We start from the raw sequence: 287,138 nt of genomic DNA on the forward strand, positions 1-287,138 counted from the left end.
GGATGAAGGTAATAACACTAAACATTTTGATAACATAATAAGAAACAACAAAAAGTGACTGTGTCCGAAAAGGAGTTGGTAGAAGTAAAAAAAATGTAAATCCATACCCTTTCATCACTTTTATCTTAATTAATTCATATTGCGTTCCAAGAAATGCTCAAATTTATTCATTTACAGACAGACAGATGAAAACAGAAGATGCTGCTGCACTAACTGACAAAATATCACCCTACAAATGTCAATAAACCATAATCTTAAATGAAGTAATCAGTGCGTTTTAAATTCCTGTAGCCTAAATTAAAAAGTAACTAGATTCAGTCCTAGTGAATGCAAATAGTTATGCAGTTACACTACTGTATGCTTTCCCATTGGACTGGGGACATTGTTGGGCAGTGTATGGAATATTTTGAGGAACTCCTAAACCCAGACAACATGTCTGCTGAAGAGGCAGAGCCTAGCCACTGACCTTCGTAGAGGTCACTGACACAGTTAGAAAGCTCCTCACTCACAATGCGCCAGGATGAGATTCACCCCGAGATGCAAACGGCTCGGGACATTGTTGGGCTGTCTTGGCTGATAGTCCTACAATGTTGCATGGAAATCTGGGACAGCGCCTGTTGAGTGGCAGATCAGTGAGGTTTCAAAAGGGCAGACTGGAGGCTGTGCTCCAATTATCAGGGTATCAAACTTCTCAGCCGGCTAGAAAAATTACTCTAGGATGCTGGTAAGGAGGCTCCGACCAATTGTTGAACTTCAGATACATTCTGCCATGGTCGTTGGAAAGTGGACCAGCCTTTTACCCATACAGGGATTCAAGGGGAATCATGGGATTTTGCTCATCCTGTCCTATACATTTTTTATGGACTTTAAAAAGGCTTATGACTTTGTCCCCAGTGAGATCTTTTGTCTGGTACTACGGGAATGTGGGCTCCTGGGACTGTTGCAACAAACCATCCTGTCCCTGTATGACCAATGTGGGAGCTTAGTCCGCATTCCTTTGCAAAGTCAGACACAATCCCGATGTGTTGGCCTATGCTACGGTTGCCCCTAGTTGCTGGTTCTTTTGTGTATTTTTTTTCTGGACAGGATCTCAAGGAGCAGCTGGGTGGAGGAGGTATTCCAATTTGGAGGCATCAAAATCTCATCTCTACTTTTTTCTGATGTTGTGGTTTTGTTGGCTTCCACATGCTGGGGCCTCGAGCAGGCATTGGGCAAATGAATGCATAGTGGCTGAAATGAGGGTTAGCAACTCCAAGTCTGAGGCCCTGGTTCTTGCCAGCAACAGTGTTATGGTCACTCTAGGTGCAGACTGAGTCGCTGCCCCAAGTGAAAAACTTTAATTATCTCAGGGTCTTGTTCACGAGTGAGAGTAGGATGGACTGTAAGATTGACAGACAGATTGGCTCAGTGTCAGTAGTTTTGCAGACTTTGTGCTGGAGGAGGAAGCTAAGCCTGAAGGCAGAGCTCTCAACTTTCTGGTCGATCTTTATCCCAACCATCACATTTGGTCATAAACTATGTGTGGAAACTGAAATAATTAGATCGGGTATATAAGCAACCAAATTTAGTTTCCTCCAGAGGGTGGCTGGGTTCAGCTTTAGAGGTAGGGTAAGGAGCTCAGACATCTGGGGCAAGCCGTGAGTAGAGCTGCTGCTCCTTAGCATCAAAAGGAGCCAGTTGAGGTTGTTTGGGCATCTGATTGGGATGCTTCCTGGACGCCTGGCTTGGGAGGTCTTCTGGACAAACCCAACTCGGGACAGACCCAAGGGTAGATCCAGAGCTTGCTGGAGGTATTATAGATCCTGTCAAGCCTGGAAAGCCTCAAGAAGAGCTGGAAAACATTGCTGGGGAGAGGGAAGTTTGGGTTGACTTACTGTGCCTGCTTCCACCACGACCCAACCTTAGATAAGCAGAAGAAAATTGATTGATAAATGGATGCTTTACCAATGGGGTCCTGACTTCAGTGTTCAGAAAGCTGCCGAAACTCAGCTATAAAGTTTGAGACAGTTGGGCCTGGCTTTCTGAAATGGCTGTGAAACTTCTACCATTGGACTTTCATAGAAGGCTTTGGATTGGTTGATCCGCCTGAGCTGAAACAGTTCATCAAATAGAATTTACCAGATGGTCTTAAAAGTAGCCATCTCATGGCGAGGCTCCTCTTCCCTGTGCAGCTGCTTTGCAGCCAACATCCCTGCTTATTTCCTCGTCGTCCACCTCCTCCTCCCAGTATTTTGCACAACGCAAAAACGCTCCATATTGCATATTGTGTTATTATGTACTTAAATGGAAAATGCGTATTCTTTTGCTCATATGACAGACACAATCCTCCAAGTGTGCCTTTAGTAGATAACATAGCACTTTTTTTGCTGGTGGTATCAAGTTTGCACACGTTTTAAGACAAACCTTTAGTAAAGCAGGCCCTAAATATTACTCCACCTAAAAACAAAACAAAAAGGGTCACCAGGACCTACGAAACCAGTTCACCTCATTGTCAAACATTGGTGGTAGCTTGTACTGTAAAATTAACCAGTATACTAACTTTATGTCGAGGGACAGTATTTATTCTTTAGCTAGGACGACAGGATTTTGTTTCCAGAAGGTGGCCGAGACGGCACTGTGCTGCAATTAAGGGAAAAGCACATACCAGCAAATAGGAAAACATACACCCCAACAAAAATAATAACTTGAACAACGGCATAGTGGGAGTCGGCTATCCTGAGATTGACCTACTTAGGTTAAGCATTATTTTATAATGCTCACGTTACAACAGGAGAGAAACTCTGCCCATCGTAAATGGCATCATCCCCCTGATAAATTCACACAATGACGTAAACAAAGACCTCTGGTGGTGCTGCTCAGTTTGTGACCTGGACCTCTCCTACCAATATCGTCTAGTGACTCTTGTATCAGTGAGATATATTGACACACAGCGTAGCAGAATAACACAAAATTTATCTTGTAAATTAAAAAAGGTACAGCTATGAAACAACCCGTCCTTTGATGAACACCTAACTATTATCATGTTTAAATACATCAAAGGTCAGCAGAAAGAAAGAATGGAGAAAGAACAAGGTCAAATAAAAAGCGGTTGGAGGTGTTTAAAATTAACACCAAACTGAGAATCTGAGATCATTTTGATGTGGCTGTTGCTGACAGCGAACGCCTCGACTTGTTTCCATAATAGGACATGAAGTGTCACTACAGGCTGACCAATCAAAGGCAGTCTACTCTATGAGGTGTCAAGGACAGATCAAGATTGTTCTCATTCAGCACTGCAATTTGGCCACGATGACATCTCCAAAGTTACTTTTTTATTTTCTATTTTTCATCTTGCACAAAAGTGGTGAGTTTTTTTTTTTTTTTTTTGAGGTTGGCTATAACTCGACCTGTCACAGCCTTTAATTGTGCTTCTCTGATATTGTAGATAGTACAACATTACATGAGACCTTTACAATCTATTTCTATTCATTGCATTTTTATTTTGTCTTTCTTGTCACTTCAGCTGAGATGACCGTTCAATCCTCATCTGTTCATCAAGAGAGAGAATTTATATCAGCTCATGTCGGAGACAACATCACTTTGAAATGTTTCTCTGGAAATGATTTGATAAAACGTTTTTTCTGGTATAAGCAACCTCTCGGACAGAAACCAAGGCTGACATCTACCTTCTATCTGCCCAATAAAAACAATGAATTTTTTGATGAGTGGAAGAACAATCTACGCTTTACACTGGAAGCCATTAATGGTGGAGTTATTCTGAATATCACCTATTTACAAATTTCAGATACAGCTACTTACTACTGTGCTGTTAGCTTTTCCAGTACTTATGAATTTGCTAATGGCACTTTAGTCAGTGTTAAAAGTTCAGGATTGAACATCCCAGCTGTGGTTCATCAGACAGAATCTGACACCATCCAGACAGGAGGCTCTGTGACTCTGAACTGTACAGTCCACACTGGGACCTGTGATGGAGAACACAGTGTTTACTGGTTCAGAAACTCTGAAGAATCTCATCCAGGACTCATTTACACCCATGGAGGCAGGAATGATCAGTGTGTGAGGAGCTCCAACACAGAAACAAACACCTGTGTCTACGACTTGCCATTGAAGAACGTCAGTCGCTCTCATGCTGGGACTTACTACTGCGCTGTCGCCTCATGTGGACGCATTCTGTTTGGAAACGGGACCAAGCTGAATGTTGAAAGTAAGTAACTCCTACAGAAACTATTGCTTTCTGATAGTTATAATTACAATTAAATATAATGAATCAAATACTTTAAAAAGCTGCTCAGCAATGTCCTCTGTTTTTTGTCTGTTTGCAGAAGAGACATACTCCCATGTCTTGGTGTATTTCTTGAGTGGAGCTTTGACATTCACCACCATCCTTAGTTTTTCACTCGCTGTGATTCTGTTCAATATTTGGAGGAAAAGCAGCTGTCATGGAGGTGATTAGTACTTTTTTTTCTGTGATATATCTATTAAACATTGGATCATAGAAAATTTTTAAATTGGACTTAAATGGCTTTTTATTGTTTTTCAGAAACGTCAGATTCTTCCGCTACAACTTCACAGGTATTTCCTCCAAATTTATTGTAAATTACATTTACATATATTTTGATAGAAGAAAAAGGAGGGGGATTTGGTTTGAGCCATTATTGCTCCTGGATAGTCACAATATTGAGTATAAAGTCAAAGTGGCGAGAATAACGTTGAATTGTCACAATGACTGTCAGATTTTAGTCTTAATCAAAAAGGAATGGTGTTATTTATCATTTGGAGAAGATGTTTATATGCTCACAATCAAGTCAAAAATAATAGGAACAAAAGATGCTTTCTTCTGTATTTTCAGGCAACTGGTATTAATGAAAAGTTAGACTTTATCTTTGACTTCACAGTTTTTGTCACTTTTACGATGATGACATTCAGTTGTGCAATTTTTTGTTCACCCGACCGTCTACAGCAACTCAATATTTCTAGTAAACTGTTTGGCCGCTATCGAGAAATTAATGTCCCAAAGCTTACTTCAGACATAACTGAGCATTTTATTTTAGGCCTGAATATTTCCTCAAATAACATCCCAGGGTGAAAAACCTAGCATTTTATTTTGTTTTTTTAACATGAGTTAAAATTTGATCACACTAATCCCTTGCATCACAGATCGACCACTTATGTCATCCAACCACAAGTTCTTGGTCATTTTACAAATAAATTCCAAACAACAGGTGGCTGCTGTTTTGGCTCCAAGACTTTAAGGTCACATATTATACCCCTTTTAACAAGTTAAAGTAAGTCTCAGAGCTCCCAAAGCATGTGTGTGAAGTTTCTTGTTGTAAATCCACTCTGATCCTGTATTTGATCACGTCTATAAACCCCTCTTTTTCAGCCCTGCTCAGAACAGGCTGTTTCTGTGTCTGTAGCTTTTTTATTTTTTTATTTGTATCCGCCTGATCTCAACTCATTGGTGTAATACACTTTTTAACAAAGGTTTTAGCTCAGAAGAATTACTTTGAATATTTGAACTTTTACTTTGTGCTGTTTACTTATTATCATTTTTTTCTGTGTTTAGGGTCACATGAATGAAGATAATCTTCATTACGCTGCTGTAAGGCTAAACCAGGCCAGCAGATCAAGAAGACATCTGGATGACACACCAGCTGAATGTGTTTACTCCAGAGTAAAGTAATACATCTTGGCGTTTCATCTTTGGCTACCTGTGGTAGGACATAAACTATTTACTGTGTAATTTGGCTTTTCAGACAACAAGGATCTTTCACTTTATTTTACATGAAATGTCTGAAGTAAAACAGAACTACTCTTATTAATCTGATAAATGATAACTGAATTACTATAATGATTTTGATTTTCTATGAAATTATATGTTCCTTATATTTTGTTGTTGTTTTGTGGTACAGTGTGTGCAGCTCTGTCTCTTCCTCTGGATGTGTATTTGGGAAAATGTGTCTGTGGTCAGTGTGTCAGTCAATCAGATGCTGGTGCAGGTGTTGCGTCTGAAACTAAACGATCAGGTAGTGTGTTGTTATTGCCTGGTATTAGTGAACAAATCAAAGGTTCTCCAGGAGGCGTCCATGTTGCTTGTCTGTCTTGTTGCAGACTCACAAGTGGAACATGGTAAAGTCAGGTGTGATGTCATTGTCAGGTATGAGATCTAATTTGGGAAGTAAAAGACACGCACCATAAATCTTAGCTGATGCAGCTTCCTCTACTTCCTTCATCTCACACGCTCAACAACACCAGCATTTAGCTCTGAGATCTCCAATCTTTAGACCATTGAAAGTTATGTAGACCTGAGTTTTTAGATTGTTGGAAACTAAAGTAAGATTCTGATGGATTTATTGAGTGTGAGTTTGTAACTAACTTTTGATAATTATCATTGAACACTTGATCAGTGTTGGAATCAGAAGCCTTTTTGAGTCTTTTTTTTTTTTCCCCGCCTGTTTATGTGTCAATTGTTTAAACTTGTGTTTTTGGTTGTGGAACATTGGAGATTTGATTAGACAACTTTTGCTTCATATTTTAAGCACTGCCTAACTCTTTATTAAAAGAAACTGCTGCTCAAACTCTGAATGTGACTGGTGCTGCCTGCTTTGTTGGGAGGGGGAAGGGTGGGGGTCACTTTCATGTTGTCTACAGAAGGTTCCCTTAGACAGTCGAGACATTACAGCAGTAACTTTACATCTCTTAACCTTGTTGAACCACAGAGTAAAATGTAGAGTAGTGAGTATTGTTGGAACGGATAGAGGGAATAATGTTATTTGAAAAAATCCAATAAATGATCCAATGTATTTATTTAGAGAGAGACAGACAAATAGAGAAGATGCTTCTATGCTGATGAAACCTCGCCCACCATATCAATGCCAACAAACCTCATCTAATGTAAAGTGCTTCCTGTGGCCTAATTTTAACAGCATAATTCAATTTGAACTGCAACTAGATACACTACAAGTTACTGTAAATAGTTGTGCAGTTACAGTACTGTAGGCTTTTCCATTGGGGTCCCCACTTCACAGTGTTCAGAGAGCTGTAGCTCAGCTGTAGAATTTGCCACAGACTGACCTGTCTTCCTGAAATGGTTGTGAAACTAAAACTGTTGGACTATCTCTGAACACTTTGGTTTGAGGTGGTCTCCCACGAGCTGGACCAGTTCACCCGGCTTCTGTGGTGTGACCAAGTTTCCTATGAGCTCATACATTTTGGCCTAACACTCACTGTGAACATTAAAGCGCTTCTTGGCCTCCTCTGTAATTCCATTAGCAAATAAAGAAGCACTGCCATGCTTTCACTCATTAGTGTGTTTTTTTTTCCAAATGGGTTCCCTCTGCCTTCTTCTTTCAGGTTACAACAGGAGAGAAACTCTGTCCATCGTAAATGGCATCATCCCCCTGATAAATTCACACATTGGCATAAACAAGGACCTCTGGTGGTGCTGCTCAATTTGTGACCGAGACTTGTGCAATGTAGGAGCCCATTTCTCAATGAAAGATGCCTCCCACCAATATCGTCCGGTGACTCTTGTACCAGTGAGATATATTTACACACAGCGTAGCAGAATAACACACTAAATATCTTGTAAATGTTTAAATACATATCTTGTTTAAATACATCAAATGTCAACAGAAAGAAAGAATGGAGACAGAATTAGGTCAAATAAAAAGCGGTTGGAGGTGTTTAAAATTAACACCAAACTGAGAATCTGAGATCAGTTTGATGTGGCTGTTGCTGACAGCGAACGCCTCGACTTGTTTCCATAATAGGACATGAGGCGTCACTACAGGCTGACCAATCAAAGGCAGTCTACTCTATGAGGTGTCAAGAACAGATCAAGATTGTTCTCATTCAGCACTGCAATTTGGCCACGATGACATCTCCAAAGTTACTTTTTTATATTCTATTTTTCATCTTGGACAAAAGTGGTGATTTTTTTTTTTTTTTTTGTTGGCTCACTCGACCTGTCACAGCCTTTAATTGTGCTTCTCTGATATTGTAGAAAGTACAACATTACATGATACTTTTACAATCTATTTCTAGTCATTGCATTTTCATTTTGTCTTTCTTGTCACTTCAGCTCGGATGACTGTTCAATCTTCAACTATTTATCAAGAGAGAGAATTTATATCAGCTCATGTCGGAGACAACATCACTTTGAAATGTTTCTCTGGAGATAAATTGATAAAACGTTTTTTCTGGTATAAGCAACCTCTCGGACAGAAACCAAAGCTGACATCTAACTTCTATCTGCCCAATAAAAACACTGAATTTTTTGACGAGTGGAAGAACAACCTGCGCGTAACACTGGAAGCCGTTAATGGTGGAGTTAATCTGAAAATCACCAATTTACAAATTTCAGATACAGCTACTTACTACTGCGCATTTAGCTTTTCAAGTACTTATGAATTTGCTGATGGCACTTTCGTCAGTGTTAAAAGTTCAGGATTGAACATCCCAGCTGTGGTTCATCAGTCAGAATCTGAGACCATCCAGACAGGAGGCTCTGTGACTCTGAACTGTACAGTCCACACTGGGACCTGTGATGGAGAACACAGTGTTTACTGGTTCAGAAACTCTGAAGAATCTCATCCAGGATTCCTTTACACCCATGGAGGCAGGAATGATCAGTGTGTGAGGAGCTCCAACACAGAAACAAACACCTGTGTCTACGACTTGCCATTGAAGAGCGTCAGTCGCTCTCATGCTGGGACTTACTACTGCGCTGTCGCCTCATGTGGACGCATTCTGTTTGGAAACGGGACCAAGCTGGACTTTGGAGGTAAATTTCTTACTTTTTTTTTTTTTTTTGTGAACATGTGAAAGGAACTTGTTTGTGCCTCAACAAACTTAGCAGGGAAAAAGTGCAAAATCCACATTTCTTCTGTCTGTATCTGCAGACTCTTCTTTCGTCTGGAAGGGAGCTGTGACATTGACTTCCATGCTCTCTGCTTTACTGGCCTTCACACTCTGCATGATGAACAAGAGGAACAGCAGTTATCGATTGTTCTGAAATGAAGCAGGTCAAACATAGTGTATAGAGTTTGAAGGTAATCTTTAGGGGTAAACAAAACAAAAATTAAAAGATTTAACTTGTAAATTTACTCGACCGATCCGCATGAAAAAGACCCTTTAAGGCTTTTTCCTCTGCAGACAGAATTTCTTGCAAGTCCGCACGCTTCTGTCTTCAGAAAAGATGCAGTTTTATTGCTGTATCTTTTCAGGGTCCTGATATTTTATGACAATGTGATGATGATGATGATGTGCCAAAGGTATTTGTTTTATAATATCTGCATAAGTAAATACCCAAAACAACTATTTTAAATGTTTAAGAGTTTTTTACAGACAGGAAGTAGTCGATTTCCTTCTTTGTGAAACTTTTACTGAAGTATAACAAGTTGCTCCGTGTTTCTCATTTTAGAGCAGGCGGCTGCTGCTCAGACTTAAATAACATTATTCCTGTAAATGTCTGACTTCATTCTCGGACATGTACAACTATTATCTCAAAATGTTCTTTTCACGTGGCCCTCATCCTCCGTCGTATAAATCATGTTTGGTTTATACGACGGATTATACAATCTGGTTTATACAATCTAGAAAATAATTACTGTGAGTGTAATATTTCCAGTTTTCTCTATTATTCGTATTTGTTTGTATATAAGTTGTTTCTTCAATCATTCAATAAAATTGATCAAAACTAAATCACTGTGAATTTTCTATATTTTTGTGCATATTTAATCCAGCAGTTGGGTTTTGATAACACCATTTTTTCATCAGCTCATCAGTACTAATTATAATTCAGCCAATCCCATTTAAAAAAATACACAAAGGAAGAAAAAATATTCAAAATAATGTCTAAAAAATGTAAAGATTTGAAGTCTGTTTGTTGTCTGTTTATGCAGTTATTTGTGAGTGACTTGTTCTATCATGCTACTGAACTTAAAAGGATGGGTGTTTGGTAATCAGGACAACATAATGCTGTGTATAGATATGTACATTACATAATTATCTTTATGATGCTTCTGTACCCTATATATGAAGATGTGGCTTTGCAATGCAGTTCATAATAGCAATATACATTTTATTTATTAGACACTATCCATTACAGGTATGCCCAATATGCTTTACACAGAGGTTAAAAAAATAGGAATAAAACAATTAAAAGTCAATTAGCATGCAAGTGATCCCACAAACACATGAAGAGTAATTACGTGAACGACTGATCTAAGAATGAATTGGTTTGGGCTTTAAAAATACAGAGCTTTGTGATGGAAGATAGATGTACAAAATATAAAAGGTAAGAGTAAGTATTATATATATATATATATATATATATATAGGATTTAACTTAAACATCCCAACTAGTACAACATGTGAGAAATGAAGAGTTACATTTGTAAATCATGTTTAACTGAATGTCAACATACAATGCTGGACTAGATGAACATGTGCAAAATTATGTCTCTTCAGGTCAGGCTAAAAGACCTCCACTTGGTGACCTGAAGGGCCGAGTTTAGTCTGTGAATAGGTCAGAAATGGAAAAATGTTAGCAAGAGTGATTCTGTGTCTCCAATGGAGTTTTAGAGAGGAGTGATTGTAAAATACTGCTTTCTAGACTTCAGCTATTTACGAATGATAGTGAGGAACCGGCTTATACCCATGCATTTAACTAAATCCTGCTGTGTGTAAAAAATGATGTGAAAAAACACAACTATGTTCAGGTAATTTCTCACTGCCACAATACTGTTGTCTTCTTTCTCCTCCTGTGAATCATCTCACTGACTGGACTTAGGTGGCAGTGAATGTTCGCATTGCCCAAATTACTATACGACACACTTTATTGTCCCCAGAGGAAAGGATTGTCTTGGCCTAAAGTTCTGATTCACCACCGTCAATAGATCAAAACAATAGAAAAACACATCCAATCATTGACAGAAAGGCACATAGCAATGCAAACCAATACAACATACAGTATATTGCACATTAGCCATAATCAGTGCCGCCCCAGATCCATGGGAGGCCCCATTTTGCGCAAGTGACTTGAATTTCTCTCAGGATCAATAAAGTATCAAGCTATATATCATTCTCTGCAAATGCACAGTTGGATGCAGATAGAGAGACAGCGTGCAAACGGCAATATGAATTGGGAGCAAGCATAAAGAAACAGTCAAAGCAAGAGGACGTATGTTGTTGAAACTTAGTGTTATAAACTCCCCAGCTGCTCCTCTGATATAATGAGACAGAAGAGAGGATCATTCTGTCTAGATGTGGACTGGAGATTACATTTTCCAGCGGCCCTGATGATCATTTATTAAATGTCTTGTTAACTGCATGTACATTCGCCTCTGGTGGTCGTTTGATGGCTCAGGTTTTTAGCCCATCAATCCATGCTATCAACAGAAGTTTAAGGTTATTTTTATGGGGGTAAAATTTCACCATCACTTGGTGAATTAAATTCACAACAGTCATATAAGATCAGATAAAATTAGATAATGAATTTAATTAAGATAATCCTTTATTTGACCCATAATGGAGAAAATTAAAGCATTGCAGCAGCAAACAGCAGTGTAGCAATATGAAACCTCAGTACAACATATCTGCTTGTATGATGCATGTCTTGTCACAACAGGGTCAATGCTAAAGTTTGTTAGCCAGTGCCCATATTTCACCAAGGCCCTCAAGCAAAACTCTTAAGCTTCAGATGCTACTCTGACTACTTCATCTGCACAACTTGTTGATCCTGCCTCATGATACAGTCATTTTGTAATGGGGGGGGGGGGATTCTGTTTAGGGCCCTAATTTAGCCATCCCATAATGCACAGAATCTGCAAAAGTACAGCATGCAAGATAAGATTGTAAAGTAAGAAACATTATACAGAATTTTGATTGATGTTAGTATTTGGAAAGAAAGCTAGGATTATAAAAAACCACTGTGTTAAATACTCTATTCCAATTGGTTAATTAATTATATCTCTGGATACATCATCATAAATAATGACACAGTCTTTAATCAAGTCTTATGAGTTCCTGTCCAGAAACATGTGACATGGCCACTATCTTTAAGGAGGTTAATTCCCTTTGTAATGTCTCTGTATGTATATATTATGTGTTACCCTGTGGTCATGTGTTTTTCTGCGTTCAGCCCGGTCATGTGACCTGCTCAGCCAGGTAGACACAGGTGTGTAGGGGGCGTGGCCTGGGGAGAACAAAGGAAGATGGGAAAATGTTTGTGAGAATGTTTTTTTGGTTGGACTGGAAAAGAGGCCAGAGGAGAATTGGATTCAAAGATTCCTGGAGGAGAATGGAGGAGCTTGTCTTTTTTTGTGCAGTGTTTTCTTCTCCACATGACCAAAATGCATCTGTTTCGGAGGACCGTGAGAGACTGTGGGAGACTGTGGGAGAGGGACTATTCAGCATTTCAAGGTAAGGAGTGGATCTATGCTGCAGGACCAGTGAGTGCCTCAGCAGTGGATAGCTTTTTCCCTTTTTGAGGATATTTTTGCATAACTTTTTCGAAGGATTTGAGTTGTTACCCTGGCAACTATGAAAGCGTTTCCTGAATTTTGACATTAAAGGTGGACATTTTTTTTTTCTTAAATAAGTTTAATTTGTGATTTTGATGTCTAAGATGGCAACAAAGTGTACATTTATTTTTCTCCTTTTGTCTATTTGAAATACTGACGTCTAACTGGGTGACCGGTGATTGCGGTACATTTGATTTAAATATAACTTTTGCTTTAAAAAAGCATCTGCTTCGTGAATTGTAGAAGAAGGTATAAGAAAAGCAGATGGTTGTTAGCGACGTAGCTCTAATCACAGACTGTGGGTGGAGCAAAATGGGAGGATTAAAAGTTGATGGGGTGGACAAGTAAAGTAAAAACTTAAAACCAGGACAGAGAAATAAAAAACAGAAGCTCAGGGTGCAAAATGATGCACCCTCAATTGAAAGGATGAAAAACATTTATTGTTTTTTTTTCATGAACTGATCAAGGTTTTAGAGGTGAATCACGTTGTGTTTAGTACATCCATAATCCGTATTGACATGACACATGCATGTAACCTGTCAGTTCAACAGAGAGCACATGCAGGACCCATTCCACTCACGCTATTGCATTGCTGCCAGTTTCAGATGCTGCCTATGCCATCTTGTTTTTGAACCAGGCCTGTGCACCTGAAGTCAACATGCTAGCCATTTTAAAGATTCACATGAACAGTATGTAATAAGGATCAGCACCTCTAAATCTGAGGCCATGGTTCTCGACCGGAAAAAGGTGGTTTGCCCTCTTCGGGTCGGTGGGGAGTCCTTGCCCCAGGTGGAGGAGTTTAAGTATCTCGGGGTCTTGTTCACGAGTGGGGGGAAGATGGAGCGCGAGATCGACAGACGGATCGGTGCGGCGTCTGCAGTCATGCGGTCGCTGTATCGGTCCGTCGTGGTGAAGAAGGAGCTAAGCCGAAAGGCGAAGCTCTCGATTTACCGATCGATCTTCGTTCCTACCCTCACCTATGGTCATGAGCTTTGGGTCATGACCGAAAGAACGAGATCTCGGATACAAGCGGCCGAAATGGGCTTCCTCCGTAGGGTGGCTGGGCGCACCCTTAGAGATAGGGTGAGGAGCTCGGTCACCAGGGAGGAGCTCGGAGTAGAGCCGTTACTCCTTCACATTGAGAGGAGTCAGTTGAGGTGGTTCGGGCATCTGGTCCGGATGCCCCCTGGACGCCTCCCTAGGGAGGTGTTCCGGGCATGTCCCTCCGGGAGGAGGCCACGGGGTAGACCCAGGACACGCTGGAGAGACTACGTCTCTCGGCTGGCTTGGGAACGCCTTGGGGTCCCACCGGAAGAGCTGGAGGAGGTGTCTGGGGTGAGGGAAGTCTGGGTGTCTCTGCTTAGACTGCTGCCCCCTCGACCCGACCCCGGATAAGCGGTAGAAAATGGATGGATGGATGGATGGAGTAGAGACAGGATCGACGCCAAGGATATGTGACAGGTTTAACACAGCAGCAGGGACCACAAAGGTGACAAGCTGATAAACCAAATCTGCAGTTATCCACATGTGTAGGATGTGTCATGACCACTACAACATGACAAACCTGTCTCTGACAGAAGCTGTCAACAAGTTTCATTTCTGAATAAACCTTAAAACTGAATGTAAACAAGTCTACCACTGTTACATCTGAGGAAATGTTGAAGAAACGGAGTGGGGACAGTGTCAACTGTGTCTTCTGTCCACTGTCATCCGTCTTACATAATGTCACTATTAGTTGTTGATGTTACTAATATAGTACCTTTCAATTAAGTTCATAGTATCGCTCTTTTGTGTTGCCATATAAATTATGTATTTGTATATACTCTCTCACACTTGTTTGGCATTTAAACAGGTCAGCTCTGTCAGCTGCCATCACTGGGTGAGGGGGCAGCATTTGGCTGCACATAGAAAAGAGAGCGAGAGCGAAAACACAACACAACCAGTGAGCATGTGAGTATATTTCCTTTATCGTAAGATGTTTCTTTCCGGCCAATCAAACGCAGCGTGGTCTGTGAAGAGGGGAGAAGCTGCCAGTACTCTTTCATTCAGAACGACAGTTTGATCAAGATGACATCTCCAACAGTTGTCTACCTGACATGTTTGATCCTGGGGGAAATGGGTGAGTTGAATTTTCATTTGACTTTTTTTTTCTGACATGAGTTTCATGTGAAATTCAATACATTTTTATAAAATGGCAACTTTTCTCATTTCATTTCAGCATGGACGGTTTCTCCAAAGTTGTCTGCATCAGTTCGTCACGAGAGACGGGAAGTTGGAGAGAGCTTGACTTTAACATGTTTCTTCAAAGATTCTTTTGTTCAAAGAGTTTATTGGTACAAGAAAACGATCGGTGAGAAACTAAGGCTTGTTTCTGAATTCTACAAATACAAAGTAGGCGATCCTTTTCATGATGAATTTATAAACAATCCACGTTTCACACTGGAGGCTCAAAATGATATAAATCACCTAACCATCTCAGATTTGAACACGTCAGACTCAGCTACCTATTACTGCATAAGTTGTAGTGTCTGCTCACTAGAAATTCTGGAAAGTGTGATTGTCAGTGTAGAAGGTCCAGGATCGACCATCCCAGCTGTGATCCATCAGTCAGAATCTGAGACCATCCAGCCAGGAGGCTCTGTGACTCTGAACTGTACAGTCCACACTGGGACCTGTGATGGAGAACACAGTGTTTACTGGTTCAGAGACTTTGATGAATCTCATCCAGGACTCATTTACACCCATGGAGGCAGGAATGATCAGTGTGTGAGGAAACCTAACTCACAAACACACACCTGTGCCTATAACTTAACAATGAAGAACCTGGATGTTTCTCATATTGGGACGTACTACTGCGCTGTCGCTTCATGTGGACACATTCTGTTTGGAAAAGGGACCAAGCTGGACTTTGAAGGTATGTTACTCTTTATCACAAGTCGTATTATCTGTAAAAAGGGTGATAAATTGATGCATCATTTGCTTTATCAATCAGGCGGACAGTGTGCAACAATATGAAACATTTATACAAAGAAAAGATAGTTGCACCAGATTTAGTAAGTTGTAGTCATCTGAAATAAAAGTGAAGCAAGACACCCTGTACAATAAAACCACACTCAACAAAAAGCACAACTGACAACACAATGTTCATAAACTACATTATAAAATGCTACAAACACTCGAGAAAACACAAGTATATCCTGTTCAGTACAAAGTTTATTAAAAAAAGTTGAATTTAAAAGTGACCAGGAAATACAATGTTTAATGACTGTATTTAAAGCTCTCATGCAGTTTTTTTTTTTTTTTTTTGTTTTATCAGGGGGGCTGTTTGCCTTTATTCAATAGGACAGTTGATATAGTAGGAAGTTAAAGGAGCCACAGGCCGGACTCAAGCTCGGGCTGTCCACCTATAGAGGAACACAGACTCTGTACATGTGACACAAACTAACCACCAGATTGTTTTATCTCATTTGATTCATGATAACTGTCTAATCAAACTAACATGAACACTGATATAGAATTCAAAGCTCTATTTATGTCTGATTTACTGACAGATGAGGTGAACTCTCCTGCCTTGGTGTATTTCTTGAGTGGAGCTTTGATATTTGCGACCGTCCTGATAGTCGTCATGGCCTTCTTACTGTACAAGATGAACAAAAGAAACCGTCTCCTATCTCAAGGTAAGGTAGCTAACATGGCTTACATCTTTCTGTGTCCACTAAATATTTTTTCTTTATGACTGTTTTTCTGTGTTTCACAATCAGAGGCTCAGCAAAGATTTTCCTCTCCTTCAATCAGAAACCATGAGGTGACTTTTTTTTTTTTTTGCATGTTGAATTACCTTTCAAAATCATTTTTCTTGCATCTGTTGACATCGCAGTGACAGATTGTTCATATTTCTGCAGCGTCACAGAGATGCAGATGGACTCTTCTATGCCCCTCTTAACATTAATCTGCCCAACACATCAGGAAGACAGAGAAACACACCCAAAGACGAGTGTGTGTACTCCAGTGTTCGGCAGTAGAAGTTCATTGTTTGTCTTCAGCTTGACCTTCAGTTTTTTATTTTTGAATATGTTTAGTTTTTTTGAATATGCTTAGGTATTTTGCGTTTACGTTTTTTTGTAAAAATTGTACATGCTTTAAGATTGGGGTTATTCTGTATGTACATACATTTTTTGGTATCTCATTATAAAGATAATTAGATACATTTTTGGGCTTTAATGCATTCTCTCATTGTATTCCTCGTGTTCCTGTTGTCCACAATTCTTTGTCGCTGAGGTGGAGGTCGGCGCGGGCCGTGCATGTATTAGGACAGCGGTGGGACAACAGTCTGATGGTAGTGGCTGGGTGTCAGGGACGTTGGGAGGTAGTAGAGCCAGATCACCTCGCTGAAGGTTGGTGGAGCTCGGTCCACTGTAGAGCCTGGCTGTGCTTGAACAAGGCCTCCTGGACATGAGTGGCAACCTTCAGTGTTGAATTCGAACCTCATGCAGAACTGCAAAAACCTGCAGTTCCTCGAATTTCCACTTGAGGCTGGCTGCAGGAGCCCATGAAGTCACATACGCACCCATGTCAACAAAGTCTGTTTTTACTACAGAAATAAACATTTTTACATCCTTTTTCCAAATATGAAAATTGTCTGAATGGTGTGTCTTTAATGTCACAAAATTACTGTTTTAACATCTGTTTTGATGATGAAGATAAGAGTTATTCCGAATGTCACTCGTGAGCATGTGATTTAAAGCATTTTGTTGTAGCCCAGAAAAAAATTTTTTTAGTGTCACAGTTATATTTATATTGTCTATAATTACACAGCGTCTGATTCCATTCTGTGATTGGGTCAAATGGATTTTACTGTCCGTCTTTCCACAAAGAGAGCACTTGTTTTCTATTTTGGGGGATTAACCAAACACAGCTTACGAAATAATTTACTATACCTCGCAACGGGGTCAACCACGCCTCCTCTCAAAAATAAAAGTATCTCTCTCTCCTTCTCTCAGAGTTGAGCTGAGAATGTTTCTAAATCACTCCTAAGCTAAAAGGCCTGGTCACATGAAGTCAACACATAACAGGACGTTTTTGGACAAAGTGGTGTTCAAATGCTGCTGAATGGAAAAGAAAATGTCATCAGACTCTGACATGAGGAAGAAAAACAAACCTTACTTATTCATGCAGATCAATGTGAGTAATGTGGGGCAGCTGTGGTTCACTTAGTTGGTCATCTCTCAACCAGAAGGTTGGGGGTTTGATGTGCAGCTACATGTGTGATGTGTCCTTTAGCAAGACTCTGAACCTCAAGTTGTTCCTGCTGCTTCGTCTGCAGCTGCTAATGAATTTGTATGATTGATATTAGTAACTTTTGATGGTCACTTTAAATAGAATCCTCTGCCATCAGTGTGTGAATGGGTGTAGATGAGTAGGTGTGACTTGAGGTGTAAAAGTGTTTTGAGTAGTCAGAAGACCAGAAAAATGATCTACAAGCTAAAGTCCATTTACCAATACATTTAAAAAGTCTCACTGTTGAAGCTTTAACTGCAGATTCCAACTGACTATTGGTCAAGCTGCAGAATTAAATCACTTTTTTAATCTCAAATCGAATATTTGTGTTCACATTATTGATTCTTAAGTAAGTACATTAGTAGTAAGTAGTCGTGTAATAAGCAGGATAATGTATTGTGAGCTTTCAGGGGAGCAAGGCCACCACGCTTTGTGTCAGGGCAACACCTCTAGGCACGCCAGCACCTGATAAACCCCCCTTTTACCTCGTGCATGGACACCTGCATACCTCGAAGATTTTGTGAGGTTCTGAATGGTTTTATTTTACTGCTCAAGTTAATGTCATGGTTTTGTTTTGTTTCTGTATTTTGTCTTGTTTTAGTTTTCATGTTTTCCTCAGTTTTCTGTTTGTTTCCCTTGTGTGTTGTAATGTTTCATAGTCTTGTGTACGCTAGTCTTAAGTGTGTTAATCTGTTGCCTGTAAATTTATTTCCTGTTTTGTGTTAAGTCTAGTCTTTGGTGTTTCCGGTTTTATTTTGTATATCTGGTTTTGGTGGTGTCAGTGTTGGGTTTTACTTGGTACTTGTCCTCTAGTGTTCTGGTCTTGGGTTCTTTTTTGTTTGTTTCCCGCCTGTGTGAATACCCTGATTGTCCTCACCTGTCTCATTAGTCTCACCTGTGTCCAACTAACCCTGTCTATTTAGTCTGTGTTTTTCCTCAGTCCCTTGTCAGTTTATTGTCTTTCCCAGTGTTAGTCTGTGATGAGTGTCCGTCATTGCCTGTCGACTGTTCCTTGTAAAGAACAAATAAAGATTGATTGATTGATTGTTCCCTGGATTTACTTTGTTTTTTCGCACTCGGTTTTCGAGACGTTCTGGATTTAGTTTTTGAGTAAGTTTTGTATTTTTTCCTCTTTCATTTAGTCTCTTGTTTAAAACAAATCTTTTACCGCATTTGGTTCTTCCTCCCCTGTGTTTCTGCCTGAGTCCTGACAGAATATACCGACCAATTATGGACCCAGCACGATTTTTTTCGTTTGAATTGCGTGAGGTGATCTCAAATGCATTAAGAATGGCTTGCTGTAATGAGGAAAGGGAGGCAGCCCTTGCTGAGGCCCTAAGGGAGATGGACTCTAAACCTTGGCTGAAGCACATGCTCCCCGATTAGACAAACATTTTTTTAATGGTAGAGTTTGTGCCTCAAAGTCGGGTTGGCCACAACAGTCTGGGCCTCCGCCCAATACTCAACTCAAGCCTCAGTCCAGGCCTCAACCAAGACATCAACCTAAAGTACAGCTCAAGCCTCAGTCCAGGCTTTGGCCTCCTGGTGCATTGGAGCCCCTGCTTCCTGTACCTGTTCCTGATCCTGCAGAGCGCCGTCTGCCACCAGCTTTGGCAGAGCTCCCCCTACTTCCTGTACCTGTTCCTGACCCCGTAGAGCGCCCCCTGCTTCCTGTTCCTGATTCTGCAGAGCGCCCCCTGCTTCCTGTACCTGATCCTGATCCCACTGAGCACTCAGTGCTTCCTGATTCTGGTCCTACAAAGCGCCGTCTGCATCCAGTTGACGTCTCCTCGGCGGTCAAGCCGACATCTGACATCTTCTCCTCGGTGGTCCAGCCGACACCTCACGTCGTCTCCTCGGCCGTCCAGCCAATGCCTGATGCAGTCTCCTCTGCGGTCCAATAGACGCCCGACGACGTCTCCTCTGTTAACTCTGTTTGGGTGTTGACATTTTTTTCCCCTCCTCTTTCTCAAGTGTAGTTCTGTTCAGGGACTGTTTTGAGGTGGTTCATGTATATCTGCACTGTTTAGAACGGAGACATGTCTAGTTGAGAGGGGGACATTTGTTGTGTGGTTATTTATATTGTATATCCAATCGCCTTTAGAGTGCAGTATTCTTAGTGAGTTACCACAGCTGCCGTAAAGCGGTAAAAAGTGTTGTGATTCTACTTGGCTCTCCTCGTGTGGAAAAATATAGTGGAAGCTGTGACTGAAGAGGCTCCCTGTCAACGTTTATTTATTTTTTTTCTTTGAAGGGTACTAGGTCCAACGAACCCACAAAGCTCACATCTGAGAAAATGTTGAAGAAACGGAGTAGGTACAGCGTCAACCGTGTTTTCTGTTCAGTCTAATGTAACGTCACTATGAATTATTGATGTAACTAATATATTAGCTGTGAAATAAGTTTATAGTAAACCGTTATATGTTGACAGATATGTAATATATTTTTATATACTCTCACCCTTGGTTGGCAATTAATCAGAAATAAGCTCTATCAGCTGGGTGAGGGGGCAGCATTTGGCTGCACATGGGAAAGAGAGAGAGTAAACACACATCACAACAACCAGTGAGCATGTGAGTATATTTCCTTTATCGCAAGATGTTGTTTCTGTTTGGCCAATCAAACGCAGCGTGGTCTGTGAAGAGGGGAGAAACTGTCAGTACTCTTCCATTCAGAACGACAATTTGATCAAGATGACATCTCCAACAGTGGTCTACATGACATGTTTGATCCTGGGAGAAATGGGTCAGTTGAGGTTTTACTGTTTTCTTTCTTGTATATAATGTATTATATTCATGTAACATGTATTTTTTTTAACTGGCAACTTTTGTCTTTTTATTTCAGCATGTACCTTTTCTTCAAAGTTGTCTCCAACAGTTCAGCACGAGAGACGGGAAGCTGGGGAGAGCTTGACTTTAACATGTTTCTTCAAAGATGAGCCAGCTACGAGAGTTTATTGGTACAAGCAAACAATCGGAGAGAAACTAATGCTTGTCTCTGAATTCTACAAATACAATGAAGCTGATCCTTTTCATGATGAATTTAGAAACAATCCACGCTTCACTCTGGAGGCGCAAAATGGTAAAAATCACCTAACCATCTCAGATTTGAACATGTCAGACTCAGCTACCTATCACTGCATAAGTTGTACTCGCTGCTCATTAGAATTTCTGGAAACTGTGATTGTCAGTGTAGAAGGTCCAGGATCGACCGTCCCAGCTGTGATCCATCAGTCAGAATCTGAGACCATCCAGCCAGGAGGCTCTGTGACTCTGAACTGTACAGTCCACACTGGGACCTGTGATGGAGAACACAGTGTTTACTGGTTCAGAGACTCTGAGGAATCTCATCCAGGACTCATTTACACCCATGGAGGCAGAAATGATCAGTGCGTGAGGAAACCTAACTCACAAACACACACCTGTGCCTACAACTTACCAATGAAGAACCTGGATGTTTCTCATGTTGGGACGTACTACTGCGCTGTCGCTTCATGTGGACACATTCTGTTTGGAAAAGGGACCAAGCTGGACTTTGAAGGTATGTTACTCTTTATCACAAGTCGCCTTATCTGACAAAAAGTTGTGATAACTTGATGCATCATTTGTTTTATTAATCAGGCGGACAGTGTTGAATGGCATTAAACATTTATCCAAAGAAAAGATAGTTGCACCAGATTTAGCAAGTCGCTAATTTCCATCTGTCGTCCCGCATGATGAAAAAAGACACCTCGTACAATAAAACCACACTCAACAAAAAGCACAACCGACAACATATCTTTAATAAACTACATTATAAAATGCTACAAACACTCGAGAAAACACAAGTATAAAATATATATATATATATATATATATATATATATATAAATGGCAACACATAAGAGCGATACTATAAACATAATTGAACAAAGTATTTCAAAAGGCCGGAGTCGAACTAACTAAAGACTGTTTTATATTATGAACGTACATTTTAATCATTATCTTTACATTATCTTTCTATTCATTGTTATCTCATATAATAAACAACTGCGTAATCAATGCAAACATTTCCACTGACTCAAAGCTCTGTTTGTTATGTCTGATTTACTGACAGATGAGCTGAACTCTCTTGCCTTGGTGTATTTCTTGAGTGGAGCTTTGATATTTGCGAACATCCTGATAGTCGTCATGGCCTTCTTACTGTACAAGATGAACAAAAGAAACCGTCTCCTATCTCAAGGTAAGGTAGCTAACATGGCTTACATCTTTCTGTGTCCACTAAATATGATTTTTTCTTTAAGACTGTTTTTCTGTGATCTTACAATCAGACGCTCAGGCAAGATTGTCTGCTCCTTCAATGAGAAACCATGAGGTCACTTCTTAATTTATTTATTTTTTGCATGTTGAATTACTATTTAGAATCATTTGAATTGCATTTCTTGACATGGTTTTAACTTTTCTCAAGAACCTAACAGTGACAGATTGTTCATATTTCTACAGGTTCACAGAGATGCAGATGGACTCTTCTATGCCCCTCTTAACATTAATATATCCAACACATCAAGAAGACCGAGAAACACACCCAAAGACGAGTGTGTGTACTCCGGTGTACGGCAGTAGAAGTCAATTTTTTCATTTTTACGTTTTCTGCTTGACCTTTTGTATTGCATTTTTGAAGACTTGTAAACTATGTGAATCAAATATCTTTGAATATGTTGAATTTTTTTTCTTTGTCGTGCCAATGGAGAGCCCTACAGTGTTTATCTTAACAGTGGAGCCGAGATCGTCACAACAAAACACATGTTGCTGTCCCAGATCCTCACACAGAACTCCAAGCATGTTGCATAAAAGTCACATTGTCATAGCAATCAGCAATCCCACCATATTCAAAATATTATGTTCTTTTTGTAGAGGAAAGCTCACTCATTTTAAAGCATCTAAGGCTAATATAAGCAAAACATATCAGGATGATAATATACACTCAACAAAAATATAAACGCAACACTTTTGTTTTTGCTCCCATTTGTCATGAGATGGACTCAAAGATCTAAAATTCATTCCAGATACACAATATTACCATTTCTCTCAAACATTGTTCATAAATCTGTCTAAATGTGTGATAGTGAGCACTTTTGCTTTGCTGAGACAATCCATCCCACCTCACAGGTGTGCCACATCAAGATGCTCATCAGACACCATGATTAGTGCATAGGTGTACCTTAGACTGTCCACAATAAAAGGCCACCCTGAAATGTGCAGTTTTTGCTTTATTGAGGGTCTGGGGACTCAGAACCAGTCAGTATCTGGTGTGACCACCATTTGCCTCATGCAGTGCAACACATCTTCTTCGCATAGAGTTTATCAGATTGTCAATTGTGGCCTGTGGAATGTTGGTCCACTCCTCTTCAATGGCTGTGCGAAGTTGCTGGATATTAGTGGGAACTGGTACGCGCTGTCGTATACGCCGGTCAAGCACATCCCAAACATGCTCAATGGGTGACATGTCCGGTGAGTATGCTGGCCATGCAAGAACTGGGACATTTTCAGCTTCCAAGAATTGTGTACAGATCCTTGCAACATGGGGCCGTGCATTATCTTGCTGAAACATGAGGTGATGTTCATGGATGTATGGCACAACAATGGGCCTCAGGATCTCATCACGGTATCTCTGTGCATTCAAAATGCCATCAATAAAATGCACCTGTGTTCTTCGTCCATAACAGATGCCTGCCCATACCATAACCCCACCACCACCATGGGCCACTCGATCCACAACATTGACATCAGCAAAGCGCTCACCCACACGACGCCACACACGCTGTCTGCCATCTGCCCTGAACAATGTAAACCGAGATTCATCCGTGAAGAGAACACCTCTCCAACGTGCCAGACGCCATCGAATGTGAGCATTTGCCCACTCAAGTCTGTTACGGCGACGATCTGGAGTCAGGTTAAGACCCCGATGAGGACGACGAGCATGCAGTTGAGCTTCCCTGAGACGGTTTCTGACAGTTTGTGCAGAAATTCTTTGGTTATGCAAACCAATTGTTTCAGCAGCTGTCTGAGTAGCTGGTCTCAGACGATCTTGGAGGTGAACCTGCTGGATGTGGAGGTCCTGGGCTGGTGTGGTTACACGTGGTCTGCGGTTGTGAGGCCGGTTGGATGTACTGCCATATTCTCTGAAACGCCTTTGGAGACGGCTTATGGTGGAGAAATGAACATTCAATGCCCGAGCAACAGATCTGGTTGACATTCCTGCTGTCAGCATGCCAATTGCACGCTCCCTCAATGCTTGCGCCATCTGTGGCATTTTGCTGTGAGACAAAACTGCACATTTCAGAGTGGCCTTTTATTGTGGGCAGTATAAGGTACACCTGTGCACTAATCATGGTGTCTGATGAGCATCTTGATGTGGCACACCTGTGAGGTGGGATGGATTGTCTCAGCAAAGCAAAAGTGCTCACTATCACACATTTAGACAGATTTATGAACAATGTTTGAGAGAAATGGTAATATTGTGTATCTGGAATGAATTTTAGATCTTTGAGTCCATCTCATGACAAATGGGAGCAAAAACAAAAGTGTTGCGTTTATATTTTTGTTGAGTGTATGTCAAGCATCTAAGTGTAATATGTTTACTATGGATTATATATTTTCCACATTGGTCATCTCTCAACCAAAAGGTCTGGGGTTTGATTCCCAGCTCCTGCAGCTACATGTCTGTGTCCTTGGGCAAGACACTAAACCACAAGTTGTTCCTGCTGCTTGGTTGGCAGCAGCGAATGAATGTGTATGAATGGGATTAGGGACTTCTGTTGGTCACTTTAAATAGAATCCTCTGCCATCTGTGTGTGAATGGGTGTTAATGAGTAGGTGTGCTTTGAGTAGCCAGAAGACCAGAACAATGCTCAACAAGCTCAAGTCCATTTACCAATACATTTAAAAAGTCTCACTGTTGAAGCTTTAACTGAAGTTTCCAAGTGATTATTTTTTTAAGCTGCACAAACAAATCACTTTTAACCCTCATATCAAATTCCAAATCAATATTTGCATCATAAGCAGGATAATGTATTGTGAGCTTGAGGGGGAGCAAGACCACTCTGCTTTGTGTCAGGGTCCTGATCACCCTGTCAGGGTTATATTCCACGATAACTTAAACTCACTATACATTATGTCATTATAATACCAAGGGGGAAAATAGGTGAAGACAGTTTTAGAAAATCATAGACATTTATTAGTGAGCAATGACAGGACATATACTTGCTTTTTACTATGTGTGAGCATGATGGCTGCTCCCTGCAATTGGGCGCTCCGCTTTGCATGTCCTCAAAAATGTACACCAGATGTTTTTTAAGATGCACATGAACAGTAGAGACAGTAATGAGGCAGAGGGGATGTGACAGGTTTAACAAAGCAGCATGGACAACAATGGCAGAGAGTTTTAAAGATGAGCTGATTGATGAAATCTGCAGTTATCCACATGAGTAGGATGTGTCATTACCACTGTAAAGTGAGGGACAAAACAAAATTCTGATCAGGACCCTTATTTGGCCAGGGCACATTATCGGCCCTGCTCATAATGTGCAAAGGGAATCTGCAAAATCACAGCATGCAAGATGAGATTGTAAATTAAGAAACATAAAAACATTAAACAGAATTTTGTTTGTCGTTGGTATTTGGCAAGGAAGCTAGGAGTTTAAAAAGTCACTGTGTTAAATACCTAAAATCCAATTGGTTAATTTATTGTATTTCTGGATAGGTCATCATTGTTAAGAATGACAGTTTTTAATCAAGTCTTTTGAGTTCCTGTCCAGAAACATGTGACATGGCCACTATCTTTAAGGAGGTTAATTCCCTTTGTAATGTCTCTGTATGTATATATTATGTGTTACCCTGTGGTCATGTGTTTTTCTGCGTTCAGCCCGGTCAGGTGACCTGCTCAGCCAGGTAGACATAGGTGTGTAGGGGGCGTGGCCTGGGGAGAACAAAGGAAGATGGGAAAATGTTTGTGAGAATGTTTTTTTGGTTGGACTGGAAAAGAGGCCGGAGGAGAATTGGATTCAAAGATACCTGGAGGAGAATGGAGGAGCTTGTCTTTTTTTGTGCAGTGTTTTCTTCTCCACATGACCAAAATGCATCTGTTTCAGAGGACCGTGAGAGACTGTGGGAGACCATGGGAGAGGGACTATTCAGTATTTTAAGGTAAGGAGACGATCTATGCTGCAGGACCAGTGAGTGCCTCAGCAGTGGATACCTTTTTCCCTTTTTGAGGATATTTTTGCGTAACATGTTTTTTTTTTTTTTTTCTATGCGGATTAACTTTTAGGAGGTTTTGAGTTGTTACCCTAGCAACTATGAAAGCCTCTCCTGAACTTTGACATTAAAGGTGGGCAATATTTTTTTTTTCTTCAATAAGTTTAATTTGTGATATTGATGTCTAAGATGGCAACAAAGTGTACATTTAATTTTCTCCTTTTATATATTTGAAATACTGACAGCTAAATGGGTGACCGGTGATTGCGGTACATTTGATATAAATGTAACTTTTGCTTTCATAAAGCATCTGCTTTGTGAATTGTAGAAGAAGGTATAAGAAAAGCAGATGGTTGTTAGCGACGTAGCTGAACTGCAATCAGGTGCAGCCTTTCTAAATTAACCTGCACAGAGGAAAAAAAACAGGTGGTGAGGTGTGGTCTCAGGCTGCCTGCAATGTAACAGTGGACAAATAAAGTAAAAACTCAAAACCAGGAGAGAAATAAAAAACAGAAGCTCAGGGTGCAAAATGATGCACCCTCAATTGAATGGATGAAAAACATTCATCATTTTATTTTCATGAACTGATCAAGGTTTTAGAGGTGAATCAGGTTTGCGTTTAGTACATCCATAATCCGTGTTAACATGACACATGCATGTAACCTGTCAGTTCAACAGGGACCACATGCAGGACCCATTACACCCATGCTATTGCATTGCTGCCAGTTTCAGATGCTGCCTATGCCATCTTGTTTTTGAACCAGGCATGTGCACCTGAAGTCAACAAGCTAGCCATTTTAAAGATTCACATGAACAGTAGACAGGATCGACGCCAAGGATATGTGACAGGTTTAACACAGCAGCAGGGACCACAAAGGTGACAAGCTGATAAACCAAATCTGCAGTTATCCACATGTGTAGGATGTGTCATGACCACTACAACGTGACAAACCTGTCTCTGACAGTAGCTGTCAACAAGTTTCATTTCTGAATAAACCTTAAAACTGAATGTAGACAAGTCTACCACTGTTACATCTGAGGAAATGTTAAAGAAACAGAGTGGGGACAGTGTCAACTGTGTCTTCTGTCCACTGTCATCCGTCTTACATATTGTCACTATTAGTTGTTGATGTTACGCATAAATATTATCTTTTATATGTTATCTTTGAATCAAGTTCATAGTATCGCTCTTATGTGTTGCCATATATATTATATATTTTTATATACTCTCTCACCCTTGGTTCGCATTTAAACAGGTCAGCTTTATCAGCTGCCATCACTGGGTGAGGGGGCAGCATTTGGCTGCACATAGAAAAGAGAGAGAGAGCGAAAACACAACACAACAACCAGTGAGCATGTGAGTATATTTCCTTTATTGTAAGATGTTTCTTTCCGGCCAATCAAACGCAGCGTGGTCTGTGAAGAGGGGAGAAACTGTCAGTACTCTTTCATTCAGAACGACAGTTTGAGCAAGATGACATCTCCAACAGTTGTCTACCTGACATGTTTGATCCTGGGGGAAATGGGTGAGTTGAATTTTCATTTGACTTTTTTTTTTCTTACATATAATGAGTTTAATGTGAAATTCAATACATTTTTATAAAATGGCATCTTTTCTCATTTCATTTCAGCATGGAAGGTTTCTCCAAAGTTCTCTGCATTAGTTCGTCACGAGAGACGGGAAGCTGGAGAGAGCTTGACTTTAACATGTTTCTTCAAAGATCCTTCTGTTCAAAGAGTTTATTGGTACAAGCAAACAATCGGAGAGAAACTAAGACTTGTCTCTGAATTCTACAAATACAAAGAAGCTGATCCTTTTCATGGTGAATTTATAAATGATACACGCTTCACGCTGGAGGCTGAAAATGGTAAAAATCACCTAACCATCTCATTTTTGACCATGTCAGACTCAGCTACCTATTACTGCATAAGTTGTAATTACTGCTCATTAGAAATTCTGGAAAGTGTGATTGTCAGTGTAGAAGGTCCAGGATCGAGCATCCCAGCTGTGGTCCATCAGTCAGAATTTGAGACCATCCAGCCAGGAGGCTCTGTGACTCTGAACTGTACAGTCCACACTGGGACCTGTGATGGAGAACACAGTGTTTACTGGTTCAGAGACTTTGACGAATCTCATCCAGGACTCATTTACACCCATGGAGGCAGGAATGATCAGTGTGTGAGGAAACCTAACTCACAAACACACACCTGTGCCTATAACTTGACAATGAAGAACCTGGATGTTTCTCATATTGGGACGTACTACTGCGCTGTCGCTTCATGTGGACACATTCTGTTTGGAAAAGGGACCAAGCTGGACTTTGAAGGTATGTTACTCTTTATCACAAGTCGTTTTATCTGACAAAAAATAACACACTTAATGCATCATGTGTTTTATTAATCAGGGGGACAGTGTTTAATGACATTGAACATTTATATAAAGAAAAGAGTTGCACCAGATTTAGCAAGTTGTAGTAGTCTGAAATAAAAGTGAAGCAAGACACCCTGTACAATAAAACCACACTCAACAAAAAGCACAACTGACAACACAATGTTCATAAACTACATTATAAAATGCTACAAACACTCGAGAAAACACAAGTCTATCCTGTTCAGTACAAAGTATATTAAAAAAAGTGAAATTTAAAAGTGACCAGGAAATACAATGTTTAATGACTGTATTTAAAGTTGCCAAGGTGCTCATGTAGTTATTGACTAACATCTAACCAGGATCAGTGATGACAATACTGATCGCTCAAAACCTTTATGTTTTTATTTATTTAGTTTTATCTAAATCCCCCTGAACTGCTACCTTATCATGGTGGGGGAATTTGAGCACTCGAATGACCCTAGGAGCTATGTTGTCAGGGGCTTTGAGCCCCCAGCAGGGTCACCCAAGGCAAACAGGTCCTAGGCGACGGGTCGCAGCTTCTGGCGTTTGGGACGTGGAACGTCACCTCACTGGGGGGGAAGGAGCCTGAGCTTGTGCAGGAGGTTGAGAGGTACCGGCTAGATATAGTCGGGCTCACCTCCACGCACTGCTTGGGCTCTGGAACCCAGCTCCTTGAGAGGGGCTGGACTCTCTACTTCTCTGGAGTTGCCTGCGGTGAGAGGCGGCGGGCTGGCGTGGGTTTGCTCATAGCCCCACAGCTCAGCCGCCAGGGGTTGGAGTTTACCCCGGTAAACGAGAGGGTCGTGTCCCTACGCCTTCGGGTAGGGGACAGGTCTCTAACAGTCGTTTCGGCCTACGGCCCGAACGGCAGTGCGGAGTACCCAGCCTTCTTGGAGTCCCTGGGAGGGGTGCTGGACAGTGCTCCGACTGGGGACTCCATTGTTCTACTGGGGGACTTCAATGCGCACGTGGGCAACAACAGTGAGATCTGGAGTGGGGTGATTGGGATTAATGGCCTCCCTGATCTGAACCAGAGTGGTGTTCTGTTATTGGACTTCTGTGCCAGTCACAGTTTTTCCATAACAAACACCATGCTCGAGCACAGGGATGTCCATAAGTGCACGTGGCACCAGGACTCCCTAGGCTGGAGGTCGATGATAGACTTGGTGGTCGTGTCATCTGACCTCCGGCCGTGTGTCTCGGACGCTCGGGTGAAGAGAGGGGCTGAGCTGTCAACTGATCACCACCTGGTGGTGAGTTGGATGCGCTGGCAGGGGAGGAAGCCGGTCAGACTCGGCAGGCCCAAACGTGTAGTGAGGGTCTGCTGGGAATGTCTGGCTGAACCCTCTGTTAGCGAGGTCTTCAACTCCCATCTCCGGACGAGCTTTTCACAGATCCTGGGGGAGGATGGGGACATTGAGTCCGAGTTGACCATGTTCTCCGCCTCCATTGTCAAAGCAGCTGCTCTGAGCTGTGGTTGCAGGGTCTCTGCTGCCTGTCGTGGCGGCAATCCCCGAACCCGGTGGTGGACACCGGAAGTAAGGGAGGCCGTCAAGCTGAAGAAGGAGTCCTATTGGTCGTTGCTAGCGCATAGGACTCCTGAGGCAGCTGACGAGTACCGGTAGGCCAGGCGTTCTGAAGCCCAAGCGGTCGTTGAGACAAAAACTCGGGCCTGGGAGGAGTTCAGGGAGGCCATGGAGGAGGACTTTCGGTCGGCCTCGAGGAAATTCTGGCAAACCGTCCGTTGCCTCAGGAGGGGGAAGCAGTGCTTCACCAACACTGTTTATAGTGGAGGTGGGGAGCTGCTGACCTCAACTGGGGATGTAGTCGGACGGTGGAAGGAATATTTCGAGGATCTCCTCAATCCCGCCTTCACGTCTTCCACTGAGGAAGCGGAGGCTGAGTGCTCAGAGGTGGATTCGTCCATCACCCAAGCCAAAGTCACCGAGGTAATTGGCAAGCTCCTTGGTGGCAAGGCACTAGGGGTGGATGAGATTCGCCCTGAGTATCTGAAGTCTCTGGATGTGCAGGGGCTGTCATGGTTGACACGCCTCTGAAACGTCGCGTGGAGGTCGGGGACAGTGCCTCTAGACTGGCAGACCGGGGTGGTGGTCCCTCTTTTCAAGAAGGGGGACCGGAGGGTGTGTTCCAACTACCGGGGAATCACACTCCTCAACCTCCCTGGGAAAGTCTATTCCAGGGTACTGGAGAGGAGGGTCCGGCTGTTAGTCGAACCTTGGATTCAAGAGGAACAATGCGGATTTCGTCCTGGCCGTGGAACACTGGACCAGCTCTACACTCTCCAGCGGGTGCTCAAGGGTTCATGGGAGTTTGCCCAACCAGTCCACATGTGCTTTGTGGATATGGAGAAGGCATTAAACCGTGTCCTTCGTGGCGCCCTGTGGGGGTGCTCCATGAGTATGGGGTTTGGGGCCCTTTGCTAAGGGCGGTCCGGTCCTTGTACGACCGGAGCAGGAGTATGGTTCGCATTGCCGGTATTAAGTCGGACCTGTTCCTGGTGCGCATTGGCCTCCGGCAGGGCTGCCCTTTGTCACCGGTTCTGTTCATTACTTTTATGGACAGAATTTCCAGGCGCAGCCAGGGGCCAGAGGGGGTCCGGTTCGGGGACCACAGGATCTCGTCTCTGCTTTTTGCGGATGATGTGGTCTTGTTGGCTCCATCAAACCCGGACCTTCAGTGTGACCTGGGGCGGTTCACTACCGAGTGTGAGGCAGCTGGGATGAGGATCAGCACCTCTAAATCTGAGGCCATGGTTCTCGTACGGAAAAAGGTGGCTTGCCCCCTTCGGGTCGGTGGGGAGTCCTTGCCCCAGGTGGAGGAGTTTAAGTATCTCGGGGTCTTGTTCTCGAGTGGGGGGAAGATGGAGCGTGAGATCGACAGACGGATCGGTGCGGCATCTGCAGTCATGCGGTCGCTGTATCGGTCCATCATGGTGAAGAAGGAGCTAAGCCGAAAGGCGAAGCTCTCGATTTACCGGTCGATCTTCGTTCCTACCCTCACCTATGGTCATGAGCTTTGGGTCATGACCGAAAGAACGAGATCTCGGATACAAGCGGCTGAAATGGGCTTCCTCTGTAGGGATGCTGGGCGCACCCTTAGAGAAGATAGGGTGAGGAGCTCGGTCACCAGGGAGGAGCTCGGAGTAGAGCCGTTACTCCTCCACATCGAGAGGAGTCCGTTGAGGTGGTTCGGGCATCTGGTCCGGATGCCCCCTGGACGCCTCCCTAGGGAGGTGTTCCGGGCATGTCCATCCGGGAGGAGGCCTCGGGGTAGACCCAGGACACGCCTCGGGGTCCCACCGGAAGAGCTGGAGGAGGTGTCTGGGGTGAGGGAAGTCTGGGTGTCTCTGCGAATGGGTCAGTTGAATTTTCATTGGACATTTTTTTTCTTACATATAATGAGTTTAATGTGAAATTCAATACATTTTTATAAAATGGCATCTTTTGTCTTTTCATTTCAGCATGGACGGTTTCTCCAAAGTTGTCTGCATCAGTTCGTCACGAGAGACGCGGAGCTGGAGAGAGCTTGACTTTAACATGTTTCTTCAAAGATCCTTCTGTTCAACGAGTTTATTGGTACAAGCAAACAATCGGAGAGAAACTTAGACTTGTTTCTGAATTCTACAAATACAAAGAAGCTGATCCTTTTTATTGTGAATTTATAAATGATACACGCTTCACACTGGAGGCTGAAAATGGTCAAAATCACCTAACCATCTCACTTTTGAACAGGTCAGACTCAGCTACCTATTACTGCATAAGTTGTATTTACTGCTCATTAGAAGTTCTGGAAAGTGTGATTGTCAGTGTAGAAGGTCCAGGATCGACCATCCCAGCTGTGGTCCATCAGTCAGAATCTGAGACCATCCAGCCAGGAGGCTCTGTGACTCTGAACTGTACAGTCCACACTGGGACCTGTGATGGAGAACACAGTGTTTACTGGTTCAGAGACTTTGATGAATCTCATCCAGGACTCATTTACACCCATGGAGGCAGGAATGATCACTGTGTGAGGAAACCTAACTCACAAACACACACCTGTGCCTACAACTTGACAATGAAGAACCTGGATGTTTCTCATATTGGGACGTACTACTGCGCTGTCGCTTCATGTGGACACATTCTGTTTGGAAAAGGGACCAAGCTGGACTTTGAAGGTATGTTACTCTTTATCACAAGTTGTCTTTTCTGGCAATAAATATCACACTTAATGGATCATGCATTTTATTAATCAGGGGTACAGTGTGCAACAATATTAAACATTTTTACAAAGAAAAGATAGTTGCACCAGATTTAGCAAGTCGCAGATTTCCATCTGTAGTCTGAAATAAAAGTGAAGCAACCTTTCACAATAAAACCACACTCAATAAGCAAAACTGACGACACAATGTTCATAAACGACATTATAAAATGCTACAAACACACGAGAAAGCACAAGTATATCCTGTTCAGTACAAAGTATATTAAAAAAAGTTCAATTTAAAAATGAGCAGGAAATACAATAATGTTCAATGACTGTATTTAAAGTTGTCAATGCTCTCATGTAGTTATTGACTAACATCTATCCAGGATCAGTGATGACAACACTGATCGCTCAAAGACTTTTTTTTTGTAGTTTTTTTGGGGGCTGTTTGCCTTTATTCAATAGGACAGTTGATATAGTAGGAACTGATGGGAGAGAGATTGGGGAAAGAAATGCGATAAAGGAGCCACAGGCCGGACTCAAGCTCGGGCTGTCGACCTATAGAGGAACACAGCCTCTGTACATGTGACGCAAACTAACCACCAGATTGTTTTATATCTCATTTGATTCATGATGACTGTCTAATCAAACCGAACATGAACACTGATATAAAACGCAAAGCTCTGTTTGTTATTTCTGATTTACTGACAGATGAGGTGAACTCTCCTGCCTTGGTGTATTTCTTGAGTGGCGCATTGATATTTGTGATCATCCTGATAGTCGTCATGGCCTTCTAACTGTACAAGATGAACAAAAGAAACCGTCTCCTATCTCAAGGTAAGGTAGCTAACACTGCTTACATCTGTGTCCACTAAATATTTTTTCCACATGAATGTTTTTTTCGGTGATTTTTCAATCAGGCAAGATTTTCTGCTCCTTCAATGAGAAACCATGAGGTGACTTTTTTTTCCTGTTGAATTACCAGTACAATCATTTTTATTGCATTTCTTGACATGGTTTTAAGTTTTCTCAAGAATATAACAATGACATATTGTTCATATTTCCACAGGGTCACAGAGATGCAGGCGATCTCTTCTATGCCCCTCTTAACATTAATATGCCCAACACATCAAGAAGACAGAGAAACACACCCAAAGACGAGTGTGTATACTCCAGTGTATGGCTGTAGAAGTTCATTGGTTCATGGTTACGTTTTCAGCTTGACCTTTAGTAACATATTTTTGAAGACTAGTAAACTTTGTGAATCAAATATCTTTGAATGTTTAGTTTTTTTGCCCTTTACTCTGTTTTGTAAATCAATTCTTTTGTTTTTACTGCAGAAATGTTTGAAGCTTGTTTCCAAAATGACAAAAATGGTCTGAATGATTTTAATTTCACACAATTCTTGTTATAACATATGTTTTTATTTTATGAGGGAGAGTCATTCATGATGTTATAAGTGAGCATTAAAATGTGTCTTACAATTTATCACACAGATGCTAATCTCATAGTTTTTATAATAACACTATGGCTGACTCGAGTATATGATTGGGCTTAATGGATTTTCATAGCCATCTCTGCCCATTATCACTTGCACAGCATTTTTTTCTGCATTTTTATTATTTTTTTTGGTTAAACCAATCACAGCTTCTGTAAAAAAAAGAGTATCATACCTACAAACAGGCTCTTCACTCAGATGTCCTTTCCTCGTTCAGACTCAGCATGTGTATGTTCTGAAGGAGTTTTATCTGAGGAGTGATAAGGAATGAAATCCTTACTATGATTATTATTTATTTTTGTTAAAGCTAAGTTAGGAGCTCTCTGAGAGGATTCTCAGATTGGAAAAAACAAGCCGGGCTCTTTGCCTGGAGTTTAGTGGACAAAAATTAGTTTGAGACAGATTTTCCAGCATGGCGACAACAACTGGCAGTAACAGTCTTTAACCATTAACATTTATAGTGTATGCTCCATACTTTGTTTTACATGAAAACATTTGAGTCTTCTTGTCTTGAATAGGCTACTGGTGTGCTATTATAGTTTTCCCCTTCTTCTCCTGTTCTTGAATCATTATGATTTTATTTGGTTTGGGTGTTTGTTTTGCACATCACGTTCAGCTGCTGCATTTACACGTTTGTTGTAAATAAACTAAATTAATAGATACTGAAATTTTTTAGTCAAGGTGTAAGTACAGTACACCGCTAGTGTAATGTATACAGCTGCACTAAAGCTAATACAGATGAACATCTGCTGCATGCTGCTGCGCTCTGCTTTTGCTGAGTAGCTGATTTTTATCAGGTGCAGCAGTAACAGAGGCTCTACAAAGCTCACTTAAAGGTTTTGTCGCTGTGGTGAATGTAAAAAAAATGTGGAGAAAAAAATTACACAACCATTAGCCCCTGAGCTGTTCACCTTTTCACCCACATACAAGTTTTGTCTTTCAGAACATCGATGTTTGCGGTTTTGAGCAAGATGCAAAGTGTGCTTGTAAGACGAAATCCTACCTACCTAAGTTTTTAAGCATCAACTCATAATTTATTCAAATATGACCTTCATTTCATTGATGTGGTTCATTAAACAGGAGATGGAAAAGAAAGAACCAGAAACAGGTGCTTTTTTTCTTGACATTTTGATGTTGGATTCAAAGGTCATTTCTAAAATTTCAACCATTTACAAAAAAAAAAAAAAGTGAAAAAAAATGGCACCGTCTGCAGCAGTGAACTTAAAGTTTGCTGAGTAGGACAATTTGCAGCACCACTTCCGCTGTCCAATCAGGCACCATCTCATCTGCTAAATGTAGAGACAAGCTACTAAGTCCTTTCATTTCACACACGAGCGGCACGATGACATCGCCTGCGTTCGCTATCTGTCTGACATGTTTGTTCCTGGGGGAAATGGGTGAGTTGTGATGTATTGACTTCTGCATATTTGCTTTGTATATGTTCAGGTTGTGCTGACTTTTGTCTCGTTATATTACATCTATATTCACTTTGTCATTTCAGTTTGGACAACCGCCGTAGATCTGTCATCAGTTGGTCAAGAGAGTGGTTTTGTATCTGTAAACACTGGGGAGAGTTTGATCCTGAAATGTTTCTATGAAACTGGCGTTGCAGCAAGGATTTATTGGTACAAACAGGTGCTGGGACAGAAACCAAGGCTCATCTCTACATTCTACTTGTTTGATGAAAATGGCACTTTTAATGGTGAATTCAAAGGGAATCAACGCTTCTCACTGGAGACTCATAATGGTACGAATCATTTGACAATCGCAGATCTGCGTGTTTCGGACTCAGCTACCTATTACTGCATACATTCATACTTATCTGCGTTGGAGGTCTTGGAGAGCACTACAGTCATTGTGCAGGGTTCAAGTTTAAATGCCCCCGCTGTGGTCCATCAGTCAGAATCTGAGACCATCCAGCCAGGAGGCTCTGTGACTCTGAACTGTACAGTCCACACTGGGACCTGTGATGGAGAACACAGTGTTTACTGGTACAGAGACTCTGAAGAATCTCATCCAGGACTCATTTACACCCATGGAGGCAGGAATGATCAGTGTGTGAGGAGCTCCAACACAGAAACAAACACCTGTGTCTACGACTTGCCATTGAAGAGCGTCAGTCGCTCTCATGCTGGGACTTACTACTGCGCTGTCGCCTCATGTGGACGCATTCTGTTTGGAAAAGGGACCAAGCTGGACTTTGGAGGTAAATTTCTTACTTTTTTTTTTGTGAACATGTGAAAGGAACTTGTTTGTGCCTCAACAAACTTAGCAGGGAAAAAGTGCAAAATCCACATTTTTTCTGTCTGTATCTGCAGACTCTTCTTTCGTCTGGAAGGGAGCTGTGACATTGACTTCCATGCTCTCTGCTTTACTGGCCTTCACACTCTGCATGATGAACAAGAGGAACAGCAGCCAATCTCCAGGTAGGACTGTTTAGTTTTGAAAGCTCATGTTGTCTGTGCACATCTCTTCACTAAGACGCGATCTTCTTTGTGCCCCGACCAGAGTCTAAAAAAAGTGATCGAGCTTCATCCACTGTCCCGTCAGAGGTGAACAAAAATAACTCACATTTAAATGACTATTGAATTCCAGCTGAACATTTACTGCATGTTGCATTGTTCCCTGTTTTGTCACTAGAGTTACCAAAACACACACCACCTTTATTATGCTGCTGTCAACCTGACAAGATCAAGAGGACAGAGGGATCCAACATGGACTGAATGTGTGTACCACGGCTTTAGAAAGTAAAATCTGCACCTGTTACATTTGTGCTTAACTCCACAGTGAGACAGATTTTCTTACCACCCATTTGAAGACTTATTGTAGACTTGGATCTGCGTGATCTCCAGGAACTGTGAAGTACAGCGTTTTTTTTGGAAATGAAGCAGGTGAAAAATCCTCTGAAATGATTAAATCCTCTGAAATGATTAGAATGATTTTAGTTTTTGTACATGTGGCTGTCTTGTGAAGAATCTTTTTAACATAGAATGTAATTACTGTGAACGTAATATTTCTAATGTTGTTCCCTTTCATTGAAGCCCTATACAACACTGCTGTGAACTCTATTTTTCCATTTGTTTATATGCTAATTGCATTTCTTAAATTTCTCCAATAAAGGTTACTTGGGGCTATTGTCACCCCATTTTTTTTATTAGTGAATATGGCTCTGCTGATCTGTACTAATCATGAGTCAGAAGTAAAACATAGTTGTTCTGAAAACAAAGTCAAACTTAACAGAAAAAGATTAGGTGTGTGTTGGTCCACATGTCGATGTCCCCCACAGTTTCCATACGATCCGTGCGTGTCCGCAAGACGCACTCTGGAGGAAATCGCAGCCTCTCTCGCCAATGCTCGTATTTTGATTTGGCGCACCGTGCCACCCCGCCGTACTCCACTTGAAAGAAGTGCTGCGTCTCTTTTTGAGCCCACCGACAGAATGCAGAACAAGAAGCAAAGCACAGGAACGCATAAAGCATCAGGTAAGTTTAAAAATAAAACACCATTTACAGACTGCCAATCATACAACTTCGGGGTGTCCATGACAAAGGATTACATAGTTGAACGTGATTGGTCAGATTGTGCCTATTCAGGACTGACTGTTCAAATACCTTTTTTAAGAATCCTAACATATTGCACTATTTGACGGACTGCTTCAAAATTAGCCACATGCTGTTCCTATAATCATTTATGATAATGAACAACCTTTTCAACTGTGATGCACATCAAAACGCTGGGATACACGTTTCTTGTTCTTTCTGCTTCCATCAATAATTGGATCTTATATTAGGCTATGAGTCGTGATTTATTTTGGAGAAAACAAGAAAATCCATGTCAAATAAGACATTTAGAAACTCCATAGCTGGTTGTAGTACCATGACTATTTTGGGTCACTCCTATAGAAAATGTTCATTTCAATTTTACTACAGACCACATGCCATAGGACCCTTTTCACCTTCCCACCAAGGGCGGCACGAGGCAGGGGCTAAGGTGTCTTTAGCTACCGCTAGGATATTCTCAACATCCCCCAAGAACCCCTATGAAATGGTTTATTCATACTTATGTTACCACATGATTTATAGAATTGATTTAGTCATTGAGTGCAGCATGCATTGAGCTTTTGACCTTACTGCCCTCCACAGCCTCCTGTTAGCTGGAGCACAATTGTGTACAGTTAGCAAGAATGTGGATCATTGCCTTCACAGTTAACAACCACAACAGGTGCATTGTTTCATTTTGAATACATGTATGGCAAGACATTCCCCTCTGTACCTGTGAATATAATACTGTACATTTGGTAATTGAGTTGCAAATTCAGACTCCTTGTAGTTATCTCTGTGATGCTCATTCAAATGATATTTGAATGTTACAGTTAGGCCAAGAGGCCGCAGGCCCAGACAGCATGTCACTCACCTGTCTGAAACCCCTGCAAGCTTTGCTGACCTCTTCAGTCCGTTTATCTCTGACAGATCTCGGCAGCTCTGTGAAGTCCCCTCCCACTTCAAACACTCAAATAAAAACCCCTCTGACACAGAATTCTTCAACGACAGGACTGTCTCCCTGAAGATTACTGACCTAAGAGACATCACAGGCCCACTGTTAGACCTCTGCATTTTTTCCATGGAGCTCGGTGAGAACAGATGTCACTGTCTTGTATTTAATATAAGATGCCGATGAATGTCAAGTCCCTTTTGGAGAGAGGACCATGACACCGTCCCATAAAAAATGTGTTTTATGCATCACCAATAATAAACCCTCATGCAGAGTGATGCATTAAATGTGTTAAACGCTCATACAGCAGAGAGTAAAGTTAACCAGAGCAGAACTCCCTGTATGTGCACATACACAACGGGCCAATAAATCTGACTCTGAGATGTTTGACTTTAAAGATCTGTATGTGAGCATGAAGACCGAAATTAACCAGAAGCCAGCGCAACGCTTCTGATAACCACACAGCTGCTTCTCTCATTTGCTGCAAGTTGAGAATGGTGGACCAATTAAATCAGACAATGTGACTGCATTTAGAACAAGCTGCGTGTTTGTTCAGTCAGAGCTGTGGAGGAGAAGACGCAGACAGGATGATGCTGTACTTTGTGAATGTTTGCCTGCTCTGGACTCTGTGTGAGTAATACAAACACACTTATGGAATCTTTAAACTCTCATACTTCAGCTCATTATATACCCTGTATGTCTCTGTGTGTTTCAGGTGTGGCGCAGTGAAGCGACGTCTTTCAGCCTGTGTCGGTCCAAACTGTGACGCTCGGAGACACAGCCCCTGTTGAATGTCACATAAAGAGTGAAATGCAGAGAAGAGTTTGGTACAAACTGACCACAAGGAAGAGACTACAGCATGTGGCAACGTTCAACCCGAAATATAATGTTAGTACATTAGTCAATCAATTCAAACACCGTCATTCAGTGAAATTCAACAGTATCAGCAGCAATCTGAGTGTATCGGCAGCGACCTTGGAAGACATTGGGACGTACTTCTGTGGAGTTTTGACCTCAACCGATATTCAGTTTGGACCAGGAATCTTTTTGATGCTGCAAGGTATTTGTTGTCTTCACTTTGTTATTCAGTCAGAATGCATTTTAAGATACTTTGAATGAAAGTTCATACAAACCTAAAATCAAAAAAAATGTGGAAGTTGTGTGAAATGTGTAAATGAATACAGGATGTGTTTTGCAAAGCATTGAGACCCCATATATTGACAATAGCACCAAGACAACATATTTGGTTTACCAGAAGAACCAGATCTGCAGGTGGGCTGAGAGTGGAAACCCTACCTGTGTGTACAACCTTGTCATGAGGAACCTCGGGTCTGAGGATGAAGGGACGTACTACTGTGTGGTGACTGCATGTGAACAATCATTGTTTGGAAATGGAACCAACCTGTATTTGTGTGGTAGGTGTTTATTTAATGTGGGTTTATAATAAATTATGGTTGCTAGTTATGACTGTTTCTTTGGATTAAAGCACCAGCTAATATCTAATGTCTGTATTTGCAGAGAACATGGGCATACCGACTGAAACAAAAGTTTTGGTTCTAGCCATCCCAGCTGTTTTAATGGCCTTCTTCATGATCATCATCAAGAGAATCTGCAGCCAATGTAGAGGTAACTTTTGAGTGGTATTTTCTGTATAGGTCTGACAATAATTTGTTTTTTTCCCTTTTCAAACACACCTGAAAAAGTGGTATTGTGTTATAGTTTGGCTAAAGACTTTTGAATACCAATATAGAGGGTATTCAAAAGTCTTTGAATGCCCTACACATATTCTAAAACCTTTTGAAAGTTCAAGACTAAATTGCAGTCTTATTGTGGTTTACCCTTTTGCTACCATTTAATATCAAAGACTCCACACATCTGAAATCCACAGACTCTGATGTAGAAAGAGGTCATGGTGAGATTTTTTTTCTTACTTCGCTGCCAACTACCCAATCATGTTCTCGTGGGTTGGATTTAAAAAAAAAAAAAAAACAACTGAGGTGTGGCCTGATAAAAGAGTGCTGAGTCTGTTTTAGCTCTGCTGCTGCTCCAGTAACTGCAGATTGCTGTGGGGAAGACGCTGACAGGATGATGCTGTTCTTTGTGAATATCAGCCTGCTCTGGACTTTGTGTAAGTAACAAAAATCGACTTACTGTATGTAAAACTTGAACTGCCCACCCTCACACTGAGTTGATTGTCCTCTGTGTTCGTGTTTCAGGTGTGTCACAGTCAGATGACATCTCTCAGCCTGTTCCTTTTCAAACAGTGAAGCTCGGAGAATCAGCAACTATTGAATGTCACATAAAGAGTGAAATACGAAAAAGAGTGTGGTACAAATTTACCACATTGAGGAGCCTACAGCTAGTGGCAACTTTTGATTTAAAATTTAACGACAGTAAAATTGCTGATATATTTCATAAACGTTACTCAGTTACCTTTGACAGAATCAGCAGCAATCTGAGCCTCTCTGCAATCACACGGGAGGACACTGGAACCTACTTCTGTGGAGTAATGTACCTGAATGATGTTCAGTTTGGATCAGGAACCTTTTTGATGCTGAAAGGTATTCATCATGAGCTCTAAACCTCGATGACGATCCAGAAATGTGTCTGTTACATGAGTTTTATTACAATGCATTTCTTAGTTAACCTTAAATTTAACAAATTAACAGAACCTAACAAAACATCCAGAAACATCTTCTAACTGAAACTACAATTGATATGTTCACTCCAGTCTACTCTATTCTATACCCAGCAAGCTCACATCTACATGTCTTGGCTCTAAATGACAACAGTGCGAGATGTCAGTGTCGGCTTCTCTTTTGTAAAGCTGAATCAGACATAGACGTGTATCTACCTCTGTGTGTTAAAAGTCGTGTTGGAATAAGTAGACTTTTCCTATTTGTTATACTTAAAGGAAGTAGATGAAGTAGTTGCCCCCAGAATAACACAAAATGTTAAACTACATCCTTTACCTTTAAGGGGCGGCTGTGGTTCAGTTGTTAGTCATCGTCTTTCATGCATAAGGTTGCCAGCTCCCGCGGCGACATGTCCGATGTGTCCTTGAGCACAAGACACTTAACCCTGAATTGCTGCTGTTGCTTCGTCTGCAGCATAGGAATGGGATTTGTAAAGTCTACCTACTGTTTAACCTTCCAGAGTAGAAATGAAACAAAAAAAAAAGTCTTAACACATAGCAAGGTGAGAATGGGTCAATGATCGGCAAAAAGAAAAGAAAAATAGAAAAAAAATATTTACAAAAAATATTTACAGAACAAAACTCCAACATGAGTAGTTAGCAAAAAAACTTTTCTTCCTCAAGGTGTTACCTCCTCTGTAAGAAAAAGCCCCTCCCACTGGGCTTATGATTTGCATAATATTTCTAAACTGTTAAATTTTCTTATAAATGAATGGAGTTTTCACATGTACTTCCCTGTGGATGCCTCACCACTAACTTACCCTTTTTTACCTGAACCTTTTAATCACCAGACAGCCACATTTCTGTAGATATATTTAAAACAAACATTTAAGCAATCAATAATATCACGTGATTGTAATTCGGCGCCACGTCCGCCTATTTACCTGGCGGAAATGTACCGCCTCTGTTTGCATCAGAACGGGACGCCATGGACCAACGCCCTGAATGGTGAGTGCGCTGAAAGTTGATATGAATGTTTGACACCCGTGGTCGTGCTATGGAACGGGAAGGGAAAGGAGGAAGATGATGTGTTTAATTGCGTGATAAGGAGCATTGGCAGAGGGGAAAGTTTGGTGCGCGTGTTTGTGTCAGTGTACGTGTTGGCGTGTGTGTTGGTGTGTGCGCCTGCACTCAGTGATGGAGCCGCTCCGTCACAGTTATCCCTTTACGACTACTGTGCGGTGACTGCATGTGAACAAACGTTGTTTGGAAATGGAGCCAACCTGTATTTGTGTGGTACGGGACTGTTTAATGTTGGTTTATCATAAGTTATGGTTGCTAATTATGATTTACTGTTTATTTTTTTAAACAATCGTAAGTATCTTTGGATTAAAGCAGCTGTTAAATAAATCCCATTAAATGTTTTTGTTTTATTTCTGTATTTGCAGAGAACATGGAACAAGATCATCTCAGTTTTTTGGTTGTTGTTCTGATTGTTTTATTGGTCTTCTTCATCATCATCTTCATGAAAATCTGCAGCCAATGTGGAGGTAAGTTTTGATTGGTATTTTCTGTTTAGGTCTGAAAGAAAGACACATTTTTCATCATCAAAAGTAACTGTGTGTGTGTGTGTGTGTGTGTGTGTGTGTGTGTGTGTGGTGTGTGTGTGTGTGTGTGTGTGTGTGTGTGTGTGTGTGTGTGTGTGTGTGTGTGTGTGTGTGTGTGTTCCACCCTCCCATTAGCCCCGCAGCAGAAAAACCCTCAATCTGCGGAAAATGAAGAATTTGTAACATTTAATAAATTACAAAATGTAGAAACTAGGATTTTGAACAGGTGTTAAAAACAACCACCTGCCTTATTCAATCCCATTTGTTTTTGCACAACCACTATAAAAAATGTTTCCTTTGTAACATTTGCTATTAAAATGGGGATCAGTGCTGTCTTATATTTGGCCCTCTGATGTATATTGTTTGTTCACTGATTATACTTTACCCCTCTTGCTTCTGTTTTTCAGAACATGTCAATCCATACACCAACACCACTCAGGTATTCACTTTAGATGAACAGTTTAGACGACACAATGGGTTTCTTTTACTGTCAAATACAGTTTTTACATCCTAACTCTTCTCCTGTGCAGAGTCTGAGAGAAGGTGTTGCCCAACATGGAGCTGTAAGAGAGAACCAATTCAACAAATCAGAAGGAAGAAGAGACAACACCTGGAGTGAATGTGTGTACTTTGGTGTTACACAGTAAAGCTGAGCGTGTGATAAACCATGACATTCACTTAGTAACAAAGTGTCAGTGTAAATACTTCCCCTGCAATAAAGCCTCTGAACAAGTTTCTCAAATGACGTAAGGTCATGGTGTATATTCATTTCTGCAACAGGCTCTAAAGGCTCCTCTGTGGATTTTGTCCTGCGTATCTAATGACCAGAGTTCCTGATTGCAAAGTGTCCGAAAAAAAAAAGGGGGGGGGGGGACACTGGTTTTATAAATTAAAGAATATATATGAAGTGAAGCAAAAGTGTACAAAGTTATATTATTCACTCAGTAAATTTGTGTCTCTGATAAAACAGATTTTGTCAGACACGCTGCAAATGCGTCTTCACAACAGGAGGTGTTTTTTTTGTTTTTTTTATAGCTGTTGAGAGCTTGATCATTTTAGGCTCCGCCCCCCCAATACTACTTGTGGAGACTCTATGCTTTCTTAATAAGATTTCATTGTCAAGGTGCAGTTTGCACTTCTAGCCCTTTTAAAGATGGTAATGCCTGACCCATAAGTTTTTTATTAGTAAGTAGAGAGACTGTAAATGTTCCTCCTTTTTGCAGGTACCTTCAAAGAATTATCAGAGGTCACGCCCACATTAGCTGTGGTGGTTCCAAACCAGAGAGCTGAGCCATTCAGGGGATTATCAAGAAATAATTAATGTTGCTACTTATGACTGAGACTTATCATTGAGACAGCTGGAAATATTCAGGAATATTCACTGCATACGAATGGATGATGTTTGTATCATATCAATGAACAACATGTTTCTTTTGAGCTTGTTCATCCTCTGCTTACACGTATGTACCACTCCACATATTTGTTTAATTTGGTCTTTTCACGTCTTGGTGTGAGCTGAGGGTTGAAGCCTCTCAGTGTTTGACTTCTGTTCTCAGGCCTGTGGTTTATAAGGTGTGCTAGCTTAAACACAGGAAGAACGGCCTGTGGCCTCCCAGCCACAGCCTGCAGCAGCTAAAACAGAAGATAAGAACAAAGACAAAGCGTTTAAAGCACTACGTACACTTTCTATTCATCACTATCACCAACACCTTTACACACAATGTAAAGTAGATTACAACTCATCTTATTAAAGGAGATCACTGGATATATTCAGGAAACAGATGAGTGGAAAAGGCCGCTCCTTCATGATGAACTACTGCTGTGTTCACACATGAACTCAAGCTAAAGAGCTGGAAACAGCCAGGATACTTAATAATGTGGTTTTAGCGAAGCAACCTTTCAATTCGGGGAATATGATCCAAAGGTTATGCTTCGAAGCTAGGTGGTTTTTTTCTTGTTCTCAAGTACCAGAGTCACCCTCCACGCTGTACTGAACATGTGCTCACTGTTTCCAGAAAAAGACAGTCAATCTGATTGGCCAATCAAATTCAAAGTCTTCTCTGTGAACAGTGAAGAAGGTGCAGAAATGTGTCATTTATCACAGCAATTGCAGCATGATGGCACCTCCAACCTTTGCTTGTTATTTCACATGCCTTCTCATGGCTAATGTGGGTAAGTTGTTCACTATTTCATGTTACTTTATAACATACAAATGTTTGATGCATTATGTCTTACAAGTGTTTAAAAATGAAAGGATACATTTAAGACTTTTTCTTTTTGTCTTTCTTCTCTCCTCAGCTCTGATAACAACTTCCAAAAGTTCATTTTCACAGTTTCAAACTGTCATTGTTGGAGAAAGTGTGATCTTGCCGTGCACCTGTCAAGATAAAACAGCAGTGATGTTTTACTGGCTAAAGCAATCTTTGGGACATACACCCCAGCTGATATCTACACTCTATAAGCATAATAATCTTGTCACCTTTCATAACCAATTTAAGGACAGCTCACGATTTATATCACCTTGAATTTTGTCAGAGTACGACTGTCAGTGTCTGAGACCACCAACCAGCCAGGAGATAACATGACTCTGACCTGTTCAGTCTACCCTGGGAGCTGTGACCAACAACACAGTGTTTATTGGTTCAAAACCTCTGAAGAATCTCATCAAGGACTCATTTACACTCATGGAGGCAGGAATGATCAGTGTGTGAAGAGCCACGCTCCACAAACACACAGTTGTGTCTACAATTTACCAATAACCAACCTAAATCTTTCTCATGCTGGAACCTACGACTGTGCAGTCGCTTCATGTGGACACATTCTGTTTGGAAACGGGACCAAGCTGGACATTTGGAGTAAGTGACTTTCTATTTACTCATCACATTTATACTTTTTAAAACAAATCACACAGAAAGTTAAACTGTTGTGTTACTTTACAAATTAATGGAACTGAGTGTCTCCTCTGTGTGTTCGCAGATTACACTGCAATGACAAAATACTTAAATATTGGATTCTTAGTAATCAACGCCATCCTGGTTGTAATCCTTACAGTCCTTGTGTTTGTTATCATAAAGACAAAGTGTGATCAATGCACAGGTAACATTGTGTTGGTATTACTGTTGTGTGTTAATTTTACAAGGCATATATTTCATCTGTTTTTTTCTTCTTCTTTTTTCAGAGGCTGGTGCAGAACCGTCCACTCCCATCACAACCCCCACACAGGTATTGTTTTTACTGTTTTTAAGAACTACGTTTAAACTTCAGTGTGTTGATTTGACAAAGCTATATAGTAATGTCCTGCTTTTCATGTGCAGAGCTTCCAAGACAAAGATATTATGCAACATGCTGCAGAAAGGCAGAACAAAGTCAACAGTTCAAAAATGAAGAGAGACGGCAGCTGGAGTGAGTGCGTGTATTTGTATGCAAAGCAGTAAAGCTGAACAGGATATATTTCAGTCTCTGAATAACATGACTGTGTAAGTGTATCATTAAAAGCTAAATAATGCTTTTTCTTTTTTTTCAATACATTTGTATTTGATTTTGGATGAGGCTTTTCTTTCACTGCTTTTGTAAACATTACTACACACCCATATAATGATCCATGTAAATACTTGACCTGCAATAAACCTACTGAACAAGCTTCTCCAGTTACATGTCATGGTGTGCATCCAGCTCAGCAAATTTTGGTGAAAAAAAATCTCAGCAAGTTACTTCCATGGTTTTTGCTCTTTGACTCAAATAATGGCTCCATCAGGTGTTATTTTAGAGAGGTTATTTCATTACATCCTTGTTGAGATAGTTTTGTAAGGTTCCAGGTGTGTGTACTGTCGCTAACAAAGAAAGGCGGGTGGGTGTGTATATCCATGGGTTCTGATTGACTTGTTATAAAAACATGTCAACAAAAATAATTTAACAAAAAAAACACAACGCCTGAGGCATAAGTGTTTTGTTGTTGAGTTGAGGGCTTTTGATTGTTCAAGGTCACACACAGACCTGCAAAGAAGTGAATACACGAACACACTATATAGTCATATAATTAGCTCAAGAGTACCAAATACCCATGACCTTCTTCCTTCATCCCTTTTGAACACGCATGATTGTTAGATGTTCCACGAGTATACACGACATTTCTTGAAATTTCTTGTTGAATTCTGGATTTGAGGTAATGCCAACAATACGGCCTGTTACAGTGGATTATTTTGGTTCACAATTGATATATTATACTTGCTTGTCATGACTAACACTGAACAGATGAGGGATAAAAGGTTTAACTATAAAAAATGTTTCCTTTATTTAATGCGTAGCAAAGACCTGCAGTCTGACTATGAAAATATGTCCAGCTGAGCAGCAACTAAGAAATCTCAATGTTAAAAAAGGCCATTAAAAAAAGAAAAATCTTTACCTTTTTCACTTGTAGTGTTTGTTCTTTTAACAGCCATGTGTATTTAACCTCTGATAACTGTCCCACATTGGATTAAATGATCAGTCATTAATACTTCTAAGACACTGAAAAATGTATTCTTCAAAGTGCAATTTTTATTTTCATGAAGTTTCCAATTTCTGCCTTGAACATTTCACAATATGATCTACTAAATCAGTGCCATATTTAGAATATTCCTGTGTCTTTCTTTTGTTCTTTATTGCATGAAGCTATTAGTCCCACACAAATCATTGAGATAGTCAATCAACGACTATCTGATAGACATTTAGAGATCTGACGTAGCAACACGCTCACTGCTCCTTTCATGTGGCATGGTGAGGTTTGAACAGTAGAAGGCGAAAGGAAATAAAAAGTTATTATCCTGTAGTAGTAGTAGTGGTGGTAGTAGTAGTAGTAGTAGTAGTAGTAGTAGTAATTAACCCCAATTCAATTTGAAGCATCAAAAGGGATGTGAAAACATCAAACATCACTTTCCTATACAGCATTGTGTGCATAGAGCAAAAATCCCCTCTGGTCTATTTTAATCTTCTTTCAAGGGGAGGAGAGTCTGAGGGGTGTCGCCTTCTAATGTGCGATCTTTCAGTGTTCAACTGTTGTTATGACTCCTGAGATTTAAAAAAAAGCTGTGAACTGCTGTGACAAAGGCTCTGCAGGCAGAAACTTCAGCCCCGTCTGAAAGTCAGAGAGAAGAGTGTGTGGCCTCCAAGCCACAGCCTGCAGCAGCTCCGACAGAAGCCAAGAACAAACACAATGACATTTGTAAAAGGGCAGCAGTGTAAAATACTGCAAAGTATTTGGGAACATTAAATGCAATTATGTGATGCATTTAAGAGAGATAATACACCATGACTGACAGCTCCACTGACAAATGCACACCTTAGGGATCTGGAGCATCAATACCCTGGCTACACCAGTTGTTCCCTACTGTGCAGACTTTAATCAATTCCATACGCACTCCTGAAAGCAGTAGACAGTACTTAATGTAAAAACACCAAAGTGTGTTGTTTAAAAGTCCTGCAGTTGTTCAGTCGTCCGTCCATGTTTGTGTTCAGTAAAGTCCAGTCAGACTGACATAATAACAGTTCAGATTGTGAGGTGCATGAAGCGCTTTACAGTATTTGACTTTGATCTCAGTGTCCGTCTGTGGGCTTGACTCTCATTGGGTAGAGTGGACAAATAAGCATGTGAAAAAGCCTAATCATAATATATTTTAACACAATTCTCAGCAAATCGCAATGTTACAAATCGCAAAAACTGTTGTATCGTGACTCAAGTATTGGAATAACATCGTAAACGTTAAATCCTGCCCACTCGACCGTGTATATGGTAGATCTATCAACTGTCTATTTCCAGTTTAGCACGACCATGAAGCCTTTTGTTTGTTGATAAAGAGTTTTGTCTCAGAACTGCAGTGCTGCATTCTTTGTTTAAAAGAAAGCCATTTAACTGTGCAGCAAGCAAACATTTAAAGTGTTTCAAACAGAGGTTTAAATGTCTGAATGAATATAGTGTAGGAAGTGATTTCTATAACTGCTATACGCCTACACCTGTGTGGCAAGTCGTGACCAAACAATGTTTAGTAGAAACAGTTATTTCATGGTGAGGATATTAAACTTCAGATCATGTTCAGGAGGTCTCATATTGTCTTTATTTGTGTTGTTGTCAAGCACCATCATTGTCATTCAGGGCATACGGAACATGTTTACAGTGTTTCCAAAAAAAGACAGTCAACCTGATTGGCCAATCAAATTCAAAGTCTTCTCTGTGAAGAGTGAAGAGGCAGAGATTTCAGTCATTCATCACAGCACGATGGCACCTCCAACCTTAGCTTGGTATTATACATGCCTTCTCATTGCGAATGTGGGTAAGTTCACTATTTTACATTACTTTACAAAAAAAGTTTTTTTAGTTTAATACAAGTCTTTAAAAAAAGGATACATTTAAGATATATCTTTTTTTTTGTCTTTCTTTTCTCCTCAGCTCTGATAACAACTTCCAAAAGTTCATTTTCACAGTTTCAAACTGTCATTGTTGGAGGAAGTGTGATCTTGCCGTGCACCTGTCAAGATAAAACAGCAGTGATGTTTTACTGGCTAAAGCAATCTTTGGGACATACACCCCAGCTGATATCTACACTCTATAAGCATAATGATCTTGTCACCTTTCATGACCAATTTAAGAACAGCTCACGTTTCTCCTTGGATACTACAAACCACAAATATCAACTGAAGATTTTGGATTTTGGAATTTCTGATTCAGCGACTTACTTCTGCATCGGGAGTGATTTATATAACCTTGAATTTTGTCAGAGTACGACTGTCAGTGCAGACGCTTTAGATATCCAAACCACTGTCCGTCAGTCAGTGTCTGAGACCACCAACCAGCCAGGAGATAACATGACTCTGACCTGTTCAGTCTACCCTGGGAGCTGTGACCAACAACACAGTGTTTACTGGTTCAAAACCTCTGAAGAATCTCATCCAGGACTCATTTACACTCATGGAGGCAGGAATGATCAGTGTGTGAGGAGCCACGCTCCACAAACACACAGTTGTGTCTACAATTTACCAATAACCAACCTAAATCTTTCTCATGCTGGAACCTACTACTGTGCAGTCGCTTCATGTGGACACATTCTGTTTGGAAACGGGACCAAGCTGGACTTAAAGGGTATGTTTCTCTTTCAATTTCTATTTTCTAACTCTCTCTTTAACACACCTAAGCCTGTAAGATGTTTCCCAGAACACAGAAAAAGTGTATTTTGTAGTTTACCAACTTACATGAGAAAGTATACAGTAGATTTGGTTGCCGATATCTTACAGTTTATCAATTGTTTTTTCCGGTCATTTAACTCGGGATAAAGCATCTGCATATGTCCTTTATCTACCCATTGTGTCGCACAGACACATTAACATTTTCTAAAATAAAATGCCCCCACAGGACCCAGAAGTGAGCCATTGCTAACAAAATTATTATCAATTGAATTTTTTTTTACCAAAAGATGTCTGAAACTATCTACAAGTTGTGTTGTGATTTTAGTAAAAATTTGCAAATCCAATGTTGACGTTCTTAGAGCAAACAAAGCCATGAGGTTTGAAGCCAACGATTAAAGTAAAAGGGACGTCAGAAGTAGACAACGATGATGGTTGGTCACATATGTTATTTGCATTATCATAAAAGTTTTGGTGAATGAAAGTAAAACGTTCACCACTGATTTTGTTCCTTATCTCTTACGAGGAACCAATGCCAAAGTAACATTAAAAAGGCATTTTGCATGTAGAATCCCTTACACATTAATTATGTCAATTTTACTCTATCTTGCTTTTTTAGGTCAAATACTGTCGAGGTATAGATAATGAGTTCAGTATTTTTTAACCAGCTTCAAACTCTTCACAGGAGCTTTAATGGACACACTTACACACTCTGTAAATGTCTTCTTGTGTGTCTCTCTGTTTTCAGGTGACCCTCCTGTCTTGGTGTACATCTTGAGCACAGCTTTGGCATTCACCACCATCCTTGTTGCTTTGTTGGCCTTCTTTTTGTACAAGATGAATAGCAGAATCTGCACATGTACAGGTAACTAATGCTAATGCAATCAGCTCACATCATGTTTGGGTTGCATATTGCTATTGCAGAATAAAAGGACTTTCATTTTGTCTTTCACAACAGAAGACTCTAGCCCAGCTACAATGGTAAATATCCTCTATGATTAAATAATCAAACAAAACATGTTACTTTTATGCTGTACATCTCATCATAAAGACGTTTCTTTTTTTGTGTTTTTAGTTACATCAAGACCCAGACAACCTGCACTATGCTGCCTTGAGTGTTCATAGGGCCAATGGATCAAGAAGACAAAGGGACTATGACGTAAATGAATCTGTGTACTCGGGTGTAAGGCAGTGAGGCTGGCCTGGTTTCTGTACCTTTTTACTGTCTTGCAGAGATTAAAGAGAGAGAGTAAAGACATATAAGGCCCCTCCGTTTCTTTGTCTTTGTGGTTTCAGACAGGATGTCTTTAGTTCTTCTCTGAAATGAGCCACTGAACAAAACCTACGCAGGTCTTTGAAAGACAGGACACAAGATATGCAACTTTTCCTTTCAGATGACACAATTTACAGGTCTTGCATTGTCAAGGTGCATGTGACAAGATAATCTTTCAAACCATCAAAAAATCTTAACTTGTTTGGGATTTTTGAAAGGTGGGATTATCTGATTATTTTGTAGTTTCCACCCTGACTTGATGCATGTTGAAGTAAATCTTACTTTCTGAAGAACATTCATCTCGTAGTTACAGAGTGTGGCTCCCTCCTTATTGTATCATGCAGAACATCATACATTGGTGTTTTTCTCTGGGTGAAACCGCCGACAGCTTGTTAGATAAAAAGCGACCAATGCTTTCTGATGTTGTGGTTAGCAAATTCTAAATAAGGCGTATGGGTTTTGGTCAAGCTGCAACCTCCAGAGTTGATAACTAAAGCTGATTCGAAAGTGCAAAATTCTGCAGTTCATCGATTGGTTGCTTGAGACTTTTGTGAAGGATAACAGTTATTCACAATAAGGCGCCTGGCTGATCTGATTGACAGGTGGGCGTGGTGTTGCAGTTTGTCAAGAGGCTTAAAACCCGCCTCAGCTCCAGCTCTCAGCCTGTCGTTAGGTTGATTGAAAATCATTTTCAGAGAGCATGGCAACCGCCATCGATGGGACTCCAAAGCCCCCTTCAGTAACAGAAGGGCAATGTCACTCAGGCTTCACCCATTGACTCATTTTTGATTCAAGATGTTCTTACAGTTATGTACCTGTTAGATTGTTTTGTTGTCCACACAGTAGTGAAATGCATGAAAGAGTATCTTATACCTTCTGCTCTATTAACAAGTGTATGACAGACAGAATTCCATTTGTTTAAATGAAAATGTCCTCAAAGGTTGTAAAACATTAATTTCTTCTGACAATAGTTTTGATGATGATGCAAGTGACATGAAAAGTCCTGCTTGCATCATCTTCCCCGAAGCGTTAATTTTGTGCAACAGAAAAACGTCAGCGTGTTTAAGTGGATAAAATCACACATCATTTCTACCAATCACTCCCTTAATGAACCGAGTGAGGTCAGCTACTTTCTTTGATAAACATGGTGCTGCGCTTACGTACAGATTAAACACACACACTTTTTTTCTCTCAACCATTTATTATTTGGTCAATAATTATGTAAAATAAATAAATACAAAAAAGGCCATTATTACCATGAACATTATCCTAAAAACAAAAGACTATATTCGGCTCTATTGTAATCTTCCAACCGCTCAAAAGGCTTTAACACAAGTTATACTCACCCATTCACATCCACGTTCATACACTGACGGCAGACGCTGTTACATTAAGTACCAATCCCCACTTATCACATTGATTTCCTGCCCAACGACATTTTGTGCATGTAGAGTGGAGGAGCTGTGAATCAACCGCCAACCGTTCCTCTAAGAGACTCTCTTCCCTGAATCTCATCCTTCAATTAAACTCAAAGTCAAAGAACAAAAACCATCCAACTGGACTAAAATGATTCTTTTTGTACTGAAGATCCTTGGGCTTTTAAATAAATGGTTAATATGTTAGAAACAAGGCAACATTGTAGAGATATTCTGCTACACACAAAATATGAATCCTATTGAATTTTGGCGGCTGACCACAGAAAGTAAAAAAAGCATTGTTAAAAAATTAAATCCTGTCTCACCACAGAAGACATACTTAACATAAATATCAATCAAATTCTAATGCTTCACACAATCATACACAGCTTCACTCCAGGTCGGATCCCTCTGCGTCCTTGATCTGTTGGTCAGGTTGATGCTTAAAGCAGCATAGTAGAGGTTGAGTTTGTTTTGGTAACCCTGACAACATGTGACAATCTATGTTAGCATGTTGTCATTGACATATATCCACTGAATGAAGTATCTCGTTGTGTAAAAAGAGTGATACAGTGAAGCGCTTATAGTCACCTCTGCGTTTGTCGTGGATGGAGCTGAAACTGTTGCTTGGGAATCTAGTTGTGAAAAAAATAGAGTTGTGTTTTTTTTATGAAACATTCATGTTCGATGCTAACACGCTATAAAATTCAACCAGTTACCTGAAGATCGGCAGCTGTTTCTCTTTTTCATCATGCATACTGAGAGAGCAATCACAACAGCCAGGATGGTGATGAATGTCAAAGTTCCCATTAAAAATTTCCCCTCATCTGCTGAGAATCAGAAAATGTGTTTTAAAGAGAGATTTAGGACCGGCTATGAAATGGAACAAGCCCTTTTTTTTTTTTTTTTTTTTAGAAAAGCGACTTACTATCAATTTCCAGCTTGGTGCCATTGCCAAACAGAATGCGTCCACATGTGACAACAGCGCAGTAGTAGGTCCCAGCATGAGAAAGATTCAGACTGGTCATCGGCAAATTGTAGACACAAGTGAGTGATTGTGAGATATGTTTGCTCTCACACTGATCATTCCTTCCTCCACTGGTGTAAAGGAGTCCTGGGGGTGATTCCTCCGAGTTTTTAAACCAGTAAACACTGTGTTCTCCATCACAGGTCCCAGTGTGGATGGTGCAGCTCAGAGTCACAGAGCTTCCTTGCTTCACAGGTTCAGACGCCGGCTGCAGGATAAAAGGGAGGGCACTGGAATCTAAAATCAGACGTGTTCGAAAGATGTTTAAAAGGACAATGAAAGGGAAATGTGCAGCTTAGCATTGTAAATCATCCAGATACCTTTTAAAACCAAAAATATTCCCTCATGAAATTCAATGGTTGATATGCTGGTTTGTCCACAGTAGTACATAGCCGAATCAGACTCCTGCACGTTAGAGATGATGAAATGGTAGAACCCTTCTCCGGTCTGAGCTGAAAACCGATTCTCATCTTTAAACTGCTTGAAGAAACTGACAACACCAGGCAGGTGTTTGTAGAAGGAGGACATCATTTGAGGTTTCTCCCCTGCCACCTGCTTGTACCAAGACAGGTAGTTTGCACCAGAGGGGACAGCGCACGGTAAAGTCACACGTTGTCCGGGCTCAGCGTACAGCAGAGCTCCATCTGAAAGACATAGAGGTTCATTAAAGAGCATTTCATGTAAATATTTGCAGATGTAGAAAGTTGAAGTAAACGTAAAATGCCTCGACATACATGCTGCGTGGAGAACAAGAAAGAGCAGATAAAACGTGAACATCCTTCACTCTCTGCTGTGAAGACTATGAAGGTGGTTTTGTTATTTGGGTCATAAAGACAGTCTTCTCTTTCGTCTGAAAAAATGTATACTGACCCAGATGAGCAGCTTTTTTATGTCACTTCTTGCATAAAGGGAAGTGGGAAGTTGTGTGGTTTAATTTTTTGTTTCTTTGATTTTGTGCGTTTTACCTTCAGTGTCTGTAGCAGATCGTGGACATTTCTGGAATTCTAAAGCAAACTTTTGGCTAGATTTGCTTAAAATAACATGTTTACCATGTTACATGTAATAAATTCATTTTGTGTTTAAGTCTAAAGTGGACTCATCACTGGAGGCAGCAGGGTGCAAGATTGCACCCTCGACTCAGTAGTTAATTTGAAGCAACAAGAGCACTCAATTTAAGGCTCAAAGTCTTATGTTAATGAGATGAGAGCATTTTGGATAGATAAGGTAGCTCAGGAATGTGGTTTGCTTACACCTTGATTTAAAACAAGTTACATGTATTGACCTCATTCAGATCTGTGGGAAGATGCATTTCGTTGGGGTGAAGAAATGATAGTGTGTACAGAAAATTATTTTATTGATTCAGATTGAATACAAGCAATTAAGTAAACATGTCATTTTGCGTACTTATAGAAGGCTTTATGTATGAGATGTGTGTCCGACTTTCATTGAGCAGATTCTGTTTTACAGATGAGAGAATAGCTAAACATTGTGAAACAAGTCCAAAAGGCTGTAGCACACAGAGATGTACAACTTATCCAATCCCATGGTCAGCAGAGAGCTCCTCTGGGCTTCTCCTGCTTTCTTAGTCAGTAATCCTTGAGGCATTACTAAGTGATGAAGAAGCAGGCGAAGAAGTGGTGGTGGGAGTCGGGATGTTTTCATGAAGAAACTGATCCGGCTCAGTGCTCTTTTTAGAAGCGATTGGTTTACAAATGAAATTTGAAAGTCATTTCATTGTCATTGTGTTAGCTACTTTGAATGATGCAGCGTTAGTATAACAGCTGCTGCTACTTGTGTGTAACGTAGGTAGACTATGATGCTGAGCGTTATTTTAATAATACTTTGAAAATTGAGAAATTGAATGACATGTATTGAAGCATGTTAGAGATTTTAAAATGTTTATTTTTATTTCTTTATTTTGCATCTGGAAAATGTTGCATAATATCTGTCTCTTCCAGCAGATGGGGGGATTCCTTGTCTCGCCCGCAGACGAGGCAGACTCTGGATTTTAAATCAAGACAGGCAAAGAACAGCACTGAGAGGCTGTGTTTCCACATCATGACTGTGATAAGAAGGAAAATTTCTTTTTCTTAAAGAACAGAACTTCAACTCATACTGGTCCCCCCCCGGTAACACCTGTTCTCTCGCTAAAGTCGCGGTCACATTGGCTGTTTTCACAGGCTCAGTGTTTCTCTGTACAGAGTTAACACCTCCTCATCAGTACACTTGCTGGCTTAATCCTTGTATATCATAAACAGGGCCTTTCCCTTCAGCTTGTTGCATGCAGTTCAGCTAATGTCCAGTAGGAGTCAGTAGTCAACCTGCTGCTGAAATTAGATCATCATTACAAACTAATAACTTATATAGAGACCTAAAGAAGGATCCTTTAAGAGATGAGTCCTGTGTCTTTCACCAACATCATGTTATCTGAGGTGCATTTGTGTTTGTTGGACATTGATAAAAGAAATCTGTCTTGTTGTCAGATCCCTGGCAAACTGTAAGAATAGCTCAGCACCCAGAGTTCCCCATCCCTGATGTTTGATTAACAAGTCCTGTAAAAAAAAATAAATAAAAACATTTCTACTGTCACAGAAAAAAACCTAATTTTCAACACAAGGTGTGTGTAGTGTGAAATGAGGCTAGGGTGAGAAGTAGCCGAAGCTTGAATCCAATAAAAAACACAACACTTTATTTAGTGTGTGTTGTCATTGAGGTAGAATTGGGGACTCTGCAGGACGAGCTGCTGTCATCTCTGTTGGTGATTTTGTTCTCACATCTCTCAGCTTTTGATCTGCACATACAGTAGGTGCAGATTGCATTTCTTAGCCTTCGTGGATTATGCTAACTGTGTGATGTACCGTACACACTCTGCACTTTAATGTGACATTTATTAAGACAGACAGTTTGTTGAGTGATTTCTTGTGATTACACAAGATAATAACATAATATAGATACGCACGTCTACAGGAAAAGACACTACATGTGTTTTCAAATTCTACAGCCAAATAGAAAAAAAGAAACTTGCTCCTCCCTGGTCAAGCTTGTTCTCGTCAAGTTCAGCCCATGTGGTTTTTACGCCCCCTTCTCTCCCCCTCTGACAGGATGTCTATGTGGTTTTGTTGTCTTCGATGCTGTTGTTTGTTTCGACTGTTCATAAAAAAAGAAAAAAACTCAGCACAGACCCATTAGTCCTCTGCACTTACAAGTGAATGACTTTAAATAGGTAAAAACAAACACAAAATACAGCTTTAAAACAGAGTTCACAGCTCATACAGCTGAGTTAAAGCTGTCCTAAGACATAAAAAGATGGAGGAGGAGATAGTGACCAGGATTTTTTGTTCACCGCTTCCTGATTGGTCGCCCGCTGCACACAATGATACAGTATTAGTCATTGCATGGTGTGCATGTGGCTGAGCACTGTGCAGAAAATATCCCTTATGCATTTATCTTTATTCTGTTGTCTTTCACAAAAGAAAGCTCTGTGGCTTACAGGCAGCATAGGGACTGTGCTGCCAGCATTATTAGATAGAGAACAATTGTCCAATGAGATTTATGTCCCCTGAAATCTGTAACGATTAGCCCCTTGCCACAACAGGAGGTGACGTTTGCGTGCTAGTTAAGGCAGTCAACTCGAGCTGTTCTGACGAAACACTTGACATGCCTCATTCCCAACAATCACCTGACAAGTCCTCCCTCTCCCTCTGCTCTTTCATTGCAAGCTTTGAGCTACACCAGTACAGTCTACTCTCGCTCAGCCCCACCCACCACCCCGGCATCCACCTATAGCAGGGGTGTCAAACTCCAGTCCTGGAGGGCCGGGCTCCTCAGACTGTTAGACGTCTCCCTGCTTGGACGCAGCTGAATCCAATGAGTGACTCGTTATCAGGCTTCTGCAGAGCTTGATGACAACACATTGTTTTAAAGCAGGTGTGTTAGAGCAGGAAGACGTCTAACAGTCTGAGGAAGCCTGCCCTCCAGGACTGGAGTTTGACACCTGTGACCTATAGGCTCTGACTGCGGGGGGGTCAGAGCCTACTATCTGCATCTGCATTCAATCAAAACTGAGGATTTGTTTCTGAAAAAAATGATGTTCTGCTGCAGTGAATATTTTAAATGATACAAACGTGAGTTGTCTGACTGAAACGCACAAACTACGACAAGGCAGCACTTCACAACAACGGCTCATAGAGCTGACTCACAAAGGACAAGATCAATACATAGATGAAAACTTAGGTGAACAACTTCTGGGTGTGGAAAAACGTCCGAATATTGAACAGAACACACAAGCAGATGAGTGGAAAGTGTTTGACCAAAGTTTACTGAGAACTGAACTTGACGTCTGACCACATAGGAGCTCGAGAAAGAAAAAAAAAAAAAAAACAGTCCTTTGTGTTTGTTTGTGGTGTAAAATCCTCACATCACCAGATATGCAGCAGCTCTTGTCACCATGATGTCTCTGAGCACGCCACCACACTGGTGTCATGTCTGAATAAAACACAGTGTGGTTTTAATGACATACTGATTGTATATAGATGGATGGATGGATAGATAGATTTTGATGGTAGAAGACAGAGGTGTTTGTGCATTTAGAAGCACATTCTGATCTTTCTACTTATTTATTTGCCTGTTCAACGACCAGAGACCACAAAGACCACAGGCATCAGTTTGTAAGGTCACGTGTTTGTGCATTGTTGAAGACGGGTGAGTCGTGAGAGTGGAAATATAGCACCTCGATCACATGAATGAAGCGCGGCTTAACTATAGAGGAAGAAAACATTTTATTTGATCTGTGCAGAGTGAGTCTTGTAGCTCAAGTTTACTTTGTCACATTTACACAGCCCAGTCTTTACTGAAGTGTCCGCCTCCGCTTACCAACGGCAGTTCCTCAAGTATCGACTTGAAGCTGTGTTTAAAAGCCAGATAGATGTAAATGCAAACAGATGTGCTTAAAGACGAACAAGACACCTGGAAAACACACTAAAGAGCATATAGACCCAGAGAAAAAGAAGAATATGGAGCCTTTAAAGACATTTTACACATACTGTAAATACAACAGAAATCCTGTGTAAATGTCTCTCTGAGTCCTGACTGTCTACGATGAGACAGAACACTGGCTGTGTGGTTGTCTGAGCCGTGTTTACACCACATTTACATGGACGGGACGGCCTTGCGTATAAATGCTGTTTAAGTCAAGGACTAGGAGATGAGAAGAATAACATACTCATTGCTTAACTGAATGTCAAGCGTTTTTAGATCACATCACTCTGTATCAATTTACAATGTGAAGCTACAGACCAACTGAAGCATGCTAACATTAGCCTGCTAACAAAACAATGCAGATCGAAGGAAACTGCAGCTCGAGCGAAGGACATTTTGAGCACTGACTGGGCATGATGGCGCTGAGTTATGTTCTTCTTCGTGTGAAGGCGAGGAGAGTGGGGTTGGTGGTGTGTTTAGCGAGAGGAGAAGGGAGGCTTCACTTTGAGGTAAGTGTCGCCAAACAGCGGTTTGTTTTGTTTTTATGCTGGTGATCGAGGACGACATCTACTGGATCAACAAGTATCCAGGACAGGTGGACACACTGGACTTATTTGCCAGGAGGGTTGAGGCCCCTGTCAGTTCCACCTCTTCGCTCTTTTCTAAACTGCTTTAAAGAAAGATGCAGGCCGCATTTCTAATTTGGGGAACGACATTGTTTGACGATTCTTCAGAAACCAAAGGGGGACATCACTGAGACTACGTCCATCTTTTGTACAGTCGATAGTTTTACTGCCTGACACTGGAATAAACACATTCATTTAAGATGTCGTCCCTCACTCTTGTTGATCTGTTGGTCTTGATCCTCCTTAGGGCAGCATAATGGAGGTTCTCCTGTTCACCCTGGTAATAATATTAAATAGTATCACTGCTTTATATTGTTTAATAGGTTATATAGACAAAAACCACATATGTAAAGTTTAGAGATTAAGCTTGAGAGATTAATTAAGAGAGGTTGTACTGAATGTAAATGAAGAGCTGGTCAAATAGCAGAACAGGCCTAAACAGAGGTATACTGGTTTCCATCGAGAGAAAACACACACCTCTATGGGATCCGATTCAGCTGAGGTTCTTGCTTCAGGGCCTGGATAAATAAAAAAAAGAAAGAAAAGTTATTAAAACCAGCCTTGCTCACTTATGTTGGACTGATCATTTTCATTTCATTTTGACTGAATGTCAACAGAGTGCTTTACATGTAACATGGTAAGTTGTTATCACTGAAAAACCATCATTAATATCCAGAGATGACAAAATAGATTTCTTCAGATTACTCAAAAATAAAACGTTGAACTGTACTCATTATCACAGGAAATTAAACATGTTTCTGTTTATTCTTCTGTTTACATGCGACCTTTACAAGACTGGACCATGATACTGTCGTTAAACCATACCATCTGTTTAAAAGTTAAGACTGAGGAGTGAGTCGTAGTCGTTCCCGCATTCATCTGGCAGCTAAGCTCGTAAAAAAGGCGTACTAAAAGCAAAATGAAGTTTCTGTAAATGGCTTAACGTTACAGTTGTTTTGTTTGTATATGTGAAACACTCTCTTCCTTTATATTTCACATTCTCCACTGATGCAAAATGGTTTAAAATCAAACACTGGGACAGCGATCTGGTTTTTTTTTTGTTTTTTTTTGTCAGTCGTATGTTGGTTGAGAAAATGGTTTGTCTCAGTGTTTTGTCCCTGAACACAGAAACAGATTTAAACAATGTCAGTGTGACCTACCTGTGCATCTGAGGCTGGTCGCCTTGTATGTTGTAAATGCTTTGTAAGCCAGTAAAAAAGCAAGGATGGTAGTAAGAGCCAAAGCTGAACTCAATACATACACCAAGAGGAGATTGTCTTCACCATCTGCAGATTAACATCAGGAGATTTCAAACATTTCTCACTTTCTTTCATGAAATATATAACGTAACATAACAAGTCTTTGTATGAAAGTTCCTTACCGATGTCCACCGTGGTCCCGTTTCCAAACACGATTTGTCCACATGATGCAACAGCGCAGTAGTATGTCCCAGCAAGAGAAAGATTCAGCTTCTTCATTGGCAAGTTGTAAACGCAGGTGTTTGTTGCGTCGGGGTTCATCTCACACTGCTCGTTTCTGCCTCCATGGGTCAAAAGGAGTCCTGAATTTGTTTTTTCAGAGTTTCTAAACCAGTAAACACTGTGTTCTTCTTCACAGCTCCCATAGTGGACTGTACAGTTCAGAGTCACAGAGCCTCCAGGCTGGATGGTCTCAGATGCTGACTGATGGATGACTGGTCGGACATTCAAACCTGAAGTCTTTACGTGGACAGTGATGCTCTTAATAAATTCATACACATAGGAAAAGCCACTCATGCAGTGGTAAGTAGCCGAGTCTGAAATGTGCACACCTGAGATCCTAACGTTATATTTCCCAGAGCTGATTTCCAGTTCAATGCGTGGATCATTCTTAAATGCACCAATCAGGGAGCCACTTTTGTCATGCTTATAGAATTTAGACACCAGCTCTGGTTTCTGCCCCAGACTTTGTTTATACCAAAAAAACATTAACGCCAAACTGTCTTCATGGACGCACTCCAAAGTCACGTGTTCACCGACACTGACCGATAGGAAACGTGAAGACGAGGACGACTCCAGGGTTAACACGTCTGCTGAGGAGAAAACAGTGCCAAAGCAAATGAATAACTTTACACCTTTCCTGAGAGCATATGTGAAGACACAAACACATTGTAGAACCCATCAAAGACAAAGACAATGATATAACACTTGAAAACAATTTAACTTACCCATCCTCCCCATGAGCACGCACGTCACATACAGAGCTAACTTAGCGGGTGTCATTGTTGAAGTTGATGTGGTTTCTTGAAAGAACTTTATATGTTGTCTCCTTTTTATAGACGAGACTTTGTTTGATTGGCCCGTCAGGATTGGTCACATGACTAGTTACCACACTAGACGCACACAGTGAAGCACATAGCATGGATTTACTGAGTACATGTCTCGTGTTGAGTTAGAAAGAGCACTCTTGAATTGTCTGTTTTGATGAATAAAGGAGTCTTTTATCCTATAGCCCTGTTAAAAACTAAAACGTCTATAAGAAACTTCTTGAATGTCTCAAGACGACGATCTAGTAAAATCTGATTTACTATGAAGAGGAGACACTAGTGAATCTGCGCTACACCCACTAAGAACGAATTGCAACCACAAATAGCTCCATCCTTTGCTGTCCACAATCTATTACCCGATATTATTTTTTTTCCAATTGTGCTTTTTTGCATAGAAAGGAGGCAGTTTCATCATTTTAATGGTAGCTTGTATTAATCATATTTTCTTTAGAAACAGTTACATGGATGATATTATGAAGAAGTTATTTAGTGCCTGACTGGTCCAGCTCAAATTACTGCCCAAGAGCGTTCGCATAAAGGGCGGCAGTAGCTCTTGGGTTGGGAACCGGAGGGTCGCCGGTTCAAGTTCCGATGCGGAACAAAATACTGAGGTTGGTCTGGTTTTTCGAGCACTGCCGAGGTGCCCTTAAACAATGCATCAAATCCCCACCAGGGGGCGCCTCCAGTGGTGGCAGCCGCTGCACTCTGACATCTCTCTATTAATGCGTATGCGCAACGGGCAACAGGACGCTGTATGCTCTGCAGTGCAGTTATCCTTGCATTAACACACCGCGTGTTCTGTTGCTTTGTGTCTTTTCGATACATATGCACAGGCACAAATGCCCTCCATTCTTTTTGTTAGTCTTACCCTTCCTCCCATAACTGCTAGTATTTCCAAAATATTTCTTCTCTAACCTGGTACCCATGGTTGGTCAGAACATTTCTTTAAGACCTATGGTAGCACACTTACAAGGTTAGTTTATTCATCAAACACAAACTATTTAGCTAAGAAGAAAAGTTTGATACCATGAAAGGCATTTTCGGCCCTCTCTTACACTTGGCAACAAACAGTATCGCAGTGCAAGTGTTGTTGCTATAGTATTACTTTCATTTCCGTACCAAACCTTGTGAAGACAACTGCACAGAAGCCCACAATGAGCATGTTGGTCTTAAAATAAGTTGTGGTCAGGTGCACAGTTGACGCATTGCTATCATACGACAAGGAGGAAACTGCTCCAAAGCAATGTTGACTGCTTTGATGCATGTTACACCTAAAGCACCTCTGAATAATCAGAGTTAGTCCAACCTCTTCAAGCCCTGCGTCTCACTTAGCACCCAGATATGGTGTGTTGTTTAACCAGCAAATTTAGAAATAGACTTTTCACCATGTGGTTGAGACGATGTGCTGTAGAAGGTTTGTCATGGGGTGTTTTCAGAAAGAGTGCTGAGCTCCTATTGGTCGGCTGTGGCTTGGTTGGACCTGAGGTGTGAAAGTGCTTTGAGTGAGATAGCTAGAAAAGCATTATACAACCTCAAGTCCATATTCAATCAATCAAAGTATATTTCTAGAACACATTTAAAACAACCTTGGTTGACCAAAGTGCTATACAGGCAGAAGTCACACTATAAAAAGACAATTAAAATACAATAAGTAGGAAAATTAAATAAAAAGATGTCAAGCTCAGATTGTATTAAAAGCCAAAGCTTTTCTATTACTATAGCTTTACTATTACCATGTACATTTCAATGGTAGCATGTGTTCATCATATTTTCGTTATTTAGGTCCTAACTGATCCAGCTGAAAATGTCTTGTTGTGTCTATGATGTATCAAGTACATTGTAACTGTCCATGAGCTCGAGTCTTTACAAATGTACCTCTTTTTATTTTTTTTAACCTCAAACATCTTCCCAGTTGATTCGAATAGATGTCATGGATGAATCATGAAAATAAGTTTCCCTCAAAAGCACAGCTTGAGCAAAGTTTACAGCTCAGCATTATAGAAAAGCCATAGAAATACAGACTGGCTGTAGAGTACTCTCCTTTCTACTAAGTGAAAAGGTGTTAGACCATATTCACAGAAGCCTGGAGATAAATATGGTTCTGTGAGATATATGTCACCCTGAACTCGATTACTTTATTCTTGTTTGGATATTGATTTGCAGTTTATTAGTGGCAGCAACAACAACAACAACAAAAAACAAGCTGCCTGTTTAAAGTTGAGTGCTGGGTCTGATGGTGTGCAGTGCATGATGCTTTTTTTTCACTATGCTTTGTGAGGGCAGCTTTGCAGAGGTGCTAAATGCTGAGGCCTGAGAGCAAGGTCTCGAACTTCCTCCAATGGAAACTCAAGGTTTCACCACCTTCACCACATGCGTGAGATGTAACTGTTGAGAGCTGGCTGTAGATTGAAAGAAACACCCTGTGTGTGTGACAGAGGTTTAGCAGGATATTTATAGATTACATGGGCTCTCATGAGCATGCTTTGTCTATTTTTCAATCCAGTCTCGTACTGTGTGCATTCATGATGACCCAACTGTCCTTTATCCACCATTAAACCACTACAACCACATTGCACTAAATATTGTTTATTTTCATCAATGGAATTTTCTGTTGTACAATTACTTGTGCGAAATGACTGAACAGATGAGTTAAAAGTAATAAAAACATAAAAACAAAGTCCTTCTTCACTTCCTTCTCACTCCAGAGTAAACACAGTCTGACGTCACGTTCTCCTCTTGGCGATGCCGCTTAATCCTTCTGTTCAGACTCAGCTGCATAGTGGAGATGGTCTGCATCATGGCTCTGGTAATGACAAAGTGGAACAGACCATGTAAAAGATGTGAACCCAAAAAGTAGCTCGTTTTCATGAATTTTGCTTCTAGCTTACATTTATTTCACCTCCCGTCGCATCAGACGCTGCAAATAAGAAACAGTTTCTGTTAATCAAGGTTCATAATGGATCGAGAAAGGCCAACACAAGCCAATTCTTGGCCCATTTATTCTAAAAGTTTTACCTTTGCAGATGGAGCATGACTTCTTCTTGATCTTTTGCATGATAAATGCCAAGACGAGTAGCACAATGATGAAAAGTGCCAAAGCCACACTCAAGAAATATGCAAGGAGAGAGGGGACTTTGGCAGTATATCCTAAATTGCAGTCAAGATAAAAGAAGTCTCACATCACTATTTGTATTTTATTTGAACAGAAATAAGAAAAACAAAAGCTTGCATTATAAGCTGAAAGAATTTACCTCCAATCCATACTCGTGTTCCGTTTCCAAAGACTACCTCCCCGCATGAAGCCAGAGCACAGTAGTACATCCCTTCATCAGAGGAGCTCACAGACTTTAATGGGAGGTTTAAAGTGCAGTTTCTCATGTGAGACCCTGAGTCTTTAATACACTCCCCTGCATTGTGATAAATGATTGCAGGCTGAGCTGCACCACGTCTGAACCAGTAGAAGCTCTGATCATCGGCACATGGTTCAGTCTGCACTGTGCAGCTCAAATTCACAGAATCTCCCATCGAGAGCGGCCCTAACGCTGACTGATGAACGACAGTTTGGGTGTTGGCTGATGACGATTTGACATGCAGAAAGACTCCTTTCCCAAATTCAACTGTGTCGTATTCTAAAATCTCACAGAAGTATGATGCTGAATCTGACAAGAGAACGTCTCTGATTACAAGATTGTTGACGCCTCCTTGTCCTACAACTTCATACCTGTCTTTGTACGCTGGGGAGATGGAAGCTTCTCTGCTGCCTGTCCTCAGTTTTGATATGATGAAAGGTTTGCCTCCCAAGCGCTGCTGGTACCAAGTAAAGTAAGTCACAGCATCGTTCTCAAACGAGCAGTGCAGAGTCACCTTCTGTCCGAGTGTTACCGTTATCAACCCGCTGTCCTGTTTTACATCAGAGGTAACCGCTGCAACCTGATCTGGAAAGAAATTAAAACGTGTTTCCACGAATGATAAAACCTCATCAATCTCACTTTTCAACATAGTTTCAGGAAATCAAGTCTTGTATACTCACAGATTTTACTGATAAGGAACAGAAAAAGTTGAAGTGACATCGTGGCTGCACTGTGTGCTGACTGACGCTCTCAACTTTTTCACACGAAATGAAGGCTGGTCGTGATTGGCTGATGGTTTGCTTTACACTCAGACAAGTGATTGGTTAAACAGAATCTGATCTGGTGGCCAGAGGTGATAGTGAGTCTCTGTAGTTACATCGTTTCTATTTGTCAGTAAATTGGAGGACAGTGGGTGTGATGTGTTTCTATATAATTCGAGGACATTTCAGCTCCCAGGTGATTCTCTCAATCAGGAGAAATTTTGGCTCTGGTCTTCAGTAATGACAAAAGTTTTTCATTGCCTGTCAGTTGAAGATGTGCTGAATTGATTATTTATAGGATGTGTGTTTTCTAAGGGTGGGTTGGTAGAACGGAAAAGAGTTGGATGGACCCAGAGAAACAGCAAAAGTGCTTTTTATTCATCAACAGACTGCAACCATCACATTAATAAGTTTGTTTCCTTCTCTTTGCCGTTGGTAGACTCAGACGTTTCTGAACAGGAAGGTTGGACACATGGATCCTGCAGCCACATGTCCGATGTGTCCTTGGGCAAAACTAACCCTCAGTTAATCCTGCTGCTTCGGCCGCGGCGAACGTGTGTGAATGGCTCATTTAAAACCAAGGGTCACTTTACATAGCAGCCTCTGCCATCAGTGTGTGAATGGGTGTCAATGAATCAGTCTTTATTTGTATAGTGCCAACAGTTTATCTGAGGAAGTATAATTCAGGGAGTGAATGTGTTGGTGAAAGTGCTTTGAGTCAGAAGAATAGAAAAAATTTAAAACATCAAGCTTCTGAACTTGGTGTTCCTCAAGACCTTTGGGGCGGCAGTAGATCAGTCCGTAGGGACTTGGGTTGGGAACTGGAGGGTCGCTGGTTCGAGCGGACCAAATACAGAAATTTGTTGTTTGCTGGAGAGGTGCCCTTAAGCCCTTGAGCACGGCACCGCATCCCCTCCCCCCAGGCCCAGACGCAGAACACGCGCTCACACGATCCATGGGGGGCCCCATTTTGTGCAAGTAAATTGAATTTACCTCGGGATCAATAAAGTATCATCATGCTCTGCAAATGCGCAAAGGATGCGCATGCATTTTGCTGAGAGGCGCGCTTAGAGCACCGCCACCAAGTCAGCCTGAGGCAGGAGAGAGAGAGAGAAAAAAAAGAGACGCTATGATTGAAAGTGCGAAGCATCACCATCTGACCAATCAGCAGTCAGATGGGCCGGTAGGCAGTTGTTTGCAGGTAGAGAGAGAGAGATGGCTTCCAAACGTCAATACGATTCGGGAGCTAGCAAAAGAAAGAAAAAGTCCAAACAAGAAGAGGCCCGTGCTTGTTGTTGAAATAACAAAGAAATAACTTAGTGGCATATAAACATGAACTGCTAGCATGTCTGCTCGTGCTAATCATGAGACAGAACAGATGATAATTGTGTTGAGATGTGCACTGGAGATTACATTTTCAAGTGGCCCTGAGGACCATTTATTAAATGTCTTGTTAACTGAATATTTTCAGCTTTATTGAAAAAAGGAGTTTTTAATTGACCAGTTGGTGGTCATATGTTGGCTCAGGTTTATAGTTTATCAATCTATGCTTTTATTGTTCCACTTTTGATAGAGGCTGTTTATTTGATTCATTTCATACTGTCTTTATAATTTTATTAATATTGCATTAAATGAAATGTATTGTCAAATATATTTTTGTTACCAGGGATACCAAAACACGGACCACCTTTATTACGCTGCTGTCAACCTGACCAACAGATCAAGAGGTCAGAGGGATCCAACCTGGAGTGAGTGTGTGTACCACGGCTTCAGGAGCTAAAACTGCACCTGTTACATTTGTGCTTATTTCTAAAGTGATGCTGTAAAGGACTTAAATCGCTCTTCTTATTTGAGTGACTAATTATTTTAAGGTGATATTTTATTTGTGTAATTTTTGATTTCTACCGGTCTTTTATTTTGGTAATCACTGGGCGGAAGTGAATGCTCTATCTAAATGTGCTCAATTTGATGTAATGAAGGAACACAGACGTACGGAGCGGAGCAGAGAACGAGAGAAGGAAACTTTCTTATTGTGTAAATTAAGCGCCTAGCTGGAACGGGAACAAGGTATTTTTATGTGCCTTAATTGTTTTATTGTACATTGTTTATAAGTTCATGTTAATTTATGTTTCTTTCATTGTGGTAGCGCTAGCCCTTTAGCGCATTAGCATTGTTGTATTTACTTGTACTTGAAAGAGCTAATTGTATGCTATTTATTTTGTCCTTTAGCTCTTACGTTGTTTCATGGAGAAACTGAATTTATGCTCAGAAAAAGGAATAAGGCTGAACATAAATAAAGACTCTAAAACATCAGTAAGCTTCACCATTGTCTGGCTGGGGTTCGCTACAGTAAGAGCTTGACCCGCATTGATCCTGACTGATCGTCGCCATTACGGAGGGTCTTCGCACGTGCCTGCCGCAGCAGCCCCTGCTTCATCGCCCGTGCTTCGTCACCCACGCCTTCCCTGTGGATTCTTCAAGCAGCATGTTTCCACCCGTTGGCGCCTGATCCACTTTGGCAGCGGTCACAACGGATTCGTTGCAATGGTCAAGTACAGCCATGTTCACTGAGCGTGATTCAGAACTGTGAGTATTGCCACATCATTAAATGGACATCTCAAATAAGTTGAGCAACGGACGAACAGTTTCTTGAGCTAACGGACATTCAATAGTTTTCTTACCTGCTCATCTTGAGAAGAGGAAATAGACTGTCATCTCATTTTCATTTTCTCTTTATAAATGAATCCTTTATAATTAAGGACCTGTTTTCAATTTTTGGACTTTGCCTTTCATATTCCTCGAGAATTGTGTTTATTGTGGTGTTTAAATTTATATTTACCACTTTTGAAGTATATTTACATTTTGCATCAGTGCCTCTTGTTTCGTACTGATATGCTGTTTATGCTGTTCATTGAAAAGGCTAACCTTATCTGCTAAAGGGGTTTATTTTAGTTTAAGATTTTAGAAAAATTGTGTTAATAATGTCACAGTCAGCAGACATGACAGAGTTAGAGGAGCAGATGGATGGAGTAAATCAAGAAGTTGAAGATTTACAAAGTGAGCTCCACACAGCGACAGATGTATCTGAGAGACATCATGTAAAGGAAGCTGTTGAGGCAAAACAACACAGTTTGACTGACGTCCTATTTCAGAAAGAAAATGACCAAACTGAAGGTCCCCGACGCTCAGAACGCACACGAAATCCTACTGAGAAGATGCGTGAGTTTCAAGAGGAAGAAGCAAAAAAAAGGGAGAAAAGACTGCTGTCCTTGTATGAACAATGGAAACTACAGGTTCGCAAAGCAAGGGATCAACTGAAGACATACATGTCAGAAGAGCAGCTCTGGCTTCTCATTGATGAACTTAAGAAAGGTAAGGGAGACATAACGAACATGTACAGTCAAATTCGAGATCTCATCACACCATCGACCGACATAAGAAGACGAGTCGACACGTGCGAGTCAGTGACCACAGAAATAATAAACATTGCCTACGACAGAGCAGTAGATGAGGTGGGGGAGTTCAACGAAGAAAATGAAAGACGTCGACTTCATGAACTGCGCCACCGTGACTATGCAACATCTGTCTATGGATCCGCAGCTTCCTTGATGAGTCGCAGCACATCCGATCACCACTCCATTGCTTCATCAATAGCAGCCAAGCGTGTAGATGCAGCAGCTGATCTTGCAGCGAAGGAAGCAAATTACATGATGATGCTTGAGGAAGAAAGACAACGGGAAGCAATACGGGAGTTGGAGGAACAACAACGGAAAGCCATAGAAGTGCAAAGGCGTGAGTTAGAGCGGTTGCAGGCAGAAAAAGAGGTGCGGGCAGCTCAAGCTAAGCTAAAGGTATATGAGAATGAAACGGAACGCGAAGCTGCTAACTTCGTCAAAAAGGAAAGGAACGAGGAAACAAAAAATGTCCCTGTCACTGCAGTCCCTCTATCGAATGTCACATCTTCCCCTAATACAGACATCTCCTCTCTTGCCCAAGTCCTTCAAGACAGCCTTACCTTAAATAGACTGCCTGTTCCTGAGCCCTTCGTCTTCAATGGTGATTCTATACGATTCATTGAATGGAAGTTTTTGTTTACCTCGCTCATTGACCAACGGGCAATCACTGCAGCTGAAAAACTCTTCTATCTGAAGAAATATGTTGGTGGCCCAGCACGCCAGGTTTTAGACGGTACCTTCTACCGAAATGATAATGAAGCTTACCAAGATGCCTGGAACAAGCTGAATCGTCGCTTCGGCCAGCCTTTCACCATTCAGAGGGCATTCAGAGAGAAGCTCACCAATTGGCCAAGGATTCAACCTAAGGATGCCGAAGGACTCAGAAACTTCTCTGACTTTCTCAATGCCTGTCTCGATGCTATGCCTCATGTCAAGGGTCTCGACATATTAAATGACTGTGAAGAGAACCAGAAACTCGTTTACAAATTACCAGACTGGGCAGCTTCACGCTGGAACCGTCAAGTCACACAAAGTCTGAATGAGAACCAAGAATTCCCAAGTTTCAAGGATTTTGCCAGCTTCACTTCTACTGAAGCTGAGGTTGCGTGCAACCCAATTACATCTTTTCACGCCCTTCGTCCTCCAGACTCCAGCACTGAGAAGAGAAATCTCAGAGACCCAAAGCGAAACAAGGCCAGCGTTCTCATCACTCAAACAGCTGCAGACAACGATTCCTTAAGGTCAGATCAGAGAAAGTCTAAGTTTGCATGTATTCTATGTCAAGATAAAAGACACCAGCTTCATGCGTGCTCTAAGTTTACAGAAATGTCATTGGTTGATAGACGGAACTATGTAAGGGAAAAGAAACTTTGCTACGGGTGTCTCAAACCTGGCCACAGTGCAAAAGACTGTCGTCATCGTCACGCCTGTGACACCTGCAAAGGCAAGCACCCGACAGCCCTCCATGATCACAACTATAAAAGAGAAGGATCTCCCCCAGAAGCAAGAAAAAGCCAAGGTGCCGCTGCTACATCACTCAGTGTAGCAGGTGAAGGCTCATCCAGCACATCAATGGTGATACCAGTGTGGGTGTCATCGAAAAGGAATCCAACTGCAGAGAAACTTGTCTATGCTCTACTTGATACTCAAAGTGATACTACATTCATCGACCAAGAAGTGAGCAATGGTATTGATGCTGACAAGTATCCAGTGAAGTTGAAGTTGACGACCATGAGTGGAAAAGACACAGTTCTCACAAGTGAAAGGGTTTCCGGCCTTTGTATAAGGGGATACAGTTCAAACATCCAAGTCGATCTTCCTGCTGCCTACACGAAAGATTCTATACCTTTGAACCGCGCTCACATCCCTACTTGTGAGACAGCTAAACAATGGAGTCATCTTACTGAAATAACAGATGAAATCCAACCCCTGAAGGACTGCGAAGTAGGTCTCCTCATAGGCTATAACTGCTCCAGAGCAATGGCACCGAAGCAAGTCATTTTGGGAGGAGATGAAGAACCCTACGCTGTACGGACAGATTTGGGATGGAGTATTGTGGGCCGATCATCACAAAGCCATGACTCGCTGAGTACAACTCATTTGTGTCACAGAATCGCAGTTAAAGAGCTACCTCAAGCTACTCCAGCAGATGTTATCCATATTCTAGAGTCAGACTTTAAGGATGGCAGTGAAGATAACAAAACAGTATCACAAGATGACATCATGTTCCTCAACAAGCTGGGTGATGGCATACGAAAAAATACACAGGGTCATTACGAAATGCCTCTACCTTTCAAAAGGAGACCCAGCTTACCTGACAACAGAGACTCAGCCGCGATACGCCTGAATCATCTCAAAAGGAAATTGCAACGGGATGAACGGTATAAGGAGCATTACATCAAGTTTATGGAAGAGGTCATCGAAAGGGGAGATGCAGAGCAGATCGAAGACGGTGGGAGGGAAGGTGAGAGATGGTACATCCCTCATCATGGCGTGTATCATGAGAAAAAGCCTGATAAACTTCGTGTAGTATTCGACTGCTCAGCCAGATATAAAGGATCTAGCTTAAATGACCACCTCCTCTCTGGGCCTGATATGTTGAACAACTTAAACGGAGTCCTCATCCGCTTTCGCCTGCATCCTGTTGCATTAATATGTGATATCGAGAAAATGTTCCATCAATTCCATGTGGATGAAGTTGATCGCAACTACCTGCGGTTTCTTTGGTGGAAGCACGGAGACTTGAACGCAAAGCCCTGCGAGTTCCGCATGAAAGTGCATCTGTTTGGCGCGGCCTCCTCTCCCGGATGCGCAAACTACGGGCTGAAACATCTAGCTAAGGAAAATGCTGACATCTACCCCCAAGGCTCACGGTTTATCATGCACGACTTCTATGTAGACGACGGGCTGACAAGCGTCGAAAGCACTGGAGATGCTATTAAACTCGCCAGGGAAGCACGTGAACTCTGTGCCATGGGCGGTCTCAGACTACACAAGTTTGTGTCGAACGACAGAGACGTCCTCGAGAGCATACCACCCTCTGAACGAGCAACCAATGTGAAGAATATGGACCTTGTGTTCGAGGATCTTCCAATTGAGAGAGCTCTCGGGATTCAATGGGACGTGGAGTCCGACCACTTTCGGCTTAACGTCACCCCCAAGGAACAGCCTGCCACACGCCGAGGCATTCTTTCTACAGTAGCGTCCCTGTATGATCCTCTCGGGTTTGTGGCACCTGTCCTGCTCAAAGCGAAGATCATCCTTCAGGAGACGTGTAGACGTGGTACAGGCTGGGACGATCTTCTCACTGACGAGCTTCGTTCAAGATGGGAACAGTGGAGAAATGATTTAGCTCATCTGGATAACGTCACCATATCCCGCACTTACTCACCTGCTGGTTTTGGAAGGGTCTCAAAGACCGAGCTGCATCATTTCTCAGACGCCAGCACGAAGGGTTATGGACAGTGTTCGTACCTGAGACTACAAAATGAAGAAGGAGATGTTCATTGTGCCCTAGTTGTCGGAAAATCACGTGTTTCACCAACCAAACTCACAACTATTCCAAGATTGGAATTGACAGCCGCAGTTGTTTCTGTTAAGATAAGCAACATGCTCAAGGAGGAACTGGGAACTGCTGACACTGAGGAGTTCTACTGGACAGACTCTAAAGTGATCCTGGGATATATCAACAACGAAGCACGACGATTCCACACCTTTGTGGCCAACCGCGTTCAAAAGATTCATCTCAGTTCAGACCCAAAACAATGGAGATACGTCCCTACCACTGAGAATCCTGCCGACCATGCTTCTAGAGGCCTGACTCCCAGCGAGCTTCTGTCATCTAACTGGTTCACCGGACCCAAGTTCCTATGGAACAAGGAAATGAAGCTGCCGACAGATGAAATTCCAGAGTTAACGATCGGAGATCCAGAGGTCCGAAGTGCCCAAACACTTTGCACAAGAGTTGCAGAACGAGTGAACCTTGTTGATCGTTTGTCTAAACTCTCATCCTGGTCACTGGCTACTCGAGCTGTTGCACGCATTCTAAGGCGCATCAGCAAGAACAAGTCCAACAACCTTACCACGGTAACGGAACGAGAAGAGGCAGAACACTGCATCATCAAAAACCTGCAGAAAGACGTATATCAAGACCAACTGAAGCTGTTGAGCAAAGGGATCCCTCTACCATCCCACGATTCACTGTACTCCCTTGATGCCTTTCTCGGCAAAGGCGGTGTCCTCAGGGTGGGAGGAAGACTGCACAACTCCTCTCTTCCTGACCCTGTCAAGCACCCTGCAATCATCCCCAAAGATCATCACATCTCAAAGATGTTGATTGCACATCATCACGAAATGATGAAACATCAAGGTAAAGGTCTCACCATCAATGCAATCAGGTCCAGCGGCTACTGGATACCAGGAATAAACCGGGCAGTAGCATCCAACATTCGTCAATGTGTTACCTGCAGACGGCACCGGAAACCAACGGAAGAGCAAAGGATGGCTGATCTACCCTCTGAACGTGTGGAACCATCACCCCCCTTCACCTTCTGCGGTATGGACTGCTTCGGCCCGTTCATTACAAAGCAAGGGAGAAAGGAGAACAAGAGGTACGGTCTTCTCTTCACTTGTCTCAGTTCCCGTGCCGTCCACATAGAGATGCTTGATGAAATGACAACGGATGCTCTTATAAACGGCCTGAGATGTTTCATTGCCATACGTGGTGCTGTTCGCCAGATTAAGTCAGATCAAGGGAGCAACTTTGTCGGAGCAAAAAACGAACTCAAAGAAGCTTTAAAAGAAGTCGATGCTGACCGATTGGCTATATTTCTTGCGGAAAAGCAATGCGATTTTAGCATGAACGCACCCTACTCGAGTCACGTTGGAGGGGTGTGGGAGAGACAGATTAGGACGGTGAGAAGCATCTTGAGGTCCACACTTACCCTCTCTTCTGGAAGGCTAAATGATGCTTCGCTACGGGCTTTCCTCTATGAAGCTATGACAATCGTCAACAGTCGCCCACTGACCACTGACAACCTCAGTGACCCTCATAGTCTTGAGCCACTCACCCCGAATCACCTCCTGACTATGAAATCTGTCCAGGCCTTACCTCCACCAGGTGAATTTGTCAGAGAAGATGTTTATGGCAGAAAAAGGTGGCGACATGTTCAATACCTTGCAGAACAGTTTTGGAGTCGATGGCGAAAGGAGTACCTTGCCAACATCGCTCTCAGACAACGTTGGCATGCCCCAAGAAGAAATCTGCAAGTCGGAGATATCGTCATGATAAAAGGAGAAGATGCCCACAGAAACAAGTGGAGATTGGGCAGAGTCTCAGAGACTACTGCTGACAAGGACGGACTAGTAAGGAGAGTGAAGGTCTGCCTCGGCGACAGGGAGCTTGGCAAGAAAGGAGAGCGTCTCCACAAGATGTCTGAAGTTGAGCGTCCTGTCCAGAAGCTAGTCCTGTTGCTGGAGACGGACTAAATCTGCTCTCTCTTTCTATAGTTTATATCCCTTACTATAGATGGTATTGTTTCCAAATGGTTATAAAGGTTTTCTACTTAAGAGGTTTTCTGCTCTTGGCAAGTTCACTTTGTTGTTTAAAAGGTATGTCATTTGGTGTTTCAAAATCATTCGCTCATAATTCAATCTGTACCATTGTATTATTCACTCGTGATTGGTGGGAGTGTAAAGGACTTAAATCGCTCTTCTTATTTGAGTGACTAATTATTTTAAGGTGATATTTTATTTGTGTAATTTTTGATTTCTACCGGTCTTTTATTTTGGTAATCACTGGGCGGAAGTGAATGCTCTATCTAAATGTGCTCAATTTGATGTAATGAAGGAACACAGACGTACGGAGCGGAGCAGAGAACGAGAGAAGGAAACTTTCTTATTGTGTAAATTAAGCGCCTAGCTGGAACGGGAACAAGGTATTTTTATGTGCCTTAATTGTTTTATTGTACATTGTTTATAAGTTCATGTTAATTTATGTTTCTTTCATTGTGGTAGCGCTAGCCCTTTAGCGCATTAGCATTGTTGTATTTACTTGTACTTGAAAGAGCTAATTGTATGCTATTTATTTTGTCCTTTAGCTCTTACGTTGTTTCATGGAGAAACTGAATTTATGCTCAGAAAAAGGAATAAGGCTGAACATAAATAAAGACTCTAAAACATCAGTAAGCTTCACCATTGTCTGGCTGGGGTTCGCTACAGATGCAGATTTTATTATCTGCACATTTTAAGAGTTCATGTAAATTTGGATCAATGGGGTCTCCAGGAAATGTAACTGATGGGTTTTTTTTATTAATTGAAGCAGGTAAAACATCCTCTGAAATCATTGAAATCATCTTATGTAAATATTACTTTTCTTCTTTATTTCTTGCGAGTAAGGAATGCAGTTTTGCATATTAGCCTCATTTTGAGGTTCCATTAATAGATGCTGTAGAAGCTTGAAAGGACTTGTTGTGAACAGTTTTCTTTTTGACCTCGTCAGACTTTAAATCAGTACATATATTTTAAATTGTTTGACAGACTTGATCCAAAACTATTAATTAAAATGGAATCACAATAAACTATAAACAGTAATGGCTTGCAGTCAGAAGATATTGATTTTACATACTGTACGCCAGAAGCTGTCGACTGCCGCCCGATCCACACTGCACCCGACCCCTACGGCTTCCTCTGTGGATGGTGGAGGTGGAGATGGTCCACAGGAGGACGGGCCCGTGTTGTCCTTTCGGACTGAACCCGTCCGGGCCCCACGGGCAAAGTCCCGGCCACCAGGCCCTCTCCTGCGGGCCCCAACCCCAGGCCTGGCTCCAGGGTGGGGCCTCGGCTCCGCCATGCCGGGCGACGTCACGGTCCTATTTGTGTTTTTCATCATAGAGGTTTTATGAACTGCATTTAGTCTGACCCGTCACCTAGGACCTGTTTGCCTTGGGTGACCCTGCTGGGGGCTCAAAGCCCCCGACAACATAGCTCCTAGGGTCATTCGAGTGCTCAAACTCCCCCACCATGATAAGGTAGCAGTTCAGGGGGGAGTCAAGCTCAAATATATATTACTTTTACTTAATTATTATAATGTACATAGCCTATGCAATGTGACCTTATCCACAGCACTCCAGCTTGTTTATCGATATATTTCTGGGTCTTCACTGCCAAAGCCGATTTCTCTGGATTTGATGTCCTTCAAGCCCAAAAAGATTACAAATCTGCTCTTTTTAAAAAAAAAAAAAAAAGTGAACTAATCTTACCATCTTTCACTCACCAGTTAAAGGTGTCTTTGTAAGTTTCTCCTGCATTGTGATGTACGATATGACACACTTTACCAGTAAGTCTTATTAACAACTGACCGTCAACAGAGACCACACAATGCTGCTTAAAAAAAATAAATAAATTAAATAAATAATAAAATACATGTAAATTGTACTCTGTTGTATTGGTTCAAAATAAAAAAAGGAATATTACCACTTACTGGTATTGATGGACATCACCGTGTAAGAGAAGCTTTGTTTGGTACAGAATAAACAGAGACATTTGGTTTCTTAATAGAATGGTTTTATTGTAAAAGTAAAAAAAAAAAAAAAAAAGATGCAATAATATCATATGCATGTTTTTTTCTAATAAAGAGAAAAACCCAAGCTACTTCACAGAAACTTTTTTGTCCATCGCTTCTATGACAACAATGAACCCATCTTCCAATGGCCAGAGGCGCCACCAGAAAGCCTCCATGAGAGTGGCCAGGTGGGGCCTTTTTGAACAGTCCAGGCGAAGATGTCCAGGCGAAGATGTCTCAGTCGTAGCGACCTGAGGCTAAACATCCCTGAGGGCTCGAGAGAAGACGTCCACACTAAAGGTCTGCAACCTGACCCAAGCCCTCCGGAACCAGAAGCCTGACGTCAGGCATGGGCTCGGGTTGGTTTGGGACGTGGAACATCACCTCACTGGGGGGGAAGGAGCCTGAGCTTGTGCAGGAGGTTGAGAGGTACCGGCTAGATATAGTCGGGCTCACCTCCACGCACTGCTTGGGCTCTGGAGCCCAGCCCCTTGAGAGGGGACTCCATTGTTCTACTTCGGGACTTCAATGCTCACGTGGGCAACGACAGTGAGATCTGGAGTGGGGTGATTGAGATGAACGGCCTCCCTGATCTGAACCAGAGTGGTGTTCTGTTATTGGACTTCTGTGCTAGTCACAGTCTGTCCATAACAAACACCATGTTCGAGCACAGGGATGTCCATAAGTGCACATGACACCAGGACTCCCTAGGCCGGAGGTCGATGATAGACTTTGCGGTCGTGTCATCTGACCTCCGGCCGTGTGTCTCGGACACTCGGGTGAAGAGAGGGGCTGAGCTGTAAAGCTGGGAGTAGAGTCGTGGTCTCTCAACCTGAAGCTCGAGGGTTTGATCCCCGGCTGAGCAAGATGTCCGATGTGTTCCTGGGCAAGTCACTTAATCCCACGTTGTTCCCGCTGCTTCAGTGGAGGCGTATGAATGGATTAGTTACTTCTGATGGATGATACGACTTTGCAACCACTGCCATCAGGGTGTGAATGTGTAGGTGTGACCTGCAGTGACCAAGCACTTTAAGTAATCAGAAAACTATAAAGCCCCTAGATAAGCTCAAATCCATTTAGCATTCCTTATGTAAGCCCACCCTTTGTGTCCGGATTTGGTCTTATTTAGTTTCATATTTCAGACTTCAGATTTATATCCTGGTGTTGCTTGTTTCTCTTGTGTGTTTTGTTATGTTTCCTCGTAGTCTTCAGTGCTTCCTTTTTGTTTTGCAAACTTTAACTTCTAATGTTTTGTTATATTCTTGAGTGCTTTGTGAGGTTCTGGATTATGGGTAGTTCTTGTCTTCTGTGTTTCTTGTCTTGTATTTTCTCTCTGTGTGATTACCCTGATTGTCTTCACCTGTGACATTAGTGTCACCTGTGTCTGATTACCCCAGTGTTTATTTAGTCTCAGTGTTCCTGTCAGCTCATTATCATATGTTGCTGTTGAATGCTAGTTGTCAGTCTTTTCCTGTTCCTGTTGGGTTCTTGTGGCTCCTAAGGTTGTTTTTTTTTTCAGCTGGACATTTTGAATAGTAAGTGTTTGATTTTTTTGTTTAAAAAAAAATAAATAATAATTCTTGACCTGCATTTCCGTCCTCCTCCTGTTTTCCTGAATTGTGACCTTTGGCCCTTGCGTTGGGGGCATTAAGTTAATTAAACAGGACAGATTCTTCCTAAATAGGCTTATTTGAAATAATTCCCGCAACATCTACCGTAACATCAACTTGAAATTATTATCTCCTTCTTTAAGTAAACGCAACCAGGCTTGAGGCTTATGGTACAATCTTTTGTCCAGCAGAGGCTTGGTCATAAAATCTGTTGAGGGTAGTGAAGTAGTGACCACCTAAACAAGGAGGGAAGTGATCCAATTGATGAAACACAATCACATATTTTGGAACAAATAAGAAACCTGGTGAAAATCTGCACCACGTCCATTACACGTCAGAATGTTTGGCCCCTAATGGAGGGAGGATGTGATGTTCCTTATATAGGCATATTGTGTCACTTCTCTCTGGCCAATCAAATTTTGTCCTCCCTCTGAAGAGTGAAGAGAGCTCTAAGATGTGTTTCATTCGACACAGTAGTTTGAACACGATGACACCTCTTGTGATTGTGTTCTTCCTTGAATGTCTGTGCTTGGGGGAGATGGGTGAGTTCTGTTTTAGAATTGTCTTATAGGCTGTTTGGTCACTTTTCATGACATTTACTTCCAATTTTGTGCTGATTAAGAACATTTTTACGATCTGTACTGATTTCAGCTATTTGTGTTTCTTACTTTTAGCTCAGATGTCGGATCCAAGATCGATCATAAATGGGCGCCAAGAGAGTAGATTCATATCGGCGACTGTTGGTGAGGAGGTCACTTTGCATTGTTTCTATGAAGGTGATATAGCAACAAAGTTTTACTGGTACAAACAAACTCTGGGACAGAAACCTGAGCTCCTCTCTTCATTCTACAAATATGACAAGAATGCAAGTTTATACAGTGAATTTCAGAATAATCCACGCTTCACACTGGATAATAAAGTTGGTCATAATCATCTAAAGATCACAGACGTGCGCATCACAGACACGGCTACTTATTACTGTGCACGTAGCCATACGTCCATGTTTGAATTCATGGAAAGCATTACTCTAAGAGTAAAAGGCTCAGGTTTGAACATTCAACTGTTGATCGATCAGTCAGCATCTGCGATCACCAAGCCAGGAGGCTCTGTGACTCTGAACTGTACAGTCCACACTGGGACCTGTGATGGAGAACACAGTGTTTACTGGTTCAGAGACTCTGAAGAATCTCATCCAGGACTCATTTACACTCATGGAGACAGCAATAATTTGTGTCCGAGGAAGCCCAACCAACAAACCTGTGAATACAACTTACCAATGAAGAACCTGAATGTTTCTCATATTGGGACGTACTACTGCGCTGTCGCTTCATGTGGACGCATTCTGTTTGGAAACGGGACCCAGCTGGACTTTGAAGGTATATTTTGTTGGCATATGAAAGGAACTCATTGTTAGTGCCTGAACAAACTTATCAGGGAAAAGTGAACACATGCAACATCTCTGTTCCTCTTGTCTGTACAGATTCTGCAGACTCTTCTTTCCTCTGGAAGGGAGCCGTGACATTGACTTCCATGCTCTCTGCTTTACTGGCCTTCACACTCTGCATGATGAACAAGAGGAACAGCAGCCAATCTCCAGGTAGGACTGTTTAGTTTTGAAAGCTCATGTTGTCTGTGCAAAACTTTTTAATGAAAAAACTGTTTTCTTTGCGTCTCAAACAGAGTGTGAAAAAAGCTTTTCAGCTTCATCGACCGCCACGGCAGAGGTGAGCTCACCTACATTACTCTCTCATACTGTATTTATAATTTTATTAATATTTAATTGAATGAAATGGATTGTCAAATATATATTTGTTACCAGGGTTACCAAAACACGGACCACCTTTATTACGCTGCTGTCAACCTGACCAACAGATCAAGAGGTCAGAGGGATCCAACCTGGAGTGAGTGTGTGTACCACGGCTTAAGGAGCTAAAACTGCACCTGTTACATTTGTGCTTATTTCTAAAGTGATGCAGATTTCATTATCTGCACATTTCAAGAGTTAATGTAAATTTGGATCAATGGGGTCTCCAGGAAATGTAACTGATGGGTTTTTTTCTTAATTGAAGCAGGTAAAACATCCTCTGAAATCATCTTTATATAAATAGTTCTTTTCTTCTTTCTTTCTTGTGAGTAAGGAATGCATTTTTGCATATTAGCCTCATTTTGAGGTTCCATTAATAGATGCTGTAGAAGCTTGAAAGGACTTGTTGTAAACAGTTTTCTTTTTGTCCTCGTCAGACTTTAAATCAGCAAATATGTTTAAATTGTTTGACAGACTGGATCCAAAACTGTTAATTAACATGGAATCACAATGAACTATAAACAGTAATGGCTTGCAGTCAGAAGATGTTGATTTTACATACTGTACATCTTTAGTTAGTGCAAAGGGTTCGATCAAGGCTTGCCTCCAAAAAATCGAGCCCAAACCAACCCGAGCCCGTGCCTGAGGTCGGGCTTCGTGTTCTGGAGGGCTTGGGTCAGGTTGCAGACCTTTTAGTGTGGACGTCTTCTCTCGAGCCCTCAGGGATGTTTAGCCTCAGGTCGCTACGACTGAGACATCTTCGCCTGTACTGTTCAAAAAGGCCCCACCTGGCCACTCTCATGAAGGCTTTCTGGTGGCGCCTCTGGCCATTGGAAGATGGGTTCATTGTTGTCATAGAAGGGATGTACAAAGTTTCTGTGAAGTAGCTTGGGTTTTTCTCTTTATTAGAAAAAAAGATGCATTTTATATGGTAGCTTTTTTTTTTTTTTTTAACTTTTACAATAAAACCATTCTATTAAGAAACCAAATGTCTCTGTTTGTTCTGTACCAAACAAAGCTTCTCTTACACGGTGATGTCCATCAATACCAGTAAGTGGTAATATTCCTTTTTTTATTTTGAACCAATACAACAGAGTACAATTTACATGTATTTTATTATTTATTTAAATTTTTTTTTTTTAAGCAGCATTGTGTGGTCTCTGTTGATGGTCAGTTGTTAATAAGACTTACTGGTAAAGTGTGTCATATCGTACATCACAATGCAGGAGAAACTTACAAAGACACCTTTAACTGATGAGTGAAAGACGGTAAGATTAGTTCACATATTTATTTTTTTAAAAAGAGCAGAATTGTAATCTTTTTGGGCTTGAAGGACATCAAATCCAGAGAAATCGGCTTTGGCAGTGAAGACCCAGAAATACATCAATAAACAAGCTGGAGTGCTGTGGTTAAGGTCACATTGCACAGGCCATGTACATCATAATAATTAAGTAAAAGTGATATATATTTGAGCTTGACTCCACCCTGAACTGCTACCTTATCATGGTGGGGGAGTTTGAGCACTCGAATGACCCTAGGAGCTATGTTGTCGGGGGCTTTGAGCCCCCAGCAGGGTCACCCAAGGCAAACAGCTCCTAGGTGACGGGTCAGACTAAATGCAGTTCATAAAACCTCTATGATGAAAAACACAAATAGGACCGTGACGTCGCCCGGCATGGCGGAGCCGGGGCCCCACCCTGGAGCCAGGCCTGGGGTTGGGGCCCGCAGGAGAGCGCCTGGTGGCCGGGACTTTGCCCGTGGGGCCCGGCCGGGTTCAGCCCGAAAGGACGACGCGGGCCCATCCTCCTGTGGACCCACCATCCACAGAGGAAGCCGTAGGGGTCGGGTGTAGTGTGGATCGGGCGGCAGTCGACGGCGGGGGCCTCTGCGACCCGATCCCCGAGCGCAGCTTCTGGCGTTTGGGACGTGGAACATCACCTTACTGGGGGGGAAGGAACCTGAGCTTGTGCAGGAGGTTGAGAGGTACCGGCTAGATATAGTCGGGCTCACCTCCACGCACTGCTTGGGCTCTGGAACCCAGCTCCTTGAGAGGGGACTCCATTGTTCTACTTCGGGACTTCAATGCTCACGTGGGCAACGACAGTGAGATCTGGAGTGGGGTGATTGGGATGAACGGCCTCCCTGATCTGAACCAGAGTGGTGTTCTGTTATTGGACTTCTGTGCTAGTCACAGTCTGTCCATAACAAACACCATGTTCGAGCACAGGGATGTCCATAAGTGCACGTGGCACCAGGACTCCCTAGGCCGGAGGACGATGATAGACTTTGCGGTCGTGTCATCTGACCTCCGGCCGTCTGTCTCGGACACCAACTGATTGTCTTCACCTGTGTCATTAGTGTCACCTGTGTCTGATTAACCCAGTGTTTATTTAGTCTCAGTGTTCCTGTCAGCTCGTTGTCATATGTTGCTGTTGAATGTTAGTTGTCAGTCTTTTCCTGTTCCTGGTGGGTTCTCGTGGCTCCTAAGGTTTTTTTCAGCTGGACATTTTGAATAGTAAGCGTTTGCTTTTTTTGTTTAAAAAAATATTTTTTCTTGACCTGCACTTCCGTCCTCCTCCTGTTTTCCTGAATTGTGACCTTTGGCCCTTGCATTGGGGGCAATACGTTAGTTAAACAGGACAGATTATTTCTAAATAGGCTTATTTGAAATAACTCCTGCTACATCTACCGTAACATCAACATTAAAATATTATTTCCTTCTTCAAGTAAACCCAACCAGGCTTGAGGCTTATGGAACAATCTTTTGACCAGCAGAGGCTTGGTCATAAAATCTGTTGAGGGTAGTGACCACCTAAACAAGGTGGGAAGTGATCCAATTGATGAAACACAATCACACATATTGGAACAAATAGAAGCTTAACCAAGTCAAGAAACCTGGTGAAAATCTTCACCACGTCCATTACACGTCAGAATGTTTGGCCCCTAATGGAGGGAGGATGTGATGTTCCTTATATAGGCATATTGTGTCACTTCTCTCTGGCCAATCAAATTTTGTCCTCCCTCTGAAGAGTGAAGAGAGCTCTAAAGTGTGTTTCAGTCGACACAGTAGTTTGAACACGATGACACCTCTTGTGATTGTGTTCTTCCTTGAATGTCTGTGCTTGGGGGAGATGGGTGAGTTATGTTTTAGAATTGTCTTACAGACTGTTTGGTCACTTTTCATGACATTTACTTCAAATTTTGTTCTGATGAAGAACATTTTTACAATCTGTACTGATTTCAGCTATTTGTGTTTCTTACTTTTAGCTCAGATGTCGGATCCAAGATCGATCATTAATGGGCGCCAAGAGAGTAGATTCATATCGGCGACTGTTGGCGAGGAGGTAACTTTGCATTGTTTCTATGAAGGTGATATAGCAACAAAGTTTTACTGGTACAAACAAACTCTGGGACAGAAACCTGAGCTCCTCTCTTCATTCTACAAATATGACAAAAATGCAAGTTTATACGGTGAATTTGAGAATAATCCACGCTTCACAGTGGATAATAAAGTTGGTCATAATCATCTAAAGATCACAGATGTGCGCATCACAGACATGGCTACTTATTACTGTGCACGTAGCCTTACGTCCATGTTTGAATTCATGGAAAGCATTACACTAAGAGTAAAAGACTCAGGTTTGAACATTCAGCTGTTGATCGATCAGTCAGCATCTGCGATCACCAAGCCAGGAGGCTCTGTGACTCTGAACTGTACAGTCCACACTGGGACCTGTGATGGAGAACACAGTGTTTACTGGTTCAGAGACTCTGAAAAATCTCACCCTGGATTTATTTACACTCATGGAGACAGCAATAATTTGTGTCCGAGGAAACCCAACCAACAAACCTGTGCCTACAACTTACCAATGAAGAACCTGAATGTTTCTCATATTGGGACGTACTACTGCGCTGTCGCTTCATGTGGACGCATTCTGTTTGGAAACGGGACCCAGCTGGACTTTGAAGGTATATTTTGTTGGCATATGAAAGGAACTCATTGTTAGTGCCTGAACAAACTTATCAGGGAAAAGTGAACACATGCAACATCTCTGTTCCTCTTGTCTGTACAGATTCTGCAGACTCTTCTTTCCTCTGGAAGGGAGCCGTGACATTGACTTCCATGCTCTCTGCTTTACTGGCCTTCACACTCTGCATGATGAACAAGAGGAACAGCAGCCAATCTCCAGGTAGGACTGTTTAGTTTTGAAAGCTCATGTTGTCTGTGCAAAACTTTTTAATGAAAAAACTGTTTTCTTTGCGTCTCAAACAGAGTGTGAAAAAAGCTTTTCAGCTTCATCGACCGCCACGGCAGAGGTGAGCTCACCTACATTACCATCTCATACTGTATTTATAATTTTATTAATATTGCATTAATTGAATGAAATGGATTGTCAAATATATATTTGTTACCAGGGTTACCAAAACACGGACCACCTTTATTATGCTGCTGTCAACCTGAGCAACAGATCAAGAGGTCAGAGGGATCCAACCTGGAGTGAGTGTGTGTACCACGGCTTAAGGAGCTAAAACTGCACCTGTTACATTTGTGCTTATTTCTAAAGTGTTGCAGATTTTATTATCTGCACATTTTAAGAGTTAATAAAATTTGGATTAATTGGATTTTCAGGAAATATTTTTTCCCAAATTGAAGCAGATGAAACATTCTTTTATTTCTTGTGAGTAAGAAATTCATTCTTGCATATTAGCCTCATTTTGTTTTCAGTTTAATTAATTGATGCTGTAGAAGTTTTTAAGGCCTTGTTGTAAACTGTATTTGTCATTTTCAGATTTTAAACTATGCCAATGTCTTTTTTGTGTAAATTGTAACCTAGAAATTAAACTGTTCATCTGAAATAACTATAAACTTGAAGCAGTGTGTTTGCAGTCAGTGGATGAAGTTGACTTCGCTTACATGATTTAATAGGTTCCTGAGATGATCAATAATTAGCTCTCTGGCATTAGCCAGGGTCAACTCGCATGTTACTTTAGTCTGAGCGATTATCAGCAGTGTGTGGGTTAGATCATGGCTCGGACCAAACGAGCCCGGGGTTAAGGCTAAATGGGGCTTGGGTTGCAGATCTCTAGTGTATAATGGGGGGGAAATGCTGCACTCAGCTTCTTCAGAGAGCTCAGGGATTTTTAGCCTCAGGTCGCTGCTCCTGAGACATCTAAGCCTGTACTGTTTAGAAAGGCTGCTCTAATGAAGACTTTCTGGACGCTCAGCTGGCCATTGAAAGACTGTTTTGCTGTTGGACTTTGTCAGTCAATACTCAGGTTTTCTGATAAATTTGAATGATGCAAATCTGCTCAATGGCCAAAGGGGCCAGATGTCATTCATTGCATTGTACTCTTGTTTGGCAAGTAATCTAAGTACAAGATGTGTGTACAGAACCTGGGGATTTACAGTTTAGAAAGGGATCTTAGCATTCAACCTACCACAGTCAACTATCAACCTTTTGTTTGTATGATGGAGCTGATTTTCAGCAACAAATGCACTTCACTTTTTTGATTTGGTGGCCTTGAGAAGTAACATGATCAGAGCTTGTCATTTTGAGTGATAATTCAACTTTTCTGGGGGGTTTTGTCTCTGTCAGAACAGCTACCGTTTTTAGCAGGAAGTGGAAGAGGTCTGCCCTCACATAGACGAATACCACAAAGCATCCAAAAACAGTTGTTTACCTGTACGCCAACACAAGCAACACTGTGAACGCAATTTCTTGACTTATCAAACTTCTGTGGAATTCTATGAAAGAAAGTGGTACAAACTTTAAACTTCACCAAGTTCCTCAATGACAGACGCATAGGCTTCTCAGTGTAGTACAGAATAAGACGCACATTATAGTAAGCGAACCCACAAGTATGATGGTGATTTGCTATATTACGTTGCATGTGTGTCAGTATCACCTTCAGCCTGCATGTATACAGCAGGACAAGTGGGGCAGCAGTTCCCGGGTGGGGAACCAGAGGGTCGCCGGTTAAAGTCCTGGCACGGAAGAAGTCTAGAAATTGGTTTGGTAGCTCGAGAGGTGTCAGTCCACCTCCTGAGCACTGCCGAGGTGCCCTTATGCAAGGCGCCAAACCCCAAAACTGCTCTGGGGCGCTTGCTGTGGGCAGACTCCTCAATCTGAGACCTCTCCATTAATGCATGACACTAGTATCCTGTTTGTGCATGAGTGTATTTCGGCCTGTGTGTGTTCATGTCCATTAAACAGAATGTAAACTGAATTTCCCCTCGTGGGATTAATAAAGTATAAATTATATTAGAACCTGTTAGTTCTAAATGATGCGTACTGTATTATTAATCTGCAGTTATTCGAGGTCTCATTTAATTGGTTCTTAAAATGGTTGAAAAGCTAAATAGCATTGGGCTATTAGCTTACATTACTTGTCAGTTTTACTACGGTGGCTCAATAAGTTCGGGCTGAATAGGCAGCAAAAAGGCAAACTCCAACTGTGAATTAAGCAAACGTAACAATTTCCATAGTGAAGATAATGTTCCTGGTTTAAAACAAAGACAATGCTTGGATTGCTGAAGCAACGTCTAGGTTTACATGGATTTTTACTTGTATCCATTAAATATGGTAATGAGAAGGGCAGGTCAAGAATACATACATACTGTATATTAACAATGAACACAAATTAGATGTGCCCTGATATGTATGAAATCAAATTAAGATGAGAATAAAAGTTTTATGACAACACTTTTAGACTTTACTGTACAACATTACTGTAAACTCTCTATAATCAATTTTAAACATCCTACCACTATCAAGTTATATTCTTCATATAACTCTCCCCAAACAAACTACAAAGTACAGATGTCAGTGAACATGTGATCTTTTGTTTCCTGAAGAGGACGTATTGTGTCACATCAGGCTGACCAATCAAATGCAGGCTTGTTATTCAAGAGTGGAGAAGGTATTGAGAGTCTTTTCATTCAATACAGGAACTCCAACACGTCAACATCTACAATGTTTGTCTGTTTTCTGATCCATTTGTTCTTGGGGGGAATGGGTAAGTTGTGTTTTTAAGACTATACTTCTTAAACTTCCGTTTTTCAGATTTCAGAGTATTCTTCGGCTCATTGTTTGACATCTTATTACTGATTTTGTACCTATTTTCTCTTTAATTGACTTCAGCTCAGCTGCCTGATCAGGAACCATCTGTCTCTGTTCATCAAGAAAAAAGTTTTGTCTCATCTAAAGTTGGAGACACTGTGACTCTGCGATGTTTCTATAAAGGTGAAGATTCAGCATGGCTTTACTGGTATAAACAAAGTCTGGGTCAGACACCGAGGCTTATTTCTACCTTCTACGTGTACGATACAAAAATAACTTTCCAGGATGAATTTGCAGACGAATCACGCTTCAAACTCCAAACTCAAAATAAAACAAATCACTTAACAATTTTGAATTTGAAAGTTTCAGACACAGCTACTTACTACTGCGCAAGTAGTTTTAAATTTGTATTACATTTTCTGGAGGGAGCTGTAGTCAGTGTAAAAGACTCAGGTTGGAACGTCCCAGCTTTAATCCATCAGTCAGAATCTGAGACCATCCAGCCAGGAGGCTCTGTGACTCTGAACTGTACAGTCCACACTAGGACCTGTGATGGGGAACACAGTGTTTACTGGTTCAAAACCTCTGAAGAATCTCATCAGGAAATCATTTACACCCATGGAGGCAGGAATGATCAGAGTGAGAAGAACTCTAAAACACACACCTGTGTCTACAACTTACCAATGAAGAACCTGAATGTTTCTCATGTTGGGACGTACTACTGCGCTGTCGCTTCATGTGGACACATTCTGTTTGGAAACGGGACCCAGCTGGACTTTGAAGGTTGGTAGCTTGAGTCATTCGAGTTGTAGTTAATTGTAACTCTTGCCCAAACTTAGAGATGAAAACCCTAAAATCTGTTTCCAATGTCGTCTCTCGACAGATAACGTGACCACTCCCGCTTTAGTGTACGTCTTGATCGGAGCTTTGATATTCACCACCATCCTGGTCGTTGCCCTGGCTTTCTCATTATTCAAGAAAATCAAGGGAAACATCTGTGTATGTAGAGGTAAGTGTTACATTTTTTTAGAGTTTTGACCCATTTTATTTACAGATTTTAGCTTTACAGTAAAGGTACATTTTGTGTTTCACATCCAGAGTCTCAGTCAGGATTATCTGCTCCATCAAGTGGAGACAACGAGGTAAATGTAATCTCTTTTCAACCTTGTGAACATGTTCATAATTTCTACAGAGGACTATATAGTGATTTAATTTGTACATTTCTGTATTGCTAGGGCAACCTCCTCTATGCTTCTGTAAGTGTTCATCAGCCTGATCGATCGAGAAGACAGAGAATCAAAGAAAAGGATGATTGCGTGTACTCGAGTGTGAAGCTCTAGGATTAAGCATTTCATGACATTTAAATTTTTAGAAACAAATCTCATCTACAATTGACATGATGCTGTTAGTGCAGTGATCAATTATACCCGAATCAGTGATTTTATTTTATCACTAACAACCACGTGGAAATAAAAAGTTTTGACTGTATTCATTATCTTATTGGGGAAGCATGATCTCTGGTTTTAGTCATTTCAGTGTCACTGTTACCAGGACAAATGAAACATTTTGCACATCTCGGTCATTGATCTGGTTATTTTGTCCTTTGGATGTTATTTAAAGAGAAAAGGCAAGAAAAAGATGTCTCGGACATGGGGAGTCATTTTTTAAAAATTTGAATCATGAATAATTGAGATTTTTTAGTGTTTCCAGTGCATTAAACTTGACAACTATTGGTTTATTGAAAATAGTGTTGAGCTTAATAACTCAAACGATTATTTTGATGTAAAAGGAAGTTAATGTGGGTTTTCCTTCCATTACAAAAAAATCATGAAAATGAAATCTTTGTACCTTTTTTCACTTTTGCAATAAAGCAATTTCATAAAGAAATCTAAATTCTTTATTTTGTACCCAAAAAAATCTGTTTTTACACAGTGATGGCCATCAATCACGGTGAGTGATAGTGGTTCTGAACCTATATGTATTTATATAGTACATTTCCATTTGACATCAACAAATGTTTGTTGAAGCATTGTGTGGTCTCTGTTTGTCAGTTGTTAATGGGACTGTTCACTGCTAAAGTGTATCATATCATACATCACAACACAGGAGAAACTTACAAAGACAACTGATGATTGATAGCTGGTAACATTAGTTAAAATTATTTAAGAAAAAAAAAAGGAGCAGATTGTGTAATCTTCTTGGGCTTGACGGACATCAGATCCTGATAAATCGGCCTTGGCAGTGAAGACCCAGAAATATTTCAATAAACAAGCTGGAGTGCTGTGGATAAGGTCACATTGCACAGGGGATATATATATATATATATTTATATATATATATGCTAAGAAAAGACTCCTTCGCATTAATATGAAATATCTTAATGATGGTGCAAATTTCTGTGAATACGTTCAGTTTGGTTACACTGTGTAGAGGTGACTTTGATGTTTGCAGACTACGATCTATTCTGAGAAGCTATGACCATATTTGAAGAGAAACACGTTATATGAGGTATCACAAAAGTATAATGTATGGCCTCAGTAGACCGTAGAATGAACTGTTCCTCAAATAGAGGTTTGACATTTAAAGAGTAAAGGTGATGTGATTCTCCAGACCATGTATATCCAAAATGGGAAGGAATTTATGACACCTGTTGTACTGTATATAATGGCTCCACACTTTGTCTATCTTTCAGCCTGCACAGAGTCTCAGTGTTGTCTGTTAGATCAGAACCACGGTTGTGATATGATGCATTAATATTATCCAATCTGTTGATAGTCAGCTTTAGGGACATTTATATCATTCAACCCATCACTTAACTACCTTCTTTGTGAAAACCCAATACGCTTGAGGCTAAAAGCAATAATCATAATGACTTCATAGAGGGGTAATGAGGCCAACAGCAGGATAGGACCTCTCATGGAGTCTATAACTGGTGGTGGTGAAGACAAAAGGAAGTGATGAGTCGTTGGTTTCTGATGTATCTGACCTCCGCTGAGCTAGAATTAGGGTGACTGGGTCGGGGGAGGGTCGGGGATTATAGCAGAATATGATTGGTTTATTACTTAAAGAATGAACGCCCATGATCAGCTGATCACCAAAGCAGGGAGAGACAGGAAGTGTGAGGGGGAGTGGTTAAATTGAATGAAGAGATGAATGAATATGTGACGGAATAAGCAGTCTCCCTGGTTGAGTTTACCCTGAGCTCCATTACATGGCTGAACAAACAAGATGGCACCTGGATTAATAACTGGTTTGATCATGATTTTTTTTTTTTTTTTTTTTGCACCACCAGAAGGTACCTCCCCAACAACCATGGCATTTAAAAAAAAATAAGTATAATCTTCTGTTATACCACGTGTGGCTGTGGCGACACTGATTCATTTTGAGATCATAACTTATATACCAAATTTAAAGTCTTAAATAATTACAGAAACTTCTATATCAAAGCTTCCTGATCAAATCAAGACAATATTGAAGGCACTGGAGAAGGACGGGACCTCAGTCAGTGGTTGGGGTTTTTCATTGTCTTAAAGCAGTATTAATTTGTTAAATCTCTGTCCCTTTAAGTTGTATATCAAAGAGATTCAGAGCCACTCTGCCTTATGTTAGCTTTGGACTCAAGTCAAAACTAGAAGTGGGAACTGCAGATAAAGGCACCACTTGAACATAATTTAGGAGCTTGAGCATCCCTTGTTAGATAGCTCAACCTTTCCTGCTGTTGTTCGTACTCTAACAGTGTGGTCACACCTCAGCTGTTTGGTTCATTTGTCGGATAGTTGCGTCTGTTTTGGGGTAGTGTGAATGCTTAACAAGTTTTGCTGTTTTTTCGACAGTTTTTTTCTTTGTCTGTAGTTTCTGCCTCTTTCAGTGGAAAAAACTTTGTGGTTTTCTGTCACACTCTCTTCAGATGAAGACCACTTAAAGTTATCTGCAGCTGAAAAGACTTATTCAAATATCGAAGCAAAACAAAGTAAACAGCGGTCACATTAACCGAAGGTGTCTATAAAAAAGTAAGTTAACCTTTGCTATGCCTTCACTTTCTTCCTCTTTAGGTGGAAAAAGCTTTGTGGTTTTCTGTCATGTTCCTTTAGCTGAAAACCACGTTAACACCAAAAGAAAAAAAATTGCAACACTATAACACAAAAGAAACCTCACATCTTCACTCTTGACTACAATTTAAATTTGGTTTTGAAAATCTCTTTTTTTTTTCAAAACGATAACAGATATTTGTGTTTTTTACTCAAACTTATACTTATACTTACTTATTCAGTAAATTAAACTCATTTCATTAAGTCTCATCCTCATCGAAGGAATGTAGTGACGATGCAATTATAGAATAGCTTATCTAAATAAGTAAACACCAATGTTGTTTGTTCACCTTAAATTGCAAAAATTGAAATACCCTTGGCCAAATCGTATTTGTTTTCCTGCGGTATTTCAAAGAAGAACATTTTTCATCTGCAGTGATGTGTCGTGTCACTTCTCTCTGGCCAATCAGATTTTGTCCTCCCTCTGAAGAGTGAAGAGAGCACGAAGATGTGTTTCAGTCGACACAGAAGTTTGAACACGATGACACCTCTTGTGATTGTGTTCTTCCTTTTATGTCTGTGCTTGGGGGAGATGGGTGAGTTATGTTTTAGAATTGTCTTACAGGCTGTTTGGTCACTTTTCATGACATTTACTTCAACTTTTGTGCTGATTAAGAAAATGTTTTCAATCTGAAATGATTTCAGCGTTTTCTATTTCTTACTTTAGCTCAGACGTCGGATCCAAGATCGATCATTAATGGGCGCCAAGAGAGTAGATTCATATTGGCTAATGTTGGTGAGGAGGTCACTTTGCATTGTTTCTATGAAGGTGATTTAGCAACAAAGTTTTACTGGTACAAACAGACTCTGGGACAGAAACCTGAGCTCCTCTCTTCATCCTACAAATATGACAAAAATTCAAGTTTATACGGTGAATTTGAGAATAATCCACGCTTCACACTTGATAATAAAGTTGGTCATAATCATCTAAAGATCACAGATGTGCACATCACAGACATGGCTACTTATTACTGTGCACGTAGCCTTACGTCCATGTTTGAATTCATGGAAAGCATTACTCTAAGAGTAAAAGGCTCAGGTTTGAACTTTCAGCTGTTGATCGATCAGTCAGCATCTGCGATCACCAAGCCAGGAGGCTCTGTGACTCTGAACTGTACAGTCCACACTGGGACCTGTGATGGAGAACACAGTGTTTACTGGTTCAGAGACTCTGATGAATCTCACCCTGGATTTATTTACACTCATGGAGGCAGCAATAATTTGTGTCCGAGGAAACCCAACCAACAAACCTGTGAATACAACTTACCAATGAAGAACCTGAATGTTTCTCATACTGGGACGTACTACTGCGCTGTCGCTTCATGTGGACACATTCTGTTTGGAAACGGGACCCAGCTGAAGTTCAGATGTGCGTTAGTATTTTAGCAGGGATTGTCTTTTTTATGTTAAAGTACAAGTCTGCACATTAAAACACTCATGTCTCTCTACAGATGAGAACACCCTTGACCTGGTGTATATCTTGAGTGGAGCTTTGACTTTTACCGTCACCTTGCTTGTATTGTTGGCGGTCTTCACCTATGTAATCTACAAGAGAAAGAGCTGCAAATGCAAAGGTACGGTCACCGCTTTCCTTTCTTAACAGTGTTGATCACATGATACAGTTTAATAGTAAAGGATTTTTTTCATCATTTTCTAGAATCTGGTGCAAGAATTTCGGCTCCCTCCACAACAAATGAACAGGTACTTTATGATTCAATTCACTTTTCTCCCAAATTAAACAGTTTAAAAACTAGTTTCATAAATCTGGGATGTTTTGCGAGCTCTCCCAGAGAGAAAAAAAGGGCGCACGGCAAAGTCCACCACTTGTTTCCGTGCAGCTGAGAAGTTCTTTCTACCATCAGTTGTCACCATGTGGCGTTTGTAATCCTGCTAGTTGACCTCTCGTCCTGCCAATCCTTTCCACCAGTTGTATGGCCTGCAGAACAGTCCTTACATTTAACCATCTGTATGAGCATGTGATAAAAATCTTGAATCTTAATGAAAGATTCTTTGAAACAAGCTACAATTGCAGCTAACAAAGTGTATTCTCTCAACTGTAGACCACTTTCTTTAAATGTATGGTTATGATCTAATGAGGGAGTAAAACTGTAAAGAAGTGTTGCTGGGGCGCTGATGGCTGAGCTGTGAGGTTGCATCACATGTACAGAGGCTTTAAACCTCCGATGAGGCAGCCCATCAAGTCATTCCCTAATCTCTGTACCGATGTGCTGCTAAACCCACTTTACTGTTTAAACAAATACAAAAAAACTAAAATCAATCTTTGGGTGGGAAAAAAAGTTGGGACCCTGTCGCCATATAGATAGATAGATAGATAGATAGATAGATAGATAGATAGATACTTTATTGATCCTGAGGGAAATTCAATGCATCCAGGCAATATACAAGACATGCAGGACACAAGAATAAACTGCTATCCACCTCCCTTACATATATAATAACCCAAAACAAAATTTACAAGGGCCCCTATACAAATAAAAATAAAACATTTAAAATCAAATTTGCCCTATTAAAAATAGACTTATACTTATAAAAAGAAATGTAAATGAACTCTGCAGGAAAAGAAAGATATGTGCAATTTAAAAAGAGAAGTCCAAACAGCTAAGGAAACTCAGAACAGTGATGTTACCTGTGCATACCCGAGTGTTGACCGTCTGAAAGTGTGTTTTTTTAAACATATATTAACAACAGACATTAGACAGTGAATACAGACATTAAGGATGCAAATTAAAGTTATAGTCATTAAAATGTCCAAACATTAAAGATGTAGAAGTAAAGTGATTGTCAGATCGGCATTAAAGTGTCCAACTGGACGCTGACTCTCAGGACCAAAGTGCATATTAGAAGTGAGGGAAAAAAGATCAGTCCAGGAGTCCCTGTGTGCTTGTCCCCTGCTGTCACAGTGAAGTGTTGTACAGTATTATGTCCACGGGGACAAAAGAGTTCTTGAGCCTATCCGTGGAGCACGACTGTGACAGCAGTCTGACACTGAGCATGCTCCTCTGCCTGGAGAAGGTGCTGTGCAGAGGCTGGTGGGTGTTGTCCATGATGGACAGTGTTTTGTCCAGTCCATGTATCCCAACGTTCTGCACGTCGCAACGTATGCTTGTTATACACACTGAACTGGGACACATGTTCAATCACATATGGGCACATGGGTGATGTTGTCTCCACTCATAGTTATGTTGGCACATGTCCATGACTAACCTTTAGTTTCTCACTGCATTTAGTACGAAAGACTCTGAGGGAAATTCAGATAGCTGTTTATTGGTCGGATGCGTCCCTTCTTTTAAAAGAAAAATAAATGAATAATAGTGTTTTTCATACGGTTCTTTTTTCAGTACTAAGCTTTACTCTGAGAAGGTATATGGTGATTTTCTGATATTTACTAATACTCATGTCTTATTAACAGGGTGACCACAATGAGGAAAACATCCATTACGCAGCTTTAAGGGCACACAGGGTCAACCGACCCAGAAGACCACGAAACACAGAGGATGAGTGTGTGTACTCAGGTATAAAACAGTAGACATGTATATTTAACATTTCTCTGTAACAAAAGTGATGGGTACCATAACAATACTATAAATGAGCCTTTAAGACATGGTGGTAATCCTATTAGCATCTCTTCTTTTGTGTTTTGATGGTGTCCTAGGTTGCTCCTATCTCAGTTTTTAACCTCATGACCTGAATCTCAACAATTTGTTGATCAAACCTGCTATCTTACTACTTCTACATTCACAATAAAGACAAAAGCTTGAAAATGATTTCCCCTATATGCATCTAACAAGCCTCTAAAGCAGTGGTGTCCAAACTTTTTTTCTTGCGGGCCAAAATTGTCATGTTAGAATCGCTCACGGGCCACAGGGTTTTTTGTTTGTTTGGTTTTTTTTAAATATTGGAAGGAACTTTTTGTATTTTGACCACTTCAAAAAATAATGTAAATACACAATAATTTATTGCAGTGGGAAACTGTTGTGTTCTAATTTTTTTGGAAAGAATAGTCAGGCTTTTATAGGTCTCCCTCGCTGACATGAAAAAGAAAAAGAACGAAATATGCCATCTGATGAGGCCTGGGGTCAAAATCTTCTGATTCTTCGAACGAAGTCAAGGGCCACAAACAATCCACTCAAGGACCACAAATGGCCCCCGGGCCGCACTTTGGACACCCCTGCTCTAAAGAGAGAAGAGGGCTCCAACTTTTTTTTCCTGAAACTTTTTAAAAGTTTGTTATTTGTTTTTAAGAGAGAGAGAAGGGGAAACAAAAGGAAAGGAGAGAAGTGGAGAGGGGAGGGGCCGATGTCTTAAACTAACTTCAGGGCTGTGCCCGACACAGACAGCGCAGACTGTGAGCCTAAATACTTGAGAATTGGATTGGTAAACATTGAACCCATTTTGATTGGGCAAGATAAAGTAGGTGTGTCTGTCAGGATGACATCCGTCCGTCATGACCTCATCATCCTGACGGTGATGAGGCTCCTTCAGAGTGCACAAGCATTGAAAGGCACGCAGATCACATCATTACTTTTCAAATGAAGATCTTTATTTATTTTGTACTCTATTATTGTTGCTGGATGTCAAGTTTCTTTATTTCTTTAGGATCTTATTTTTTTAACATATCTTCATGTATAATTTTATTGTGATGGTTGATGGCTTAGTCACAAGTCTTTTCATGTCTCGTGTGAAACACTTGTTATTTTTTGCCTTCTTGCTGAAATGTGCTATTTAACTGAATTTCACTTGACTTGAGATGCAGTAATTCTATTTTCACACGTTACTTTTTCCATGGATACTTACAGTATATAATAAATATTGTCCACATAGCCCCAATGGCTGACTTTTTGTCCATACCATTGAGACTTGCCTTTACAAGCTTAGTTTCATTAGGGTGTAACTTCAGAGTTCTGCAGTTTAATTTAATTCAGTGAGAGAAAACATGAATGGCCTTATTACAAAATGCTCAAACAGAGAGACACTTGTGTTAATTATCGTTGTATCATTTGTGTTAAGTAGAGATGTGGACTCGAGTCACATGCCTTTGACTCTTAGTGTCTGCATTTATCATCAATCAGCACTTAACGATAGAAATGTCACCCCAACGCTTGCTGTATTCTGTGAGCTTCTGCACACAGACTGTAAACCAGCGCTGTGTTATATCCAAACACTAAAAACAATAGGCTTGTCTGGGCACTACTACCTTTGAAAAAAAACAAAAAAACAAAGGAGAGCAAATGCATTTGTTTAGAATTTCCCAATTTCCTGACGTGATCTAATAAAATGATCCCAAAAAAAGATTATGAAAGGTAAAAAAAAAACACATAAATGGGAGAGTCTGATGTCTTAAGTTAATTATATGATATTAATTTTGACCTGCACTGAGATGGACATTTTGTTAAATATATTTTCTGAAATGTTTGTATATATTATATTTGCGATTGTGTCAGTAATGTTTATATATATATATATATATATATATATATATATATATATATATATATATATATATCTTGATCTGATCCATTGAAACACATGATTGATCTGTCTTGTCTTGAGTTCATCTCATGGGTGACCTGCGATGCAACAGAGACTGAAGGCTCTGTTCGGCATACAATGGGACTGTATGGGCTCGCAAAACCAGTTTTGGAGGCCTGTTGTCATCTACTCTGGACGGACAAAGTTTGAGTTTCAGACATGTTTTTTTGTGTAATGAAAACATTGTTTCGCTAAATAAACTTTATTTAAATGCTACTTTATATACCACCGTGGCCATTTATGTTTCATTCAAAGTACATGCTTGTAGCAGTATATGCCTTTACTGCTGTTTATCTTTATTATCGCTTGTATATAAAGTTGGTGAGCAGCCCTAGTATTTACCATGTGTCGCAACCCGTCAGTCCCCGTCTGCCTTTTTTTGGTCAATTCAACTTGTTGAATCAGGTTTGAGAAAGCCCCTTGAGCATCTTGCTGAAGTATCCATGCTTTCACCCATTAGTGCGGTTTCTCGTTTCTTGTCACCTCCGCCTCTTCTTTTCCACTAAAAGACCAAGGGCTGACAAAGCCAGTGCCATTTTCTGACTTCTGCGCCAGAGATCTTGTTGACTCTGCCCACTCCTGTTTCTAAAAGGACTGGCCTCTTCTTGGTCTTCTTCATGGCCGCCCCCCTAATCTACTCTCCATGTCTGGACTGTCCTGGCTCAGTGCCCTGCCTCCAGGCCATACACTTGTAGGTCCGGATTTAGCATCAAGTAAACACAGAATATTGTTCAGACTAAACATGAGCAATTCTGCTGGCTTACATGGTAGCTGTTGTTACATTGTCTGTTGTGAAACTGCATAATTATTTTAAAGCTCTTCACATAGGTTATCACAAAAGAAACAGCCCCAAAGTTTATCCCTTCATGGACAATATATGAGGCTAAATGTTAGCACTGCTGCTAAATTCCTAATACATTTTAGGTATTGTTAAACTACAGGCCTGTTCAGAACTTGTTGTCAATTAAAAGCTAGATTTTCAAATAGAGGTTTGGGGGGAGTTGCTGAAAGAATCACTCCCACGATTCCCCGCCTGCCTCAACATCATCTATTGTTATGTTTTGATTGAAAGCCCCCTCGCAGCAGATCTTATATACTGTGTGTTTAAAGGCGGTTGGCATCCAAAGAGTTGCATTACTGCGATCTCCTGTATTCATAGCGCTACTACAGGTTGTTTTTTCTACTTCAGCCATACCTGAAAGAAATTTACCCTGCACTCTCTGACTTCTCCCGGTAAGGGGTTGAACATAACCTCCCATGGCCAATCAGTAGTAAGCATTCATCAACCAAGCCATTGGGAGCAAAACCTGAAGGACACGACCCTGATTGACAGATTACGAAGCAAATAAACAATATCGTTGACTGAAATGACACAACAGAGAGCAATTTTCTACTGGGTTACTATTCCACTGAATCAATGCAACACTAGAAAACACATTGTATGAAGTGAGCAGAATTTATTTTAAAGGAAACTTTACCCATTGTGAATGGCATTATTCTGCTAAATTCACACATTGGCATAAACAAGGAACTCTTGTTGCGCTCCTCAATTTGAAACCCAGAATTGTGCCATGTAGGAGTCCATTTCTCAGTGAGAGATGTCTCCTACTCTGTCTAGTGATACTTGCATCACTGAGATATAATGACACAAAGCACAGCAGAATAAAACAAATTATCTTGAAACTTATAATTGGAGCCGACATCATCACAAAGTTTAAATACATCAGATGTCAACAGAAAGAATGGAGACAGAATTAGGTCTGCAGTTGTTTAAAAAGAACACCAAACTGTTTTCAACTGAGATGAGTTTGATGTGGCTGTTGCTGGCGGTGAATGTCGTGGCTTGTTTCCATAATAGGACATGAAGTGTCACTACAGGTTGACCAATCAAAGGCAGTCTACTCTATGAGGTGACGAGAACGGAACAAGATTCTTCTCATTCAGCACTGCAATTTCCTCAGGATGACATCTCCAAAGTTACTTTTCTATTTTACATTACTCCTCTTGGACAAAAGTGGTGAGTTGAGTTTTCTTTTCTTTTAGGTTCAGGTCATTCTACCTGTTAAAGCCTCTAAATGTGTTCCTCTGATAGTACAAAAGTACATTAGACCTAAACAATCTATTTAACATTTATTTTTTCTGTCTTCTCACTTCAGCTCAGATGACCGATCAATCCTCAACTATTCATCAAGAGAGAGAATTTATATCAGCTCATGTCGGAGACAACATCACTTTGAAATGTCTCCATGAAGACAAAACGGTACAACGTTTTTTCTGGTATAAGCAACCTCTCGGACAAAAACCAAGGCTGATGTCAACCTTCTTTGGGACCAATATAAATACAGCATTTAATCATGAGTGGAAGAACAATCTACGCTTTACACTGGAAGCTGTAAATGGTGGAGTTTCTCTGAACATCACACATTTACAAATTTCAGATGCAGCTACTTACTACTGTGCCGTTAGCTTTTCAATCACTTTTGAATTTGTGAAGGGTACTTTCGTCAGTGTTCAAAGTTCAGGTTTGAACATCCCAGCTGTGGTCCATCAGTCAGAATCTGACACCATCCAGACAGGAGGCTCTGTGACTCTGAACTGTACAGTCCACACTAGGACCTGTGATGGAGAACACAGTGTTTACTGGTTCAGAAACTCTGAAGAATCTCATCCAGGACTCATTTACACCCATGGAGGCAGGAATGATCAGTGTGTGAGGAGCTCCAACACAGAAACAAACACCTGTGTCTACGACTTGCCATTGAAGAGCGTCAGTCTCTCTCATACTGGGACTTACTACTGCGCTGTCGCCTCATGTGGACGCATTCTGTTTGGAAAAGGGACCAAGCTGAATGTTGAAAGTAAGTAACTCCTTCAGAAACTATTGCTTTCTGATAGCTATAATTACATCTAATCAAGTAAAAACTTTTTTTTTTAAAAAAAGAAGCTGCTCAGCAATAACCTCTGTTTTTTGTCTGTTTGCAGAAGAGAAGTACTCCCATGTCTTGGTGTATTTCTTGAGTGGAGCTTTGACATTCACCACCATCCTTAGTTTTTCACTCGCTGTGAGGCTGTTCAATATTTGGAGAAAAATCTGCTGTCACCCCAGAGGTAATTAGTACTTTTTGTTTCTATGCATATCTATAAAACAGTGGATCATAGTAAGTTTTAGAATTGTAATGAAATGGCTCGTTATTGTTTTACAGAAACGTCAGATTCTTCCGTGACGACTTCACAGGTATTTCCACCAAATTTCTGATCATTCAAAGAAAGGAGGGCAATTTGGTTTTGTATTTAGTCCATCTCTGCTCCCGAATCGTCAACAGTGGAGTATAAAGTACAAATTACCACTATAACATGGAATTTTGAACAGCAAGTCTTAATCCCTGAGGAAGGGTATCGTTTATCATTTGGAGAAGAAGTTGAAATAAAGAATTAAGAAGATAGATAATATCAACAATATAATCAAAAATAGAGCAAAATAAATAAAATAATCTGTCTCTTCTGCATTTTCATGCAACTAGTATTTATGAAAAGTTTCTTTATTCTTGAGTTAGTCTTCAGTTGTCCTTTTACACTGATCAGTTGTCTATGTTAACTCGACCGTCTACAGCAACTTAATATCTCTAGAAAACTGTTTGGCTGCTGTCAAGAAATGAATGTCCCGAAGCTTACTTCAGACATAACTGAGCATTTTATTTTAGGCCTGAAACTTCCCTCCAATAACATCCCAGTGTGTTCAACCCAGGATTTTAATCTCTGCATGTTATTTAAGCCTGAGCTAGAATTCAATCACACTAATCCCTTGCATCACATTGGGACCGCTTATGTCATCCAGCCACAATCTCCTTCATTTTACAAAATAAATACAAACAAAAGGTGGCAGCTGTTTTGGCGCCAAGACTTCAGGGTCACATATTATACTCATTTTCCAAAAGTTAAAATAAGTCTTGGAGCTCCTAAAACATGTCTGTGAAGTTTCTTGTTGTAAATCCATTCTGATCCTGCATTTGATTGATAAACCCCTCTATGTCAGCCCTGCTCAGAACAGGCTTGGGTAGCTTCGGCTTTTTTGCACCATGTCCTATTATTTACAGTGAGAAGGCAGACTCAGAGTGCAGAACAAACACTTAGCTGTGGAAGTGTCACCCACCTGGGGGAGGAGTTACTGCCATTTGTGATGTCATGAAGGGAAAGTCTCCAAACAGCCTGTTTGAGCACCTATTTTCTGAAGATTAGATCAGCTTTTATTCTTAATTGGGGGTCTGGTCTTTGAATTGCCGCTGGGGACAAATCAGGTTTGTTTTACTTGAAAATAAACAGAATAGGGACACATATTATTGTCAGAAGATCATGTGCATTTACATATTTATTTACATAATAAACTGAATCTGTTATTTTTTCTATGTATTGGATCACTCAAAGTAAATCTCCCAATCTAATGTCATTTTATATTTTTTGTTATTTCATTATTACTTCTATTTTGGATTTTTATTTTTTATTTGTATCCGCCGTATCTCACTTTTTAACATGGGTTTAATTTTTTCTTTAAGAAATACAGTTTATGATTTGTATTGTTGTTGTTGTTGCGCTTAAACTCAGAAGAATTACTTTGAATATTTGTACTTTAAGTTTTTGCTGTTTACTTATTAGTGTTTTTTTACTGTGTTTAGGGTCACATGAATGAAGATAATCTTCATTACGCTGCTTTAAGGGTGAACCAGGCCAGCAGATCAAGAAGACATGTGGACGACACAATGAGTGAATGTGTGTACTCTGGAGTAAAGAAGTAACCTTAAGGTTTCATCATTGGTAATCTGTGCCAGGACATAAACTGTTTACTGTTTAATTTGGATTCTCAGACAACAGGGACCTTTTACATTGTTTTACCTGGAATGTCTGAAGCAGGGTCGGCTGTGGCTCTGTTGGTGAAGTTGTGATCTCTCAAACGGAAGGTTTAGGGTCCCCTGCTTCTGCAAGCAACATGTCCGATGTTCCTTGGCAAGACAATTATGGAATTAGTTTCTTCTGATGGTCAAATTTACACAGCAACCACTGCCATCAGTGTGTGAATGGGTAGGTGTGACATGCAGTGTAAAAGCCCTTTGAGTAGTCAGAAGACTAGAAAAGCACTGTACAAGCTCAATTCCAAGTAAAACAGAAATACTATAATACAAATCTGAAAATGAAAAAAATAAACTCATTTAGGACAATGACTTTCAGTTTCTCTGTAATTATGTTACTTATTTGTTTTTTTTTGTTTTTTGTGTGTGTTACATTATGTGCAGCTCTGTCTCCTCGCCTGCAGTGTGGATGTGTATTTGGGTAAATGTGTCTGTGGTGACTGTGTCAGTCAGTCAAGTGCTGGTGCAGGTGCTGAGTCTGATGGGTCAATTCAAGTAGAATTGCTTCCTCCTAAATGGATCAAGCCTGACATGAAAGCTTTTGATGGTGCATTACATTAGATCTTAGGAGTCAGAAATTCCGAAATGACAATCCAGTCTGATACGTCATCAGAAATGCTCCATGAAGTCGGAATTCTGACTTAAAAATTCAGAGGAACTTCATGAGTGTGGGTTAAAATCCAAAATGGCTGCTAAGTGCATCAACAGTAATGTTTAAGCTGTCGATATTGTGTTCATTAGCAGCGTAGTCACCTCTTTGTGTAATGAAATCAATCACAGCGATAGTATTGTTAGTTATCTGTGGACATGTTGTCATGTTACTAAATGATCACGTAGTGTGTTGTTATTGCCTGGTATTAGCTAACAAATCAATGGTTCTCCAGAAGGCGTCCATCTTTCTTGTCTGACTTATTGCTGACTGGAAACTGGAGCAAAAGTAACACGGGTGTGATTTCATTCCCAGCTCTCAGATACGATCTTGAAGTAAAAGTAATGCACCATAAATCCTAAGCTGCTGCAGCATGCGCCCCTTGCTTCACCTCACACGCTCAACAATACCAGCATTTAGCTCTATAAATTATGTTGGTCTGAGTTTTAAGATAGTTTGTGTTTGAAACTATAGCAATCTGATTGATTTATTGAGTATTGGTTTGTAAATAACTTTTAATAATAAATACATCACTGAACACTTTATCAGCAGTGTAGAAATGAGTAACCTTTTCTGATTGTCTTTTTTTCCCCTCCTGTTTATGTGTCAAATGTTTAACTTTGTGTTTTTGGTTGTGGAACATTGGGGATTTTATTAGATGACTTTTGCTTCATTTTTCAGGCAATGCCCAACGCTTTGTTAAAATAAACTGCTGCATGAACTCTGAATTTGACTGATGATGCCTGCTTTCTTGGCAGTGGGAAGAGTTGGGGTTACTTATTAAGTTGTCTATAATTCCACTTGTTCAGTGGGGACATTACAACAGTATTTTTACATCTTTGAGCCGTGTCGTACCCTTAGACTGTGAATCTAATGGACAAAGCCTGATTGTTGTCAGCCATCTGTTCCTGCAGGAGTTCTGGAGACTCATCGACAGTCGCCATGCAGGACATCCTGTCTCAGCCTAACTTTCAGTCAACCTAACAACATGTTTAGAGCCAGGTCTTAAGACTTTTGACTAACCAATACATAGTGCTCACCTACACATTATGTTAGCTGCACTACTAGCTATGGATAACATGGATTATTTTTAAAATCAGAAAAGAGTTGTTTTAAAAAATCACCCCCTGTACAGTGAAAACAATAACTAATGAGACCTATTTAAATCTTTAGTTCCAGACTGTAAACTTTTACGCTGAAAAATGGCTGTTTGCCAGTCATGTGTATGTGACGTCTCGTGTTCCTGGAACCAGCCTCAAGTGGACAGTCAACAAACTGCAGGAATTTACACTTCCGTTTTGGCTTCATTTTTCAAGACCTGAGGTTTTGTTCAGTTTAGTCCAGTTTATTAGTTTAGTTGTCAGGGAGCATTTAAAAATAACATTAATTTCATTGAGAAAAGATGCTTCATGCCAGATTAGAGAAGTTTACTAATTTCCATCTGCAGTCCCCGAGCAGGTCAACTCAGAGTATGTGCACAATACATTAAAACACATACATTCATATCACAAAAGACATGTGCTTGGTTCCCACTTGGTCTTACCACAGTTCAGTAACAATGCAGTATAGTAAGTTTGGTTTGAAAGGATGAAGGTAATAACACTAAACATTTTGATAACATAATAAGAAACAACAAAAAGTGACTGTGTCCGAAAAGGAGTTGGTAGAAGTAAAAAAAATTTAAATCCATTCTCTTTCATCACTTTTCTCTTAATTAATTCATATTGCATTCCAAGAAATGCTCAAAACTATTCATTTACAGAGAGACAGATGAAAACAGAAGATGCTACTGCACTAACTGACAAAATCTCACCCAACAAATGTCAATAAACCATAGTCTTAAATGAAGTAATCAGTGCATTTTAAATTCCTGTATCCTAAATTAAAAAGTAACTAGATCCACTCCTAGCGACTGCAAATAGTTATGCAGTTACACTACTGTATGCTTTCCCATTGGACTGGGGACATTGTTGGGCAGTGTATGGAATATTTTGAGGAACTCCTAAACCCAGACAACATGTCTGCTGAAGAGGCAGAGCGTAGCCACTGACCTTCGCAGAGGTCACTGACACAGTTAGAAAGCTCCTCAGTCAGAATGCGCCAGGATGAGATTCACCCCGAAATGCAAAAGGCTCGGGACATTGTTGGGCTGTCTTGGCTGATAGTCCTACAATGTTGCATGGAAATCTAGGACAGCGCCTGTTGAGTGGCAGATCAGTGAGGTTTCAAAAGGGTGGACTGGAGGCTGTGCTCCAATTATCAGGGTATCAAACTTCTCAGCCGGCTAGAAAAATTACTCTAGGATGCTGGTATGGAGGCTCCGACCAATTGTTGAACTTCAGATACATTCTGCCATGGTCGTTGGAAAGTGGACCAGTCTTTTACCCATACAGGGCTTCAAGGGGAATCATGGGATTTTGCTCATCCTGTCCTATACATTTTTTATGGACTTTAAGAAGGCTTATGGCTTTGTCCCCAGGGGGATCATTTGTCTGGAACTACGGGAATGTGGGCTCCTGGGACTGTTGCAACAAACCATCCTGTCCATGTATGACCAATGTGGGAGCTTTGTCCGCATCCTTTGGAAAGTCAGACACGTTCCCGGTGTGTTGGCCTATGCTAGGGTTGCCCCTAGTCGCTGGTTCTTTTGTGGTTTTTTTCTGGACAGGATCTCAAGGAGCAGCTGGGTGAAGGAGGTATTCCAATTTGGAGGCATCAAAATCTCATCTCTACTTTTTTCTAATGTTGTGGTTTTGTTGGCTTCCACATGCTGGGGCCTCGAGCAGGCATTGGGCAAATGAATGCAAAGTGGCTGAAATGAGGGTTAGCAACTCCAAGTCTGAGGCCCTGGTTCTTGCCAGCAACAGTGTTATGGTCACTCTAGGTGCGGACTGAGTCGCTGCCCCAAGTGAAAAACTTTAATTATCTCAGGGTCTTGTTCAAGAGTGAGAGTAGGATGGACTGTAAGATTGACAGACAGATTGGCTCAGTGTCAGTAGTATTGCAGACTTTGTGTTGGAGGAGGGAGCTAAGCCTGAAGGCAAAGCTCTCAACTTTCTGGTCAATCTTCATCCCAACCATCACATTTGGTCATAAACTATGGGTAGAGACTGAAATAATTAGATCGGGTATATAAGCAACCAAATTTAGTTTCCTCTAGACGGTGGCTGGGTTCAGCTTTAGAGGTAGGGAAAGGAGCTCAGACATCTGGGGAAAGCCGTGAGTAGAGCTGCTGCGGTTGAGGTGGTTTGGGCATCTGATTGTGATGCCTCCTGGACGCCTGGCTTGGGAGGTCTTCTGGACAAACCCAACTCGGGACAGACCCAAGGGTAGATACAGAGCTTGCTGGAGGTATTATAGATCCTGTCAAGCCTGGAAAGCCTCAAGAAGAGCTGGAAAACATTGCTGCGGAGAGGGAAGTTTGGGTTGACTTACTGTGCCTGCTTCCACCACGACCCAACCTTAGATAAGCAGAAAAAAATTGATGGATAAATGGATGCTTTGCCAATGGGGTCCTGACTTCAGTGTTCAGAAAGCTGCCGAAACTCAGATATAAAGTTTGAGACACTTGGGCCTGGCTTTCTGAAATGGCTAAGAAACTTCTACCATTGGACTATCATAGAAGGCTTTGGATTGGTTGTTCCGCCTGAGCTGAAACAGTTCATCAAATAGAATTTACCAGATGGTCTTAAAAGTAGCCATCTCATGGCGAGGCTCCTCTTCCCTGTGCAGCTCCTTTGCAGCCAACAGTGCACTTTGCCTCTCGTCCCTGCTTATTTCCTCATCGTCCACATCGTATTGTTTTGCTCACATGACAGACACAATCCTCCAAGTGTGCCTTTAATAGATAACATAGCACATTTTTTTGCCGGTGGTATCAAGTTTGCACACGTTTTAAGACAAACCTTTAGTAAATCAGGCCCTAAATATTACTCCAACTAAAAACAAAACAAAAAGGGTCACCAGGACCTACGAAACCAGTTCACCTCATTGCCAAAAATTGGTGGTAACTTGTACTGTAAAATTAACCAGTATACTAACTTTATGTCGAGGGACAGTATTTATTCTTCAGCTAGGATGACAGGATTTTGTTTCCAGAATGTGGCTGAGACGGCACTGTGCTGCAATTAAGGGTAAAGCACATACCAGCAAATAGGAAAACATATACCCCAACAAAAATAAGAACTTGAACAACAGCATAGTGGGAGTCGGCAATCCTGAGATTGACCAAATTAGGTTAAGCATTATTTTATAATGCTCACGTTACAACAGGAGAGAAACTCTGCCCATTGTAAATGGCATCATCCCCCTGATAAATTCACACAATGACAGAAACAAGGACCTCTGGTGGTGCTGCTCAGTTTGTGACCTGGACCTCTCCTACCAATATCGTCTAGTGACTCTTGTATCAGTGAGATATATTTACACACAGTTTAGCAGAATAACACAACATTTATCTTGTAAATTAAAAAAGGTACAGCAATGAAACAACCCGTCCTTTGATGAACACCTAATTATTATAATGTTTAAATACATCAAATGTCAACAGAAAGAAAGAATGGAGACAGAATTAGGTCAAATAAAAAGCGGTTGCAGGTGTTTAAAATTAACACCAAACTGAGAATCTGAGATCATTTTGATGTGGCTGTTGCTGACAGTGAACGCCTCGACTTGTTTCCATAATAGGACATGAGGCGTCACTACAGGCTGACCAATCAAAGGCAGTCTACTCTATGAGGTGTCAGGAACAGATCAAGATTGTTCTCATTCAGCGCTGCAATTTGATCAGGATGACATCTCCAAAGTTACTTTTTTATTTTCTATTTTTCATCTTGGACAAAAGTGGTGAGTTTTTTTGTTGTTTTATGAGGCTGGCTATAACTCGACCTGTCACAGCCTATACTTGAGCTTCTCTGATATTGTAGATAGTACAACATTACATGAGACTTTTACAAGCTATTTCTATTCATTGCATTTTTATTTTGTCTGTCTTGTCACTTCAGCTCAGATGACCGATCAATCCTCATCTGTTCATCAAGAGAGAGAATTTATATCAGCTCATGTCGGAGACAACATCACTTTGAAATGTTTCTCTGGAAAAGATTTGATAAAACGTTTTTTCTGGTATAAGCAACCTCTCGGACAGAAACCAAGGCTGACATCTACCTTCTATCTGCCCAATAAAAACAATGAATTTATTGATGAGTGGAAGAACAATCTACGCTTTACACTGGAAGCCGTTAATGGTGGAGTTATTCTGAATATCACCAATTTACAAATTTCAGATACAGCTACTTACTACTGTGCCGTTAGCTTTTCCAGTACTTATGAATTTGCTAATGGTACTTTAGTCAGTGTTAAAAGTTCAGGATTGAACATCCCAGCTGTGGTTCATCAGACAGAATCTGACACCATCCAGACAGGAGGCTCTGTGACTCTGAACTGTACAGTCCACACTGGGACCTGTGATGGAGAACACAGTGTTTACTGGTTCAGAAACTCTGAAGAATCTCATCCAGGACTCATTTACACCCATGGAGACAGGAATGATCAGTGTGTGAGGAGCTCCAACACAGAAACAAACACCTGTGTCTACGACTTGCCATTGAAGAACGTCAGTCACTCTCATGCTGGGACTTACTACTGCGCTGTCGCCTCATGTGGACGCATTCTGTTTGGAAACGGGACCAAGCTGAATGTTGAAAGTAAGTAACTCCTACAGAAACTATTGCTTTCTGATAGTTATAATTACAATTAAATATAATGAAGCAAATACTTACAAAAGCTTCTCAGCAATGTCTTCTGTTGTCTGTCTGTTTGCAGAAGAGAAATACTCCCATGTCTTGGTGTATTTCTTGAGTGGAGCTTTGACATTCACCACCATCCTTAGTTTTTCACTCGCTGTGATTCTGTTCAATATTTGGAGGAAAAGCAGCTGTCATGGAGGTGATTAGTACTTTTTGTTTCTATGAAATATCTATTAAACATTGGATCATAAAAACCTTTGAAATTGGAATAAAATGGCTTTTTATTGTTTTACAGAAACGTCAGATTCTTCCGCTACAACTTCACAGGTATTTCCTTCAAATTTTTTGTAAATTACATTTACATATATTTTGATATAAGAAAAAGGAGGGGGATTTGGTTTGAGCCATTATTGCTCCTGGATAGTCACAATATTGAGTATCAAGTCAACGTGGCGAGAATAACGTTGAATTGTCACGATGACTGTCAGATTTAAGTCTTAATCAAAGAGGAATGGTGTTATTTATCATTTGGAGAAGATGTTTATATGCTCACAATCAAGTCAAAAATAATAGTATCAAAAGATGCTTTCTTTTGTCATTTCAGGCAACTGGTATTAATGAAACGTTAGACTTTATCTTTGACTTACTCTTCACAGTTTTCGTCACTTTCACGCTGATGACATTTAGTTGTGCAATTTTTTGTTAACCCGACCATCTACAGCAACTCAATATCTCTAGAAAACTGTTTGGCCGCTATCGAGAAATTAATGTCCCAAAGCTTACTTCAGACATAACTAAGCATTTTCTTTTAGGCCTGAATATTTCCTCAAATAACATCCCAGGGTGTAAAACCTAGCATTTTATTTTACTTTTTTTTAACATGAGTTAAAATTTGATCACACTAATCCCTTGCATCAAAGATCAACCACTTATGTCATCCAGCCATTATCTCTTGGTCATTTTACAAATAAAATTCCAAACAAAAGTTGGCTGCTGTTTTGGCTCCAAGATTTTAAGGTCACATATTACACCCCTTTTAACAAGTTAAAGTAAGTCTCAGAGCTCCCAAAGCATGTGTGTGAAGTTTCTTGTTGTAAATCCACTCTGATCCTGTATTTGATCACGACTATAAACCCCTCTTTTTCAGCCCTGCTCAGAACAGGCTGTTTCTGTGTCTGTAGCTTTAAATGTAAATGAACTGTGTCTGACCACGCCCCCCCCCTCGGGAAGGGTTGGGTGGCGTGGGCTTTTTTGCACCATGACCTATTATTTGCAGTGAGAAGGCAGACTCAGAGGACAGAACAAACACCTGGCTGTGTGAGGGGTTACTGCCCACTGTGATGTCATGAAGGAAGATCTATTAACGGCCTGTTTGAGCACACGTTTTATTTAAACCAGTTTTTCTCATAATTAGAGGTTTGTAGACAGACAAACACATTAATATCAGAAAAACATGGACAAGTGATTTTTACATATAGTTTACCTTTAAAACTTACTCTTCCCTCCAAATGAAATGACTCAATGTTTGTATGTATTGCATCACTGAAATTAAATTTCGCCATTTAATGTGTAATTTTAAAATTCTATTCTTGCTTCTTTTTTGGATTTTAATTTATTTATTATTCATTTATTGCCTTATCTCAGCTCAATAATTGTAAAAACATTTTAACAAGGGTTAAGAAAGGTGCTTCATTAAAACAGTTTATGATTTGTATTGTTGTTGTTGCTCTTTAGCTCAGAAGAATTACTTTGAATATTTGAACTTTTAGTTTTGCTGGTTACTTATTGTGATGAGTTGTTTGTTTCTGTTTAGGGTCACATGAATGAAGATAATCTTCATTACGCTGCTGTAAGGCTAAACCAGGCCAGCAGATCAAGAAGACATCTGGATGACACACCAGCTGAATGTGTTTACTCCAGAGTAAAGTAATACATCTTGGTGTTTCATCTTTGGCTACCTGTGGTAGGACATAAACTATTTACTGTGTAATTTGGCTTTTCAGACAACAAGGATCTTTCACTTTATTTTACCTGAAATGTCTGAAGTAAAACAGAACTACTCTTATAAATCTGATAAATGATAACTCATTTTTCAGTTTCTCTGAAATTATATGTTACTTATATGTTGTTGTTTTTTGGTACAGTATGTGCACCTCCGTCTCTTCCTCTGCAGTGTGGATGTGTATGTGGGAAAATGTGTCTGTGGTCAGTGTGTCAGTCAATCAGATGCTGGTGCAGGTGCTGCGTCTGAAACTAAATGATCAGGTAGTGTGTTGTTATTGCCTGGTATTAGTGAACAAATCAAAGGTTCTCCAGGAGTTTGAGCATGTCTGTTGCTTGTCTGTCTTGTTGCAGACTCACAAGTGGAACATGGTAAAGTCAGGTGTGATGTCATTGTCAGGTATGAGATCTAATTTGGGAAGTAAAAGGCACGCACCATAAATCTTAGCTGTTGCAGCCTTGTCTACTTCCTTCATCTCACACGCTCAACAACAGCAGCATTTAGCTCTGAGATCTCCAATCTTTAGACCATTGAAAGTTATGTAGACCTGAGTTTTTAGATTGTGTTGGAAACTAAAGTGAGATTCTGATGGATTTATTGAGTGTGAGTTTGTAAATAACTTTTGATAATTATCATTGAACACTTGATCAGTGTTTGAATCAGAAGCCTTTTTGAGTGTTTTTTTTTTTTTTACGCCTGTTTATGTGTCAATTGTTTAAACTTGTGTTTTTGGTTGTGGAACATTGGAGATTTGATTAGACAACTTTTGCTTCATATTTTAAGCACTGCCTAACTCTTTATTAAAAGAAACTGCTGCTCAAACTCTGAATTTGACTGGTGCTGCCTGCTTTGTTGGGAGGGGGAAGGGTGGGGGACACTTTCATGTTGTGTCTGCAGTAGGTTCCCGTAGACAGTCGAGACATTACAACAGTAACTTTACATCTCTGAACCTTGTTGTACCACAGAGTAAACGTAGTATTGTGAGTATTGTTGGAACGGATAGAGGGAATAATGTTATTTAAAACATCATCTATGAATTAATTTAACGTTCCAATAAATGATCCAATGTATTTATTTAGAGAGAGACAGACAAATAGAGAAGATGCTTCTATACTGATGTAACCTCGCCCACCATATCAATGCCAACAAACCTCATCTAATGTAAAGTAGCAAGTGCTTCCTGTGGCCTAATTTTAACAGCATAATTAAATTTGAAATGAAACTCGATACACTACTAGTTACTGTAAATAGTTGTGCAGTTACAGTACTGTAGGCTTTTCCATTGGGGTCCCCACTTCACAGTGTTCAGAGAGCTGTAGCTCAGCTGTAGAATTTGCCACAGACTGACCTGTCTTTCTGAAATGGTTGTGAAACTAAAACTGTTGGATTATCTCTGAAGACTTTGGTTTGAGGTGATCTCCCACGAGCTGGACCAGTTCACCCGGCTTCTGTGGTGTGACCAAGTTTCCAATGAGCTTTTACATTTTGGCCTAACACTCACTGTGAACATTAAAGTGCTTCTTGGCAAATAAAGAAGCACTGCAATGCTTTCACTCATTAGTGTGTTTTTTTTTTTTTATAGGGTTCCCTCTGCCTCTTCTGACTGACAAGGCCAGTGCCATTTTCAACTCACACATTATTCTTGAATAGCAGGCTACCTATAGTACCTGAAGAGTGAAGATGTGTGAAAATGTTCTTCCTGTATCGAAAAAATTGACTACCGCCGCCTCACGCATGCGGAGAACACATGTGGTGGTTGGCTGTCGACTGTGGCCGAGACGGCACCGTGCAGCAATCATTGGTATAATCAAGTGATGTTCAATTACATAGCAGCAAATAGGAAAACACACAGTTTACCCCAACAAAAATAATAACTTAAACAACAGCTCTCTTTACATTGCTCAGGTTACTTCTTATTTGTCAGATAGATCTCAGTTTGTGCATGTTCATGATGAGTCCTCTTTGTACACCAAAGTTAGCCATGGAGTGCCTCAAGGATCAGTGCTTGGTCCGATTTTATTTACATTATATATGCTTCCTCTAGGTAGTATTATGAGAAAACACTCCATGAACTTTCATTGCTATGCAGACGATACTCAGCTCTACATAGCAATGAAGCCAGAAGACACCAACCAGCTTCGTAAACTAGAAGCCTGCGTCAAGGACATCAGGACCTGGATGACCAGAAACTTCTTACTGCTCAACTCAGACAAGACTGAAGTTATAGTGATTGGACCTAAGAACCTTAGAGAGACTTTCTCTGCCGATATGACGGCCCTTAGTAGTATTAGTGTAGCCTCTAGTACCACTGTTAGAAACCTAGGAGTTCTGTTTGATCAGGATATGTCCTTTGATTCCTACATTAAACAAATTTCAAGGACAGCTTATTTTCACCTTCGTAATATCTCTAAGATCAGGCAGATCCTGTCACAAAATGATGCTGAAAAATTAGTTCATGCATTTGTTACCTCCAGGTTGGATTATTGTAATTCTATTTTAGCAGGGTGCTATGGTAAATCTCTAAAGACCCTCCAACTCGTCCAAAACGCTGCAGCTCTTACTAGAACGAGGAAAAGGGACCACATTACTCCTGTATTGGCTTCTCTCCATTGGCTCCCTATAAAATCTAGAATAGAATTTAAAATCCTTCTGCTCACCTACAAAGCTCTAAACGGTCAGGCACCATCGTATCTTAAAGAGTTAATTGTACCGTACTATCCATCAAGAACATTACGTTCCCAGAATGCAGGCCTGCTTGTGGTGCCTATAGTCTCTAAAAGTACTATGGGAGGTAGAGCCTTTAGTTATCAGGCACCGCTCCTTTGGAATCGTCTACCAGTCGGGGTCCGGGAGGCAGACACACTAGGTACTTTTAAGAATAGACTTAAAACTTTTCTTTTTGATAAATCTTATAGTTAGGGCTGGCTTAGGACCAGCTCATAGTTATGCTGCTATAGGCTTAGACTACCGGGGGAACTGGCACCAGGATCTCTTATCTCTCTCTCCCTCTTTCTCTCCCAGCTTTCTTACCTTATAGTAATAAGATATGTCTATAGTGACAAGCAGTAGCTTGTCACTATCTTTGTATTCTAACCTCTCCTTTTGAGCTCTCTTAGGTTCCTTGAGCTCTCTTAGGTTCCTTGGGACTGTTGGTGAGGATGGCCTGCCCAAACAACCCCCCCCCCTCCCCCTGAGGATGGCCTGCCCAAACAACCCCCCCCCCTCCCCCTGAGGATGGCCTGCCCAGACCCCCCCCCCCCCCCCCCCAACCGATCCCATCCCATTCTTCTTTCTACATCTTGTCCCATCTCCCCCATCCCATTTTCAAGCCCAGCACAGTTTAGCAGATGGCTGTTCCGTCATGAGCCCGGGTCTGCTGAAGATTTCTGCCTGTTAAAAGGAAGTTTTTTCTTGCCACGCCATGACGGATTAAGCTGGGCTCTTGTAACATAGCCATCAGTAAGGTCCTTTACCTGCTTTTTGTAAACATAACAATGAGCATGGTCTTGTTACCTGCTCTTTTGTTAATGTTAACAGACAAACAGTAAGGTCCTTTACCTGCTTTTGTAAAGTGTCTTGAGATAACGCCTGTTATGAATTGACGCTATATAAATAAAGATTGATTGATTGATTGATTGACAACAGGAGAGAAACTCTGCCCATTGTAAATGGCATCATCCCCCTGATAAATTCACACATTGGCATAAACAAGGACCTCTGGTGGTGCTGCTCAGTTTGTGACCGAGACTTGTGCAATGTAGGAGCCCATTTCTCAATAAAAGATGCCTCCCACCAATATCGTCCAGTGACTCTTGTACCAGTGAGATATATTTACACACAGCGTCGCAGAAAAACACACTAAATATCTTGTAAATTAAAAAAGGTACAGCAATGAAACACCCATCTTTTGATGAACACCTCATTATTATAATGTTGAAATACATAAAATGTCAATAGAAAAATAGAATGGAGACAGAATTAGGTCTGCAGGTGTTTAAAATGAACAAACTGCTGTGAACTGAGATCATTTTGATGTGGCTGTTGCTGACAGCGAACGCCTCGACTTGTTTCCATAATAGGACATGAGGCGTCACTACAGGCTGACCAATCAAAGGCAGTCTACTCTATGAGGTGTCAAGAACAGATCAAGATTGTTCTCATTCAGCACTGCAATTTGGCCACGATGACATCTCCAAAGTTACTTTTTTATTTTCTATTTTTCATCTTGGACAAAAGTGGTGAGTTTTTTCTGTTTAGGTTGGGCTCACTCGACCTGTCACAGCCTTTAATTGTGCTTCTTTGATATTGTAGATAGTACAACATTACATGAGACTTTTACAAGCTATTTCTATTCATTGCATCTTTATTTTGTCTGTCTTGTCACTTCAGCTAAGATGACCGTTCAATCCTCAACTATTCATCAAGATAGAGACTTTATATCAGCTCATGTCGGAGACAACTTCACTTTGAAATGTCTCCCTGAAGATAATACAGTACAACGTTTTTTCTGGTATAAGCAACCTCTCGGACAGAAACCAAGGCTGATGTCAACCTTCTATGGGTCCTATAAAAGCATTGCATTTATTGATGAATGGAAGAACAATCCGACGCTTTACACTGAAAGCCATAAATGGTGGAATTCACTTGATTATCACAGATTTGCAAATTTCAGACTCAGCTACTTACTATTGCGCAAGTAGAATTTCAGTAAATTGTGAATTTGCAGAGGGCACATTAGTCAGTGTTAAAAGTTCAGGATTGAACATCCCCGCTGTCCATCAGTCAGAATCTGAGACCATCCAGACAGGAGGCTCTGTGACTCTGAACTGTACAGTCCACACTGGGACCTGTGATGGAGAACACAGTGTTTACTGGTTCAGAGACTCTGAAGAATCTCATCCAGGACTCATTTACACCCATGGAGGCAGGAGTGATCAGTGTGTGAGGAGCTCCAACACAGAAACAAACACCTGTGTATACGACTTGCCATTGAAGAGCGTCAGTCGCTCTCATGCTGGGACTTACTACTGCGCTGTCGCCTCATGTGGACGCATTCTGTTTGGAAACGGGACCAAGCTGAATGTTGAAAGTAAGTAACTCCTACAGAAACTATTGCTTCCTGATAGTTATAATTACAATTAAATATAATTCAACAAAGACTTACAAAAGCTCCTCATCAATGTCTTCTGTTGTCTGTCTGTTTGCAGAAGAGAAATACTCCCATGTCTTGGTGTATTTCTTGAGTGGAGCTTTGACATTCACCACCATCCTTAGTTTTTCACTCGCTCTGATTCTGTTCAATATTTGGAGGAAAAGCAGCTGTCATGGAGGTGATTAGTACTTTTTGTTTCTATGTAATATCTATTAAACATTGGATCATAGAACATTTTTAAATTGGAATAAAATGGTTCTTTATTATTTTTCAGAAACGTCAGCTTCTTCCACTACAACTTCACAGGTATTTCCTCCAAATTTTTGTAAATTACATTTACATATATTTTGATATAAGAAAAAGGGGGGGGGGTTTGGTTTGAGCCATTATTGCTCCTGGATAGTCACAATATTGAGTATAAAGTCAAAGTGGCGAGAATAACGTTGAATTGTCACGATGACTGTCAGATTTAAGTCTTAATCAAAGAGGAATGGTATTATTTATCATTTGGAGAAGATGTGTATATGCTCGCAATCAAGTCAAAAATAATAGGAACAAAAGATGCTTTCTTTTGTCATTTCAGGCAACTGGTATTAATGAAAACTTAGACTTCATTTTTGACTTCACTGTTTTCGTCACTTTTATGCTGATGACATTCAGTTGTGCACTTTTTTGTTCACCCGACCGCCTACGGCAACTCAATATCTCTAGAAAACTGTTTGGCCGCTATCGAGAAATTAATGTCCCAAAGCTTACTTCAGACATAACTGAGCATTTTATTTTAGGCCTGAATATTTCCTCAAATAACATCCCAGGGTGAAAAACCTAGCATTTTATTTTGCTTTTTTTTAACATGAGTTAAAATTTGATCACACTAATCCCTTGCATCACAGATCGACCACTTATGTCATCCAGCCACAAGCCCTTGGTCATTTTACAAATAAAATTCCAAACAACAGGTGGCTGCTGTTTTGGCTCCAAGACTTTAAGGTCACATATTATACCCATTTTAACAAGTTAAAGTAAGTCTCAGAGCTCCCAAAGAATGTGTGTGAAGTTTCTTGTTGTAAATCCACTCTGATCCTGTTTTTGATCACGACTATAAACCCCTCTTTTTCAGCCCTGCTCAGAACAGGCTGTTTCTGTGTCTGTAGCTTTAAATGTAAATGAACTGTGTCTGACCACGCCCCCCCCTCGGGAAGGGTTGGGTGACGTGGGCTTTTTTGCACCATGACCTATTATTTGCAGTGAGAAGGCAGACTCAGAGGACAGAACAAACACCGAGCTGTGTGAGGGGTTACTGCCCTCTGTGATGTCATGAAGGAAGATCTATAAACGGCCTGTTTGAGCACACATTTTATTTAAACCAGCTTTTCTCATAATTAGTGGTTTGTAGACAGACAAACACATTAATATCAGAAAAACATGGGCAAGTGATTTTTACATATAGTTTACCTTTAAAACTTACTCTTCCCTCCAAATAAAATAACTCAATGTTTGTATGTATTGCATCACTCAAATTAAATTTCGCCATATAATGTGTGATTTTAAAATTCTATTCTTGCTTCTTTTTTTGGATTTTAATTTTTCATTTATTGCCTTATCTCAGCTCAAAAATTGCAAAAACATTTTAACAAAGGTTAAGAAAGGTGCTTCATTAAAACAGTTTATGATTTGTATTGTTGTTGTTGCTCTTTAGCTCAGAAGAATTACTTTGAATATTTGAACTTTTAGTTTTGCTGGTTACTTATTGTGATGAGTTGTTTTTTTTCTGTTTAGGGTCACATGAATGAAGATAATCTTCATTACGCTGCTGTAAGGCTAAACCAGGCCAGCAGATCAAGAAGACATCTGGATGACACACCAGCTGAATGTGTGTACTCCAGAGTAAAGTAATACATCTTGGTGTTTCATCTTTGGCTACCTGTGGTAGGACATAAACTATTTACTGTGTAATTTGGCTTTTCAGACAACAAGGATCTTTCACTTTATTTTACCTGAAATGTCTGAAGTAAAACAGAACTACTCTTATAAATCTGATAAATGATAACTCATTTCGTACAATGATTTTCAGTTTCTCTGAAATTGTATGTTACTTATATGTTGTTGTTGTTTTGTGGTGCAGTATGTGCCACTCTGTCTCTTCCTCTGCAGTGTGGATGTGTATTTGGGAAAATGTGTCTGTGGTCAGTGTGTCAGTCAATCAGATGCTGGTGCAGGTGCTGCGTCTGAAACTAAACGATCAGGTAGTGTGTTGTTATTGCCTGGTATTAGTGAACAAATCAAAGGTTCTCCAGGAGGCGTCCATGTTGCTTGTCTGTCTTGTTGCACACTCACAAGTAGAACATGGTAAAGTCAGGTGTGACGTCATTGTCAGGTATGAGATCTAATGTGGGAAGTAAAAGGCACGCACCATAAATCTTAGCTGTTGCAGCCTTGTCTACTTCCTTCATCTCACACGCTCAACAACAGCAGCATTTAGCTCTGAGATCTCCAATCTTTAGACCATTGAAAGTTATGTAGACCTGAGTTTTTAGATTGTGTTGGAAACTATAATAAGATTCTGATGGATTTATTGAGTGTGAGTTTGTAAATAACTTTTGATAATTATCATTGAACACTTGATCAGCGTTTGAATCAGAAGCCTTTTTGAGTCTTTTTTTCCTGCCTATTTATGTGTCAATTGTTTAAACTTGTGTTTTTGGTTGTGGAACATCAGACATTTTATTTGACAACTTTTGCTTCATATTTTAAGCACTGCCTAACTCTTTATTAAAAGAAACTGCTGCTCAAACTCTGAATTTGACTGGTGCTGCCTGCTTTGTTGGGAGGGGGAAGGGTGGGGGACACTTTCATGTTGTGTCTACAGAAGGTTCCCTTAGACAGTCGAGACATTACAACAGTAACTTTACATCTCTTAACCTTGTTGTACCACAGAGTAAAGGTAGTATAGTGAGTATTGTTGGAACGGATAGAGGGAATAATGTTATTTAAAAAATCATCTATGAATTCACTTAACGTTCCAATAAATGATCCAATGTATTTATTTAGAGAGAGACAGACAAATAGAGAAGATGCTTCTATGCTGATGTAACCTCGCCCACCATATCAATGCCAACAAACCTCATCTAATGTAAAGCAGCAAGTGCTTCCTGTGGCCAAATTTTAACAGCATAATTAAGTTTGAAATGCAACTAGATACACTACAAGTTACTGTAAATAGTTGTGCAGTTACAGTACTGTAGGCTTTTCCATTGGGGTCCCCACTTCACAGTGTTCAGAGAGCTGTAGCTCAGCTGTAGAATTTGCCACAGACTGACCTGTCTTCCTGAAATGGTTGTGAAACTAAAACTGTTGGACTATCTCTGAAGACTTTGGTTTGAGGTGGTCCCCCACGAGCTGGACCAGTTCACCGGGCTTCTGTGGTGTGATCAATGAGCTCATACGTTTTGGCCTAACACTCACTGTGAACATTGAAGCACTTTTTGGCCTCCTCTGTAATTCCATTAGAAATTAAAAAAACACTGCCATGCTTTCACTCATTAGTGTGTGTTTTTTTTTCCAAATGGGTTTCCTCTGCCTTCTTCTTTCAGGTTACAACAAGAGAGAAACTCTGCCCATCGTAAATGGCATCATCCCCCTGATAAATTCACACATTGACATAAACAAGGACCTCTGGTGGTGCTGCTCAGTTTGTGACCGAGACTTGTGCAATGTAGGAGCGCATTTCTCAATGAAAGATCCCTCCCACCAATATCGTCCAGTGACTCTTGTACCAGTGAGATATATTTACACACAGCGTAGCAGAATAACACACTAAATATCTTGTATATTATAAAAGGTACAGCAATGAAACAACCCGTCCTTTGACGAACACCTCATTATTATAAGGTTTAAATACATCAAATGTCAGCAGAAAGAAAGAATGGAGAAGGAATTAGGTCAAATAAAAAGCGGTTGGAGGTGTTTAAAATTAACACCAAACTGAGAATCTGAGATCATTTTGATGTGGCTGTTGCTGACAGTGAACGCCTCGACTTGTTTCCATAATAGGACATGAGGCGTCACTACAGGCTGACCAATCAAAGGCAGTCTACTCTATGAGGTGTCAAGAACAGATCAAGATTGTTCTCATTCAGCACTGCAATTTGGCCACGATGACATCTCCAAAGTTACTTTTTTATTTTCTATTTTTCATCTTGGACAAAAGTGGTGAGTTTTTTTTGTTTTTTTATAAGGCTGGCTCACTCGACCTGTCACAGCCTTTAATTGTGCTTCTCTGATATTGTAGATAGTACAACATTACATGAGACTTTCACAATCTATTTCTATTCATTGCATTTTTATTTTGTCTTTCTTGTCACTTCAGCTCAGATGACCGATCAATCCTCATCTCTTCATCAAGAGAGAGAATTTATATCAGCTCATGTCGGAGACAACATCACTTTGAAATGTCTCCCTGAAGATAATACAGTGCAACGTTTTTTCTGGTATAAGCAACCTCTCGGACAGAGATCAAGGCTGACATCTTCCTTGTATCTGTTCAATAAAAAAACGGAATTTTTTGATGAGTGGAAGAACAACCTGCGCATCACAGTGGAAGCCGTTAATGGTGGGGTTATTCTGAAAATCACCAATTTACAAATTTCAGATACAGCTACTTACTACTGTGCCGTTAGCTTTTCAAGTACTTATGAATTTGCAGAGGGCACTTTAGTCAGTGTAAAGAGTTCAGGATTGAACATCCCAGCTGTGGTCATTCAGTCAGACTCTGACACCATCCAGACAGGAGACTCTGTGACTCTGAACTGTACAGTCCACACTGGGACCTGTGATGGAGAACACAGTGTTTACTGGTTCAGAAACTATGAAGAATCTCATCCAGGACTCATTTACACCCATGGAGGCAGGAATGATCAGTGTGTGAGGAGCTCCAACACAGAAACAAACACCTGTGTCTACGACTTGCCATTGAAGAGCGTCAGTCGCTCTCATACTGGGACTTACTACTGCGCTGTCGCCTCATGTGGACGCATTCTGTTTGGAAACGGGACCAAGCTGAATGTTGAAAGTAAGTAACTCCTACATAAACTATTGCTTTCTGGTAGTTATAATTACATCTAATCAAGTAAAAAGTAAAACATTTCTTCATCTTTTTTTTTTTTTGTGAACATGTGAAAGGAACTTGTTTGACCCTCAACAAACTTAGCAGGGAAAAAGTGCAAAATCCACATTTCTTCTGTCTGTATCTGCAGACTCTTCTTTCGTCTGGAAGGGAGCTGTGACATTGACTTCCGTGCTCTCTGCTTTACTGGCCTTCACACTCTGCATGATGAACAAGAGGAACAGCAGCCAATCTCCAGGTAGGACTGTTTAGTTTTGAAAGCTCATGTTGTCTTTGCACATCTCTTCACTAAGACGCGATCTTCTTTGTGCCCCGACCAGAGTCTAAAAAAAGGGATCGAGCTTCATCCACTGTCCCGGCAGAGGTGAACAAAAATACCTCACATTTAAATGACTATTGAATTCCAGCTGAACATTTACTGCATGTTGCATTGTTCCCTGTTTTGTCACTAGAGTTACCAAAACACACACCACCTTTATTATGTTGCTGTCAACCTGAGAAGATCAAGAGGACAGAGGGATCCAACATGGACTGAATGTGTGTACCACGGCTTTAGAAAGTAAAATCTGCACCTGTTACATTTGTGCTGAACTCCACAGTGAGACAGATTTTCTAACCGCCCATTTGAAGACTTACTGTAAATATTGATCTGTGTGAAATGTTATCGATTGTTCTGATATGAAGCAGGTCAAACATAGTGTTTAGAGTTTGAAGGTAATCTTAAGGGGGAAACAAAACAAAAATTAAAAGATTTAACTCGTAAATTTACGAGACTAGTCTGCATGAAAAAGACTCTTTAAGGCTTTTCCTCTGCAGACAGAATTTCCTGCAAGTCCGCACGCTTCTGTCTTCAGAAAAAACGTAGTTTTATTGCAGTATGATGATGATGTGCCAAAGGTATTTGTTTTATAACATCTGCATAACTACATACCCAACACAACTATTTTAAATGTTTAAGAGTTTTTTACAGACTACACAAGGAAGTAGTCGACTTCCTTCTTTGTGAAACTTTTACTGAAGTATAACAAGTTGCTCCGTGTTTCTCATTTTAGAGCAGGCGGCTGCTGCTCAGACTTAAATAACATTATTCCTGTAAATGTATGACTTCATTCTCGGACATGTACAACTATTATCTCAAAATGTTCCTTTAACGTGGCCCGAATCCTCCGTCGTATAAATCATGTTTGGTTTATACGACGGATTATACAATCTGGTTTATACAATCTAGAAAATAATTACTGTGAGTGTAACATTTCCAGTTTTCTCTATTATTCGTATTTGTTTGTATATAAGTTGTTTCTTCAATCATTCAATAAAATTGATCAAAACTAAATCACTGTGAATTTTCTATATTTTTGTGCATATTTAATCCAGCAGTTGGGCTTTGATGACATCATTGTTTCATCATTGAATGTGGCTCAGCTCATCAGTACTAATTATAATTCAGCCAATCCCATTTAAAAAAAATCCACAAAGGAAGAAAATATATTCAAAATAATGTCTCAAAAATGTAAAGATTTGAAGTCAGTCTGTTTATGCAGTAATTTGTGAGTGACTTGTTCCATCATGCTATTGAACTTAAAAGGATGGGTGTTTGGTAATCAGGACAACAGAATGCTGTGTATAGATATGTACATTACATAATTATCTTCATGATGCTTCTGTACCCTATATATGAAGATGTGACTTTTCAATGCAGTTCATAATAGCAATATACATTTTATTTATAAGACACATTCCATTACAGGTATGCTCAATATGCTTTACACAGAAGTTAAAAAAATAGTTTCAATTACCATGCAAGTGATCCCACAAACACATGAAGCGTAACTAAGTGAGCGACTGATCTAAGAATGATAGGGAGAATTGGTTTTGAGCTTTAAAAATACAGAGCTTTGTGATGGAAGATAGATGTACAAAATATAAAAGGTCAGAGTAAGTATTATATATAGGATTTAACTTAAACATCCCAACTAGTACAACATGTGAGAAATGAATAGATACATTTGTAAGTCATGTTTAACTGAACGTCAACATACAATGCTGGACTAGATGAACATGTGCAAAATGATGACAGTTGTAAGAACAGGGAGATTGTTCCAGAGAGAGGGTCCACAGTTAAAAGGTCACCTCAATGGAGCCTCTTCAGGTCAGGCTAAAAGACCTCCACTTGGTGACCTGAAGGGCCGAGTTTAGTCTGTGAGCAGGTCAGAAATGAAATATTGAGTGTTTTATGGACTAACGCTAGCAAGAGTGATTCTGTATTGCCAATGGAGTGTTAGAGTGGAGTGATTGTAAAATACTGCTTTCTAGACTTCAGCTATTTACGAATAATAGTGAGGAACCGGCTTATACCCATGCATTTAACTAAATGGACTCCTGCTGTGTGTCAAAAATGGTGTGAAAAAAGACAGCTATGTTCAGGTAATTTCTCACTGCCACAATACTGTTGTCTTCTTTCTCCTCCTGTGAATCATCTCACTGATTGGACTTAGGTGGCAGTGAATGTTCGCATTGCCCAAATTACTATACGATACACTTTATTGTCCCCAGAGGAATGGATGGTCTTGGCCTAAAGTTCTGATTCACCACCGTCAATAGAAAAACACATCCAATCATTGACAGAGAGGCACATAGCAATGCAAACCAATACAACATACAGTATATTGCACATTAGCCATAATCAGTGCCGCCCCAGATCCATGGGAGGCCCCATTTTGCGCAAGTGACTTGAATTTCTCTCTGGATCAATAAAGTATCAAGCTATATATCATTCTCTGCAAATGCACAGTTGGATGCAGATAGAGAGACAGCGTCCAAACGGCAATATGAATTGGGAGCAAGCATAAAGAAACAGTCAAAGCAAGAGGACGTATGATGTTGAAACTTAGTGTTATAAACTCCCCAGCTGCTCCTCTGATATAATGCGACAGAAGAGAGGATCATTCTGTCTAGATGTGGACTGGAGATTACATTTTCCAGCGGCCCTGATGATCATTTATCAAATGTCTTCTTAACTGCATGTACATTCACCTCTGGTGGTCGTTTGATGGCTCAGGTTTTTAGCCCATCAATCCATGCTATCAACAGAAGTTTAAGGTTATTTTTATGGAGGTAAAATTTCACCATCACTTGGTGAATTAAATTCACAACAGTCATATAAGATCAGATAAAATTAGATAATGAATTTAATTAATATAATCCTTTATTTGACCCATAATGGAGAAAATTAAAGCAGCAGTGTAGCAATATGAAACCTCAGTACAACATGTCTGCTTGTATGATGCATTTCTTGTCACAACAGGGTCAATGCTAAAGTTTGTTAGCCAGTGCCCATATTTCACCAAGGTCCTCAAGCAAAACTCTTAAGCTTCAGATGCTACTCTGACTACTTTATCTGCACAACTTGTTGATCCTGCCTCATGATACAGTCATTTTGTAATGGGGGGGGGGATTCTGTTTAGGGCCCTAATTTAGCCATCCCAAAATGCACAGAATCTGCAAAAGTACAGCATGCAAGATAAGATTGTAAAGTAAGAAGCATTATACAGAATTTTGATTGACGTTGGTAATTGGCATGAAAGCTAGGATTATAAAAAACCACTGAGTTAAATACTCTATTCCAATTGATTAATTAATTAGATCTCTGGCTACATCATCATAAATAATGACACAGTCTTTAATCAAGTCTTTTGAGTTCCTGTCCAGAAACATGTGACATGGCCACTGTCTTTAAGGAGGTTAATTCCCTTTGTAATGTCTCTGTATGCATATATTATGTGTTACCCTGTGGTCATGTGTTTTTCTGCGTTCAGCCCGGTCATGTGACCTGCTCAGCCAAGTAGACACAGGTGTGTAGGGGGCGTGGCCTGGGGAGAACAAAGGAAGATGGGAAAATGTTTGTGAGAATGTTTTTTTGGTTGGACTGGAAAAGAGGACGGAGGAGAATTGGATTAAAAGATACCTGGAGGAGAATGGAGGAGCTTGTCTTTTTTTGTGCAGTGTTTTCTTCTCCACATGACCAAAATGCATCTGTTTCGGAGGACCGTGAGAGACTGTGGGAGACTGTGGGAGACCATGGGAGAGGGACAATTCAGTATTTTAAGGTAAGGAGAGGATCTATGCTGCAGGACCAGTGAGTGCCTCAGCTGTGGATACCTTTTTCCCTTTTTGAGGATATTTTTGCATAACATGATTTATTTTTTTATTTTTTTTTGTGCAGATTAACTTTTCAGAGGTTTGAGGTGTTACCCTGGCAACTATGAAAGCGTTTCCTGAATTTTGATATTAAAGGTGGACACAATTTTTTTTTTTCTTAAATAAGTTGAATTTGTGTGATTTTGATGTCTACGATGGAAACAAAGTGTACATTTATTTTTCTCCTTTTGTCTATTTGAATTACTGACAGCTAACTGGGTGACCGGTGATTAAGGTAGATTTGATTTAAATGTAACTTTTGCTTTAATAAAGCGTCTGATTCGTGAATTGTAGAAGAAGGTATAAGAAAAGCAGATGGTTGTTAGCGACGTAGCTCTAATCACAGACTGTGGGTGGAGCAAAATGGGAGGATTAAAAGTTATGATCGTGAACAAGTAAAGAAAAAACTCAAAACCAGGACAGAGAAATAAAAAACCGAAGCTCAGGGTGCAAAATGATGCACCCTCAATTGAAAGGATGAAAAACATTTATTGTTTTGTTTTCATGAACTGATCAAGGTTTTAGAGGTGAATCAGGTTGTGTTTTGTACATCCATAATCCGTGTTGACATGACACATGCATGTAACCTGTCTGTTCAACAGAGAGCACATGCAGGACCCATTACACCCACGCTATTGCATTGCTGCCAGTTTCAGATGCTGCCGATGCCATTTTGTTTTTGAACCAGGCCTGTGCACCTGAAGTCAACAAGCTAGCCGTTTTCAAGATTAACATGAACAGTAGAGACAGGATCGACGCCAAGGATATGTGACAGGTTTAACACAGCAGCAGGGACCACAAAGGTGACGAACTGATAAACCAAATCTGCAGTAATCCACATGTGCAGGATGTGTCATGACCACTACAACGTGACAAACCTGTCTCTGACAGTAGCTGTCAACAAGTTTCATTTCTGAATAAACCTTAAAACTGAATGTAAACAAGTCTACCACTGTTACATCTGAGGAAATGTTGAAGAAACAGAGTGGGGACAGTGTCAACTGTGTCTTCTGTCCACTGTCATCCGTCTTACATAATGTCACTATTAGTTGTTGATGTTACTAATATAGTACCTTTCAATTAAGTTCATAGTATCGCTCTTATGTGTTGCCATATATATTATATGTTTTTATATACTCTCTAACCCTTGGTTGGCATTTAAACGGGTCAGCTCTATCAGCTGCCATCACTGGGTGAGGGGGCAGCATTTGGCTGCACATAGAAAAGAGAGAGAGAGCAAACGCACAACAACCAGTGAGCATGTGAGTATATTTCCTTTATCGTAAGATGTTTCTTTCCGGCCAATCAAACGCAGCGTGGTCTGTGAAGAGGGGAGAAGCTGCCAGTACTCTTTCATTCAGAACGACAGTTTGATCAAGATGACATCTCCAACAGTTGTCTACCTGACATGTTTGATCCTGGAGGAAATGGTTGAGTTGAATTTTCATTAAGAAAAATGTTTTCTTACATATAATGAGTTTAATGTGAAATTTAACACATTTTTATAACATGGCATCTTTTCTCATTTCATTTCAGCATGGACGGTTTCTCCAAAGTTGTCTCCATCAGTTCGTCACGAGAGACGGGAAGTTGGAGAGAGCTTGACTTTAACATGTTTCTTCAAAGATCCTTCAGTTCAACGAGTTTATTGGTACAAGCAAACAATCGGAGAGAAACTAAGGGTTGTTTCTGAATTCGGCAAATACATAAAAGGTGATCGTTTTCATGGTGAATTTAGAAACGATACACGCTTCACACTGGAGAATCAAAATGGTTAAAATCAGCTCACCATCTCAGATTTGAACATGTCAGACTCAGCTACCTATTACTGCATAAGTTGTAGTCTCTGCTCTTTAGAAATTCTGGAAACTGTGATTGTCAGTGTAGAAGGTCCAGGATCGACCATCCCAGCTTTGGTCCATCAGTCAGAATCTGAGACCATCCAGCCAGGAGGCTCTGTGACTCTGAACTGTACAGTCCACACTGGGACCTGTGATGGAGAACACAGTGTTTACTGGTTCAGAAACTTTGATGAATCTCATCCAGGACTCATTTACACCCATGGAGGCAGGAATGATCAGTGTGTGAGGAAACCTAACTCACAAACGCACACCTGTGCCTATAACTTGACAATGAAGAACCTGGATGTTTCTCATGTTGGGACGTACTACTGCGCTGTCGCTTCATGTGGACACATTCTGTTTGGAAAAGGGACCAAGCTGGACTTTGGAGGTATGTTACTCTTTATCAGAAGACGCTTTATCTGTAAAAAGGGTGATAAATTGATGCATCATTTGTTTTATTAATCAGTGTGCAATGACATTAAACATTTATACAAAGAAAAGATAGTTGCACCAGATTTAGCAAGTCGCAGATTTCCATCTGTACTCTGAAATAAAAGTGAAGTTAGACACCCTGCACAATACAACCACACTCAACAAAAAGCCCAACTGACAACACAACGTCAAAAAACTACATTATAAAATGCTACAAATACTAGAGAGAATAGAAGTATATCCTGCTTGATACAATGTATAGAAAAAAAAGTTCATTTTAAAAGTGACCAGGAAGTACAATAATGTTCAATGACTGTATTTAAAGTTGTCAATGTTCTCAAGTAGTTATTGACTAACATCTATCTAGGATCAGTGATGACAATACTGATCGCACAAAACCTTTTTTTTGATGTAGTTTTATTGGGCGGGCTGTTTGCCTTTATTCAATAGGACAGTTGATATAGTAGGAACTCATGGGAGAGAGATTGGGGAAATCAATGCGATAAAGGAGCCACAGGCCGGACTCGAGCTCGGGCTGTCCACCTATAGAGGAACACAGCCTCCTTACATGTGACGCAAACTAACCACCAGATTGTTTTATATCTCATTTGATTCATGATAACTGTCTAATCAAACAAACATGAACACTGATATAGAATTCAAAGGTCTGCTTGTTATGTCTGATTTACTGACAGATGAGGTGAACTCTCCTGCCTTGGTGTATTTCTTGAGTGGAGCTTTGATATTTGCGACCGTCCTGATAGTCATCATGGCCTTCTTACTGTACAAGATGAACAAAAGAAACAGTCTCCTTTCTCAAGGTAAGGTAGCTTAGTTATTATTATTATTTTGCTTTAATGTTTTTTTGTAAACATTTTACATGCTTTAAGATTGGGGTCATTCTGTACGTACCTCCATTTTTTGGTATCTCATTATAAAGATAATTAGATACATTTTTGGGCTTTAATGCATTCTCTCTTTGTATTCCTCGTGTTCCTGTTGTCCACAATTCTTTGTCGCTGAGGTGGAGGTCGGAGCAGGCTGTGCATGTATTAGGACAGCGGTGGGACGACAGTCTGATGGTAGTGGCTGGGTGTCAGGGACGTTGGGAGGTAGTAGAGCCAGATCACCTCGCTGAAGGTTGGGGGAGCTCGGTCCACTGTAGAGCCTGGCTGTGCTTGAACAAGGCCTCCTGGACATGAGTGGCAACCTTCAGTGTTGAATTAGAACCTCATGCAGAACAGCAAAAACCTGCAGTTCCTCGAGTTTCCACTTGAGCCTGGCTGCAGGAGCCCATGAAGTCACACACACACCCATGTCAGCAATGTCTGTTTTCACTACAGAAATAAACATTTTTACAGTCTTTTTCCAAAAATGAAAATTGTCTGAATGGCATGTTAATGTCACAAAATTATTGTTATAACATCTGTTTTGATTTTATGAAACAACCTATTCCGAATGTCACTCGTGAGCATGTAATTTCAAACATTTTGTAGCCCAGAAACATTTTTTTTTTCATTGTCACACAGTTTACACACAGTATATTTATATTGTCTATAATTACACAATGTCTGATTCCATTCTGTGATTGGGTCAAATGGATTTTACTGTCCGTCTTTGCCCATCCTTACAAAGAGAGCACTTGTTTTCTATTTTTGGGGATTAACCAATCACAGCTTACAAAATAATTTATAGTACCTAGCAACGGGGTCAACCACGACTCCTCTCAAAAATAAAAGTTTCTGTCTCTCCCTCTCTCAGAGTTGATCTGAGAATGTTTCTAAATCACTCCTAAGTTAAAAGGCCTGGTCACATGAAGTCAACACATAACGGGACGTTTTTAGACAAACTGGTGTTCAAATGCTGCTGAATGGAAAAGAAAATGTCATCAGACTCTGACATGATGAGGAAGAAAAACAAACCTTACTTATTCATGCAGATCAATGTGAGTAATGTGGGGCAGCTGTGGTTCAGTTAGTTGGTCATCTCTCAACCAGAAGGTTGGGGGTTTGATCTGCAGCTACATGTCTGATGTGTCCTTTAGCAAGACCCTGAACCTCAAGTTGTTCCTGCTGCTTCGTCTGCAGCAGCGAATGAATTTGTATGATTGGAATGAGTGACTTCTGATGGTCACTTTAAATGGAAACCTCTGCCATCAGTGTGTGAATGGGTGTAGATGAGTAGGTGTGACTTGAGGTGTAAAAGTGTTTTGAGTAGTCAGAAGACCAGAAAAATGATCTACAAGCTAAAGTCCATTTACCAATACATTTAAAAAGTCTCACTGTTGAAGCTTTAACTGCAGATTGCAACTGACTATTGGTCAAGCTGCAGAATTAAATCACTTTTTTAATCTCAAATCGAATATTTGTGTTCACATTATTGATTCTTAAGTAAGTACATTAGTAGTAAGTAGTCGTGTAATAAGCAGGATAATGTATTGTGAGCTTTCAGGGGAGCAAGGCCACCACACTTTGTGTCAGGGCAACACCTCTAGGCACGCCAGCACCTGATAAACCCCCCTTTTACCTCTTGCATAGACACCTGCATACCTTGAAGATGTTGTGAGGTTCTGAATGGTTTTATTTTACTGCTCAAGTTAATGTCATGGTTTTGTTTTGTTTCTGTATTTTGTCTTGTTTTAGTTTTCATGTTTTCCTCAGTTTTGTTGGTTTCCCTTGTGTGTTGTAATGTTTCATAGTCTTGTTTACGCTAGTCTTAAATGTGTTAATCTGTGGCCTGTAAGTTTATTTCCTGTTTTGTGTTTAGTCTAGTCTTTGCTGTTTCCTTTTTTATTTTGTATATCTGGTTTTGGTGGAGTCAGTGTTGGGTTTTACTTGGTACTTGTCCTCTAGTGTTCTGGTCTTGGGTTCTTTTTTGTTTGTTTCCCGCCTGTGTGAATACCCTGATTGTCCTCACCTGTCTCATTAGTCTCACCTGTGTCCAACTAACCCTGTCTATTTAGTCTGTGTTTTTCCTCAGTCCCTTGTCGGTTTATTGTCTTTCCCAGTGTTAGTCTGTGATGAGTGTCCGTTGGTGCCTGTCGACTGTTCCTTGTAAAGAACAAATAAAGATTGATTGATTGATTGTTCCCTGGATTTACTTTGTTTTTTCGCACTCGGTTTTCGAGACGTTCTGGATTTAGTTTTTGAGTAAGTTTTGTATTTTTTCCTCTTTCATTTAGTCTCTTGTTTAAAACAAATCTTTTACCGCATTTGGTTCTTCCTCCCCTGTGTTTCTGCCCGAGTCGTGACAGAATATACCGACCAATTATGGACCCAGCGGGATTTTTTTCGTTTGAATTGCGTGAGGTGATCTCACATGCATTAAGAATGGTTTGCTGTGATGAGGAAAGGGAGGCAGCCCTTGCTGAGGCTCTAAAGGAGATAGACTCTAAACCTTGGCTGAAGCACATGCTCCCCGATTAGACAAACGTTTTTTTAATGCCAGAGTTTGTGCCTCAAAGTCGGGTTGGCCACAACAGTCTGGGCCTCCGCCCAGTCATCAACTCAAGCTTCAGTCCAGGCCTCAACCAAGGCCTCAACCTAAAGTACAGCTCAAGCCTCAGTCCAGGCTTTGGCCTCCTGGTGCATTGGAGCCCCTGCTTCCAGTACCTGTTCCTGATCCTGCAGAGCGCTGTCTGCCACCAGCTTCGGCAGAGCGCCCCCTGCTTCCTGTACCTGATCCTGCAGAATACTTCCTGTGCCTGCTCTGGATTCCAAAGAGGGCCCCTTGCTTCCTGTTCCTGTTATTTATATTGTATATCCAATCGCCTTCAGAATGCAGTGGTCCTAGTGAGTTACCATAGCTGCCGTAAAGCGGTAAAAAGTGTTGTGATTCTACTTGGCTCTCCTCGTGTGGAAAAATAAAGTGTAAGCTGTGACTGAAGAAGCTCCTTGTCTACGTTTTATTTTTTTTAGTTAAAGGGTACTAGGTCCAACGAACCCACAAAGCTCACATCTGAGAAAATGTTGAAGAAACGGAGTAGGTACAGCGTCAACCGTGTTTTCTGTTCACTGTCTTATGTAACGTCACTATGAATTATTGATGTAATATATTAGCTCTGAATTAAGTTTATAGTAACCCGTTATATGTTGACATATATGTAATATATTTTGATATACTCTCACCATTGGCAAATTAATCGGAGATACGCTCTATCAGCTGCCATCATTGGGTGAGGGGGCAGCATTTGGCTGCACATAGAAAAGAGAGAGAGTGAACACACATCACAACAACCAGTGAGTATATTTCCTTTATTGTAAGATGTTTCTTTCCGGCCAATCAAACGCAGCATGGTCTGTGAAGAGGGGAGAAGCTGTCAGTACTCTTTCATTCAGAACGACTATTTGATCAAGATGACATCTCCAACAGTTGTCTACCTGACCTGTTTGATCCTGGGGGAAATGGGTCAGTTGAGGTTTTACTGTTTTTTTTCTTGTATATAATGTATTCTTCATGTAAAATTCAATATATATTTTTAAACTGCCAACTTTTGTCTTTTCATTTCAGCATGGACCTTTTCTTCAAAGTTGTCTCTAACAGTTCAGCACGAGAGACAGGAAGCTGGGGAGAGCTTGACTTTAACATGTTTCTTCAAAGATCAGCCAGCTACGAGAGTTTATTGGTACAAGCAAACAATCGGAGAGAAACTAAGACTTGTCTCTGAATTCTACAAATACAATGAAGCTGATCCTTTTCATGGTGAATTTAGAAACAATCCACGCTTCACTCTGGAGGCGCAAAATGATAATAATCAACTAACCATCTCAGATTTGAACATGTCAGACTCAGCTACCTATTACTGCATAAGTTGTAGTCGCTGCTCATTAGAATTTCTGGAAACTGTGATTGTCAGTGTAGAAGGTCCAGGATCGACCATCCCAGCTGTGATCCATCAGTCAGAATCTGAGACTGTCCAGCCAGGAGGCTCTGTGACTCTGAACTGTACAGTCCACACTGGGACCTGTGATGGAGAACACAGTGTTTACTGGTTCAGAGACTTTGATGAATCTCATCCAGGACTCATTTACACCCATGGAGGCAGGAATGATCAGTGTGTGAGGAAACCTGACTCACAAACACACACCTGTGCCTACAACTTACCAATGAAGAACCTGAATGTTTCTCATATTGGGACGTACTACTGTGCTGTCGCTTCATGTGGACACATTCTGTTTGGAAAAGGGACCAAGCTGGACTTTGAAGGTATGTTACTCTTTATCACAAGTCGTTTTATTTGACAAAAAGTGATAACTTCATGCATCATGTGTTTTGTTAATCAGGCGGACAGTGTTTAATGGCAGAATACATTCACACAAAGAAAAGATAGTTGGGCCAGATTTAGCAAGTCGCTAATTTCCATCTGTCGTACCGCATGATGAAAAAAGACACCTTGTACAATAAAACCACACTCAACAAAAAGCACAACTGACAACATAACTTTAATAAACTACATTATAAAATGCTACAAACACTCGAGAAAACGGAAGTATATCCTGCTGTGAACAAAGTATTTCAAAAGGCCGGAGTCGAACTAACGACTGTTTTATATTATGAACGTACATTTTAAAAATGGGTAAATGGGAGGGAAATCTTTCTATCCATTGTTATCTCAAATAATACATAACTGCCTAATCAATCCAAACATTTCCACTGACATAAAACTCAAAGCTGTGTTTGTTATGTCTGATTTACTGACAGATGAGGTGAACTCTCTTGCCTTGGTGTATTCCTTGAGTGGAGCTTTGATATTTGCGACCGTCCTGATAGTCGTCATGGCCTTCTTACTGTACAAGATGAACAAAAGAAACCGTCTCCTTTCTCAAGGTAAGGTAGCTAACATGGCTTACAACTGTCCGTCTATCTGTGTGTTTCTCATGACTGTTTTTCTGTATTTCACAATCAGAGACTCAAACCAAATTGTCCTCTTCTTCTATCGGAAACCATGAGGTGAGAATTTAGTTTTTACCTGTTAAATTACAGTTCAAATTCTTTTTTTCATTGCATCTCTTGACAAGGTTTCTTTTCTCAAGAACCAAACAGTGACAAATTGTCCATATTTCTACAGGGTCACAGAGATGCAGATGGACTCTTCTATGCCCCTCTTAACATTAATATATCCAACACATCAAGAAGACAGAGACACACACCCAAAGACCAGTGTGTCTACTCCAGTGTTCGGCCGTAGAAGCTAATTGTTTCATTTTTACTTCTTCAGATTCACTTGAAATTTTTGAGGTCGGAAACTTTGTGTATCAAATAACTCTGAGTCTGTTTGCCCTGAACTGTATGTGTTTTGTATGAATTGCTTATGTGTTAAGATTGTGGTTATTGTGTACATGTTTGTTGGTATCTCTTTGTTATTAAGTTTATTATGTACATTTTCGGGCTCACTGTCTTTCACACGACTTACTTCATATTGTAAATGTTTCTATTCAGTCTGGAGTTTTCCCCAATTATCTGAAACATGCTATTGTTACCCCTTTACTAATATCAAACTTAATCCTTCACTCATCACTAACTATAAACTCATCTCCAACTTACTGTAATCGGTAACGTTGAAAAGGTTGTCTACAAACGACTACACAATCGCCTAACCCTTCAAAATCTGTACCAATCAGGTGAAAGAGCAAACCACAGCACTAGTTTGTGCCATTAGATAAAATTCAACTTATGTTTGAGTGGGGTTTTTTTGTTAAGATTTGCAATTTTAGATTGTTCAACTTTTGTATTTGGTGATGGAAAGCATCTCACGACCCCCCCCCCCCCCCCCCCCCCCCCCCCCCCCCTCCCCCTCAGTGTCTTTGAAGTCACCACTTTAAGAACAGTACAATGTGGAGAAGACTCAGACCTGGACCCCTGATACATTTAACAATGTGGTGCAGGATCGTTTTTAACTAGTATTTGAGATATTGAAATCAACATATAGTGACTGCAAATTTACATGTAAAAGTGGCCACGCCCACTTTTACATGTACATTGCACAATGGAATCAGAATCCTAAAGAACCCTTAGTTTGACCTCTCACAAGATACCAAAAGCAAAGGTTAACATTTTCACCAAGAAGTATACAGTTAAATTCCAATAAGGAACTATTCCAGGTAGCCTGACTTTGAGCCGCTCTCACGGACTTTCCTACAGGAGTTGGATTTAAATGTTTTTGTGTTAAAAGACACCTTTATGAACATATCTGAGAAGAAATCTATTGGTAAGAAATGTATTCCCAGATGTTTGCAATATTCCCGTACTAATCTGACAATTTCCGCATTCACTATGGGGTGCAACAAGGTTCAGTTCTCAGTCATATACTATTTAGTCTTTCCACGCTCCCTCTTGGTTCCATCAAACAGAAACACTATATCTCCTATCACTCCTATGCTGATAATATACAACTCTATGTTTCACGTTCCCCAGGTACCCACGGCCTTGATATATTTTCTACAGCTTAACAAAGATGTAACAGAAATTCAGGTTGTAGGCCCAGAAAGACAAAGACAGGAGCTCATATCTACTTCATCTTTTTCCTCTTCAGTACACTGATAATGTCAAAAACCTCGGTGTTACTGTTTCAGATCTAAACTTTCAGAAGCACATTTACAGGCTTTTATCATCTTAAGAACATATCCAAACTCAGGTGCTTCACGACGCAGTCCGACTGTGAACAATTGATTCATGCATTCAAATCCAGCAGACTAGATTATTGTAATGCCCTCTATGCTGGGTTTCCCAAAAAATCAATAAAAAAAATCAATAAAAAAAAATGGCTATTCCAAAATGCAGCAGTAAGAGTGCTCGCTGGGACAACGAAAATATAACGTATAGCACCCATCCTAAAAAAAACCTTCTTTGGCTTCCAGTTTACTACAGCATTGAATTCAAAATATTACTTCTAGTTAAAAATGTATCACATGGAATGGCACCTCAATATCTTTCTGAACTATTCACTGACTACAGTCCAGTAAGACCCCTCAGATCAGCAGGTATGGGTCTGCTGAATATACCTACAGTCAAGACGACATCTGGTGAAGGTGCATTTAGTCACCATGGGGCAGTTTTATTAAATTAACTACCTGCTGATCTGAGGTCTGTGGAAACTTTAAATTCTTTAAAAAAGGGGTCTTAAAACGTGCTTTTTCCCTTGGCATTTGGCTGCTAGTTTATCTTTGTCTGTTTTGATTTGTTGTGTGTATCATTTTGATTGAACAGTTACTGTTTGTGTTTTTCTTTGTCTTCTGTAAAGCACATTGGGTTTACGTTTGTATGAATTTTGCTATCCAAATAAAATAGTTTAATTGAATTAAATGAGACTACAGTGGTTGTCGGTGACATTAAACGTCATCAGGCCGGGAACTCTCACTAATCATTCTTACAGCCTCTAGTCATCTTTTTTAGTGCTCTTACAAATGTTGAATGAAAAACTTAAGCTAAAGTTTTGCTTGCACATCTTGTGTAAGACTGTGAGATTTGGACAGGGAGGAGTTTTGCCCCCAAGCCTGGCATGAGTTACGCCTTTCTCTTCACACATGAGTCCTGCCCCCCTCTCTTGCAGCCTGCAGACAGACCCTCCTCGGCGGTTGGGACGTCTTTGTCCGATGGTAGTGGCTGGGTGTCAGGGACGTTGGGAGGTAGTAGAGCCAGATCACCTCGCTGAAGGTTGGTGGAGCTCGGTCCACTGTAGAGCCTGGCTGTGCTTGGACAAGGCCTCCTGGACATGAGTGGCAACCTTCAGTGTTGAATTCGAACCTCATGCAGAACAGCAAAAACCTGCAGTTCCTCGAATTTCCACTTGAGGCTGGCTGCAGGAGCCCATGAAGTCACATACGCACCCATGTCAACAAAGTCTGTTTTTACTACAGAAATAAACATTTTTACAGCCTTTTTCCAAATATGAAAATTGTCTGAATGGTGTGTCTTTAATGTCACAAAATTACTGTTTTAACATCTGTTTTGATGATGAAGATAAGAGTTATTCCGACTGTCACTCGTGAGCATGTGATTTAAAGCATTTTGTTGTAGCCCAGAAAATTTTTTTTTTAGTGTCACAGTTATATTTATATTGTCTATAATTACACAGCGTCTGATTCCATTCTGTGATTGGGTCAAATGGATTTTACTGTCCGTCTTTCCACAAAGAGAGCACTTGTTTTCTATTTTTGGGGATTAACCAAACACAGCTTACGAAATAATTTACTATACCTCGCAACGGGGTCAACCACGCCTCCTCTCAAAAATAAAAGTTTCTCTCTCTCCTTCTCTCAGAGTTGAGCTGAGAATGTTTCTAAATCACTCCTAAGCTAAAAGGCCTGGTCACATGAAGTCAACACATAACAGGACGTTTTTGGACAAAGTGGTGTTCAAATGCTGCTGAATGGAAAAGAAAATGTCATCAGACTCTGACATGATGAGGAAGAAAAACAAACCTTCCTTATTCATGCAGATCAATGTGAGTAATGTGGGGCAGCTGTGGTTCACTTAGTTGGTCATCTCTCAACCAGAAGGTTGGGGGTTTGATCTGCAGCTACATGTGTGATGTGTCCTATAGCAAGACCCTGAACCTCAAGTTGTTCCTGCTGCTTCGTCTGCAGCTGCTAATGAATTTGTATGATTGATATTAGTAACTTTTGATGGTCACTTTAAATAGAATCCTCTGCCATCAGTGTGTGAATGGGTGTAGATGAGTAGGTGTGACTTGAGGTGTAAAAGTGTTTTGAGTAGTCAGAAGACCAGAAAAATGATCTACAAGCTAAAGTCCATTTACCAAAACATTTAAAAAGTCTCACTGTTGAAGCTTTAACTGCAGATTCCAACTGACTATTGGTCAAGCTGCAGAATTAAATCACTTTTTTAATCTCAAATCGAATATTTGTGTTCACATTATTGATTCTTAAGTAAGTACATTAGTAGTAAGTAGTCGTGTAATAAGCAGGATAATGTATTGTGAGCTTTCAGGGGAGCAAGGCCACCACGCTTTGTGTCAGGGCAACACCTCTAGGCACGCCAGCACCTGATAAACCCCCCTTTTACCTCTTGCATAGACACCTGCATACCTTGAAGATGTTGTGAGGTTCTGAATGGTTTTATTTTACTGCTCAAGTTAATGTCATGGTTTTGTTTTGTTTCTGTATTTTGTCTTGTTTTAGTTTTCATGTTTTCCTCAGTTTTCTGTTTGTTTCCCTTGTGTGTTGTAATGTTTCATAGTCTTGTGTACGCTAGTCTTAAGTGTGTTAATCTGTTGCCTGTAAGTTTATTTCCTGTTTTGTGTGTTAAGTCTAGTCTTTGGTGTTTCCGGTTTTATTTTGTATATCTGGTTTTGGTGGTGTCAGTGTTGGGTTTTACTTGGTACTTGTCCTCTAGTGTTCTGGTCTTGGGTTCTTTTTTGTTTGTTTCCCGCCTGTGTGAATACCCTGATTGTCCTCACCTGTCTCATTAGTCTCACCTGTGTCCAACTAACCCTGTCTATTTAGTCTGTGTTTTTCCTCAGTCCCTTGTCGGTTTATTGTCTTTCCCAGTGTTAGTCTGTGATGAGTGTCCGTCATTGCCTGTCGACTGTTCCTTGTAAAGAACAAATAAAGATTGATTGATTGATTGTTCCCTGGATTTACTTTGTTTTTTCGCACTCGGTTTTCGAGACGTTCTGGATTTAGTTTTTGAGTAAGTTTTGTATTTTTTCCTCTTTCATTTAGTCTCTTGTTTAAAACAAATCTTTTACCGCATTTGGTTCTTCCTCCCCTGTGTTTCTGCCCGAGTCGTGACAGAATATACCGACCAATTATGGACCCAGCACGATTTTTTTCGTTTGAATTGCGTGAGGTGATCTCAAATGCATTAAGAATGGCTTGCTGTAATGAGGAAAGGGAGGCAGCCCTTGCTGAGGCCCTAAGGGAGATGGACTCTAAACCTTGGCTGAAGCACATGCTTCCCGATTAGACAAACATTTTTTTAATGGCAGAGTTTGTGCCTCAAAGTCAGGTTGGCCACAACAGTCTGGGCCTCCGCCCATTACTCAACTCAAGCCTCAGTCCAGGCCTCAACCAAGGCCTCAACCCAAAGTACAGCTCAAGCCTCAGTCCAGGCTTTGGCCTCCTGGTGCATTGGAGCCCATGCTTCCTGTACCTGTTCCTGATCCTGCAGAGCGCTGTCTGCCTTCTGTCCCCGTTCCTGCAGAGCGCCGTCTGCCACCAGCTTTGGCAGAGCTCCCCCTACTTCCTGTACCTGTTCCTGACCCCGTAGAGCGCCCCCTGCTTCCTGTTCCTGATTCTGCAGAGCGCCCCCTGCTTCCTGTACCTGTTCCTGACCCCGTAGAGCGCCCCTTGCTTCCTGTTCCTGATTCTGCAGAGCGCCCCCTGCTTCCTGTACCTGATCCTGATCCCACTGAGCACTCAGTGCTTCCTGATTCTGGTCCTACAAAGCGCCGTCTGCATCCAGTTGACGTCTCCTCGGCGGTCAAGCCGACATCTGACATCTTCTCCTCGGTGGTCCAGCCGACACCTCACGTCGTCTCCTCGGCTGTCCAGCCAATGCCTGATGCAGTCTCCTCTGCGGTCCAATAGACGCCCGACGACGTCTCCTCTGTTAACTCTGTTTGGGTGTTGACATTTTTTTCCCCCTCCTCTTTCTCAAGTGTAGTTCTGTTCAGGGACTGTTTTGAGGTGGTTCATGTATATCTGCACTGTTTAGAACGGAGACATGTCTAGTTGAGAGGGGGACATTTGTTGTGTGGTTATTTATATTGTATATCTAATCGCCTTTAGAGTGCAGTATTCTAAGTGAGTTACCACAGCTGCCGTAAAGCGGTAAAAAGTGTTGTGATTCTACTTGGCTCTCCTCGTGTGGAAAAATATAGTGGAAGCTGTGACTGAAGAAGCTCCCTGTCAACGTTTATTATTTTTTTTTCTTTGAAGGGTACTAAGTCCAACGAACCCACAAAGCTCACATCTGAGAAAATGTTGAAGAAACGGAGTAGGTACAGCGTCAACCGTGTTTTCTGTTCACTGTCTTATGTAACGTCAATATGAATTATTGATGTAACTAATACATTAGCTGTGAAATAAGTTTATAGTAAACTGTTATATGTTGACAGATATGTAATATATTTTTATATACTCTCACCCTTGGTTGGCAATTAATCAGAAATAAGCTCTATCAGCTGGGTGAGGGGGCAGCATCTGGCTGCACATGGGAAAGAGAGAGAGTAAACACACATCACAACAACCAGTGAGCATGTGAGTATATTTCCTTTATCGCAAGATGTTGTTTCTGTTTGGCCAATCAAACGCAGCGTGGTCTGTGAAGAGGGGAGAAACTGTCAGTACTCTTCCATTCAGAACGACAATTTGATCAAGATGACATCTCCAACAGTGGTCTACATGACATGTTTGATCCTGGGAGAAATGGGTCAGTTGAGGTTTTACTGTTTTTTTTCTTGTATATAATGTATTATATTCATGTAACATGTATTTTTTTTAACTGGCAACTTTTGTCTTTTTATTTCAGCATGTACCTTTTCTTCAAAGTTGTCTCCAACAGTTCAGCACAAGAGACGGGAAGCTGGGGAGAGCTTGACTTTAACATGTTTCTTCAAAGATCAGCCAGCTACGAGAGTTTATTGGTACAAGCAAACAATCGGAGAGAAACTAATGCTTGTCTCTGAATTCTACAAATACAATGAAGCTGATCCTTTTCATGGTGAATTTAGAAACAATCCACGCTTCACTCTGGAGGCGCAAAATGGTAAAAATCACCTAACCATCTCAGATTTGAACATGTCAGACTCAGCTACCTATCACTGCATAAGTTGTCAATACTCCTCATTAGAATTTCTGGAAACTGTGATTGTCAGTGTAGAAGGTCCAGGATCGACCGTCCCAGCTGTGATCCATCAGTCAGAATCTGAGACCATCCAGCCAGGAGGCTCTGTGACTCTGAACTGTACAGTCTACACTGGGACCTGTGATGGAGAACACAGTGTTTACTGGTTCAGAGACTCTGAGGAATCTCATCCAGGACTCATTTACACCCATGGAGGCAGAAATGATCAGTGCGTGAGGAAACCTAACTCACAAACACACACCTGTGCCTACAACTTACCAATGAAGAACCTGGATGTTTCTCATGTTGGGACGTACTACTGCGCTGTCGCTTCATGTGGACACATTCTGTTTGGAAAAGGGACCAAGCTGGACTTTGAAGGTATGTTACTCTTTATCACAAGTCGCCTTATCTGACAAAAAGTTGTGATAACTTGATGCATCATTTGTTTTATTAATCAGGCGGACAGTGTTGAATGGCATTAAACATTTATCCAAAGAAAAGATAGTTGGGCCAGATTTAGCAAGTCGCTAATTTCCATCTGTCGTCCCGCATGATGAAAAAAGACACCTCGTACAATAAAACCACACTCAACAAAAAGCACAACCGACAACATTACTTTAATAAACTACATTATAAAATGCTACAAACACTCGAGAAAACACAAGTATAATATATATATATATATATATATATATATATATATATAAATGGCAACACATAAGAGCGATACTATAAACATAATTGAACAAAGTATTTCAAAAGGCCGGAGTCGAACTAACTAAAGACTGTTTTATATTATGAACGTACATTTTAATCATTATCTTTACATTATCTTTCTATTCATTGTTATCTCATATAATAAACAACTGCGTAATCAATGCAAACATTTCCACTGACTCAAAGCTCTGTTTGTTATGTCTGATTTACTGACAGATGAGCTGAACTCTCTTGCCTTGGTGTATTTCTTGAGTGGAGCTTTGATATTTGCGAACATCCTGATAGTCATCATGGCCTTCTTACTGTACAAGATGAACAAAAGAAACCGTCTCCTATCTCAAGGTAAGGTAGCTAACACTGCTTACATCTGTCTCTGTCTGCGTGTTTCTCATGACCGTTTTTCTGTATTTCACAATCAGAGGCCCAAACCAAATTGTCCTCTTCTTCTATCAGAAACCAGGAGGTGAGAATTTAGTTTTTACCTGTTAAATTACAGTTCAAATTCTTTTTTTATTGCATCTCTTCACATGGTTTCTTTTCTCAAGACAGTGACAGATTGTTCATATTTCTACAGGGTCACAGAGATGCAGACGACCTCTTCTATGCCCCTCTTAACATTAATATGTCCAACACATCAAGAAGACAGAGAAACACACCCAAAGACCAGTGTGTGTACTCCAGTGTCCGGCAGTAGAAGTTATTTGTTTCATTTTTACTTCTTCAGATTCACTTGAAATTTTTGAGGTCGGAAACTTTGTGTATCAAATAACTCTGAGTCTGTTTGACCTGAACTGTATGTGTTTTGTATGAATTGCTTGTATGCCTCTATGCTGGGTTTCCCAAAAAATCAATAAAAAAAATCAATAAAAAAAAATGGCTATTCCAAAATGCAGCAGTAAGAGTGCTCGCTGGGACAACGAAAATATAACGTATAGCACCCATCCTAAAAAAAACCTTCTTTGGCTTCCAGTTTACTACAGCATTGAATTCAAAATATTACTTCTAGTTAAAAATGTATCACATGGAATGGCACCTCAATATCTTTCTGACCTATTCACTGACTACAGTCCAGTAAGACCCCTCAGATCAGCAGGTATGGGTCTGCTGAATATACCTACAGTCAAGACGACATCTGGTGAAGGTGCATTTAGTCACCATGGGGCAGTTTTATTAAATAAACTACCTGCTGATCTGAGGTCTGTGGAAACTTTAAATTCTTTAAAAAAGGGGTCTTAAAACGTGCTTTTTCCCCTTGGCATTTGGCTGCTAGTTTATCTTTGTCTGTTTTGATTTGTTGTGTGTATCATTTTGATTGAACAGTTACTGTTTGTGTTTTTCTTTGTCTTCTGTAAAGCACATTGGGTTTACGTTTGTATGAATTTTGCTATCCAAATAAAATAGTTTAATTGAATTAAATGAGACTACAGTGGTTGTCGGTGACATTAAACGTCATCAGGCCGGGAACTCTCACTAATCATTCTTACAGCCTCTAGTCATCTTTTTTAGTGCTCTTACAAATGTTGAATGAAAAACTTAAGCTAAAGTTTTGCTTGCACATCTTGTGTAAGACTGTGAGATTTGGACAGGGAGGAGTTTTGCCCCCAAGCCTGGTATGAGTTACGCCTTTCTCTTCACACATGAGTCCTGCCCCCCTCTCTTGCAGCCTGCAGACAGACCCTCCTCGGCGGTTGGGACGTCTTTGTCCGATGGTCGTGGCTGGGTGTCAGGGACGTCGGAAGGTAGTAGAGCCAGAGCACCTCACTGATGGTTGGAGGAGCTCCATCCACTCGAGAACAGCTGGATGCTGCTGCTACTGCTAGGGGAAGGCCTCCTGGGCAATGAGTAGCAACCTTCAGTGTTGGATTAGAAGCTAATGCTGAACTGCAAAAAACTGCTGTTCCTCAAGTTTCTACTTGAGGCTGGATGCAGGAGCCCATGAGGTCACATAAGTCAACAATGTCTGTTTTTATTACAGAAATAAGCATGTTTACAGCCTGTTTCCAAAAATGAAATGGTCTGAATGGCTTATTTTTAATTTCACGCAATTCTTTTTGTGACTTGTATATGTTTTGATTTTATAAAACATAAGAGTTTTTCATAATAATATCACAAGTGAGCATGTGATTTTGAACATTTTGAAAGCATAATACTTTCAATGTCCGTATAACAATTTATCACAGAGGTTTAGTTCATCCTGTCCTTGGGTAAAACACTGAACCTCAAGTTGTTCCTGCTGCATCGTTGGCAGCGATTAATGAATGTGTATGAATGAAATTAGTGACTTCTGATTGTCACCTTACATGGAAGCCTCTGCCATCTGTGTGTGAATGAGTGTTCGTGAACAGGTTCGACATGAGGTGTAAAAGTGCTTTGAGTAGTCAGAAGACTAGAAAAATACTCTACAAGCTCAAGTCCATTTATCAATAAATTTAAAAAGTCTAACTGCTTCAACTTTAACTGTAGTTTCCAAATGACTGTTTGTTAAGCTGCAGAAATGAATCACTTTTAAATCTCATATCAAATTCCAAATCAATGGGTTCATATTATTTATTCATAACTAAGTAGTAGTAAGTAGTGGTGTAATAAGCAGGATAATGTATTGTGAGCTTTAGATCCCTGCACAGTTAAAATATGCAGACAGACAGTTTGAAAGATGAACTGATAGATCCAGTCTGCAGTTACATGTGTAGGATGTGTCATTACCACTGCAAAGTGGCAAACCTGCTGTCAACATTACGCCTGCAAAAGTGAATGTAAACACGTCTACCACTGTTTCATCTGTTGGTACAGTGTCAACCATGATTTCTGTCCACAGTCATCAGTCGCTCCGTCTTATGTAATGTCACTATTAGTTATTGATGTTATCCTCAAAGTATCCCTCTTTTGTGTTTCCATGCATGTAATATATTTGTATATACTTTCACACCCTTGGTTGGCAATTAAACAGAGAGAAGCTTTATCAGCTGCCATCACTGGGGGAGGAGTCAGCATCTGGCTGCACATGGGAAAGAGAGAGAGCGAACACACAACCAGTGAGCATGTGAGTATATTTCCTTTATCGTATGATGTTGTTTCTGTTTGGCCAATCAAACGCAGCGTGGTCTGTGAAGAGGGGAGAAACTGTCAGTACTCTTTCATTCAGAACAACTATTTGATCAAGATGACATCTCCAACAGTTGTTGTCTACCTGACATGTTTGATCCTGGGGGAAATGGGTCAGTTGAGGTTTTACTGTTTTTTTCTTGTATATAATGTATTCTTCATGTAAAATTCAAAAAAAAAAATTAAACTGGCAACTTTTGACATTTCATTTCAGCATGGACCTTTTCTTCAAAGTTGTCTCCATCAGTTCGTCACGAGAGACGGGAAGTTGGAGAGAGCTTGACTTTAACATGTTTTTTCAAAGATCGGCGAGCTACGCGAGTTTATTGGTACAAGCAAACAATCGGAGAGAAACTAATACTTGTTTCTGACTTCTACGTATATTCATCGGAAAGTAATCATGGTGAATTTATGAACAATCCACACTTCAAACTGGAGGCGCAAAATGGTCAAAATCACCTAACCATCTCAGATTTGACCACATCAGACTCAGCTACCTATCACTGCATAAGTTGTCAATACTCCTCATTAGAAATTCTGGAAACTGTGATTGTCAGTGTAGAAGGTCCAGGATCGACCATCCCAGCTGTGGTCCATCAGTCAGAATCTGAGACCATCCAGCCAGGAGGCTCTGTGACTCTGAACTGTACAGTCCACACTGGGACCTGTGATGGAGAACACAGTGTTTACTGGTTCAGAGACTTTAATGAATCTCATCCAGGACTCATTTACACCCATGGAGGCAGGAATGATCAGTGTGTGAGGAAACCTAACTCACAAACACACACCTGTGCCTACAACTTGACAATGAAGAACCTGGATGTTTCTCATATTGGGACGTACTACTGTGCTGTCGCTTCATGTGGACACATTCTGTTTGGAAAAGGGACCAAGCTGGACAGTGGAGGTATGTTACTCTTTATCACAAGTCGTTTATTCTGACAAAAAATAGCAAACTTGATGCATCATTTATTTTATTAATCAGGGGTACAGTGTGTAATGACAATGAACATTTATACAAAGAAAAGATAGTTGATATCCTGTTCAGTACAAAGTAGAGAAAAAAACTTCATTTGAAAAGTGACCAAGAAGGACAATCATGTTCAATGACTGCATTTAAAGTTGCCAAGATTCTCACGTAGTTAATGGCGAACATCTATCGAGGACCACGTGATCAGAATGTGTTGTCCAGCGAGAGGACCAAAGACTCCGTATGTGGTGCAAACTCACGACCAACTTTTTCATATTATAAAAGTACATTTTGTAAATGTTGGAAATGGGAGGGAAATCTTTCTATCCAATGTTATCTCATGTGATAAGAAAATGTTCAAAGGTCTGTTTGTTTTGTCTGATTTACTGACAGATGAGGTGAACTCTCCTGCCTTGGTGTATTTCTTGAGTGGAGCTTTGATATTTGCGACCGTCCTGATAGTCATCATGGCCTTCTTACTGTACAAGATGAACAAAAGAAACCGTCTCCTATCTCAAGGTAAGGTAGCTAACATGGCTTACATCTTTCTGTGTCCACTAAATATGATTTTTTCTTCATGGCTGTTTTTCTGTGATTTTACAATCAGAGGCTCAGGCAAGATTTTCTGCTCCTTCCATAAGAAATCATGAGGTGACTTTCTTTTTTTTTATGCCTGTTAAATTAAAATTTAAAATCATTTTTATCTCATTTCTTGACATGGTTTAAACTTTTCTCAAGAACCTAACAGTGACAGATTTCTACAGGGTCACAGAGATGCAGACGACCTCTTCTATGCCCCTCTTAACATTAATATGCCCAACACATCAAGAAGACAGAGAAACACATCCAAAGACGAGTGTGTGTACTCCAGTGTACGGCAGTAGAAGTCAATTTTTTCATTTTTACGTTTTCTGCTTGACCTTTTGTATTGCATTTTTGAAGACTTGTAAACTATGTGAATCAAATATCTTTGAACATGTTGAATTTTTTTTTCTTTGTCGTGCCAATGGAGAACCCTACCGTGTTTATCTTAACAGTGGAGCCGAGATCGTCACAACAAAACACATGTTGCTGTCCCAGATCCTCACACAGAACTCCAAGCATGTTGCATAAAAGTCACATTGTCATAGCAATCAGCAATCCCACCATATTCAAAATATTATGTTCTTTTTGTAGAGGAAAGCTCACTCATCTTAAAGCATCTCAGGCTAATACAAGCAAAACATCTCGGGATGATAATATATGTCAAGCATCTCAGTGTAATATGTTTACTATGGATTATATATTTTCCACATTGGTCATCTCTCAACCGAAAGGTCTGGGGTTTGATTCCCAGCTCCTGCAGCTACATGTCTGATGTGTCCTTGGGCAAGACACTAAAACCACAAGTTGTTCCTGCTGCTTGGTTGGCAGCAGCGAATGAATGTGTATGAATGGGATTAGTGACTTATGATGGTCACTTTAAAGAGAATCCTCTGCCATCAGTGTGTGAATGAGTGTAAATGAGTAGGTGTGACTTGAGGTGTAAAAGTCCTTTGAGAAGTCAGAAGACCAGAAAAATGCACAAGCTCAAGTCCATTTACCAATACATTTAAAAAGTCTCACTGTTGAAGCTTTACCTGCAGTTTCCAACTGACTACAAACCAATCACTTTTAACCCTCATATCAAATTCCAAATCAATATTTGTGTTCATATTATTGATTCATTAGTAAGTAGTATTAAGTAGTCATGTCATAAGCATGATAATGTATTGTGAGCTTGAGGGGGAGCAAGACCACTCTGCTTTGTGTCAGGGTCCTGATCACCCTTTTAGGGTTATATTCCACGATAACTTAAACTCACTATACATTATGTCATTATAATACCAAGGGGGAAAATAGGTGAAGACAGTTTTAGAAAATCATAGACATTTATTAGTGAGCAATGACGGGACATATACTTGCTTTTTACTACGTGTGAGCATGATGGCTGCTCCCTGCAATTGGGCGCTCCGCTTTACATGTCCTCAAAAATGTACACCAGATGTTTTTTAGGATGCACATGAACAGTAGAGACAGTAACGAGGCCGAGGGGATGTGACAGGTTTAACAAAGCAGCATGGACCACAATGGCAGAGAGTTTTAAAGATGAGCTGATTGATCAAACCTGCAGTTATCCACATGAGTAGGATGTGTCATTACCACTGTAAAGTGAGGGGCAAAATAAAATTCTGATCAGGACCCTTATTTGCCCAGGGCACATTATCGGCCCTGCTCATAATGTGCAAAGGGAATCTGCAAAATCACAGCATGCAAGATGAGATTGTAAATTAAGAAACATAAAAACATTATACAGAATTTTGTTTGTCGTTGGTATTTGGCAAGGAAGCTAGGAGTTTAAAAAGCCACTGTGTTAAATACCTAAAATCCAATTGGTTAATTAATTGTATTTCTGGATAGGTCATCATTGTTAAGAATGACAGTTTTTAATCAAGTCTTTTGAGTTCCTGTCCAGAAACATGTGACATGGCCACCATCTTTAAGGAGGTTAATTCCCTTTGTAATGTCTCTGTATGTATATATTATGTGTTACCCTGTGGTCATGTGTTTTTCTGCGTTCAGCCCGGTCAGGTGACCTGCTCAGCCAGGTAGACATAGGTGTGTAGGGGGCGTGGCCTGGGGAGAACAAAGGAAGATGGGAAAATGTTTGTGAGAATGTTTTTTTGGTTGGACTGGAAAAGAGGCCGGAGGAGAATTGGATTCAAAGATTCCTGGAGGAGAATGGAGGAGCTTGTCTTTTTTTGTGCAGTGTTTTCTTCTCCACATGATCAAAATGCATCTGTTTCGGAGGACTGTGAGAGACTGTGGGAGACCATGGGAGAGGGACTATTCAGTATTTTAAGGTAAGGAGACGATCTATGCTGCAGGACCAGTGAGTGCCTCAGCAGTGGATACCTTTTTCCCTTTTTGAGGATATTTTTGCGTAACATGTTTTTTTTTTTTTTTTCTATGCGGATTAACTTTTAGGAGGTTTTGAGTTGTTACCCTGGCAACTATGAAAGCCTCTCCTGAATTTTGACATTAAAGGTGGACAATATTTTTTTTTTCTTCAATAAGTTTAATTTGTGATATTAATGTCTAAGATGGCAACAAAGTGTACATTTAATTTTCTCCTTTTATATATTTGAAATACTGACAGCCAACTGGGTGACCGGTTATTAAGGTAGAGTTGATTTAATTATTAAAACTCTTGCTTTAAAAAAAGAATCTGCTTCGTGAATTGTAGAAGAAGGTATAAGAAAAGCAGATGGTTGTTAGCGACGTAGCTCTCATCACAGACTGTGGGTGGAGCAAAATGGGGGGATTAAAAGTTGTGAGCGTGGATTTTACATCCCTGCAGAGCTGCAAATAACAAACAAAAGTAGGACAAATCCAAAGAGTAATTGTAGTAAACCAACATTTTCTTATTTTTCAACTAAGAAAAAACAATGAGGAGAGGGTGAGAATTGGACAAATGTAGTTGTGCCAAATAAACAAACTTATCAAAACAAAACCGGACCTAACTAATCTTCTACCTCAATGAAAGGAAACCAAAAAACAAACACCTAACTTCCTTATCTAAAACAGTCAAAAAATACAGATGTGGCACAAACCACTCTTACCTAGTGATTTAACAAAGACTACTATGTGAGTGTAGGAGTACCCCAACTTACCTAGTCCAACCTCACCACAAACCTTTAGCACAACAAAAAAAAGAGTGATCACAGAAATTTCAAGAATAATGACCACAGCAGAGAGATAGTCTGATAACATGGAGTGTGTCTCTTGTCTGGCAGCAGAGAGAGCTTTATAAGATGTCTCTCCCAGGCTGAACAGCAATCAGGTGCAGCCTTTCTAAATTAACCTGCACAGAGGAAAAAAAACAGGTGGTGAGGTGTGGTCTCAGGCTGCCTGCAACGTAACAGTGGACAAATAAAGTAAAAACCAGGAGAGAAATAAAAAACAGAAGCTCAGGGTGCAAAATGATGCACCCTCAGTTGAATGGATGAAAAACATTTATCATTTTATTTTCATGAACTGATCAAGGTTTTAGAGGTGAATCACGTCGTGTTTAGTACATCCATAATCCTTGTTAACAGGACACATGCATGTAACCTGTCAGTTCAACAGGGACCATATGCAGGACCCATTACACCCACACTTTTGCATTGCTGCCAGTTTCAGATGCTGCCTATGCCATCTTGTTTTTGAACCAGGCATGTGCACCTGAAGTCAACAAGTTAGTCGTTGTCAAGATTCACATGAACAGTAGAGACGGGATCGACGCCAAGGATATGTGACAGGTTTAACACAGCAGCAGGGACCACAAAGGTGACGAACTGATAAACCAAATCTGCAGTTATCCACATGTGCAGGATGTGTCATGACCACTACAACATGACAAACCTGTCTCTGACAGTAGCTGTCAACAAGTTTCATTTCTGAATTAACCTTAAAACTGAATGTAAACAAGTCTACCACTGTTACATCTGAGGAAATGTTGAAGAAACGGAGTGGGGACAGTGTCAACTGTGTCTTCTGTCCACTGTCATCCGTCTTACATATTGTCACTATTAGTTGTTAATGTTACGCATAAATATTATCTTTTATATGTTATCTTTGAATCAAGTTCATAGTATCGCTCTTGTGTTGCCATATATATTATATATTTTTATATACTCTCTCACCCTTGGTTGGCATTTAAACAGGTCAGCTCTATCAGCTGCCATCACTGGGTGAGGGGGCAACATTTGGCTGCACATAGAAAAGAGAGAGAGAGAGCGAACACACAACAACCAGTGAGCATGTGAGTATATTTCCTTTATTGTAAGATGTTTCTTTCCGGCCAATCAAACGCAGCGTGGTCTGTGAAGAGGGGAGAAGCTGTCAGTACTCTTTCATTCAGAACGACAGTTTGAGCAAGATGACATCTCCAACAGTTGTTGTCTACCTGACATGTTTGATCCTGGGGGAAATGGGTGAGTTGAATTTTCATTTGACTTTTTTTTTTCTTACTTATAATGAGTTTAATGTGAAATTCAATACATTTTTACAAAATGGCATCTTTTCTCGTTTCATTTCAGCATGGACGGTTTCTCCAAAGTTGTCTCCATCAGTTCGTCACGAGAGGCGGGAAGCTGGAGAGAGCTTGACTTTAACATGTTTCTTCAAAGATCCTTCTGTTCAACGAGTTTATTGGTACAAGCAAACAATCGGAGAGAAACTAAGACTTGTCTCTGAATTCTACAAATACAAAGAAGCTGATCCTTTTCATGGTGAATTTATAAATGATACACGCTTCACGCTGGAGGCTGAAAATGGTAAAAATCAACTAACCATCTCAGATTTGAACATGTCAGACTCGGCTACCTATTACTGCATAAGTTGTAATTACTGCTCATTAGAAATTCTGGAAAGTGTGATTGTCAGTGTAGAACGTCCAGGATCAACCATCCCAGCTGTGATCCATCAGTCAGAATCTGAGACCATCCAGCCAGGAGGCTCTGTGACTCTGAACTGTACAGTCTACACTGGGACCTATGATGGAGAACACAGTGTTTACTGGTTCAGAGACTTTGATGAATCTCATCCAGGACTCATTTACACCCATGGAGGCAGGAATGATCAGTGTGTGAGGAAACCTAACTCACAAACACACACCTGTGCCTACAACTTACCAATGAAGAACCTGAATGTTTCTCATATTGGGACGTACTACTGCGCTGTCGCTTCATGTGGACACATTCTGTTTGGAAAAGGGACCAAGCTGGACTTTGGAGGTATGTTACTCTTTATCAGAAGTCGTTCATTCTGACAAAAAACAACACACTTAATGCATCATGTGTTTTATTAATCAGGGGGACAGTGTGCAACGATATTGAACATTTATACAAAGAGAGATAGTTGCACCAGATTTATGAAGTCACAGATTTCCATCTGTAGTCTGAAATAAAAGTGAAGCTAGACACCCTGCACAATACAACCACACTCAACAAAAAGCACAACTGACAACACGTCAAAAAACTACATTATAAAATGCATCAAACGCGAGAGGAAACAGAAGTATATCCTGCTTGATATAAAGTATATTTTAAAAGTGACCAAGAAGTACAATAATGTTTAATGACTGTAGTCAAAGTTACCAAGGTTCTCATGTAGTTATTGACTAAAATCTATCCAGGATCAGTGCTGACAACACTGATTGCTCAAAACCTTTTTTTATTTTTTTTTTAATTTAGATTTATCAGGGGGTCGTATTGCCTTTATTCAATTGGACAGTTGATATAGTAGGAACTCATGGGAGAGAGATTGGAGAAATAAATGCGAGACAGGAGCCACAGGCCGGACTCGAGCTCGGGCTGTCCACCTATAGAGGAACACAGCCTCCGTACATGTGACACAAACTAACCACCAGATTGTTTTATATCTCATTTGATTCATGATAACTGTCTAATCAAACTAACATGAACACTGATATAGAATTCAAAGCTCTATTTATGTCTGATTTACTGACAGGTGAGGTGAACTCTCCTGCCTTGGTGTATTTCTTGAGTGGAGCTTTGATATTTGCGACCGTCCTGATAGTCGTCATGGCCTTCTTACTGTACAAGATGAACAAAAGAAACAGTCTCCTATCTCAAGGTAAGGTAGCTAACATGGCTTACATCTTCCTGTGTCCACTAAATATCATTTTTTCTTTGACTTTTTTTCTGTGATTTTACAATCAGAGGCTCAGGAAAGATTTTCCTCTCCTTCCATCAGAAACCATGAGGTGACTTTTTTTTTTTTTTTTTTTTTTTTTGCATGTTGAATTACCTTTCAAAATCATTTTTCTTGCATCTGTTGACATCGCAGTGACATATTGTTCATATTTCTACAGGGTCACAGAGATGCAGGCAACCTCTTCTATGCCCCTCTTAACATTAATATGCCCAACACATCAAGAAGACAGAGAAACACACCCAAAGACCAGTGTGTGTACTCCAGTGTACGGCAGTAGAAGTTCATTGTTTGTCTTCAGCTTGACCTTCAGTATTTCATTTTTGAAGACATGTAAACTTTGTGAATCAAATGTCTTTGAATATGTTTAGTTTTTTTGGAATATGCTTAGGTATTTTGCTTTTTATGTTTTTTTGTAAAAATTGTAAATGCTTTAAGATTGGGGTCATTCTGTACGTACATACATTTTTTGGTATCTCATTATAAAGATAATTAGGTACATTTTGGGGCTTTAATGCATTCTCTCTTTGTATTCCTCGTGTTCCTGTTGTCCACAATTCTTTGCCGCTGAGGTGGAGGTCAGATCAGGCTGTGCATGTATTAGGACAGCGGTGGGACGACAGTCTGATGTACGGCATACATTTTAGGACATCCTCAGGTCTCAGACGAAGGTGTCAGACCTCAGACGAAAAAGCATCAGTTCTCAGGAAAACCTCTGTCGGGTGTCAGACCTCAGACTAAACGGCCTCAGACGAAAAGCCTCAGACGAAACGGCCTCAGGCGAAACGGCCTCAGACGGTATGGCCTCAGGCTAAACAGCCTCAGATGAAACGGCCTCACACATATTTTATTTATTTTTAAATTCGAGGGGGGGGGGACTAAACGGCCTCAGACATTATTTTATTTATTTATATATTTTAAAATTGGGGGGGGGGGGGGGGGGGAGCCGAGCATTGCCGGGGAACATGAAACGTCATCAAGATACGACCACAACAACCCTGGCGTGTCTATGGGTGCGGAATGAAAATACACAACAGTAAGTTTTAGTTAACGCTCGCCGTTCTGTTTCTTTTGCTTGTGCAAGTGTTAATATATATTAACTAAAACTTAATGTTGTGTATTTTCATTCCGCGCCCATAGACGCGCCAGGACGTTTCATGTTCCCCGGCAACGCTCCGCTCCCCCCCTATTTAAAAATATATAAATAAATAAAATAATTATGTCTAAGGCCGTTTAGTCACGCCCCCACCCCCTCAAATTTAAAAATAAATAAAATAAACGTGTGAGGCCATTTCGTCTGAGGTCGTTCAGTCTGTGCAGAGTTTCGTCTGAGGCCATTTTGCCTGAGGCCGTTTCGTCTGAGTCTGTTCAGTCTGAGGTCTGACGCTGTTTAGTCAGAGACAGTTTCATCTGAGGCCATTTAGTCTGAGGTCTGACACCTGACGGAGGTTTTCCTGAGAACTGATGCTTTTTCATCTGAGGTCTGACACCTTCGTCTGAGACCTGAGGATGTCCTAAAATGTATGCCGTACTGATGGTAGTGGCTGGGTGTCAGGGACGTTGGGAGGTAGTAGAGCCAGATCACCTCGCTGAAGGTTGGGGGAGCTCGGTCCACTGTAGAGCCTGGCTGTGCTTGAACAAGGCCTCCTGGATATGAGTGGCAACCTTCAGTGTTGAACTAGAACCTCATGCAGAACTGCAAAAACCTGCAGTTCCTCCAGTTTCCACTTGAGGCTGGTTGCAGGAGCCCATGAAGTCACATACACACCCATGTCAACAATGTCATTTTAACTACAGAACATTTTTACAGCCTTTTTACAAAAATGAAAATTGTCTGAATGGCGTGTTAATGTCACACAATTATTGTTATAACATCTGTTTTGATGATGAAGATAAGAGTTATTCCGAATGTCACTCGTGAGCATGTGATTTAAAACATTTTGTTGTAGCCCAGAAGCATTTTTTTTTTAGTGTCACACAATTACACAATGTCTGATTCCATTCTGTGATCGGGTCAAATGGATTTTACTATCCGTCTCTGCCCATCCTTACAAAGAGAGCATTTTTTTTTTCTATTTTTGGGGATTAACCAATCACAGCTAATGAAATAATTTACTATACCTCGCAACGGGGTCAATCACGACTCCTCTCAAAAATAAAAGTTTCTGTCTCTCCCTCTCTCAGAGTTGATCTGAGAATGTTTCTAAATCACTCCTAAGCTAAAAGGCCTGGTCACATGAAGTCAACACATAACAGGACGTTTTTGGACAAAGTGGTGTTCAAATGCTCCTGAATGGAAAAGAAAATGTCATCAGACTCTGACATGATGAGGAAGAAAAACAAACCTTACTTATTCATGCAGATCAATGTGAGTAATGTGGGGCAGCTGTGGTTCAGTTAGTTGGTCATCTCTCAACCAGAAGGTTGGGGGTTTGATGTGCAGCTACATGTCTGATGTGTCCTTTAGCAAGACTCTGAACCTCAAGTTGTTCCTGCTGCTTCGTCTGCAGCTGCAAATGAATTTGTATGGTTGGAATTAGTGACTTCTGTTGGTCACTTTAAATAGAATCCTCTGCCATCAGTGTGTGAATGGGTGTAGATGAGTAGGTGTGACTTGAGGTGTAAAAGTGTTTTGAGTAGTCAGAAGACCAGAAAAATGCTCTACAAGCTAAAGTCCATTTACCAATACATTGAAAAAGTCTCACTGTTGAAGCTTTAACTGCAGATTCCAAATGACTATTGGTCAAGCTGCAGAATTAAATCACTTTTGAATCTCATATCAAATATTTGTGTTGACATTATTGATTCTTAAGTAAGTACATTAGTAGTAAGTCGTCGTGTAATAAGCAGGATAATGTATTGTGAGCTTTCAGGGGAGCAAGACCACCACGCTTTGTGTCAGGGCAACACCTCTAGGCACGCCAGCACCTGATAAACCCCCCTTTTACCTCGTGCATAGACACCTGCATCCCTTGAAGATTTTGTGAGGTTCTGAGTGGTTTTATTTGACTGCTCAAGTTAATGTCATGGTTTTGTTTTGTTTCTGTATTTTGTCTTCTTTTAGTTTTCATGTTTTCCTCAGTTTTGTTTGTTTCCCTTGTGTGTTGTAATGTTTCATAGTCTTGTTTACGCTAGTCTTAAGTGTGTTAATCTGTTGCCTGTAAGTTTATTTCCTGTTTTGTGTTTTAAGTCTAGTCTTTGCTGTTTCCTGTTTTATTTTGTATATCTGGTTTTGGTGGTGTCAGTGTTGGGTTTTACTTGGTACTTGTCCTCTAGTGTTCTGGTCTTGGGTTCTTTTTTGCTTGTACACTGTAAAAAAAGAAAAGCTGGGTGAACTCAAAATTTCAAGGCAACAAACTTCGATAAAATTTTAAGTTAGGCAATTAAACTAAACATTTTAAGTTTTGCTTTTGAGTTTGCTCAACTCTGAATTCAGATTTTTGTCAACCTAGCTGGAAGTTGTACAAACTTATAATTTTACATTGTTGTAACTTTTAATCCTTACTTCTGCCAACTCTACCATGAATTGGACTAACTTATCATTTTACATTGTAATAACTTTTAACCCTTACACAGAATCCACTTAAATTAGTATAGCAGAATAATAAATGTAAAATTGCACAATATTTTATAATGTAATTTGACTAATAACGTCTAATCAAATATTAGTAATAATTGCAGATGCAACATATACAGTAAATTCAAAACATCTGTTTAATTTAAACAGCATCAGCATCCAATCCCTTTCAACAGGGCCAAGTAAATGCAAACTGATGAGACCCAATTGTCCCAGTCCTAACAGTCAACTTGTGCTACATTGTATGCTTTTAAACTTTGAGATTGAATAACAGATCAAACATGATTCACGTAAGACCATACAGAACCAGTATGATACACAACTATGAATTCAATAAATCCGTTAACAAGGATACAAAGCACCATCACTTCTCGTCTCAAAATAAATCAGCAAATTCTTTTTTGTAACACTGCTTAATCTTAACATTTAACATGTTTGATAAAAGTCCAATAAAAGTGTGACATAAATGTAACAGTTGGAGAGTGTACATAAGACTTGAGAGTGAGAAACAGCATGAGTAAATTAACATGGTGTTGGCTGGATAAAACTGAACTTTTAGGTCAACATTCAGATACAACATTATCAGTTAACTTGTGGATTCACTGAAGGAGTTTGTTCTTGAGGGATCTGACCCTTGCAGAGAGGTCTGTACCAAGTTCCATGAAAACCTTCTGAACAGTTTCAAATGTGTACCTGAGATCTTTTGGGTACTTTAGGATTAAAGCATAGATCAGTCCAAAGTGGTAAGCAAAAGCAGTTGCCAGGTCAGGGAGATCTTGAATGACAATCTCTTCTTCCACAACAACAGCAACACTCACAACACTTTGAGGAGCTGTGTTGTTATTATCCTCCAACACAGTGAGGATACCCACAATGAGGCCCTTCTTCTGCTCCTCTTCTGGGTCAGTGTCCTTGTGTTGACAGACAGGAAAAGACCGAAACATGAATGTGATTTCAGAGCACTAATGGTCCTAAAAGTGCAACAGCAGTCTCTGTGGATGCAAGGCCAGGTTGAACCTCTGTGATACAGTCGATAGTGTTTCAGCAGAACAGCTTCAACAGCGTGGGTGAACTTGCAGAACTTGCACTGCATTAATTTCAATCTGAAAAACAAAGATGACAATTTGCAGGGGATTAGTTGAATGTATAAATTTAATGATGTTAACAGTGGATTGGACACTAGAGTTGACAAGACTGACAATATGATATTCTGTCCCATTTTTCATTTGAAATACATTTTGCTGGAGTAAAGATGAATTATAATAATCAAGGACACTTGTTTACAAACAAACAGCAATAACAGTCTCAGTTAAGAAAGTCAGCAGTCAGTATCTTGTTTTATTAAATCAACGGACCAGCGGTAACTTCTGACCAACACAATATTTTATACTGGTGAATTGGTCTTTCCTGCTACTTTGGTGACCCGGCTAACAAGGACATCATTGAACATATCGTCATAAATGTGCAAAATATAGGCCTATATTACAGTCATTTACTAACACCAGCAGACGGTAGAGAACCGAGTAGAGAGACAGGCAGCAAACTAACTGCACTGCGGACCGAGACGGAGCTTTTTTATTACCTGAGCGCAGTAACACCGCCGACACTTCTGTAAAATGACATGATATGTCAGCTAATGTTGCGACCGGCATTTTGAGTGAGCATTAATACCATAATGGCTACTCTTGTAGCAGTCACAAGTTAGCGAGAATTAATACAACCAGTCGGAAGATAACATTACTGTCCTATTTGAACGGAACCTGCCCAGACATGCTGCTCCGCTAGCATCAGTTAGCCGCTAGCTTTCGCTAATGACTGAAAAATTTTTTGTTTCGGTCGCTTTCTCCATTAAACGATGTGCAACATACTGCACAACACAATTCAGAATAACATTCCGTATCATTTTGACTTAATTTGATTAAAAACTGGTTACACCGTACCTGTCTGGACTCCAGCTCGAGGCAGCACAGCACAGCCACAAGGAGACTTGAAGTGCACAGTTCAAACTCGGAAAGTTGGCTTTCCTGCATTTCACGACAAAGAAATAAGAGTTAGCAGAACTGTTGAGCCTTGTATTGAACCCCAATTTAAAGATTTAAGTATTAACAACTCACCAAAGCATTTTGGAGCATACAACTGTTGTGCTTTGTTGTACTGACTAACATTATTGCCTTAAATGTCAATTATTTATATTTCCAAGTTTTACCAGCATAAATGACTATTTTAGGCCAAAAAATACAAGTTGGCTTTTTTACAGTGTATCCCGCCTGTGATTACCCTGATTGTTCTCACCTGTCTCATTAGTCTCACCTGTGTCCAATTAACCTCGTCTATTTAGTCTGTGTTTTTCCTCAGTCCCTTGTCGGTTTATTGTCTTTCCCAGTGTTAGTCTGTCATGAGTGTCCGTCGTTGCCTGTCGACTGTTCCTTGTTCCCTGGATTTACTTTGTTTATTTACACTCGGTTTTCGAGACGTTCTGGATTTAGTTTTTGAGTAAGTTTTGTATTTTTTCCTTTTTTATTTAGTGGCTTTTGTTTAAAACAAATCTTTTACCGCATTTGGTTCTTCCTCCCCTGTGTTTCTGCCCGAGTCGTGACAGAATATACCGACCAATTATGGACCCAGCGGGATTTTTTTCGTTTGAATTGCGTGAGGTGATCTCACATGCATTAAGAATGGCTTGCTGTGATGAGGAAAGGGAGACAGCCCTTGCTGAGGCTCTAAAGGAGATAGACTCTAAACCTTGGCTGAAGCACATGCTCCCCGATTAGACAAACATTTTTTTAATGCCAGAGTTTGTGCCTCAAAGTCGGGTTGGCCACAACAGTCTGGGCCTCCGCCCAGTACTCAACTCAAGCCTCAACCAAGGCCTCAAACCGAGCCTCGGTCCAAAGTACAGCTCAAGCCTCAGTCCAGGCTTTGGCCTCCTGGTGCATTGGAGCCCCTGCTTCCAGTACCTGTTCCTGATCCTGCAGAGTGCTGTCTGCCTTCTGTCCCCGTTCTTGCAGAGTGCCGTCTGCCACCAGCTTCGGCAGAGCACCCCTTACTTCCTGTACCTGTTCCTGACCCCGCAGAGTGCCCCCTGCTTCCTGTACCTGATCCTGCAGAATGCTTCCTGTGCCTGTTCTGGATTCCAAAGAGGGCCCCTTGCTTCCTGTACCTGTTCCTGATCCCACTGAGCACTCAGTGCTTCCTGATCCTGGTCCTACAGAGCGCCGTCTGCATCCAGTTGACGTCTCCATAGCAGTCCAGCCGACATCTGACATCTTCTCCTCGATGGTCCAGCCAACGCCTCACGTCATCTTCTCCTCGGTTATTCAGCCGACATCTCACGACGGCTCATCGGAGGTCCGGCTTACACCTGACATCTCATCCTCGGCGGTCCGGCCGACACCTCACGTCGTCTCCTCGGCCGTCCAGCCAATGCCTGATGCAGTCTCCTCTGCAGTCCGACAGACACCCAACGACGTCTCCTCTGTTTGGGTGTTGACAGTTTTTTTTCCCCCCCCTCCTCTTTCTCAAGTGTAGTTCTGTTCAGGGACTGTTTTGAGGTTTCATGTATATCTGCACTGTTTAGAACGGAGACGTTTCTCGTTGAGGGGGGGGACATTTGTAACAGACTGTTGTGTGGTTATTTATATTGTATATCCAATCGCCTTCAGAGTGCAGTGGTCCTAGTGAGTTACCATGGCTGACGTAAAGCGGTAAAAAGTGTTGTGATTCTACTTGGCTCTCCTCGTGTGGAAAAATAAAGTGGAAGCTGTGACTGAAGAAGCTCCCTGTCAACGTTTATTTATTTTTTTTATTTGAAGGGTACTAGGTCCAACGAACCCACAAAGCTCACATCTGAGAAAATGTTGAAGAAACGGAGTAGGTACAGCGTCAACCGTGTTTTCTGTTCACTGTCTTATGTAACGTCAATGTGAATTATTGATGTAACTAATATATTAGCTCTGAATTAAGTTTATAGCAACCCGTTATATGTTGACATATATGTAATTATATATGTATGTATATGTAATATTTTTATATACTCTCACCCTTGGTTGGCAAATAATCAGAGATACGCTCTATCAGCTGCCATCATTGGGTGAGGGGGCAGCATTTGGCTGCACATGGGAAAGAGAGAGTGAACACACATCACAACAACCAGTGAGCATGTGAGTATATTTACTTTATCGTAAGATGTTTCTGTTTGGCCAATCAAACGCAGCGTGGTCTGTGAAGAGGGGAGAAACTGTCAGTTCTCTTTCATTCAGAACGACAATTTGATCTAGATGACATCTCCAACAGTGGTCTACCTGACCTGTTTGATCCTGGGGGAAATGGGTGAGTTGAGGTTTTACTGTTTTTTTCATGTATATAATGTATTATATTCATGTAAAATTCAATATATTTTTTTTAAACTGGCAACTTTTGTCTTTTAATTTCAGCATGGACCTTTTCTTCAAAGTTGTCTCCAACAGTTCGTCATGAGAGACGGGAAGCTGGGGAGCGCTTGACTTTAACATGTTTCTTCAAAGATCAGCCAGCTACGCGGCTTTATTGGTACAAGCAAACAATCAAAAACAAACTAAGACTTGTCTCTGAATTCCACAAACACAAAGTAGGCGATCCTTTTCATGGTGAATTTATAGACAATCCACGCTTCACTCTGGAGAATCAAAATGATATAAATCACCTAACCATCTCAGATTTGAACATGTCAGACTCAGCTACCTATTTCTGCATAAGTTGTAGTGTCTGCTCACTAGAATTTCTGGAAACAGTGATTGTCAGTGTAGAAGGTCGAGGATCGACCATCCCAGCTGTGATCCATCAGTCAGAATCTGAGACCATCCAGCCAGGAGGCTCTGTGACTCTGAACTGTACAGTCCACACTGGGACCTGTGATGGAGAACACAGTGTTTACTGGTTCAGAGACTTTGATGAATCTCATCCAGGACTTATTTATACCCATGGAGGCAGGAATGATCAGTGTGTGAGGAAACCTAACTCACAAACACACACCTGTGCCTACAACTTGACAATGAAGAACCTGAATGTTTCTCATATTGGGACGTACTACTGTGCTGTCGCTTCATGTGGACACATTCTGTTTGGAAAAGGGACCAAGCTGGACAGTGGAGGTATGTTACTCTTTATCACAAGTCGTTTTATTTGACAAAAAGTGGTGATAACTTGATGCATCATTTGCTTTATTAATCAGGCGGACAGTGTGCAACAATATTAAACATTTATCCAAAGAAAAGCTAGTTGCACCAGATTTAGCAAGTCGCAAATTTCCATCTGTAGTCTAAAATAAAAGTGAAGGTAGACACCGTGTACAATAAAACCACAATCAACAAAAAGCACAACTGACAACACAACGTCAAAAAACTACATTATAAAATGTTACAAACACTCGAGAAAATAGAAGTACATCCTGCTTGAAACAATGTATAGAAAAAATTTTCATTTTAAAAGTGACCAGGAAATACAATAATGTTCAATGACTGTATTTAAAGTTGTCAATGTTCTCATGTAGTTATTGATTAACATCTATCCAGGATCAGTGATGAAAATACTGATCACTCAAAGACTTTTTTTTTGATGTAGTTTTATTGGGTGCTATTTGCCTTTATTCAATAGGACAGTTGATATAGTAGGAACTCATGGGAGAGAGATTGGGGAATGAAATGCGATAAAGGAACCACAGGCCGGACTCAAGCTCGGGCTGTCCACCTATAGAGGACCACAGCCTCCTTACATGTGACACAAACTAACCACCAGATTGTTTTATATCTCATTTGATTCATGATAACTGTCTAATCAAACCGAACATGAACACTGATATAGAATTCAAAGGTCTGCTTGTTATGTCTGATTTACTGACAGATGAGGTGAACTCTCCTGCCTTGGTGTATTTCTTGAGTGGAGCTTTGATATTTGCGACCATCCTGATAGTCGTCATGGCCTTCTTACTGTCCAAGATGAACAAAAGAAACCGTCTCCTATCTCAAGGTAAGGTAGCTCACATGGCTTACATCTTTCTGTGTCCACTAAATATTTTTTCTTTATGACTGTTTTTCTGTTTCACAATCAGAGGCTCAGCAAAGATTTTCCTCTCCTTCCATCAGAAACCATGAGGTGACTTTTTTTTTTTTGCATGTTGAAAAACCTTTCAAAGTCATTTTTCTTGCATCTCTTGACATCGCAGTGACAGATTGTTCATATTTCTACAGGGTCACAGAGATTCAGGCAACCTCTTCTATGCCCCTCTTAACATTAATATGCCCAACACATCAAGAAGACAGAGAAACACACCCAAAGACGAGTGTGTGTACTCCAGTGTACGGGAGTAGAAGTTCATTGTTTGTCTTCAGCTTGACCTTTAGTAACATATTTTTGAAGACGTAAACTTTGTGAATCAAATGTCTTTGAATGTTTAGTTTTTTTGAATATGCTTAGGTATTTTGCTTTTACGTTTTTTTGTAAAAATTGTAAATGCTTTAAGATTGGGGTCATTCTGTATGTACCTACATTTTTTGGTATCTCATTATAAAGATAATTAGATACATTTTGGGGCTTTAATGCATTCTCTCTTTGTATTCCTCGTGTTCCTGTTGTCCACAATTCTTTGCCGCTGAGGTGGAGGTCGGAGCAGGCCGTGCATGTATTAGGACAGCGGTGGGACGACAGTCTGATGGTAGCGGCTGGGTGTCAGGGACGTTGGGAGGTAGTAGAGCCAGATCACCTCGCTGAAGGTTGGGGGAGCTCGGTCCACTGTAGAGCCTGGCTGTGCTTGGACAAGGCCTCCTGGACATGAGTGGCAACCTTCAGTGTTGAATTAGAACCTCATGCAGAACTGCAAAAACCTGCAGTTCCTCGAGTTTCCACTTGAGCCTGGCTGCAGGAGCCCATGAAGTCACATACACACCCTTTTCAGCAATGTCTGTTTTTACTGCAGAAATAGACATTTTTACAGCCTTTTTCCATTGTCTGAATGGCGTGTTAATGTCACAAAATTATTGTTCTGACATCTGTTTTGATTTTATGACAGATAACAGTTATTCCGAATTTCAATCGTGAGCATATGATTTAAAACATTTTGTAGCCCAGAAACATATTTTTTTAGTGTCACAGTTTTATATTGTCTATAATTACACAATGTCTGATTCCATTCTGTGATTGGGTCAAATGGATTTTACTATCTGTCTATGCCCATCCTTACAAAGAGAGCACTTTTTTTCCCTATTTTTGGGGATTAACCAATCACAGTTTACGAAATAATTTACTATACCTCGCAACGGGGTCAACCACGCCTCCTCTCAAAAATAAAAGTTTCTGTCTCTTCTTCTCTCAGAGTTGATCTGAGAATGTTTCTAAATCACTCCTAAGCTAAAAGGCCTGGTCACATGAAGTCAACACATAACAGGACATTTTTGGACCAACTGGTATTCAAATGCTGCTGAATGGAAAAGAAAATGTCATCAGACTCTGACATGATGAGGAAGAAAAACAAACCTTACTTATTCATGCAGATCAATGTGAGTAATGTGGGGCAGCTGTGGTTCAGTTGGTTTGTTATCTCTCAACCAGAAGTTCAGGGGTTTGATCTGCAGCTACAGTTGTGCTCATAAGTATTCATACCCCTTGCATGTTTTTGCTATTGCTTGTGTATTTCTTTGCAAAATTCATTTATTCTCCAACTCATTAAATAAAAAGGTTGAAATAGGCTTTCACAAATATAACATGTCTTGCTGACAAATTTCATTCTTATTTCAGCTTTATTCAACAAATTGGCAAAAAATGACATGTTCAGAAGTATTCATACCCCTGTTTCTAAGATGATTTAATAATCAATGGCATAGCCTTTATTTGCAATTACAGATTCAAGATGTCTCCTGTAGTTTACTACGAGGTTCTGGCATGTTTCTACTGTAGCGAACCCCAGCCAGACAATGGTGAAGCTTACTGATGTTTTAGAGTCTTTATTTATGTTCAGCCTTATTCCTTTTTGTGAGCATAAATTTAGTTTCTCCATGAAACAACGTCAGAGCTAAAGGACAAAATAAATAGCATACAATTAGCTCTTTCAAGCACAAGTAAATATAACAATGCTAATGCGCTAAAGGGCTGGCGCTACCACAATGAAAGGAACGTAAATTAACAGGAACTTCTAAACAATGCACAATAAAACAATTACGGCACATTAAAATACCTTGTTCCAGTTCCAGCTAAGCGCTTAATTTACTCAAGAGAGTTTCCTTCTCTCGTTCTCTGCTCCGCTCCGTACGTCTGTGTTCCCTTGTTACATCAAGTTGAGCACCTTTAGATAGAGCGTTCACTTCCGCCCAGTGATCACCAAAATAAAAGATCGGTAGAAATCAAAAATTACACAAATAATATATCACCTTAAAATAATTTGTCACTCAAATAAGAGCGATTTAAGTCCTTTACACTCCCACCAATCACGAGTGAATAATATAATGGTACAAATTGAATTATGAGCGAATGATTTTGAAACACCAAATGACATACCTTTTAAACAACAAAGTGAACTTGCCAAGAGCAGAAAACGTCTTAAGTAGAAAACCTTTATAACAATTTGGAAACAATACCATCTATAGTAAGGGGAATATAAACTATAGAAAGAGAGAGCAGATTTAGTCCGTCTCCAGCAACAGGACTAGCTTCTGGACAGGACGCTCAACTTCAGACATCTTGTGGAGACGCTCTCCTTTCTTGCCAAGCTCCCTGTCGCCGAGGCAGACCTTCACTCTCCTTACTAGTCCATCCTTGTCAGCAGTAGTCTCTGAAACTCTGCCCAATCTCCACTTGTTTCTGTGGGCATCTTCTCCTTTTATCATGACAATATCTCCGACTTGCAGATTTCTTCTTGGGGCATGCCAACGTTGTCTGAGAGCGATGTTGGCAAGGTACTCCTTTCGCCATCGACTCCAAAACTGTTCTGCAAGGTATTGAACATGTCGCCACCTTTTTCTGCCATAAACATCTTCTCTGACAAATTCACCTGGTGGAGGTAAGGCCTGAACAGATTTCATAGTCAGGAGGTGATTCGGGGTGAGTGGCTCAAGACTATGAGAGTCACTGAGGTTGTCAGTGGGCGACTGTTGACGATTGTCATAGCTTCATAGAGGAAAGCCCGTAGCGATGCATCATTTAGCCTTCCAGAAGAGAGGGTAAGTGTGGACCTCAAGATGCTTCTCACCGTCCTAATCTGTCTCTCCCACACCCCTCCAACGTGACTCGAGTAGGGTGCGTTCATGCAAAAATCGCATTGCTTTTCCGCAAGAAATATAGCCAATCGGTCAGCATCAACTTCTTTTAGAGCTTCTTTGAGTTCGTTTTTTGCTCCGACAAAGTTGCTCCCTTGATCTGACTTAATCTGGTGAACAGCACCACGTATGGCAATGAAACATCTCAGGCCGTTTATAAGAGCATCCGTTGTCATTTCATCAAGCATCTCTATGTGGACGGCACGGGAACTGAGGCAAGTGAAGAGAAGACCGTACCTCTTGTTCTCCTTTCTCCCTTGCTTTGTAATGAACGGGCCAAAGTAGTCCATACCGCAGAAGGTGAAGGGGGGCGATGGTTCCACACGTTCAGAGGGTAGATCAGCCATCCTTTGCTCTTTCGTTGGTTTCCGGTGCCGTCTGCAGGTAACACATTGACGAATGTAGGATGCTACTGCCCGGTTTATTCCTGGTATCCAGTAGCCACTGGACCTGATCGCATTGATGGTGAGACCTTTACCTTGATGTTTCATCCTTTCGTGATGATGTGCAATCAACATCTTTGAGATGTGATGATCTTTGGGGATGATTGCAGGGTGCTTGACAGGGTCAGGAAGAGAGGAGTTGTGCAGTCTTCCTCCCACCCTGAGGACACCGTCTTTGCCGAGAAAGGCATCAAGGGAGTACAGTGAATCGTGGGATGGTAGAGGGATCCCTTTGCTCAACAGCTTCAGTTGGTCTTGATATACGTCTTTCTGCAGGTTTTTGATGATGCAGTGTTCTGCGTCTTCTCGTTCCGTTACCGTGGCAAGGCTGTTGGACTTGTTCTTGCTGATGCGCCTTAGAATGCGTGCAACAGCTCGAGTAGCCAGTGACCAGGATGAGAGTTTAGACAAATGATCAACAAGGCTCACTCGTTCTGCAGCTCTTGTGCAAAGTGTTAGGGCACTTCGGACCTCTGGATCTCCGATCGTTAACTCTGGAATTTCATCTGTCGACAGCTTAATTTCCTTGTTCCATAGGAACTTGGGTCCGGTGAACCGGTTAGATGACAGAAGCTCGCTGGGAGTCAGGCCTCTAGAAGCATGGTCGGCAGGATTCTCAGTGCTCCCACCGTCTTCGATCTGCTCTGCATCTCCCCTTTCAATGACCTCTTCCATGAACTTGATGTAATGCTCCTTATACCGTTCATCCCGTTGCAATTTCCTTTTGAGATGATTCAGGCGTATCGCGGCTGAGTCTCTGTTGTCAGGTAAGCTGGGTCTCCTTTTGAAAGGTAGAGGCATTTCGTAATGACCATGTGTATTTTTCCGTATGCCATCACCCAGCTTGTTGAGCAACGTGATGTCATCTTGTGATACTGTTTTGTTATCTTCACTACCATCCTTAAAGTCTGACTCTAGAATACGGATAACATCTGCTGGAGTAGCTTGAGGTAGCTCTTTAACTGCAATTCTGTGACATAAATGACTTGTGCTCAGCGTGTCATGGCTTTGTGATGATCGGCCCACAATACTCCATCCCAAATCTGTCCGTACAGCGTAGGGTTCTTCATCTCCTGCCAAAATGACTTGCATCGGTGCCATTTCTCTGGAGCAGTTATAGCCTATGAGAAGACCCACTTCGCAGTCCTTCAGGGGTTGGATTTCATCTGCTATTTCAGTAAGATGACTCCATTGTTTAGCTTTCTCACAAGTAGGGATGTGAGTGTGGTTCAAAGGTATAGAATCTTTCGTGTAGGCAGCAGGAAGATCGACTTGGATGTTTGAACTGTATCCCCTTATACAAAGGCCGGAAACCCTTACACTTGTGAGAACTGTGTCTTTTCCACTCATGGTCGTCAACTTCAGCTTCACTGGATACTTGTCAGCATCAATACCATTGCTCACTTCTTGGTCGATGAATGTTGTATCGCTTTGAGTATCAAGTAGAGCATAGACAAGTTTCTCTGCAGTTGGATTCCTTTTCGATGACACCCACACTGGTATCACCATTGATGTGCTAGATGAGCCTTCACCTGCTACACTGAGTGATGTAGCAGCGGCACCTTGGCTTTTCCTCACTTCTGGGGAAGACCCTTCTCTTTATAGTTGTGATCATGGAGGGCTGTCGGGTGCTTCCCTTTGCAGGTGTCACAGGCGTGACGATGACGACAGTTTTTTGCGCTGTGGCCAGGTTTGAGACACCCGTAGCAAAGTTTCTTTTCCCTTACATAGTTCTGTCTAACAACCAACGACATCTCTGTAAACTTGGAGCACGCATGAAGCTGGTGTCTTTTATCTTGACATAGAATACATGCAATCTTAGCCTTTCTCTGATCTAACCTTAAGGAATTGTTGTCTGCAGCTGTTTGAGTGATGAGAACGCTGGCCTTGTTTCGCTTTGGGTCTCTGAGATTTCTCTTCTCAGGGCTGGAGTCTGGAGGATGAAGGGCGTGAAAAGATGTAATTGGGTTGCACGCAACCTCAGCTTCAGTAGAAGTGAAGCTGGAAAAATCCTTGAAGCTTGGGAATTCTTGGTTCTCATTTAGACTTTGTGTGACGGTTCCAGCGTGAAGCTGCCCAGTCTGGTAATTTGTGAACGAGTTTCTGGTTCTCTTCACAGTCATTTAATATGTCGAGAGCCTTGACATGAGGCATGGCATCGAGACAGGCATTGAGAAAGTCAGAGAAGTTTCTGAGTCCTTCGGCATCCTTAGGTTGAATCCTTGGCCAATTGGTGAGCTTCTCTCTGAATGCCCTCTGAATGGTGAAAGGCTGGCCAAAGCGACGATTCAGCTTGTTCCAGGCATCTTGGTAAGCTTCATTATCATTTCGGTCTAAAACCTGGCGTGCTGGGCCATCAACATATTTCTTCAGATAGAAGAGATTTTCAGCTGCAGTGATTGCCCGTTGGTCAATGAGCGAGGTAAACAATAACTTCCATTCAATGAATCGTATAGAATCACCATTGAAGACGAAGGGCTCAGGAACAGGCAGTCTATTTAAGGTAAGGCTGTCTTGAAGGACTTGGGCGAGAGAGGAGATGTCTGTATTAGAGGAAGATGTGACATTCGATAGAGGGACTGCAGTGACAGGGACATTTTTTGTTTCCTCGTTCCTTTCATTTTTGACGAAGTTAGCAGCTTCGCGTTCCGTTTCATTCTCGTATACCTTCAGCTTAGCTTGAGCTGCCCTAGACTGTTAGAGCGGTTGCAGGCAGAAAAGGAGGTGCTCCTTTTCTGCCTGCAACCGCTCTAACTCACGCCTTTGCGCTTCTATGGCTTTCCGTTGTTGTTCCTCCAACTCCCGTATTGATTCCCGTTGTCTTTCTTCCTCAAGCATCATCATGTAATTTGCTTCTTTCACTGCAAGATCAGCTGCTGCATCTACACGCTTGGCTGCTGTTGATGAAGCAATGGAGTGGTGATTGGATGTGCTGCGACTCATCAAGGAAGCTGCAGATCCATAGACAGATGTTGCATAGTCACGGTGGCGCAGTTCATGAAGTCGACGTCTTTCATTTTCTTCGTTGAATTCCCCCACCCCATCTACTGCTCTGTCGTAGGCAATGTTTATTATTTCTGTGGTCACTGACTCGCACGTGTCGACTCATCTTCTTTTGTCGGTCGATGGTGTGATGAGATCTCGAATTTGACTGTACATGTTCGTTATGTCTCCCTTACCTTTCTTAAGTTCATCAATGAGAAGCCAGAGCTGCTCTTCTGACATGTATGTCTTCAGTTGATCCCTTGCTTTGCGAACCTGAAATTTCCATTGTTCATGCATGGACAGCAGTCTTTTCTCCCTTTTTTTTGGCTTCTTTCTCTTGAAACTCACACATCTTCTCAGTAGGTTTTCGTGTGCGTTCTGAGCGTCGGGGACCTTCAGTTTGGTCATTTTCTTTCTGAAATAGGACGTCAGTCAAACTGTGTTGTTTTGCCTCAACAGCTTCCTTTACATGATGTCTCTCAGATACATCTGTCACCGTGTGGAGCTCACTTTGTAAATCTTCAACTTCTTGATTTACTCCATCCGTCTGCTCCTCTAACTCTGTCATTTCTGCTGACTGTGACATTATTAACACAATTTTTCTAAATCTTAAACTTAAGTGAACCCTTTTAGCAGATAAGGTTAGCCTTTTCAATGAACAGCATAAACAGCATATCAGTACGAAATAAGAGGCACTGATGCAAAATGTAAATAAACTTCAAAAGTGGTAAATGTTAATGTAAACACCACAATAAACAATTCTCGAGGAATATGAAAGTCCAAAAATTAAAAACAGGTCCTTAATTATAAAGGATTCATTTATAAAGAGAAAATGAAGATGAGACGACAGCTTATTTCCTCTTCTCAAGATGAGCAGGTAAGAAAACTATTGAATGCCCGTTAGCTCAAGAAACTGTTCGTCCGTTGCTCAACTTATTTGAGATGGCGTTGTCCATATAATGATGTGGCAATACTCACAGTTCTGAATCACGCTCAGTGAACATGGCTGTACTTGACCATTGCATCGAATCCGTTGTGACCGCTGCCAAAGTGGATCAGGCGCCAACGGGTGGAAACGTGCTGCTCGAAGAATCCACAGGAAAGGCGTGGGCGACGAAGCACGGGCGATGAAGCAGGGGCTGCGGCAGGCACGTGTGAAGACCCTCCGTAATGGCGACGATCAGTCAGGATCAATGCGGGTCAAGCTCTTACTGTAGCGAACCCCAGCCAGACAATGGTGAAGCTTACTGATGTTTTAGAGTCTTTATTTATGTTCAGCCTTATTCCTTTTTGTGAGCATAAATTTAGTTTCTCCATGAAACAGAGCTAAAGGACAAAATAAATAGCATACAATTAGCTCTTTCAAGCACAAGTAAATATAACAATGCTAATGCGCTAAAGGGCTGGCGCTACCACAATGAAAGGAACGTAAATTAACATGAACTTCTAAACAATGCACAATAAAACAATTACGGCACATAAAAATACCTTGTTCCCGTTCCAGCTAGGCGCTTAATTTACACAATAAGATAATTTCCTTCTCTTGTTCTCTGCTCCGCTCCGTACGTCTGTGTTCCCTTGTTACATCAAGTTGAGCACCTTTAGATAGAGCGTTCACTTCCGCCCAGTGATTACCAAAATAAAAGACCGGTAGAAATCAAAAATTACACGAATAAAATATCACCTTAAAATAATTAGTCACTCAAACAAGAAGAGCGATTTAAGTCCTTTACATCTACTGGGATTTTGGCCCACTCCTCCCTTTGAAATTTTCTCCAGGTCCTGCAAATTGGTTGGTTTTCTTGCTTTGACCTTCATCTTGAGTTGCCTCCACAGATTTTCAATAGGGTTGAGGTTGGGGCTTTGGCTTGGCCATTTCAAAACATTGATTGTGTTGTCCTCAAACCATTTCTTGACCATTTTGGCGGTATGTTTGGGGTCATTGTCCTGTTGGAAGATCCACTGTGGCCCCAGACCAAGCTTTGCCGCTGACTGTGTGATGTTCTCTCGGAGGATGCTGATGTACTGTCCCTTCCTCATGATACCATCCACCTTAACAAGGTTACCGGTCCCACTCGCTGAGAAACAGCCCCACAGCATTATGCTTCCTCCTCCATGCTTGACAGTTGGCACTGTGTTCTTTGGTTTGAAAGCTTCACCCTTCTTTCGCCAAACATAAGCAACATCTCTGTGCCCAAAGAGCTCTATCTTTACCTCATCTGACCATAGAACCGACAACCAAAAGGTCTCTTCTTCATTCAGGTGACCTTTGGCAAAGTCAAGACGCAATCTTGTGTGGTTAGGCTTTAGCAATGGAGTCTTCCGTGGTCGGCGTCCATGGAGTCCTGCCCTGTTCAACGTCCTCTGGAGTGTTTGTCTGGAGATACTGGTTCCTTTGTCACTGACACCCTGCAACATCTCCTTGGTGGTGATTCGTGGGTTGATGGTTGCGGCCCGAACCAATTTTCTGGCAAGCCTGTCTGACACTTTGGGCTTCCTTCCAGGTCTTTTAAGATTCTTCACTGTGTGGAATGCCTTAAACTTCTTAACAATACTCTGGACTGTGGCTGCATGGACTTGAAAATATTGGATATTGCTTTGTAACCCAAACCTTCCTTGTGTGCCTCCACAATACGGGATCTTAGGTCTTCACTCAGTTCTTTCTGCTTGACCATGGTGTCGAGTCTGGCATTGATGATGAACTGAAAGTGGTCTCACCAATACTCCTTAATTTATAGGGCCAGTGAACTTTCTGGCAACCAATCTTCACTTTCAATTGTTAATTAATTAATTGGACACATTTGGAAAAGTACCTGAACCAGGAAAAATATTTACCTTTGTACTTCAGAAGGACAAGGGTATGAATACACTTGAACATGGGTGAAAATAGAAATACTATATCAAATGACATAATCCTCATCAGCTTAATTAAAATGTGTTCTGGGTTGTTGTGTAACTATTAGTCTCCCTTAGTATAGGTGTATTCGCAACATCCAAACTTAAGTGTAGAAAAGAATTGAGACTTAGTTAATTTTAGTATGGGTATGAATACTTATGAGCAAAACTGTACATGTCTGATGTGTCCTTTAGCAAGACCCTGAACCTCAAGTTGTTCCTGCTGCTTCGTCTGCAGCTGCGAATGAATTTGTATGATTGGAATTAGTAACTTTTGATGGTCACTTTCATTAGAATCCTCTGCCATCAGTGTGTGAATGGGTGTAGATGAGTAGGTGTGACTTGAGGTGTAAAAGTGTTTTGAGTAGTCAGAAGACCAGAAAAATGCTCTACAAGCTAAAGTCCATTTACCAATGCCATTTAAAAAGTCTCACTGTTGAAGCTTTAACTGCAGATTCCAACTGACTATTGGTCAAGCTGCAGAAATAAATCACTTTTGAATCTCATATCAAATATTTGTGTTGACATTATTGATTCTTAAGTAAGTACATTAGTAGTAAGTAGTCGTGTAATAAGCAGGATAATGTATTGTGAGCTTTAGGGGGAGCAAGGCCACCACGCTTTGTGTCAGGGCAACACCTCTAGGCATGCCAGCACCCGATAAACCCCCCTTTTACCTCGTGCATGGACACCTGCATACCTTGAAGATTTTGTGAGGTTCTGAATGGTTTTCTTTTACTGCTCATGCTCTTGGGTTCTTTTTTGCTTGTATCCCGCCTGTGTGATTACCCTGATTGTTCTCACCTGTCTCATTAGTCTCACCTGTGTCCAACTAACCCTGTCTATTTAGTCTGTGTTTTTCCTCAGTCCCTTGTCGGTTTATTGTCTTTCCCAGTGTTAATCTGTGATGAGTGTCTGTCATTGCCTGTCGACTGTTCCTTGTTCCCTGGATTTACTTTGTTTTTTCACACTCGGTTTTCGAGACGTTCTGGATTTAGTTTTTGAGTAAGTTTTGTATTTTTTCCTTTTTGATTTAGTGGCTCTTGTTTAAAACAAATCTTACCATGCATTAAGAATGGCTTGCTGTGATGAGGAAAGGGAGACAGCCCTTGCTGAGGCCCTAAGGGAGATGGACTCTAAACCTTGGCTGAAGCATATGCTCTCCCATTAGACAAACGTTTTTTTAATGCCAGAGTTTGTGCCTCAAAGTCGGATTGGCCTCAACAGTCTGGGCCTCCGCCCAGTACTCGACTCAAGCCTCAGTCTAGGCCTCAACCAAGGCCTCAACCCGAGCCTCGGCCCAAAGTACAGCTCAAGCCTCAGTCCAGGCTTTGGCCTCCTGGTGCATTGGAGCCCCTGCTTCCTGTCCCTGTTCCTGCAGAGCGCCGTCTGCCACCAGCTTCGGCAGAGCTCCCCCTACTTCCTGTACCTGTTCCTGACCCCGCAGAGCACCGACTGCTTCCTGTTCCTGATTATGCAGAGCGCCCCCTGCTGCCTGTACCTGATCCTGCAGAATGCTTCCTGTGACTGTTCTGGATTCCAAAGAGGGCCCCTTGCTTACTGTACCTGTTCCTGATCCCACTGAGCACTCGGTGCTTCCTGATCCTGGTCCTACAGAGCGCCGTCTGCATCCAGTTGACGTCTCCTCGGCGGTCCAGCCGACATCTGACATCTTCTCCTCGGTGGTCCAGCCGACACCTCACGACGCCTCATCAGCGGTCCGGCTTACACCTGACATCTCATCCTCAGCGGTCCGGCCGACACCTCACGTCGTCTCCTCGGCCGTCCAGCCAATACCTGATGCAGTCTCCTCTGCGGTCCGACAGATGCCCGACGACGTCTCCTCTGTCAACTCTATTTGGGTGTTGACAGTTTTTTCCCCCTCCTCTTTCTCAAGTGTAGTTCTGTTCAGGGACTGTTTTGAGGTGTTTCATGTAAATCTGCACTGTTTAGAGTAAAACGGAGACATTTCTCGTGGAAGGGGGGACATATATAACAAACAGTTGTGTGGTTATTTATATTGCATGTCCAATCGCCTTTAGAGTGCAGTGGTCCTAGTGAGTTACCATAGCTGCCTTAAAGTGGTAAAAAGTGTTGTGATTCTAGTTGGCTCTCCTCGTGTGGAAAAATAAAGTGGAAGCTGTCACTGAAGAAGCTCCCTGTCTATGTTTATTATTTTTTTAGTTAAAGGGTACTAAGTCCAACGAACCCACAAAGCTCACATCTGAGAAAATGTTAAAGAAACGGAGTAGGTACAGCGTCAACCGTGTTTTCTGTTTACTGTCTTATGTAATGTCACTATGAATTATTGATGTAACTAATATATTAGCTCTGAATTAAGTTTATAGTAACCCGTTATATGTTGACATATATGTAATATATTTTTATATACTCTCTCACCCTTTGTTGGCAATTAAACGGAGATACGCTCTATCAGCTGCCATCATTGGGTGAGGGGGCAGCATTTGGCTGCACATAGAAAAGAGAGAGAGTGAACACACATCACAACAACCAGTGAGCATGTGAGTATATTTCCTTTATCGTAAGATGCTGTTTCTGTTTGGCCAATCAAATGCAGCGTGGTCTGTGAAGAGGGGAGAAACTGTCAGTACTCTTTCATTCAGAACAACATTTTGATCAAGATGACATCTCCAACAGTGGTCTACCTGACATGTTTGATCCTGGGGGAAATCGGTCAGTTGAGGTTTTAGTTTTTTATGTATATAATACAATGTATATAATGTATTCATGTAAAATTCAATATATTTTTTTAAACTGGCAACTTTTGTCTTTTCATTTCAGCGTGGACCTATTCTTCAAAGTTGTCTCCAACAGTTCAGCACAAGAGACAGGAAGCTGGGGAGAGCTTGACTTTAACATGTTTCTTCAAAGATGAGCCAGCTACGAGAGTTTATTGGTACAAGCAAACAATTGGAGAGAAACTTAGGCTTGTCTCTGAATTCTACAAATACAAAGTAGGCGATCCTTTTCATGATGAATTTAGAAACAATCCACGCTTCACTCTGGAGGTGCAAAATGGTAAAAATCAACTAACCATCTTAGATTTGAACATGTCAGACTCAGCTACCTATTACTGCATAAGTTGTAATCGCTGCTTATTAGAATTTCTGGAAACAGTGATTGTCAGTGTAGAAGGTCCACGATTGACCATCCCAGCTGTGATCCATCAGTCAGAATCTGAGACCATGCAGCCAGGAGGCTCTGTGACTCTGAACTGTACAGTCCACACTGGGACCTGTGATGGAGAACACAGTGTTTACTGGTTCAGAGACTCTGATGAATCTCATCCAGGACTCATTTACACCCATGGAGGCAGGAATGATCAGTGTGTGAGGAAACCTGACTCACAAACACACACCTGTGCCTACAACTTGACAATGAAGAACCTGAATGTTTCTCATATTGGGACGTACTACTGCGCTGTCGCTTCATGTGGACACATTCTGTTTGGAAAAGGGACCAAGCTGGACTTTGAAGGTATGTTACTCTTTATCCCAAGTCGTTTTATTTGACAAAAAGTGGTGATAACTTGATGCATCATGTGTTTTATTAATCAGGCGGACAGTGTTTAATGGCAGAATACATTCACACAAAGAAAAGATAGTTAGGCCAGATTTAGCAAGTCGCTAATTTCCATCTGTCGTCCCGCATGATGAGAAAAGACACCTCGTACAATAAAACCAGACTCAACAAAAAGCACAACTGACAACATAACTTTAATAAACTACATTATGAAATGCTATAAACACTCGAGAAAACGGAAGTATATCCTGCTTGGAACAAAGTATTTCAAAAGGCTGGAGACTAACTAACGACCGACTTTTTTATATTCTAAAAGTAAGTTTTAAAAATGGGGAAATGGGAGGGAAATCTTTCTATCCATTGTTATCTCATATAATACATAACTGCCTAATCAATCCAAACATTTCCACTGACATAAAACTCAAAGCTGTGTTTATGTCTGATTTACTGACAGATGTGGTGAACTCTCCTGCCTTGGTGTATTTTTTGAGTGGAGCTTTGATATTTGCGACCGTCCTGATAGTCATCATGGCCTTCTTACTGTACAAGATGAACAAAAGAAACCGTCTCCTATCTCAAGGTACGGTAGCTAACATGGCTTACAACTGTCTGTCTGTCTGTGTGTTTCTCATGACTGTTTTTCTGTATTTCACAATCAGAGACTCAAACCAACTTGTCCTCTTCTTCTATCAGAAACCATGAGGTGAGAATTTAGTTTTTACTTGTTTAATTACCGTTCAAATTCTTTTTTTTTTTATTGCATGTCTTGACAAGGTTTCTTTTCTCAAGAACCTAACAGTGACAGATTGTTCATATTTCTACAGGGTCACAGAGATGCAGATGGACTCTTCTATGCCCCTCTTAACATTAATATATCCAACACATCAAGAAGACAGAGACACACACCCAAAGACCAGTGTGTCTACTCCAGTGTTCGGCAGTAGAAGCTAATTGTTTCATTTTTACTTCTTCAGATTCACTTGAAATTTTTGAAGTCGGAAACTTTGTGTATCAAATAACTCTGAGTCTGTTTGCCCTGAACTGTATGTGTTTTGTATAAATTGCTTATGTGTTAAGATTGTGGTCATTGTGTACATGTTTGTTGGTATGCCTTTGTTATTAAGTTTATTATGTACATTTTCGGGCTCACTGTCTGTTACATGACTTACTTCATATTGCAAATGTTTCTCTTCAGTCTGGAGTTTTCCCCAATTATCTGAAACATGCTATTGTTACCCCTTTGCTAATAAATAACAAACTTATTCCTTCACTCATCACTAACTATAAACCCATCTCAAACTTACTGTGATCAGTAACGTTTTTGAAAAGGTTGTCTACAAACGATTACACAATCGCCTAACCCTTCAAAATCTGTACCAGTCAGGTTAAAGACCAAACCACAGCACTAGTTATTGCCATTAGATAAAATTCAACTTATGTTAGAGTGGGGGTTTTTTCTCAATAATGGATAAGATACACAAATTTAGATCGTTCAACTTTTGTATTTGGTGATGGAAAGCATCTCACGACCCCCCCCCCTCTCAGTGTCTCTGAAGCCCCCAGGGGGTCCTAATCCCCACTTTAAGAACAGTACAGTGTGGAGAAGACTCAGACCTGGACCCCTAATACATTTAACAATGTGGTGCAGCATTGTTTTTAACTAGTAGTTGAGATATTGAAATCAACATAAAGTGACTGCAAATTTACATGTAAAAGTGGGCGTGGCCACTTTTACATGTACATGTACCACCAAGAAGTATACAGTTCAATTCCAATAAGGAACTATTCCAGGTAGCCTGACTTTGAGCCGCTCTCACAGACTTTCCTACAGGAGTTGGATTTAAATGTTTTTGTTTTTATCAGACACCTTCATGAACATATCTGAGAAGAAATCTATTGGTAAGAAATGTATTCCCAGATGTTTGCAATATTCCCGTACTAATCAGACAATTTCCGCATTCACTATGGGGTGCAACAAGGTTCAGTTCTCAGTCATAGATAGCCCCAGATAACAACAGCCCCACAAATGAAATGTCCAAATGCATTAAAGAAATCAGTTGCTGGTTGATGCATTTCTCTACAGCTTCACAAAGATGTAACATAAATTCAGATTGTAGGTCCAGAAAGACAAAGACAGGAGCTCATATCCATTTCATCATCTTTTTCTCATCAGTACACTGATAATGTCAAAAACTTCGGTGTCATCACTGATTCAGATCTAAACTTTCAGAAGTACATTTACAGCTTTTATAAAGACAAGCTTTTATCATCTTAAGAACATATCCAAACTCAGGTGCTTCACGACGCAATCCGACTGCGAACAATTGATCCATGCATTCATACAGACTAGATTATTGTAATGCCCTCTATGCTGGGTTTCCCAAAAAAAAATAAAAAATAAAATGGCTATTCCAAAACGCAGCAGCCAGACTGCTCGCTGGGACAAAGCAAATAGAACATGTATCACCAATCCTTAAAAAAACCTTCTTTGGCTTCCAGTTCACTACAGCATTGGATTCAAAATATTACTTCTAGTTTATAATGCATTACAGGGAATGGCACCTCAATATCTTTCTGAACTATTCACTGACTACAGTCCAGTAAGACCCCTCAGATCAGCAGGTATGGGTCTGCTGAATATACCTACAGCCAAGACAACATCTGGTGAAGGTGCATTTAGTCACCTTGGGGCAGTTTTATTAAATAAACTACCTGCTGATCTGAGGTCTGTGGAAACTTTAAATTCTTTAAAAAAGGGGTCTTAAAACGTGCTTTTTCCCTTGGCATTTGGCTGCTAGTTTATCTTTGTCTGTTTTGATTTGTTGTGTGTATCATTTTGATTGAACAGTTACTGTTTGTGTTTTTTTCTTTGTCTTCTGTAAAGCACATTGGGTTTACGTTTGTATGAATTTTGCTATCCAAATAAAATAGTTTAATTGAATTAAATGAGACAACAGTTGTTGTCGGGGACATTAAACGTCATCAGGCCGGGAACTCTCACGAATCATTCTTACAGCCTCTAGTCATCTTTTTTAGTGCTCTTGCAAATATTTAATTAAAAAACATAAGCTACGGTTTTGCTTGCACGTCTTGTGTAATTCTGTGAGATTTGGACAGGGATGAGTTTTGCCCCCAAGCCTGGTATGAGTTACGCCTTTCTCTTCACACATGAGTCCTGCCCCCCTCTCTTGCAGTCTGCAGACAGACCCTCCTCGGTGGTTGGGACGTCTTAGTCCGATGGTCGTGGCTGGGTGTCAGGGACGTCGGAAGGTAGTAGAGCCAGAGCACCTCGCTGACGGTTGGAGGAGCTCCATCCACTCGAGAACAGCTGGATGCTGCTGCTGCTGCTAGGGCAAGGCCTCCTAGGCAATGAGTAGCAACCTTCAGTGTTGGATTAGAAGCTAATGCTGAACTGCTAAAAACTGCTGTTCATCAAGTTTCTACTTGAGGCTGGATGCAGGAGCCCATGAGGTCACATAAGTCAACAATGTCTGTTTTTACTACAGAAATAAGCATGTTTACAGCCTGTTTCCAAAAATGAAATGGTCTGAATGGCTTATTTTTAATTTCACGCAATTCTTTTTGTGACTTGTATGTTTTGATTTTATTAAACATAAGAGTTTTTCATAATATCACAAGTGAGCATGTGATTTCAAACATTTTGAAAGCATAATACTTAATACAAAATCCGTATAACAATTTATCACAGAGATGTTTAGTTCATCCTGTTCTTGGGTAAGACACTGAACCTCAAGTTGTTCCTGCTGCATCGTTGGCAGCAACGAATGAATGTCTATGAATGAAATTAGTGACTTCTGATTGTCACCTTACATGGAAGCCTCTGCCATCAGTGTGTAAATGAGTGTTCGTGAACAGGTTCGACCTGAGGTGTAAAAGTGCTTTGAGTAGTCAGAAGACTAGAAAAATACTCTACAAGCTCAAGTCCATTTATCAATAAATTTAAAAAGTCTAACTCCTTCAACTTTAACTGTAGTTTCCAAATGACTGTTTGTTAAGCTGCAGAAATGAATCATTTTTAAATAAATCAAATTCCAAATCAATGGGTTTACATTATTTATTCATAAATTAGTAGTAAGTAGTGGTGTAATAAGCAGGATAATGTATTGTGAGCTTTAGACCCCTGCACAGTTAAAATATGCAGACAGACAGTTTGAAAGATGAACTGATAGATCAAATCTGCAGTTACATGTGTAGGATGTGTCAATACCACTGCAAAGTGGCAAACCTGCTGTCAACATTACGCCTGCAAAAGTGAATGTAAACAAGTCTAACACTGTTTCATCTGTTGGTACAGTATCAACCATGATTTCTGTCCACAGTCATCAGTCGCTCCGTCTTATGTAATGTCACTATTAGTTATTGATGTTCCCCTCTAAGTATCCCTCTTTTGTGTTGCCATGCATCTAATATATGTGTAAATACTTTCACACCCTTGGTTGGCAATTAAACTGAGATAAGCTCTATCACTGCTGCCATCACTGGGTGAGGGGGCAGCATCTGGCTGCACATAAAAAAGAGAGAGAGAGCAAACACACAACAACCAGTGAGCATGTGAGTATATTTCCTTTATTGTAAGATGTTTCTTTCCGGCCAATCAACTGCAGCGTGGTCTGTGAAGAGGGGAGAAGCTGTCAGTACTCTTTCATTCAGAACGACAATTTGAGAAAGATGACATCTCCAACAGTGGTCTACCTGACCTGTTTGATCCTGGGGGAAATGGGTCAGTTGAATTGTCAATGGACATTTTTTTTTCTTACATATCATGAGTTTAATGTGAAATTCAATACATTTTTATAAAATGGCATCTTTTCTCATTTAATTTCAGCATGGACGGTTTCTCCAAAGTTGTCTGCATCAGTTCGTCACGAGAGACATGGAGCTGGAGAGAGCTTGACTTTAACATGTTTCTTTAAAGATGATGATTCTTCCACACGAGTTTATTGGTACAAGCAAACAATCGGAAAGAAACTAAGGCTTGTCTCTGAATTCTACAAATACGAAGAAGCTGATCCTTTTCATGGTGAATTTATAAATGATACACGCTTCACACTGGAGGCTGAAAATGGTATAAATCACCTAACCATCTCATTTTTGACCATGTCAGACTCAGCTACCTATTACTGCATAAGTTGTAGTGTCTGCTCACTAGAAATTCTGGAAACTGTGATTGTCAGTGTAGAAGGTCCAGGATCGGCCATCCCAGCTGTGATCCATCAGTCAGAATTTGAGACCATCCAGCCAGGAGGCTCTGTGACTCTGAACTGTACAGTCCACACTGGGACCTGTGATGGAGAACACAGTGTTTACTGGTTCAGAGACTTTGATGAATCTCATCCAGGACTCATTTACACCCATGGAGGAAGGAATGATCAGTGTGTGAGGAAACCTAACTCACAAACACACACCTGTGCCTACAACTTGACAATGAAGAACCTGAATGTTTCTCATATTGGGACTCAATAGAATTCAAAGCTCTTTTCCCCTTCTTCTCCTGTTCTGGAATCGTTATGATTTTATTTGGTTTGGGTGTTTGTTTTGCACATCACGTTCAGCTGCTGCATTTACATGTTTGTTGTAAATAAACTAAATTAATTGATACTGAAATTTTTTAGTCAAGGTGTAAGTACAGTAAACTGCTAGTGTAATGTATACAGCTGCACTAAAGCTAATACAGATGAACATCTGCTGCATGCTGCTGCGCTCTGCTTTTGCTGAGTAGCTGATTTTTATCAGGTGCAGCAGTAACAGAGGCTCTACAAAGCTCACTTAAAGGTTTTGTCGCTGTGGTGAATGTGAAAAAAATGTGGAAAAAAAATTACACAACCATTAGCCCCTGAGCTGTTCACCTTTTCACCCACATACAAGTTTTGTCTTTCAGAACATCGATGTTTGCGGTTTTGAGCAGGATGCAAAGTCTGCTTGTAAGACGAAATCCTACCTACCTAAGTTTTTAAGCATAAACTCATAATTTATTCAAATATGACCTTCATTTCATTGATGTGGTTCATTAACAAAGAGATGGAAAAGAAATAACTAGAAACAGGTGCTTTTTTTCTTGACATTTTGATGTTGTATTCAAAGGTCATTTCTAAAATTTCAACCATTTACACAAAAAAAAAAAGTGAAAAAAAAATGGCACCGTATGCAGCAGTGAACTTAAAGTTTGCTGAGTAGGACAATTTGCAGCAACACTTCCGCTGTCCAATCAGGCACCATCTCGTCTGCTAAATGTAGAGACAAGCTACTAAGTCCTTTCATTTCACACACGAGCGGCACGATGACATCGCCTGCGTTCGCTATCTGTCTGACATGTTTGTTCCTGGGGGAAATGGGTGAGTTGTGATGTATTGACTTCTGCATATTTGCTTTGTATATGTTCAGGTTGTGCTGACTTTTGTCTCGTTATATTACATCTATATTCACTTTGTCATTTCAGTTTGGACAACTGCCGTAGATCTGTCATCGGTTGGTCAAGAGAGTGGTTTTGTATCTGTAAACACTGGGGAGAGTTTGATCCTGAAATGTTTCTATGAAACTGGCGTTGCAGCAAGGATTTATTGGTACAAACAGGTGCTGGGACAGAAACCAAGGCTCATCTCTACATTCTACTTGTTTGATGAAAATGGCACTTTTAATGGTGAATTCAAAGGGAATCAACGCTTCTCACTGGAGACTCATAATGGTACGAATCATTTGACAATCGCAGATCTGCGTGTTTCGGACTCAGCTACCTATTACTGCATACATTCATACTTATCTGCGTTGGAGGTCTTGGAGAGCACTACAGTCATTGTGCAGGGTTCAAGTTTAAATGCCCCAGCTGTGGTCCATCAGTCAGAATCTGAGACCATCCAGCCAGGAGGCTCTGTGACTCTGAACTGTACAGTCCACACTGGGACCTGTGATGGAGAACACAGTGTTTACTGGTTCAGAGACTCTGAAGAATCTCATCCAGGACTCATTTACACCCATGGAGGCAGGAATGATCAGTGTGTGAGGAGCTCCAACACAGAAACAAACACCTGTGTCTACGACTTGCCATTGAAGAGCGTCAATCGCTCTCATGCTGGGACTTACTACTGCGCTGTCGCCTCATGTGGACGCATTCTGTTTGGAAACGGGACCAAGCTGGACTTTGGAGGTAAATTTCTTACTTTTTTTTTTGTGAACATGTGAAAGGAACTTGTTTGTGCCTCAACAAACTTAGCAGGGAAAAAGTGCAAAATCCACATTTCTTCTGTCTGTATCTGCAGACTCTTCTTTCGTCTGGAAGGGAGCTGTGACATTGACTTCCATGCTCTCTGCTTTACTGGCCTTCACACTCTGCATGATGAACAAGAGGAACAGCAGCCTATCTCCAGGTAGGACTGTTTAGTTTTGAAAGCTCATGTTGTCTGTGCACATCTCTTCACTAAGACGCGATCTTCTTTGTGCCCCGACCAGAGTCTAAAAGAAGTGATCGAGCTTCATCCACTGTCCCGTCACAGGTGAACAAAAATAACTCACATTTAAATGACTATTGAATTCCAGCTGAACATTTACTGCATGTTGCATTGTTCCCTGTTTTGTCACTAGAGTTACCAAAACACACACCACCTTTATTATGCTGCTGTCAACCTGACAAGATCAAGAGGACAGAGGGATCCAACATGGACTGAATGTGTGTACCACGGCTTTAGAAAGTAAAAAACTGCACCTGTTACATTTGTGCTTAACTCCACAGTGAGACAGATTTTCTAACCGCCCATTTGAAGACTTATTGTAGACTTGGATCTGCGTGATCTCCAGGAACTGTGAAGAACAGCGTTTTTTTTTTGGAAATGAAGCAGGTGAATCCTCTGAAATGATTAGAATGATTTTAGTTTTTGTACATGTGGCTGTCTTGTGAAGAATCTTTTTAACATAGAATGTAATTACTGTGAACGTAATTTTTCTAATGTTGTTCCCTTTCATTGAAGCCCTGTACAACACTGCTGTGAACTCTATTTTTCTATTTGTTTGTATGCTAATTGCATTTCTTAAATTTCTCCAATAAAGGTTACTTGGGGCTATTGTCACCCCATGTTTTTTTAATAGTGAATATGGCTCTGCTGATCTGTACTAATCATGAGTCAGAAGTAAAACATAGTTGTTCTGAAAACAAAGTCAAACTTAACAGAAAAAGATTAGGTGTGTGTTGGTCCACATGTCGATGTCCCCCACAGTTTCCACATGATCCTTGCGTGAAGTGTCCATGTCATGTGCACTCCGGAGCAAATCACCGCCTCTCTCGCCAATGCTCGTATTTTGATAAGGTGCACCGTACTCCACTAACATGACTCATTTACACTCATGGAGGCAGGAATGATCAGTGTGTGAGGAGCCACACTCCACAAACACACAGTTGTGTCTACAATTTACCAATAACCAACCTAAATCATTCTCATGCTGGAACCTACTACTGTGCAGTCGCTTCATGTGGACACATTCTGTTTGGAAACGGGACCAAGCTGGACATTTGGAGTAAGTGACTTTCCATTTATTCATCTCATTTATACTTTTTAAAACAAATCACACAGAAAGTTAAACTGTTGTGTTACTTTACAAATTAATGGAACTGAGTGTCTCCTCTCTGTGTTCGCAGATTACGCTGCAATGACAAAATACTTAAATATTGGATTCTTAGTAATCAACACCATCCTGGTTGTCATCCTTACAGTCCTTGTGTTTGTTATCATGAAGAAAAAGTGTGATCAATGCACAGGTAACATTGTGTTGGTATTACTGTCGAGTGTTCATTTTACAAGGCATATACTTCATCTGTTTTTTTCTTCTTTGTTTTTCAGAGGCTGGTGCAGAACCTTCCACTCCCATCACAACCCCCACACAGGTATTTTTTTACTGCTTTTAAGAAATACGTTTAAACTTCAGTGTGTTGATCCTGTCCTGCTTTTCATGCGCAGAGCTTCCAAGACAAAGATATTATGCAACATGCTGCAGAAAGGCAGAACAAAGTCAACAGTTCAAAAATGAAGAGAGACGGCAGCTGGAGTGAGTGTGTGTATTTGTATGCAAAGCAGTAAAGCTGAACAGGATATATTTCAGTCTCTGAATAGCATGACTGTGTAAGTGTATCATTAAAAGCTAAATAATGCTTTTTCTTTTTTTCAATACATTTGTATTTGATTTTGAACAAGGCTTTTCTTTCACCGCTTTTGTAAACATTACTACACACCCATATAATGATCCATGTAAATACTTGACCTGCAATAAACCTACTGAACAAGCTTCTCCAGTTACATGTCATGGTCTACATCCAGCTCAGCAAATTGTGGTGAAAAAAAATCTCAGCAAGTTACTTCCATGGTTTTTGCTCTTTGACTCAAATAATGGCTCCATCAGGTGTTATTTCAGAGAGGTTATTTTATTACATCCTTGTTGAGATAGTTTTGTAAGGTTCCAGGTGTGTGTACTGTCGCTAACAAAGAAAGGCGGGTGGGTGTGTATATCCATGGGTACTGATTGAGTTGTTATAAAAACATGTCAACAAAAATAATTTAACAAAAAAAACACAACGCCTGAGGCATAAGTGTTTTATTGTTGAGTTGAGGGTTCTGATTGTTCAAGGTCACACACAGACCTGCAAAGAAGTGAATACAAGAACACACTATATAGTCATATAATTAGCTCAAGAGTACCAAATACCCATGACCTTCTGCCTTCATCCCTTTTGAACACGCATGATTGTTAGATGTTACACGAGTATACACAACATTTCTTGAAATTTCTTGTTGAATTCTGGATTTGAGGTAATGCCAACAATACGGCCTGTTACAGTGGATTATTTTGGTTCACAATTGATATATTACACTTGCTTGTCATGATTAACACTGAACAGATGAGGGATAAAAGGTTAAACTATACAAAATGTTTCCTTTATTTAATGCGTAGCAAAGACCTGCAGTCTGACTATGAAAACATGTCCAGCTGAGCAGCAACTAAGAAATCTCAATGTTAAAAAAGGCCATTAAAAAAATAAAAATCTTTACCTTTTTCACTTGTAGTGTTTGTTCTTTTAACAGCCATGTGTATTTAACCTCTGATAACTGTCCCACATTGGATTAAATGATCAGTCATTAATACTTCTAAGACACTGAAAAATTTATTCTTCAAAGTGCAATTTTTATTTTCATGAAGTTTCCAATTTCTGCCTTGAACATTTCACAATATAATGTACTAAGTCAGTGCCATATTTAGAATATTCCTGTGTCTTTCTTTTGTTCTTTATTGCATGAAGCTATTAGTCCCACACAAATCATTGAGATAGTCAATCAACGACTATCTGATAGACATTTAGAGATCTGACGTAGCAACACGCTCACTGCTAATTTCATGTGGCATGGTGAGGTTTGAACAGTAGAAGGCGAAAGGAAATAAAAAGTTATTATCCTGTAGTAGTAGTAGTGGTGGTAGTAGTAGTAGTAGTAGTAGTAGTAGTAGTAGTAGTAGTAGTAATTAACCCCAATTCAATTTGAAGCATCAAAAGGGATGTGAAAACGTCAAACATCACTTTCCTATACAGCATTGTGTGCATAGAGCAAAAATCCCCTCTGGTCTATTTTAATCTTCTTTCAAGGGGAGGAGAGTCTGAGGGGTGTCGCCTTCTAATGTGCGATCTTTCAGTGTTCAACTGTTGTTATGACTCCTGAGATTTAAAAAAAAGCTGTGAACTGCTGTGACAAAGGCTCTGCAGGCAGAAACTTCAGCCCCGTCTGAAAGTCAGAGAGAAGAGTGTGTGGCCTCCAAGCCACAGCCTGCAGCAGCTCCGACAGAAGCCAAGAACAAACAAAATGACATTTGTAAAAGGGCAGCAGTGCAAAATACTGCAAAGTATTTGGGAACATTAAATGCAATTATGTGATGCATTTAAGAGAGATATTACACCATGACTGACAGCTCCACTGACAAATGCACACCTGAGGGATCTGAAGCATCAATACCCTGGCTACACCAGTTGTTCCATACTGTGCAGACTTTAATCAATTTCATATGCACTCCTGAAAGCAGTAGACAGTACTTAATGTAAAAACAACAAAGTACACTGTATAATGAGAATGGTCGTTTTATATCCAATATCAGTGCTAAAATAGCATTTATTTAATGATCTCTTTTCTTGGTTCGAGAGGTTTTACATGCTAAGGTGGACTTCAAGTGCTCTAAAAGTGCTGGCCACCTCTACAAAACTACAAATCTGTCAACATGATCCAATTGTAGAAAAATTAAACATTTAACCTCCTCGAAATGAGTCTTCTAGTTGAAGAATCTGAGACAACTCCCCTGCAGCGTCTGTCACTTCCTACCACAGCAGCTCTTCATATTTAAAGACCTCTGCAGGGTCCGTCACTTCCTGTCACTTGTCACTTCCTGTTACTTCAGAACACTACGAGGAGGGGGAAAAAATTTGGTACAGCAAAGTGTCACGATATATTGCGTGGCGATATTATACCATCTCATGGCCCCCATGTATCGACATATTCATTATAGCAACAGCAAATATGTTTTTTTAGTTTAAATGCTCAAGGAGTTGCACAGTTCATTGTGTTGTTTAAAAGTCCTGCAGTTGTTCAGTTTTCCGTCCATGTTTGTGTTCAGTAAAGTCCAGTCAGACTGAAATAATAACAGTTCAGATTGTGAGGTGCACGAAGCGCTTTACAGGATTTGACTTTGATCTCAGTGTCCGTCTGTGGGCTTGACTCTCATTGGGTAGAGTGGACAAATAAGCATGTGAAAAAGCCTAATCATAATATATTTTAACACAATTCTCAGCAAATCGCAATGTTACAAATCGCAAAAACTGTTGTATCTGACTCAAGTATTGGAATAATATTGTAAATGTTAAATCCTGCCCACTCAACCGTGTATATGGTAGATCTGTCAACTGTCTATTTCCAGTTTAGCACGACCATGAAGCCTTTTGTTTGTTGATAAAGAGTTTTGTCTCAGAACTGCAGTGCTGCATTCTTTGTTTAAAAGAAAGCCATTTAACTGTGCAGCAAGCAAACATTCAAAGTGTTTCAAACAGAGGTTTAAATGTCTGAATGAATATAGTGTAGGAAGTGATTTCTATAACTGCTATACGCCTACACCTGTGTGACAAGTAGTGACCAAACAATGTTTAGTAGAAACAGTTACTTCATGGTGAGGATATTAAACTTTAGATCATGTTCAGGAGGTATCATATTGTCTTTATTTGTGTTGTTGTCAAGCACCATCATTGTCATTCAGGGCATACGGAACATGTTTACAGTGTTTCCAAAAAAAGACAGTCAACCTGATTGGCCAATCAAATTCAAAGTCTTCTCTGTGAAGAGTGAAGAAGAGGCAGAGATTTCAGTCATTCATCACAGCACGATGGCACCTCCAACCTTAGCTTGGTATTATACATGCCTTCTCATTGCGAATGTGGGTAAGTTCACTATTTTACATTACTTTACAAAAAAAGTTTTTTTAGTTTAATACAAGTCTTTAAAAAAAGGATACATTTAAGATATATCTTTTTTTGTCTTTCTTTTCTCCTCAGCTCTGATAACAACTTCCAAAAGTTCATTTTCACAGTTTCAAACTGTCATTGTTGGAGAAAGTGTGATCTTGCCGTGCACCTGTCAAGACAAAACAGCAGTGATGTTTTACTGGCTAAAGCAATCTTTGGGACATACACCCCAGCTGATATCTACACTCTATAAGCATAATGATCTTGTCACCTTTCATGACCAATTTAAGGACAGCTCACGTTTCTCCTTGGATACAACAAACCACAAATATCAACTGAAGATTTTGGATTTTGGAATTTCTGATTCAGCGACTTACTTGTGCATCGGGAGTGATTTATATAACCTTGAATTTTGTCAGAGTACGACTGTCAGTGCAGACGCTTTAGATATCCAAACCACTGTCCGTCAGTCAGTGTCTGAGACCACCAACCAGCCAGGAGATAACATGACTCTGACCTGTTCAGTCTACCCTGGGAGCTGTGACCAACAACACAGTGTTTCCTGGTTCAAAACCTCTGAAGAATCTCATCCAGGACTCATTTACACTCATGGAGGCAGGAATGATCAGTGTGTGAGGAGCCACGCTCCACAAACACACAGTTGTGTCTACAATTTACCAATAACCAACCTAAATCTTTCTCATGCTGGAACCTACTACTGTGCAGTCGCTTCATGTGGACACATTCTGTTTGGAAACGGGACCAAGCTGGACTTAAAGGGTATGTTTCTCTTTCAATTTCTATTTTATAACTCTCTCTTTAACATACCTAAGCCTGTAAGCTGTTTCCCAGAACACAGAAAAGGTGTATTTTGTAGTTTACCAACTTACATGAGAAAGTATAGAGTAGATTTGGTTGCCGATATCTTACAGTTTATCAATTGTTTTTTCAGGTCATTTAACTCGGGATAAAGCATCTGCATATGTCCTTCATCCACCCATTGTGTCGCACAGACACATCAACATTTTCTAAAATAAAATGCCCCCACAGGACCCAGAAGTGAGCCATTGCTAACAAAATGATTATCAATTGAAATTGTTTTTACCAAAATATGTCTGAAACTATCTACAAGTTGTGTTGTGATTTTAGTAAAAGTTTGCAAATCCAATGTTGACGTTCTTAGAGCAAACAAAGCCATGAGGTTTGAAACCAACGGTTAAAGTAAAAGGGACGTCAGAAGTAGACAACGATGTTATTTGCATTGTCATAAAAGTTTTGGTGTATGAAAGTAAAACGTTCACCACTGATTTTGTTCCTTATCTCTTACTAGGAACCAATGCCAAAGGAACATTAAAAAGGCATTTTGCATGTAGAATCCCTTACACATTAATTATGTCAATTTTGCTCTGTCTTGCTTTTTTAGGTCAAATACTGTCGAGGTATAGATAATGAGTTCAGTATTTTTTAACCAGCTTCAAACTCTTCACAGGAGCTTTAATGGACACACATACACACTCTGTAAATGTCTTCTTGTGTGTCTCTCTGTTTTCAGATGACCCTCCTGTCTTGGTGTACATCTTGAGCACAGCTTTGGCATTCACCACCATCCTTGTTGCTTTGTTAACCTTCTTTTTGTACAAGATGAATAGCAGAATCTGCACATGTACAGGTAACTAATGCTAATGCAATCAGCTTACATCATGTTTGGGTGCATATTGCTATTGCAGAATAAAAGGACTTTCATTTTGTCTTTCACAACAGAAGACTCTAGCCCAGCTACAATGGTAAGTATCCTCTATGATTAAATAATCAAACAAAACATGCTACTTTTATGCTGTACATCTCATCATAAAGACGTTTCTTTTTTGTGTTTGTAGTTACATCAAGACCCAGACAACCTGCACTATGCTGCCTTGAGTGTTCATAGGGCCAATGGATCAAGAAGACAAAGGGACTATGACGTAAATGAATCTGTGTACTCGGGTGTAAGGCAGTGAGGCTGGCCTGGTTTCTGTACCTTTTTACTGTCTAGCAGAGATTAAAGAGAGAGAGTAAAGACATATAAGGCCCCTCCGTTTCTTTGTCTTTGTGGTTTCAGACAGGATGTCTTTAGTTCTTCTCTGAAATGAGCCACTGAACAAAACCTACGCAGGTCTTTGAAAGACAGGACACAAGATATGCAACTTTTCCTTTCAGATGACACAATTTACAGGTCTTGCATTGTCAAGGTGCATCTGACAAGATAATCTTTGAAACCATCAAAAAATCTTAACTTGTTTGGGATTTTTGAAAGGTGGGATTATATGATTATTTTGTAGTTTCCACCCTGACTTGACACGTTGACGTAAATCTTACTTTCTGAAGAACATGCATCTCGTAGTTACAGAGTGTGGCTCCCTCCTTATTGTATCATGCAGAACATCATACATTGGTGTTTTTCTCTGGGTTAAACCGCCGACAGCTTGTTAGATAAAAAGCGACCAATGCTTTCTGATGTTGTGGTTAGCAAACTCTAAATAAAGCGTATGGGTTTTGATCAAGCTGCAACCTCCAGAGTTGATAACTAAAGCTGATTCGAAAGTGCAAAGTTCTGCGGTTCATCAATTGGTTGCTTGAGACTTTTGTGAAGGATAACAGTTATTCACAATAAGGCGCGTGGCTGATCTGATTGACAGGTGGGCGTGGTGTTGCAGTTTGTCAAGAGGCTTAAAACCCGCCTCAGCTCCAGCTCTCAGCCTGTCGTTAGGTTGACTGAAAATCATTTTCAGAGAGCATGGCAACCGCCATCGATGGGACTCCAAAGCCCCCTTCAGTAACAGAAGGGCAATGTCACTCAGGCTTCACCCATTGACTCATTTTTGATTCAAGATGTTCTTACAGTTACGTACCTGTTAGATTGTTTTGTTGTCCACATATAGTGAAATGCATGAAAGAGTATCTTATACCTTCTGCTCTGTTAACAAGTGTATGACAGACAGAATTCCATTTGTTTAAATGAAAATGTCCTCAAAGGTTGTAAAACATTAATTTCTTCTGACAATAGTTTTGATGATGATGCAAGTGACATGAAAAGTCCTGCTTGCCTCATCTTCCCCGAAGCGTTAATTTTGTGCAACAGAAAAACGTCAGCGTGTTTAAGTGGATAAAATCACACATCATTTCTACCAATCACTCCCTTAATGAAGCGAGTGAGGTCAGCTACTTTCTTTGATAAACATGGTGCTGCGCTTACGTACAGATTAAACACACACACTTTTTATTCTCTCAACCATTTATTATTTGGTCAATAATTATGTAAAATAAATAAATACAAAAAAGGCCATTATTACCATGAACATTGTCCTAAAAACAAAAGACTATATTCGGCTCTATTGTAATCTTCCAATTGCTCAAAAGGCTTTAACACAAGTTATACTCACCCATTCACATCCACGTTCATACACTGACGGCAGACGCTGTTACATTAAATACCAATCCCTACTTATCACATTGATTTCCTGCCCAACGACATTTTGTGCATGTAGAGGAGCTGTGAATCAACCGCCAACCGTTCCTCTAAGAGACTCTCTTCCCTGAATCTCATCCTTCAATTAAACTCAAAGTCAAAGAACAAAAACCATCCAACTGGACTAAAATGATTCCTTTTGTACTGAAGATCCTTGGGCTTTTAAATAAATGGTTAATATGTTAGAAACAAGGCAACATTGTAGAGATATTCTGCTACACACAAAAACTGAATCCTATTGAATTTTGGCGGCTTACCACAGAAAGTAAAAAAAAGCATTGTTAAAAATTCACAAAAATACTGATAAAATCCTGTCTCACCACAGAAGACATACTTAATATAAATATCAATCAAATTCTAATGCTTCACACAATCATACACAGCTTCACTCCAGGTTGGATCCCTCTGCGTCCTTGATCTGTTGGTCAGGTTGATGCTTAAAGCAGCATAGTAGAGGTTGAGTTTGTTTTGGTAACCCTGACAACATGTGACAATCCATGTTAGCATGTTGTCATTGACATATATCCACTGAATGAAGTATCTCGTTGTGTAAAAAGAGTGATACAGTGAAGCGTTTATAGTCACCTCTGCGTTTGTCGTGGATGGAGCTGAAACTGTTGCTTGGGACTCTAGTTGTGGAAAAAAAAGAGAGTTGTTTTTTTTTATGTTATGTTATGTTTGATGCTAACACGCTATAAAATTCAAACAGTTACCTGAAGATCGGCAGCTGTTTCTCTTTTTCATCATGCAAACTGAGAGAGCAATCACAACAGCCAGGATGGTGATGAATGTCAAAGTTCCCATTGAAAATTTCCCCTCATCTGCTGAGAATCAGAAAATGTGTTTTAAAGAGAGATTTAGGGCCGGCTATAAAATGGAACAAGCCCTTTTTTTGTTCTTTTTTTTTTAGAAAAGCGACTTACTATCAATTTCCAGCTTGGTGCCATTGCCAAACAGAATGCGTCCACATGTGACAACAGCGCAGTAGTAGGTCCCAGCATGAGAAAGATTCAGACTGGTCATCGGCAAATTGTAGACACAAGTGAGTGATTGTGAGATATGTTTGCTCTCACACTGATCATTCCTTCCTCCACTGGTGTAAAGGAGTCCTGGGGGTGATTCCTCCGAGTTTTTAAACCAGTAAACACTGTGTTCTCCATCACAGGTCCCAGTGTGGATGGTGCAGCTCAGAGTCACAGAGCTTCCTTGCTTCGCAGGTTCAGACGCCGGCTGCAGGATAAAAGGGAGGGCACTGGAATCTAAAATCAGACATGTTTGAAAGATGTTTAAAAGGACAATGAAAGGGAAATGTGCAACTTAGCATTGTAAATCATCCAGATACCTTTTAAAACCAAAAATATTCCCTCATGAAATTCAATGGTTGATATGCTGGTTTGTCCACAGTAGTACATAGCCGAATCAGACTCCTGCACGTTAGAGATGATGAAATGGTAGAACCCTTCTCCGGTCTGAGCTGAAAACCGATTCTCATCTTTAAACTGCTTGAAGAAACTGACAACAGCAGGCAGGTGTTTGTAGAAGGAGGACATCATTTGAGGTTTCTCCCCTGCCACCTGCTTGTACCAAGACAGGTAGTTTGCACCAGAGGGGACAGCGCACGGTAAAGTCACACGTTGTCCGGGCTCAGCGTACAGCAGAGCTCCATCTGAAAGACATAGAGGTTCATTAAAGAGCATTTCATGTAAATATTTGCAGATGTAGAAAGTTGAAGTAAACGTTGAATGCCTCGACATACATGCTGCGTGGAGAACAAGAAAGAGCAGATAAAACGTGAACATCCTTCACTCTCTGCTGTGAAGACTATGACGGTGGTTTTGTTATTTGGGTCATAAAGACAGTCTTCTCTTTCGTCTGAAAAAATGTATACTGACCCAGATGAGCAGCTTTTTTATGTCACTTCTTGCATAAAGGGAAGTGGGAAGTTGTGTGGTTTAATTTTTTGTTTCTTTGATTTTGTGCGTTTTACCTTCAGTGTCTGTAGCAGATCGTGGACATTTCTAGAATTCTAAAGCAAACTTTTGGCTAGATTTGCTTAAAATAACACGTTTACCATGTTACATGTAATAAATTCATTTTGTGTTTAAGTTTAAAGTGGACTCATCACTGGAGGCAGCAGGGTGCAAGATTGCACCCTCGACTCAGTAGTTAAGTTGAAGCAACAAGAGCCCTCAATTTAAGGCTCAAAGTCTTATGTTAATGAGATGAGAGCATTTTGGATAAGATAAGATAGCTAAGGAATGTGGTTTGCTTACACCTTGATTTAAAACAAGTTACATGTATTGACCTCATTCAGATCTGTGGGAAGATGCATTTCGTTGGGGTGAAGAAATGATAGTGTGTACAGAAAATTATTTTATTGATTCAGATTGAATACAAGCAATTAAGTAAACATGTCATTTTGCGTACTTATAGAAGGCTTTATGTATGAGATGTGTGTCCGACTTTCATTGAGCAGATTCTGTTTTACAGATGAGAGAATAGCTAAACATTGTGAAACAAGTCCAAAAGGCTGTAGCACACAGAGATGTACAACTTATCCAATCCCATGGTCAGCAGAGAGACAGCTCCTCTGGGCTTCTCCTGCTTTCTTAGTCAGTAATCCTTGAGGCATTACTAAGTGATCAAGAAGCAGGCGAAGAAGTGGTGGTGGGAGTCGGGATGTTTTCATGAAGAAACTGATCCGCCTCAGTGCTCTTTTTAGAAGCGATTGGTTTACAAATGAAATTTGAAAGTCATTTCATTGTCATTGTGTTAGCTACTTTGAATGATGCAGCGTTAGTATAACAGCTGCTGCTACTTGTGTGTAACGTAGGTAGACTATGATGCTGAGCGTTATTTTAATAATACTTTGAAAATTGAGAAATTGAATGACATGTATTGAAGCATGTTAGAGATTTTAAAATGTTTATTTATATTTCTTTATTTTGCATCCGGAAAATATTGCATAATATCTGTCTTTTCCAGCAGGGGGGGGGGGGGGGGGGGGGGGGTATCGCAGCACTCCTCCCAGCACCCCTGCCTCCTGTGGAAATGACCTCAATTTCACATGAAGGGTTACATGTTAAAAATGTCATCAATCATTGTGCAGAAAGGATTTGCATTCTACCGATTCCTTGTCTCGCCCTCAGACGAGGCAGACTGTGGATTTTAAATCAAGACAGGCAAAGAACAGCACTGAGAGGCTGTGTTTCCACATCATGACTGTGATTAGAAGGAAAATGCCTTTTTCTTAAAGAACAGAACTTCAACTCATACTGGTCCCCCCCCCGGTAACACCTGTTCTCTCGCTAAAGTCGCGGTCACATTGGCTGTTTTCACAGGCTCAGTGTTTCTCTGTACAGAGTTAACACCTCCTCATCAGTACACTTGCTGGCTTAATCCTTATATATCATAAACAGGGCCTTTCCCTTCAGCTTGTTGCATGCAGTTCAGCTAATGTCCAGTAGGAGTCAGTAGTCAACCTGCTGCTGAAATTAGATCATCATTACAAACTAATAACTTATATAGAGACCTAAAGAAGGATCCTTTAAGAGATGAGTCCTGTGTCTTTCACCAACATCGTGTTATCTGAGGTGCATTTGTGTTTGTTGGACATTGATAAAAGAAATCTGTCTTGTTGTCAGATCCCTGGCAAACTGTAAGAATAGCTCAGCACCCAGAGTTCCCCATCCCTTATGTTTGATTAACAAGTCCTGTAGAAAAAAAAAAAAAAAAACATTTCTACTGTCACAGAAAAAAACCTAATTTTCAACACAAGGTGTGTGTAGTGTGAAATGAGGCTAGGGTGAGAAGTAGCCGAAGCTTGAATCCAATAAAAAACACAACACTTTATTTAGTGTGTGTTGTCATTGAGGTAGAATTGGGGACTCTGCAGGACGAGTTGCTGTCATCTCTGTTGGTGATTTTGTTCTCACATCTCTCAGCTTTTGATCTGCACATACAGTAGGTGCAGATTGCATTTCTTAGCCTTCGTGGCTAAGCCTTCAGTTTATGCTAACTGTCTGATGTACCGTACACACTCTGCACTTTAATGTGATGTTTATTAAGACAGACAGTTTGTTGAGTGATTTCTTGTGATTACACAATACAAGTATTGATTATAATATAGATACGCACGTCTACAGGAAAAGACACTACATGTGTTTTCAAGTTCTACAGCCGAATAGAAAAAAAGAAACTTGCTCCTCCCTGGTCAAGCTTGTTCTCATCAAGTTCAGCCCATGTGGTTTTAACGCCCCCTTCTCTCCCCCTCTGACAGGATGTCTATGTGGTTTTGTTGTCTTCGATGCTGTTGTTTGTTTCGACTGTTCATAAGAAGAAAAAAAAAACTCAGCACAGACCCATTAGTCCTCTGCACTTACAAGTGAATGACTTTAAATAGGTAAAAACAAACACAAAATACAGCTTTAAAACAGAGTTCACAGCTCATACAGCTGACTTAAAGCTGTCCTAAGACATAAAAAGATGGAGGAGGAGATAGTGACCAGGATTTTTTGTTCACCGCTTCCTGATTGGTCGCCCGCTGCACACAATGATACAGTATTAGTCATTGCATGGTGTGCATGTGGCTGAGCACTGTGCAGAAAATATCCCTTTATGCATTTATCTTTATTCTGTTGTCTTTCACAAAAGAGGACCTAGCACCATGTGGCTCTTACAGGCAGCATAGGGACTGTGCTGCCAGCATTATTAGATAGGGAACAATTGTCCAATGAGATTTATGTCCCCTGAAATCTGTAACGATTAGCCCCTTGCCACAACAGGAGGTGACGTTTGCGTGCTAGTTAAGGCAGTCAACTCGAGCTGTTCTGACGAAACACTTGACATGCCCCATTCCCAACAATCACCTGACAAGTCCTCCCTCTCCCTCTGCTCTTTCATTGCAAGCTTTGAGCTACACCAGTACAGTCTATACTCTCGCTCAGCCCCACCCACCACCCCGGCATCCACCTTTAGCAGGGGTGTCAAACTCCAGTCCTGGAGGGCCGGGCTCCTCAGACTGTTAGACGTCTCCCTGCTTGGACGCAGCTGAATCCAATGAGTGACTCGTTATCAGGCTTCTGCAGAGCTTGATGACAACACATTGTTTTAAAGCAGGTGTGTTAGAGCAGGAAGACGTCTAACAGTCTGAGGAAGCCTGCCCTCGAGGACTGGAGTTTGACACCTGTGACCTATAGGCTCTGACTGCGGGGGGGGGGTCAGAGCCTACTATCTGCATCTGCATTCAATCAAAACTGAGGATTTGTTTCTGAAAAAAATGATGTTCTGCTGCAGTGAATATTTTAAATGATACAAACGTGAGTTGTCTGACTGAAATGCACAAACTACGACAAGGCAGCACTTCACAACAACGGCTCATAGAGCTGACTCACAAAGGACAAGATCAATACATAGATGAAAACTTAGGTGAACAACTTCTGCCTCCGGGTGTGGAAAAACGTCCGAATATTGAACAGAACACACAAGCAGATGAGTGGAAAGTGTTTGACCAAAGTTTACTGAGAACTTAACTTTGACGTCTGACCACATAGGAGCTCGAGAAAGAAAAAAAAAAAAAAAAACGGTCCTTTGTGTTTGTTTGTGGTGTACAATCCTCACATCACCAGATATGCAGCAGCTCTTGTCATCATGATGTCTCTGAATAAAACACAGTGTGGTTTTAATGACATACTGATTGTATATAGATGGATGGATGGATAGATAGATTTTGATGGTAGAAGACAGAGGTGTTTGTGCATTTAGCAGCACATTCTGATCTTTCTACTTATTTATTTGCCTGTTCAACGACCAGAGACCACAAAGACCACAGGCATCAGTTTGTAAGGTCACGTGTTTGTGCATTGTTGAAGACGGGTGTGTCGTGAGAGTGGAAATATAGCACCTCGATCACATGAATGAAGCACGGCTTAACTATAGAGGAAGAAAACATTTTATTTGATCTGTGCAGAGTGAGTCTTATAGCTCAAGTTTACTTTGTCACATTTACACGGCCCAATCTTTACTGAAGTGTACGCCTCCGCTTACCAACGGCAGTTCCTCAAATATCGACTTGAAGCTGTGTTTAAAAGCCAGATAGATGTAAATGCAAACAGATATGCTTAAAGACGAACAAGACACCTGGAAAACACACTAAAGAGCATATAGATCCAGAGAAAAAGAAGAATATGGAGCCTTTAAAGACATTTTACACATACTGTAAATACAACAGAAATCCTGTGTAAATGTCTCTCTGAGTCCTGACTGTCTACGATGAGACAGAACACTGGCTGTGTGGTTGTCTGAGCCGTGTTTACACCACATTTACATGGACGGGACGGCCTTGCGTATAAATGCTGTTTAAGTCAAGGACGAGGAGATGAGAAGAATAACATACTCATTGCTTAACTGAATGTCAAGCGTTTTTAGATCACATCATTCTGTATCAATTTACAATGTGAAGCTACAGACCAACTGAAGCATGCTAACATTAGCCTGCTAACAAAACAATGCAGACCGAAGGAAACTGCAGCTCGAGCGAAGGACATTTTGAGCACTGAATGGGCATGATGGCGCTGAGTTATGTTCTTCTTCGTGTGAAGGCGAGGAGAGTGGGGTTGGTGGTGTGTTTAGCTAGAGGAGAAGGGAGGCTTCACTTTGGGGTAAGTGTCGCCAAACAGCGGTTTGTTTTGTTTTTATGCTGGTGATCGAGGACGACATCTACTGGATCAAAAAGTATCCAGGACAGGTGGACACACTGGACTTATTTGGCAGGAGGGTTGAGGCTCCCCGTCAGTTCCACCTCTTCGCTCCTTTCTAAACTGCTTTAAAGAAAGATGCAGGCCGCATTTCTAATTTGGGGAACAACATTGTTTGACGATTCTTCAGAAACCAAAGGGGGACATTACTGAGACTACGTCCATCTTTTATACAGTCGATAGTTTTACTGTCTGACACTGGAATAAACACATTCATTTAAGATGTCGTCCCTCAGTCTTGTTGATCTGTTGGTCTTGATCCTCCTTAGGGCAGCATAATGGAGGTTCTCCTGTTCACCCTGGTAATAATATTAAATAGTATCACTGCTTTATATTGTTTAATAGGTTATACAGACAAAAAACAAATCTGTAAAGTTTAGAGATTAAGCTTGAGAGATTAATTAAGAGAGGTTGTACTGAATGTAAATGAAGAGCTGGTCAAATGGCAGAACAGGCCTACACAGAGGTATACTGGTTTCCATCAAGAGAAAACACACACCTCTATGGGATCCGATTCAGCTGAGGTTCTTGCTTCAGGGCCTGGATAAATAAAAAAAAGAAAGAAAAGTTATTAAAACCAGCCTTGCTCACTTATGTTGGACTGATCATTTTCATTTCATTTTGACTGAATGTCAACAGAGTGCTTTACATGTAACATGGTAAGTTGTTATCACTGAAAAACCATCATTAATATCCAGAGATGACAAAATAGATTTCTTCAGATTACTCAAAAATAAAACGTTGAACTGTACTCATTATCACAGGAAATTAAATAGGTTTCTGTTTACTCTTCTGTTTATATGCGACCTTTACAAGACTGGACCATGATACTGTCGTTAAACCATACCATCTGTTTAAAAGTTAAGACTGAGGAGTGAGTCGTAGTCGTTCCCGCATTCATCTGGCAGCTAAGCTCGTAAAAAAGGCGTACTAAAAGCAAAATGAAGTTTCTGTAAATGGCTTAACGTTACAGTTGTTTTGTTTGTATATGTGAAACACTCTCTTCCTTTATATTTCACATTCTCCACTGATGCAAAATGGTTTAAAATCAAACACTGGGACAGCGATCTGTTTTTTTTTTTGTTTTTTTTTGTCAGTCGTATGTTGGCTGAAAAATGGTTTGTCTCAGTGTTTTGTCCCTGAACACAGAAACAGATTTAAACAATGTCAGTGTGACCTACCTGTGCATCTGAGGCTGGTCGCCTTGTATGTTGTAAATGCTTTGTAAGCCAGTAAAAAAGCAAGGATGGTAGTAAGAGCCAAAGCTGAACTCATTACATACACCAAGAGGAGATTGTCTTCGCCATCTGCAGATTAACATCAGGAGATTTCAAACATTTCTCACTTTCTTTCATGAAATATATAACACAACGTAACAAGTCTTTATGAAAGTTCCTTACCGATGTCCACCGTGGTCCCGTTTCCAAACACGATTTGTCCACATGATGCAACAGCGCAGTAGTATGTCCCAGCAAGAGAAAGATTCAGCTTCTTCATTGGCAAGTTGTAAACGCAGGTGTTTGTTGCGTCGGGGTTCATCTCACACTGCTCGTTTCTGCCTCCATGGGTCAAAATGAGTCCTGGATTTGTTTTTTCAGAGTTTTTAAACCAGTAAACATTGTGTTCTTCTTCACAGCTCCCATAGTGGACTGTACAGTTCAGAGTCACAGAGCCTCCAGGCTGGATGGTCTCAGATGCTGACTGATGGATGACTGGTCGGACATTCAAACCTGAAGTCTTTACGTGGACAGTGATGCTCTTAATAAATTCATACACATAGGAAAAGCCACTCATGCAGTGGTAAGTAGCCGAGTCTGAAATGTGCACACCTGAGATCCTAACGTTATATTTCCCAGAGCTGATTTCCAGTTCAATGCGTGGATCATTCTTAAATGCACCAATCAGGGAGCCACTTTTGTCATGCTTATAGAATTTAGACACCAGCTCTGGTTTCTGCCCCAGACTTTGTTTATACCAAAAAAACATTAACGCCAAACTGTCTTCATGGACGCACTCCAAAGTCACGTGTTCACCGACACTGACCGATAGGAAACGTGAAGACGAGGACGACTCCAGGGTTAACACGTCTGCTGAGGAGAAAACAGTGCCAAAGCAAATGAATAACTTTACACCTTTCCTGAGAGCATATGTGAAGACACAAACACATTGTAGAACCCATCAAAGACAAAGACAATGATATAACACTTGAAAACAATTTAACTTACCCATCCTCCCCATGAGCACGCACGTCACATACAGAGCTAACTTAGCGGGTGTCATTGTTGAAGTTGATGTGGTTTCTTGAAAGAACTTTATATGTTGTCTCCTTTTTATAGACGAGACTTTGTTTGATTGGCCCGTCAGGATTGGTCACATGACTAGTTACCACACTAGACGCACACAGTGAAGCACATAGCATGGATTTACTGAGTACATGTCTCGTGTTGAGTTAGAAAGAGCACTCTTGAATTGTCTGTTTTGATGAATAAAGGAGTCTTTTATCCTATAGCCCTGTTAAAAACTAAAACGTCTATAAGAAACTTCTTGAATGTCTCAAGACGACGATCTAGTAAAATCTGATTTACTATGAAGAGGAGACACTAGTGAATCTGCGCTACACCCACTAAGAACGAATTGCAACCACAAATAGCTCCATCCTTTGCTGTCCACAATCTATTACCCGATATTATTTTTTTTCCAATTGTGCTTTTTTGCATAGAAAGGAGGCAGTTTCATCATTTTAATGGTAGCTTGTATTAATCATATTTTCTTTAGAAACAGTTACATGGATGATATTATGAAGAAGTTATTTAGTGCCTGACTGGTCCAGCTCAAATTACTGCCCAAGAGCGTTCGCATAAAGGGCGGCAGTAGCTCTTGGGTTGGGAACTGGAGGGTCGCCGGTTCAAGTTCCGATGCGGAACAAAATACTGAGGTTGGTCTGGTTTTTCGAGCACTGCCGAGGTGCCCTTAAACAATGCATCAAATCCCCACCAGGGGGCGCCTCCAGTGGTGGCAGCCGCTGCACTCTGACATCTCTCTATTAATGTGTATGCGCAACGGGCAACAGGACGCTGTATGCTCTGCAGTGCAGTTATCCTTGCATTAACACACCGCGTGTTCTGTTGCTTTGTGTCTTTTCGATACATATGCACAGGCACAAATGCCCTCCATTCTTTTTGTTAGTCTTACCCTTCCTCCCATAACTGCTAGTATTTCCAAAATATTTCTTCTCTAACCTGGTACCCAGGTTGGTCAGAACATTTCTTTAAGACCTATGGTAGCACACTTACAAGGTTAGTTTATTCATCAAACACAAACTATTTAGCTAAGAAGAAAAGTTTGATACCATGAAAGGCATTTTCGGCCCTCTCTTACACTTGGCAACAAACAGTATCGCAGTGCAAGTGTTGTTGCTATAGTATTACTTTCATTTCCGTACCAAACCTTGTGAAGACAACTGCACAGAAGCCCACAATGAGCATGTTGGTCTTAAAATAAGTTGTGGTCAGGTGCACAGTTGACGCATTGCTATCATACGACAAGGAGGAAACTGCTCCAAAGCAATGTTGACTGCTTTGATGCATGTTACACCTAAAGCACCTCTGAATAATCAGAGTTAGTCCAACCTCTTCAAGCCCTGCGTCTCACTTAGCACCCAGATATGGTGTGTTGTTTAACCAGCAAATTTAGAAATAGACTTTTCACCATGTGGTTGAGACGATGTGCTGTAGAAGGTTTGTCATGGGGTGTTTTCAGAAAGAGTGCTGAGCTCCTATTGGTCGGCTGTGGCTTGGTTGGACCTGAGGTGTGAAAGTGCTTTGAGTGAGATAGCTAGAAAAGCATTATACAACCTCAAGTCCATATACAATCAATCAAAGTATATTTCTAGAACACATTTAAAACAACCTTGGTTGACCAAAGTGCTGTACAGGCAGAAGTCACACTATAAAAAAGACAATGAAAACAATTAAAATACAATAAGTAGGAAAATTAAATAAAAAGATGTCAAGCTCAGATTGTATTAAAAGCCAAAGCTTTTCTATTACTATAGCTTTACTATTACCATGTACATTTCAATGGTAGCATGTGTTCATCATATGTTCGTTATTTAGGTCCTAACTGATCCAGCTGAAAATGTCTTGTTGTGTCTACGATGTATCAAGTACATTGTAACTGTCCATGAGCTCGAGTCTTTTTTGTTTTTTTTAACCTCAAACATCTTCCCAGTTCATTCGAATAGATGTCATGGATGAATCATGAAAATAAGTTTCCCTCAAAAGCACAGCTTGAGCAAAGTTTACAGCTCAGCATTATAGAAAAGCCATAGAAATACAGACTGGCTGTAGAGTACTCTCCTTTCTATTGAGTGAAAAGGTGTTAGACCATATTCACAGAAGCCTGGAGATAAATATGGTTCTGTGAGATATATATGTCACCCTGAACTCGATTATTTTATTCTTGTTTGGATATTGATTTGCAGTTTATTAGTGGCAGCAACAACAACAAAAAACAAGCTGCCTGTTTAAAGTTGAGTGCTGGATCTGATGGTGTGCAGTGCATGATGCTTTTTTTTCACTATGCTTTGTGAGGGCAGCTTTGCAGAGGTGCTAAATGCTGAGGCCTGAGAGCAAGGTCTCGAACTTCCTCCAATGGAAACTCAAGGTTTCACCACCTTCACCACATGCGTGAGATGTAACTGTTGAGAGCTGGCTGTAGATTGAAAGAAACACCCTGTGTGTGTGAAAGAGGTTTAGCAGGATATTTATAGATTACATGGGCTCTCATGAGCATGCTTTGTCCTTTTTTCAATCCAGTCTCGTACTGTGTGCATTCATGATGACCCAACTGTCCTTTATCCACCATTAAACCACTACAACCACATTGCACTAAACATTGTTTATTTTCATCAATGGAATTTTCTGTTGTACAATTACTTGTGCGAAATGACTGAACAGATGAGTTAAAAGTAATAAAAACATAAAAACAAAGTCCTTCTTCACTTCCTTCTCACTCCAGAGTAAACACAGTCTGACGTCACGTTCTCCTCTTGGCGATGCCGCTTAATCCTTCTGTTCAGACTCAGAGCTGCATAGTGGAGATGGTCTGCATCATGGCTCTGGTAATGACAAAGTGGAACAGACCATGTAAAAGATGTGAACCCAAAAAGTAGCTCGTTTTCATGAATTTTGCTTCTAGCTTACATTTATTTCACCTCCCGTTGCATCAGACGCTGCAAATAAGAAACAGTTTCTGTTAATCAAGGTTCATAATGGATCGAGAAAGGCCAACACAAGCCAATTCTTGGCCCATTTATTCTAAAAGTTTTACCTTTGCAGATGGAGCATGACTTCTTCTTGATCTTTTGCATGATAAATGCCAAGACGAGTAGCACAATGATGAAAAGTGCCAAAGCCACACTCAAGAAATATGCAAGGAGAGAGGGGACTTTGGCAGTATATCCTAAATTGCAGTCAAGATAAAAGAAGTCTCACATCACTATTTGTATTTTATTTGAACAGAAATAAGAAAAACAAAAGCTTGCATTATAAGCTGAAAGAATTTACCTCCAATCCATACTCGTGTTCCGTTTCCAAAGACTACCTCCCCGCATGAAGCCAGAGCACAGTAGTACATCCCTTCATCAGAGGAGCTCACAGACTTTAATGGGAGGTTTAAAGTGCAGTTTCTCATGTGAGACCCTGAGTCTTTAATACACTCCCCTGCATTGTGATAAATGATTGCAGGCTGAGCTGCACCACGTCTGAACCAGTAGAAGCTCTGATCATCGGCACATGGTTCAGTCTGCACTGTGCAGCTCAAATTCACAGAATCTCCCATCGAGAGCGGCCCTAACGCTGACTGATGAACGACAGTTTGGGTGTTGGCTGATGACGATTTGACATGCAGAAAGACTCCTTTCCCAAATTCAACTGTGTCGTATTCTAAAACCCCACAGAAGTATGATGCTGAATCTGACAAGAGAACGTCTCTGATTACAAGATTGTTGACGCCTCCTTGTCCTACAACTTCATACCTGTCTTTGTACGCTGGGGAGATGGAAGCTTCTCTGCTGCCTGTCCTCAGTTTTGATATGATGAAAGGTTTGCCTCCCAAGCGCTGCTGGTACCAAGTAAAGTAAGTCACAGCATCGTTCTCAAACGAGCAGTGCAGAGTCACCTTCTGTCCGAGTGTTACCGTTATCAACCCGCTGTCCTGTTTTACATCAGAGGTAACCGCTGCAACCTGATCTGGAAAGAAATTAAAACGTGTTTCCACGAATGATAAAACCTCATCCATCTCACTTTTCAACATAGTTTCAGGAAATCAAGTCTTGTATACTCACAGATTTTACTGATAAGGAACAGAAAAAGGTGAAGTGACATCGTGGCTGCACTGTGTGCTGACTGACGCTCTCAACTTTTTCACACGAAATGAAGGCTGGTCGTGATTGGCTGATGGTTTGCTTTACACTCAGACAAGTGATTGGTTAAACAGAATCTGATCTGGTGGCCAGAGGTGATAGTGAGTCTCTGTAGTTACATCGTTTCTATTTGTCAGTAAATTGGAGGACAGTGGATGTGATGTGTTTCTATATAATTCGAGGACATTTCAGCTCCCAGGTGATTCTCTCAATCAGGAGAATTTTTGGCTCTGGTCTTCGGTAATAACAAAAGTTTTTCATTGCCTGTCAGTTGAAGATGTGCTGAATTTATTATTTATAGGATGTGTGTTTTCTAAGGGTGGGTTGGTAGAACGGAAAAGAGTTGGATGGACCCAGAGAAACAGCAAAAGTGCTTGTTATTCATCAACAGACTGCAACCATCACATTAATAAGTTTGTTTCCTTCTCTTTGCCGTTGGTAGACTCAGACGTCTCTGAACAGGAAGGTTGGACACATGGATCCTGCAGCCACATGTCCGATGTGTCCTTGGGCAAAACTAACCCTCAGTTAATCCTGCTGCTTCGGCCGCGGCATGAGTGTGTGTGAATGGCTCATTTAAAACCAAGGGTCACTTTACATAGCAGCCTCTGCCATCAGTGTGTGAATGGGTGTCAATGTATCAGTCTTTATTTGTATAGTGCTAACAGTTTATCTGAGGAAGTATAATTCAGGGAGTGAATGTGTTGGTGAAAGTGCTTTGACTCAGAAGAATAGAAAAAATTTAAAGCATCAAGCTTCTGAACTTGGTGTTCCTCAAGACCTTTGGGGCGGCAGTAGATCAGTCCGTAGGGACTTGGGTTGGGAACTGGAGGGTCGCTGGTTCGAGCGGACCAAATACGGAAATTTGTTGTTTGCTGGAGAGGTGCCCTTAAGCCCTTGAGCACGGCACCGCATCCCCTCCCCCCAGGCCCAGACGCAGAACACGCGCTCACACGATCCATGGGGGGCCCCATTTTGTGCAAGTAAATTGAATTTACCTCGGGATCAATAAAGTATCATCATGCTCTGCAAATGCGCAAAGGATGCGCATGCATTTTGCTGAGAGGCGCGCTTAGAGCACCGCCACCAAGTCAGCCTGAGGCAGGAGAGAGAGAGAAAAAAAAGAGACGCTATGATTGAAAGTGCGAAGCATCACCATCTGACCAATCAGCAGTCAGATGGGCCGGTAGGCAGTTGTTTGCAGGTAGAGAGAGAGATGGCTTCCAAACGTCAATACAATTCGGGAGCTAGCAAAAGAAAGAAAAAGTCCAAACAAGAAGAGGCCCGTGCTTCACTTGAAGGTGGGTATGTTGTTGAAATAACAAAGAAATAACTTAGTGGCATATAAACATGAACTGCTAGCATGTCTACTTGTGCTAATCATGAGACAGAACAGATGATAATTGTGTTGAGATGTGCACTGGAGATTACATTTTCAAGTGGCCCTGATGACCATTTATTAAATGTCTTGTTAACTGAATATTTTCAGCTTTATTGAAAAAAGGAGTTTTTAATTGACCCGTTGGTGGTCATATGTTGGCTCAGGTTTATAGTTTATCAATCTATGCTTTTATTGTTCCACTTTTGATAGAGGCTGTTTATTTGATTCGTTAGTAATTGTAATTTATTATTATTATGTTATTGGAAGGGGGGCCCCAAAATAAAATCCTGCTTAGGGCCCCCACTTGGCCAGGGGCGGCCCTGCACCCCCACCAGCTCCAGAGCGTCTGCCGGGGGCTGCTCCGTCACTCTGACGTCTCTCCGTCAGTGCATGTCCATAGGGATCAGGTTTGTGCACGAGCCGCTGTGTGTTGCATGTTAGAGTGTAAACACCTAATTTCCCAGAGGGTATTAATATGGTAAAACATAAATAAATAAAATTTTAAAAAAAGTTACATGACCTTTACGCACAGTATAAAAAAAACGCTGTCCGGGGGCTCTTAATCAAAACAAAAAAAGATGACGTTGAGTATCGCAGGGAATCATGGGACTGATTAGATATTTTTCCCAGGTGAAAACGAACTCTGCGTTGACTGTCATCAATACGAACCAGTGAAACCGACCTGAGGAAGAGAATGTTTGCCGAAGATGTATCGGAGTATATGACATGACGTTTCTATCACAGCAGCACATATAGCATCAGTACGGCAGCTGTCAGTTACAGCTACCGCTAGCTTATACAGCAACAAGTCTGTCATGGCAGCTCATCATGGCAGCCGCAAACGAGATAGGTCCCTTTAAAACTATAAAATTATGAATTTCTCTGGCTGTGATAGCTGACAAGTAATCTACATATTTCAAAGTAAACATTATAAAACACATTCTACATATCACACCTTTCAATGAGGCCATTCAGCCACCAAGAAAATATCCCCCACACGTTTGGATCAATATCTTCACAAATGGAGCCCAACTTAATGCCAGTGAAGAGCATCATCTTGATGAAGGCTTTTTAATTTGGTGGATTTAACCTGTAAAGAAGCAAAACAGAAGCTGCTGCTGTTTACTTGACCTTTTGTACGCTGTCTTAACCTTGAAACTGTTTGACAAAGTTCGGAACCCTGATGACAATCAGTCCATCACGTATATTAGAAAAAGATTATACACAACTGTAAATCATAACTGTACTCGACACAACCAATTTTAAACATCCTACCAATATCAAGAGCCGTTATATTCTTCATATAACTCTCCCCAAACAAACTACAAAGTACAGATGTCAGTGAACATGTGATCTTTTGTTTCCTGAAGAGGACGTATTGTGTCACATCAGGCGGACCAATCAAACACAAGCTTGATATTCAAGAGTGGAGACGGTATTGAGAGTCTTTTCATTCAATACAGGAACTCCAACACGTCAACATCTACAATGTTTGTCTGTTTTCTGATCCATTTGTTCTTGGGGGGAATGGGTAAGTTGTGTTTTTAAGACTACACTTTTTATACTTCAGTTTTTCAGATTTCAGAGTATTCTTCGGCTCATTGTTCGACATCATTTCACTGATTTTGTATCTATTTTCTCTTTAATTGACTTCAGCTCAGCTGCCTGATCAGGAACCATCTATCTCTGTTCATCAAGAAAAACGTTTTGTCTCATCTGAAGTTGGAGACACTGTGACTCTGCGATGTTTTTATGAAGGTGAAGATTCAGCATGGCTTTACTGGTATAAACAAAGTCTGGGTCAGACACCGAGGCTTATTTCTACCTTCTACGTGTACGATACAAAAATAACTTTCCAGCATGAATTTGCAGACAAATCACGCTTCCAACTCCAGACTGAAAATAAAACAAATCACTTAACAATTTTGAATTTGAAAGTTTCAGACACAGCTACTTACTACTGCGCAAGTAGTTTTAAATTGGTATTAAATTTTCTTGAGGGAGCTGTAGTCAGTGTAAAAGACTCAGGTTGGAACGTCCCAGCTTTAATCCATCAGTCAGCATCTGAGACCATCCAGCCAGGAGGCTCTGTGACTCTGAACTGTACAGTCCACACTGGGACCTGTGATGGAGAACACAGTGTTTACTGGTTCAGAGACTCTGAAGAATCTCATCAGGAAATCATTTACACCCATGGAGGCAGGAATGATCAGAGTGAGAAGAACTCTAAAACACACACCTGTGTCTACAACTTACCAATGAAGAACCTGAATGTTTCTCATGTTGGGACGTACTACTGCGCTGTCGCATCATGTGGACACATTCTGTTTGGAAACGGGACCCAGCTGGACTTTGAAGGTATGATATTTTGTTGGCATATAAAAGGAACTCATTGTTAGTGCCTGAACAAACTTATCAGGGAAAAGTGAACACATGCAACATCTCTGTTCCTCTTGTCTGTACAGATTCTGCAGATTCTTCTTTCTTCTGGAAGGGAGCTGTGACATTGACTTCCATGCTCTCTGCTTTACTGGCCTTCACACTCTGCATGATGAACAAGAGGAACAGCAGCCAATCTCCAGGTAGGACTGTTTAGTTTTGAAAGCTCATGTTGTCTGTGTACAACTTTTTAATGAAAAAACTGTTTTCCTTGCGTCTCAACCAGAGTGTGAAAAAAGCTTTTCAGCTTTATCGACCGCCACGGCAGAGGTGAGCTCACCTACATTACCATCTCATACTGTATTTATAATTTTATTAATATTTAAAGGAATGAAATGGATTGTCAAATATATTTTTGCTACTAGGGCTACCAAAACACAGACCACCTTTATTATGCTGCTGTCAACCTGACCAACAGATCAAGAGGTCAGAGGGATCCAACCTGGAGTGAGTGTGTGTACCACGGCTTAAGGAGCTAAAACTGCACCTGTTACATTTGTGCTTATTTCTAAAGTGTTGCAGATTTTATTATCTGCACATTTCAAGAGTTAATGTAAATTTGGATCAATGGGGTCTCCAGGAAATGTAACTGATGGTTTTTTTCTTAATTGAAGCAGGTAAAACATCCTCTGAAATCATTGAAATCATCTTTATATAAATATTACTTTTTCTTCTTTCTTTCTTGTGAGTAAGGAATGCAGTTTTGCATATTAGCCTCATTTTGAGGTTCCATTAATAGATGCTGTAGAAGCTTGAAAGGACTTGTTGTAAACAGTTTTCTTTTTGTCCTCGTCAGACTTTAAATCAGCAAATACGTTTAAATTGTTTGACAGACTTGATCCAAAACTGTTAATTAACATGGAATCACAATAAACTATAAACAGTAATGGCTTGCAGTCAGAAGATGATGCAGATTTTACATACTGTACATCTTTAGTTAGTGCAAAGGGTTCGATCAAGGCTCGCCCCCAAAAAAATCGAGCCCAAACCAACCCAAGCCCGTGCCAGTGGTCGGGCTTCTGGTTCCGGAGGGCTTGGGTCAGGTTGCAGACCTTTTAGTGTGGACGTCTTGTCTCAAGCCCTCAGGGATGTTTAGCTTCAGGTCGCTACGACTGAGACATCTTCACCTGTGCTGTTCAAAAAGGCCCCACCTGGCCACTCTCATGAAGGCTTTCTGGTGGCGCCTCTGGCCATTGGAAGATGGGTTCATTGTTGTCATAGAAGGGATGGACAAGAAAGTTTCTGTGAAGTAATTTGGGTTTTTCTCTTTATTAGAAAAAAACATGCATATGATATTATTGCATCTTTTTTTTTTTTACTTTTACAATAAAACCATTCTATTAAGAAACCAAATGTCTCTGTTTATTCTGTACCAAACAAAGCTCCTCTTACACGGTGATGTCCATCAATACCAGTAAGTGGTAATGTTCCTTTTTATTTTGAACCAATACAACTGAGTACAATTTACATGTCTTTTTATATATTTTTTTTGCTGCAGCATTGTATGGTCTCTGACTGTTGTTAATGGGATTGTTTACTGGTAAAGTGTGTCATATCATATAGCACAATGCAGGAGAAACTTACAAAGACACCTTTAACTGATGAGTGAAAGATGGTAAGATTAGTTCACATTATTTTTATTTTTTTTAAAAGAGCAGATTTGTAATCTTTTTGGGCTTGAAGGACATCAAATCCAGAGAAATCGGCTTTGGCAGTGAAGACCCAGAAATATATCGATAAACAAGCTGGAGTGCTGTGGATAAGGTCACATTGCACAGGCCATGTACATTATAATAATTAAGTAATAAGTATAAGTAATATATATTTGGGGCGACTGTGGATCAGTGGTAGAGTCGTGGTCTCTCAACCTGAAGCTCGAGGGTTTGATCCCCAGCTGAGCAACATGTCCAGTGTGTTCATGGGCAAGTCACTTAATCCCACGTTGTTCCCGTTGCTTCAGTGGAGGCGTATGAATGGATTAGTTTCTTCTGATGGATGATACATCAGGGTGTGAATGAGTAGCTGTGGCCTGCAGTGAACAAGCGCTTTAAGTAATCAGAAAACTATAAAGCCCCGATTTGAGCTCAAGTCCATTTAGCATTCCTTATCTAAGCCCCCCCTTTGTGTCTGGATTTGGTCTTATTTAGTTTCATATTTCAGACTTCAGATTTCTATCCTGGTGTTGCTTGTTTCTCTTGTGTGTTTTGTTATGTTTCCTCGTAGTCTTCAGTGCTTCCTTTTTTGTTTTGCAAAGTTTAACTTCTAATGTTTTGTTATATTCTTGAGTTCTTTTTGTGGTTCTGGATTATGGGTAGATCTTGTCTTCTGTGTTTCTTGTCTTGTATTTTCTCTCTGTGTGATTACCCTGATTGTCTTCACCTGTGACATTAGTGTCACCTGTGTCTGATTACCCCAGTGTTTATTTAGTCTCAGTGTTCCTGTCAGCTCGTTGTCATATGTTGCTGTTGAATGTTAGTTGTCAGTCTTTTCCTGTTCCTGGTGGGTTCTTGTGGCTCCTAAGGTTTTTTTCAGCTGGACATTTTGAATAGCAAGTGTTTGCTTTTTTTGTTTAAAGAAATATTTTTTCTTGACCTGCACTTCCGTCCTGCTCCTGTTTTCCTGAATTGTGACCTTTGGCCCTTGCATTGGGGGCAATACGTTAGTTAAACAGGATAGATTTTTCCTAAATAGGCTTATTTGAAATAACTCCCGTACCATGAAAATATTATCTCCTCCTTGAAGTAAATCCAACCACGCTTGAGGCTTATGGAACAATCTTTGGTCCAGCAGAGGCTTGGTCATAAAATCTGTTGAGGGTAGTGACCACCTAAACAAGGTGGGAAGTGATCCAATTGATGAAACAAAATCACATATATTGGAACAAATAGAAGCTTAACCAAGTCAAGAAACCTGGTGAAAATCTGTACCACGTCCATTACACGTCAGAATGTTTGGCCCCTAATGGAGGGAGGATGTGATGTTCCTTATATAGGCATATTGTGTCACTTCTCTCTGGCCAATCAAATGTTGTCCTCCCTCTGAAGAGTGAAGAGAGCTCTAAAGTGTGTTTCAGTCGACACAGTAGTTTGAACACGATGACACCTCTTATGATTGTGTTCTTCCTTGAATGTCTGTGCTTGGTGGAGATGGGTGAGTTATGTTTTAGAATTGTCTTACAGGCAGTTTGGTCACTTTTCATGACATTTACTTCAACTTTTGTGCTGATTAAGAACATTTTTATAATCTGAAATAAGTTCAGCATTTTCTATTTCTTACTTTAGCTCAGACGTCGGATCCAAGATCGATCAAAAATGGGCGCCAAGAGAGTAGATTCATATCGGCGACTGTTGGTGAGGAGGTCACTTTGCATTGTTTCTATCAAGGTGATATAGCAACAACGTTTTACTGGTACAAACAAACTCTGGGACAGAAACCTGAGCTCCTCTCTTCATTCTACAAATATGAAAATAATGCAAGTTTATACGGTGAATTTGAGAATAATCCACGCTTCACAGTGGATAATAAAGTTGGTCATAATCATCTAAAGATCACAGACGTGCGCATCACAGACATGGCTACTTATTACTGTGCATGTAGACTTACGTCCGTGTTTGAATTCATGGAAAGCATTACTCTAAGAGTAAAAGGCTCAGGTTTGAACTTTCAGCTTTTGATCAATCAGTCCGCATCTGCGATCACCAAGCCAGGAGGCTCTGTGACTCTGAACTGTACAGTCCACACTGGGACCTGTGATGGAGAACACAGTGTTTACTGGTTCAGAGACTCTGAAGAATCTCACCCTGGATTTATTTACACTCATGGAGGCAGCAATAATTTGTGTCCGAGGAAACCCAACCAACAAACCTGTGAATACAACTTACCAATGAAGAACCTGAATGTTTCTGATACTGGGACGTACTACTGTGCTGTCGCTTCATGTGGACACATTCTGTTTGGAAACGGGACCAAGCTGGACTTTGAAGGTATGAAAGTTTTTGTTAGCATATAAAAGGAACTCATTGTTAGTGCCTGAACAAACTTATCAGGGAAAAGTGAACACATGCACCATCTCTGTTCCTCTTGTCTGTACAGATTCTACAGACTCTTCTTTCCTCTGGAAGGGAGCTGTGACATTGACTTCCATGCTCTCTGCTTTACTGGCCTTCACACTCTGCATGATGAACAAGAGGAACAGCAGCCAATCTCCAGGTAGGACTGTTTAGTTTTGAAAGCTCATGTTGTCTGTGTACAACTTTTTAATGAAAAAACTGTTTTCTTTGCGTCTCAAACAGAGTGTGAAAAAAGCTTTTCAGCTTCATCGACCGCCACGGCAGAGGTGAGCTCACCTACCATTTCATACTGTATTTATAATTTTAATTTTATTGAATGAAATGTATTGTCAAATATATTTTGTTACTAGGGTTACCAAAACACAGACCACCTTTATTATGCTGCTTTCAACCTGACCAACAGATCAAGAGGTGAGAGGGATCCAACCTGGAGTGAGTGTGTGTACCACGGCTTAAGGAGCTAACACTGCACCTGTTACATTTGTGCTTATTTCTAAAGTGAAACAGATTTTACTATCTGCACATTTTAAGAGTTAATGTAAATTTGGTTCTATGGGATTTTCAGGAAATATTTTCCCAAATTGAAGCAGATGAAATATTCTCTGAAATGATTGAAATCATCTGTATGTATGTTTATTTCTTGTGAGTAAGAAATTCATTCTTTCATATTATTAGCCTCATTTTGAAGTTTAATTAATTGATGCTGTAGAAGTTTTTAAGGCCTTGTTGTAAACTGTATTTGTCATTTTCAGATTTAAACTATGCCAATGTCTTTTTTTTGTGTAAATTTTTCTGTGTAAATTGTAACCCAGAAATTAAACTGTTCATCTGAAATAACTATAAACTTGAAGCAGTGTGTTTGCAGTCAGTGGATGAAGTTGACTTCGCTTACATGATTTAATAAGTTCCTGAGATGATCAATAATTAGCTCTCTGGCATTAGCCAGGGTCAACTCGCATGTTCCTTTAGTCTGAGCGATTATCAGCAGTGTGTGGGTTAGATCATGGCTCGGACCAAACGAGCCCGGGGTTAAGGCTAAATGGGGGTTGGGTTGCAGATCTCTAGTGTATAATGGGGGGGAAATGCTGCACTCAGCTTCTTCAGAGAGCTCAGGGATTTTTAGCCTCAGGTCGCTGCTCCTGAGACATCTAAGCCTGTACTGTTTAGAAAGGCTGCTCTAATGAAGACTTTCTGGACGCTCAGCTGGCCATTGAAAGACTGTTTCGATGTTGGACTTTGTCAGTCAATACTCTGATCAATTTGAATGATGCAAATCTGCTCAATGGCCAAAGGGGGCAGATGTTATTCATTGCGTTGTACTCTTGTTTGGCAAGTAACCTAAGTACAAGATGTGTGTACAGAACCTGGGGATTTACAGTTTAGAAAGGGATCTTAGCATTCAACCTGCCAAAGTCAACAATCAAGCTTTTGTTTGTATGATGGAGCTGATTTTCAGCAACAAATGTGCTTCACTTTTTTGATTTGGTGGCCTTGAGAAGTAACATGATCAGAGCTTGTCATTTTGTGTGATAATTCAACTTTTCTGGGGGGTTTTGTCTCTGTCAGAGCAGCTACCGTTTTTAGCAGGAAGTGGAAGTGGTCTGCCCTCACATAGACAAATACCACAAAGCATCCAAAAACAGTTGTTTACCTGTACACCAACACAAGCAACACTGTGAACGCAATTTCTTGACTTATCAAACTTCTATGTGGAATTCTATGAAAGAAAGTGGTACAAACTTTAAACGTCACCAAGTTCCTCAATGACAGACGCATAGGCTTCTCAGTGTAGTACAGAATAAGACGCACATTATAGTAAGCGAACCCACAAGTATGATGGTGATTTTGCTATATTACGTTGCATGTGTGTCAGTATCACCTTCAGCCTGCATCGTATACAGCAGGACAAGTGGGGCAGCAGTTCCCAGGTTGGGAACCAGAGGGTCGCCGGTTAAAGTCCTGGCACGGAAGAAGTCTAGAAATTGGTTTGGTAGCTCGAGAGGTGTCAGTCCACCTCCTGAGCACTGCCGAGGTGCCCTTATGCAAGGCGCCAAACCCCAAAACTGCTCTGGGGCGCTTGCTGTGGGCAGACTCCTCAATCTGAGACCTCTCCATTAATGCATGACACTAGTATCCTGTTTGTGCATGAGTGTATTTCGGCCTGTGTGTGTTCATGTCCATTAAACAGAATGTAAACTGAATTTCCCCTCGTGGGATTAATAAAGTATAAATTATATTAGAACCTGTTAGTTCTAAATGATGCATACTGTATTATTAATCTGCAGTTATTCGCGGTCTCATTTAATTGGTTCCTAAAATGGTTGAAAAGCTAAATAGCATTGGGCTATTAGCTTACATTACTTGTCAGTTTTACTACGGTGGCTCAATAAGTTTGGGCTGAATAGGCAGCAAAAAGGCAAACTCCAACTGTGAATTAAGCAAACGTAACAATTTCTATAGTGAAGATAATGTTCCTGGTTTGAAACAAAGACAATGCTTGGATTGCTGAAGCAACGTCTAGGTTTAAATGGATTTTTACTTATATCCATTAAATAATATGGTAATGAGAAGGGCAGGTCAAGAATACATACATACTGTATATTAACAATGAACACAAATTAGATGTGTGCCCTGATATGTATGAAATCAAATTAAGATGAGAATAAAAGTTTTATGACAACACTTTTAGACTTTACTGTACAACGTTACTGTATACTCTATAATCAATTTTAAACATCCTACCACTATCAAGTTATATTCTTCATATAACTCTCCCCAAACAAACTACAAAGTACAGATGTCAGTGAACATGTGATCTTGTTTCCTGAAGAGGACGTATTGTGTCACATCAGGCTGACCAATCAAATGCAGGCTTGTTATTCAAGAGTGGAGAAGGTATTGAGAGTCTTTTCATTCAATACAGGAACTCCAACACGTCAACATCTACAATGTTTGTCTGTTTTCTGATCCATTTGTTCTTGGGGGGAATGGGTAAGTTGTGTTTTTAAGACTATACTTTTTAAACTTCAGTTTTTTCAGATTTCAGAGTATTCTTCGGCTCATTGTTTGACATCATATTACTGATTTTGTATCTATTTTCTCTTTAATTGACTTCAGCTCAGCTGCCTGATCAGGAACCATCTATCTCTGTTCATCAAGAAAAACGTTTTGTCTCATCTAAAGTTGGAGACACTGTGACTCTGCGATGTTTTTATGAAGGTGAAGATTCAGCATGGCTTTACTGGTATAAACAAAGTCTGGGTCAGACACCGAGGCTTATTTCTACATTCTACGTGTACAATACCAAAATAACTTTCCAGCATGAATTTGCAGACGAATCACGCTTCAAACTCCAAACTCAAAATAAAACAAATCACTTAACAATTTTGAATTTGAAAGTTTCAGACACAGCTACTTACTACTGCGCAAGTAGTTTTAAATTTGTATTAAATTTTCTGGAGGGAGCTGTAGTCAGTGTAAAAGACTCAGGTTGGAACGTCCCAGCTTTAATCCATCAGTCAGAATCTGAGACCATCCAGCCAGGAGGCTCTGTGACTCTGAACTGTACAGTCCACACTGGGACCTGTGATGGGGAACACAGTGTTTACTGGTTCAAAACCTCTGAAGAATCTCATCAGGAAATCATTTACACCCATGGAAGCAGGAATGATCAGAGTGAGAAGAACTCTAAAACACACACCTGTGTCTACAACTTACCAATGAAGAACCTGAATGTTTCTCATGTTGGGACGTACTACTGCGCTGTCGCTTCATGTGGACACATTCTGTTTGGAAACGGGACCCAGCTGGACTTTGAAGGTGGGTAGCTTGAGTCATTTGAGTCGTAGTTCATTGTAACTCTTGCCCAAACTTAGAGAAGAAAACCCTAAAATCTGTTTCCAATGACGTCTCTCGACAGATAACGTGACCACTCCCGCTTTAGTGTACGTCTTGATCGGAGCTTTGATATTCACCACCATCCTGGTTGTTGCCCTGGCTTTCTCATTATACAAGAAAATCAAGGGAAACATCTGTGTATGTAGAGGTAAGTGTTACATTATTTTATTTTTTTTGACCCATTTTATTTACAGATTTTAGCTTTACAGTAAAGGTACATTTTGTGTTTCACATCTAGAATCTAAGTCAGGATTATCTGCTCCATCAAGTGGAGACGACGAGGTAAATGTAATCTCTTTTCAACCTTGTGAACATGTTCATAATTTCTACAAAGGACTATATAGTGATTTAATTTGTACATTTCTGTATTGCTAGGGCAACCTCCTCTATGCTGCTGTAAGTGTTCATCAGCCTGATCGATCGAGAAGACAGAGAATCAAAGAAAAGGATGATTGCGTGTACTCGAGTGTGAAGCTCTAGGATTAAGCATATCATGACATTTACATTTTTAGAAACAAACCTCATCTACAATTGACATGATGCTGTTAGTGCAGTGATCAATTATACCCGAATCAGTGATTTTATTTTAACACTAACAACCACTTGGAAATAAAACGTTTTGACTGTATTCATTATCTTATTAGGGAAGCATGATCTCTGGTTTTAGTAATTTCAGTGTCACTGCTACCAGGACAAATGAAACATTTTGCACATCTCGGTCATTGATCTGGTTATTTTGTCCTTTGGATGTTATTTAAAGAGAAAAGGCAAGAAAAAGATGTCTCAGACATGAGAAGTCATTTTTAAAAATTTTGAATGATGAATAATTGAGATTTTTTTGTGTTTCCAGTGCATTAAACTTGACAACTATTGGTTTATTGAAAATAGTGTTGAGCTTAATAACTCAAACGATTATTTTGATGCAAAAGGAAGTTAATGTGGGTTTTCCTTCCCTTACAAAAAAATCATGAAAATGAAATCTTTGTACCTTTTTCACTTTTGCAATAAAGCCATTTCATAAAGAAATCTGAATTCTTTATTTTGTTCTGTTTTTAAACGGTGATGGCCATCAATCACAGTGAGTGATACTGGTTCTGAACCTATATGTATTTATATAGTACATTTCCATTTGACATTAACAATTGTTTGCTGAAGCATTGTGTGGTCTCTGTTGTTTGTCAGTTGTTAATAGGACTGTTTACTGCTAAAGTGTATCATATCATACATCACAACACAGGAGAAACTTACAAAGACACCTACAACTGATGAGTGATAGACGGTAACATTAGTTAAAATTATTTAAGAAAAAAAAAAGGAGCAGATTTTGTAATCTTTTTGGGCTTGACGGACATCAGATCCTGATAAATCGGCCTTGGCAGTGAAGACCCAGAAATATTTCAATAAACAAGCTGGAGTGCTGTGGATAAGGTCACATTGCACAGGGGATATATATATATATATATATATATATATATATATGCTAAGAAAAGACTCCTTCGCATTAATATGAAATATCTTAATGATGGTGCAAATTTCTGTGAATACGTTCAGTTTGGTTACTCTGTAGAGATGACTTTGATGTTAGCAGACTACGATCTGTTCTGAGAAGCTATGACCATATTTGAAGAGAAACACGTTATATGAAGTATTCCAAAAGCATAATGTATGGCCTCAATTGACAGTAGAATGATGAAGTGTTCTTCAAATAGAGGTTTGACATTCAAAGAGTAAAGGTGATGTGATTCTCCAGACCATCTATAGAAATATCCAAAGTGTTGTACTGTATATAATGGCTCCACACTGATCATTAAATTGTCTATCTTTCAGCCTGCACAGAGTCTCAGTGTTGTCTGTTAGATCAGAACCACGGTTGTGATACGATGCATTAATATTATCCAATCTGTTGATAGTCAGCTTTAGGGACATTTATATTATTCAACCCATCACTTAACTATCTTCTTTGTGAAAACCCAATACGCCTGAGGCTAAAGGCAATAATCATGATGACTTCATGCACTCAGAGGGGTAATGAGGCCAATAGCAGGATAGGACCTCTCATGGAGTCTATAACTGGTGGTGAAGACAAAAGGAAGTGATGAGTCATTGGTTTCTGATGTATCTGACCTCCGCTGAGCTAGAATTAGGGTGACTGGGACGGGGGAGGGTCGGGGATTATAGCAGAATATGATTGGTTTATTACTTAAAGAATGAACGCCCATGATCAGCGGATCACCAAAGCAGGGAGAGACAGGAAGTGTGAGGGGGAGTGGTTAAATTGAATGAAGAGATGAATGAATATGTGACGGAATAAGCAGTCTCCCTGGTTGAGTTTACCCTGAGCTCCATTACATGGCTGAACAAACACGATGGCACCTGGATTAATAACTGGTTTGATCATGATTTTTTTTTTTTTTTTGCACCACCAGAAGGTACCTCCCCAACAACCATGGCATTTAAAAAAAAGAAAAATAAGTATAATCTTCTGTTATACCACGCGTGGCTGTGGCTACACTGATTCATTTTGAGATCATAACTTATATACCAAATTTAAAGTCTTAAATAATTACAGAAACTTCTATATCAAAGCTTCCTGATCAAATCAAGACAATATTGAAGGCACTGGAGAAGGACGGGACCTCAGTCAGTGGTTGGGGTTTTTCATTGTCTTAAAGCCGCATTGATTTGTTAAATCTCTGTCCCTTTAAGTTGTGTATCAAAGAGATTCAGAGCTACTCTGCCTTATGTTAGCTTTGGACTCAAGTCAAAACTAGAAGTGGGAACTGCAGATAAAGGCACCACTTGAACATAATTTAGGAGCTTGAGCGTCCCTTGTTAGATAGCTCAACCTTTCCTGCTCTTGTTCGTACTCTAACAGTGTGGTCACACCTCAGCTGTTTGGTTCATTTGTCGGATAGTTGCGTCTGTTTTGGGGTAGTGTGAATGCTTTACAAGTTTTGCTGTTTTTTCAACAGTTTTTTTCTTTGTCTGTAGTTCCTGCCTCTTTCAGTGGAAAAAACTTTGTGGTTTTCTGTCACACTCTCTTTAGATGAAGACCACTTAAAGTTATCTGCAGCTAAAAATACTTCTTCAAATATCGAAGCAAAACAAAGTAAACAGCGGTCACATTAACCGAAGGTGTCTATAAAAAAGTAAACAAACTGTGTTAACCTTTGCTATGCCTTTACTTTCTTCCTCTTTAGGTGGAAAAAGCTTTGTGGTTTTCTGTCATGTTCCTTTAGCTGAAGACCACGTTAACACCAAAAAAAAAAAAAATGCATTATTGCAACACAATAACACAATAGAAACCTCACATCTTCACTCTTGACTACAGTTTAAATTTGGTTTTTAAAATCTCTTTTTTTTATTTCAAAACGATTACAGATATTTGTGTTTTTAACTCAAACTTATTCAGTAAATTAAACTCATTTCATTAAGTCTCATCCTCATCGAAGGTGTAGTGACGACGCAATTATAGAATAGCTTATCTAAATAAGTAAACACCAATGTTGTTCGTTCACCTTAAATTGCAAAAATTGAAATACCCTTGGCCAAATCGTATTTGTTTTCCTGCGGTATTTCAAAGAAGAACATTTTTCATCTGCAGTAATGTGTTGTGTCACTTCTCTCTGGCCAATCAAATTTTGTCCTCCCTCTTAAGAGTGAAGAGAGCACGAAGATGTGTTTCAGTCGACACAGTAGTTTGAACACGATGACACCTCTTATGATTGTGTTCTTCCTTGAATGTCTGTGCTTGGGGGAGATGGGTGAGTTATGTTTTAGAATTGTCTTACAGGCTGTTTGGTCACTTTTCATGACATTTACTTCAACTTTTCTGCTGATGAAGAACATTTTTACAATCTGAAATAATTTCAGCGTTTTCTATTTCTTACTTTAGCTCAGACGTCGGATCCAAGATCGATCATTAATGGGCGCCAAGAGAGTAGATTCATATCGGCGACTGTTGGTGAGGAGGTCACTTTGCATTGTTTCTATGAAGGTGATATAGCAACAAAGTTTTACTGGTACAAACAGACTCTGGGACAGAAACCTGAGCTCCTCTCTTCATTCTACAAATATGACAAAAATTCAAGTTTATACGGTGGATTTGAGAATAATCCACGCTTCACACTTGATAATAAAGTTGGTCATAATCATCTAAAGATCACAGACGTGCGCATCACAGACATGGCTACTTATTACTGTGCACGTAGCCTTACGTCCATGTTTGAATTCATGGAAAGCATTACTCTAAGAGTAAAAGGCTCAGGTTTGAACTTTCAGCTGTTGATCAATCAGTCGGCATCTGCGATCACCAAGCCAGGAGGCTCTGTGACTCTGAACTGTACAGTCCACACTGGGACCTGTGATGGAGAACACAGTGTTTACTGGTTCAGAGACTCTGAAAAATCTCACCCTGGATTTATTTACACTCATGGAGGCAGCAATAATTTGTGTCCGAGGAAACCCAACCAACAAACCTGTGAATACAACTTACCAATGAAGAACCTGAATGTTTCTCATACTGGGACGTACTACTGCGCTGTCGCTTCATGTGGACACATTCTGTTTGGAAACGGGACCCAGCTGAAGTTCAGAGGTGCGTTAGTATTTTAGCAGGGATTGTCTTTTTTATGTTAAAGTACAAGTCTGCACATTAAAACACTCATGTCTCACTCTACAGATGAGAACACCCTTGACCTGGTGTATATCTTGAGTGGAGCTTTGACTTTTACCGTCACCTTGCTTGTATTGTTGGCGGTCTTCACCTATGTAATCTACAAGAGAAAGAACTGCAAATGCAAAGGTACAGTCACCGCTTTCCTTTCTTAACAGTGTTGATCACATGATACAGTTTAATAGTAAAGGATTTTTTTCATCATTTTCTAGAATCTGATGCAAGAATTTCGGCTCCCTCCACAACAAATGAACAGGTACTTTAAGATTCAATTCACTTTTCTACCAAATTAGACAGTTTGAAAACAAGTTAAATCTGGGATGTTTTGTGAGCTCTCCCAGAGAGAATAAAAGGTTTCCAGGCGCACGGCAAAGTCCACCACTTGTTTCCGTGCAGCTGAGAAGTTCTTTCTCCCATCAGTTGTCACCATGTGGCGTTTATAATCCTACTAATTGACCTCTCGTCCTTCTGTTATATTGAAGTAAGGAAGTACAGGCCCTCAGCACTCAAACCATTTGCAAAGCGTTATGCTTGCTACCGTTGCCGGTCACCAGTTGTATGGCCTGCAGAACAGTCCTTACGTTTCACCATCTGTATGAGCATGTGACAAATAAAAATCTTGAATCTTAATGAAAGATTCTTTGAAACAAACTAGAATCACAGCTAACAAAGTGTACTCTCTGAACTGTAGACCATTTTCTTTTAATGTATGGTTATGATGTAATGAGGGAGTAAATCTGTAAAGAAGTGTTGCTGGGGCGCTGATGGCTGAGCTGTGAGGTTGCATCACATGTACAGAGGCTTCAAACCTCTGATGAGGCAGCCCCTCAAGTCATTCCCTAATCTCTGTCCCGATGTGCTGCTAAACCCACTTTACTGTTTAAACAAATACAAAAAAACTGAAATAAATCTTTGGGTGGGAAAAAAAGTCTGGACCCTGTTGCCATAGATAGATAGATAGATAGATAGATAGATAGATAGATAGATAGATAGATAGATAGATAGATAGATAGATAGATAGATAGATAGATAGATAGATAGATAGATAGATAGATAGATAGATAGATAGATAGATAGATAGATAGATAGATAGATAGATAGATAGATAGATAGATAGATAGATAGATAGATAGATAGATAGATAGATAGATAGATAGATAGATAGATAGATAGATAGATACTTTATTGATCCTGAGGGAAATTCAATGCATCCAGGCAATATACAAGACATGCAGGACACAAGACATTAGTTACAATAAACTGCTGTCCACCTCCCATATATAATAACCCAAAACAAGATTTGTTCGTATTTATTTTATACGAATAAAAATAAAACATTTAAAATCAAATCTGCGCTATTAAAAATAGACTTATACTTAGAAAAAGAAATGTAGATGAACTCTGCAGGAAAAGAAAGATATGTGCAATTTAAAAAGAGAACTCCAAACAGCTAAGGAACAGTGATGTGACCTGTGTATCCGAGTGTTGATCGTCTGAAAGTGTGTTTTTTAAACATGTATAGGGTTAGTGTTGTTTGAGGGTGGGGGTGGTGCAAAAGGTGTGGAAACAGGCATTAGACAGTGAATACAGACATTAAGGATGCAAATTAAAGTTAGTGTCATTAAAATGTCCAAACATTAAAGATGTAAAAGTAAAGTGATTGTCAGATTGGCATTAAAGTGTCCAACTGGACGCTGACTCTCAGGACAAAAGTGCATATTAGAAGTGAAAAAAAAGGATCAGTCCAGGAGTCCCTGTGTGCTTTTCCCCTGCTGTCACAGTGAAGTGTTGTACAGTATTATGTCCACGGGGACAAAAGAGTTCTTGCGCCTGTCCGTGGAGCACGACTGTGACGGCAGTCTGACACTGAGCATGCTCCTCTGCCTGGTGAAGGTGCTGTGCAGAGGGTGGTGGGTGTCGTCCATGATGGACAGTGTTTTGTCCAGTCCATGTATCCCAACGTTCTGCACGTAGCAACGTATGCTTGTTATACACACTGAACTGGGACACATGTTCAATCACATATGGGCACATGGGTGATGTTGTCTCCACTCATAGTTATGTTGGCACATGTCCATGACTAACCTTTAGTCTCTCACTGCATTTAGTACGAAAGACTCTGAGAGAAATTCAGATAGCTGTTTATTGGTCGGATGCGTCCCTTCTTTAAAAAGAAAAATAAATGAATAATAGTGTTTTTTATATGGTTCTTTTTTCAGTACTAAGCTTTACTCTGAGATGGTATATGGTGATTTTCTGATATTTACTGATACTCATGTCTTATTAACAGGGTGACCACAATGAGGAAAACATCCATTACGCAGCTTTAAGGGCACACAGGGTCAACCGACCCAGAAGACCACGAAACACAGAGGATGAGTGTGTGTACTCAGGTATAAAACAGTAGACATGTATGTTTAACATTTCTCTGTAACAAAAGTGATGGGTACCGTAACAATACTATAAATGAGCCTTTAAGACATGGTGGTCATCCTATTAGCATCTCTTCTTTTGTGTTTTGATAGTGTCCTAGGTTGCTCCTATCTCAGTTTTTAACCTCATGACCTGAATCTCAACAATTTGTTGATCAAACCTGCTATCTTACTACTTCTACATTCACAATAAAGACAAATGCTTGAAAATGATTTCCCCTATATGCATCTAACAAGCCTCTAAAGAGAGAAGAGGGCTCCAACTTTTTTTTCCTGAAACTTTTTAAAAGTTTGTTATTTTGCAGTCAAGGAAAAAAGAAAACTGCTGCTTATGTGTTTTTAAGAGAGAGAGAAGGGGAAACAAAAGGAAAGGAGAGAAGTGGAGAGGGGAGGGGCCGATGTCTTAAACTAACTTCAGGGCTGTGCCCGACACAGACTGTGAGCCTAAATACTTGAGAATTGGATTGGTAAACATTGAACCCATTTTGATTGGGCAAGATAAAGTAGGTGTGTCCGTCAGGATGACATCCGTCCGTCATGACCTCATCATGACCTCATCATCCTGACGGTGATGAGGCTCCTTCAGAGTGCACAAGCATTGAAAGGCACGCAGATCACATCAGTACTTTTCAAATGAAGATCTTTATTTTTTTTGTACTCTATTATTGTTGCTGGATGTCAAGTTTCTTTATTTCTTTAGGATCTTATTTTTTTAACATATCTTCATGTATAATTTTATTGTGATGGTTGATGGCTTAGTCACGAGTCTTTTGATGTCTCGTGTGAAACACTTGTTATTTTTTGCCTTCTTGCTGAAATGTGCTATTTAACTCAATTTCACTTGACTTGAGATGCAGTAATTCTATTTTCACACTTTCCTTTTTCCATGGATACTTACAGTATATAATAAATATTGTCCACATAGCCCCAATGGCTGACTTTTTGTCCATACCATTGAGACTTGCCTTTACAAGCTTAGTTTCATTAGGGTGTAACTTCAGAGTTCTGCAGTTTAATTTAATTCAGTGAGAGAAAACACGAATGGCCTTATTACAAAATGCTCAAACAGAGAGACACTTGTGTTAGACTCTTAGTGTCTGCATTTATCATCAATCAGCACTTAACGATAGAAATGTCACCCCAACGCTTGCTGTATTCTGTGAGCTTCTGCACACAGACTGTAAACCAGCGCTGTGTTATATCCAAACACTAAAAACAATAGGCTTGTCTGGGCACTACTACCTTTGGAAAAAAAACAAAAAACAAAGGAGAGCAAATGCATTTGTTCAGAATTTCCCAATTTCCTGACCTGATCTAATAAAATGATCCCAAAAAAAGGAAAGGTAAAAAAAAAACACATAAATGGGAGAGTCTGATGCTGATGACATGGGATGCATAGGCATCATTGTCTTAAGTTAATTATATGATAATAATTTTGACCTGCACTGAGATGGACATTTTGTTAAATATATTTTCTGAAATGTTTGTATATATTATATTTGCAATTGTGTCAGTAATGTTTGTTTATATATATATCTTGATCTGATCCATTGAAACACATGATTGATCTGTCTTGTCTTGAGTTCATCTCATGGGTGACCTGCGATGCAACAGAGACTGAAGGCTCTGTTCGGCATACAATGGGACTGTATGGGCTCGCAAAACCAGTTTTGGAGGCCTGTTGTCGTCTACTCTGGACGGACAAAGTTTGAGTTTCAGACATGTTTTTTTGTGTAATGAAAACATTGTTTCGCTAAATAAACTTTATTTAGATGCTACTTTATATACCACCGTGGCCATTTATGTTTCATTCAAAGTACATACTTGTAGCAGTATATGCCTTTACTGTTGTTTATCTTTATTATCGCTTGTATATAAAGTTGGTGAGCAGCCCTAGTATTTACCATGTGTCGCAACCCGTCAGTCCCCGTCTGCCTTTTTTTGGTCAATTCAACTTGTTGAATCAGATTTGGGAAAGCCCCTTGAGCATGTTGCTGAAGTATCCATGCTTTCACCCATTAGTGCGGTTTCTCGTTTCTTGTCACCTCCGCCTCTTCTTTTCCACTAAAAGATCAAGGGCTGACAAAGCCAGTGCCATTTTCTGACTTCTGCGCCAGAGATCTTGTTGACTCTGCCCACTCCTGTTTCTAAAAGGACTGGCCTCTTCTTGGTCTTCTTCATGGCCGCCCCCCTAATCTACTCTCCATGTCTGGACTGTCCTGGCTCAGTGCCCTGCCTCCAGGCCATACACTTGTAGGTCCGGATTTAGCATCAAGTAAACACAGAATATTGTTCAGACTAAACATGAGCAATTCTGCTGGCTTACATGTTAGCTGTTGTTACATTGTCTGTTGTGAAACTGCATAATTATTTTAAAGGTCTTCACATAGGTTAGAAAGAAACAGCCCCAAAGTTTATTCCTTCATGAACAATATATGAGGCTAAATGTTAGCACTGCTGCTAAATTCCTAATACATTTTAGGTATTGTTAAACTACAGGCCTGTTCAGAACTTGTTGTCAATTAAAAGCTAGATTTTCAAATAGAGGTTTGGGGGGAGTTGCTGAAAGAATCACTCCCACGATTCCCTGCCTGCCTCAACATAATCTTTTGTTATGTTTTGATTGAAAGCCCCCTCGCAGCAGATCTTATATACTGTGTGTTTAAAGGCGGTTGGCAAAACCTAAAGGACACGACCCTGATTGACAGATTACGAAGCAAATAAACAATATCGTTGACTGAAATGACACAACAGAGAGCAATTTTCTACTGGGTTACTATTCCACTGAATCAATGCAACACTAGAAAACACATTGTATGAAGTGAGCAGAATTTATTTTAAAGGAAACTTTACCCATTGTGAATGGCATTATTCTGCTAAATTCACACATAGGCATAAACAAGGAACTGTTGTTGCGCTCCTCAATTTGAAACCCAGAATTGTGCAATGTAGGAGTCCATTTCTCGGTGAGAGATGTCTCCTACTCTGTCTAGTGACACTTGCATCACTGAGATATAATGACACACAGCACAGCAGAATAAAACAAATTATCTTGAAACTTATAATTGGAGCCGACATCATCACAAAGTTTAAATACATCAGATGTCAACAGAAAGAATGGAGACAGAATTAGGTCTGCAGGTGTTTAAAAAGAACACAAAACTGTTTTCAACTGAGATCATTTTGATGTGGCTGTTGCTGGCGATGAATGTCGTGGCTTGTTTCCATAATAGGACATGAAGTGTCACTACAGGTTGACCAATCAAAGGCAGTCTACTCTATGAGGTGACGAGAACGGAACAAGATTCTTCTCATTCAGCACTGCAATTTCCTCAGGATGACATCTCCAAAGTTACTTTTCTATTTTACATTACTCCTCTTGGACAAAAGTGGTGAGTTGAGTTTTTTTTTCTTTTAGGTTCAGGTCATTCTACCTGTTAAAGCCTCTGAATGTGTTCCTCTGATAGTACAAAAGTACATTAGACTTTAACAATCTATTTAACATTTATTTTGTCTGTCTTGTCACTTCAGCTCAGATGACCGATCAATCCTCAACTGTTCATCAAGAGAGAGAATTTATATCAGCTCATGTCGGAGACAGCATCACTTTGAAATGTCTCCATGAAGACAAAACGGTACAACGTTTTTTCTGGTATAAGCAACCTCTCGGACAGAAACCAAGGCTGATGTCAACCTTCTTTGGGACCAATATAAATACAGCATTTAATCATGAGTGGAAGAACAATCTACGCTTTACACTGGAAGCTGTAAATGGTGGAGTTTCTCTGAATATCACACATTTACAAATTTCAGATGCAGCTACTTACTACTGTGCCGTTAGCTTTTCAATAACTTTTGAATTTGTGAAGGGTACTTTCGTCAGTGTTAAAAGTTCAGGATTGAACATCCCAGCTGTGGTTCATCAGTCAGACTCTCAGACCATCCAGAAAGGAAGCTCTGTGACTCTGAACTGTACAGTCCTCACTGGGACCTGTGATGGAGAACACAGTGTTTACTGGTTCAGAGACTCTGAAGAATCTCATCCAGGATTCATTTACACCCATGGAGGCAGGAATGATCAGTGTGTGAGGAGCTCCAACACAGAAACAAACACCTGTGTCTACGACTTGCCATTGAAGAGCGTCAGTCTCTCTCATGCTGGGACTTACTACTGCGCTGTCGCCTCATGTGGACGCATTCTGTTTGGAAAAGGGACCAAGCTGAATGTTGAAAGTAAGTAACTCCTACAGAAACTATTGCTTTCTGATAGTTATAATTACATCTAATCAAGTAAAAACTTAAAAAAAAAAAAAAAAAAAGCTGCTCAGCAATGACCTCTGTTTTTTGTCTGTTTGCAGAAGAGAAATACTCCCATGTCTTGGTGTATTTCTTGAGTGGAGCTTTGACATTCACCACCATCCTTAGTTTTTCTCTCGCTGTGAGACTGTTCAATATTTGGAGAAAAATCTGCTGTCACCCCAGAGGTAATTAGTACTTTTTGTTTCTATGCATATCTATAAAACAGTGGATCATAGTAAGTTTTAGAATTGTAATGAAATGGCTCTTTATTGTTTTACAGAAACGTCAGATTCTTCCGTGACGACTTCACAGGTATTTCCACTAAATTTCTGATCATTCAAAGAAAGGAGGGCAATTTGGTTTTGTATTTAGTCCATCTGTGCTCCCGAATCGTCAACAGTGGAGTATAAAGTACAAATTATCAGAATAATATGGAATTTTGAACAGCAAGTCTTAGTCCCTGAGGAAAGGTATCGATTATCATTTGGTGAAAAGTTGAAATGTAAAGAATTAAGAATATAGATAATATCAACAATATAATCAAAAATAGAGCAAAACAAATAAAATAATCTGTCTCTTCTGCATTTTCGTGCAACTAGTATTTATGAAAAGTTTCTTTCTTCTTGAGTTAGTCTTCAGTTGTCCTTTTACACTGATCAGTTGTCTATGTTAACTCGACCGTCTACAGCAACTTAATATCTCTAGAAAACTGTCTGGCTGCTGTCAGGAAATGAATGTCCCAAAGCTTACTTCAGACATAACTGAGCATTTTCTTTTAGGCCTGAAACTTTCCTCATATAACATCCTAGTGTGTTCAACCCAGGATTTTAATCTCTGCATGTTATTTAAACCTGAGTTAGAATTCAATCACACTAATCCCTTGCATCACATATAGGGACCACTTATGTCATCCAGCCACAATCTCCTTCATTTTACAAAAAAAATACAAACAAAAGGTGGCAGCTGTTTTGGCGCCAAGACTTCAGGGTCACATATTATACTCCTTTTCTAAAAGTTAAAATAAGTCTTGGAGCTCCTAAAACATGTCTGTGAAGTTTCTTGTTGTAAATCCATTCTGATCCTGCATTTGATTGATAAACCCCTCTCTGTCAGCCCTGCTCAGAACAGGCTTGGGTAGCTTCGGCTTTTTTGCACCATGTCCTATTATTTACAGTGAGAAGGCAGAGTCAGACACCGAGCTGTGGAAGTGTCACCCACCTGGGGGAGGAGCTACTGCTATTTGTGATGTCATGAAGGGAAAGTCTCTAAACAGCCTGTTTGAGCACCTATTTTCTGAAGATTAGATCAGCTTTTATTCTTAATTGGGGGTCTCGTCTTTGAATTGCCGCTGGGGACAAATCAAGTTTGTTTTACTTGAAAATAGACAGAATAGGGACACATATTATTGTCAGAAGATCATGTGCATTTACATAATATTTATTTACATAATTAACTGAATCTGTTATTTTTTATATGTATTGGATCACTCAAAGTAAATCGCCCAATCTAATGTCATTTTATATTTTTTCTTATTTCACTATTACTTCTATTTGGGATTTTTATTTTTTATTTGTATCCGCCCTATCTCCCTTTTTAACATGGGTTTATTTTTTTCTTTAAGAAATACAGTTTATGATTTGCATTGTTGTTGCGCTTAAACTCAGAAGAATTACTTTGAATATTTGTACTTTAAGTTTTTGCTGTTTACTTATTAGCGGTTTTTTTTCTGTGTTTAGGGTCACATGAATGAAGATAATCTTCATTACGCTGCTTTAAGGGTGAACCAGGCCAGCAGATCAAGAAGACATGTGGACGACACAATGAGTGAATGTGTGTACTCCGGAGTAAAGAAGTAATCTTGAGGTTTCATCTTTGGTAATCTGTGCCAGGACATAAACTGTTTACTGTTTAATTTGGATTCTCAGACAACAGGGACCTTTTACATTGTTTTACCTGGAATGTCTGAAGTAGGGTCGGCTGCGGCTCTGTTGGTAGAGTCGTCATCTCTCAAACGGAAGGTTTAGGGTCCCCTGCTTCTGCAAGCAACATGTCCGATGTGTCCTTGGCAAGACACTTATGGAATTAGTTACTTCTGATGCTCAAATTTACACAGCAACCACTGCCATCAGTGTGTTAATGGGTAGGTGTGACATGCAGTGTAAAAGCCCTTTGAGTAGTCAGAAGACCAGAAAGGCCCTGTACAAGCTCAATTCCAAGTAAAACAGAAATACTATAATACAAATCTGAAAATGAAAAAAATAAACTCATTTAGGACAATGACTTTCAATTTCTCTGTAATTATGTTACTTATTTGTTGTTTGTTTTTTTGTATGTGTTACATTATGTGCAGCTCTGTCTCCTCGCCTGCAGTGTGGATGTGTATTTGATTAAATGTGTCTGTGGTGACTGTGTCAGTCAGTCAAGTGCAGGTGCTGAGTCTGATGGGTCAGTTCAAGTAGAATTGCTTCCTCCTAAATGGATCAAGCCTGACATGAAAGTTTTTGATGATGCATTACATTAGATCTTAGGAGTCAGAAATTCCGAAATGAAAATCCAGTCTGATACGTCATCAGAAACGCTCCGTGAAGTCGGAATTCTGACTTAAAAATTCAGAGGAACTTCATGAGTGTGGGTTAAAATCCAAAATGGCTGCTAAGTGCATCAACAGTAATGTTTAAGCTGTAGATATTGTGTTCATTAGCAGCGTAGTCATCTTTTTGTGTCATGAAATCAATCACAGCGATAGTATTGTGTTAGTTATCTGTGGACATGTTGTCATGTTACTAAATGATCACATAGTGTGTTGTTATTGCCTGGTATTAGCTAACAAATTAATGGTTCTCCAGAAGGCGTCCATCTTTCTTGTCTGACTTATTGCTGACTGGCAACTGGAGCAGATGTAACACGGGTGTGATTTCATTCCCAGCTCTCAGATACGATCTTGAAGTAAAAGTAATGCACCATAAATCCTAAGCTGCTGCAGCCTGCTCCCTTTCCTTCACCTCACACGCTCAACAGTACCAGCATTTAGCTCTATAAATTATGTTGGTCTGAGTTTTAAGATAGTTTGTGTTTGAAACTATAGCAACAATCTGATGGATTTATTGAGTATTGGTTTGTAAATAACTTTTAATAATAAATACATCACTGAACACTTTATCAGCAGTGTAGAAATGAGTAACCTTTTCTGATTGTCTTTTTTTCCCTCCTGTTTATGTGTCAAATGTTTAACTTTGTGTTTTTGGTTGTGGAACATTGGGGATTTTATTAGATGACTTTTGCTTCATATTTTAGGCAATGCCCAACGCTTTGTTAAAATAAACTGCTGCATGAACTCTGAATTTGACTGATGATGCCTGCTTTCTTGGCAGTGGGAAGAGTTGGGGTTACGTATTAAGTTGTCTATAGTTCCACTTGTTCAGTGGGGACATTACAACAGTATTTTTACATCTTTGAGCCGTGTCGTACCCTTAGACTGTGAATCTAATGGACGAAGCCTGATTGTTGTCAGCCATCTGTTCTGCAGGAGTTCACGAGACTCATCGACAGTCGCCATGCAGAACATCCTGTCTCAGCCTAACTTTCAGTCAACCTAACAACATGTTTAGAGCCAGATCTTAAGTCTTTTGACTAACCAATACATAGTGCTCACATATAAATCATGTCAGCTGCACTACTAGCTATGGATAACATGGATAATTTTTAAAATCAGAACAGAGTTTAAAAAAATCACCACCTGTACAGCATGTGTCTGTGATAACAACTAATGAGACCTATTTAAATCTTTAGTTCCAGACTGTAAACTTTTACGCTGAAAAATGGCTGTTTGCCAGTCACGTGTATATGACGTCTGATGTTCCTGGAACCAGCCTCAAGTGGACAGTCAACGAACTGCAGGAATTTACACTTCCGTTTTGGCTTAATTTTTCAAGACCCAAAGTTTCGTTCAGTTTAGTCCAGTTTATTAGTTTAGTTGTCAGGGAGCATTTAAAAATAACATTAATTTCATTGAGAAAAGATGCTTCATGCCAGATTAGAGCAGTTTACTAATTTCCATCTGCAGTCGCCGAGCAACCGAGTCAACTCAGAGTATGTGCACAATACATTAAAACACATAAATTCATATCACAATACACATGCGCTTGGTTCCCGCTTGGTCTTGCCACAGTTCAGTAACATTGCAGCATGGTATGTCTGGTTTGAAAGGATGAAGGTAATAACACTAAACATTTTGATAACATAATAAGAAACAACAAAAAGTGACTGTGTCCGAAAAGGAGTTGGTAGAAGTAAAAAAATGTAAATCCATACCCTTTCATTTCAATATTTCAATTAATTCATATTACATTCCAAGAAATGCTCAAAATTATTCATTTACAGAGAGACAGATGAAAACAGAAGATGCTACTGCACTAACTGACAAAATCTCACCCAACAAATGTCAATAAACCATAATCTTAAATCAAGTAACCAGTGCATTTTAAATTCCTGTAGCCTAAATTAAAAAGTAACTAGATTCAGTCCTCGTGAATGCAAATAGTTATGCAGTTACAGTACTGTATGCTTTCCCATTGGACTGGGGACATTGTTGGGCAGTGTATGGAATATTTTGAGGAACTCCTAAACCCAGACAACATGTCTGCTGAAGAGGCAGAGCCTAGCCACTGACCTTCGCAGAGGTCACTGACACAGTTAGAAAGCTCCTCAGTCACAATGCGCCAGGATGAGATTCACCCCGAGATGCAAAAGGCCATTGTCATCAGGACATTGTTGGGCTGTCTTGGCTGATAGTCCTACAATGTTGCATGGAAATCTGGGACAGATTTCCTGTTGAGTGGCAGATCAGTGAGGTTTCAAAAGGGCAGACTGGAGGCTGTGCTCCAATTATCAGGGTATCAAACTTCTCAGCTGGCTAGAAAAATTACTCTAGGATGCTGGTAAGGAGGCTCCGACCAATTGTTGAACTTTAGATACATTCTGCCATGGTTGTTGGAAAGTGGACCAGCCTTTTACCCATACAGGGCTTCAAGGGGAATCATGGGATTTTGCTCATCCAGTCCTATACATTTTTTATGGACTTTAAGAAGGCTTATGGCTTTGTCCCCAGTGAGCTCTTTCGTACTACAGGAATGTGAGCTCCTGGGACTGTTGCAACAAACCATCCTGTCCCTGTATGACCAATGTGGGAGCTTTGTCCGCATCCTTTGCAAAGTCAGACACATTCCCGGTGTGTTGCCCCTAGTCGCTGGTTCTTTTGTGTTTTTTTTCTGGACAGGATCTCAAGGAACAGCTGGGTGAAGGAGGTATTCCAATTTGGAGGCATCAAAATCTCATCTCTACTTTTTTCTGATGTTGTGGTTTTGTTGGCTTCCTCATGCTGGGGCCTCAGGCAGGCATTGGGCAAATGAATGCAAAGTGGCTGAAATGAGGGTTAGCAACTCCAAGTCTGAGGCCCTGGTTCTTTCCAGCAACAGTGTTATGGTCACTCTAGGTGCGGACTGAGTCGCTGCCCCAAGTGAAAAACTTTAATTATCTCAGGGTCTTGTTAACAAGTGAGAGTAGGATGGACTGTAAGATTGACAGACAGATTGGCTCAGTGTCAGTAGTATTGCAGACTTCGTGCTGGAGGAGGAAGCTAAGCCTGAAGGCAAAGCTCTCAACTTTCTGGTCGATCTTTATCCCAACCATCACATTTGGTCATAAACTATGGGTAGAGACTGAAATAATTAGATCGGGAACATAAGCAACCAAATTTAGTTTCCTCCAGAGGGTGGCTGGGTTCAGCTTTAGAGGTAGGGTAAGGAGCTCAGACATCTGGGGAAAGCCGTGAAAGCTGCTGCTCCTTAGCATCAAAAGGAGCCAGTTGAGGTGGTTTGGGCATCTGATTGGGATGCCTCCTGGCTTGGGAGGTCTTCTGGACAAACCCGACTCGGGACAGACCCAAGGGTAGATCCGGAGCTTGCTGGAGGTATTATAGATCCTGCCAAGCCTGGAAAGCACATACCAGCAAATAGAAAAACATATACCCCAACAAAAATAATAACTTGAACAACAGCATAGTGGGAGTTGGCTATCCTGAGATTGACTTGAATTAGGTTAAGCATTATTTTATAATGCTCATGTTACAACAGGAGAGGAACTCTGCCCATCATAAATGGCATCATCCCCCTGCGAAATTCACACATTGACATAAAGAAGGACCTATGGTGGTGCTGCTCAGTTTGTGACCTGGACCTCTCCTACCAATATCGTCCAGTGACTCTTGTATCAGTGAGATATATTTACACACAGTGTAGCAGAATAACACAAAATTTATCTTGTAAATTAAAAAAAGTACAGCAATGAAACAACCCGTCCTTTGATGAACAACTAATTATTATAAAGTTTAAATACATCAAATGTCAACAGAAAGAAAGAATGGAGAAAGAATTAGGTCAAATAAAAAGCGGTTGGAGGTGTTTAAAATTAACACCAAACTGAGAATCTGAGATCATTTTGATGTGGCTGTTGCTGACAGTGAACGCCTCGACTTGTTTCCATAATAGGACATGAGGCGTCACTACAGGCTGACCAATCAAAGGCAGTCTACTCTATGAGGTGTCAAGAACAGATCAAGATTGTTCTCATTCAGCACTGCAATTTGATCAGGATGACATCTCCAAAGTTACTTTTTTATTTTCTATTTTTCATCAAAAGTGGTGACAAAAGTGGTGAGTTTTTTCTGTTTAGGTTGGCTCACTCGACCTGTCACAGCCTTTAATTGTGCTTCTCTGATATTGTAGAAAGTACAACACGACATGAGACTTTTACAATCTATTTCTATTCATTGCATTTTTATTTTGTCTTTCTTGTCACTTCAGCTCAGATGACCGTTCAATCTTCATCTGTTCATCAAGAAAGAGAATTTATATCCGCTCATGTCGGAGACAAGATCACTTTGAAATGCTTCTCTGGAGATAAATTGATAAAACGTTTTTTCTGGTATAAGCAACCTCTCGGACAGAAACCAAAGCTGACATCTAACTTCTATCTGTCCATTGAAAAAACTGAGTTTTTTGATGAGTGGAAGAACAACCCACGCATTACACTGGAAGCCGTTAATGGTGGAGTTAATCTGAATATCACAGATTTACAAATTTCAGACACAGCTACTTACTACTGCGCATTTAGCTATTCAAGTACTTATGAATTTGCTGATGGCACATTAGTCAGTGTTAAAAGTTCAGGTTTGAACATCCCCGCTGTGGTTCATCAGTCAGAATCTGAGACCATCCAGACAGGAGGCTCTGTGACTCTGAACTGTACAGTCCTCACTGGGACCTGTGATGGTGAACACAGTGTTTACTGGTTCAGAGACTTTGATGAATCTCATCCAGGACTCATTTATACCCATGGAGGCAGGAATGATCAGTGTGTGAGGAGCTCCAACACAGAAACAAACACCTGTGTCTACGACTTGCCATTGAAGAGCGTCAGTCGCTCTCATGCTGGGACTTACTACTGCGCTGTCGCCTCATGTGGACGCATTCTGCTTGGAAACGGGACCAAGCTGAATGTTGAAAGTAAGTAACTCCTACAGAACTATTGCTTTCTGATAGTTATCATTACAATTAAATATAATTCAGCCAATACTTACAAAAGCTGCTCAGCAATGTCCTCTGTTTTTTGTCTGTTTGCAGAAGAGACATACTCCCATGTCTTGGTGTATTTCTTGAGTGGAGCTTTGACATTCACCACCATCATTAGTTTTTCACTCGCTCTGATTCTGTTCAATATTTGGAGGAAAAGCAGCTGTCATGGAGGTGATTAGTACTTTTTGTTTCTATGTAATATCTATTAAACATTGGATCATAGAACATTTTTAAATTGGAATAAAATGTTTTTTTATTGTTTTTCAGAAACGTCAGATTCTTCCGCTATGACTTCACAGGTATTTCCTCCAAATTTTTTGTAAATTACATTTGCACATATTTTGATAGAAGAAAAAGGAGGGGGGTTTGGTTTGAGCCATTATTGCTCCTGGATAGTCACAATATTGAGTATAAAGTCAAAGTGGCGAGAATAACGTTGAATTGTCACGATGACTGTCAGATTTTAGTCTTAATCAAAAAGGAATGGTATTATTTATCATTTGGAGAAGATGTTTATATGCTCACAATCAAGTCAAAAATAATAGGAACAAAAGATGTTTTCTTTTGTCATTTCAGGCAACTGGTATTAATGAAAAGTTAGACTTTATTTTTGACTTCACAGTTTTCGTCACTTTTATGCTGATGACATTCAGTTGTGCACTTTTTTGTTCACCCGACCGTCTACAGCAACTCAATATCTCTAGAAAACTGTTTGGCCGCTATCGAGAAATTAATGTCCCAAAGCTTGCTTCAGACATAACTGAGCATTTTATTTTAGGCCTGAATATTTCCTCAAATAACATCCCAGGGTGACAAACCTAACATTATATTTTGCTTTTTTTTAACATGAGTTAAAATTTTATCACACTAATCCCTTGCATCACAGATCGACCACTTATGTCATCCAGCCACAAGCTCTTGGTCATTTTACAAATAAAATTCCAAACAACAGGTGGCTGCTGTTTTGGCTCCAAGACTTTAAGGTCACATATTATACCTCTTTTAACAAATTAAAGTAAGTCTCCGAGTTCCCAAAGTATGTGTGAAGTTTCTTGTTGTAAATCCACTCTGATCCTGTATTTGATTACGTCTATAAACCCCTCTTTTTCAGCCCTGCTCAGAACAGGCTGTTTCTGTGTCTGTAGCTTTAAATGTAAAGAAGCTGTGTCTGACCACGCCCCCCCTCGGGAAGGGTTGGGTGGCGTGGACTTTTTTGCACCATGACCTATTATTTGCAGTGAGAAGGCAGACTCAGAGGACAGAACAAACATCTAGCTGTGTGAGGGGTTACTGCCTTCTGTGATGTCATGAAGGAAGATCTATAAACGGCCTGTTTGAGCACACATTTTATTTAAACCAGCTTTTCTCATAATTAGAGGTTTGTAGACAGACAAACACATTAATATCAGAAAGACATGGGCAAGTGATTTTTACATATAGTTTACCTTTAAAACTTACTCTTCCCTCCAAATAAAATGACTCAATGTTTATATGTATTGCATCACTCAAATTAAATCTCGCCATATAATGTGTGATTTTAAAATTCTATTCTTGCTTCTTTTTTGGATTTTCATTTTTCATTATTGCCTTATCTCGGCTCAATGATGCAATGCACAGTTTAACAAGGGTTAAGAAAGGTGCTTCATTAAAACAGATTATGATTTGTATTGTTGTTGTTGCTCTTTAGCTCAGAAGAAATACTTTGAATATTTGAACTTTTAGTTTTGCTGGTTACTTATTGTGATGAGTTGTTTGTTTCTGTTTAGGGTCACAAGAATGAAGATAATCTTCATTACGCTGCTGTAAGGCTAAACCAGGCCAGCAGATCAAGAAGACATCTGGATGACACACCAGCTGAATGTGTGTACTCCAGAGTAAAGTAATAAATCTTGGTGTTTCATCTTTGGCTACCTGTGGTCGGACAAAAACTATTTACTGTGTAATTTGGCTTTTCAGACAACAAGGATCTTTCACTTTATTTTACCTGAAATGTCTGAAGTAAAACAGAACTACTCTTATTAATCTGATAAATGATAACTCATTCAGTACAATGATTTTCAGTTTCTCTGAAATTATATGTTACTTATATGTTGTTGTTTTGTGGTACAGTATGTGCACCTCTGTCTCTTCCTCTGCAGTGTGGATGTGTATTTGGGAAAATGTGTCTGTGGTCAGTGTGTCAGTCAATCAGATGCTGGTGCAGGTGCTGCGTCTGAAACTAAACGATCAGGTAGTGTGTTGTTATTGCCTGGTATTAGTGAACAAATCAAAGGTTCTCCAGGAGGCGTCCCTGTTGCTTGTCTGTCTTGTTGCAAACTCACAAGTGGAACATGGTAAAGTCAGGTGTGATGTCATTGTCAGGTATGAGATCTAATTTGGGAAGTAAAAGGCACGCACCATAAATCTTAGCTGTTGCAGCTTCCTCTACTTCCTTCATCTCACACGCTCAACAACAGCAGCATTTAGCTCTGAGATCTCCAATCTTTAGACCATTGAAAGTTATGTAGGCCTGAATTTTTAGATTGTGTTGGAAACTATAGTAAGATTCTGATGGATTTATTGAGTATTTAACAGTTTGTAAATAACTTTTGATAATTATCATTGAACACTTGATCAGTGTTGGAATCAGAAGCCTTTTTGAGTCTTTTTTTTACACCTGTTTATGTGTCAATTGTTTAAACTTGTGTTTTTGGTTGTGGAACATTGGAGATTCTATTAGACAACTTTTGCTTCATATTTTAAGCACTGCCTAACTCTCTAATAAAAGAAACTGCTGCTCAAACTCTGAATTTGACTGGTGCTGCCTGCTTTGTTGGGAGGGGGAAGGGTTGGGGAGACTTTCATGTTGTGTCTACAGAAGGTTCCCTTAGACAGTCGAGACATTACAACAGTAACTTTACATCTCTTAACCTTGTTGAACCACAGAGTAAAGGTAGTATAGTGAGTATTGTTGGAACGGATAGAGGGAATAACGTTATTTAAAAAATTATCTATGACTTCATTTAATGTTCCAATAAATGATCCAATGTATTTATTTAGAGAGAGACAGACAAATAGAGAAGATGCTTCTATGCTGATGTAACCTCGCCCACCATATCAATGCCAACAAACCCCATCTAATGTAAAGCAGCAAGTGCTTCCTGTGGCCAAATTTTAACAGCATAATTCAATTTGAAATGCAACTAGATACACTACTAGTTACTGTAAATAGTTGTGCAGTTACACTACTGTAGGCTTTTCCATTGGGGTCTCCACTTCACAGTGTTCAGAGAGCTGTAGCTCAGCTGTAGAATTTGCCACAGACTGACCTGTCTTCCTGAAATGGTTGTAAAACTAAAACTGTTGGACTATCTCTGAAGACTTTGTATTCAGGTGATCTCCCACGAGCTGGACCAGTTCACCCGGCTTCTGTGGTGTGACCAAGTTTCCAATGAGCTTTTACATTTTGGCCTAACACTCACTGTGAACATTGAAGCGCTTCTTGGCCTCCTCTGTAATTCCATTAGAAATTAAAAAAAAGCACTGCCAGGCTTTCACTCATTAGTGTGTTTTTTTTTTTTAAAGGGTTCCCTCTGCCTCTTCTGGCTGAGAAGGCCAGTGCCATTTTCAACTCACACATTATTCTTGAATAGTAGGCTACCTATAGTACCTGAAGAGTGAAGAGGTGTGAAAATGTTCTTCCTGTATCATAAAATTGGACTACTGCCTCCTCACGCATGCGGAGAACACATGTGGTGGTTTGCTGTTGACTGTGGCCGAGACGGCACCGTGCAGCAATCATTGGTATAATCAAGTGATGTTCAATTACATAGCAGCAAATAGGAAAACACACAGTTTACCCCAACAAAAATAATAACTTAAACAACAGCTCTCTTTACATTGCTCAGGTTACAACAGGAGAGAAACTCTGCCCATCGTAAATGGCATCATCCCCCTGATAAATTCACACATGGACCTCTGGTGGTGCTGCTCAGTTTGTGACCGAGACTTGTGCCATGTGTTTAATAGGAGCCCATTTCTCAATGAAATATCTCTTCTACCAATATCGTCCAGTGACTCCTGTATAGGTGGAATATAATTACACTCAGCGTAGCAGAATAACACACTCAATATTTTGTAACTTGAAAAAGGTACAGCAATGAAACACCCATCTTTTGACGAACACCTAATTATTATAAAGTTTAAATACATCAAATGTCAACAGAAAAAAAGAATAGAGACAGAATTAGGTCTGCAGGTGTTTAAAATGAACAAACTGCTGTGAACTGAGATCATTTTGATGTGGCTGTTGCTGACAGCGAACGCCTCGACTTGTTTCCATAATAGGACATGAAGTGTCACTACAGGCTGACCAATCAAAGGCAGTCTACTCTATGAGGTGTCAAGAACAGATCAAGATTGTTCTCATTCAGCACTGCAATTTGATCAGGATGACATCTCCAAAGTTACTTTTTTATTTCCTATTTTTCATCTTGGGCAAAAGTGGTGAGTTTTTTTGTTGTTTTATAAGGCTGGCTCAGTCGACCTGTCACAGCCTTTAATTGTGCTTCTCTGATATTGTAGATAGTACAACATTACATGATACTTTCACAATCTATTTCTATTCATTGCATTTTTATTTTGTCTTTCTTCTCACTTCAGCTCAGATGACCGTTCAATCCTCATCTGTTCATCAAGAGAGAGAATTTATATCAGCTCATGTCGGAGACAACATCACTTTGAAATGTTTCTCTAAACAAAATACGGTGAAACGTTTTTTCTGGTATAAGCAACCTCTCGGACAGAAACCAAGGCTGATGTCAACCTTCTTTGGGACCAATAAAAACACAGCATTTCATGACGAATGGAAGAACAATCTACGCTTTACACTGGAAGCCATAAATAGTGTAGTTTATCTGAATATTACAGATTTACAAATTTCAGACACAGCTACTTACTACTGCTCAAGTAGAATTGCAGTAGCTGATGAATTTGCTGATGGCACTTTAGTCAGTGTTAAAAGTTCAGGTTTGAACATCCCAGCTGTGGGTCATCAGTCAGAATCTGACACCATCCAGACAGGAGGCTCTGTGACTCTGAACTGTACAGTCCTCACTGGGACCTGTGATGGAGAACACAGTGTTTACTGGTTCAGAGACTCTGAAGAATCTCATCCAGGACTCATTTACACCCATGGAGGCAGGAATGATCAGTGTGTGAGGAGCTCCAACACAGAAACAAACACCTGTGTCTACGACTTGCCATTGAAGAGCGTCAGTCGCTCTCATGCTGGGACTTACTACTGCGCTGTCGTCTCATGTGGACGCATTCTGTTTGGAAACGGGACCAAGCTGAATGTTGAAAGTAAGTAACTCCTACAGAACTATTGCTTTCTGATACTTATAATTACAGTTACATATCATTCAGCAAAGACTTACAAAAGCTGCTCATCAATGTCTTCTGTTTTTTGTCTGTTTGCAGAAGAGACATACTCCCATGTCTTGGTGTATTTCTTGAGTGGAGCTTTGACATTCACCACCATCCTTAGTTTTTCACTCGCTGTGATGCTGTTCAATATTTGGAGGAAAAGCAGCTGTCATGGAGGTGATTAGTACTTTTTGTTTCTATGTAACATCTATTAAACAGTGGATCATAAAAACTTTTGAAATTGCAATTAAATGGCTTTTTATTGTTTTTCAGAAACGTCAGATTCTTCCGCTACAACTTCACAGGTATTTCCTCCAAATGTATGTAAATAATATTTACACAGAGTTTGATTCAAGAAAAAAGGCGGGGGTTTGGTTTTTATCCATCAGTGCTCCTGAATAGTCACAATATTGAGTATAAAGTCGAAGTGACTTGAATAACGTTGAATTGTCACGATGACTGTCAGATTTAAGTCTTAATCAAAGAGGAATGGTTTTATTTATCATTTGGAGAAGATGTTGAAATGTTAACGATCAAGTAAAAAATGATCTAATTTTATCTCCATTTATTTTTATTACATTTTTAACCTCATGTGTTTCCTCATGGAATAATTATTGATAGCGTTTCCTCGGCCCGTCTGAGCCTTTTTTTATGTAGTTGTTTTACTTTATTTGAATTGCAAGATGGGGGAGGGAGTTGTGTTGTTGCTGTTTGATATGAAGGCCAATTTCTCACACATGAAACTGAAAGGAGACATCGCCTGCATGCACCATGGACCAATCACAATCAGGCTCTCTTAGCAACCAATAGAAGTGCAGGTTATACAACGTTAACAATGTTTCCAAGCAAATAATATTGTGTGTTAATATAACATCACAGATCGGGTGAGGGGTTACGACCCTTTGGGATATCATGAAGGGAAAATCTACAAATGGCCTCCACATTTTCTAAAAATTAGATCAGCTTTTTTCATAATTTGGGGTTTGTTGACAGACGATGGATACAAAAGATTGTCAGAAAAACATGGACAAGTGCATTTTACATAATATTTCACCTTTAAAACTTACTCTCCCCTCCTCTTAAATTCACAGAATCTGTTTTTCTGTATAGGATCACTCAATGTCGATCTCCCAGACTTTGTCATTTTATAATTTTTTGTTATTTCATTATTACTTCTATTTTGGATTATTATTGTTTATTTCTATCTGCCTTATCTGAACTCAATGATTATCTGAACTCACTTTTAAACATTGGTTGAAAAGGGTGCTTCATTAATACATTTTATGATTTGTATCATTGTTGTTCTTGTTGCTCTTTAGCTCAGAAGAATTACTTTGAATATTTGTACTTTTAGTTTTGCTGGTTACTCATTGTGATTGTTGTTGTTTTTTTTCTGTTTAGGGTCACATGAATGAAGATAATCTTCATTACGCTGCTTTAAGGGTAAATCAGGTCAGCAGGTCAAGAAGACATCTGGATGACACACCAGCTGAATGTGTGTACTCCAGAGTAAAGCAATGAATGTTGATGTTTCATCTTTGGCTACCAATTGCAGAACATAAACTATTTACTGTGTAATTTGGCTTTTCAGACAACAGGGATCTTTAACATTTTTTTACCTGAAAAGTCTGAAGTAAAACAGAAATACGATAATACACATCTGAAAGAAATAAACTCTTAGCACAATGATTTTCAGTATCTCAGTAATTATGTTACTTAGTTGTTTTTTTGTGGTACAGTATGTGCGACTCTGTCTCCTCCTCTCCCGGTTTAAAATCCAACATGGCTGCAACATGCATCAACAGTAATGTTTCAACAGAAATATTGTGTTTATTAGCAGCTTTGTAATCGTATTGTGTAATGAAATCAATCACAGTAATAGTGTAGTGCATATTCTATCTGTGGACATGTTGTCATGTTACTAAACGATCAAGTGTGTTGTTATTGCCTGGTATGAGCAAACAAATCAAATGTCCATGTTTCTTGTCCGACTAGTTGCAGATTCACGACTAGTGTGTGTGTGTGTGTGTGTGTGGGGGGGGGGGGGGGGGGGGGGGGTTGCTTTACTCGGGGGTAATACTGTATTCCCTATTCCCAGCTTTGAGATACAATCCCGAAGTAAAAGGCACGCACTAGAAATCTCAGCCTTTGCTGCCTGCTCTTCTTCCTTCACCTCACGCTGTCAACAATATCAGCATTTACCTCTGAGGTCTCCAGTCTTCAGACCGTTGTTTGGGCCTCAGTTTTATGTCGGATTTATTGAGTGTGAGTTTGCAATACTCACCACTTGACTCGTATCTTATTTAGTCTTGTACATATTACTTCTCCATATTTTTAATCAATCGTTTTTGTTTAATGTTTAAATTTGTACAAAGAGAGCACAGTCTATCAAAGTTAAATTCCTTATGGTAAACATACCTGGTATAATAAAGTTGATTCTGTTAACTTTTAATAAATACATCAATTAAAACTTGATCAGCAGTGTAGAAATGAGTAACCTTTTTGATTGTGTTTTTTTCCACCTTTTTGTGTGATTTTGTGTTTTTGGTTGTGGAACATTGGGGATTTTATTAGATGACTTTTGCTTCATATTTTAGGCAATGCCCAACGCTTTGTTAAAATAAACTGCTGCATGATCTCTGAATTTGACTGATGATGCCTGCTTTCTTGGCAGTGGGAAGAGTTGGGGTTATGTATTAAGTTGTGTCTATAGTTCCACTTGTTCAGTGGGGACATTACAACAGTATTTTTACATCTTTGAGCCGTGTCGTACCCTTAGACTGTGAATCTAATGGACGAAGCCTGATTGTTGTCAGCCATCTGTTCCTGCAGGAGTTCTGGAGACTCATCAACAGTCGCCATGCAGAACATCCTGTCTCAGCCTAACTTTCAGTCAACCTAACAACATGTTTAGAGCCAGATCTCTTGACTAACCAATACATAGTGCTCACGTTAGCTGCACTAATAGCTATGGATAACATGGATTATTTTTAAAATCAGAACAGAGTTGTTTTAAAAAATCACCCCCTGTACAGCATGTGTCCGTGATAACAACTAATGAGACCTATTTAAATCTTTAGTTCTAGACTGTAAACTTTTATGCTGAAAAATGGCTGTTTGCCAGTCATGTGTATATGACGTCTGATGTTCCTGGAACCAGCCTCAAGTGGAAAGTCAACGAACTGCAGGAATTTGCACTTCCGCTTTGGCTTCATTTTTCAAGACCCGAGGTTCCTGTTTGATCTTACCACAGTTATGTAAAATTGCAGTATAGTGAGTCTGGTTGTAAAGGATGAAGGTAATAACACTAAACATTTTAATAGCATAATAAAAAACAAAAGAAACTTTGTCCGAAAAGGAGTTGGTAGTAGAAAAACATATATATACGTACCCTTTCATCACTTCTATTAATTCATATAGCATTTCAAGAAATGCTCAAACTTATTTATTTACAGCAGGACAGACAAAAACAGAAGGTGCTACTACACTGACTCTGGCAAAATCTCATCTACCAAATCAATGTCAATAAACCTTAATCTTAAATCAAGTAACAACTGCTGTATAAATATCTGTAGCCTAATTAAAAAAGTAACTAGATTCACTACTAGGTACCGCAAATACTTATGCATGAGTGGCGACAGTGTTGGGTGGTGTAAGGAATATTTTTAGACAACACACCAGATGTGGATGAGATTTGCTCCGAGATGCAAAAGGCTCTGGACATTGTTGGTCTGTCTCGGCTGGTCCTACAATCCATCCATTTTCTACCGTTTATCTGGGGCTGGGTCTAAGCAGAGGGAGCAGGAGTCTAAGCAGAGACACCCAGACTTCCTTCACCCCAGACACTTCCTCCAGCTCTTCCGCTGGGACCCCAAGGCATTCCCAGGCCAGCGGAGACAGCTTTGGGACGATCCTGAACATGGCAGGTCTGAAACTCCTTGCGGTTCGGCCAAGGAGCGAGGACCGAGGAGATTGTTTATAAAATACAGAGTTCATTGTCGAAATATAGGCTAGGCTAAGTCAAAACTGTATTATAATAATAACAAATAGACATTCATTATAAAAACTTTAAGTCAGTAGAAATGGTAATTTTTGGTTATGAACAGACTACAGGTTGTTCTTCAGGTGTAGAGACTGGTTCATCAGGTGAAGAGACTGAACACTAAACAGTGTTTTTTTTTATTAGAAATAATACAGTGCATGTTTGTGTGGACATAAACAGCTGTTTGGCTGACTGACATCTGAACGTGATAAGCTGATGTCGCGCCACATGACGCTGTGAAGAAAACGACGTCTCATGTCTCTTAAAACTGATTTCCTCCTTCCTCTCTCCTCGGCTTCATTTCCTCCGTGCGTCTCTGGTGGGCGGGACTAAGTCTCTCCTCTATAGTCTCTCCAGCGTGTCCTAGGTCTACCCCAAAACCTCCTCCTGGAGGGACATGCCCGGACTACTTCCCTAGGGGGGCATCCGGAACAAATGCCTGAGACTCATCTCGATGTGGGGGAGTAGTAGCTCAACTCTGAGCTCCTCCATAGTGACTGAGCTCCTCAGCCTTTCTCGAAGGGTGCGCCCAGCCACCCTACTGAGGAGGCTCATTTCAATCGCTTGTATGTGACATCTCCCCACAGGACACCACGGAGCCTTCTCCAGATCCACATGTGGACTGGTTGGGCAAACTCCCATGAACCCTCGAGCACCCGATGGAGAGTGTAGAGCTGGTCCAGTGTTCCGTACCCGGGACAAAAACTTTTGCGATCAGAATTTCGACTAACAGCCGGATCCCCCTTTCCAGTACCCTGAAATAGACTTTCCCAGGGAGGCTGAGGAGTGTGATTCCCCGGTAGTTGGAACACACCCTCCAATCTTCCTTCTTGAAATGAGGGACCACCACCCTGGTCTGCCAGTCTAGAGGCACTGTCCCCGACCTCCACACTATGTTACAGAGACGTGTCAACCATGACAGCCCCTGCACATCCAGAGACTTAAGATACTCAGGGCGAATCTCACCGACCCACGGTGCCTTGCCCCGGAGGAGTTTGCCAACTACCTCAGTGACTTCGACTGAAGTGATCGAGTCTACATCTGAAAATTCAGCCTCTGCTTCAACAGTGAAAGACATGACGGTGGGATTGAGGAGCCGCTCAAAGTATTCCTTCCACTGCCCAACTACATCCCCAGTTGAGGTCAGCAGCTCCCCACCTCCACTGTAAGCAATGCTGGGGAAGCACTGCTTCCCCCTTCTGAAGCGACGGATGGTTTGCAAGAATTTCCTCGGGGCCATCCCAAAGTCCTCCTCCATGGCCTCCCTAAATGCCTCCCAGGACTGAGTTTTTGACTGCTTCTTCACCTGTCGCCTGCTTCCGATCCACACTGTACCCGACTCTCACACACACACACACACACATACTCTCCTCTGTGGGTGGTGGGACTTACAGGAGGTCGGGCCCCCTTCACCTGTTCAGGATGAGCCCGACTGAGCCAAACAGGCAAAGGCCCGGTCTACAGGCACTCTCCTACAGGCCCCAAACTCAGGCCTAGCTCCAGGGTGGGGCCACGACTGCACCATACCGGGTGACGTCACAGTCCTTTTTGTTTCCCTTGTCCTCATCTGGGTTTTTGAACTGCTATGAACTACTGAAGCCCACTATATCATAGCTCCTAGGATCATTCAGGTACTCAGACTCCTCACCACAATAAGGTAGCATTTTAGGGGGGAGAGTCCTACAATGTCTAATGGAAATCTGGAACAACATCTTTGTAGTTGCAGACTAGTGTGGTCTCAAAAAGCCAAACTGGAGGGTGTTCTCCAATTATCAGCAGATGAAAGTCCTCAGCCGGCCTGTGAAAGTTTATTCGAGGAGGCTTAGTGACAGCCTAGCAAAATAACACTCTAATTATCTTGTAACTTAAAACTTGCACAGCTGAGATAGATCCAATATTTTGATGAAAGCCACATAATTATGTTTAAATTTATCACATGTCAACAGAATGAAAGAATGGAGACAGAATCAGTTTAAATAAGAGGTTGGCGGTGTTAAAAGGAACACCAAACTGTTGTCAACTGAGATCAGTTTGATGTGGCTGTTGCTGGTGGTGAACATCTCAACTTGTTTCCATAATAGGACATGAAGTGTCACTACAGGTTGACCAATCAAAGGCAGTCTACTCTAAGAGGTATCGAGAACAGATCAAGATTGTTCTCATTCAGCACTGCAATTTGGCCACGATGACATCTCCAAAGTTACTTTTTTATGTTCTATTTTTCATCTTGGACAAAAGTGGTGAGTTTTTTCTGTTTAGGTTGGCTCAGTCGACCTGTCACAGCCTTTAATTGTGTTTCTCTGATATTGTAGATAGTACAACATTACATGAGACTTTTACAATTTATTTCTTTTCATTGTATCTTTATTTTGTCTGTCTTCTCACTTCAGCTAAGATGACCGTTCAATCCTCAACTATTCATCAAGATAGAGACTTTATATCAGCTCATGTCGGAGACAACATCACTTTGAAATGTTTCCCTGAAGATGATACAGTGCAACGTTTTTTCTGGTATAAGCAACCTCTCGGACAGAAACCAAGGCTGATGTCAACCTTCTATGGGTCCTATAAAAGCATTGCATTTATTGATGAATGGAAGAACAATCCACGCTTTACACTGAAAGCCATAAATGGTGGAATTCACTTGATTATCACAGATTTGCAAATTTCAGACTCAGCTACTTACTACTGCGCAAGTAGAATTGCAGTAACTTGTGAATTTGCTGATGGCACATTAGTCAGTGTTAAGAAATCAGGTTTGAACATCCCCACTGTGGTTCATCAGTCAGAATCTGAGACCATCCAGACAGGAAACTCTGTGACTCTGAACTGTACAGTCCTCACTGGGACCTGTGATGGAGAACACAGTGTTTACTGGTTCAGAAACTCTGAAGAATCTCGTCCAGGACTCATTTACACCCATGGAGGCAGGAATGATCAGTGTGTGAGGAGCTCCAACACAGAAACAAACACCTGTGTCTACAACTTGCCACTGAAGAGCGTCAGTCGTTCTCATGCTGGGACTTACTACTGCGCTGTCGCCTCATGTGGACGCATTCTGTTTGGAAACGGGACCAAGCTGAATGTTGAAAGTAAGTAAATCCTACAGAAACTATTGCTTTCTGATAAATAGTTATAATTACAATCTAACAAAGACTTTAAAAAGCTTCTCAGCAATGTCTTCTGTTTTCTGTCTCTATGCAGAAGAGAAATACTCACATGTCTTTGTGTATTTCTTGAGTGGAGCTTTGACATTCACCACCATCCTTAGTTTTTCACTCGCTGTGATTCTGTTCAGTATTAAGAGGAAAAGCTGCTGTCATGGAGGTAATTAGTACTTTTTGTTTCTATAATATATCATTAAACATCAATGCTAATTGAAACATTTACATTTGGAACAAAATGGCTTTTTATTCTTTTTCAGAAACGTCAGATTCTTCCGCAACAACTTCACAGGTATTTCCAACAGTAGTCAACATAGAGCCAAAAGTAGAGATTACCAGAATAACGTTACATTTTCAGTATCACTGGCAGATCTAAGGAGGGATGGGAGTTTTATCAGTTGGAGACAGCATTGAAATGTTAAAAATCATAATAAAAACTATAAAAGATCTTTCTATTCTGAATTTTTGTGGAACTTGTATGGATAGTTAAACTTTATTCTCGACTTACTTAGTTATCACATTTACACTGATGACTCTCAGTTGTCCATTACTTTAGGAAGGCTACAGCAACTCACTGTCTGTGCCAGCTCTAAAGAAATTATCCTTCAGACAAAACTGAATATCATATTTTTGACCTGAAACTTTTCTGAAATAACATTTGCCAGTGTACTGGTCCTCTCCCAGGTTGTAAAACCAAGCATTTTAATCTCTGCATTTTATTTCACCCATGGGGTAAAAATGTGATCGTCACACTAACCCCAGAGTGACTACTTATGTCATTCAGCAACAATCTGATTGTAGAATTAAAATTTAAAACGAAAGGTGACTGCTGTTTTAGCTTTGAGACCTGAAAACACACTCTCCCCATAAATCAGCTGAACTTGTTCACTGACATTGAAAAAACGCAAGTCCATGGATGCCTACGTGTGCAGGAGTGGAGCAGACATTTTAAAAACATGAGAGCTCTAAGACTATATTTGTGAAATCCTAAATCTCCCTAATATGTGTGATTTGTAATTTTTTGATTGTATTCACTTCTATTGTTGTTTGTAATGTTTGAATTTTTTTCTGCCTTATCTCAACTCATTGATGTTTTGTACTTCTTATCATGGGTTTAGAGATTTGATTTATGAATACAGTTTATTATTATTGTTCTTGTTGCTCTTCAGCTCAGAATAATTACTTTAAGTCTTTTTACTTTTAGTTCCTGCTGGTTACTTATTGTGATTTCTTGTGTGTGTGTGTGTGTGTGTTCAGGGTCACATTAATGAAGATAATCTTCATTACGCTGCTTTAAGGGTAAACCATGCCAGCAGATCAAGAAGACATGTCGACGACACAATGAGTGAATGTGTGTACTCCAGAGTAAAGTAATACATATTGACGTTTCATCTTCAGCTACCTGTGGCAGGACATAAACTATTTACTGTGTAATTTGACTTTTCAGACAACAGGAATCTTTAACATTATTTTACCTGAAAAGTCTGAAGTAAAATAGAAATATGATAATACACATCTGAAAATGGCCTTTTATTGGTTTCTTACATAAAAATAAACTGCAGCTTGAACTCTGAATTTGATTGGTGCTGCCTGCTTTCGGGGGAGGGGAACAGTGGAGGTCACTTTCATGTTCCCAGACAGTGGACGTTACAACAGTAACTTTAAATCTCTGAGCCTTGTTGTGCCACAGTTGAGAGTAACATGCAGTATCGTGAGTCGTGTTGGAAAGAACAGTGGGAATAAAAAGAAACAAACCAAAAGTATCTGTGTCTGGATAAAGGTAGGACATGTATCGCTACCACGTTCATACTTATCGCTTTTCTTGAATTGCTTAGTTCACAGATCATTCCAGCGAATGCTTACATTTATTTATTTAGGGAGGGAGACAGATGGATAAAGATGCTACTGTGCTGACGTTAGTGTAAACTTGCGCGACATATGAATGGCAATAAAATACCTAAATAGTTTATACTAAGGATTTTTTTTAAATAAAAAACAGGAGTTTTCTGACAAAGAGGATGAGGACCACTGATAAAGAAGGTCTTTTTTTTCAGTTGACTTAATTTTTTTCACTACTTTTCTGTTTGGATCTTTTCATCAACAACATATTCAATAGACACCATGTTTACAACAATGTCTTACTGTTTTTCATGCGGCCCCTGGTGTAGGTGGGGGGGTTCAGTTTTTCTGAGATACAAGTAGTTCACCACTTTGTGCAATTCTATTTCAACACTTATTTTGAGTACACTGTGGCTAAAATTGAACAGCAACCTTGAGTAGAAAGTTTAAGACTAAATTGCAGTATCTACTCGACCTCATTGTGGTTTATGTCATTCAATGTCAAAGACTCCACGTAGTATCTTTAAATCAACATACACCGATGTAAAAAGAGGTCATGGTGAGGTTTTTTCTTACTTCGCTGCCAACTACCCAATCATGTTCTCGTGGGGTGTGGCCTGGTAAAAGAGTGCTGAGTCTGTTTTAGCTCTGCTGCTGCTCCAGTAACTGCAGATTGCTGTGGGGAAGACGCTGACAGGATGATGCTGTTCTTTGTGAATATCAGCCTGCTCTGGACTTTGTGTAAGTAACAAAAATCGACTTACTGTATGTAAAACTTGAACTGCCCACCCTCACACTGAGCTGATGATTGTCCTCTGTGTTCGTGTTTCAGGTGTGTCACAGTCAGATGACATCTCTCAGCCTGTTCCTTTTCAAACAGTGAAGCTCGGAGAATCAGCAACTATTGAATGTCACATAAAGAGTGACAGGCAAAGAAGAGTGTGGTACACATTTACCACATTGAGGAGCCTACAGCTAGTGGCAACTTTAGATGTAAAGTTTAACGACAGTAAAATTGCTGATATATTTAATCAACGGTACTCAGTTACCTTTGACAGAATCAGCAGCAATCTGAGCCTCTCTGCAATCACACGGGAGGACACTGGAACCTACTTCTGTGGAGTAATGTACCTGAATGATATTCAGTTTGGATCAGGAACCTTTTTGATGCTGAAAGGTATTCATCATGAGCTCTAAACCTCAAAATATGACGATCCACAAATGTGTCTGTTACATGAGTTTTATTGCAATGCATTTCTTAGTTAACCTAAAAAAAAAACAGACAAACAGAACCTAAGAAAATTGTGCTCTATTTTATACCCAGCGAGCTCGCATCTGCATGAGACGTGTTGTCCATTTTATGTATGTATGTATGTATGTATGTATACTTTTACGATTTGTTATACTTAAAGGAAGTAGATGAAGTAGTTGCCCCCAAACTAACACAAAATGTTCAATTACATCCCTTACCTTTAAAAGGCAGCTGTGGCTCAGTTGTTAGTCTGTCATGAGGTGTAAAAGTGCTTTTGAGTAGTTTGAAGACTAGAAATGCGGTATACACGCTCCAGTTCATCTCCTATTCCAAATTGATGCTACTGTGGTGCTTAATCCATCATAAATGTTGATACTTCTGGTCAAGGATGAGGCAGGCTTTAACGTGAATGTACATTTAGTAAAGAGTGACGTCATGCCGGTGATCCCAGTTTTTGTTATTCCTTTCTTAGGTACAAATATGATCAGTGACTCTGTTGTCCAGCAGCCAGAGTCTCACACAGTCCATCCAGGAGACTCTGTGACTCTCAGGTGCTTTTTCAACACTGGGCTTTGTGCAGGTGAACACACTGTTATCATGCGGCTTTAAAACTCTCCTCATTCTGAGGCACAAATTATTTCCTCATCTGGATATAATACCCACAGCTGTGACAGGAGTGAGAGAGGAGAAACTTCCTGTGTGTACACATTAGTCATGAGGAACCTCCGCTATGATGATTATTATCTCTGTGTTGTGATTTCATGTGGACAGATTCTGTTTGGGACCAGGATTAATACTCACAGTAAGATATAATTGATTGTGTATGTGAGATGTGTATGAAGAGTCAAAGTAGAGTCGGTCATCTGTCAAACAGAAGGTTAGGGGTTCGATCCCCAGCTCCTGCCACCTCATGACCCCAAAGCTGCCCCCATTGCTTCGCCAACGGCGTAAAAAAATGTGTATGAAGGGGATTAGTTAAAACTAATGGACACTTGGCGGTGTAAAATCATCTAATGAATAGATGAACTATCGGCAGGTCAATTAAATGTTAAAATAATCATCAGTGCATTTTTCAGTCAAAATTTATAAACAGGTTCAACTAGAACACAATTGCATAATTTGTTGGCACGTTACTTGATTCCAATAAATCGTAAGTGTTGTTTCATAATTCAGAAGTGTCGCTCATTTGCAAATTATTGATCATTGCCTGAACACAGGACAGCAGTCAGATGTGGATCGTAAAACCGAATCCACCTTATTGAATTCCCCAATATTAGGCATCGCATAACAAATATTTAGCTGTAACTGAAGTCTAAAAACTATTTCCTAAATTCAAGTGCAGCCAGTAACCCCCAGCCTCGATGTTTTTTTACAAACTCCAACTCCATTATCGGTTTTTTTTTTTCAATGGACTTAAAGCAACGGCAAGTGAAACAGAAATCGTGACGCATAAGTCTACATCGCTATCCACTGTAGGCCCCAAAATGATGCTCTGGCTGCAGATAGCAAATGAGTGGGGAGATCAATACAATTTGAGTGAAAGTATCCTTTAGATATCAAGTACTACGACTGACTGTCATAAGCAAGTGGAATGAATAATCAGTATGTTTGCACTGATATAGCAAATATAAAGGTTTTCAAAACAGTGTGTTTCATTTCTTCTGCAGATACAAAACCAGTGGAATTAAGTCCAGCTGTTATTGCCCTCATCCTGTCAAATGTAGTTCTTGGGATTGTGATACTCGTTCTTTTATGGAAATTCTGCACGAGTCGGAGAAATAATTCCAAAGGTAAATAATGTTTCTAAATGTTTCATCAGGATTACGTCCATGTTTTGTTACTTTCTGCAGAAGCAAGAATTCACTGTCTTTATTTTTGATTGCTCTTTCAGAGGTAACTGGTAGACGCTCTGAAGTCGGTCAGGTAAGAGTTTGTCTTTGCACCCAAAGCACCTTTTCTTTGATTTTTAATGATACTGTTTTGGTGTCTGTGGCACTTCACTAACCATAATCATGTTAACTTTAATGTCTCCCAGGTTAGTGATGGAGTCATCTTTACATTTGAGTCTTCAGGACCCGAGAGCTTCCCCCAAAGAACATCTGAGGAGAAACCGAATGAAGATTCTGTGGTTTATTCTGATGTAAGATGCTGTCAGAAGAACAGGGAAACTTTCTTTCAGTAATACAGACAAAGGCAAAGCAAAAACAAAAAAGAGGTCAGCAATATGTTGCTTATATTAAATGTATGAAATGTCACTTAAGGCAAAAGGACTATTGGGTCTAATCCGACCTTTGAGGAGCTCGGACATTCAGGGGAGGTCCTGAAGTAGCCGCCACTTCAGAAAGGAGCCAGTTGTTGAGGTGGTTGGGCGTCTTAAAAGGATGCCTCAAAGAAGTCTCTGGAATTGGAAGGAGTCCCTCGGTAAACTCATGAGTTCACTGGAGAGACTATGTATATCCCATCTGACCTGAGAAATGCTGGTGAGAGAGATGTCTGGACTGACTTGTTTTGCCTGTTGACACCAGGAAACACCCTCGGATAAGTGGAAGAAAATGGATGGATGGATGTTGTACCCGGCAAACAGTCTGGCTAATGTTCACATATTCCAGTAAAATGTTTATAATATGACTGACGTAAATAAAGACTATGTTGGTATATTCAGAACAATTGAGTAAATTACACAAGAATGTTTTTACGAGCATATTCAATCACTTTAACTTCTCTATGACTCCAAATAAAGTCACAGCGTTGTTGATTGCTGAAAAGAATTGGAGGCAAAACAGTGAGAAGGTGAGATCGTCACAACGTGTTCTGTTGTGGACTATACCAACCTGATGGTTCTCTGCTGTTCTCTTTATTTTTAATGTTTCTTACTTTAGTACAAAAATATGGAGTACTGACAAGGTGCCCATGAGCAAGGCACCGAACCCCGACTAGCTCAGGGGGCGCCTCCTGTGGGGGCCTTCATTAATGCATGTCCACAGGTCCTGTGATTCAGGCCTGTGTGTGTGAGAAGCATGTCTCTCGGGGATTAATAAAGTATATAAATGATATAAATAAATGATGTTGTATGCGTACAGCAATAATACTGTGACATTCTTTAGTTTTCTTTGTGTCTGTTTCTGTTTTCCTTCCTCCTTTCGTCTGGTTTCTCTCCTTTTTGATCGCTCTGATGGTCTTCACCTGTGTCGTTAGTCTCACCTGTGTCTGATTACTCCTGTCTCTCTTTGGTCTCTCAGTGTTTCTGACCTCTTGTCAGCTCCTTAAGGACTTTTGAGCTCTGCTTTTTGTTTGTTTGTTTTTTACCCATGGCTTCTATCTGTGATTTTTCAGAGGGTTTTTTACATTGGAGTTTTGTTGGACATTTATGGACTTTGGACTGCTGATAAGGTAAGCTTTGTTTTGCCTTTTCTGTTGTCTAACCTTCTTTGACTTCCGCATTTCAGTCCTTTATATGTAGAACTGTGAAACTGGATTTTACAAGCAGGCTCAAGATACTCGTACAGTATTGTTGTCTATAGATTAGACTGTCACTTCCTTGAGCTGCGTTTCCTAAAATATTGTTCCCAGCTTTTCTAACATTGGATTTATTGTGAATTGTTGTCCGTTGAGACACTTCTTCAGTTTATTGTTGCTGTTCTGACTCATCTGGAGTCACTGCTGCCTTAAGTTGACGTTTGTCAGTGTGGAGAAAATTGAAGGCCATCCTGATTGACTTTGACTTGCCCGGAGTTTCAAGTTTGAATTTCAAATGCAAAGTCACAATGTTGTGGTCAGTCCAGTCCATCTCACACATTAAAATAGACGTTTTAAACATTTTAGCTACACAGACATGTTATTTCAAACTCTTTAATATTGCAGATTGACAGAATTACTCAGAAAAGCGTCAGGGGGGGAAAAGTTATTACTGACAGTTAGACAGTAAAACAAAGTAAACTCTTACCTAAAAAAAGCATCTTCAAAACCCCCACTAGTCTATAAACAGCCCCTTCTAACCAGAAATGCTCAGGCTGCAGCATCAGTGTTGACTCGTGTGGTGAATACCTGTGAGTTACTGAGAACAGGTTTCAGTGAACTTGAACACAGGAAGACTGGCCACCAGAAGCCACAGCCTGCAGCAGCTCAGGCTGAAGTCACGACCAAAGACGAGAGGCCTTTAAAAAGAAAACTCTACACATTTATAACTACAAACTGCCTCGGCTTGATTTGAGTCAACAGAATAAATCGTCAAGTAGATTGTCACTGTACTTTCACTGGGCTGCACATTGTTGCTGAATGTTAAAAGTGACATTGACTTCTTTAGTCATCTCAGCTGCTGCAGCAGAAACCACAGAAGTGCCCCTGCTTCATAGATCTCTGCAGATCACTGATAAATACTGAACAGTAACAGAAAAAAGGCATGCACGAAAACAATTTATTCTGTTCCCAGACAGAAATTTGCAGATGCATTTCCTCTAAGGTTTTTAAATTTCAACTAAAGGATTTCTATTTGAACCACAATCAAATACTTTTTTTTTTTTTTAACTGATAAGTGACTTTAATATTGCAGGATCGTTACAGAAAACAGGCCACATCTCTACGCTTGAGTCTTCTTTTTGTGTCGGTTTGTGGTGTTTAAAAACAAAAGGGAACTGTATACTTTTAGTAAAGTTTGGTCATGTTTCTATTTGAGACCATGTGCTCTCGTGGCGGTGGTATGTTGGTTTCAAGCAGGATGTGCTCATTTTGTTGCAGAGTACCCGAGTGACTCACCTCTGAGACTGTCAACAAACACAGCAACCTGCTTGTGAGATCAAAATGTATGTTCAGAAGAAGTTTAGAGATGTCCAACATGTTAAGAAGCTCACGTTTAGAGATCACAATGTTACTCTGCCTAAATGCTAACAGCGTGTGTGCAAAGAACAGCGGTGTTCAGCTGCTCTGTGGTTAGGGGAGTTTATGGTAAATGGATTTCAGCTTGTAAAGTTCTTTTCTCTTCTGACTCATCAAAGCAGTTTTACACTGCAGGTCACACCTACACGTTCACCACACACTGAGAGGCTGCTGTGTAAGAGTCCATCAGTATTAACTCCACTCATACACATTTATAAGCTGCAGGAGTGTTGGGGTTTTGCAGAGTTTGCACAGTGACTACGTTTACATGCACACCATATTCCTGTATTAATCATAATAATGACAAAATTGTGATTGCGTCAGAATCATGTAAACACTTTATTCTAATTGTCATAACCCAATTTAAGCTCATTTTTCAATTATTTAAAAACCTGAACAAGACCCCTATATGCTGATTAACACGTAAACAGGAATATTTTAGTAGCTGCGAAGCATGTAAACACCTTTTTTCCAGAGCATTACCATAAAGAATTGGACCTTTGAGTCAGCTATGTTGAAGTTTTACTGCAATTTCAACCTCAGCAGGCCGTTAATGGGTGATAATTAATAGATCTGGAATATTCAGTTCCTGAACTGAGATTTCTTTTTTGGGGATTTTACCAAATCTAATGCAAGCCCTAAACATGTTATATACATGTTCATACATCAATGACAATGACAGCAGCTTTATTAGCTTAGTTTTATTGTAATATACAAGAGAGAATGTGTATCTTATGTTTGGTTTAACTTGATGCCGTTGTCAAAAAGTTTTAATAAAATATAATGTAATGGAGAGCCAGAATCTATCATTTGGGATTTCTTCTGCGTTTGTTGAGGTAAACCAAAAGACAAATAGTTGTAAAAAACAACAGGATCCCAATTCTAGTGATCGAGAGATAGACAAAGATTCTCATCTGTGCCATCTCGTCCTCAGCATTATCTTTGACTAGCAACTTGCTCCCATCGCCCAAAAGTAATTCTCCGCAGGAGGCCACCGCACAGTAGTAGGTCCCTGCATCAGAGGAGCTCACGTTGACCTTCTGCAGATGGTAGACGCAGCTCTGTGGAGGGGAACCTTGTGCAGAGACTTGTTTACACCTGTTGCTCTGCGTGTGAAGGACTCCTTTGTGGGATCCCTGTCTGAACCAGTAAACACTGTGTTCTCCATCACAGGTCCCAGTGTGGACTGTGCAGTTCAGAGTCACAGAGCCTCCTGGCTGGATGCTCTTAGATGCCGGTCCCTGGTCTATCTCTTTAATGCTGGCTCCTACAATTGACAGAAGGGGTAAAAAAAAATTAAAGAATCAGTCAAATAAAAAGAATACTTTTCTTGTATTTACAATAAATTGTTTTCTTTTAACAAATATGTTAAACAAAGAAGCGGTCTACTTCAGATATGACTAACCACTTAAAAGTATAAAATGCCTTCATAAGCCCAAGAGCAGCCGCCAGCCACTGCACATAACACTATTGAAAACTCACTTCTATTCATTGTGAATGTTATTTCATTTTACATATTATTTCACTCCTTTGGTCATAATCATGCATTTTAAGAAAACCTAGTATCCTTTTAACTTGATAGACTTTAACGATTGAAAATGACTCCTCAGTTTCAGGCCACGGGCGTCATAGTGTGTCAAGTGTTACTGAATACTTAGGGTCCATGTGGGGAGGGGAGGCTGGGTTTTATCTTGTTATAACTGCAATAAGTTAATTTAAATTGTCTAAAAAAAAAACCCAAACGTTCAGAATTCCTTTCTGGAAAAAAATGTGGCCTCTCTCAAACAATGCTGCTGAAATGGTTCAAATGTCTGTAAGGTGTGTTTTACAAAGTGTATATTGTTTTTTAACTATGTGGAAATATTACAGTTTAATCTCCCATGGTCAGGGTGTAAAACAAAGCAGCACTGTTTCAAGTTTGAACAGCTCGTTTGTGTGATGGTGGTGTGGATATATAAATTCTCCATTGTTAGTTTTGGTAGGGGCCCAATGTGTAATCTTTTCAAGGGGCCCGGCGTTGCTGGTGGCCGAGTGACATGAGGAAGTGAGCAGTGCGACCTTGGGCAAATTGGTTTACTGGCTGTGAGACCTTACTTTACAACTATCAGTGTTACCATAGGCTGAGAGTTTAACTATCTTTACAGTATTAGCTGGATTGAAAAGAAATGGTAGAAAGATCTACATAGCTGGGCGGAAACTGCATGTTGTATACTTTCCTGAGCGCAATGGAAATCAGGACACAGAAAGACAGTGTAAGTCTTTTTCCCCTGAGACTACACTGTGTCCTATATTCCCATGTGGCTTTATGGTAATTTAAAGAGACAAAAATAACATTCAAATCTTCTCATGAGGATTTTTTTTCAGTTTTGAAACAGACTGTGATTTATATTGATGTCGCTTTAAAACCTTGCAAAAGCAAACTAGCCCAAAAGCAATCAATCAATTTTTTACTTTTTCTCTATGCAAATTTTTTACAATTTTTTTTAATCAATCAGTTATTAGATTTGATTATTTTTATTGCCAGCAGGTGTGTGTGTATGTGTGTGTGTGTATATATATATATATATATATATATATATATATATATACATACACATACATATATAGAGGTGTCAGACAAAGCAATAAAAAGCACACTGCCGAAACTGCCTTTTTTTTTATTTTTATTTTTTTTACATTTTTCACCAAAAGTATTTTAGATTTATTTATTGTTTATTGGCTAAGATTAGCCATCTGTGTAGTAGAAAAAAAAAGTTTTAAGTCACTAAAGAAAAGAGCAGATTTTTACTCACTTCTGTATTTGATCTACAGTCAAAAATCAAACAAAAGCACCGTACCTTTAACACTCAGGAAGACCCCATCTCCAAATTCCACTATGTTGGAGTGTGAGCTTCCACAGAAGTACGAGGCCGAATCTGAGAATTGGACGTCTGAGATGTGTAAATGATTGGCGGCTTCCGTCCTCTGCAGAGAGAAACGAGGGTTCTTCTTCATCCAGGGGAAGACTTTGGAGGGCTTATCATACTTGTAAACCGTAGATATGAGCTCAAGTCCACGGCCTGGAATTTGGCGGTACCAGGAGAAGTGCACCGACACCTTGCTGTCATAGAAGCATTTTAAAGTCACGTTCTCTCCAACAGTGGCAGCTACAACTCCGGTGTCCTGTTGGATCGCTGACAAACAGTCAACAGATGACAGGTGAACTAGATTAAAGAAGACAAAAACAATTAGCTCCCATTTTATTTTAAGCATTAAATCAAACAATACGTTGGCAAAATCGTATAAGAGACTTACATACTCCACAGAGGATCATTAACAGATGCATTGTCAAATACTTTTAAAGCACTGATCCGTTTGAGACTCAAATGGGCATCTTAGAAAAAAATGGTGTTACATTTGATTGGTGCCAAAGTAGGCCAACGCATGTGACATTTCCAACACCTGCAGACTCAGCAGAAGACAAATACACGAGAACAAAATCTAAAACTCTCTCTCTCTCTCTCTCGCTCGCCCCCCTCCCTCCCTGAGTTTAAATTCGATCCACCACTGTCCTGTCTCTCAAAGACAAAAAAAACCCAAAAAAGAACCTGCCAAACAAAAATAGTCAAGTTCGTGGAAACATGAAATCACTCGTATATTCAGGTGAGCACAGGGACATTTCTCTCCAGTATAGTTAGTGCACTAAAATCTGGACCTAATTGGCCTAAAATAGTTCATGATTAGCAGCTACTAACCAGCTGAATGAATTTCAGGCTTGTCGGAAGTTTTGGTCGAGCTTCCGCAAACACTCACACAGTGAGAGCGCAGCCACGTGCTAAATCCCCTACTTCAGGTTGTGTTGTTTGATTCACCGATTACGCCTATACAAACTAGCAGAAAGTGTCTGAAATCACCATGGCAACAGCAGGCAAGCCTTTTAAATGCGTCCTCGCTCTCCTATCATGGAAATTTGGAAGGAGAGAAACGTTGGCAGGAGATGGCTGCGGAGCTCAAGCTGACGGGGAATATTTTAGTTATGATTAAGCTGCATAAGTCTGTTTGTTGGTGACGTGTGAGAGCGTCTCTAACGCTGCGCAATGGCACCACTAAAATACAGATCTGACTTAACTCTTACAGTCTGATAGTCGTGTCAGATGATCAGATCATCCAGTGTAAGCACATAAATCAGGAGCTTTGATCGTGTGTAATTAATCAACCATGCAGTGTGAGCTGACATAACTTTATTAATGAATAACAGATAAGTTCAATATTAAAATGTATCTCAATATTTATTTAAATGTTTTTGGTGCCAAGAATGAACCACGGCCAGAGTTTCGTCAAGTCATGTGACCACTCGTAGCACTCTGACACTTCACATGCACATTCATTGACTTACAGCCATAAGGATAATACAATGAATGCCTTACAACTGTATTTGGTATTTAACAACGATCAATTTTCTGTGGCTGAGGATGCTTTTTTGATAAAGAAGTTGCAAAAACGTTCCACTTCTAAGAGTCGTGGTGGTTTCTGTAGGAAAGGAATAGAGATTTTTTTACTCTTTGAAATTGTTTGAGCATATGCTTTTTTTTACCCTGTGCACTGTGTTGTGGTGTGTGGGAGGTTTTTAGCACGAGGTACTGATTTAGCTGAAAGGAACTTAAACTCCGAGAGTGTCAATGAACACAGGACAGATTCTACCACTGAGCCACAGACACCTCAAAACACCAGTCCTCCAAAATATAACATTTGAAAAAAAAAAAACCTATGCAGTTATATCAAACGTCAGTAAAATCATCCACACTGTAAGTCAACCTACACTTTAAAGAGACAGACAGATCTTTACTGCCCCCTAGAGGATGTAGTATTTGTTCATGATAAACTGTGATTCTGCCTTCTCTGTTGTTATGTGGTTACATCATGGCACAGTGAGTTTGTTGATGACAGATTAAGATCTTGGAGGATGAACTCCAGTCTGTAAGAAGTGAGACAATGGCTGTGTGAACAGTCAATGCAGCTCGAGTGAATCAAACACGAGGACATCAATATTGTGCCTTACGAGTTTGGTTCAAATGTTTTAAAAGAGTCGTGTTTCTTTCGCTATTTTTCTCAATGTCTGTCTTTTTTTCTATTTGTTGCTTTGTGTGTGTGTGTGTGTGTGTGTGTGTGTGTGTGTGTGTGTGTGTGTGTGTGTGTGTGTGTGTGTGTGTGTGTGTGTGTGTGTGTGTGTGTGTGTGTGTGTGTGTGTGTGTGTGTGTGTGTGTGTGTGTGTGTGTGTGTGTGTGTGTGTGTGTGTGTGTGTGTGTGTGTGTGTGTGTGTGTGTGTGTGTGTGTGTGTGTGTGTGTGTGTGTGTGTGTGTGTGTGTGTGTGTGTGTGTGTGTGTGTGTGTGTGTGTGTGTGTGTGTCTTAGCCTCCTCCCCCGCTGTTATTTTCCATTGTAGTAAAATTAGTTTCAAAGTGACAACCACAGGAAGACTGGCCTTGAGCTCTCTTCACAAGTTCACACCCCACCTGTCTGACAACACAAACACTTGTTTCTCTTAAAATGTGAAGTTATCTCTTGATTAAGAACATGTGCAACTAGGAAGAAACTCATCAGGTGGAAACCTCGTTTCCAACGAGGTTTACCAACAACCAACAATAACAACTCTTTCTGTAAGCCTTGTGTTGTCCTTTGCATGCAGGGTGGTGCAACTTGTATTTTTATTAACATTATAACCGGTCCAAGCTAACTCCTCTTTCATTGCACGTATCAGACCAACATGTCTCCATGCAGCACCCACATCGTGTAAGCAGGGAGTACACTTCCTGCTCCCTGATTGGTCCTTAAATGAGATGTGGTCAGATTAATCAGTAAAGGTAAAAGTCCGGGACATCAACCACACTTCAAGTTCAAAGAACATATTGAATACTCATCAGCTGATGTTAGGCTGAGATCTCTTTGCTTATATGTGACAAATGTGTGTTTTAATGACAGTTGCAGTGACTTCTTATACTCCCACGCATCCTTTAAGTTGGGGAGGGTGGATGTTGTCGGGACGCAGACTTGCATGGTATTAAGTATTCTTCTCTGTTGTGTTTGGCATGTTTTGCTTGATCGGTTAGCTAAGTACAGCTCGAAGAGCTGCATGGTGTATCATAATCCTGCATTGCGATCCTCCGGTTTTTCCATACCATCAGTTTTTTTCTGCACATATGACAGATGACTGATTTGTCCAGCTTGGACTACTGTCAAATTGTAAACAAAGCAAGACTTCCTGAAGTCGAAAGTACAGACCCCCAAGCACAGATCTGAAAATAGAGATGGGGTGAGGTGAAAGATATGCAGCTTGAAATGTGTACAGATGCTCTGGGGAAAAAAACAAAGCATTAACCCTAACCAGCAAGCATTTCATTGCAACCACAGGAAGACTAGTATCTAGGTGTAACCACAAGCATCAAAAAACCCAGCAGGTTTGTAAGATGAAGGATGGTGCTAAATAAATTGTCAGAACACATTCGCTGTTTCTGCTGGTTTTTTGCCTCTTTTCTCTCTACTTCACAGACATGACAGTTTCTGTTTTCATGTGTGCAAATGCATCATTGAGAACTTCAGAGGCGTTGCTGTGGGTGTCAAATGAGTGAAAACCAAAGATAGCACATGTATAAACCTTTCGAACTGCAGGACACAAAAGTACAAGGAACATGAAACGGCCATTCATCGAAAACCTGGCAAGACGGTGGAATTGACATCACAGCAATATAACAGGTACTGTAAGCAGAATAACGTGTTTGTTACTTTTAACTCTTTTGTAATGTTGTGTGAAATGTTCCATAATCATCAGTTGTTTTGTTTTCATGATAGAAGTCTTTAAGAGCTTGTAGCTGCCTGCTCCTCCTGTCTCTGTTAGCTAACATAGGCTTCTTCAGTTAAGCTACATGTAGCTACATGCTACTGCATCATTTAACTGCAGGCATCCATGTTTTCCCAAGCAGAAGCACTGAGATCATAAGTCAGAAAAACCAACATGGCATTATCATCTTCCAATAGAACAGAGCATCAACTTTGACTCGTATGCTGATCTTGTCTTGTACATGTGTAAAATCTCATCTAGTTTTTGACAATCAAACAGAATGTGAATCCATGCCGAAGCAAGTCATGCAGTCAAGTAAGGCTTTCCTCCGTGGTTTGATTGGGCAAAGTGTCGAGGATATTATCAAAACTCGACTCCAATAAGACTCCAGACTCGGATGGCTCGCGTTGATGAAAGTTTATACATCAGGTGAATACTGCAGGAGATATGATTCAGCATCACACCTGTGGTTCAGTGTCATGGTAAAACATCACTCCTGGACACTTGCAAATGCATTTCAAAAAGATATCATTATCAGGGTCATGTCACATTGACCCATCTACAACAATCTGTGACGTCCAGGAGCTTGGAGTGAACAATAAGTTTTCCCAAACATCCCTGCAAATATCAGAGAGAACTGTAAAGACTTTCTAAGCTGTCTTTGGTCTCAAGACAAAGCTGAACTGTTTCAGGTCTGACTGACATCAGGAACTGTTAATTAACATTACACATGAAGTAATTACAAAAATTCCACCACACAAAGGAATAACTGGGTCAAGTACTCCTCATGCACACTGCGGCCTGTCAACACCACGCACTGCGCTGTAGTTCACTGCTGCTTTAGTCAATCATTGTTGCTGTAGACTGACTAACCAGACAGGACGTCAGACAACAAAACATACAAAGCATCCAGTCAATTTCCAAATACAACATGATATAAGGACTCATAATCCTGTTTTTCATCACTTTATAAGCCTTACATCAAAACAGGCACCAAATGAACAACAAATCATTCTCAGAAAGACAAGGCAACATGTTTCATGTTTTCTCTCTTTACCTGTGGGATCTTGTATTTCTCTAGCAATCTGCTCATTTCTACGCTCCAGAAACAGATCCAGAGAGGGCCCACAGAATGGACCCACAGAGACTCTGTAGACCACAGAGTGGGGATTGGGGAAAAGCCTGGCAGAACACGAGAAGTATCTGAGAACACCTGTTGAGTGATATGTTGTCTCCCTTGAACTCAATCCAACATAATTATGGACATGTATTTCGAGAACCAAGATCAGCTGTATCTCTGTTATGTTCTTTGCCTTCCCCTGCTGTTTAATCTGACAAAGAAGAAACTAAACTGGCTCGAGGACTTCAACCCTGCACAACACCAGAAGTATCTGAGAAAACCTGCTGAGTGGTATTTTCCTCTCCCTTCTCGTCAATCCCACTGTCAGGTTTGGTGTCACACTGTTCAGTTAGTTAAAACAGCACTATCTGTGTCTACCTGCATCTCTTTTATAAAAAAGGAAATCAACTTTTTTTAATTCAAAATATTCCAATTAGCAAACTGTAAAACATACTTTAAAGTGTTCATACTATTGAAGTGTTTAAAACACATTTTAACATCTGACAATATTTTCCTGTTAAGTCCATTTATTTTAAAGTGTGCAGGGAAAACACCTTTTTTATATATATATATATATATATATATATATATATATGTACATATACACTGTGTGTGTGTGTGCACAAAGCATTGTATGTTTGAACTTTGGTCGGGGCCTCATTTCAAAAAATACTTTTGAAACATTTGTTAAAGGGCCAAGCAACTAAATGCTTGTTGAACATGATTTAGGTGCAACATGTTTCACATCAGATACAGGAACAGGATAAGTGACATCAAAGGCCCCTCCTCTTTGCCCGATGGTCCTCTTTTCAAGTTGCGGACATTTCAAAGCCACAGTCATACGCACCACGATGAACCAAACGCTGATAAAAGCTTTCCTCCTCTGCAGCCTCAGTAAGTGTTTCATCATTTGTCACATTCATATGTTTCATATTGTTTGATTTATCCTCCTTACATGCATCTTATCTCGTACTTGCTAGCTCGTGTGAAGAGAAGTGTTTCACCTTCAGCTTCTGACTCTTAATATCTCGGTCACTCATCTGTTTGTTCCAGGTTGGATCTCTGTCTCAGGTTCTGAGTCTCAGACTGTGGAGGTCCAGGCTGGTGGAGATGCCACACTGATGTGCTCCGGCACGGACAAACATGACCCAGTCAGATATTGGCTGAAAGCTGTCAAAGGAACTGACATCCAATGTGTCTCTGTTATTACCAGTCTTACCACTGATGTGAACTATCAAGATGGATACAGTGCTGATAAATTCACTATGTCACACAATGACTCTACTCTCTCTCTCAAAGTCCGTTCAGTAGAATTAAACGACTCTGGAATTTATTACTGTGGATTTAGCAGAGGGGGGTGTCCTGTTCTTATTACGATACATCTAAAGGTCAAAGGTAAGATTATTTTAAAGTCTTTTCTTTCTCTCTGTTCCCATTGTCACGTTATTTCTGCTTCTATCAACATTTTCTCATATATTTTGATATAAATCAGTGAAGATAAAATATTTCTCTAATAGGCAGCAGTGATGCTCATAACAGCATGAACAACAATGGTACAAGTAAGATTCTCTTTATTTTGTTCTTCAACAAATTTCATTGAATTTGGAGTTTCCAAAAAGAAAAACAGAGTCTGAAGCAGCAAGCTTTTTTAAAATATGTTTAATAGTTAGGAATCGATCAGACAAAGGCGAGGACAGAATGGACAGCTGTGTTGGGCAGTACGCATTCCTACTAACACTTTATATTAATAGAATTACTTTTAATGAGTAATGTAAGAAATTAGTATTACAAATCCAGTAATAATTTCACAGTTACAACCTTACTGTTATAGAGTGCTACAGGAATGAGTCCTAAAACCTGGAAGTGAGTTAGCATTTTAGCGTCATGGATTCCTAACTCTAAAAGTCAATGTGGATTTTGAATGGATTTGTGATAAGTCACCTGAAATCAGTTTTAGCTTAAGAGATGTTGACATGTTGCCAAACGAGATAAACTACGTTAGATAAGACCACCCACTCGTGAATTTTAAAGTTTTTGCGCAAACTCAAAATGGCTGTTGCTAACAAGTGGCTACATGACACGACAGTGGTTGTCGGGGACATTAACGTCATCATGTCGGGAACTCTCTCATTAATCCTCCTTACAACCTGTAGTCATGTTTTTCAGGGCTCTTGTTAATATTATGTTAATAAACTACTTATTAAGCTAAAGTCTCGCCAGCTTGTCAAAACCGCAAATTAGATCAATAAGCCATGACAGTCGTGGCGTCATAATAAACCAACCGCTGTGTTGTTCACTATAGCACAACGTTAGCTTTTCAGCTGAACAAAACTGCTACACATCAGAAATGTGTGTTTGACACGGAGCTTATTTTCTGCAACGATCCAAAATCCAATGTAAAAATCCCATCGGTGAATTCTTGTAGCGTAGTTACTTCCGGGTTGGCTTACAAAAATAAGTCATCACTATTCAGGTCTATTGTTATTACTCCACTTCTGATTTAAAAGCAAAAATCTGCAGAATAATTTAATGGCACATGCAGCAAAGTAGAAAGGGATCTAGCTTTATGATTACCAAGATTGCCGTTTTCCTGGGCTTCTTTTCTGATGGGCAGTTGTCACGCATACCTGGCAGTGATGATGGCAGCTTCCAAAGTTACATTCTGTGGCTGGAAATATTCCCATTACTTTAGTTTTGTCCAGAAGAAAGAAAACAAGAACATTGTTGTAAGATATCAAATCAAATCAAATCAAACTTTATTTATAAAGCACTTTTCATACTTTTAAAAAGTAGCACAAAGTGCTTTACATGTTAACATTACATTAAAATCACATTAAAATCATTCCCACCCTCCCCCCACCCCCCACGCATACAAACAGTATCACACTCATACTCACAGTCACCCCATGCTCCAACACACACGCGCAGACCTAAACACACACACACACATGCACACACACCAGCATCAATGATATGGACAGAAGGCTGAGTACGGATGAACCAGGTAAGTAAACGCCAAAGAGGAGCCGTCTGCATCGAGAGCGGCAGATCGGCCGCGGCCATCAGGGGCACCATCACAGGGTGCCCAGGGGAGGCGGGGCCGAGACCCTTGACCTCCACCCAGACACCGCAGGACGGCGCCCAGGCAGCCACAGCCCTCCACTGCTCCCGACACAGAGGGCTCCCTCGGAGGAAACACTGGCAAGAGACGTAAAATACATAAAACTTTTAAAATGAGGCCAAACAATAAACTGAATAAAGCTAAAACCAATAGAATGATGGTAAGATATAAGTAAACATAAAATGCTAAAATCATAACAGATAAAATGAATAAATATTATTTAAAAGCTAGACTAAAAAGGTGGGTCTTGAGCCTGCTCTTAAAAATATGAGCGTTCTCTGCGGCCCTGAGGTCCTCCGGCAGGCTGTTCCAGAGGCGAGGGCCGTAAAAAAACTGAAGGACGCCTCGCCGTGGGTGTGTGTCCTGACTTTTGGGATGACTAAAAGACCTCTGCCGGAGGAGCGCAGGGACCGCGAGGGCTCATATGGTAAAAGCAATTCTGACAGATAAGAAGGCCCAAGACCATTAATACACTTAAAAACCATTAAAAGAACCTTAAAATCGATCCTGAAAGACACGGGGAGCCAATGCAGTGATTCTAAAACCGGAGTAATGTGAGCCCGCCCTCTGGTCTTCGTCAGGACACGAGCTGCTGAATTTTGTAGGAGTTGTAGGCATGAAATATTCTTTTTAGGAAGACCAGAGAGCAGGGCGTTACAGTAGTCGATACGACTGGTGATAAAAGCATGCATTAGCGTCTCCGTGTTGGCCCGAGAGAGAATGGGGCGGACTCTGGCTATGTTCTTTAAATGATAAAAACCTATTTTGGTGATGTTCTTGATGTGTGGAATAAAAGTCAGCTCAGAGTCTAAAATCACGCCCAGGTTTTTCACCTGTGTGGATATGTCCCGATACTAGGACTCTTTCTACTGTTAAATAAAAAAAAAAATAAAAAAAAACACAATCTTAAACCCACTTCAGCAGTAACAACAACCAACAACGCAAGTCTTGTGGACATAAAACCCACCAACGATCAGCAGAGAATAGCTGTAGCTTTGTGCCTACAGAACAACCAAGACTGGACTTTCTATAAATCAAGTAAAATATTCGTTTTTTTCAGTCACAAGCCCAACACTGATGGACACTAATGGTACAAGTACAATTTGTATTGTCATTTCTGTAATGCACAAACTGTCATGTTTTAAGGTCTCCAAAAGGAAAATGTATTCTGACACGGTGATCTGTCTTTGTAGAAGTGGAGCGTAATGGAGCACAAACTCTGGCGTGCGTGATTCTGGGTGGTTTGACTCTTTTGCTGGTGATGGTCGTCATCGGTCTGATGATTAAAATTAGGAAACTTCAAAGTGGTATGTTTCATGATGTACTTTTTATTGCAATTGTATAATATTTACTTTTTCTCTTTATTGATGGTCTTTAAGTTGACCAAAAACAATGTTGAGTGAACTCTAACCTCTGATAAAAATGTTTTATTTTGTCATTCAGCTGTTGAAGAAAGACGGAATCAGGCACACACTGAGGTAAATACAACTGCTTTGACCTTTATACAGTTTGTGCTGTATAATATTGACATTTTGTTCATTGGTGTTTATTTAATGATTGCCTAAAATATGTGTGTGATTATAGACATACATATACATGTTGTCCATATACATTAAAGGCACAGTATGTAAAGTCAACCACCAGAGGGCTGTCAAGCAAAAACAATAAAAAAAAGATGACGTAGAGGCTGGTGGGGAATCATGGGAGTTCTCTCTGCTACTCCCCACAACCGCCATCCCTGATAATAAACTAACGTGAGAATTTGACCTAAGGAGGAGAATATGTTTCCTGACGAGCTACTGTATCTAAGTACAATTTTAAATGATGTTTTTATCACAGCAATAGTACAGCAGCTTTCAGTAGCAATTTCTGCTTCCTTCTGCAGCGACCTTTTAAATATCATTCGGTGTTTCTACGACAACAATTAACATGTTGTCTGCCATGGTGACTCTGTCATGGCAGCAGGGACGACTAGACAAGTCCCGTTAAATAAAATGACTTTCTCTGGCTTCGATGACTGTTTGAAACATTTGAGTTAATGTGAGTAGTCAACAAAAATATATTAAATGTAACCAATTTAACAGAGTAGACCAAGCCTTACAGGTCCCATATTATGCCCTTGGTGGGGTTCATATGTAATGTATGCGTCTCCTAAAGTACGTTGACAATCGGTAATGTTTGAACAACATGTCTATTTTCATGTTCTGCTGCTCCATGCAGACTCTCTCATCTGCCTGTGTTTTGAACGTATGAAGTATGACTGTAGATACCCTCTTTACAGAATGAGGCCTCTGATGAACTGAACTACGCAGCAGTGACATTTCGACCTAAAGCCAAAAGACGAGAGCCGGAGCCAAATGTCGTCTATGCTACTACCAGATAGAGAGAGGAGGTGGCTGGACATGGTCTTGTATCATACAGTATTACAATGCTTTGTGCTTTTGCACGGCTTGTTGGTGAGAGTTAACCAATCTGTGCTCTAAATAAAGAACTGATGATTGATGGCTACTGTAAAGTGTTAAATCTCCATTTGCATTCTTTCAGTCAAAGTCTGTTGATCCAAAAAGAATAGGTTTAGAGGTTGATGGAGGAGGGGTCATTAAAGATGTATTTGACACTGGATATCTCTAATATCCAGTGTTAGATATAGATGTGTCTAACCATTCAAGGTGTGAGAAATGTACACAACACTTCAACAGGAACTAACAGCTCACTGTGGTCTTAAGTCAAACCGAGAGGCCTGGTAGATCAAAGGTGTCAACAAAGGTGAAGCACTCTGCTTCCGTGCAAAAATGCCCTCTGTGTCACTCGATGGAAAGACACCTTTTATCAGAGCCATCATAAACTTTTGGCTTTTCTGTTGAATCAGACCACAGGGGCCAAACTCAACATGCTTTCACTAGTTCACTGGTTTCCACTGACGTAGAAAGTACTGACCCACCTGGAGACGGAGAACACCCCAAATAACCTCTGGAGTCAGAGACGATCTGACCCAGTCGTCCGGCAATCCCAATTTGGCTCAAAGTCACTCACATCTTCACAATTACACATTTGTCCTGCTTCAAACACATGTTCACGTGGTGCCTTACATATCCGACATACTGAGAGGTGGTCACATTGTTATGGTAAAACGGGTGAGGAGAAAGGATTATTGCTTCTCAAAGTTATTTGGAATATTGTCTTGAAGCTTTCAGTTCTGATATGAACTAGAATATTTTAGAGAAATGTTCCTGGATTTGCATTTTAAAGAACATGCCTTTTCATTGAGATCATTTTTACAATAGTTTTTAAAAAACGATTGTCCTGACCTTAAATACAAAAAAATTCAAAGAAGCTGATCCTAAGCTTCACTTACATGCTGCATTAGCAGTTCTTTTCCTGAAAATATAAATAGGGTCAGTTCAAGCAACAACAGAGGAAATGTAAGACATCACCAGGCCTCCTAACATTGAAAGCACACACAGGTGCAAGCAGAGCCACATTGGTATACACATGAACAATAGCCTGGTATTGAATCTCTGCTTAAGTGGGTACTGACTTTATATCCATCTAATTAAGTTGTTTTTAATGACTAATCCTATAAATATTTAAATCTATGAAAGTGTTTGTTCCTTCAGTTTCTGTTTTGTTCTGTTGTTTCAGATTGGATCTCAGTTTCTGAGTCTCACTCTGTAGAGGTTCAGTCTGGTGAAGAAGTTATACATACGTGTCCAACATGATCAAACATCAGTCTTTGAAGGGAACAGAACCAGGATCAGCAGTATCTCTCTTATGTTCTTTTCCCTCCTCTGCTGTTTAATCTGACAACAAAAGAAGCTAAACTGGCTCAAGGACTTCAACCATGCAGAACACCAGAAGTATCTGAGAGAACCTGCTGAGTGGTATTGTCCTCTCCCTCCGAGTCAATCCAACTTAGTTGAGTGGATATTGTTGTTCACATGGGGTTAATTGATTGACACCCATTAGAGTTAGTTAAAACAGCACTGTCAGTGTCTATCTGCATCTCTTTTATAAAAAAGGAAATCAACTTTTTTACTCAAAATATTCCCATCAGCAAACTGTAAAACATACTTTAAAGATCTACAGCTTTTCTCTGCTGATTGTTGGTGGTTTCAACGTCATCATACATTTACTTTAAAGTGTACAAGGAAAACACCTTTTTATTTATCTGTGCACAGAGCATGTTTGAACTTTGGTTGGGGCCTCATTTCAAATATGGCTTTCGAAACTAAATGGTTGTTGCTGAACTTAATTTAGATGCAACATGTCTCGCATCAGATGCAGGAACAGGATAAGTGACATCAAAGGCCCCTCCTCTTTGCCCGATTTCTGCTGCTATCTTTTCAAGTTGCGGACATTTCAAAGCCACAGTCATACGCACCACGATGAACCATACACTGATAAAAGCTTTCCTCCTCTGCAGCCTCAGTAAGTGTTTCATCATTTGTCACATCATTCATATGTTTCATATTGTTTGATTTATCCTCCTTACATGCATCTTTATCCACTTATCTCGTATTTGCTAGCTCGTGTGAAGAGAAGTGTTTCACCTTCAGCTTCTGACTCTTAAGATCTCGGTCACTCATCTGTTTGTTCCAGGTTGGATCTCTGTCTCAGGTTCTGAGTCTCAGACTGTGGAGGTCCAGGCTGGTGGAGATGCCACACTGATGTGCTCCGGCATGGACCAATATGACTCAGTCAGATATTGGCTGAAAGTTGTCAAAGGAACTGACATCCAATGTGTCTCTACTATTTACAGTCTTACCACTGATGTGAACTATCAAGATGGATACAGTGGTGATAAATTCACTATGTTATACAATAACTCTACTATCTCTCTCAAAGTCCGTTCAGTAGAATTAAACGACTCTGGAATTTATTACTGTGGATTTAACAGAGGGGGGTGTCCAGTTCTTACTACGATACATCTAAAGGTCAAAGGTAAGATTATTTTAAAGTCTTTTCTTTCTCTCTGTTCCCATTGTCACGTTATTTCTGCTTCTATCAACATATTGTCTCATATATTTTGTTGTAAATCAGTTAAGATAAAATCTTTCTCTAATAGGCAGCAGTGATGCTCATAACAGCATGAACAACGGTAAAAGTAAGATTCTCCAAAGGTTTTCTTAACTCAACAAACTTCTGACATCTGAAATCCTTCATGTTAAAACGCTCGCTAAATTAAACAGAGTCTGAAGCAATGATCTGTCTCTGTAAAAGAGTCAAACGGAACAGGAACTCAAGACCTAAACTTTATTAAATATGTTTAATAGGAAGCAGCGAGACAGATGAAGGCCGAGACAGAATGGACAGAAACAGTACAAGTATGATTTTTATTATTGTTTCTATAATGCACAGACTTATTGTCTTTGACATCTTAAAAGCTTAAACAATTTGTTCGCTTGTTGATATAAACCTCACAAACGAGCCTCATAGAATAGCTGTAGCTCTACACTGCCTACAGAACAACCAAGACTGTATTTTATACAAGTAAAGTTGAATATATTTTTTTGTATCAAGCCCTGACAAAACACTGATGGACACGAACTGTACAAGTACAATTTTTATTATTATTTATATAATGCACAGACTTCTCTAATCTTTACATATTTCAAAGTCTTAAAGATGTGAGTTTAATCCTGTCAGGTTTTAAAGTGTCCAAAAGGAAAATGTATTCTGACACAATGATCTGTCTTTGTAGAAGTGGAGTGTAATGGAGCAGCGACTCTGGTGAGCATCGTCCTGCGTGGTTTGACTCTTTTGCTTGTGATGGTCGTCATTGGTCTGCTTGTTAAAGACAGGACATTTCACACAGGTATGTTTCATATCTTTCTTTATCACTGCAGAAAAGTCATTCATGTTCCTTCAGTGGTCTTCAAAATGACTAAAATGAACATTGAATAAACTGACCAGATGTTTGATTTTGTCCCTCAGCAGCTGAAGGACAGAATCCAGGACACCGTGAGGTGAGTCCAATTTAAATGTTAACTTTGAGAGTGTGTAAATAAATTCAGTAATTAAGTTCAATGTTCTGTCATAACTAATTACAGACTCATATCAAACCTACTGTTTTTAGGAAAGATCATTGAAAAGGTTGCTTACCAACAGTTAGAGACTTTTCTCACACAAAACGACTTTTTTAATGTCTGTCAATCTGGACTCTCATCACATCACTCGGTCTAAGACTGTGAAGACTCCAGGTTTAAAATCAAGACCACCACTGACAGGTTATTTTTCCACCCAACACCTGTGATTAGAAGGAACACACCCCTTTGTAAAAAAAAAAAAAAACTTCAATTCATTCATAATTAGGTTTATATCCCGGGTAACGGCTGTAACTTTTCCAATGTTACACTCAGTAAGAAAGTGACTCGCCTGCTTCACACTCGATGATGATTTTTCACTGATATTTCTGGTCTGTTATTGTCCTCTTCTCGTCCTGCCTTGATCTTGACTTCAACACTAGAACACGTTTTTCTAAATTACAGGCTGAATAATCTTTTATCAACGACCAACAACCAAATATCACGATGTGTTCCTGCTTAAAGATCCAGAATATGTTGGTCTACTCTGGGAATAAAACTCAAGTCATGTGACCACATGATGACTGTAAATACTGTCTTCACAGAATGAGGCCTCTGATGATCTGAACTGCCAAGAAGTTGTAGAGTTGACCTGAAGCTGTAAGAAGAGAGCTGGAGCCAAATGTCTTTATGCTGCTTCCACATAGAGAGAGGAGGCGACCTGAAAGGATCTTCTATCATACAGTATGACAATGCTTTGTGCTTTAACATGGCTTGTTGGTGAGAGTTAATTGAATTATCATCTTAATATCAACTTTGACTTAATATTTACTTTTGCGTCATCAACATTGTCTGTGGCTACCTGCATCTCTTTTGTGATGTTTTAAAATCCCTACATGTAATCACATGATGCTTCAGTTTATTTTATTTTTTTTAAAGGTTTGTTTTTATTTGCTGTCCTGAATTTGGGTTTGACATTTTTTTGTGATGTATTTTGTGTTTTTAGGATCTCAGTTAAAGACAAATTCCCCTCGGGGCAATAAAGGTTTCATTCATCTATTAAAAGATCGAGTTACGTGACGGGTTCTTGCACGAGTTGCCATCTTCATTTGTCTCCTCGTTTCTTAAATTCTTCATCAGCAATGGTTTGTCCCTGTGACTTTTTAAGACGTGTTCAGAAAAAGGATCTTTGTCTTGCAGAACTAGATGAGTGAGTGAGGAACACACGAGTTATCGGACAGGAAGAGAGCACAGTGTGGTTGGAGGTGGCAAAAACCATGAGGCCTGTGAATCCTAACCTGTGAGAATACAGTTTGAAATGAAGCTGAATGGGTGACTGTCTGTTGTTGGTTGGTCAAAACAATCAGCTTCTCTGATCTAGTCTGCAGGGCAGAGCTGGCCCAAGCCTCCATTTGCCCTAAGCAAAATTTGATTTTGGGGCCCTCCTATTTCTGCCAATAATATTGATTGTTGATCATTCACACACCTATTATGAACTCCTTGTTGCTCTGGTAGTGTTGTTTACATTGTCTTCAGCCTTTACATATGACATGTAATTTCTAAAGACATGGTGGTGGCCAAGAACATAAATAAGACCAATGAATGATGTCCAGGGTGCCCATATTGTTCCTAATTTCAAAATGTAAAACATTCAGCTACAAGAGTGGCCGAGGGTTGAATGATCCAAGTGATAAAGCTTTGTATTTACTGTAAAAGTCATCTTATCTCATCAGTCTTGTACATATTAGTCTTAAATTGCCTGTTTTTATTTTTAGCTGATTGTTATTTAATGTTGACTTTGTACAGAGAGAGCAAAGTCTGCCAAAGTTAAATTCATTTGGCATTAATATATTTTGCTATTTGAACAGCCAGTTAAAAGATACATTTTGCTTTTTAAAAAAAATCTATTTATTGATTTACTATTAGGTGTTTTACAGCCTTTATTGCAGAGGGGGGTGGGGAGAGATACGCGGAACGGACGTGAACCTGGGCAATACATAAAGACCAGTTCCACTGCACCACCAGCAACCCCAGCAAATTCCTGCCACTTTTAAACTAGCTAGCTAATTTGCTCATTACAGCAACACAAATCTCTTTGATAACCATTTCATTACATTACAAACATACCTTTATCTTGGCATTGTTTTTCTCGTCTTTCTTTTTTCTGCACCTGAAGGATATGTCCTTTTTTGTGATGTTTTTTGACTCTACCTGCGCTTTGGGCGTACAGTGACAGTGCACACTGCACAGCAGGAGAGGCAGAGCTTTGACATTTAAAAAGAGGCAGGAGGACTCACTAGGCCTACACCAGCAGCACTCTGTTGACGTAAAAGCGTGTTTTTGTACAATAATATATCTTTGATCATGTAGAAATCATCAGTCAGACTCATACATGCAAAAAAAAATAGTAAGATGTTTTTGTTAATTGCTCTTGGGGGCCCCCTAGTGGCCACGGGGACCGGAGCAAGCGCTGAGTTCACTTGCTAACTAATTACAGACTCATATCAAACCTACTGTTTATAGGAAAGATCATTAAAAAGGTTGCTTACCAACAGTTAAAGACTTTTCTCACATAAAACAACTTTTTCAATGTCTATCAAGCTGGATAAGATAATATAATCCTTTATTCATCTCGTGAGCTGAGAAATTTACAGTGTTACAGCAGCAAAGCAGGATAGCAGAAGAAAATCACACAGTGCAAAAAAATTAAAATAGATTAAAAAAAAACATACATCAAAAACGGTCATCAAGAGCTAGTACGAAAAAGAAATGTGCATCAATTAAAGAGCTATTAAAAAACATGCCTCAGGACTTCCGGTTCCGGTCGCAAGGGGATGGCATTAACTGACCGGCGAAATACTTGAAAACGAGGTTAAAGGGGCTCAGATGACGTCCAAAAAGAACAGAAGAGGTAGAAAGTCAGCTTTCGAGCATGCTGAAGACGAGGAAATGCAGCTAACGGAGGAAGCTAACGCTAGCTCCCCCGGGGCTAGCCGCGGCGCTTCCCCCGCTCCGAGCTTTGAAGATACCGGTACAGAGAACGAGGACGGTCCGGTAAGCTTGACGTTGATACTGACAGAGCTAAGAGGAGTTGGAAGAGAGGTGAAAGAATTCCGAAAAGACACAAAGTCACAACTGCAGGTCATTAGAGGTGAGCTGGACAAAACAAACGCCAGGCTCAACGAGATAGAAACCAGGGTTGCTGTGCATGAAGATCAGCTGCAAACAACTGACGAAATAGTTTCTGAGCTTGTAACATCGCAAGAAAAACTGAACTTTAAACTGGCATCGCTGGAGGCCTACTCAAGAAAGGAGTCACTCAGACTGTACGGGGTCCCGGAAGGAGCGGAATCGAGCTCACAAACCATGACCCACTTTGTGGAGAAAATACTTCGGGAGAATCTCAACATCCCCCCTTCAACAGCACTACAGATCCAGAGGGCACATAGAGCACTATCATCTCCCCCTCCAGTCGGGTCCCAGCCCAGATCGATCCTGGTAAAATTTCTGTGCTTTACAGTCAAAGAAGAAGTGCTGAGGCTCGCGTGGCAGAAAAAAGGTTTTATGTGGAACAATAATAAAATAAATGTTGACCATGACTACCCTCCGGAGATCATGGCTATGAGGAAAGAGTATGCAGATGCACGGAGGATCCTGAAGGACAAGAATCTGCGGTTCCGGACCCTCTATCCAGCTCGTCTGAAGGTGTTCTATGAGGATGGAGCGAAAACCTACAACTCGGTGGAGGAAGCGACAGCGGACCTGGCGAGTCGGGGGTTCCCGGTGACTGTGATTAAACCACCGGCTACTCTTAGAGAGAAACTACAGAGATGGTCGTCTTGGAGTCGGGTCGGGGGTCGGCGGCCGCGGCAGAACCAGGGAGCTGCAGGCTACAAGGAGAGGCTGCAAGTATATAGACGGGAAGAGAACTGATATGATGTTATGTTCTGGACGACATGGTGAGATGCAACGGTTGTCGAGTTAAAATGGGTGGGGATTCTCTTTTCTAAGGGCGCCATCACAGTGGAAGGCCCCCTACCTCAGGGAGTAAATAGGGGTATTCCTTCAAGGACAAAGGGAAGCAGTGGAAGTGGTCCACTGCTGGAAGTGTGGCTAGGAGTGTTCATGCTTCAGTTATGTACCAACTATTTTTGTTTGTTTTCTATTCATGGTACTTGTTATTGTTCCGAGGGGGGTCTGCCTGCCGCTGCCGGGTTGTGGTGTGCTCAGTTAATACAACGACATGCAGAGTGAGCCAGTGAAAATAATTTCTTTTAATGTGAATGGGGTCTTGAATGTGGTAAAGATGAGTAAGATACTGTCTAAACTAAAGAAAGAAAAAGCTCACATTGCCTTACTTCAAGAGACACACATGAACCAAGCGGACCATCTGAGGTTGAAAAGGAAAGGTTTTAGACACGTTTTTTCCTCATCCGTCAAATCTAAACATAAAAGGGGTGTGGCTACGCTTATCTCTGGTGCACTTAACTACGAACATATCTCAGAAGTCAGTGATGATGAGGGCAGATTTATTAGGATAACGGGCAAGATAGAGGGGTCTGAAATCACAATATTAAATGTGTATGCCCCGCCTGGGAGTGACTGGGTTTTCTATAGGAACATTTTTGATCTGATGTTGGACTCTCCGGGCACGGTCATCTGTGGGGGGGATTTCAACTTTAGGCTTGTTCCCAAACTAGACTCCTCTAATCCAACGACTCAGACTAACCCACTCTTGAAGAAAATAAACTCCTATATGGTGGAAATGGGGATAATAGACGTATGGAGAGAGCGGTACCCATCTATCAAAGGATACACACACTATTCAAGCTCATTTAAAGTCTATGCTAGACTGGATTACTTTTTTATGTTTACTGTGGATAGATTTAGGATTAGAGACTGTGACATACTAACAAGGGATCTCTCTGATCATAGCCCCATATATGTCTCTCTGCAGGTGGCAAGGAAAAATCGAAATACTCTGTGGAAACTCAACTCGCATATACTCAATGACCCTGCCATAGTATCTAAAATAAAGGAAGACATTAAAGAGGTTTTAGAAATTAACGACACAGGGGAGGTGTCACCGACTATACTATGGGATACGCTTAAAGCTGTAATGAGGGGTAAATTGATCTCCACTACCTCCTACCTGAAGAGAATCAAAGGGCAAAAACTAGCTGAGCTTCAGTCAAATTTAAAGCTGAAGCAACAAGCAGATGTTGACAACCCAAGCACCGCTATTAAGCAGGAGATTAGGAAATTACAGGGTGAAATTAATGATATTTACACACAGGAGGCCCAGAAGAACTTAACCTTCCTGAGACAAAAATATTATGAGATAGGAGGGAAATCAGCAAAATATCTGGCGTACAAACTACGTAAACAACAGGAGGAAAGTACAATACACAAAATCAGGAATCCTAAAACTAATGTCATGGAAACTAAATTGGAAAAGATCCAGGAATGTTTTGAGGTTTTCTTCAGGGATCTGTACTCACAACCTAGTGCCTCTGAGGAACATTGCATTGATACCTTTCTTAGCTCCCTTGATTTACCTTCACTCTCAGAATCTCAGAATGAGAATTTAATAAAACCAATCTCAGCTGAGGAAATTAACGCTGCTATCACCAGACTGAAGTTGGGGAAGGCAGTTGGGCCAGATGGGTATAATGCTCAATGGTACCGCTGCTTGAGGTTAGAACTAGTCCCACTATTACTTAGAGCGTTTAATCACATCCTTCAGGAGGGAGAAATCCCACCCTCCTGGAGGGAGGCAACGATCTCTGTTATCCCTAAGGAGGGTAAAGATAGGCGAGAATGTGGGAATTACCGGCCAATTAGTGTCCTCAATTTGGATTATAAACTGTTCACCTCTGTTTTTGCCCGTAGACTGGAGAAGCTGCTGCCTGTTCTCATCGATTTGGACCAGACTGGTTTTATTCATCAGAGACAGACGTCAGACAATATTAGGAGAGTACTACACATTTTAAGTCAAATTCATATAGAGGGGCCTCAATCAATTATAGGGAGTCTGGATGCCGAAAAGGCTTTCGACTCTGTTAGATGGGCTTTTTTGTATAAGGTACTGGGGAAGTTTGGTTTTCAGGTGAAGTTTATTAAAGTAATCCAGGCGTTATATGACAGACCCTCGGCCCGCATCAAGGTAAATGGTGATCTTTCTGGAGCTTTTGCTCTGAATCGGGGATGCAGGCAGGGGTGCGCAATCTCGCCACTCCTCTTTGATTTATTTATTGAAACACTAGGCCAATTAATTAGACAAAACCGAAATATCAAGGGCATTACTATGTCAGGAATAGAGCATAAAGTAGCAATGTTTGCGGATGATGTGTTGGTCTGTCTGGGGGAACCGGAGAAGTCATTCACAGAATTGATGTCTACTTTGACTGATTTTGGCAGGTTATCTGGTTATAAAGTTAACATTTTAAAAACTCAGGTGATGACTCTTAACTATGTGGCCTCTGCGAATTTACGTGAGAAATTTAAAGTAAACTGGGAAAACGAGAGTATTAAGTATTTGGGTGTCCACCTGACACGAGACCTTTCAGTGCTCTTCCGGGCAAACTATGAGCCAATATCCTCAAGTATAAAAGCAGATTTACACAGATGGAACTTGGTCCCTTTTTTGAGCCTTAGCTCTAGGATAAGTGCAGTTAAGATGAATGTGCTCCCCCGTTTACTTTACCTTTTTAGGAACTTGCCTGTGGAGGTGTCTGATAATCAATTCAGTGAGTGGGACAAATGGATCTCCAGATTTGTCTGGCAGGGCCGGAAACCAAGGATTAAATATACCACCCTTCAACTGGCCAAGGAAAGTGGAGGGTTAGGTCTCCCCTGTCTAAGGAATTATTATTATGCTTCACAAATAGCTCCCCTCCTATACTGGTGTGATGACACATATATAGCTAGATGGAAGGAACTGGAGTCCAGCCTATCTAAACAGTTTCCCATCCAAGCAGTGATAGCGGATAGGGGTCTTATGGCTCGCTTGGAAGGATTGGGGAATCCTTGGGTGAATCATACTCTTCAAGTCTGGCAGAAAGTGATAAATACTTGTGATATATATAAAATGTTGAGATCTTTCAGATGGTTCGCGCATGATTCAGATTTTCTCCCTAACAGACACGACTCTAGCTTTAAATCATGGTCGGTCCATGGTCTCACTACTCTCCTTTCACTCACTCAGAAAAACACTGTGCACAGCTTCGAGACCCTGAAGGACAAACATGGCCTGTCGCAGAACGATTTCCACAGATACCTGCAGTTACGATCATATATTGTCCATGAATGTAAATTGGTCAACCTCTCAGCTGTTGAATCAGAATTTTTTCACATTGTAAAGAATGCATTAACCATGACCCCTTCTAACTCGATTTCAAAGCTCTATACTGCTCTATCCCATGCTGGTAATAAGAATACTTTTTACATTAAAGGTAAATGGGAAAGAGAATCTGGGACCCAGATATCTGAGGAGGCGTGGGGCGATATATGGTCCTTTCAGTGGTCAACATCCAGCTCCATGAGCTGGAGGGAACATTGTTGGAAAAATATTATTAGGTTTTTCAGGACACCACATCAGGAGAGGTATAAAGGGGAACATGTGCCATGCTGGAGACAATGCGGCTCGACTGTGGCTAATCATTACCACATCTTTTGGGATTGTCCCAAACTAGGTGTCTTCTGGAGGGGTATTCAGACATCTCTAAGTAAGGTTTTTAACACTCAAGTTCCTCTGAGCTTCGAGGTCCTGTATCTGGGTCGCGTCTCTTTTTTGGAACGCAGGAGTGAAATAAAACTATTACAGTTACTTTTGGTGGCAAGCAAAAAAACGATTACGAGAAGATGGTTGAGTCCGACTCTACCTTCTATTAAGGACTGGTTTGGAGTAACTCTTGAAATATTTAAGATGGAAAAACTATCCTATCAACTAAAAATTCAAAGGGACAAATTCTATCGGATCTGGAATAACTGGATTGTCTTTATTACCCCCGAGAGAGCAGACTTTTTCTAATATCACTGGTACCACTATCTTATGTTTATTTCCGTGAATGTCTTTCGATGTCTCTCTTTTTGATGGCGGCGGCGGGTGACCCCCCTCACCTGGTTTCTGTTCTTGGTTTCATGTTTTCTCTCTTTTTTTTTTTTTTTTTTTTTTTTTTGTTCTTCCCTTTTCTATTGTACTTTAAAACAAAAACCGGATGGACATCTGTTATTACCTTTGTTGATATGTATGCTTGATGTGTGGTCATTTTCTGTCCATTCGAAATAAAGATATAATTTAAAAAAAAAAAAAAAAACATGCCTCAGAAAGGAACAGTTGAAATGCCAGTAGCTTAAAGATGTAAGTCTGTATAAACAGTATGAACACTAGTATGCACACAGCACACATAAAGATGAAATGTTATTGCACAAATTGTCCCATAAATAAATATTGCAATGCAATCAAATTGAAGAATAAAAATACAGATAAGATCAGATGACCTCTTATAACATTATTGCACAAGAAGTAGGAGTAAATTGTCCAGTTTGGTGTGTTTTCTGATCTACTGGGAGCTGATTGGTTAAACAGTCTGACTGCAGCAAGAAGGAAGGACCTGCGGTATCTCTCCTTCAGACACCGCGGGTGGCGAAGCCTGTCACTGCAGGACCATGCAAGGGGTGGGAGACGTTCTCCATCAGGGATGAGAGCTTCTTCATCATCCTCCTGTCTCCCACCACCTCCACAGGGTCCAGGGGGCAGCCCAGGACCGAGCTGGCCTTCTTCACCAGTTTGTTCAGTCTGTTCCTGTCTGCAGCCGTGGTGCTGCTTCTCCAGCAGACCACTCCGTAAAAGATAGCTGATGCTACCACTGAGTCAGAAAAAGTCTTCAGGAGTGCTCCCTGAACTCCGAAAGACCTGAGTCTCCTCAGCAGGTGAAGTCTGCTCTGGCCTTTCTTGTCGAGAGCCTGTGTGTTGTCAGTCCAGTCCAGTTTACTGTTCAGGTGAACACCCGTGTACTTATAAGAGTCCACTATCTCAATGTCCTTTCCCTTGATGTTCACCGGTGTGGGGGAAGTGGGTCTGCGTCTGCGAAAGTCCACCACCAGTTCTTTGGTTTTAGCCGCGTTGATCTGGAGGCAGTTCCACTGGCACCAGTCCACAAAGTCCCTGTTGAGTTCTCTGTACTCCCCCTCGTCCCCATTGGGAATGAGGCCGACGATGGCAGAGTCATCAGAGAACTTCTGCAGGTGACAGTTGGCCGTGTTGTAGGAGAAGTCTGCAGTATACAGGGTGAAGAGGAAGGGAGCCAAGACGGTCCCTTGTGGGGCCCCTGTACTGCAGATGACCAGGTCAGAAACACAGTCCCGTGTCCTCACAAACTGTGGCCGGTTGGTCAGGTAATCCAGGAGCCACGATGTGAGGTGCAGGCTGTTAAGAGCACTAGAGAAATCATAGAACTTGATCCTCACAGTGCTCCCATCCCTCTCCAGGTGTGAGAGAGGTCGCTCCATGAGGTAGATGACAGCATCATCCACCCCAATGCCTGGCTGATAGGCAAACTGCAGCTGGTCCATTGATGAGCTCACCAGGGTGCGCAGATGTTGAAGGACCAACCTCTCCAGGGTCTTCATCAGGTGTGATGTAAGGGCCATCGACCTGTAGTGGTTGAAGTCCTTGGGGCGGGAGATATTAGGCACCGGTTCCACGCAGGATGTCTTCCAGAGCTGTGGTACTCACCCCAGTTCAAGGCTCAAGATGAACATGTGCCTCATAACCCCACAGAGCTGGTCTGCACACGTCTTGAGGAGCCTGGAGCTGATGCCATTCGGACCAACTGCCTTCCTGACCGTTAGCCTCCTCAGTTCTCTGTTCACCTGGGTTGTTGTGAAGGACAGGCTGGAGCAGGGGGGCTGTGGACTGGTGGTTCTGAGAGTGGAGATGTGGCTGGAAATTGGGGGAGAGAGTGGTGTACAGGGGGGTGAGATGGGGGATGGGCAATGAGGTGGGGATGGGCAATGAGGTTCGGGCAGGGGCAAATGATGGTGATGGTTGCAGCAGGATGGAATGGGTCGGGGGAGGGGTGGATGGCTGTTCAAATCTATTGAAGAAAGGTTTCAGGTCATTCACCCACTCCTGATCTCTAACCAGTTCAGTGTTGGAGTCCTTGTGACCTGAGATGGTTTTCAGGCCTTTCCCGACTCCACTGACGTTCTGCTGCTGCAGCTGTTCCTCCATCTTCCTCCTGTAGCTGCTCTTCCCCTCCCTGATCTTCCTCCTCAGCTCTCTCTGCACAGTCTTCATCTCCTCCCTGTCTCCTGACTTAAAAGCCCCCTTTTTGTCCTTGAGGAGAGCCTTTATTTCAGGAGTAATCCACGGCTTACTGTTTGCAAAACAGCGTACAGTCTTGGTGGGTACGGTGTACTCCACACAGAAGTTTATATAGTCCGTAATGCAGTCTGAGAGGCCATTGATGTCCTCCCTGTGGTCATCACAAAAACACTTCCCACACAGTTGTCTCAAAACAGTCTTAGAGAGCCTCTTCCGACTCCGGCCTCATCACATCACTCGGTCTAAGACTGTGCAGACCCCAGATTTGAAATCAAGACCACCTCTGACAAGTTCTTTTTCCACCTAGCACCTGTGATTAGAAGGAACACACCCCTTTGTAAGAGAAGAAAAAAAAACTTTAATTCATTCATAATAAAATTTTTATCCCGGGTAACGGCTGTAACTTCTCCAATGTTACACCCAGGAAGTAAGTGACTCGCCTGCTTCACACTAGATCAGTGTTTCTTAACAATGAGGCCGCAGCCATTTGAAGGGAACAGAACCAAGATCTGCAGTATCTCTCTTATGTTCTTTTCCCTCCTCTGCTGTTTAATCTGACAAGGAAAGAAGCTAAACTGGCTCAAGGACTTCAACCAAGCAGAACACCAGAAGTATCTGAGAGAACCTGCTTAGTGGTATTTTCCTCTCCCTCCGAGTCAATCCAACTTAGTTGGAGTGGACATTGTTGTTCACATGAGTTTTATTGATTGACACCCATTAGTGTTAGTTAAAACAGCACTGTCAGTGTCTACCTGCATCTCTTTTATAAAAAAGGAAATCAACTTTTTTACTCAAAGAATTCCCATCAGCAAACTGTAAAACATACTTTAAAGATCTACAGCTTTTCTCTGCTGATTGTTGGTGGTTTCAACGTCATCATACATTTACTTTAAAGTGTACAAGGAAAACACCTTTTTATATATCTGTGCACAGAGCATGTTTGAACTTTGGTTGGGGCCTCATTTCAAATATGGCTTTCGAAACTAAATGGTTGTTGCTGAACTTAATTTAGGTGCAACATGTCTCACATCAGATGCAGGAACATAAGTGACATCAAAGGCCCCTCCTCTTTGCCCGATTTCTGCTGCTATCTTTTCAAGTTGCGGACCATGAGGCCTGTGAATCCGAACCTGTGAGAATAAAGTTTGAAATGAAAATGTGTGACTGTCTGTTGTTGGTTGGTCAAAACAATCAGCTTCTCTGATCTCGTCTGCAGGGCTTAAAATAAAAATAAAAAATCCTCCGCCTGAAAAATGTTGTTTCAATGGCATTTGGCCAAAACAGCTCTGAAATTTGTGGAAAATGTTGTTTGGGTGATTTCTCGATATCATGGTACAAATCAGAGGATAATTCTTAAACGTCTGCAAAAGAACCAAGTCAGGATTTGACACCATGTGGACACTGGACAGTGTCTGAGACGTCGAGTAGGTGAGGGTTCTTTTCCCTTGCTTGTGTCTCTTGTCTTCTCGGCCCTCATCACAGCACAGTTATCCATTCAAACGCTGACTACCTGCTGCCACTAAGGCCCACAGGATAGCAGGACATCTTTCATTTCTTGAATGAGTACTGCAGTATTTATTGATCAAAATAACGGGTTCTTTTCTATTTATTGGGTTAATCATTAAATTATTTTGCGCCTCAGGCCTGAGTTCAGGCACGGCGCCTGTAAAAGCCCTCAGTCTGTGATGAACAAACGTCAAAGTGCATCACAGCTCCTCCCATCAGAGGTCGCACCTCAGAGTCAGCGCTCAGACAAACATCACTTCTGTCTTTTTGAAAGACGTGTCCAACTGTATCTCACGAGATGTTTCTGTGTTCATATGTATGAAAATGATGGCTGCGCATTGATGTTGATGGGATGAAGAGAACTGAGCAAACTGTGAGGGCTTGGTGGTGATGTGGAGGAGGAAGGACGCATGTAACGATGGCATGGATGATGTGGTGGAAGAGAGGGAGCCTCTTTTAAAAAAAAAGACAGCAGCAATAAGACAGGCTAACCATGAGGGAGTGGAACAGGTCTGTTGCATAGATGAGAGCAGTTGATAAAAATGAGTGAGCATAAAGGAAACTGTTCATATTACTGGAGACTCCTCCTCCTCTTATGTTACTTGTATGATAGTGAGAGCTGCTCCAACATGGATCATTCTCCTCTCTGAGGGACATGTTTGACAGGTCGTCACTCTCTGCTGTTAGTGCAGGAGTCAAAGGCCACACGAAGCAGGGCATTTCTTTAATTTAACTTTCCTCTATTTGAAAAAAGTATCCCGTCAAGTTCTCAAACGGTTTTCGTCCACAGGAAATTGCACTGTCATGTTGGTCATGAACAGGCAATAACATCAACACTCTTCTGCAATGACCACCAGTGACATGAAGTTTGGCCGGAACTTGTCACGTGTAGCAGGCAGGAAACAGGGAGGAGGACCCAAGTGCAGAATAAACTTGATTTATTTTAACAAAAAGGCAAAACAAAAACTTACTTAAAAAAACTAAATCCAAAACGTCTCAAAGCATGAGTGACAAAAAGCACAAGAAAAACCAAAATCCAAAAACCACGATGAGGAGAAACACAGGGAGCAGGGAGAGGAAACAACAGGCCACGACAACCGACATCTGACAAAGACAATGACACGACAAGAAACTGAGGCAAACACAGAGACTATATAGACATGGGGTAATCAGACACAGGTGATACTAACGAGACAGGTGAGGAACATCAGGGTAATCACAAAGGCGGGAAACACAAGGAACAAAGCACACAAGACCAGAACACTGAGGACAAGTACAAAGTAAAACCTAACACTGACACCACCAAAACCAGATATACAAAATAAAACAGGAAACACCAAAGACTAGACTTAAAACACAAGACAGGAAATAAACTAACAGGCAACATAGGAGGACACAAGGATACAGGGAAACACACTACGGACTAAAGTAAACAGACTAGGAACATACATACACAGAACACGAGGGAAATAATGAAAACTAAAACAGGATTAAATGCAGAACAAAACCAAACCATGACAGAACTCGACCAAAATGGCCGATGTTGACGGCTGGGTTTGTGTCAGAGCGCTGTATGAAGCAGCGGTGACCTCCGTCATTGATTCAAGCGTCTCTGCTCATCAACATAGTGGGAGAGCTCCTGTGTATGTACTGTATGTGTGAGCATGTCAAAAGTCCAGGTAGCAACGTTAACACCAGCATTACTTTGGTTACATCTGCCATCGCACTGATCTCATGTAAACTGAAGTGACAGGATTGCACAATGTGACATCTCAAGACTATAATCTCTCTAACGTCATTTAAACACCTTCGACACAATTTATGAACATCTGGAAGGACTTTTCCTGTGTGTGTGTGTGTGTGTGTGTGTGTGTGTGTGTGTCAGCCACAACACACAGAGAGAGCTATAATACCTGCCTACACTGAAAAAAATGATTCTTTTGGCCTTGTAAATATCACCTCTACTTCATAATTAAATTCTACATGAGTTTCCTGTTTCCTTGATTTTACTTAGAAAAACATCATATTTTTCAGATATGATACTTGACATTTCGATGTATTTCTTTAACTTCATTTAACAAGGTAAACATGAATGACATTATGAAGTAATAATTATTCAATTCATTAATTAAATGGTCAACTTGCTAAAAGCAGGTAACTTTTACTTGACAAATCTGGCAACCTCATTCAAACCTGGCGAGTGACGTCAGCAAAAAACGCGCTACAACTGGAAACGGACAGGACGTGAACCGGCAGAGCGGAGGCAGTCAGCTAATTCTTGTAAGTATTAAATGCGCTTTTATGTGCTTTCTTGACTGTTAAAATTAAATGTAACTTAATTCAGAGCGAAGTTATTAAAAATGGAGAACATACGTAGTTCTCCGTTCTCTAGTTATCCGTCAGTTTATTTCCTTGCTAGCTAGCTAACACGTAACGTGCAAGAGTGCAGATAGAAATAGATATGAAGCCCAGTTTAAACTGTAACGTAGCCTTCTCAGCAGTATACCGGTATAGCTAAAGTACTTGTGCAAACACAATTTGTGTTGCGGAGCTTCTCATTCATTGCGGTGCATAACCATCAGCCCCGTGCAGTGTAGCATGCTGCGGTCAGTCTGCTGAGGGCTGTTTATCTGCGCCGCGTTGGGTGTCTGTCCAAGTTGTGAATGACAAGTCACCACGAGTGGGAAACTGATATTTTGCGTGTTGTATTGACCAAAAAAACGTATAGAAAGCCTCGACTGGACAGAAGTAAATATTAAGAGTGAACAGTGTGGAGCAGCTGTTATGGGAGGAAACCTTATTTAAACAGTAGGTCGTCTCAGGGGGACACCGATTGTGGGGAAGGGTCTATGTGGTCGATTAAGTAATTATATTCGTGTTACATATACAAACTGAATTTTAAATGACAACATATATTGACTATCTCTATTAATGAAATCTCAAACTACGTTTTCACTTTTGTTACTTACCAGTAAGGTGAACCTTGGTGTGATATAAAGCTAATTTCTAGGTAAGGTAAAGTAAAGTAAAAATATTTGTTGATGTATTCCTCATTATTATATTGATGTGTTTAAAATCTTAAGTGGCCACTATCCACTATAGACCTGCAGACTAACATTATTTCAACAAAAGACAGTGATTCGAAGTTTATTTGGTGTCATGTTTGTGAAATTTCAGTGTGTGATTTGTATTTCTACTTTGATTTGTCCCTCAGCTCTAAGCAACAAGTCTGCAGTTGGTTGAAACCGTTGAAACAGTGCCCGCTCAAGCAACAGCTTTACCACAAGAAAATGATTTGGCCTTACAGGTAAGAAAGCAAAATATCTGCTGATTCTGCTACACTGTGGCAGGAAGACCTCTGGTTACCTTGAAGCACCACATTTGCTTCCCTTTTTAGTATATTGGCCATTACCAAAGGCAAATGCAGGTTTTGAATCATGTACTTTTCTTTTAAGATTAAGGAGGAGTTCAAAAGAATTACAGCAGTTCACCTGGAGAGAACGTTTCGGTGTGGACTACCACACCCCAAAACTGCAGGAGATATTTGCCAGAAAAGGTGGAGTTTGTGGGACTAAAATAAGACCCCTGCTGGATTCACTTAGCCAGGTAAAGAGTTAAATGAATACAATTGGTGTGATTCAGGATGTCATTATATTATATACT

At 40.5% G+C, this 287,138-nt stretch overlaps 10 protein-coding genes and 4 long non-coding RNA genes across 21 annotated transcripts; 13 read left to right on the forward strand and 1 right to left on the reverse strand.

The window, feature by feature from the left end:
* Positions 1 to 20,791: 20,791 nt before the first annotated feature.
* Positions 20,792 to 22,405, forward strand: LOC306841678 (uncharacterized protein; the record flags this gene model as incomplete). Its single annotated transcript, XM_079371625.1, has 4 exons — positions 20,792 to 21,344; positions 21,900 to 22,025; positions 22,114 to 22,121; positions 22,286 to 22,405. 4 exons carry the CDS (start codon positions 20,792 to 20,794, stop codon positions 22,403 to 22,405), a joined length of 807 nt encoding a protein of 268 aa, XP_079227751.1.
* A 13,062-nt stretch (positions 22,406 to 35,467) lies between these two features.
* On the forward strand, positions 35,468 to 36,571 carry LOC306841679 (uncharacterized protein; the record flags this gene model as incomplete). Its single annotated transcript, XM_079371626.1, has 3 exons — positions 35,468 to 35,528; positions 35,633 to 36,337; positions 36,450 to 36,571. The coding sequence occupies exons 1-3, from the start codon at positions 35,474 to 35,476 to the stop codon at positions 36,569 to 36,571; spliced, it is 882 nt and encodes a 293-aa protein (XP_079227752.1). The 5' UTR covers positions 35,468 to 35,473.
* Positions 36,572 to 39,578: 3,007 nt separating this feature from the next.
* LOC306841872 lies at positions 39,579 to 41,177 on the forward strand. Of its 2 annotated transcripts, none has more exons than XR_013781596.1 (5): positions 39,579 to 39,682; positions 39,850 to 40,037; positions 40,141 to 40,248; positions 40,656 to 40,750; positions 40,839 to 41,177. It is a non-coding gene; the product is annotated as an uncharacterized lncRNA (long non-coding RNA). The 2 variants fall into 2 exon arrangements; XR_013781597.1 differs by having other exon boundaries at positions 39,878 to 40,037.
* Positions 41,178 to 42,726: 1,549 nt separating this feature from the next.
* On the forward strand, positions 42,727 to 43,563 carry LOC306841874. Its single transcript, XR_013781599.1, has 3 exons — positions 42,727 to 42,807; positions 43,272 to 43,303; positions 43,395 to 43,563. It is a non-coding gene; the product is annotated as an uncharacterized lncRNA (long non-coding RNA).
* Positions 43,564 to 67,583: 24,020 nt separating this feature from the next.
* On the forward strand, positions 67,584 to 68,712 carry LOC306841873. The gene is made up of 2 exons (XR_013781598.1): positions 67,584 to 67,817; positions 67,980 to 68,712. It is a non-coding gene; the product is annotated as an uncharacterized lncRNA (long non-coding RNA).
* Positions 68,713 to 78,196: 9,484 nt separating this feature from the next.
* LOC306841870 (uncharacterized protein) lies at positions 78,197 to 211,817 on the forward strand. 4 transcript variants are annotated; one of them, XM_079371899.1, is made up of 6 exons: positions 210,034 to 210,133; positions 210,265 to 210,333; positions 210,873 to 210,966; positions 211,076 to 211,192; positions 211,276 to 211,319; positions 211,404 to 211,817. In XM_079371899.1, exons 2-6 carry the CDS (start codon positions 210,295 to 210,297, stop codon positions 211,515 to 211,517), a joined length of 408 nt encoding a protein of 135 aa, XP_079228025.1. In that variant the 5' UTR covers positions 210,034 to 210,133; positions 210,265 to 210,294; the 3' UTR covers positions 211,518 to 211,817. The 4 variants fall into 4 exon arrangements, 3 of the variants coding, with proteins under 3 accessions (XP_079228025.1, XP_079228024.1, XP_079228023.1); XM_079371898.1 differs by having other exon boundaries at positions 210,036 to 210,133; positions 210,666 to 210,966; XM_079371897.1 differs by having other exon boundaries at positions 210,046 to 210,133; positions 210,265 to 210,966.
* LOC306841591 (immunoglobulin kappa light chain-like) lies at positions 107,438 to 108,142 on the forward strand (the record flags this gene model as incomplete). The annotated part of the gene is made up of 1 exon (XM_079371534.1): positions 107,438 to 108,142. The coding sequence occupies one exon, from the start codon at positions 107,438 to 107,440 to the stop codon at positions 108,140 to 108,142; it is 705 nt and encodes a 234-aa protein (XP_079227660.1).
* On the forward strand, positions 139,564 to 141,149 carry LOC306841680 (uncharacterized protein; the record flags this gene model as incomplete). Its single annotated transcript, XM_079371627.1, has 4 exons — positions 139,564 to 140,116; positions 140,672 to 140,797; positions 140,875 to 140,918; positions 141,030 to 141,149. The coding sequence occupies 4 exons, from the start codon at positions 139,564 to 139,566 to the stop codon at positions 141,147 to 141,149; spliced, it is 843 nt and encodes a 280-aa protein (XP_079227753.1).
* LOC306841681 (uncharacterized protein) lies at positions 180,225 to 188,476 on the forward strand (the record flags this gene model as incomplete). The annotated part of the gene is made up of 9 exons (XM_079371628.1): positions 180,225 to 180,342; positions 180,447 to 181,151; positions 181,264 to 181,371; positions 182,634 to 182,753; positions 182,836 to 182,879; positions 187,903 to 187,918; positions 188,032 to 188,148; positions 188,241 to 188,263; positions 188,357 to 188,476. Exons 1-9 carry the CDS (start codon positions 180,288 to 180,290, stop codon positions 188,474 to 188,476), a joined length of 1,308 nt encoding a protein of 435 aa, XP_079227754.1. The 5' UTR covers positions 180,225 to 180,287.
* LOC306841682 (uncharacterized protein) lies at positions 206,013 to 207,462 on the forward strand (the record flags this gene model as incomplete). Its single annotated transcript, XM_079371629.1, has 5 exons — positions 206,013 to 206,075; positions 206,201 to 206,902; positions 207,010 to 207,126; positions 207,210 to 207,253; positions 207,349 to 207,462. The coding sequence occupies exons 1-5, from the start codon at positions 206,033 to 206,035 to the stop codon at positions 207,460 to 207,462; spliced, it is 1,020 nt and encodes a 339-aa protein (XP_079227755.1). The 5' UTR covers positions 206,013 to 206,032.
* A 2,223-nt stretch (positions 211,818 to 214,040) lies between the features above and the next one.
* Positions 214,041 to 226,657, forward strand: LOC306841684 (uncharacterized protein; the record flags this gene model as incomplete). Its single annotated transcript, XM_079371631.1, has 5 exons — positions 214,041 to 214,044; positions 214,273 to 214,604; positions 226,017 to 226,290; positions 226,416 to 226,495; positions 226,637 to 226,657. 5 exons carry the CDS (start codon positions 214,041 to 214,043, stop codon positions 226,655 to 226,657), a joined length of 711 nt encoding a protein of 236 aa, XP_079227757.1.
* A 23,511-nt stretch (positions 226,658 to 250,168) lies between these two features.
* LOC306841882 lies at positions 250,169 to 252,398 on the forward strand. 2 transcript variants are annotated; one of them, XR_013781603.1, is made up of 4 exons: positions 250,169 to 250,241; positions 251,358 to 251,480; positions 251,582 to 251,613; positions 251,726 to 252,398. It is a non-coding gene; the product is annotated as an uncharacterized lncRNA (long non-coding RNA). The 2 variants fall into 2 exon arrangements; XR_013781604.1 differs by having other exon boundaries at positions 250,170 to 250,270.
* Positions 252,399 to 252,959: 561 nt separating this feature from the next.
* Positions 252,960 to 268,088, forward strand: LOC306841755 (uncharacterized protein). 2 transcript variants are annotated; one of them, XM_079371719.1, is made up of 9 exons: positions 252,960 to 253,080; positions 262,482 to 262,786; positions 263,246 to 263,389; positions 263,549 to 263,890; positions 264,013 to 264,054; positions 266,677 to 266,706; positions 266,810 to 266,923; positions 267,060 to 267,094; positions 267,898 to 268,088. In XM_079371719.1, the coding sequence occupies exons 3-9, from the start codon at positions 263,293 to 263,295 to the stop codon at positions 267,997 to 267,999; spliced, it is 762 nt and encodes a 253-aa protein (XP_079227845.1). In that variant the 5' UTR covers positions 252,960 to 253,080; positions 262,482 to 262,786; positions 263,246 to 263,292; the 3' UTR covers positions 268,000 to 268,088. The 2 variants fall into 2 exon arrangements, 1 of the variants encoding a protein (XP_079227845.1); XR_013781580.1 differs by lacking the exons at positions 262,482 to 262,786; positions 263,246 to 263,389; positions 266,677 to 266,706; positions 267,898 to 268,088 and having other exon boundaries at positions 267,060 to 267,314.
* LOC306841931 (immunoglobulin alpha-2 heavy chain-like) lies at positions 253,799 to 258,754 on the reverse strand. Of its 2 annotated transcripts, XM_079371962.1 has the most exons (3): positions 257,857 to 258,754; positions 257,400 to 257,765; positions 253,799 to 255,829 (listed from the first exon to the last, which is right to left on the reverse strand). In XM_079371962.1, the coding sequence occupies exons 1-3, from the start codon at positions 257,885 to 257,887 to the stop codon at positions 255,369 to 255,371; spliced, it is 858 nt and encodes a 285-aa protein (XP_079228088.1). In that variant the 5' UTR covers positions 257,888 to 258,754; the 3' UTR covers positions 253,799 to 255,368. The 2 variants fall into 2 exon arrangements, with proteins under 2 accessions (XP_079228088.1, XP_079228087.1); XM_079371961.1 differs by lacking the exon at positions 257,857 to 258,754 and having other exon boundaries at positions 257,400 to 257,829.
* Positions 268,089 to 287,138: the final 19,050 nt, after the last annotated feature.

This window comes from Symphodus melops, assembly GCF_947650265.1.
Source record: "Symphodus melops genome assembly, chromosome: 20".
NCBI classification, from domain to species: domain Eukaryota; kingdom Metazoa; phylum Chordata; class Actinopteri; order Labriformes; family Labridae; genus Symphodus; species Symphodus melops.

Excerpts from the sequence above, each read along its gene's own strand:
- LOC306841870 (XM_079371897.1), top strand. The coding sequence starts at position 210,079 with ATGACACCTCTTATGATTGTGTTCTTCCTTGAATGTCTGTGCTTGGTG. Across the intron at positions 210,134-210,264 it reads TCTGTGCTTGGTGGAGATGG|CTCAGACGTCGGATCCAAGA; the intron begins GTGAGTTATGTT and ends TTCTTACTTTAG. Across the intron at positions 211,320-211,403 it reads CATCGACCGCCACGGCAGAG|GGTTACCAAAACACAGACCA; the intron begins GTGAGCTCACCT and ends TTTTGTTACTAG.
- LOC306841931 (XM_079371961.1), bottom strand. The coding sequence starts at position 257,814 with ATGCTTAAAATAAAATGGGAGCTAATTGTTTTTGTCTTCTTTAATCTA. Across the intron at positions 255,830-257,399 it reads GGTCTTCCTGAGTGTTAAAG|GAGCCAGCATTAAAGAGATA; the intron begins GTACGGTGCTTT and ends TGTCAATTGTAG.
- LOC306841755 (XM_079371719.1), top strand. The coding sequence starts at position 263,293 with ATGGTCCTCTTTTCAAGTTGCGGACATTTCAAAGCCACAGTCATACGC. Across the intron at positions 266,924-267,059 it reads AATTAGGAAACTTCAAAGTG|CTGTTGAAGAAAGACGGAAT; the intron begins GTATGTTTCATG and ends TTTGTCATTCAG. Across the intron at positions 267,095-267,897 it reads GGAATCAGGCACACACTGAG|AATGAGGCCTCTGATGAACT; the intron begins GTAAATACAACT and ends CCCTCTTTACAG.